The 288,358-nt window shown below is 45.7% G+C and overlaps 2 protein-coding genes and 1 pseudogene across 3 annotated transcripts; 1 reads left to right on the top strand and 2 right to left on the bottom strand.

Moving 5' to 3' along the window:
- Positions 1-69,237: 69,237 nt before the first annotated feature.
- LOC309551026 (zinc transporter ZIP9-like) lies at positions 69,238-165,897 on the bottom strand. Its single transcript, XM_082251467.1, has 7 exons — positions 165,741-165,897; positions 118,145-118,250; positions 108,898-109,083; positions 94,604-94,672; positions 87,647-87,732; positions 86,633-86,767; positions 69,238-69,710 (listed from the first exon to the last, which is right to left on the bottom strand). The coding sequence occupies exons 1-7, from the start codon at positions 165,834-165,836 to the stop codon at positions 69,471-69,473; spliced, it is 918 nt and encodes a 305-aa protein (XP_082107593.1). The 5' UTR covers positions 165,837-165,897; the 3' UTR covers positions 69,238-69,470.
- Positions 138,173-151,586, top strand: LOC309550195 (annotated as a pseudogene). Its single transcript has 2 exons — positions 138,173-138,351; positions 151,027-151,586. The product of its transcript is annotated as an uncharacterized misc_RNA (transcript).
- A 2,229-nt stretch (positions 165,898-168,126) lies between the features above and the next one.
- Positions 168,127-276,841, bottom strand: LOC309550643 (calpain-8-like; the record flags this gene model as incomplete). Its single annotated transcript, XM_082250980.1, has 20 exons — positions 276,348-276,841; positions 274,906-274,975; positions 269,815-269,933; positions 260,147-260,280; positions 253,683-253,848; positions 249,478-249,561; positions 249,298-249,383; positions 247,566-247,640; positions 243,736-243,893; positions 236,584-236,753; positions 226,591-226,796; positions 224,790-224,826; positions 223,914-223,976; positions 223,732-223,795; positions 201,600-201,664; positions 199,861-199,929; positions 197,267-197,345; positions 195,205-195,321; positions 188,839-188,897; positions 168,127-168,360 (listed from the first exon to the last, which is right to left on the bottom strand). The coding sequence occupies exons 1-20, from the start codon at positions 276,582-276,584 to the stop codon at positions 168,127-168,129; spliced, it is 2,292 nt and encodes a 763-aa protein (XP_082107106.1). The 5' UTR covers positions 276,585-276,841.
- Between the last annotated feature and the right edge of the window lie 11,517 nt (positions 276,842-288,358).

The raw sequence follows: 288,358 nt of genomic DNA, 5'->3' as shown, positions 1-288,358 counted from the left end.
ACGGCGATCTGCGATTTTTTTTTTTTGCGGTACTGCGACATTGCGGCGGACAGATCGGACCCTTGACTGACATTTTTGACACTTTTGGGGTTACCAGTGACATTTCTACAGTAATCAGTGCTATACATATGCACTGTTACTGTAAAAATACACTGGTAGTGAAGGGGTTAACTTTATTTGAAAGGGAGGGGCTGTGTGTGTCCCTAGGGGCGTGCTTTCTACTGTGATTGGCTGTGGCTTCAGATGTATGGTGAGTGATCAACGGTTCTACATAGTACAACCGTATGATCATCCTGCATACACAGGGGAGAATGACAGGCAGCTTGTTTACACAAGCCGCCTGACTTTCTCCCTCTCCCCTGCCGATCGCAGAGTGGCCGGCGGACATCGGGTCCGCCGTTCACACGCGCGGGGGGGGGGGGGTCCGTGACCACGCGGGAGTGGGAGCGCGCCTCCGGGGGCGCGCGCTCGCTCCCTAGACCCTCACAAGCAAGCGACGTAGCCCTACGTCAGTTTGCCTGTGAGTGGCAGACTGCCGACGTAGATCAGCGTTAGGCAGTCGGCAAGTGGTTAAAGCCTCAGGCTCGAAACGCGTCAGACGATCTCCTGGACTTAGACAGTGGACTCCAACACTATGGACGTTGTCTGTCGGATTTAATATGCTGGTTTACATCACTTGTTTGTGAGTAGACACTTTTTAATTATTTATTAATAAAAGCCTACTGAGGATAATGCGCTAGGCTGGTGCGCCCTCTTTTTTGTTTATGTTTACTGTATCCCATCCGCAACAGTGTAAACCTAGCCTTAGGGGAAATGCACTCTACTGGCACACTATGCCTGCCATACAAAACGTAAATTTTGGCCAATTTCTGCTGGATTGGCCAAAATTTGAGCAGTGGGTGGCTTTAATTGAACAATCTAGCCCCAAAAAAGTCAACTTTTCAATCTACTTTTGGCACAGGAGCTGGGGGGAAAAACTGTCAGCAGAACGGTAAACCTGGCTATACCCTAGTAGAATTGAATTTTACAATTTATGTTTTTAGAATGTTGGTTCAATTTCAGTGGCGGCCGCTCCATTAGGGGCGCAGGGGCACCGCCCCCCTGAATCATGCGCCTGGCCTCTAATCTACATGCAGGGCACCAGTCACATGGAATTCATTGGGTTTTTTCTTTTTTTTAAAGCACATAATTATTGGCTTCAAAAAAGGGTGGGCTCGGGTGCAGACTACTGCGCCCTGAGCCAACCCAGTTGTGTGACATTAATATTCACTGATGTCTTCCTGATTCTTCTCCCAGCCAATCAGGAAGCGGGTCCTGAGACATGATTGGCCAGGGAGTCTTAATCACTTCCTGTTCGGCCGGGAGGAGAAGCAATGTCAGTTAGCTGGAGGGAGGAGCAGCAGGTGGAGGTGCAGCAAGGTCCATTAAGACACGGATGAGTGAGTTTGGAGTGGAGGAACTTGACTGGCCTGCACAGAGTCCTGACCTCAACCTGAACACCTTTGGAGTGAATTAGAGCAGAGACTGCAAGCCAGGCCTTCCCTCCAACATCAGTGCCTGACCTCACAAATGGGCTTCTGGAAGAATGGTCAAACATTCCCATATACACACTCCTAAACCTTGAGCTTTAATCTAACAAAGGCAGAGTATTTAGCTATTCAGTCATTAAAAAGCAGGAAGGATATAGTTATCCGTCAAGCGGATAAGGGCGGTATGGTGGTGGTTCTCAACACCGATGATTATAGACTAGAGGCTATGAGACAATTAAGTAATAACAATGTCTATCGCTCTCTTACTATTAATCCCACGAAAACTATACAATATAAAATACAGCACATTTTTGATGAAGGTAAAGAAATGGGTGCTATAGACCAGAAAATTGCTGAATTTTTATTAGTGAAGGATCCTATTACACCCATTTTTCATCACTTATCTAATACCCACAAACAGCATCTTCCTCCCCAGCTCCAGATGACGTTGTGATGACGAAACGCGTAGGGCGGGACTTGCTATGTCATACGTCACTTCCGGTAGCAGTGGTTCCGGACCGTGGAACGCGGAAGCGCTGAGGTGACCGGACTCTGCACACTGACAGTAAACTTCCCAAACGTGAGAGGATGCTACTTGTCCTTATGCTTACCTAGTACATACTACGCATTGGGAGATCTTTTGTGTTTACATTGAAAGCTCATCATACGCCTGTGAAACATCAGAGTGGGGGATCCCAGGTGGGAATCCAGCGATTGGAACGTCAGCAACCCGGTCCATAGGCTAATCGTGCGGTAAGTGCTTTACCTAGTGGGGGGCCACGGGTACTATCACTTGCACCTACCAGCATGTATTACCTCGTGAGCACACATCACCCATCCTGTGTCACCCACCACATCGCGGGCTCATAACCACCTGAGAGCCTAATAAATTTATATATCACAAGGCAGTTTCAGCACTGGTTATTTTAGCACTCTTATCGAAGCACTTATCATGTTTTAGGCAATATCAAGGTATCACTTTTTTCTCAAACACTATCCTGCACGCTGGCACTTTTTAACTGATAACACATGGTCTGGTCCCTCAGCCCCATAAGGACCATACTGGGTCTAAGCAATTTCCCCACAAAGCACCAGAATTTCAAATCCAACACTGAATACCTTTCACACGCTCTGTGCACTTTTATAAGACCCAACACCACTATATTGGCTCTTATGTGATTTTAGGTCCTCTTAAATATTGGGCACAACTTTTATGACCTTTAACCTAGTGGTTGCGCCGTTTACCAACAAACCTATACACTTTTCTCCCCAGGGCTACCCCATTGTAGCAGGTATAGGTTCATCCCTTGAGAGACTCAGTAAGTGGGTTAATGAACATCTTCAACCCTTAATCCGTCACCTACCTGGATATTTTAGGGACACTGGGCACCTCCTAGGTCATGTGCATGAAATAGAATGGTCCTGTAGCAATACCTGGATCACAGTGGATGTTGCAGCTTTACAGTGGGTACGGAAAGTATTCAGACCCCCTTAAATTTTTCACTCTTTGTTATATTGCAGCCATTTGCTAAAATCATTTAAGTTCATTCTTCTTCCTCATGAATGTACACATAGCACCCCATACTGACAGAAAAACACAGAATTTTTGACATTGTTGCAGATTTATTAAAAAAGAAAAACTGAAATATCACATGGTCCTAAGTATTCAGACCCTTTGCTGTGACACTCATATATTTAACTCAGGTGCTTTCCATTTCTTCTGATCATCCTTGAGATGGTTCTACGCCTTCATTTGAGTCCAGCTGTGTTTGATTATACTGATTGGACTTGATTAGGAAAGCCACACACCTGTCTATATAAGACATTCCAGATCACAATGCATGTCAGAGCAAATGAGAATCATGAGGTCAAAGGGACTGCCTGAAGAGCTCAGAGACAGAATTGTGGCAAGGCACAGATCTGGCCAAGGTTACAAAAAGATTTCTGCTGCACTTAAGGTTCCTAAGAGCACAGTGGCCTCCATAATCCTCAAATGGAAGACGTTTGGGATGACCAGAACCCTTCCTAGAGCTGGCCGTCTGGCCATACTGAGCTATCGGGGGAGAAGAGCCTTGGTGAGAGAGGTAAAGAAGAACCCAAAGATCACTGTGGCTGAGCTCCAGAGATGCAGTCAGGAGATGGGAGAAAGTTGTAGAAAGTCAACCATCACTGCAGCCCTCCACCAGTCGGGGCTTTATGGCAGAGTGGCCCGACGGAAGCCTCTCCTCAGTGTAAGACACATGAAAGCCCGCATGGAGTTTGCTAAAAAACACCTGAAGGACTCCAAGATGGTGAGAAATAAGATTCTCTGGTCTGATGAGACCAAAATAGAAATTTTTGGCCTTAATTCTAAGTGGTATGTGTGGAGAAAACCAGGCACTGCTCATCACCTGTCCAATACAGTCCCAACAGTGAAGCATGGTGGTGGCAGCATCATGCTGTTGGGGTGTTTTTCAGCTGCAGGGACAGGACGACTGGTTGCAATCGAGGGAAAGATGAATGCGGCCAAGTACAGGGATATCCTGGACAAAAACCTTCTCCAGAGTGCTCTGGACCTCAGACTGGGCCGAAGGTTTACCTTCCAACAAGACAATGACCCTAAGCACACAGCTAAAATAACGAAGGAGTGGCTTCACAACAACTCCGTGACTGTTCTTGAATGGCCCAGCCAGGGCCCTGACTTAAACCCTATTGAGCATCTCTGGAGAGACCTAAAAATGGCTGTCCACCAACGTTTACCATCCAACCTGACAGAACTGGAGAGGATCTGCAAGGAGGAATGGCAGAGGATCCCCAAATCCAGGTGTGAAAGACTTGTTGCATCTTTCCCAAAAAGACTCCTGGCTGTATTAGATCAAAAGGGGGCTTCTACTAAATACTGAGCAAAGGGTCTGAATACTTAGGACCATGTGATATTTCAGTTTTTCTTTTTTAATAAATCTGCAACAATGTCAACAATTCTGTGTTTTTCTGTCAGTATGGGGTGCTATGTGTACATTCATGAGGAAGAAGAATGAACTTAAATGATTTTAGCAAATGGCTGCAATATAACAAAGAGTGAAAAATTTAAGGGGGTCTTAATACTTTCCATACCCACTGTATATTCATGCATAACACATGATTTAGCTTTGCAGGCTGTTAAACATCATTTAGCACGCCATAGTAACTATAGTTGGGAATTGGGTGAATTTTTGAATATGGCTGTAGAATTTTTGTTAAAACATAATTTTTTTATGTTTGATTGCCAGTACTTTATACAATGCCAGGGTGCTTCAATGGGAGCTATGTTCTCCCCATCCATGGCAAACTTGTATATGGGCTGATGGGAGGAAATGTACCTGTTCACTCAGAATAACCCTAATGGGCCATACACACTATAAGATTTTCTGAAGACTTTCTCCTTTAGACTAACCAAAACCATATAATATGAGGTCAGACCTAAACACTTTCAATTTGTATGCAATCTGGCAGGCCCTTGCACTACATAGAAAAGGTAAATCTGAAGGAAATCTAACCACAAAAGTTGGATAGTGTGTATCCAGCTTTACAAAACACATTTGAATTGGTACTGTCGTTTCATTGATGACATGATCATTGTATGGAAGGGTCCTGTTTCAACTATTGATTCATTTATTTGTTATTTGAATCTGCAATTCACATATCACTTTCATTCTGAGACTATAGACTACCTTGATGTCACCTTTATTGGACACAGAGACAGTGGTTTGGTCTCTACAAAAACCTTTAGGAAACGATGTATAATTATTATTATTATTATAGTGTATGCTAGCACTACCATCTTTCTTTCTATGGATTCTCTAGTTAGTTAGTCACCCTAATCTTTTAGTTTAGCAGCTTTAATGATAGCTATTGTTTATTTATGTTATATATATTTTTCAGATTTTAATCTTTTTCTCAGCCATGTACAGTAAGTTTATTTCTTCCTCCTTCATGCTGCCACCTGCTGCATTTTTATTTAATTTACTAATTTGTTCAGCGTTAAGGCTCTTTCACACGGGCGTTCCGATCAGATCCGCCTGTCAGTTTTTTTAGGCGGATCTGATCGGATGCCCCATTCAGCCCTATGGAGCAGCGGGTGTCAGCGGTGACATGTCCGCTGACACCCGCTGCTATCCGCATCCGATCCTTTCCGTGAAATTCGGACAGATGGAAACCCTATTTTCCATCCGTCCAGGGGATCGGATTGGATGGGATCGGATGAGAGCGGACAAGCGGTCCGCTCTCATCCGATTCCCCATAGAGAGCAGCAGGGCTCTGACACCTCCCTCTCCGCACTGTGTGCGGAGACAGAGCTGTCATCCGCCAGCTCAGTGGGGATCGGCGGATCGATCCCCGCTGAGCAGAGCACAGTTCGCAACGGAATGCGGACCGTGTGAAAGAGGCCTTAGTCAGACCCATCTGGCAAATGGCTACCTACTGATAGTTTAGATTCACATGCAGATTGTTCTGATTTATTGTTTTAAATATATATATATACACGTGCGCGGCGTGAGTTTGTGCTTTAGGGTGCACACCCTAATGCAATAGGCTGCGCACGCCTATGCACAGGTAAATCCTATTCTCTTAAAACTTATGTCAATTGTAATTCTAAAATAGTGGTGTACCTGGTGGAAGGCAGCTCCTGTCAATTACAATATGTGGATTGCACTATCAGATACCTTAGAACCAGGATCTCTGAGCGCTATAATGATACCTTCAAAATAAATGCAAAAAAATGCTTCAAATGTATCCAAACATTTTAGAACAGTACATGGAGGGTGCCTTGATCATTTTTTTTCTTGGTTTAGAGCAAATTAGGAAACCAGTGAGAGGGGGTGACCTGCATTGTATTCTTTTACAGAGGGAGGTGTGGTGGATCCACACTTTAAACACCAGGAAGCCACTTGGAATGAACAACAGAATGGGTGTTACTCTGTTTCTCAAATAGATTTTTATTTGTCTATTTTTGTTTTTGAATATTCATTTGATTAAGTTCTGTTATTAATTCATTGTTGCATATTGTGCATTGTGGGGTTAAATGTTTCTTTTGTTTCTTCAGCATTGTCTGGCTATAACAGGATCTTTGTTCTCAGGGTGATCATTCTCACATGGTTTTAATTATACACCTTTTAGGATTTTAATTTGCCAGTCCACCCCAATTGATGGGAGTGGCTGCATTTGGAAACATATATATGCGGTTTTTATTATCTTTAATGCATGCTATGTGGGAGGCTGAGGTCGAAACGCGTTAGATTCAATGGACATTGTATTTGCTGTTGAGCATCAATAAAGGATCTTTCAAGATGAAACACTGAGTTGCTGGCTTTTTGTTGGATTTATCTTGTGGACAGCCTTCCCAGATGTGTTGAAGCTGTTATAGCTGAAAAGGGTGGGCCAACTCAATACTGAACCCTACGGACTAAGACTGGGATACCATTAAAGTCTATGTGGGTGTAAAGGCAGGCGTCCCAATACTTTTGGTAATATAGTGTATATGTGTATGGCCAGCCTTACCTTGTTAGCATGAAGCCTTTAGTGGGTGGAGCTAAAAATATCAAACCTAAATATTAATTTTGCAATGTTTTAAATAATATTTTTTTACACACTGTAATGATTTCTATCACTACACTTCTTTCTCTGTGCACAGCAAGTATAAGAAAAAAGGGGCACAGTGCCATCCACATGCAAACAAACTTCTCGAGTCTGCACACGAGTACCATGCTTGGATTTCATAGAATTAATAAAACTGAGAAACACAGTGATTGGTTCCCAATCATTAGTCTGAGGCCAGCAGCTGTCAGTGTGACAATGTGGTCTGGGAAGCAGAAGCTCACATAGGTGCACGCTCCCAGATCCCAGACGGAACATCATGAGAACATTCATCTACAGGGGGATACAATAAATATTTTGTGTCTAGGTTGCTGCCTTGCTTATGGAAACTTTAACCTGGCTGTCATTCTGACCCTCTGGCTTTAATATTTGCCTGGAGCAATCGGATCAGCAGAGTTGGATACGAGTCAAAGTATTGAAAGCAGAAGAGCGGGCATGACACCATCTGTCATTCTATGCCCGCATTATCCACCAAAACACTCTTAGCGGACAGATAATTCCAGAAGGAGAAAGGGCTTCTGGGTAAATGCCCAATAAATATTGCAGCCCTGTTTTTGAATCTCCTGTGTTTAACAAATCACATGGGCTTGGTGACCAGAACCCTGAGACCTCTAATGATAAGTCTTGGTAGGCTGGAACAGTACTAAACTCAGGTTGGTCCTCAGCCAGGTCTAGACAATGCTTTAAAGTGGAACTCTGGGCACTGCTGAAAAAAATTAAACTTCCACCCTCTATATAGAGAGGCTAGGGTAGTATATGGACAGGCTAGGGTAGTATATGGGCAGGCTAGGGTAGTATATGGACAGGCTAGGGGAGTATATAGACAGGCTTGGGTAGTAAATAGACAGGCTAGGGTAGTATATGGACAGGCTAGGGTAGTATAGGGGCAGACTAGGGTAGTATAGGGGCAGACTAGGGTAGTATATGGACAGGCTAGGGTAGTATATAGACAGGCTAGGGTAGTATATAGACAGGCTAGGGTAGTATATGGACAGGCTAGGGTAGTATAGGGGCAGACTAGGGTAGTATATGGACAGGCTAGGGGAGTATATGGACAGGCTTGGGTAGTAAATAGACAGGCTAGGGTAGTATATGGACAGGCTAGGGTAGTATATGGACAGGCTAGGGTAGTATATAGACAGGCTAGGGTAGTATATAGACAGGCTAGGGTAGTATATGGACAGGCTAGGGTAGTATATAGAGAGGCTAGGGTAGTATATGGACAGGCTAGGGAAGTATATAGAGAGGATGCTGCACTTCCAAATGCAGGAAAATCATGGAGTTTATTGCACATAAAATCATCCGACATAGATCATAGGACAACACACCATTCAGCAAACGTGTTTCACACGATAGTGCTTAATCATTGCTGGTTACCATAGGGTGTGTGGATTCTCTTATGGATCAAAATATGCAAATTATCTCAATCAAAGACAATTAGAATTTGTCCATATAGAGACTTATACCACAATACATATAGTGAAAAAACTGCATATATATCAGAAAGGCATTTATAGTGGCAGTAAAATTAATAAGGAAAAATGAATATGCATGCCACAAAACACCATAAAACCATCTTTTTTTGTATAAAAACAAATGCAAAGAAAAACGATATTCCTTGCATGCACAAATACATACACCCAACAATAAAGCTTTCTGATATATATGCAGTTTTTTCACTAAGAGCCCATTCACACTGCCGCGACTTGTCAGCCTGGCAAGTCGTGGTATGTCGCGGCCCATTGAGTAGTACAGGACCCGTTCTAATAGGAGTGACACATGTCGCTCCGACTTAGAAAAAGTGTCCTGTACTTCTTCGGGGCGACCTCGGAGTGACTTGCATAGACTTCAATTATGTGATGTCCCTGCAAGTCGCACCGAAGTCGCGGTGCACATCGGTGCATGCGACTTCACAGGTCGCCCCCCGAAGTCGCGCCGCTTCAGTGTGAACCGGCACTTAATGTATTGTGGTATAAGTCTCTATTTTCTTATTGTCTATTCACATTGAACACAATTGTATTTTCCACTACATCTTTGTCAAGTTAATTGTACAGGTGTGTGTGCTTTCTCTGATGGATCTTTTTGAAAAAACCTGGACAAATGCTAATTGACTTTGATTGAGATAATTTGCATATTTTGATCCATAAGAGAATCCACACACCCTATGGTAACCAGCAATGATTAAGCACTATCGTGTGAAACGCGTTTGCTGAATGGTGTGTTGTCCTATGATCTATGTCGGATGATTTTATGTGCAATAAACTCCACGATTTTCCTGCATTTGGAAGTGCCGCATCCTCTCTTTTTGCATATTTGTACTCTCCGGGCCACGGACCTCAGCGAGCACCCTGCATGGGTTTTCTCCAGCCTCTCTGGGATCACAGCTCTGCGGACTGTTTTGGAGCGGTGGGTTCCAGTGGCGGCCCGTGCATAGGGGGCGCCGGAGCGCCGCCCCCCCTAGAAAAAAAAGAAGAAAAAAAAATAGAAAAAAAAAAAAAAAATGACAAAAAAAAATAAAGTTTTGAAAAAAAAAAAAAAATTGGGTTCGCAGGCCTATGCGCTCGGCCTGGTGGATATGGAGGGGGGGTGGGGTTTACGACCCAGAAGAGGCGCCGATTGGCTGCCTTCTGGGGGCGTAACCTGGGCGCAGCCAAAAGCGCAGCGCCACCCCCACCTTCGTGATATCCTGGCTGTGATTGGTCCAGTCTCCAGCCTGGACCAATCATCATCCAGGACATCGCTGACTCGCAATGGGGGCGGTGCCGGTGCGTGCGTCAGTCACGCACCGTCACCGCCCATCTCCTTCCCGCCGCCCGGACCGGAACTGAAGACAGAATACTGAAGAGGAGGACGTCCGCGCTGCTCGTCTCGGTTCCCGGAATCCCGCCATCCCGCCGCCGTCAGAAGGTAAGTGATTGCAGCCGGCCTGTACCATCACCTGTGCCATGCCTATGCCATCACCTGTGCCATCCCTATGCCATCACCTGTGCCATGCCTTTGCCATCACCTGTGCCAAGCCTATGCCATCACCTGTGCCATGCCTATGCCATCACCTGTGCCATGCCTATGCCATCACCTGTGCCATCACCTGTGCCATCACCTGTGCCATGCCTATGCCATCACCTGTGCCATGCCTATGCCATCACCTGTGCCATCACCTGTGCCATCCCTATGTCATCACCTGTGCCATGCCTATGCCATCACCTGTGCCATGCCTATGCCATCACCTGTGCCATCACCTGTGCCATCCCTATGTCATCACCTGTGCCATGCCTATGCCATCACCTGTGCCATGCCTATGCCATCACCTGTGCCATCACCTGTGCCATGCCTATGCCATCACCTGTGCCATGTCTATGCCATCACCTGTGCCATCACCTGTGCCATGCCTATGCCATCACCTGTGCCATCACCTGTGCCATGCCTATGCCATCACCTGTGCCATGCCTATGCCATCACCTGTGCCATCACCTGTGCCATCACCTGTGCCATGCCTATGCCATCACCTGTGCCATGCTTATGCCATCACCTGTGCCATGCCTATGCCATCACCTATGCCATCACCTGTGCCATGCCTATACCATCACATGTGCCATGCCTATGCCATCACCTGTGCCATGCCTGTACCATGACCTCAGAGTCATGCAATTTTTTTACCGGGTTTTTTGCCGCGAAGCAATACCTTTTTGCGCCTCCCCAAAAATTTTGAGCACCAGCCGCCACTGGTGGGTTCATCCCTTTAGCCTTCCCTCTTTAATCTATTAGTATATAGAGAGGCTAGGGTAGTATATGGACAGGCTAGGGTAGTATATAGACAGGCTAGGGTAGTATAGGGGCAGACTAGGGTAGTATATAGACAGGCTAGGGTAGTATATAGACAGGCTAGGGTAGTATAGGGGCAGACTAGGGTAGTATAGGGACAGGCTAGGGTAGTATATGGACAGGCTAGGGTAGTAAATGGACAGGTTAGGGTAGTATATGGACACGCTAGGGCAGGCTAGGGTAGTATAGGGGCGGGCTAGGGTAGTATATAGACAGGCTAGGGTAGTAAATGGACAGGTTAGGGCAGTATATGGGCAGGCTAGGGTAGTAAATGGACAGGCTAGGGTAGTATATGGACACTCTAGGGCAGTATAGGGGCAGGCTAGGGTAGTAAATGGACAGGCTAGGGTAGTATATAGACAGGCTAGGGTAGTATAGGGGCGGGCTAGGGTAGTATATAGACAGGCTAGGGTAGTAAATGGACAGGTTAGGGCAGTATATGGGCAGGCTAGGGTAGTAAATGGACAGGCTAGGGTAGTATATGGACACGCTAGGGCAGTATAGGGGCAGGCTAGGGTAGTAAATGGACAGGCTAGGGTAGTATAGGGGCAGGCTAGGGTAGTATAGGGGCGGGCTAGGGTAGTATAATGGCAAGCTAGGGCTGTTAAGAGATTTTTGAGCATGACAGGTTATGCAACATTTGGAAATCCAGCATATCAGCAGCCATTACTGGAAAAAATAATGGACACCCTTCGTGTCCTGTCACATGGAACTTATATTTCCTCTCTGTTGCTCTGTCCCAGTGCTCCCACAGCCGTCCGTGCCTCTTAAGGGTCCTCTGACTATGTACCCCCTTTGTAACTTCAGGGTCCTCAACCTAGGTACCCCCTTTGCAGTTAGCTGACACTGGATCCCAGAAACTCCTCCGGAGTGGTCCCCTCTGACTCTAGGCAGACCCCCAGGGGCAATCCTCAGTACTCACGACCTGTGTAGGCTTTCCTGGGACTGGACCCCTCTCGCTCTCCGCTGGTTCTTGGCACACCGGATCCCCTCAGCTCAATTCAGCTCTCTCTGGATTCTCAGGCAACACCCCGAGATATCTGCTTACTCAGACAGGAGGAGAGACAGCCACACTCTCCTTCCTGGGACTCTGCTCCCACCAAAGACACCGTGCCGCACACTTCCCCCCAAAGTTATACCCACTCCCAGAATCCTTTGCAGCCTGATCCGCCTTCTGGGGTAGTTACAAGCTGGGATGTGTCCCCTGATTGGGCTTCCCACACTGCCCTATGAGAAGCCTCTCACAGGAGCCAGTGGGGATACTTCTCCCCTCAGCAGGCACATCTGGAAGCCCTGACACCCTACCTAACAAATCACAGCCCTGCTGTTAGGCAGACAAGGCCCACTATACCTTTACCTAGCACCTACCTGTAGGGTGCTACATAATTATATTCTTCTTTTGTTTGAGGTGGGAGCATATTATCATTTTTTTTTTTTTTTTTTTAGCTCTGTCCAGATTCAGGCTATAAAACCTCTGTGATGGGAGATTGACATAAACAGCCTATAAAAGAAAAACCTAATTTACCGAGAAGCCTTTTCTCCATCATACACGGTGGTTAAAGACCTGTGATGACCGGCAGCTCATTAGCATATAATCCCTTACAGGAGCCTAATAACTCCATTTGTTGCTGGTTTGGAGTCTGCTCCTTTTACGGCATTTTAATTTTAATTAGAGTGAACAGACCTTAGAGATAATTGCTCCTAATTAGAGAGGTTGTCTGTTCGTGGCTCATACCGTTTAACTTCCTCTAAAAATCTGCAAGGTACACAATCTCCATTATGCAGAGTTAGCACCAGGCAGAGGTCCAAAGTGCCCTAAATTATGAAGTGTTTGGAGCTAAACAACTAAACTTCCAGCCAAACATAAACTCTGGTATAGGGACCATTCAATCTAATGTGTGATATTCACACATTACTGTATGCTTTTATTACAGGTATTTATATAGCACTGACAATTTATACACTGCTTTACATATACTGTATATTGTACATTCACATCTGTCCCTCAAGGAGCTTACAATCTATGGTCCTTAACTCACACAATTGTACATAAACATATTAAGGCCAATTTAAGCAGGCCATAGATGGTTTGAATCTTGGCCGGTTAAGCAGGAACTAGCCAAGATTCAAACCATGTATGGGCAGGCTGAATGTACCTAAGTTGGTTGATCGATCAACTTGGGTACAACCAGCCTGTCGGATTTTACATGTGATTATTACTAGCGGCTATTATAGCCTCTAGCAGCAATCACTGTGCGGAGGGACAACATCCCCCCCCCCCCGCATGCAGAGAACACAATAGCTCCTTGGCAAGGATTCCCCCATTAAAACTAACTGTGTTAATGGGGGAATACAACGATTCTCTTTCCTGCAACCACAGAAAGAAAGTTGCTCTGTCTATGGCCAGCTTTAGGTAGGAGCCAATTAACCTACCAGCATGTTACATAGTGTGACAGGAAGTCAGGTAAATCTGTGGATGTAGTCACAGACAGGAGATACATTTCCACCTGGTTTAGAAAATTCACCAATTACTATAGGGTGTCGGCTGCAAAGGTAGCCAGAACTGTCTAAGGACGGTGAACAGACTTCAGCTGTTCAGAATGAGGAAATTAACGCCTCTATAATTTGTCCAAAGGAAGTCTATGGATTGCTGCCTCCTGACGCTGTGTGAGCTGGGGAGAGGAGGACAGTCAGATGTGTGCCTCCCGACGCTGTGTGAGCATGGGAGAAGGATTGCTGCCTCCTGAGGCTGTGTGAGTAGAGGAGGACAGTCAGATGAATGCCCCCTGAAGCTGTGTGAGCATGGGGAAGACCTCCTGGAGCGATGTGCGCTGAGGAGGGTAAAAAGTGTGAAGACTTCTCAAGGTGAGAAAATGAACTATTTCTATGTGGAAGAAATAAATGAACTGTTTGCTATGTGAAGAGGCAAAGGAATGGTTGCTATGTGAAGAGACAAACAAAGGAATGTGTTCTATGTGAAGAGAAAAGCAAAGGGACATGTTCAATGTGAAGAGGAAAAGGGACATGTTCAATGGACATTTGTTATGTGAAGAGAAAATAAATGGACTATTGAGTGTCTGCTGTAGGATCAGCAAAATGTGCCCAACAGTAGGTTGGAGACAGACTCCGTAGGTAGGTTCCTATATGTGAGAAGGTAGCCGCCCACAGTGGCAAGGATTTATTTTGTGTTTTATTTTTATTTTGATGTTTTTGAGGCTTGCACTTGTGTGAAGAAAATTGCAAGAATAAACCAAACTGTTGTTTGCAACCACTTCTCGGCTATCTCCCTGTGTAAACGCACCCCCCCAAGGGGTCATCCACACCCGCCATTGAGCTAAATCCCCACAATAGTTACATAGTTACATAGTAGGTGAGGTTGAATAAAGACAATAGTCCATCCAGTTCAACCTGTGTAGGTGTGTGTGGCCGTAATCATCTCACATAGCCCTGAATGTTCTGATCCTTTAGATGTACGTCTAAGAGTCTTTTGAAAGCCACCATACTTCCTGCAGAAACCACCTCTTGTGGTAGAGAATTCCACAATCTTGTAGCCCTAACAGTAAAGAACCCCCCACGTTGCCTGAGGTTAAAACGCTTCTCCTCTGATCGCATTGTATGCCCTCGAGTCCTCATGCAATCCCTACGACTGAATAGCTTTTTTCTATGCCAAGATCCCCATTGAGATATTTATAAATTGCTATCATGTCCCCCCTCAGGCGTCTCTTCTCCAGGGAGAATAAATCAAGCGATTGCAGACGCTCTTCATAATTAAGGTCCTCCAATCCCCTAATCAGTTTAGTTGCCCTTCTCTGGACCTTCTCCAGCTCCAACACATGTCTTTGAAGTAAGGGAGGAAACCTACACAGGTGCAGGGAGAATATGCAAGCTTCATGCAGGCAGTGGTATGGCTGGGATTCAAACCAACGACCCTGGTGCTGCCAGGCGCAGAAGTGCTAACCACTTAGTCACTGTGCTGCCCAAACACTGCTAAAGCTAATTGACATATCTGCATTTTTGTATATTATCTGCCCATTGATTTTCTTTGGCATCACTATCTGTGAACTATCTGTGCACTGTGTTATGCTACAATGATGTATTATACGTTTTTCTTTTTCTTTTATTAACTGTGTTGAAGTGTCATAAAATGAAACTTTATTCAACTTTATGTAGTGCAGTGCATTGCAATGTGCAAAAATGCATACGTGCTGCACGCAGCGCACACCATCGCACATGTATGGTGTGAACAGGGCACATAGAGAACTAATGTTTTCTATTCGCCCTTGCATTGTGCCTGCGTTAATCTATGTAGATCAATGAAGCTCAAAGTATGATGTGTGAATGAGCCCCTAAAGCAGTAGTTGTCAACTTAAAAGGCATAGGGGGCCCTGAATGTTGCCCCTTATGTCTCCGAAGGATCACATATAATCTGGCTTTTTTTTTTTTCAGCAGAAACGCACTTCCAGCACTAAATGTAAGCAGTGGCAAGGGGGGCAGTGGGGTGTGCTGGAGGGTCCAATGATGCCACCTGCTGGGGGATCTATTGTTGCTTGGGGGGGTATTATGTTCCTAGTGGGTCAATTGTTGCTGGGATGGATCTACTGTTGAGGGGGGGGGGTCTATAGTTGCTGGTGAGGTCTATTGTTCCTGGGGTAGATCTTTTCTTGTGAGGTGGTATTTTGTTGCAAGTGGTCTATTATTGCGGGGGGGGGTCTCTTTTTGCTTTGGGGGGAGTGGTATTATTGCTGGCTGCATGGGATCAATTTTATTGCTTTTCTTTTTATAATTACCAAATTTCATACAGATTACTTCACACCACAAAATGATACCTGGTTCTGTTTTCTCTAAAAGGGGTGGTACTGGGGGGTGAGTAGAGGGGTGAAAACAAGGTGTGACTTGGAAAAGGGGAGTTCCTGCAATTATTCTCTGAGGAAAAAAGCCCTGCATATAATATTTACTATATGCTACAGAAGTTAATAGACTGAAGTCTTATTGGAAGAGACGGTCAGAGACAGAAGTGGTTGGAGACAGAGGCATGGGCGCCGTCCACAGGTAGGGGCAAGGAGAGGGGCAAATGCCACCCCCTGGAATCTCAACTTCCCCTTTCAAGTGGTTGTTAAGCCACTTTATATCATCCTATCTGGTCTTTTTAATAATCCTGTGTGCCCGTGTATGTGTTTTAAAAAAAAATAACCCCATGGACAGAGGGCATGCTGTAGAAGAGAGTTAGAAATTTGGAGCATGTTACATGAGACTACTAAAGATCACTGCTATTAAAGCATAAGCAAATGATCCCAAAACTGACTGCTGGGGCCCAAGGGCCATAATTCAAACACAAAGTGTGCTCCAAGACCTTAAAGTAGAATTTCAGCATAAACCTGACTATTCTTAAAAATGACCCCCCAATCCTATCTCCTAGGCTGACTAACCTGTGTAAAAAAGATGTATATACTTACCTTACTTACCTATTTTCAGCCTGCTTCATTCTGGTCACTTGACCCCCTGTGTCAGCTATCAGAGGCGGAATGAAGAGAGAGCGCTCAACAAGGGCTGGGAAAGCCGGTAGTGGTGACGTCACCAATAGGCCCCAATGGCCCATCCATTGTTGGTGCTCACTCCTCTCCCCTGCAGCCACCAATGGCTGGCACAGGGGAGCTGGATCATGTGACATATTTTATTCATAGGTTAGATAGCATAGGTGTTAGGAGGGGAAGGGACATGTTTAAGACTAGCAGGGTTTAGGTTGGAATTGCACTTTAAAGCCAAAAACTTGGTTGCTTTTTGGATGAGCCAGACAGTGTTTGTATCCCTATGCATACAGTATGTACTGTAATGAGCAGATGTGACTGCAGGCTCTGTAGAGATGAATGGAAGCGCTGAATTGGGCTGACAGAGGTTCTAGCTCGTCGCCTCTGTATCCAAAGCACAACAAAAATTTGGGGCTTCAGTTGGGCTTTATATGCAGCCCCTAAAATACATTGTACATGCAGGGCAGCATCTGAAGTTATAGTAAACTCTGAATGGTTTTTGCACAGCACTGTACTTGTTTATTTAAGGCTTTACTGCCCCCTTGTGGACATAATATATTATGCCTACAGACTGCAGATATGTGATTATAAATATTCTGTGTTGAAGAATGTCTCTTGCTGAGGCAACCAGTACACTTACATAGCATTAGATTGCATGCACTTATTATCTTGCTTCATTGTGAGCTGGAAGTACATACAGTATTTGCAAGTTTATGGGCTACAATGTTGAAACCAGTGCAGCTTTAGCCAAAACTCTTGGTTCACTTTTGGTAGAGTGGAGAAGATTGAGAGCTTCTGTCACTTTTTACTGCTCTCAGTGACCCCCATTAGAAAAATTTTCCCCTTACTTCCTTTCTCTGTAAAACATGTCACCAGTAGTGATGGACATATCTGTTCAGGTTTGATTCACCAAGGGTTTTACAAATCTTGTTCAAAATGCAGCAAAGCCAAATTTAGAGGTTAATCCCTCTGATTTCTCTGGGGCAAATCTTGTTAAATTCTGGCTATTTATGGATGTAGCGCACCCCAAGTAGGAGCTGCTGGTGAACTGGGATCCCCCACCCTGCACAGGCACACTAGTGTCAGGGAACAGTCACGCACTTGTTTTTTTGTTGTATTTTTATTGAGGGGATAAAACTCGGATGGGGTGTAGGGGTATTATGGGATGCCCATTTGACTTCAGAACTCTTCAGAGACAACTCTCCGTCTCCTATATACAGTCTATATACACTCTTCTCTCTTCCTCCAGCACTTCACTTGCTTGCAAAGAACACACTCAGCTGGGACACTTTTAATTAATCTGGCAAAGCACTCAGCCAGATCAAGCAAAAGCCCTTTACAGACAGGAACCCCAGGCCCCTTTGGTTGTGTAGCAAAGCCCAGTTTCCAGCATACATTCCTGTGGCTACTTAAGCCAGCACCAACTCTTCAGGCACTGCTAGCCTGACTGGCTGCAGCTGCCTCTCTCACTCAGCTACTTCCCATAGTCCTCCCAAACTGTACATTTACCAGCCCACCCGGCTGACTTCACCTGGAGAACACCTGGAGGTGCTGACCTGCTACTGCTGTCCTCACACTTGCTCCCTTGTCTCCAGGAAGAATATCCTCCATGTGTTGTAGAGGGTCCCTCCAGCACCCGAGCCCGAGGTCAAGCCCCCCCAGACTAGAAGGGGTACCCTCAAGGGCCACGACAGCCTCCTCAGCACTTCTTCTCCATCTTCCACCCAACTTCCCCTGCTGGCATGACCCATGAGTATTTAAAAGGTGCCTGCCAGCTCACTTTGCTGGGGATTGGCTGGGGCACTCCTCACAATACTCCAGGCAGCTCCTCCTAAATTCCACCCTCTACTTCTGGAAGCTTCTCCAAGGTTCCAGAGAGCAGGGTGAGTTACCAGAGATGCTGCCTCCCTGAGTCACTCAACTCTGACCTAGATTCAACCCAGGCTTGGCTGCCAGCCAAGCCAAATTTACCTACTCTAACAACTATGTATACTTTCTAGCACACTATAATGGCACTTTTCCACTGCAAGTACCGGCTCGTACCGGCTCGGCTCTACTCGGCCCTGCTTGGCCCGGTTTGTTCTTCCACTGCTGGTACTGCATGGTATAGTGTCGGACCGGTTCGGTACGGTACGGTATAGGTTTGCTTTGCCACTAAAGTAGTACTAAAGTTAAGTGGGTGGGATAACAACGGGGTGGGTGGGATTCTCTGACCAATCAGTGGCTAGTAGTGACTGCATGCAAAGGATTGTGGGATATGGTACCAGTTTGGTACCTGTTGGAACCACAATCGAGTAGGTACTGTTTTTTCAGAGCCGTACCGTACCGTACCGTTCGGTTCCATGCAGTGGAAAAGCAAACCTATACCGTACCGTACCGAACCGTTCCGACCCTATACCATGCGGTACCAGCAGTGGAAAAGCACAAAAGCGTGCCGAACCGGTACGGTTCCATGCAGTGGAAAAGCGCCATAGATGGTGCTACATAGGAAAACTTTTGTCAAAAAAGGCTGTGGGAAGCTCAGTACTGCCATAGGGAACATGTACCAATGCAAAAAAAAAAATAATAACATACATCAATTTCTATTAAAGAGGAAGTAAACTTCCACCTTTAAGTTTTACATATAGGTAAGCCTATAATAACTATAGGTATTGTAAATATCTCCTAAACGTGTACTGTTTAGGAGATATTTACATTACACGCAGCTAGTGAAATCACTGGCACATGAGCTCTGAAGGAACGGCCACCTGTGGCGTTTCGCCAGAACCCTGCGCCATGGCTGGCAGCTCCCACGCGCATGCGCGGGAGTGAAGTCATCGCGGCTCTGGCCAGTCACAGAGCCGGAGTCCGTGAACCCGGAAGGAAGATCGGGTAAAGATGGATGCCGTCTCCAGCGATGAGATGGAATTGCTGAAATGCTTCGTTTTGAGGTAAGTTTCACATAATATGCTAGTATGTGATGCATACTAGCACATTATGCCTTTGCCTTTCAGGTGCAGAAAAAAATGTGCAGCAGTTTACAACTGCTTTAAGTTCTAATTAAGAATTAGAAGACTGCAGACGATACACCAGTGTAAAATTGGCAAGTAGTAACATCATTTTAGTTAGGGATAACAAGCCTAAATATACTAGAGCAAAAACAGTACAGGCAAGTGTTTTACTACAATAGGTACCGCAAATGACATGTCAGTGTAAAATTGGCCAGCATTACCAGAGACAAAGAGCTCAAGCTGGGGATTTACTAAAAGAATTAGGATACTGCAGGGGATACAGCAGTGTAAATTTGGCACAGTAGCAGAACTGTTTTAAATAGGGATAATAGGCCTAACTATACTAGAGAGAAAAAGTATATACAGGGGCATCTCATAAAATTAGAATATCATCAAAAAATTAATTTATTTCAGTAATTCAATTCAAAAAGTGAAACTCATATTTTATATAGACGTGTTACACACAGAGTGAAATATTTCAAGCATTTCTTTCTTTTAATTTTGATGATTATTCCTACAGTTTTTGACAAAATTCAGTATCTCAGAAAATTAGAATATTACAGAAGACCAATAACAAAAAAGGATTTTTAATACAGAAATGTTGAAAAGAATGTCCATGAACAGTATAGTATCAGTGGCGGCCGGTCTATTTAGGGCGCAGGGGCGCCGCCCCATCCATGCGTCCGGCCCCCTAATCTACATGCAGGGGCGCCAGATGCATGGAGTTCAATGGGATTTTTTTTTTGGCATCACCTGATTAGAGCCAGAGACTCTAATAGGGCGATGCAAAGGGTGGTCCCGGGGCGCAGAGCAGTGCGTCCCGAGCCCACCCATTGTGTGACAATAGGCCTCCTGGCCAATCAGGAAGCGCGTCCGATACGCGCTTCCTGATTGGCCGCAAGGCAAACCCCTTGCCATTGGTCGAGGAGGAGGCAGGAGTGGAAGGAGACGTGCCGCCGGTCACCGGGACTCAGAAGAAGCCGCCCGCCGCCGCTGCTGCTGGAAGGACTCGTGGAGACGTGCCGCCAGTCACCGGGACTGAGAAGAAGCCGCCCACCGCCGCTGCTGCTCCAGGTAGGTAAGGGGGCACGCAATGATCTCTGCATTGGGGGCATGTATGCTGGTCACTACACTGGGGGCACGCACGCTGATCTCTGCATTGGGGGCATGTACTCTGCATTGAGGGCATGTACTCTGCATTGGGGGCATGTACTCTGCATTGGGGGCATGTACTCTGCATTGGGGGCATGTACTCTGCATTTTTTTTGCCAACTACTGCGTCTACAGTCATCAATGTTGCCTGTTTTGTTGTGCTTCTTCAAAAGAGCTTAAACAGCACATCTTGAAACCACAGCCTGTTTTGAAATCTTTGCCTGGGAGAGACCTTGCTGATGCACTATAACTACCTTGTGTCTTGTTGCTGTACCATGGTGTATGACTTGTAACATGAAACTGTCTTCCACAACTTCACCACAGTAGCACCGTTTTGGCTGTTCCTCACCCAGCTTTAAGCCACCTACATAGCGGTTTCTATTTCAGTTAATGACTGTGTTTCAACCTACTTGGCTAATAATACACCTGACTTTGTGCAAATGTAAGAATTAATGCTGGTTTAAAGTCGAAAGGTAGTCACAACAAATTTTGATTTCGATTTTTCTTCTGTTTGCTCACTTTGCATTTTGTAAATAATAAAAATAAACAATTAAAATACATATTTTTGAAAGCATTCTTACTTTACAGCAATTTTTCACAACTGCCTAAAATATTTGAACAGTACTGTATATGTGTTTCATCCAGACAAAACAATCAGAGAGAAGCTGAGAGAGACAATCGGGGGAACTCCACCAAGTATTATATTCATGCTATCAATCTACACTGCTCAAAAAAATTAAGGGAACACTTTGAAAACGCATCAGATCTCAATGGGAAAAAATATCATGCTGGATATCTATACTGATATGGACTGGGTAATGTGTTAGGAATGAAAGGATGCCACATCGCTTGATGGAAATGAAAATCATCAACCTACAGAGAACTGAACTCAAAGACACCCCCAAAATCAAAGTGAAAATATGATGCAGCAGGTTAGTACATTTTGCTCAAATTTAATTGCAGCAACTCAAAATGGTACTCAGTAGTTTGAATGGCCCCCATGCGCTTGTATGCATGCCTGACAACGTAGGGGCATGCTCCTAATAAGATGACAGATGGTGTTCTGGGGTATTTCCTCCCAGATCTGGACCAGGGCATCGCTGAGCCCCTGAACAGACTGAGGTGCAACCTGGCAGCGTCGGATGGACTGAAACATCATTTCCCAGAGGTGTTCTATTGGATTTAGGTCAGATGAGCATGGAGGCCATTCAATGGTAGCAATTCCTTCATCCTCCAGGAACTGCCTGCATACTCTCGCCACATGAGACCAGGCATTGCTGTGCACCAAGAAGAACCCAGGACCCACTGCGCCAGGTTAGAGTCTGACAATGGGTCCAAGGCTTTCATCCTGATACCTAATGGTAGACGGGGTGCCATTGTCTATTGAAAAGCCAGTGGCGGACCTGCCAATTCAGGGGCTCAATGGCAAATGCCAATCAAGCTCCACAGTGCCAGGCACTGAGCACATGGCCCACTAGAGGTCATTGGGCCCTCAGACCACCCTCATGAAGTCTGTTTCTGAATGTTTGGTCAGAGACATTCACACCAGTGGCCTCTGGAGGTCATTTTGTAGGGCTCTGGCAGTGCTCATCTTGTTCCCGGTTGCACAAAGGAGCAGATACCGGTTCTGCTGATGGGTAAGGGTCATTTTACTGCCCTGTCCAGCTCTCCTAGAGTAACTGCCTGTCTCCTGGAATCTCCTCCATGTTCTTGAGATTGTGCTGGGAGACACAGCAATCCTTCCAGCAATGGCATGTATTGATGTGCCATCCTGGAGGAGTTGGACTGCCTGTGCTAGGCTCCAGCTACCTCATGCTACCGGTAGTGACACTGAACCTAATGTTCAAAACTAGTAAAAAACAGTCAGAAAAGATTAGTAGGGAAAAAAATATCTTTGGCCTCCACCTGTAAAACCATTCCTGTTTTGGAGGTTATTTCGTTGTTGCCCATCTAGTGCACCAAAGCATCTGAAACTGATAAACAACCCCCTCTGCTACTTTATTGACCAGATCAATATCCCAGGAGTTTAATTGACTTGATGCTATACTCTGATTAAAAAGTGTTCCTTTTTTTTTTTTTTAATGTTCTACAAAATAACTGCTACAGTTGGTATGCTTTATTGTCATGGATTATGCTATACAAAGTGTAAAACTTAATAAAGTTTCTTTGAAAAAAAAAAAAGCGATCCTTTATTTTTTTTGAGCAGTGTACGTGCATATACATTATTGCCAGGCCCATATAAGATCAATTAACATCACTAGTTTTAGTAGACCCTCCCCCCATCAAGACAGATTGAGTGTGCGCCTGGTCTGCAGATGTGAGGAGAGAGAACAGGGAAACACTTGTAACCTTCCCCCCCTTATTAGATCACATACATTAACTATTGTCGGCTGGTTTTGTGGCATAGCGCTATATGGATAAAGCTATATATATATATATATTATATATATGGGCTCTTTTAATTATTTGTTTCAGTATTACCATTAAGCAAAAGCCATAGAAGTGCACAAATTATATACAGTAGGTAACTATTCAAGGTTATTTTCCTATATAATATAAGGTTTCATTGTGCATATCTAATTCTACAAATGGTAGGTAAATCCTTCTAAAGATGTTCAAACATAAGAGCCAATTGGAGAGAAGGCCTGGCTCGCAGTCTTCACTCGAATTCATCCCAAAGGTGTTCTATCGAGTTGAGGTCAGGACTCTGTGCAGGTAAGTCAAGTTTCTCCACTCCAAACCAGGTCTTTATGGACCTTGCTTTGTGCACTGGTCCAAATCATTTGGCAGAGAGGGGATTATGGTGTGGGGTTGTTTTTCAGGGTTTGGGCTTGGCCTCTTAGTTCCAGTGAAGGGAACTCTTAAGGCGTCAACATGCCAAGACATTTTTGACAATTTCATGCTCCAAATTTTGCGGGAACAGTTTGGGCATGACCCCTTCCTGTTCTAACATGGCTGTGCACCAGTGCACAAATCAAGGTCCTGACCTCATCCTGATAGAACATCTTTGGGATGAAATAGAGTGGAGACTGTGAACAAGGCCTTCTCGTCCAACATCAGTGCCTGACATTACAAATACGCTTCTGGAAAAATGGTCAAACATTCCCACAGACACATTCCTAAACCTTGTGGACAGCCTTCCCAGAAGGATTGAAGCTGTTATAGCTGCAAAGGGTGGGCCAACTCAATATTGTCCAAGTACAGGAATGTGTCCTTTTCCACATAGGGGTGGGAATTTGATATGCTATTTTACTCTTCATGCTTTGTGAATATGTTTTTGGCTTTTAATAAACTTTTTAAAGGTGTTGAAGGATAATGTACTAGGGGTTTGCGCCTCCTTTCTTGTCTATTTCTAGGTGGCCTGAGATACCATGGTATATTTGGGCAAAGCTTACCCTACAAAAAACAATATTTGTTATCCATCAAAGGCATACACTTGAACACTGCATTCTACGACTCTAAAAATATATAAAATACACGTCAGAGGGGCTGCAGTAAATCTGGATTTGGGCTTTTTATTCGGTTAATAGAGACATGCTTTCTTCATGTGGTATTGGAGTTGGGACAATCTATAAATCTGCACCCAGTAGTTCTTTAGATTATTCAACTCAGTCCCCTGCTGCTTGAACAAATCTATTCGTCAGAGAGAGAACGCAGAGGAATCCGGGAGAGACTGGTACGAATGTTATTATAAGCAGAGCACAATAGGGAGCATTTAGCATTCACCATGTGCATTGCACTCTTTCCTCACTCTTGCTCTGTGATATGGATTTGGTTTTCAATTCTGTTTCCAAATCATTCACTATCTCTGCCACTGCAGGCAATGTCAGACGGGTAGTGGAAAACCCTCAAATGTCTTAGACCTGACTACAGCAAACAGCTTAATTAAACTCCATGCAAGCAGCTAAATATACTGACTGATAAAATACATATATGAGAGCTGTTTTATCTGCCAAAGCAGTTGTAGTTCTGTCCAGCCAGTTCTAAGATTTACACAACTCTGCCCCACAGCACTCTTCCGTCTGACAGGACAGGAGACTAAAGGCCCGTACACACAATAAGAAAATCTGTAGGGAAAATTAGTCCGATGACTGATCTGCCGATTTTCGGATTGTTAGTATGGTGCTTTCAAAAGCCGACTCCGACTTTTCGGCTGACAAAATCCTGGTGTGCAGGCTATATAATTTTTGTCGTCCGTCAAAACAACGTCCGATTTTCGTCTCATTAGTACAGATTTCAACAGAAAAAAATCTTAAGAGCAAGACTAGGCATGCTCAGAGACGAAAGAACGCATACAAATCAATCCAACACATGACATCACTTCTGAAGTAGAATTCTGTTGTACGGGAAAATTCGTATGAAAATAACCTCTTCACTTTCCACATCAGACTAGCATGCTACAAAAAAACGGACAACAGATCGTTCGATAATCTAATCGTGTGTACGGGGCTTTAGTTTTTCTCTGCTGCAATTAAGTAAAACTTAAAGGTATTGTCCCCCCAACCTGTGACTGAGTAGTGAATGGAAAAGCAGCAGACTGATGAGCTCATATCTCTGTCAAATATAACAATAACAATTGCGCTAAATAGTGACAAAATTAAAATTGACATTCACAAAATATAAATAATTAGTGTGGGTGGTGCAAAATCAGTGACAAACTCCCGTGATTGTCCAACATATAATAAAAGTCTGGATCTTCAAACGTGAAACACAAAAATGATGTCCGTGAGCAAATAAGGGATTCACCACCGAATAGAATATCCTCCACCACTAGGTTAATCTGCTTATCAGAACAACCTGACCTCAGGTCAATAGCGCTTGTAACACTCAACCAGGCATCCAGCTCCAGAAAAGGGATCACAGGGCGCTCATTTTTAGACCTCCATCCAGAACTCACATGGCAAAGGGACATGGATACCCAGCCTTAGGCACTGTGAGAATCGCTGGATAAACAGGTGACTCCAAGGAAGAGGCCAGAATCAGCTGGAGAGATAATGTTCAGCATAGAGAGGTTGTACAGCTTATTCCAACAAGCATAGAATGTGCTGTTACACCAATATGTATGATAAAATATAATGCATAGTTATGGCAATGGCTATATATTTTTCATTATACTGCCATCTTGTGGTTATTTTGGTTGTTGCACTTGCCTTTGCCTTCTGTGTTCCTTCCTGTCCCCGCCCATTGATGATGTATTTCCTGTTTCTTTATGCTTGTGGGGATAGAGATGGCCACATCTGTCTAGGCCTTCATACAATCTGCTCGCATCCGGGAACACATTACCATGTTTTGACCTGCAGATACCATCTTCAATCATCTGCCACCTTTTGTTGTCTGCTATACCTACTGCTTGCTATAAAACCTATGTGGATGGAAAGAAACAGTGTCTGGTGAGTTCAAGCTATCTGATAACGATTGTCCGCGGTGATTGCATCTGCTTATACAGGGCAGGAATAGGTCTCAGCAAGGGATAAGTCACTATTAAAAAAATTGGAGTCAGAATACAGGAAATGATACACAGTCAGACAGGAAATGACCTCACAGGAACTGCAAAGAGGCTAGGAGGAAGCCACCATTCGGTGGTGGCTCCCCATATTTAGTCACGGATATCATTTTTGTGTTCCATGTTTTAAGATCCAGACGTTTATTATATGTTGGAAATCACGGGTGTTTGTCACTGATTTTGTACCACCCACACTAATTATTTATATTTTGTGAATGTAAATTTTACTTTTCACCATTTAGGGAGAGGTCTGCTGTGCTCGTCAGGGAGAGTTTGCTAGACACATATAGTGCTGTGAAGATCCACATAAAGTCCTTTCCAGGGCTGGTATTTCGGTATAGGCCTTCTACAGTCTCTTTTCAGGTTAGGGAGAGGTATCTTGTGGTTGCTTTAGGGGCAGTTAGATATCGGCTACAGTCGCACAGAAATCGCTTGGTCAATGTCCACAAAAGTCATTTAAAATGCTCCAATGTCGTTTTAGGGTCTATTACAGTCTCTTTAACATTAGGGCCAGGTATCCTGTGGTTGCTTTAGGGGCAGTTAGATATCGGCTGCAGTCGCACAGAAATCGCTTAGTCAATGTTAACAAAAGTCATGTAAAGGGCTGCAAATTATTTGGTATTTCTGTGCAGTGCACTAAAAAGGGGGGTGGGGGAGGGGGGTAATCCACAGAATAATATACTTTGTAGAAAGCATATTATAGTGGATTAGTACTATTATTGTGCACTGTGCAGCATTGTGACAGGTGTGCTGGTGAGACTGAGCATTTCTGCAGCAACACTACACACAGTGACAAAAGCACTTATAATGTATTATAACTGGTGTGATAGACCAATTGCCCCCCCCCAAGCCACATATTGAAGTGGGAAGTTATCTGAGTAAACTTTTTCAAGTGTATTTGTATCATGCAACAATATTGCCTAGTTTGCTGGGTGAAGTCTGGTACACACTGCGCCAAACTCACTGGCCAATTTTTTGAGCTGGTGTGCTACACCAATGCTCCCCCCCATGCCACATATTGAAGTGGGGTGTTCTCTGAGTAAGCTTTTTCAAGTGTATTTGTGTCATGCAACAATATTGCCTAGTTTGCTGGGTGAAGTATGGCACACACTGCACCAAAGTCACTGGCCAATTTTTTGAACTGGTGTGCTACACCAATGCTCCCCCCCAATGCCACATATTGAAGTGGGGTGTTATTTAACAGTATAAATTTCTAAGAGTGTATTTTAGTCCTGTAAACATTTGGCCTCTTTTGCTGTGTTAACTCTGCTACACACAGTGACAACAGTTACTGGCCAATTATTTGTAGAACTGGTGGACTGACGGACCGGCAGATAGGGAGGAGAGGCAGGCAGAACTTGCATTGCAGAAGAGGTAGAAAGCAGACTGCAAATGTATCAGGAGCGAGCCATCAACCATGTACAGTCACATCTGGCGCTCCCAGGACGCCGACACATGGCTCCGCGGTGTGGGCTTTTATTAATGTGTCCGTTGCTGACACCAGTGTTGCCATCTGCAGCCTTTGCAGTCAACGCATAAGTCGTGGTAAGCCCAACACTCGCCTAGGGACAACCGCCTTAAGAAGGCACCTGAAATCCCGTCACCAAGCCTAGTGGGCGCAAAACTGTCAGAACCCACAAAGCCACACTCCATGCTCTCACCGTCCAGCCTCTTCTCCTTCTACTTCCCCTTCTCCTTCTCCTGTCTCCTCACAGCTGTCCAACACTCCACCTTCCATGATGCCGTCGTCACGTTTTTCTAGAAAAAGGCAGGCTTCTGTGGCTCAAATGTTGGAGCGTAAAAAAAGGTGTCAGTTCAACCCATGTGAGCTTATGTTTGCGGCCTAAACAACCGCCACCAACTTGTGTATACTGTGAATGCCTACTGTACCTCTAGCAATCATATACTACGTTCTTTACTGTCAGTTCAACCCATGTGAGCTCATGTTTGCAGCCAAAACAGCCCGCCACCAACTTGTGTATACTGTGAACGCCTACTGAACCTCTAGCCATCAAAAACTACATTTTTTGCTGTCAGTTCAAACCATGTGAGCTCATTTCTGGAGCCTGAGTATACTTTTACAAGTGAAAAAAAGGGGGAAGAAGGAATCGGGACTTTATATGTGGAAATGACATGGTAGGGTCATATTCCTCCATCCCTATGCATATATGAAAAACAAAAAGGGGGGAAGTTGGGACTTTGAATGAAAGAATGGCGGCAATCAGGGGAATTGTAGACAAAAATATCAATGGGCTGGCGTAAATATATGTGTGTGTATGAAAATCCATAACAACATAATTGTATGTCACGTTTTAATGAATAAATTGTATTTGTGTCCTGCAACAATATTGCCTCTTCTGCTGAGTTAAGTCTGATACACACAGTGCCAAACTCACTGGCCAATTTTTTGAACAACTGGTGTGATAAACCAGTGGCCCCCCAATACCACATATTGAAGTGGGGTGTTATCTGAGTATACTTTTACAAGTGTATTTGTGTCCTGCAACAACATTGCCTCTTCTGCTGAGTTAAGTCTGGTACACACAGTGCCAAACTCACTGGCCAATTTTTTGAACAACTGGTGTGATAAACCAGTGGCCCCCCAATAACACATATTGAAGTGGGGTGTTATCTGAGTATACTTTTACAAGTGTATTTGTGTCCTGCAACAATATTGCCTCTTCTGCTGAGTTACGTCTGATACACACAGTGCCAAACTCACTGGCCAATTTTCTGAACAACTGGTGTGATAAACCAGTGGCCCCCCAATACCACATATTGAAGTGGGGTGTTATCTGAGTATACTTTTACAAGTGTATTTGTGTCCTGCAACAATATTGCTTCTTTTGCTGAGTTAAGTCTGGTACACACAGTGCCAAACCCACTGGCCAATTTTTTGAACAACTGGTGTGATAAACCAGTGGCCCCCCAATAGCACATATTGAAGCAGGGTGTTATTTAACAGTATACTTTTCTAAGATTGTATTGTAGTCCTGCAAACATTTGGCCTCTTTTGCTGTCTTAACTGTGCTACACACATTGACAACAGATGCTGGCCAATTATTTGTAGAACTGGTGTGATAAACCTGTGGCCCCCCAATACCACAGATTGAAGCGGGGTGTTATCTACACAGACACATGGTCTAGCAAACACGGGCAGGGAAAGTATATCACTTTTACTGCCCACTGGGTGAACCTTCTGACGGCCGTTAAGCATGCAACCCGTGGCACCCGTGTAGATTTAGTTGTACCGCCACAGATTGCAAGCAGGCCTGCCTCTTCTTCTCCTCCTCCTTCTCCTCCTCGGCTGACTCCTCCTCTTCCACTGCTACCGTCTCTTCTCCTGCACCACCCAAGATCCCCAGAACCTATTCCACATGCCAGGTGAGACGTTGCTTGCCATGCTGTGCTGTGTCTGTTGTGCCTGGAAGCCAAGAGCCACACTGGTCCTGCACTCCTTTCAGCTTTGCGTCCACAGGCAGATCAGTGGCTGACACCGCTGAATTTGTCAGTTGGTAAAGTGGTGTGCGACAACAGTGCCAATCTGCTGAGCGTGCTGAAACAGGGCAAAATAACACACGTGCCATGCATGGCACACGTCCTGAACTTGGTGGTGCAGCGATTCTTTGCCAAATACCCTGGGTTCCAGGACGTCTTGCGGCAGGCCAGGAAAATCTCGGGCCATTTCCGAAGATCTTACATAGCCATGGCTCGCCTTGCTAAGATTCAGCGGCGACACAACCTGCCCCTCAGGCGTCTTATTTGTGACTGCCCGACGCGATGGAACTCAACGTTGCATATGCTCGATAGGCTGCTCCAGCAGAAACGTGCAGTTAATGACTACTTGTTCGAACTCGGAGGCAGGACAGGTGCTGGGGAGCTTGGGTTTTTTCACCTCCAGTGGCTGCTCATGCGGGACGCATGCAGACTTCTGCGGCCATTCGATGAGATCACCCAACTGGTCAGTCGCGGCCAGTGCGGCATAAGTGACATCATACCTTACGCCTTCTTTTTGGAGCGTGCATTGCGTTGTGTCATTGATCAAGCCGTCGAGGAGCAGGAGTAGGAAGATCAGGAAGTCGCAATGTTGAATGAATTCCCAGGGGGTGCTACTCCATCTAAGACAAATCAACAGCAGGAGTCTAAAGAGGAGTCGGAGGAGGAGGATGGTGCTGGGGGGGGGGGATGAGGAGGAGTAAGAAGAGCATGCTTTAAACCTTTCTGGGATCCCTTGTGTTATCCGTGTATGGGGGGAGGAGAATGAGGACGACATTATCCTGGATGATGAGCTGGAAGCAGGCCACTATACCGCTTCCAGTTTAGTGGGAATGGGGGCCTACATGCTGCAGTGTTTTAAGGGGGACCCCCGTATAAAACGCATAAAGGCCAAGGACCAGTAGTGGGTGGCAACGTACTTAGACCCCCGGTACAAACACAAAATGGTGGAAATGTTACCACAATCACAGAGGGCGGTCAGAATGCAGCACTTCCAGGCCTTGCTGCGGAAAATGCTGCATTTGATTTTCCATGCGCTGGCAGAGGAATTTCCAGTCACAGAGAGACAGTTGCGGGTAGCAATCCAACAGCGCCTGCAAGAAGAGGGTGGTTGGAAGATGTCTTGGTCACTTCAGATATGAGATCCTTCTTTCAGCCGAACCATCGATAGCTGTACTCCCCATCCAGCATGAGGGAACGCCTAGACCGACAGGTGTCCGACTACATCGGGTTAACGGCCGATGTGGACAATCTGAGGAGTGATGAACCCCTGGACTACTGGGTGGCAGGCTTGACCTCTGGCCAGAGCTTGCACAATTTGCAATGGAAATGTTGGCTTGCCCCCCATCCAGTGTCCTGTCCGAAAGGACGTTCAGCGCAGCAGGGGGGATCGTGACCGATAAGCGCACTCGCCAAGCTCATGACAGTGTAGACTACCTCAAATTTATAAAAAAAGAATGAGGAATGGATCTCTGAGGAATTCAACACATGTGACCAGTAGACCGGGTTTCATCGGAATTCCTCCACCCACAACAATTCCTGGTCCTTGGCTTCGCTATATACAGCGGCATAAAAGGCATTTCATGTCCATTGAATGGCAAATTTTTGGGGCCTTTCAGGGCCGACAATGATTTTTTCTGTGAATGCCTAATGTACCTCCAGCCACCAAATACTAAGTTCTTTGCTGTCAGTTCAAACCATGTGAGCTAATTTTTGGAGTCTATACAGGCCGACACTTACTTCTGTATACTGTGTGAATGCCTAATGTACCTTCAGCCACAGAATACTACATTCTTAGCTGTCAGTAAACCCATGTGGGCTATTTTTTGGTGCCTTTTATGGCCGACACTTACTTCTGTTACCTGTGAATGCCTAATGTACCTTCAGCCACAGAATACTACGTTCTTAGCTGTCAGGTAAACGCATGTGGGTTAATTTTTGGGGCCTGGAATGGCCGACACTTACTTCTTTATCCTGTGAATTCCTAATTTTTCAGACTGGAAATGAAAATCAATGGGTCTGTAAAGGTTCCGCCAAATTGTGGAATGGATGCGGACCCATTTTACAGATGTGTGAATGGACCCTATATGTATTAGACAATGTATTTACCGGCTGCTGTCAGTTCTGGCTGATTTATGAAAAAAAAAATATATTTTTTGCTGTAAAAAAAAAATAAAATGGTCACACAACGCTTGTTGTTATAAAGCTTGATAATCGACCCTGAAAGCCTTCCAATAGGTGCTCCCAATTCAAATGTCGGATCCCAAAGTAGAAGTAGCCAGGCACAGTCAATCCCAAAAGTTGAAAAACAGGGGGAAGACCATGGTGAAGTACGTTTTCATAGGTGTATGTTTATTGAAAGTAAAATGCACTCACCAGATACATCATCATAAAACAGCCTCGAATCAATAAAACCACTGTAGCAGTAAAGCACTTCCAGCTTGTGACGTCGAACCGTGCTGAAGCTCCGCCTACATGTTTCGCAGGCAACTGCGTCATCAGGGGGGATTCGACTTTGGGATCCGACATTTGAATTGGGAGCACCTATTGGAAGGCTTTCAGGGTCGATTATCAAGCTTTATAACAACAAGCGTTGTGTGACCATTGTGAGAGCGGTGGTCATACCCATCTGGTAAGAGGCCAGCAGGCTACTTTGTGTGTGGTGGAGTTCTTCACTGTCCCTGTGATTTCATAGACGGATTGTCACACGTTAAGGGTGTTGTCGGTGGACTATACAACTCATTTCGACAGCTTGAAGTGGACTTTCATATATTCATTTACACCATATGTTATTCTATGAGCGCTGCATTTTTTGTCTATAGAACAGGAAGGGGCCATCTCCAAACTGTTCCCACACAGTTGGGAGCATGAAATTGTCCAAAATGTCTTGGTATGCTGACACCTTAGGAGTTCCCTTCACTGAAACTAAGGGGTCAAACCTAACCCCTGAAAAACAACCCCACGCCATAATCCCCCCTCCACCAAGGTCCATAAAGAAATGGATGAGTGAGTTTGGGGTTGAGGGACTTGACCAGCCTGCACAGAGTCCTGACCTCAACCTGATAGAATACCTTTGAGATGAATTAGAGTAGAGACTGTGAGGCAGGCATTCTCTTTAACACCAGTGCCTGACCTCACAAATGCACTTCTGGAAGAATGGTCAAACATTCCCATAGACACATTCCTAAACCTTGTGGCCAGCCTTCCCAGAAGAGTTGCAGCTGTTATAACTTCAAAGGGTGGGCCAACTCAATATTGAACCCTACGAACCAAGACTAGGATGCCAATAAAGTTTATGTGCGTGTAAAGGCAGGCATCCCAATACTTTAGACAATATAGTGTATGTCCAGTGCAGCCAGAGTGCTGATTCAGTGTGAATTGAAAAAGAGTCTTGTCAGTTTTCTAAGCAGTGCGGTCCGACTCAGATGTGAATTCAGGCCCATTGACTTCTATGGGAATGTTTCTGAATCAAACATCTTTCTGTTGTGAACAGGATAAAATCCTGCCTTGATCCTTATCAAAAACGGACCTGAAATACTCAACAACTACTTTGTCAACTAGCTGTGAAAACAGAGCTTCAGTTCGTTAACCCAGTTCGCATATGTGTTAACCCAGCCTTAGAATTTTCTCTGAGCTGCACATGTGCTCCACACATCCACTGGTAATTAACAAGCATATAGTGAAGTGTGTGTGTGTGTATTTGCTGTGACCAGACTATTATCTTGGCCATACACTATGCGAATTCTGGGTGGTTCCTGTAAACCAGCCAAAATTTGCTTTGTGGATGGTCCTGTTGACACCCTTCCACCTGACATTCTTCTATATTCAGTTTTACCAATGTTAGCCAAAGTCAAAAACTGTTTAAAATGTTTTTCTTCAACTTGAGTTTAAAGTGTTTTCTGTGTAGGAACACGATTCAGCACTGTTAAAAAAATATCTTTTCTATAAAGCAGGGGAAATTTAAAATTTTGGAGCTGTCTCGTTCTTCCGTCCAATATCTAGACGGGCAGCTCCATCTATCGAGGATCATGGGAACTAAGGTTGACCATAGATGGGTAGAATTTTGAATGAAAATTCTTAAGAAAGGAATGTTCTAAGAAAGTTTGTTAGTTTTTGTAATCATTAGTGATTCAAATTGATGTTCGTTTTTGATGAGTGATGAAAAAATTCGAAGGAGCAGTATGGAAAAATTGTCTCAAACAAATTTCTAACAGTGTATGTGGTTTTTATTCAGTGAAGTCCATTCATTCCAAAATCAAATGTTAAAAGCAAACAAAAACTTTGAACAATATTTAAGCGTTCCGAGCAGTGGCGTACCAACGGGGGGGGGGGGCGTTTACTGCTCTGGGTGCCACATATTGGGGGGTGTCAAGCCGGCGCCACTTAGGGAGCCACTCTGTACACCGCTCTCCGCACATCACTCCCACCAGCATGGCAGTGTCCAGCAACTCCAGCCTGTCTGGATCCTCCATCTCCTCAGGTAGGTGATCCCACCTTCTACACTACAAGTTCACCCACACTACACTATCTACACGGACAGGTTCACCCAGCCTGCCACGCCACCTGTCTATGACTGAGCAACAAAATCGGACTCCATGCAGGAGAGAAGTTCCTGGCGTGGGCACATTCTTCCCAGCCCGGGGGATACCTGCTATTATCACACTCTTCCCAGGAGGGGGGTCATGGCATGGGCACATTCTTCTCGGGAGGGGGGATACCTGCTATTTAGAGGTGTACCGAACTGTTCGCCGGCGGACAGTTCCCGGCGAACTTAGCATGTTCGCGTTTGCCGCTGCGGGCGAACATATGCGATGTTCGGTCCACCCCCTATAATACATCATTGAGGCAAATTTTGACCCTGAACTTTACAGTCAGCAGGCACATTTCCAGCCAATCAGCATACCTCCCTACCACACCCTCCCACCTCCTATAAATAAGCAAGGGCAGCATCCATCTTAGATCATTCTGAAGCAGTGTGTGTTAGTGAGTAGTGATGTCGCGAACCTAAAATTCGCCGTTCGCGAACGGCGAACGCGAACATCGGCAAATGTTCGCGAACCGGCGAACCGGGCGAACCGCCATAGACTTCAATAGGCAGGCGAATTTTAAAACACACAGGGACTCTTTCTGGCCACAATAGTGATGGAAAAGTTGTTTCAAGGGGACTAACACCTGGACTGTGGCATGCCGGAGAGGGATCACGCAAAAAAAAGTTCTTAAAAATTATAATTTTTTGATAGAGAGCCAATTATTGGAAAAATTAAAAAAAAATAAAAATAAAAAATTTCTTTGGATTTAGCATCTGGGGGGTCTAAAAAGTGTACCTGTGAAGTTTCAGCTCTGTAGCATGTCCAGAACCCCTAAAAAACAGCATTTGTCTTATATTTTCAGGAATATGGCTTCTCTGCGGCTGGCTTTTTCTCTTGCAGGCATTTATCGGGCATTTTTTTAGGCAGGCATGTCATTTTTTGTATTTAGTGTCTGGGGGGTCTAAAAAGTGTACCTGTCAATTTTCAGCTCTGTAGCATGTCCAGAACCCCTAAAAAAACAGCATTTTTCTTATATTTTCAGGAATATGGCTTCTCTGCGGCTGGCTTTTTCTCTTGCAGGCATTTAGCGGGCATTTTTTTAGGCAGGCATGTCATTTTTTGTATTTAGTGTCTGGGGGGTCTAAAAAGTGTACCTGTCAAGTTTCAGCTCTGTAGCATGTCCAGAACCCCTAAAAAACAGCATTTTTCTTATATTTTCAGGAATACGGCTTCTCTGCGGCTGGCTTTTTCTCTTGCAGGCATTTAGCGGGCATTTTTTTAGGCAGGCATGTCATTTTTTGTATTTAGTGTCTGGGGGGTCTAAAAAGTGTACCTGTCAAGTTTCAGCTCTGTAGCATGTCCAGAACCCCTAAAAAACAGCATTTTTATTATATTTTCAGTAATACGGCTTCTCTGCGGCTGGCTTTTTCTCTTGCAGGCATTTAGCGGGCATTTTTTTAGGCAGGCATGTCATTTTTTGTATTTAGTGTCTGGGGGGTCTAAAAAGTGTACCTGTCAAGTTTCAGCTCTGTAGCATGTCCAGAACCCCTAAAAAACAGCATTTTTATTATATTTTCAGTAATACGGCTTCTCTGCGGCTGGCTTTTTCTCTTGCAGGCATTTATCGGGCATTTTTTTAGGCAGGCATGTCATTTTTTGTATTTAGTGTCTGGGGGGTCTAAAAAGTGTACCTGTCAAGTTTCAGCTCTGTAGCATGTCCAGAACCCCTAAAAAACAGCATTTTTCTTATATTTTCAGTAATACGGCTTCTCTGCGGCTGGCTTTTTCTCTTGCAGGCATTTAGCGGGCATTTTTTTAGGCAGGCATGTCATTTTTTGTATTTAGTGTCTGGGGGGTCTAAAAAGTGTACCTGTCAAGTTTCAGCTCTGTAGCATGTCTAGAACCCCTAAAAAACAGCATTTTTATTATATTTTCAGTGATACGGCTTCTCTGCGGCTGGCTTTTTCTCTTGCAGGCATTTAGCGGGCATTTTTTTAGGCAGGCATGTCATTTTTTGTATTTAGTGTCTGGGGGGTCTAAAAAGTGTACCTGTCAAGTTTCAGCTCTGTAGCATGTCCAGAACCCCTAAAAAACAGCATTTTTATTATATTTTCAGTAATACGGCTTCTCTGCGGCTGGCTTTTTCTCTTGCAGGCATTTAGCGGGCATTTTTTTAGGCAGGCATGTCATTTTTTGTATTTAGTGTCTGGGGGGTCTAAAAAGTGTACCTGTCAAGTTTCAGCTCTGTAGTATGTCCACAACCCAAAAAAACAGCATTTTTCTTATGATTTTTAGTAGAAAACTAATGCAGTGTCTTTCCAGCTGTCTTTTTTTCTTTCTGGCAAGCTGAAATATGATATGCCAAGGCAAACATGCCTATCAGTTGAGCTATGACACAGACAACACTGCACACATGGGTAAATATGTAAAACAAAAAACAGGAAAAGGAAATTAGGTGACGGTCACAAAACATGATATTGTGATTGGCCAAATAAAAAGTCGCCTCGCGATGAGGTCGCGCCAAAGTCGCGCTAAGTCGCGCCAAAGTCGCACTGGAAGCGACGCTACTTTAGTGGTAGCGGCAGTGTAAACCAGCACTAAAACATCCAGTGTGTGAATACGATCAGGTATGATGTTTTATCGGTCAAGTAGTGTAAGGGTTACGCCCGTCGCCCGCTTCACAGTGACAGACCAAACTCTGACAGACCAAACTCCCCGTTTAACAGTCAGTCAGTCCATTTGCACAACCGCAAACTCCCAATTTGCACAAGGTTGGATACCAAGCTAGCCATGTCCCGTTCCTTGTCCTCACTGACATCATTGAAGGTCTCTTCCTCCACCCAGCCACATACAACACCAAGGGTCCCCGAAAGGTGAGAACAAGCCCCCTGGGACGCCTGCTGTGGCTGGTATTCCACCTCCTCAAAGCCACCTTCCTCCTCTGACTTCTCTTCTTCAGACTCCTCTCTCTGCGTTGCCACAGGTCCAGCAATTGACAACGACAAGGCTGCTTCTGGTGGTGATGAGGACCACAACTCTTCCTCTTCATGCTCATCTACAGCCTGATCCAGTACTCTTCGCAGGGCACGCTCCAGAAAAAACGCATATGGGATGAGGTCGATGAGGTTGCCTTGGGTTCGACTGACCACCAGGGTTGTCATCTCCGCAAAAGGACGCATGAGCCTACAGCCATTGTTCATGAGCATTCAGTAACGCGGCCAAAAAATACCCAGCTCCGCAGAAAGAATGAAAGAAAATGAATGTTTTTTTTTATGAAAAATTATCCTGCGGATCGCTTTTGGTCTGTACACAATGAAGCAACGACCTTATCATCTGGGGTGTGCCAACACAATCCTAGAGGTGATCGCTTCATTGTGATACGCAAGCCCCTTCACCACGACAAGGTAACGATCACGAAGGGGAATTGACACATGTATGTGCCTTTTTTTTTGTTTTTTGTTTTTTTGCAGCCACAGTGTAGCACCAGAGGCCAGAAAAATTAGGCATGTACACATGCATGAAAAAGTAGGTATTGTTGCAGCCGCTGCTGTAGCAGCGGCCTGAAAAATTGAGGTTTTAAGGCAGAAAGTGCACTAAAACATTGCGGCTTGAACCGTAGTTGGTGGCGGAGACGTCACGTAAGTCATCCGGCATGCAGAGAATGATTATATACAGCAGCGTGTGGACCATTTTTAGGCCAAGGCATCTCAGTCATCACCAGGCCTTTTTTAGTCAAATGCATCCCCCACTGTCAGTCCCTTCGGGATCCATGCCTCATTCATCTTAATAAACGTGAGGTAATCAAGACTTTTTTGACCTAGGCGACTTCTCTTCTCAGTGACAATACCTCCTGCTGCGCTGAAGGTCCTTTCTGACAGCACACTTGAAGCGGGGCAGGCCAGAAGTTCAATGGCAAATTGGGATAGCTCAGGCCACAGGTCAAGCCTGCACACCCAGTAGTCAAGGGGTTCATCGCTCCTCAGAGTGTCGATATCTGCAGTTAAGGCAAGGTAGTCTGCTACCTGTCGGTCGAGTCGTTCTCTGAGGGTGGACCCCGAAGGGCTGTGGCGATGCATAGGACTAAAAAAGCTCCACATGTCCTCCATCAACAAGACGTCTGTAAAGCGTCCTGTCCTTGCCGGCGTGGTTGTGGTGGTAGGAGGAGGATTACTTTCACCTCTTCCCCTGTTGGATTCCCGTTGTGCTGTGACATCACCCTTATACGCTGTGTAAAGCATAGTTTTTAACTTATTTTGTAGCTGCTGCATCCTTTGCGACTGCCGGTAATTGGGTAACATATCACAGACTTTCTGCTTATACCGGGGGTCTAGTAGCGTGGCCACCCAGTACAGGTCGTTCTCCTTCAGCCTTTTTATACGAGGGTCTCTCAACAGGCATGACAGCATGAAAGACCCCATTTGCACAAGGTTGGATGCCGAGCTACTCATATCCAATTCCTCGTCCTCACTGATGTCATTGAAGGTGTGTTCTTCCCCCCAGCCACGTACAACACCACGGGTACCAGATAGGTGACAACGAGCACCCTGGGATGCCTGCTGTGGTTGGTGTTCCTCCTCCTCAAAGCCACATTCCTCCTCTGACTCCTCTTCCTCACACTCCTCTTCCAGTGTTGCCGCAGGTCCAGCAATCGATGGTAAGGCTGTTTTTGGTGGTGGTGATGGTGACCACAACTCTTCCTCTTCCTCTTCACGCTCATCTACGGCCTGATCCAGCACTCTTCGCAGGGCACGCTCCAGGAAGAAAACATATGGGATGATGTCGCTGATGGTGCCTTCGGTGTGACTCACTAGGTTTGTCACCTCCTCAAAAGGACGCATGAGCCTACAGGCATTGTGCATGAGCGTCCAGTAGCGTGGCAAAAAAATACCCAGCTCCGCAGAGGCTGTCCTAGCACCCCGGTCATACAAATACTCGTTGACCGCTTTTTCTTGTTGGAGCAGGTGGTCGAACATTAGCAGTGTTGAATTCCAACGTGTCGGGCTGTCGCAAATCAAGCGCCTCACTGGCATGTTGTTTCGCCGCTGAATATCTGCAAAGTGCGCCATGGCCGTGTAGGAACGCCTGAAATGGCCACACACCTTCCTGGCCTGCTTGAGGACGTCCTGTAAGCCTGGGTACTTCTGCACAAAACGTTGCACAATCAGATTCAACACATGTGCCATGCACGGCACATGTGTCAACTTGCCCAAATTCAATGCCGCCAACAAATTGCTCCCGTTGTCACACACCACTTTGCCGATCTCCAGTTGGTGCGGGGTCAGCCACTGATCCACCTGTGCATTCAGGGCGGACAGTAGTGCTGGTCCGGTGTGACTCTCTGCTTTCAGGCAAGTCAACCCCAAGACAGCGTGACACTGTCGTATCCGGCATGTGGAATAGCCCCTGGGGAGCTGGGGGGTGCAGTTGGTGTGGAGCAAGACGCAACAGCAGAAGAGGCCTCAGCCGAGGAGGTTAGCAAAGAGGATGGAGTAGGAGGAGTAGAGGAGGTGGCAGCAGGCCTGCCTGCAAGTCGTGGCGGTGTCACCAACTCCTCTGCAGCAGAGCCACGCATTCCATGCTTGGCAGCCGCCAGCAGGTTTACCCAATGCGCAGTGTACGTTATATACCTGCCCTGACCGTGCTTTGCAGACCAGCTATCAGTGGTCAGATGGACCCTTGCCCCAACACTGTGCGCCAGACGTGACATGATTTCCTTTTCCACAATAGAGTACAGGTTGGGGATTGCCTTTTGTGAAAAATAATTTCGGCCGGGTACCTTCCACTGCGGTGTCCCAATAGCGACAAATTTTTTGAAGGCCTCAGACTCCACCAGCTTGTATGGTAAAAGCTGGCGGGCTAAGAGTTCTGACAAGCCAGCTGTCAGCAAGGGGGTGACTCTGTGAGATTGGCTTCTTACGCTCAAACATTTCCTTGACAGACACCTGACTGTGGGCAGATGAGCAGGAACTGCTGAAGGTGAGAGGCGGAGGGGCGGGTTGTTGATAGGGGGCATGGAGGACAGCAGTGGTTGACGTGGCTGAAGATGCTGGACCAGGAGGAGGATGGTGGCTTTCAGTTTGTGTGCTGCTTTTACTCATGTGTTGATCCCATAGGCGTTTGTGATGTGAGATCATGTGCCTTCGCAAAGCAGTTGTACCTAGGTGGGTGTTGGACTTCCCACGACTCAGTTTCTTTTGGCACAGGTTACAAATGGCATCGCTGATATCAGAGGCAGACACACAAAAAAAATGCCACACTGCTGAGCTTTGCAAGGACGGCATTCTGGTGGTGGCAACAGCTTGCGTTGATTGGCGTGCTGTCTGGCTGACCCCGGGTGCCGAATCTACATGCTGTCTGACTGCGCCACTAGCTCCTTGCGATGACCTCCTCCCCCTGCTTCCAACTCGTCTCCTCCTCCTCTCTGTCTCCCCATCTGAACTTTCCCCCTCTTCTTCTGCTCTTCGAGCAGGCACCCAGGTGACATCCACAGACACATCGTCATCATCAGCCGCTTCACTTGACAACTCAGCAAAGGCAGCAGCAGCAGGTACAACATCATCATCATCACAATGTACGTCCATGTGTATAATGCTGCCTGACTGAGACATATCCCCGTTATCTACATCCTCTGGCACTAATAGTTGCGCATCACTTATTTCTTCAAACTGATGTGAAAATAACTCCTCTGACGGATCAAGTGAAGCGGCTGTGGTGCTAGTGTTGGTGGTGGTGCCGGCGGGCTGGCGAGTGGTAAATTGAGAGGTGCCCGAAGCTGAGCTGGAGGAGGATGGTGCATTAGGGTTCCGAGCGGAAGCTGTAGACGATTGGGTGTCTTGTGTAAGCCAGTCAACTATGGCCTCAGAATTTTTTGAGTTCAGGGTCTGTGGTGGCCTCTGAACACTGGGCATTATTCTAGGGCCTAAGGAAATCACAGCACCACGACCACGACGGCCCTTGCGGGGTGGCCTGCCTCTGCCTGTCATTTTCTTTTTTTAATGTGTTGTGTACTATGAGTGCAAGGTGCTGTGCCACCCTATAGGAGTGTTGGGCAGTGGGTACAGTACACTCTGTGGACCTGACAGTCACTGGCACTCAGGCAACTGCAATTAAAAAATATATATATTTTTTTTACTTGGAAAGCTGCTGTGCCACCTTATATATCAGTGGTGGGTGGGCAGTGGCACAGTACACTCTCTGTGGACCTGACAGCAGTCACTGGCACCCAGGCAACTGCAATTTTAAAAAATATATATTTTATTTTACTTTGCAAGCTGCTGTGCCACCTTATATATCAGTGGTGGGTGGGCAGTGGCACAGTACACTCTCTGTGGACCTGACAGCAGTCACTGGCACCCAGGCAACTGCAATTTTAAAAAATATATATTTTATTTTACTTTGCAAGCTGCTGTGCCACCTTATATATCAGTGGTGGGTGGGCAGTGGCACAGTACACTCTCTGTGGACCTGACAGCAGTCACTGGCACCCAGGCAACTGCAATTTTAAAAAAATATATTTTATTTTACTTTGCAAGCTGCTGTGCCACCTTATATATCAGTGGTGGGTGGGCAGTGGCACAGTACACTCTCTGTGGACCTGACAGCAGTCACTGGCACCCAGGCAACTGCAATTAAAAAATATATATATTTTTTTTTTACTTTGCAAGCTGCTGTGCCACCTTATATACCAGTGGTGGGTGGGCACACAGTGGCACTGCAGTGGGCACAGTACACTCTGTGGACCTGACAGTAACTGGCAGCCCAGGCAACTGCAATAATAAAAAATATTTTTTTTTTTTCAATTTATTGCAACAAGATGCTGTGCCACCGTATATATATCAGTGGTGGGCAGTGCACTGCAGTGGGTACAGTGCACTCTGTGGACCTGACACAGCACTCACTGCAATTATGACAGAGGAAAAAAAAAATATTTTTTAAAATGCCAGGTACTGTGCCTGTGCCACCCGAAATGAGTGTGGTGTGCACACAGTACAGTCTGTGGTAGGTCTGTGGCCTCTCACACACAGCGGGCAGGCAACTGCAGTGTACAATAGATATATATAGATATATATATAAAGAAAAAAATCTATTACCTTACCAGCCCTTAAAAGGGCTTTTGGGGACACTATATATATATATATATGTATATATATAAATAAAAAAAATCCTCAATTACCAGCCCTTAAAAGGGCTTTTGGGGACACTAGATAGATATAGATATATATATATATATGAAGAAACAACTCAATTACCAGCCCTTAAAAGGGCTTTTGGGGACGCTAGGTATATATATATATATATATATATATATATATATAAAAAAAAAAAAAAAACACAAATACCAGCCCTTAGAAGGGCTTTTTGGGGTGCTGATATTACAGCAGTAGTGGACCAAGAACACTGCAAGACCAGGAACACTGACTAACTGTCCCTAGCTTAACAGCAGCAGCAGCAGCAGCTCTCTCCCTACTCTCACTACACACACTGCTTCAGAATGATCTAAGATGGATGCTGCCCTTGCTTATTTATAGGAGGTGGGAGGGTGTGGGAGGGAGGTATGCTGATTGGCTGGAAATGTGTCTGCTGACTGTAAAGTTCAGGGTCAAAGTTTGCCTCAATGATGTCTTATGGGGGGCGGACCGAACATCGCATATGTTCGCCGGCAGCGGCGAACGCGAACATGCTAAGTTCGCCGGGAACTGTTCGCCGGCGAACAGTTCTATACATCTCTATTAGTGAGAGCAGGGAGAGCTGCTGCTGCTGCTGCTGTTAAGCTAGGGACAGTTGTTAGTCAGTGTTCCTTGTCTTGCAGTGTTCTTGGTCCACTACTGCTGTAAGGACAGCATCCTGACAGCACCCCAAAAAGCCCTTGTAAGGGCTGGTATTTGTGTAATTTTTTATATATTTATATATATATATATATAGTGTCCCCAAAAGCCCTTTTAAGGGCTGGTAATTGAGTTTTTTCTTTTTATATATATCTATTGTATACTGCAGTTGCCTGCCCGCTGTGTGTGAGAGGCCACAGACCCACCACAGACTGTACTGTGTGCACACCTCACTCATTTCGGGTGGCACAGGCACAGTACCTTGCATTTTAACATTTTTTTTTTTTCCTCGGTCATAATTGCAGTGAGTGCTGTGTCAGGTCCACAGAGTGCACTGTACCCACTGCAGTGCACTGCCCACCACTGATATATATACGGTGGCACAGCATCTTGTTGCAATTGCAAGTTGAAAAAAAATATATATTTTTTATTATTGCAGTTGCCTGGGCTGCCAGTGACTGTCAGGTCCACAGAGTGTACTGTACCCACTGCCCAACACTCCTATAGGGTGGCACAGCACCTTGCACTCATAGTACAACACATTAAAAAAAAAAATGACAGGCAGAGGCAGGCCACCCCGCAAGGGCCGTCGTGGTGCTGTGATTTCCTTAGGCCCTAGAACAGTGATGGCAAACCTTGGCACCCCAGATGCTTTGGAACTACATTTCCCATGATGCTCATGCACTTTGCAGTGTAATTGAGCATCATGGGACATGTAGTTCCAAAACATCTGGGGTGCCAAGGTTCGCCATCACTGCCCTAGAATAATGCCCAGTGTTCAGAGGCCACCACAGACCCTGAACTCAAAAAATTCTGAGGACATAGTTGACTGGCTTACACAGGACACCCAATCGTCTACAGCTTCCGCTCGGAACCTTAATGCACCATCCTCCTCCAGCTCAGCTTCGGGCACCTCTCAATTTACCACTCGCCAGCCCGCCGGCACCACCACCAACACTAGCACCACAGCCGCTTCACTTGATCCGTCAGATGAGTTATTTTCACATCAGTTGGAAGAAATAAGTGATGCGCAACTATTAGTGACAGAGGATGTAGATAACGGGGATATGTCTCAGTCAGGCAGCATTATACACATGGACGTACATTGTGATGATGATGATGATGATGATGTTGTACCTGCTGCTGCTGCCTTTGCTGAGTTGTCAAGTGAAGCGGCTGATGACGACGATGTGTCTGTGGATGTCACCTGGGTGCCTGCTCGAAGAGCAGAAGAAGAGGGGGAAAGTTCAGATGGGGAGACAGAGAGGAGGAGGAGGAGACGAGTTGGAAGCAGGGGGAGGAGGTCATCGCAAGGAGCTAGTGGCGCAGTCAGACAGCATGTAGATTCGGTACCCGGGGTCAGCCAGACAGCACGCCAATCAACGCAAGCTGTTGCCACCACCAGAATGCCGTCCTTGCAAAGCTCAGCAGTGTGGCATTTTTTTTGTGTGTCTGCCTCTGATATCAGCGATGCCATTTGTAACCTGTGCCAAAAGAAACTGAGTCGTGGGAAGTCCAACACCCACCTAGGTACAACTGCTTTGCGAAGGCACATGATCTCACATCACAAACGCCTATGGGATCAACACATGAGTAAAAGCAGCACACAAACTGAAAGCCACCATCCTCCTCCTGGTCCAGCATCTTCAGCCACGTCAACCACTGCTGTCCTCCATGCCCCCTATCAACAACCCGCCCCTCCGCCTCTACTCCTGATGACGTCATACGACGAAACATGTAGAGTGCGCACCGCATCACTTCCGCTTGCATTGTATTGATCGGCTTGGGACGCAGCTCCGGTCGGGAGAACGCTTACCGTTCATCACCCCACCGCCAGAGAGGACCTTGCGGCTCCTAAGTCCTGAGGGAACGTTAGCACTGTTTTTTATGTGAGTACCTGCTTTTATCTTGGATGTTTTTAATAAAAGTCTAGCGGTATTTCACCATTTGGAGGCATCTTTCTTTATTTATATACATGTCCTGGAATGGCTTGGTTGGAGCATTAATGTTGGAACACCCCTACTAACACGCCAATTAGTTGTGACTCGGGCAATTGGAATATTAGAAGTGGACCAGGTGACCGGACCCCTCTGCTTTGGGAGCGATCCCTACAATTATCGACCTGCGCTCTACCCCTGTAGGGGTAGTACTTTCTGGTAAGCTCGGTATTTACTAGAAAGGGGAGCACCGGACCCACTGAATAGGGGAGCACCTTAGTCTTCACTCTAAGAATCATCCAACCGGTCGCACCTGTGATTTTGGCACCTCACCACTATTTTGGACTGATATACCTCTACGCGCTTCTTAAGGACTCAGTGGATGTTTTTTCTTATGCATTTTTGACCACTTTCTTTGCGCATTTTTTCACTAGCACACTATTGATTTTGAGATATTCTGTGTATCAATCACTTAGTCACCATTTTATATATATTTTTTTCAGCATTTTTTATTATTTATTTTTTGGATTTATTTTCCTCCATCTGTGGCCCACCCCATTGTCATTTTTGGGGAACCACATTGGGCACTCTCTCTTCCCAGGCTTGGGATTGAGGTCTCTTTTCCTTTTTTTGCACATGTCACTTTATGGTCACTCAAGTCACTGTAAAATTATTTATATATATTAATTTTTTCTACTCTACCTTTTTATTATCACTTATACACCACTACTTCACCCTCACTTGAAGGGCACTATATATATATATATATCCTTTATTAGAGTATATTGTGGATGTATATGTCACCTTCTTTTTTTGCATACCTATTTACTTTTATACATCTAAATATTGGGCTCTAGGTTTTATGCTCTTACACTTTATTCCTGTTTTTACCTCATTTAAAACCTCACTTATTTATTTAATATTCATTTTTTCAAACGTGCATAATAGTTATAATATTTGTGACATCTGTGTTGTCTATACTAGCTTCTACCTTCCACACTTCTAAACGCATATATTGGCAGCGCCAAGCACTTCTCCTTTTTCCTCTATATATCTAATATAATCTCTAGTGGGTTATATTCTGAAGTGGGCTGCAGCCAATCGCTTTTTTCTACCCCCTCCCTTCGATATTATCCTAAGCGCGGATTCTTTTCCACTCTTGATTCAATCCCCAACCTGTAATCTATTGTGGAAAATGAAATCATGTCACGTCTGGCACACAGTGTTGGGGCAAGGGTCCATCTGACCACTGATAGCTGGTCTGCAAAGCACGGTCAGGGCAGGTATATCACTTACACTGCGCATTGGGTAAACCTGCTGGCGGCTGCCAAGCATGGAATGCGTGGCTCTGCTGCAGAGGAGTTGGTGACACCGCCACGACTTGCAGGCAGGCCTGCTGCCACCTCCTCTACTCCTCCTACTCCATCCTCTTTGCTAACCTCCTCGGCTGAGTCCTCTTCTGCTGTTGCGTCTTGCTCCACACCAACTGCACCCCCCAGCTCCCCAGGGGCTATTCCACATGCCGGATGCGACAGTGTCACGCTGTCTTGGGGTTGACTTGCCTGAAAGCAGAGAGTCACACCGGACCAGCACTACTGTCCGCCCTGAACGCACAGGTGGATCAGTGGCTGACCCCGCACCAACTGGAGATCGGCAAAGTGGTGTGTGACAACGGAAGCAATTTGTTGGCGGCATTGAATTTGGGCAAGTTGACACATGTGCCGTGCATGGCACATGTGTTGAATCTGATTGTGCAACGCTTTGTGCAGAAGTACCCAGGCTTACAGGACGTCCTCAAGCAGGCCAGGAAGGTGTGTGGCCATTTCAGGCGTTCCTACACGGCCATGGCGCACTTTGCAGATATTCAGCGGCGAAACAACATGCCAGTGAGGCGCTTGATTTGCGACAGCCCGACACGTTGGAATTCAACACTGCTAATGTTCGACCACCTGCTCCAACAAGAAAAAGCGGTCAATGAGTATTTGTATGACCGGGGTGCTAGGACAGCCTCTGCGGAGCTGGGTATTTTTTTGCCACGTTACTGGACGCTCATGCGCAATGCCTGTAGGCTCATGCGTCCTTTTGAGGAGGTGACAAAGCTAGTCAGTCGCACCGAAGGCACCATCAGCGACATCATCCCATATGTTTTCTTCCTGGAGCGTGCCCTGCGAAGAGTGCTGGATCAGGCCGTAGATGAGCGTGAAGAGGAAGAGGAAGAGTTGTGGTCACCATCACCACCACCAGAAACAGCCTTACCATCGCTTGCTGGACCTGCGGCAACACTGGAAGAGGATTCTGAGGAAGAGGAGTCAGAGGAGGAATGTGGCTTTGAGGAGGAGGAACACCAACCACAGCAGGCATCCCAGGGTGCTCGTTGTCACCTATCTGGTACCCGTGGTGTTGTACGTGGCTGGGGGGAAGAACACACCTTCAATGACATCAGTGAGGACGAGGAATTGGACATGAGTAGCTCGGCATCCAACCTTGTGCAAATGGGGTCTTTCATGCTGTCATGGCTGTTGAGGGACCCTCGTATAAAAAGGCTGAAGGAGAACGACCTGTACTGGGTGGCCACGCTACTAGACCCCCGGTATAAGCAGAAAGTCTCTGATATGTTACCTAATTACCGGCAGGCTCAAAGGATGCACCAGCTACAAAATAAGTTGAAAAGTATGCTTTACACAGCATATAAGGGTGATGTCACAGCACAACGGGAATCCAACAGGGGAAGAGGTGAAAGAAATCCTCCTCCTACCACCACAACCACGCCGGCAAGGACAGGACGCTTTACAGACGTCTTGTTGATGGAGGACATGCGGAGCTTTTTTAGTCCTACGCATCGCCACAGCCCTTCGGGGTCCACCCTCAGAGAACGACTCGACCGACAGGTAGCAGGCTACCTTGCCTTAACTGCAGATATCGACACTCTGAGGAGCGATGAACCCCTTGACTACTGGGTGTGCAGGCTTGACCTGTGGCCTGAGTTATCCCAATTTGCCATTGAACTTCTGGCCTGCCCCGCTTCAAGTGTCCTGTCAGAAAGGACCTTCAGCGCAGCAGGAGGTATTGTCACTGAGAAGAGAAGTCGCCTAGGTCAAAAAAGTCTCGATTACCTCACCTTTATTAAGATGAATGAGGCATGGATCCCGAAGGGACTGACAGTGGGGGATGCATTTGACTAAAAAAGGCCTGATGACTCTGAGATGCCTTGGGCTAAAAATGGTCCACACGCTGCTGTATTTAATCTCTGCATGCCAGATGACTTACGTGAAGTCTCCGCCACCAACTACGGTTCAAGCCGCAATGTTTTAGTGCACTTTCTGCCTTGAAAACCACCATTTTTCTGGCCGCTGCTACAGCAGCGGCTGCAACAATACCTATTTTTTCATGCATGTGTATATGCCTAATTTTTCTGGCCTCTGGTGCTACACTGTGAATGCAAAAAAACAAAAAAAAAAAAAAAGGCACATACATGTGTCAATTCCCCTTCGTGATCGTTATCTTGTTGTGGTGAAGGGGCTTGCGTATCACAATGAAGCAATCACCTCTAGGAGTGTGTTGGCAATGTTGGCACACCCCAGATGATAAGGTCGTTGCTTCATTGTGAACAGACCAAAAGCGATCAGCATGATAATTTTTCATAGAAAAAACATTAATTTTCTGTAATTAAAAAAAAAAAACAGGACAGCCTCTGCGGAGCTGGGTATTTTTTGGCCGCGTTACTGAATGCTCATGCACAATGGCTGTAGCCTCATGCGTCCTTTTGCGTGACAAACCTGGTCGGTCGAACCCAAGGCAACATCATCGACCTCATCCCATATGCGTTTTTTCTGGAGCGTGCCCTGCGAAGAGTGCTGGATCAGGCCGTAGATGAGCATGAAGAGGAAGAGTTGTGGTCCCCAAGAGAAGTCAGAGGAGGAAGGTGGGTTTGAGGAGGTGGAAGACCAACCACAGCAGGCGTCCCAGGGGGCTTGTTGTCACCTTTCGGGGACCCTTGGTGTTGTACATGGCTGGGTGGAGGAAGAGACCTTCAATGACGTCAGTGAGGACAAGGAACGGGACATGGCTAGCTTGGTATCCAACCTTGTGCAAATGGTGAGTTTGCGGTTGTGCAAATGGACTGACTGACTGTTGGCCAATGGCCAGGTGACAACTGCACCCTGTTGGAGGCAGGGGCGCAGCGCAAGGTAGTGAACCCGATAGCAGACTGCTGCGGATGGACCGGAACATGAGCCCAAGATTCCCCAGGGCGCGGAGTCTAAGACCCAGCAGGTGTTCACCATAGCCTCTAGTGGTGAGGATGGACTTGGCTGCAGCTGGGCCCAGGTCGCCGCCCCCAGGGAGAGAAGGGAAGCAGCCACTCAGGACACACGGAATGGTGATGGGTAAGCCGAAGTTGGGGTAACAGCCAAACAGTGGCGGAGCTAGACTTTTAAAACAGGGGTGGCAAAGGGGTGGCAAGGTATTATTTTGGGGGGTCAATATACATGCGTGTGTGTATATGTGTGTGTATATGTATATATGTATATGTGTGTGTATATATATATATATATATATATATATATATATATATATACACACACACATACATACATACATACATACACACACACATATACACACACTTTTATAAATAAATTTAAACAAACATTCTAAGCGTTATTAAAACATTTTTAATTAAATAAACAATTATCAAAGTAAACATTATTCTTTTAAGGCCGCACACCGATCACAGGGCTCTGCTCTAAAGGGGGATCTATGGCATATATCCCCTTTACAGCAGGCCAGGGTGAGGTGAGGTCCTCTATATAGACCCCCCCCCTTACAGCAGGCCAGGGTCCTCCCCCAGACAGTCCCTCTCAGTCTCCGCACCGACAGGATTGGGTTAGGGAGCTGAGCAGCCAGGGGCAGAAAGCAGCAGAAAGCAGCAGACACAGCGGCGGCAGCCATGGCAGAAGCACTGCACGAGGGTGATTAAGGTGTGCCTAGGCACACCCGGCACACGCCTATGAGTAGGGCTGCACAATATTGCCCCCCATCAATGTAGGGACCAGCATGCCCCCCCCCCCCCCCATCAATTGACGATGTAGTAACCAGCATCCCAACCCATCAATGTAGTGAATTTGCATCGCATTCGGACACAACTCACACAGGAACCTTTTTTGGGTCCGCAGCAGAATCAGATCTCATGGGTGTTCACACCTATGCGATCCGATTCATGTCCAAACTGACAGTTCGCACTGCGATATGCCAACTGATCTGGGGGGGGGGTCATTAACTTTGTATTGACAGCCCCAGTGTTTCGCATATGGCAGTGTGAACTATCTTAGAGTTGAATGTGATGTGGGAACCCGCAGTGGTTTTGCAGGGTTCCCGCATCGCATCTATGTGGACCGAGACTAACTGATTATGTTTTTGTAGGGGGGTAAGTGCACTTTGTACAAAATGACTTTATTACCTCAGCTATGTACATGCTAATGAAACATTTAGTGCTGGTTCACACTGGTGCGATGGAAGACATTGCATGTGATTCGGGGGGGAACTGCTATGCAAATCACATGCAATGTCTTTGCGATGCAAATTCAGCCATACAGATTGTATGGCTGAATTTGCATCGCATTTGGACCAAAGTCATGCAGGACCCTTTTTTTGGTCTGAACCAACATCAGATTGCATGGGTGTTCACACCTAATGCGATCCGATTCCTGTCAGAATTGACAGTTCACACTGCGATATGTAAACTAATCTGGGGGTATCGTTACCTTTTGTATTGAACACTCCCAGTGATTCGCATATGGCAGTGTGAACTGCTTGCGAGTCGGGTGCAATGTGGGAACCCGCAGTGGATTTTCAGGAGTTATGGTTTCCTTTCCAAGTGTCGGTTCACATTGCACATTGGTGCGATGCGGTAACCCTGCAAATCCACTGCGGGTTCCCGCATTGCACCCGACTCGCAGACAGTTCACACTGCCATATGCGAATCACTGCGGGTGTCAATACAAAGGTAACGATACCCCCAGATTAATTCACATATTGCAGTGCAAACTGTCAGTTCAGGCAGGAATGGAATCGCATAGGTGTGAACACCCACGCGATCTGATTCTGGGGCAGACCAAAAAAGGGTCTTGCATGACTTTGGTCCAAATGCAATGCAAATTCAGCCATGCAATCTGTACAATCTGTATGGCTGAATTCGCATTGCAAAGACATTGCATGTGATTTGCACAGCAGTGTGGTGCGAATCACATGCAATTTCTTCCATCGCACCAGTGTAAATCTAAGTGTCTGTAAAAAAAAAAAAAAGTTGAAGTCCTGGAAGCATTAGACATGCATTTGCATCTCTGTTTTCAGTCAACTTCGAACACCCCAATTCCTGCCAGTGACAAAAAAAGTTTTACACTGTCTGACCTGCTGCTGCTCTGGCTCTGCACACAGGTCAGGGTGGTTGGGGGATGGGTGGGTGGGTGGCTGGCTCCTCCGAGACCTCTTGTCCTCTTCCACTCTCTGCACTCTGTCTCAGTCTACAGCATCCCCCGACGATCTCCTGGCTGTCCCCCACGGCATGGATGTGTGGCCCCGCCCCTCAGCTGAATTCTTCAGGGAGGAGAGGTGGCCGGAGCGCCTGTCACTATTATCATCCCCACAGCTCCATTAAAGCACCATGATCCCGGCCAGCACCCGACTCCTCTCCTATAGCCGCATCCACTGCCGGCAAGGATCCATTCTTCACTGCATTATTGGAGCACAGATGTCCTCCATTCTACAGTGCGAGCTGTGTGGGCACCTCCAGGGACAGACTGCTGAGCCTCTTATGGGGCCCCCCCTCTGACGCGGCACCGCACGAATGGTCAGTCCGCCCCTGCACACAGTCACAGAGAACTTGCTGCACAGCTCGTTCAGCTAATGTTATGAGCATAAGCGAGCGGGGTGGCAACAGGGGTGGCAAGGATGTCTTCTGGGGTGTCAATTGCCACCCCAGCTAGCCCTCTAGCTCCGCCACTGCAGCCAAACAGGAACAGTCAGAGACAGAGACAAGCCAAAGTCGGTACACAGTAGATCAAGCACACAGGAAACTAGCAACAGGGAACAGCAAAGCTAGCTGGCCTGCAGTGCACTGCTTAATATAGACTTCCTGTAATGGCTTGGGGTGGAGCCAAACAGGGAGGAGAGATGATAAAAACAGCCAGAAGGAATAGTCTGGCCCTTAATGCAGACATGAGGAATGAGGAAGGATCAGGAGGGACAGGTAAACTACCAGACATTTATTGCATGTCCATGACAATGGGGAGTTTTGTATGTCAGAGTTTGGTCAGACTGTCACTGTGAAGAGGGCGTAACTCTTACACTATAAATATAATAAATAAGAGTAAAAATCTGCCTAGTTGCTATTTCAACGATATTGGTGACCAATCCAGATTGTACTGTGTATGGTGTGCTATCCAAAAATGTAAAATAAAATAAACCTGTGTGATATAAACAGCACTTTATATTTGGTAACACTGTATGATTATTGAAGCGGATAACACATTTATTGATATACTCAGCATTGAAATCACATGAAAACATTGACTTTTCATGAAACAATTTATATCACACAGGTTTATTTTATTTTATTTTATATTTTTGGATAGCACACCATACACAGTACAATCTGGATTGGTCACCAATATCGTTGAAATAGCAACTAGGCAGATTTTTACTGTTGCGCAACACTATTTATTGTATTTATATAGCACAGAGCACTTTCTGAGGAGTGAGGTGTTTGCGGCAGTTGTAAAATCTAGATTAGGGGGGTAGCTCGCAGGATTCCAATCTGATTTTGAGTAACCCTTACACTACCTGATTGATACAATATACCTGATCGTATACACACACTGGATGTTTTAAAGCACGTTATTCCAAACAATTTAGGAATGTTAGGTGATTTATGCCCTTTATGGAATAAAACACAACTCTGCGTCAACTACGTAATTTTCCATGGGAGTTTTGTCATGGATCCCCCTCCGGCATGCCACAGTCCAGGTGTTAGTCCCCTTGAAACAACTTTTCCATCACTATTGTGGCCAGAAAGAGTCCCTGTGTGTTTTAAAATTCGCCTGCCTATTGAAGTCTATGGCGGTTCGCCCGGTTCGCGAACATTTGCCGATATTCGCGTTCGCTGTTCGCGAACGGCGAATTTTAGGTTCGCGACATCACTACTGCTATTATCACACTCTTCCCAGGAGGAGGGGGGTGATGGCATGGGCACACTCTTCCCAGGAGGAGGGAATCATGGCATGGGCACACTCTACCCAGGAGGGGGTCATGGCATGGGCACACTCTTCCCAGGAGGGGGGATACCTGCTATTATCACTCTTTCCTGGGGGGGACATGGCATAGGCACATTATTCTCGGGAGCAAGGGGGGAGTGATACCTGGCATGGGCACATTCTTCTTGGGGGGGGTGATAACTGCTTTTATCACACTATTCCCAGGAAGGGGGATACCTGACATTGGCACACTTTTGCCAGGGTGGTGATACCTGCTATTGTCACACTATTCCCAGGAAGGGGGGTACCTAGCATGGGCACATTCTTCTCAGGTGGTAAAACCTGCTATGGTCACACTTTACCCAGGAGGGGTATTGCCAGGTATGGTCACAAACTTCCCAGGTGGTGATGCCGGGGGGGGGGGGGGGGGTTTGGGCAGATTTAGGATTCGCCCTGGGTGCCAAATGCTCTAGGTACGCCCCTGGTTCAGAGAATGTTCTGATAATTTTTTATGCATTTTCCTAAGTTGTTTCCTAAGAATTCACCAATGAAATTCTATCCATCTATGGGCAGCCTAATGTTCAGAGCTGCCTCCTTTTTGCACTCAAAAGAGCAGATTTTTCTGAACATGATAGGACAACTGATAAAGCAAAAAAAAATGGGAGGTGCCTCCTTTTTGCTGTAAAGCCTACAATTGTTGGCCATACAGTGGCTGCATCCCATCAGGTGCAGTAAATGTCTGTAATGTTCAGTGGTGGGAGAGGAATATGTCCATCTGCACTTTATAGGGTGGATGAAGGAGTCCTACATTTTCTTTTGCTCAGCCAGCAGGCTGAACAAAAGAAAAAGTATGTTGTCAGTGGCCAGCTTTAGTAACCATTGTCACAGCAACTGTTCTTCAATCCAAACAGCAGCTCTTTGTGATCACTGTCACTTGACTGTGAATAACTGACAAAGCAATGTTAACAAGACCCTGTCCTGTCATAGGAATCCGCATCCAGGGCTGATGCTTCCACTAGGTAAACTAGGCAGCCGCCTAGGGCGCCTTGCCACCTAGGGGTGCAGCCATGAGTCGGCACTCTCTCTCCATCATTAATGATCCTTGTGAGCTGAGGGGAGAGGCGGCAGTGGGCGAGGAAGAGGGACAGAGGAAGATGATAGGTGTCTGGGGCAGTGGCAGAACTACCAGGCCTTGGCTTTCCACCGCTGTTTGGGGGGGGCCCCAATAGGCAGGAAGGGAGCCCACCGGAGTGCTGCCTGCATGATGATCTTCTTCGGCTGGAGCTGAGTGGCCTATACCCCGAGCAGGAAGTGATACTCTGCACTGAGCTGGTGGGCAGCCGTTCACGTCCCTGGGTCGATATTAAGCAAGGAGCAGAGGAGAGCTGAACCTGAGCCGGAGCTTGGCACTGACTGCTGCTTCTCCATCCACCACGAGCCGGTTGGAGCCGTGGTGAGCATTGTGGTCCAGGAGAGGAGCGTCCTGGGAAAAGGAATCACGGTGAAGGAGCGCAGAGTGCGGACCACTCTCTTCATACTGCCCAGTGGGTGTCCCCAGAACAGGGGATCGGGGGTCCCGTGGTGTGACATGGAGGATCCCTGGTGTGAAAGGGAATCGGGGTCACCAGGTTTGCCATGGTGAATCGGAGTCACCAGGTGTGACATGGGAGATAGGGGTCACTGGGTGTAACAGGGGTTCGGGGTCACCATGTGTTCCCTGAGAAATTGGGGTCCCTTTGTGTGCCATGGGGGATTGATGTCCCCAGGTGTGACGTGTGACATGTAAAACCATCAGAGTCTCTCCGAGTACGACATGGAGGAACATCAGGGGCCCCTGGTGTGACATAGAGGAACATTGGGGTCACTGGGTATGACAGCATGACATTGAGGAATATTGGGGCCCCAGGATGTGACATGGAAAAACATCAGGGTCCCTGGGTGTGACATAGAGGGACATAAGGACATGAAGGAATATGGGGGTCACTGGGTATGACATAGAGTTTTTAACCCTTTCCCTTTTTATTTATTTTTTTTTGGGGGGGGGGGCGCAAGTAGCTGATCTCGCCTAGGGCGTAAAATAGTCTAGCATCGGCCCTGTCCGCATCCTGCCGTTCCCCCCAGGTCACAGTGCAGAGACGGCGTGCATCATTGTACTCAGTTATGTAAATGGAATTCCTCTTGTTATAAAAGTACAAAATACCAGAGGCATAGAAAGCAGTGGAGCTGCTTACACAGGAAATACTTGGCGATCCAGTATAGAATTTCACATGGCTGTGCTAGATAATACAACTAGGCAGGTTATGGTGGCGTGGACGATAAGGAACAACAAAACAAACATTAAACTAAGGAGGTAACATACAAAGAAAGCAAAATAGAGTCATCTTAATACAGAAGGTATATTTTTAACTCATTTTAGGTTAGTGAGTGGAGCCACGTCTCACAATCAGAGTCTCATTCCTTTTGTTACAACCTTTATCATGTAAAATCCAAGACAGCATCTCTTTAAAGCATATCAAAATGAAAAACAAAAATGTAATATATTCATCCCCAATACATTTGGGGAGTTATTTTGTAGTTCAAAGAAAATAGCTGGGAAGGCTGATGTTTGGGGTGGTTACAAGGACACTGGCATACTAAGAAGGGGGCAGACTCACTAGGGGTGCTGCAGCCACTTGACATTAACTCTGGTCCCCTACACCAGCCTTTTTCAACGAGGGTGCCCAGGCACCCTGGTGTGCCTTGAGGTTTCTTCAGGGGTGCCTTGGCAAAATGCCTAAAAATTGCCAAACAAATTGTATACAAGCTGGCCTGTGGATGAAGGCTGCTTTTTAGTTAGACACTAAGTCACAGGTTTTCATTGTGCACCAATACAACCTTCTAGCTGCCAGCGTCCTAACAATCAACAGCGTCATCATTTGAGAAAAAGCATGTCAGCCGCCTGCATAGCATCCTTGTTTGAGCTTCCCTTGCCCCTCTCCATCAGTGTTGGAGTCACATTACCTGAGCGATGGAGAAAAACTGAGGGAGAAGAGAAACATTGGAATACTAGTCATAACCAGTTTCCAAAAGTGTGTTTGCTTTGTAAGAATAAATCACCTCTAACGTTGGGTGTCCTATTTGAAACAGCATTTTAGAATGGGGCGCCTCGAGACTGTCCATAATTTTTAAAGGGTGCCTGGACTAAAAAAAAGGTTGAGAAACACTGCCCTACACAATTGCCCATGGGTTATTAGGTACCATACAGAAAGCAGAGTGTTTTGGGTGCTGGAACGCTGTGTGCGTTCCAGCACCCAACACTGAATGAGAGAGTTATCTCCACCCACAGTCTGGGCCGCTGATAGGGGGAGCCACAAGTCTTCCTGTAGGGTCCTGGGCACACAGGGGGCCCCTAACAGCACAGGGAATAAATGCGGTCAGGCAGGGGAGCAATTACAGAAGGAAGCCTTGTGCGCTTCTCTGCAGCAGCTGAAAGCCAGTTTCTCCCTCTCCTGCCAGCTTTAAGCTGCTGCATTGAGAGACACAAAGCATCGTTCCCATAATTGCTTCTCCGACACTGATCCCCCTCCCTGTTCTGCCAGCTTCTGATCCCCCCACATGTGCCCCCCCCTTTCACTGTGCCGCCACCCCTTCTGCAGCACTGCAGGCTTCCCTGTCCTGTAAAAAAAAAAATTAAAAATTAAACATTGCAATGAATCATTTTAAAAAATTCAAAAAAAAATAGTAAAAACTTTTAACATTTAAAAAAAAAAAAAAAACTGGATTTTTATCTTACTGTAAAATCCTTTTCTCTGATGTTCATTGACAGACACAGCTCCATATCTTCTTTGACCCTTGGGGTATGCTGCTCTCCATAGGAGTAGGACACTAGGCAGAAAAAAACTGACCGCCTTTTCAGAGCTTCTATGGAAGAGATCATTAAAGGTCTTACGGGAGGTAAGAGTACCCTGCTTCCACAGGTCACCAAGAGCAAAGAGTCTCATCGCAAGCATGGTCCTTTCTTCTCGGCTCACAAACAGCCCTTTCATCCCATGGGATCGCAGGGCAAGGGATCAAAAACCGCCCATAACTTCACGGGAAGTTCTAAGGGACCCTGGTCTGGTAAGTCAAAAGCGGGTTCCGCTGGTCTGGCAGACAAGTCCACCTCTGGCTGAAGGGGCGCCCTCACTCGTACCTGGAGTGGGGGGACATCTTTGCTTCTTTCCAGACCCGTGGACCTCTTTCATTCATGACAAATGGGTCCACGAGTTGATTTTGTCAGGTTACAAGATCGAATTTCGGTCCTTGCCTCTGGCAAGGTTCTTCCCTTCCAACTTGTGTCTGTCCCCGTATCATCTGCAAGGCCTTCTCGGGCCAGTACAGAATCCGGTGTTGCAAGGAGTTATTGTACCAGTTCCAGAGTCGGAACAGTTTCATAGGTTTTATTCAAACCTATTTACTGTTCCTAGGAAGTAAGGCAAGGTCCATCCAATCTTGTATCTCAAGGCCCTGAACCGCTTTATGCGGGTTCAGAAATTTCAGATGGAGTCCATTCACACAGTAGTGGCATCCCTTCATCTGGCCTCTATCGATATCAAGGACACTTACCTTCCTATCCCAATATATGTCGGGGCACCAACGTTTTCTTCGCTTTGCAGTGGGTGAGGAGCACTATCAATTTGTGGCGTTACCCTTTGGTCTCACCACTGCTCCTCAGGTGTTCACAAAAGTTTTGGCCTCGGTGTTAGCTTTGCTTAGGCAGAGTGGGATCGCGGTACTGGGGTACCTGGACGATCTCCTTCTGCGTGCAGAGTCTCCGACTGCCTTAAAAGATGATTTGGACATTACTGTGCGAACCTTGCAAAAGTTCGGCTGGACACTGAATTTTCAGAAATCAGCTCTGACTCTGTCCACCAAACTGGACTACATGGGCCAGACTATGGATTCAGCCTGGGTGTTTCTTCTAGGGACAAAAATTCTGAAGTTGCAGCATGCGTTTCGGCTGCTGTTATCTGCGGTCATCTCTCAGGACTTGCATGCAAGTTCTGGGCTTGATGGTCTCCACCTTCGAGGCGGTTCTGTTTGCTCAGTTTCATACCAGACCTCTGCAAAAGGAGATTCTTGCCAAATGGGACAAGAATCCACAGTCCCTAGACAATCTAAACCTGTTGAGTCAGGGTACGAGGGGGTCCTTTGACAGGGAAAATCTCCCCCTTTCTCCCCCTGTACTGGACCGTGGTTACAACAGATGCCAGCCTGTCCGAGTGGGGAGGCGTCTTGGGCACAGATCCGGCTCAAGGGGCTTGTGGCATATGTCAATCCCCAAGGGGGCACCAAAAGTGCCCTGGTGACCAGAGAAGTGGCCGGCGTTCTAAGGTGGGCAGAACGCTTTGTTCCAGCCCCCTCAGTCGGCAGGCGCTGGATCCGGGCGAATGGTCTCCTCACCCGAAGGTGTTTCAACAACTGTGTCTCCGGTGGGGGACTCCTGATGTGCACTTGTTAGCCTCTCATCTCAAACAGAAGGTTCAGAGGCTTGTGGTAAGGTCTGGGGATCCTCTGTCCGACACCTCGGATGCTGTGGTGACACCTTTGGGTCGGTATCGTCTAATGTATGCCTTTCCTCCAACTTCTGCTACAAAGGGGAGATCGGTCAGCACCTTTTTGGAAGCCTGGTCCGCAGACCAACATTTCAGCCAAATGATACGGCGAAAAGTCACAGCTGTCACAGACACTCTGCAGGCTAAAGGAGCCGCATCCAGAGAGGCATCACAGATATACTGTAACCCCTGTACCAACTGATTCTCCAGTTCCGTCAGGTCAGGAGGATGCTGACCCCCTTCCAAATCCTGGCACAGAGGCTTTGCACATTTCTTTAAAGTCTGGGAGACCAAGGTTATTGGCAAACACTGGCCTCAAAATTGAACCGGCCACTGTAAAAAGGTATCAGACCAGAGACCCAGCTCTCTTGTCCACCGGATCTTTAAAAGACAGGGAGTCCCCCTCCGGCAGTAGTGTGGCTTTATTTAACCTGGAAACCTGAGAATCCACCACCGGCGGAACTGTCAGTTTCTTTAAAAGGGACTCTTCAAAAGGATACCTCCTAGCGAAATGCTTAGGTATCCCAACCATGCGTTTTGGGGAACCATACTGACTTGCGACAATATCGTCAAAATAGGTGGGAAAGGGGAATACCTTAGTCGCCTTGGATGGTCTGCGTGTACCAAATAGCACCGGCACAGCCGACACAGCATTTGCTGAGTCCTCCAACTTTAGAGTTTCCCGCAATGATACAATCAGTGCCTCGAAAAGCGCCTTTTCATGCACGGCTGTAGTGGAAGAGGATTCATCCTCACTGTCAGAGCACTCAGGGTGTGTGGATGCATCCGCAGTGGCCAAGTCAACCTCAGAATCTGAGGAGACAGAGGATGCAGGTGAAGGCGGGGGGACACTTTTTGCTAGGCCTACGTTGAAGCGCCATATCAACTTTTGACAACAGCGACTGCAGAACCGCTGTCATGGCCGCTAGGGCGGACTGAGACCCAGAGGATCCTGCAGCTCCTGAGAGTGGGTCAGGTGGTGATACTTGCTCCAGGGACTTCATAGTTATCCCGGGGATCGCTAGCAAAATCTGGAAAAAAAATAATAAAAAAAAAAAATCGCTGTAAAAATCCCCCACCACCGCTGCATTGATGGCACCAGAGGTCCCAGCGCACCAAAAGCACTGCTATAGCAGAAAGAGGGAGCTTGCACACCCGCAGGGACTGACTACCACCACCGACTCAGGAGGGACCCAGAGCGCAAAGCTGCCTGCTGTGCAGCTATCAGAGAGGTAGAGGCAACGCAGGCACTGCCACTAGATGCCCACCGCTGAATCACCGCTCTCATGGCTACAAGAAATTTGCCGCCGCATTGATTTCAATGGGAAACTATCAAAACATGGCCGCCAAGCTACACAAATCAATATCAGTCATCCACAGCAAAATGGCGGCGCACGTGCGACTCCTGGGACTCCAGCAGGACCCTCAGGTACATGCAGCCAGCAAAGGGGGCCCTGCCAGGACCCCCCACCAGGATAAATTTAATCAAAAAATTGCTAACTGAGCAGCTGCCGAGCTCCCTCCCCCCCTCCAGCCCCATCACCACTTACCCCTCAAACATGTAGATAATCTGGCCACCCCGGGGGAGGGGGGGGGACACTAAAGGGGGGAGGAGAGGGCGTTTGCGTAGAGGGGGGCACCATTTGGGAAAAAAGAACACATGGGGGCCTACCAACCCAGGGAGGGACCTGCGTCCAACCCGAGAATTCACCAGAGCAGTGGAGGGACACTACTCACCACGCCTTGGAACCGATCGGGCACCACTCTGGGCAGACTACTGCACCATCTTGGAATGGGGGTGCTGCTGGCCAGAGGTACACTGCGACTTAGGTCATGACCAGGGCTATGCGTCCTCGCGAGAGAGGTTTAACTCGCTGGCCAGCCCCTGTCCAGTGGGGCTGTGTCGCGGGCAACCTAGCGCGGAGCTGCGGTCGGGTCGCGCTTGCTGGCTTGACTGGGAAGACCGTAGGGATCTAGGATATCCAGTGCATCACACAGTCGACAGCTGATTGTAGTTCTCACTTGAACAGACTTGATTGTAGTTCAGAAAATAATAAAAGAAAAAAATTCCGTGAAGAGAACAGCGGTCTGCTGTTGTAAACACAGCAGGCCGTTATTCTCTCTCCTATCAACACAGAGCCCCTGTGTTTCTGCTATTTAGGAACACAGGTCTCTGTGTTGATATTAGAACCCCATATCCCCACAGTTATAAAACACCCCCTAGGCTCACACTTAACCCTTTAATCGGCCCTGGGTTAACCCCTTCCCTGCCAGTGTCGTCATTACAGTAACCATGCATATTTTTAGCACTGATTACTGTAGTAATGTCACTGGTCCCCCCAAAAGTGCCAAAAATGTCAGTTAGGGGTCCGATCTGTTCACCGCAATGTCGCAGTCCCACTAAAAATCGCTGATTGCCGCCATTACTAGTAAAAAAAAAAACTAAATAAAAATTATATAACTCTTTCCCCTAGTTTGCAGACGCGATAACTTTTGTGCAAACCAATCAAAATACGCTTATTGCAATTTTTTTTACCAAAAATATGTAGCAGAATACATATTGGCCTAAAATTATGAAAAAATTAGATTTTTGCTTTTTTTTTTTTTTTTGGGAATGTCATATAGCAGAAAGTGGAAAATTGTGTTTTTTTTTTTTTTTTTTTTAGAATTGTCGCTTTTTTTTGTTTATAACGCAAAAAATGTAGGTTGCAGAGGTGATCAAATACCAACAAAAGAAAGCTCTATTTGTGGAAAAAAAAAGGAAATCAATTTTATTTGGGTACAGCGTTGCACGACTGCGCAATTGTCAGTTAAAGTAACGCAGTGCCAAATCGCAAAAAATTGCCTGTCATTAAGGAGGAAAATCTTCAGTTCCAGAAGTGGTTAAAGTACTTTATATATACAGACATTTTTTTTGTGCAGATGGGCAAAGCTAGACACCTCCATCAGATTTTTAAGTGTTGATGTTGCAGATTTTCCTCACTTCCTGTTGGGTGATCATTTCAGTCCAGTTTTTTTCCTTCTTGTGGTATGGGCCAGGGAGAAGTGATGATGCAGGGTCTACATGTCCCAGAAGTCTGTGCGGTTTAAGCTGCTTTAATTGTGGCCGGTGCTGTTTTAGTAAAGACCATTGGCTGGGACAGCTACACTATTGCATCAACCTTGTAGTAATGAGAACTACAGGGGTGCATTAAAATGACCGGCCACAACAGGAGGCGGATGCTGAGGCTCAGTATTATGCAAGCTATTGTCAGAGTACACAAAGCTGTCCTGCATGCAAAACATGGAGCTGTAATACACACAGGAAATTAAAGAATGGAGTTGGAACCCCCTCTGCCACAAACACAAGTAAAGAAATCCAAACTGGTTCATTCACATAGCCATAAACTGCCTAGATCAATGTATTTCTAGAGGAGTAACTATGTAGGTTTAGCTGTGGACTGAAAGCCTGTACAAATCAATGACAGGCTGGCACTGTCTAGGTCTGTTTGAATGTAGTCACTCAAGCACCGATTACATGTACAGTACAAAAGTTTCAGGCAAGTGTGAAGAAAGGCCGTAAAGTAAGAATGCTTTCAAAATATACATTTTAATTGATTATTTTTATTATTTACAAAATGCAAAGCGAACAGAAGAACATTTTCAATCAAATCAATATTTGCTGTGACCACTCTTTGTCCTCTTAACAGCATCAATTATTCTAGGTACACTACACTTGTAGGTTGTTCCAAACATATTGGAGAACTAAGCACAGATCTTTGTGGATGTAGGGCTGCCTTAGATCTTTGTTTCTCAATGTAATCTCAGACAGGCTGCATGATGTTAAGGTTTGGGCCCCTTTCACACTTGGAGTCCATCGGCGGACTCAGTTTTTCTCAGCGGGGGAATCGATCCGCCAATCCCCTGCTGAGCAGGCGGATGGCAGCTCTGTCTCTGCGCTGTGTGCGGATACAGAGCTGTCAGGTCCCCGCTGTTCTCTATGGGGGGAATCGATCCGATCCGCTGGACGGATGGAAAATAGGGTTTCCATCCGTCCAGATTTGACGGACCGGATGTCAGCGGCGATGTCTCCGCTGACATCCGCTGCCCCATAGAGATGCATGGGGCATCAGTTCAGATCCGCCTGAAAAACTGACAGGCAGATCTGAACGGTCCGCAAGTGTGTAAGGGGCCTTAGGCTCTTTGGAGGGCAAAACCATTACCTCCAGAACTCATTGTTATTCTTTATGCCAAAGATAGTTCTTAATGATATTGGATGTATGTTTGGGGTTGTCCTGCTGCAGAATATATTTGGGGCCAATCACACACCTCTCTGATAGTATGGCATGATGGATAAGTATCTGCCTGTATTTTTCAGCACTGAGGACACCAGGTCGGGTAACATTGAGGACCGTAGGTGCAGTGGTTGGCCAAGGAAACAATGCAGGAGATAAAGACACATCATGCTTACTTCCCTTCGACATCAGAATACCTGGTGAAAACCAGTGGGGTCCAGGAACACCCATCTACTGTCCAGAGAAGTCTGGCCAGAAGTGGTCTTCATGGAAGAATTATGGTCAAAAAGAGATACCTCTGACATGGAAACAAGGCTAAGTGACTCAACTATGCAGGAAAACACAGGAACTGATTTTGCAGCAGGACTATGTCCCCAAAAATACAGCCAAAGTCATTAAGAACCATCTTCAGTATAAAGAACAACAAGGAGTCCTGGAAGTGATGGTTTGGCCCCCACAGAGCCCTGATCCCAACATCATTGAGTCTGTCTGGGATTACATTAAGAGACCGAAGGATTTGAGGCAGCCTTCGTCCACAAACCTGTGTGCTAGTGTACCTAGAATTGATGCTGTTTTGAAGGCAAAGGGTGATCACAACAAATATTGATTTGGATTTCTCTTCTGTTCATTTACTTTCCATTTTGTTACTTGATAGAAAATGTGATTTTTGTACTTAGAGTAAAATGAAAAAGAGAAATGGATTTTACGGTGATATGCTTTATTTGCATTAGAAAAAAGTCAGGTCACAAGCCTAGTCATGCTGGGCAGTAGAGTTGTGTAAATACAAGGAACAAAAGAAATGACAGGTTGCTTTGTCTTTGTGAAGTATGTAATAGTTTGTTATAAAATGCATATAAAAAGGTTCACAACAGTGAAGCAATCAATCACTTGCCAAATCGAATTAAGTGGAATTTTCATGGAAGTTTTCTTTGTATAAATGGATGCCAACTGCAGCCAGTGGTGCGAAAGATTTTCTGATCAATACAGGCACCGATTGCAAAAAAACTGACAGTTCGTAGATCATATTCCTTCGCTATCTAAAAGTAAATTAAATATTTTGTCTTCAGTACATTTTAGGTCGTCTTCATAGGTTAAAAAAAACATTTTTTTTTTTTTTTTGCTTGACATACACTTTAGGTGCTTATTTACACTGCCATTAGTTTTTGTTAGATGTCAATGCCTGCCTCCAAACACCTGCAAAAACGCCTGGAAAATGCCTGAAAACAATATGCTCAGGTGTGTATGGAGTCCAATACTTACCTGAGCCACCTCTCTATTTAACGATGTGCACAAATGCCTCCTCTGTCCGGGACTCTCCCTCCTGATTGGCTGAGGCACAGAAGCGGAGCCATTGGCCCCCATTGCTGTCACTCAAAGTCAATTATCCAAACAGGGAAGAGAGGGGCTGGGGTCGAACCACGGACCTGTGCCTGAATGGACACACGGAGCTGCGGCTCTGCTCGGGTGCCCCCACTACAAGCTGCTTGCTGAGGGGGCACTCGACAGGAGGGAGAAGCCAGAAGCACCGAAGAGGGACCCGAGAAGAAGAGGATTTTTTAAATTATTTTTAAAGAAGCTTTAGTATCACTTTAAACTCACTTTAGGCTATACAGCCAGGTCTTCCTCTTCCCCAGCCTGTGACTAGAGAGAGAAGAGAAACAGAGGACTGATGAGGTAAGCTTTCTCACATATCAGCACATAAGCATGCAGCTGCTTAAAAACCAACTCCAGAGTCCCCGATTTGCTGATTTTAAGTGGGCTAAATTTTGACTTATTACATTTTATTTTCCTATTTTCCTTATTTCCTCATATTTCCTGTACAGACTTGTAGGTTCCCCATCCCCATGTGACTAGGTCAGACATTGGAAAGCCTGTTGACAGAGTTTAGACCACAGAGGCAATGGAATAAGGGGAACAGTAAAGTACAGTCACTACATTGCACTACTAAAGGATTAAAATGTAACCAAAACATAAAAGACATATATGAAGTAGTGTCAGTAGTATTAACGTAGCGTTTTTTATTTTTCCGAGTCCTCCTGTAACGCAGTTTTCTCATCTGTTCATCCTGCCAGCACATCAGTTACCCTGCAGTTCTATTATTAGGCCAGGCTTTCTGCAAAACTGTTACAGGGGTTGGGACAAACTAATATTACATTTTTTAAACTGGCTATTAACAAATGGAACTAAAATTCCACTTTCACAAACTGCGAGCAGGCAGATACTTTCTTGCCGAAGAGACATGCAGTGTCTGTTCTGCAATAAAATACACCTACCTGCCCACTCACAGCGTTCTCTTGCATGTTAAACTGACCAATGCATGCTCAGCTTACAGAGCTGGCCCACTGCCTGTATGCTAGGATGACTAGCTCCTGCGCTTGAACAGGGGTGCTATTTTTCCGTGCCGGCCAATTGAGCAGCTGAAGACTGGCATACAGAAGATTCCAGCACAGGGCGGGCACTGTTGGAGGAAAGAAAGGTTTTCCTTCCTTTAGTTCCTCTTTAGATTGTTCCTCATAGATTGTTGATCCAGGAAATAGCCGGTTGCCTTAGGGGATCAGAAAGGATTTTCCCCATTGCAGGAAATTGCACCAAACATTATATAAGGGTTTTTTGCCTTCCTCTAGTCTAGATCAACAGTGGGTATAAGGTTATGTATATGCGGGTTTTCAATTATTTTTTTTTTCTTATAGTTGAACTTTATGGACTTGTGTTTTTTTGTTTTTTATTGTTTTTTTTTTTTTAATAAGAAAAAACAAGACAAGACAACAATTTCAGCCACACAGGGCTAAGTACAAAAAAACGAAATTCATTATTCCCCACGCCCCACCAGGCACCACCCCAGGAAGAACGTCTCTCACCATCAAATACCATATGTCCCTCAAGAGCAAAATTCATGTTCCACCAGGGGACCAGCAGCTATTCTAACTAGCATACTTAAAGCTGTGTTCCAGCTTCCAGCCTCCCCCTCCAAAAATTAAAAGTCAGCAGCTACACATACTGTATCTGCTGACTTTTAATATTAGGACACTTACTTGTCCTGGAGTCCAGCGATGTGCCGGTATATCCCATACCATAGTATCCTCAGCAGTTGAGGGATTATGGACCCAAAAGTCAGACATAGGAGTCTGAATCTTGTCACCTGTTCTGACAAAAACCAACCCGGTGACAGTCGCCACGAACTTCCTCCAATCATGGTTGCCATTGAGACAGTCAGTAATAATGGGTCATTGGTCTGAAAGACCACCTGCCAAATAGGAAGCAGCCTGTATCAGTCAGAGACAAGCCTATTGACGAATGCCAAATCAATGCGTGAGGCCGTTCTATGGGTGCAAGACAAACAAGAGTAGCTCCTCACCCCTGGATTTTTCCACCTCCACACCTTTGTAAGCTGGGCAGCAGAGACCCAGGATACGAGGTCCGAGGAGGATGTCCTTGAGGGGTTAGAGGTTTCCAAGACCCCATCCAAAATGGTATAATCTTCAGCCAGGAGTAGAGGAAGATGCATGTAAGGAGCCAACTTCACCAGGAGATCACACAAGATCTGTGAGTGAGTGGAAAGGTGGGGATATATATATACACATACAATTACCATAGTTACATGTGAGATGTTCAGCACTAAAATAAGATATCTCCCTCCTGGGTCAGAGATCACCCTCTGAACGGTGCAGGGTACACTTTTGCCAACCAAAATGGACACTCCCCTGGCATAGGAAGAAAAGAGCGCATGAAACATGTGTTGTATCCATGGTTTACGAAGGGCCAGGACCCTGCTCCCATCCAGATGGGTCTCCTGTAGCAGGACAATACGTGGCCTAGCCACCTTCAGATAGGTTAATATTGCAGCTCTTTTAACTTTATCGTTAAGGCCTCCGATATTCCAGGACAAAATTTTAACCAAAATAGCCATAAGAATTTCTTACTTCATGTAGATGACCCCAAGGGGTCAGAAATGCGTAGAACTGTTTAACTCTGTACTCCGAGAGACAATATAGTAGTACATTACATAGAGGATAAAAGACCTTGTCCTGCACAAGGGGGTGCCTGAAACCCACTAGAACAAACCCTGCTGTAATAACTAAACGCAAAAAAAAAAAAAAAAAAACTGGCATCCAGCTTATACCAAAAAGCTTCATAACGTAGCAAGAACTGTGCATGAAAGTCACTTGATCCACAAAAGAACAACAAAAAAATAAAGAAGAAAAAAACAAGTCTCCCCTACAGGGAGAAGTCTTGCAAGTTGTAAAACCAGCATGTATAGTCAGCCCCAGAGCTCCTGTCATGTAACCTCTGATAGTGGGGGTAGGCCAACTGCCACAGTTAGGATAATGAGGGAGAAGGTCAGCAGGCTTATCCCGATAATCAAAGGGCACAACAGAAAAGTTAAAAAGGATTAAGGGTAACAAAGTAAAGATGAGCAAACTGGTAAAGGAGCTCACGAAAACCAACTTACGGAAGACCAGTATCCATATTCCAAACAGCGTAACAAATAGCAACAAGGGAACTGATAATGAACATAGACAATGCTAGATGGAATCGAGCCAATCAGCAGCACCTCCAGAGGACTCGAAAAATTTAACAGTGTCTTAATATTCCACCTGCAGCTTGCTTGGATACAGCATACTGTATTTCAGGCCTCTGGTAAGCAAACGCTTACAGATCCTGGTGTAGGAATACAGCTTCTTTTGCGTCTCCAAAGCAAAATCAAGGAATAGCATAATATTTGAATTTTCATAATGTAACTCTTCCCCTCTTGCACGCCTTTGCCAGGATCCTATCTCGGTCACGGAAATTTAGAAAACGCACCAGAAAAGGCCGTGGTGGTGCCCCTGGAGGTCTGAAACCCATTGGCGCACTGTGGGCCCTCTCAACCACATAGATGGGCGAGACAGCCAGCATTTGTTAGAGCTCTTTAAAGAATTGCTCCGCAAATAGCGTGGGCTGAGCCCCCTCCACCTTCTCAGGGAGGCCCAACACTCTGACGTGGTTGCGGTGCTCCCTTTTTCTTTAGCATCCTCCATTTTAGCCGCCATTACGCTCACCTGGGATTAAAGCGCCGCTATCTGATTGGCATGTAAAGCAGCAGCATCCTCAACCTCAGAAATCCTGACCTCAGCTCAAGATCATGCCTGATGAGAGTGCACTCCGAGGCTAGATCTATGTGGAGCATAAAGGCAGCCTTGCAGCCATCTATAGCCTCTAGGATCGTTTAGTGATGTCTGCAACCCGTGGTTCTCCCTCCTAAGGTGCAGACACTGCAGCAGAGAGCAGGGAAGTTGAGAAGGCTGAGCATCTCCACGAGAAGACTGGGCACTGACCTCCATCCCCACAGCTTGCTTACCAGGAGAGGGGGAGGGCCCCCCACATGTTGGCAAGATGGCGGAGGACTCACACACTCCCCTGGTCTTTGGAGTCCTCCGCGGGCATGGAGGCTGCGGAGCGGACACTGATTTCCGGCCCGCCATGAGCCCACTGTGTTCTCTGGGCAGCGGATAGGTAGATGAGCAGCTTCGGGTGAGTATTAACCCCGCCCTGGAGTCAGATAAAGACAGGATATAGAGTAACACAAAGAGAACACGTCCGACCTCGTTCAATTTCCAGCCACGTCCCCCGTGTTTTTTTTTTTTAACCCAACTACAGGAGATACACTTAAGAGTCCAACTGCATTTGCATCTAAGACTCAGGCTGACAATGCTCAAGTGCAATTTACCTACAGAAAAAGAGCACTGTCACCCTGTTAAAGGAAGTGGAAAAACTGATCTCCTGGCAGTATAAACCGATAATTAAACTGTGTTACTAGGAGGATGAACTACATGTGTGTCATTTTTTATTTTGCCCACAGTTCTAATTTAAAAGCTTGCACATGTAATGAGAAATGATGGCTAAATGAACATATATGACTAAAATATTTAATATAATTGAGTGGTGAAGGGTTAGAACCTTAGGTTTTAATGGTATTTTCTTACTGAGGAGATTCTCTTCACTTCCTGTCAAATGATCAAATAAATAAAAAAGTTGGAATTCAACTTAAAGCAGAGTAATATTTAAATATATAGTTTATATATTTAAAAAAACATTGTAAAAGTAATACAGATAAGCTTTAAAAACACAAACACAGCTGTCAGACACATTACAAAAGTGACTGCCAGCAAACTGGACAGGAATAAGTCAATGCTTGATGAAAACCGCTGAGCAAAGCCAAGCGGAATGGAATCTCTTTAAGGCTATTTCTATTAATCACAATAATTTATTAGATTTTGTACAAGTTAGACATTAAAACAACAATCTGGAAAACACAGAGCAGATATTTCTGGTCACTTTAAAGTTCCTGTTCTAAATAAAAAAAAGTCCTATTTATGTTCTACCATCCAAGGGAATGCACCTTGTGTTTGGCATCATTTCCTCAGACTATTGCCAGTGGAATAATCCTGTATGTTGGCAGGGTGCGCTTAGTCCTTGTTTAGGCATCGTGAAGTCCTAACGATAGCAGGACTGGGAGAAAGGCTCCCACCACTAGCGTCAGGCTCTCCAAAAGTCCCAGCCCTTGATGTCTGTATTCGGATGCCTCCTGCTGTTGATTGTGTCCTCGTCCACTGATCTCTGGTAGGACATGAACCGTGGCTACGTAGAGGAAAGTCCCGGCTGAGAAGAGCATGCCATGTCCTGTGGCGCTGAGTCTGTGCTGTGAGCTGCCCCCTGACTGAAAAACAAGAGAGAGGAATCAAAACTAAAGTCAATAGTTTTTAATCGGACTATGGAAATTTCCCATTGCGTAATCCTTTTCTGGGGAACTAATTGATGTCATCAATTTTTTTCTTGCCACATAAGATAAGCAACTTTCAGTATCTGCTAGAGCTACATTTTCCTCTAAATTCCATTGACAGGTCCTCTTGTATGAAACCCCCACACCAACTAGCATCCACTTGCACAGCGCTCCCACAATGTTGTGTACTCCGTATTTCTGAGAATAGGGAGCATGTGATCTCCTGGGATGCAGTACTCATGCCGATCGGTCACTATGTCATGAATAGGAGCATACACAAGGTTAGGACTCCTGGCTCCAATGAACAAAGCAGTGAAGATGAGCATCAGCAGGTGGTTGCAAGAGAATCTGTTTCTTGTGTCCTGACTGGGCAAAGGGACAGTTTCTTTAAGCATTCAGCTGAAGCTGAAACTCAACATTCATATTTTTGGGCATGCTCTGTGATAGTAGTGCCCTGAGGATGGTATGATCATTTAAAATATTTCCAAAAGAAAAAAAAATCTGAGCTATCAGTTTTTTACATTAAGTATTTCTAAATGTGTTCACTTGTGTGGACCTGTCATGCCCTGTTCCTACTACAAGGGATGTTTTCATTTCTTGTAATAGTAAAAAAAAGTGATAAAATAAAAAAAAAATAATACTTAGGCCTCTTGCACACTGCAGCTTAAAAATGCTCAGTACAGCATTTTTTTTTTCTGTGCTAAAATAGAGCCCATTCATTCTTATGTGCCTATGCACACAGCCGCGTAATTGAGCGCCGCTTATTGTTCAGTAAGAACAAAATAGAAAAATCTGGATTTTTGGTCAGTAATTTACGCCTGATGTGCGCAAAAACGTGCAAATGACCCTAAAATGTCAATTGAATATCCAGAACGCTAGAATAAATTTACGCGAATTCGCGCAAGCGCGTAAGCGCGAAAAAGCGCGCATTACAATTACGCCAGAAAACGTAGATGCTCTAACAGGAGTATCATGTGCAAGGTGCCTTAAAAAGGAAAATTGTAAAACTAAATAAATAAAAAAAAAAAAAAAAATGTGACTCTCGTACGCAGAAGTGAACATATGTAGTAGGTTGAGCCCGCATATGTAAACAGCATTCAAATCACACATGTGAGGTATTGCCATGAATGTTAGAGAAAGAGCAATAATTCTAGCATAAGACCTCTGTAACTCTAATAACATTTTTAAAGCATAGCTTGTAGATTTTTAACTACAGAAATTTGGCACCATTCCACGAGTGTGCGCAATTTTAAAGTGTGACATATTAGGTATCTATTTACTTGGCGCAACATCATCTTTCACATTATACAAAAAAATTGGGCTATTTAGTGTTTTTTCTTTTTCATTAAAGTTTTTTTTCCAAAAATAAATTGCATTTGAAAAATTGCTGAGAAAATACCCCATGACATAAAACATTGCAACGACCGCCAGGTTAACAAAAGCTTTTACACATAACACACGTCTAGGGGGCTGTTCTCCAGCTATTACCCATCATCCACTAGGTTCTGATCTTCAGTTTTGTAGCAAGCAGTACGTGAAGACTATCAACCCCAAAAAAGAAAGAGGGCGGGGGCTGCGACTGTCAGAGAACTCATAGAAAATAATTTTACGGTAAGGTCTTACAAAAATTCTATTTTCTCTTACGTCCTCTGACAGTCGCAGCCTGTTGTTAGCCTTCACAAGTGGGATGTCCCAAAGCAGTGCAGGTGTGAGGGGTGGGAAGACGCAACCAAAGAAAAGGCAACGTGTCAACCAGGCCAGAGACGAAACAACTGAGCCAACAGGGCAACAAAGCTCAACAGGAGCCAACCCTGAACAAATACACCCCAAGAAGAGACAGAACAACACGTCTCCGCAAAACAACCGCCACGCTCAAAACTGAAGAGAACCTAGTGGATAATGGGTAATAGCTGAGGAACAGCCCCCTAGAGGTGCGTTCTGTGTAAAAGCTTTTGTTTGTTAACATTTTCACTGCCTAGTCTACTCCTGCAGAGAGGCGCATTACCCACTCCTGAAGGCTAACTGAACAGGCTGAGACTGTCAGAGGACATAAGAGAAAAATAGATTTTTGTCTTACTGTAAAATCCTTTTCTCTGAGGTCCACTGACAGAAACAGCTCCATGTCTTCTAGACCATTGGGCTTATGCTGTTCTCTCTTCAGAGTAGGACTAGGCAGAAACCTTTTTGGTTACGCCCCAGAGGCAGTCCCAGAGGGTATACCATCACTTCCTGCTATAGGACTTTAGTTTGTAACAAGCAGTGTCAGAAGAACACATAGCTCAATCCAACAGAGGGGCAGGGGCGGGTGCTGTGTCAGTCAGTGAACCTCAGAGAAAAGGATTTTACGGTAAGACAAAAATCCAGTTTTCTTTTTCGTTCACTGACGGACACAGCTCCATTTCTTCTAGACCACTGGGTTGTCCCAAAGCATTGTCAACATGAGGGGTGCAAAAAAACACAGCAATACGTAGGATTCCCAACAAGGCTAAACATAGCCAACCAGGTAAAAACAGGAGCTCAACCAGGAACAACTGGAGCTCACCACCAGGAAATAAATTACACCCTCAAGAAGCGGAAGCCACTGCAACCGCAGCCTGCAAAACTTTGCGGCCAAAACACCGCATCTGAGGATCCAAGTACAACCACCTTATAAAATTTTGTGAATGCGTATACAGGAGACCACGTAGCCGCCTTGCACACCTGAACCACTAATGCCTGCTGACGGAAGGCCCAGGAGGCACTGAGCTCCCTCGTAGAATGCGCCTTAACAGGGAAAGGAGGAACCTGACCCTTAATAGAATAGACCTGCACCACTGTCTGCCTGATCCACTTGGGAATGGTCGCAGCAGACAGTGCCTGCCCCTTATGAGGTCCATCTGGGAGAACAAAGAATCAGATTTCAGAATTGGATCAGTCACCGCCAGGTACACCCTGACCACATCCAAGGAATGTAAAGCAAATTTCCTTAGGATGTTTCGCTTTAGGACATAAGGGCAGTAACACAATATCTTTATTCAAATGAAACCTCGAGACAACCTTAAGAAGCAACGCCCGACAGGGTCGCAACACCACTTTGTCCCTATGACTCACCAGGTAAGGCGACCGACAGGACAACGCAGCCTACTCCGATACCCTACGTGCGGAAGTAATAGTGACTAAAAAGGCCACCTCCTGTGACAAGAGTGAGCAGAGGAAGTTCTCAAATATTTTCAAAGGGAGGTTTTTGGAGCACCGACAGTACCAAATTGAGATCCCACGGAGGCAACAGGGATCACCACGGAGGAGCGAGATGACGAACTCCCTGCAAAAAAGTGTGAACCAAGGACTTCGTCGCAAACAGTATTTAGAAAAATATAGCAAAAATCTGGCCCTTGAAGGTGCCCAGAGCCAAACGTTGATCTATACCCAGTTGTAGAAACTCCAACAGGCGAGACATAAAAAAGGAATGGGGAGAAACCCCCCGAGACTAACACTAAGTAATGTACGCCTTCAAAAACTCCTGGAAGTAGATTTATTAGCTTTTAACAGTGTAGGAATCACAGACTTCGCCCCCTGTCCTTCAGCACCTGGCTTTCAATAGCCAAGCCATTAAAGCCAGTGACTGTAAAGCAGGATAGAAGATTGGTCCCTGAGACAGAAGATCTTCCCTGAGAGGAATTTTCAAGGGACGTCTGCTATCAGCCTTATCAGGTCTGCGTACCAAGGTCACGAGGCCAGTCTGGTGCCACCAGAATGACTGGAATCCCTTCTACCTCGATTCTGTGTAGCAGTCTCGACAGAAGTTGTATTAGAGGAAAGGCGTAAATCAGACGATATTGACCCCAAAGGGCTACCAGGGCATCTGCGGCATCAGCCAGAGGATCCCGAGACCTTGACATGAACCTCTGCACCTTCCTGTGGAGAGACGAGAGGCCAACAGGTCCACATCGGGGGACCCTCACCGAATGCACAGTTGATGAAACATCTCCGGGTGAACAGAGCATTCTCCCGAATCCAACTTCTGCTGACTGAGATAGTCCGCTTGTCAATTCTCTACCCCCGGAATGTGCCCAGCAGAGAGGGCCAGAACATATACTGTATTTTCTGGCGTATAAGACTACTTTTGAACCTCAAAAAAATCCCCCAAAAATGGGGGGTCGTCTTATACGCCGAGTATAATATCTCCAAGGTAACCTAAGTATAAGTATTACTGGTAGATGAAAATTAGGGGGGGTCGTCTTATACGCCCAGTCGTCTTATACGCCGGAAAATACGGTAGATCTTCCCACCTCAAGATACCGGCCTTTTCCCGGGCCGCTAGGGCACTCCTTGTACCCCCTTGATGATTGACATATGCCACACCAGTAGCATTGTCCAATTGTATCCTCACAGGTTGTCCCTGCAGACGATCCGTCCATCGAGACAAGACAAAGCCTGATCGCCCAAATCTCCAGAATGTTGATCAGCAGACTGGACTCCTCTTGAGTCCAAACACCTTAGGCTGAGTACACTCCCAAGACACCTCCCCAAGACACCTCCCCACCTGGACAGACTGGCATCCGTGGTGATTACAGACCAATACAGGGAAAGAAAGGATTTTCACAGACGAAGAGCTGGAGCCACTATCACAGACTCCATCGAACCCCGACTCAACAGGATCAGATTGTCCAGTGACAGCAGGTCCTTGTTCCATTTGGACAGAATCTCCCTTAGCAGAAGTCTGGTATGGAACTGAGTAAACGGAAACCGCCTCGAAGGTGGAAACCATTAGGCCCAGCACTTGCATGCAAGTCCTGAGCGACGACCGACTGTTGGACAACAGGAGCCGAACCACATCCTGTGTGTTAAAGAGAAGACGACCAGTGCTACGGATTTGTAACATATGAAGAGAGTGTGAATAAAAAAGGTTTGAGCTGCCACCAATCAACCCTTGAGTGCAAGGGTGAGAGTGAAAAATATAAGATGTGACGATTGGTATTGGCGCTACCTTAAGGTGACTTAAATGATAGAATGCCACGGACTGGCGTGAGTGAAAATAATATAGGAAAATAAATACACACAAATGTCAAAGTGTCACCAATTATTGTGAGTGAAAACTCCTTATGAAATTAGTGCATGAACAATGTGTTTATTCAAATTATAAAGAATGTTCAAAACAACAACCACAACAAATATAGTGGTATGTGAAAAAAACAAGATACATAAATAATGTGACAAGCGTGAAATAAAGATTTCTCCCACAACCACAGGTGTATTACCAGGTTACAATTGCCTGATATGTGTGCCACACATAATGTGATTGAATGGTGAAGAAATGCTGCTAAGTGAAATCCAAACTGGCCACTAGGTGGCGTTTCAGTAATACGACCTGTCCAACGATCCACAGTCAGTATAGTAGTATTGAGGGGGTCCTTTCTCCGTTGCGGGGGAGCAGCTTTGAGCCGGTGATATTTGCCCTAGGTGCTCACACAGAGAGAAGGCCCCATAGTGAATGAACAATCTATACAGTGATGACAGAAAGCTCAGTGCACTCACTCGTTACGATGATCTGGATCAGAAAGACGGTTCGCGCTGGGATGCTTCCGCGTTCCACGGCCGATAACCGGAAGTGACGTTGTGACGTACGAGACTCCGCCCTACGCGTTTCGTCAGACGTCCTCTCCAGTTGACGTCCCTCTGACGAAACGCGTAGAGTGTACTGCGCTTTCTGTCATCACTGTATAGATTGTTCATTCACTATGCGGCCTTCTCTTTGTGTGAGCACCTAGAGCAAATATCACCGGCTCAAAGCTGCTCCCCCGCAACGGAGAAAGGACCCCCTCAATACTACTATACTGACTGTGGATCGTTGGACAGGTCGTATTACTGAAACGCCACCTAATGGCCAGTTTGGATTTCACTTAGCAGCATTTCTTCACCATTCAATCACCTTATGTGTGGCACACATATCAGGCAATTGTAACCTGGTAATACACCTGTGGTTGTGGGAGAAATCTTTATTTCACGCTTGTCACATTATTTATGTATCTTGTTTTTTTCACATACCACTATATTTGTTGTGGTTGTTGTTTTGAACATTCTTTATAATTTGAATAAACACATTGTTCATGCACTAATTTCATAAGGAGTTTTCACTCACAATAATTGGTGACATTTTGACATTTGTGTGTATTTATTTTCCTATATTATTTTCACTCACGCCAGTCCGAACCACATCCTGTAGCTTCAGAAGTTTTGCCTGAGGAAGAAACACCCGGGCCGACGCCGATGAGTCCAGCATCAGACCCAAGTAGTCAAGCTTGGTGGACAGAGTCAATGGCGATTTCTGAAAATTTAGTGAACTCCTATTGAGTTTGCACAGTAATGTCCATGTCAGCTTCAAAAGCCGAGGAAGACTCTGCACGCAGAAGCAGATCGTCCAGGTAACCCAGTAATGCAATCCCTTTCTGCCATAGCAAGGCCAGAACTGGAGCCAAAACCTTTGTGACCAAAAGGTAACACCAACACCATGAATTGATAGTGCTTGTGTCAGGAGTCACTTTGAGTGGGGGGCTTGTGGAACCCAGATTACTTTAGAGAGGTCAGTAAACTCCTTGTCCAGCTTCCCCAGCCTGATATGGATGATAAATCACCTGCCAAAGTTTTGGCACTGGGCCCAAGTACCACCAACCCATGCCCTGGACTTTCAGCAATTCCAGAGGCTGGGGATTTAATAGAATTTTCTGCTGAGGAGGAACATCCCAATAAGCCTACAACAGAAGAGCGGGCATCCAGGCATAGCGCTGCAGACCTCTGATTGCAACAATTGGTGACCCAAGAAGATGTGTGCAAGGCCACTGACTTTACACGGTTTACTTTCCTGCAGAACAGCTGGCATCAGGACCTAACATCACTAAGGGCTGCCCAACACCAACAGCAGCTTCAGCCTCCTTGAGAGAAGAGGCACAGGGTGAGAAGGTGGTGATCACTCCCCAACAGCAGCTGCACATTTCAAAGAAGAAGGTGGTCATCCTTCTTCCCCAGCGAGAGATCCACAGTCTGGGAGCGGAGGAGGCCAGTTTCCCTCCCCAACAGTTAGCCAGAGCGTGTTATGTGGAGTCCCCAACAGAAGTGCTGGCAACAGGGCAGTGCTACCAACCTCTGCCCAGCACCCACAACAGCTACAGAGTTCCAGGAAGCTGGAGAAATCGGCCCCTCGTTCCAGCGACAAGCTGATGAAGTGAAACTTCGACACCCAGCTGAAGCGCTGGCAGCCGGACAGAGAGTTAACGAACTCTGCCCCACACCTGTGGCAGTTCCGGAGGCTCAGAGTGAGAAGGGAGAGGAGGTTGTTGTCCTCCCTCCTCAACAGTCAGTCAGAGCGGAGGAAACTGTCTTACCTCCCCAGCCATGAGCTGTGCATCTGGGAAACAGTACCAGAGAAAGGTTGTCCCAACCGCCAGATGAGGGTAAGGAAGTTGGAGCAGCTGACACCCCTTCCCAGCAGCAGTTGGTGCCCCAGAATGATGACACCAACCCAGCAGAAGAGCTGGCAACAGAGCAGAGTGCAGCTGGCCTCTAACCTCAATGTACAAAAGATGGAGTTCCTGTGGTAGTGGATGGGACTGCGGTCTTCACCGCTATATCCCAGGGATGCTGGGCAGTTGGCCCAGGTCCCCAACAGCATGAGGGTGTGAGCCCAGCCACCCTGTCTTCTCTCCAGCGGCTGAAAGGACTCCAGGGAGAAGGGCCAGTCTACGCTTCTCCCCTGCAGCGGGTATGTTCTACGAGAGAGGCAGAGGTTGGCTGGGTGAGTAATGCTTTGTTTGGGACAATTTGCTTGGGGTACTGTGTGGGTACAGACATTGGGGGACTGGAACTATGGACAAGCTTTGAAGTCAACCCGTTTGGGGTCTCCTTCTGTGTTAATCTCCTGCCGAAAGGGGAGATATGTGACAGGAGTCACTTTGTGTGGGGGATTCGTGGAACCCAGATTACTTTAGAGAGGTCAGGAAACTCTTTGTCCAGCTTCCCCGGCCCCTCTTATGTGTAAAACACCCTGTGTCTATTAGGGACACAGGGTGACCAAGAACCCCAGTTGGGTCTGCACTAATCAGACTCGCTGTACAACCACACCGCATTTCGTGTTACCCTGGTTATCCTGGGTTCTATATGTGTGGTTTGTGTTGAAAGAATGAAGGGCCTCTTTCACTTGGGACAATAATATTTCCGAACAATATCCCTCTAGAAATATATAAAGATAAACAATTTGACTTTTCAGATTGCTTGAATATTGTTGGAGTCTCTCATAGACCCTTGCTAGATAGTGAGGTGGGGCTTGTTATTGGTAAGTGCCTGTATCCCATTGTTCGATTATTTCTGTCTGCTGTAACAGGAAGTCAGCTAAATCTGGGAATGTAGTCACAGGAAGGAGATACATTTCTACCTGATTTAGAAAGTCCATTAATTAATTTAGGGTGTTGGCTACAGAGCTAGCCAGCAGGAAGTTGAAAGGCCTTCACCTGTTCAGAATGAGGGAGTTAAGGCTCTATAATTTGTTCAGAGAAATTCCTATTGTTTGCTGCCTCCAGAAGCTGCATCCTGAAGCCATGTGGGCTGGGAGCAGGAGGACAGTCAGCGTGTGCCTCCCGACAGGATGTGTGGGCCTGGGAGAAGACCCCCCGGAGTGATGTGTGCCCGGGACGGTAACCAAGGGTGAATACGTCTCAAAGGTGAGAAGACGAACTGTTGATGTGAAAGAAACAAAGGACTGTGTTGCCCTGTGAAGCTATTATAAAAGGACTATTGAGTGTCTGCTGTAGGATCAGCAGTGTCGGCTACCTCTCTGGGAAAACGCACCCCCCAAGGGGTCATCCACACCCGCCACCGAGCTAATCCCTCACATATGGTGGAGGATGCGGGCATAAGCAGAGATCCCTGCAAGGAAGTGCAAATGTTTGATGAACTTTATCTGGTGCATGAGATTGCACAATCTATGTGTGCAGGAGAGAAGATCCTGACAAAAAAAAAAAAAAAAAAAAAAGTGTTTTAAAGAGACAGCGGTCTCAAAATTATTTGATGAACTTTGTTGTGTCTGGTGCAAGTGACTGCACAAACTGTGTGTGCAGGAAAAGAGATCTTGCAAGAGAGAGAGAAAAACTACATGTGTTAAAGAGACAGTGGTCTGAAAATTTTTTTGCTGGACTGTGAAAAATTTGTTTGTGGAGTTATTGAAGATGGGGCGTTCAAAACGCCTGAAGAATGCAAAGATAGATGAAATGAGAGACCGGATTCTATGGATGGAGGGGATGTTGCCGTCTGAACCAGCCCCATCCATGCCTAAAGAGAGTCTACTAAAGAGGAAGGTTGTTGTCCCTAGCAACACTGATGAAACCGCTATGGAGACGCAGTGTGCTCAGATGAAAAGTAAACTCAAAATGGAGGAGATGTTGAAACATCTGATTATATCAAATGCAGCTCAACAGCAAGCAAATGCAGCTCAACAGCAGGCAAATGCGGATTTTCAGCAGAGCTTTGCAGCTCAACAAAAGGCTCATCAAGAGAGCATGGCAGGCTGGAAACAGAGACGCCAGCAGCCAATGGAGGCCATCGGTTTGGAGGAAACCGAGTATGTGTGCAGGGCTGAGTTGGATGCCTTGCAACGGAAAATGGAAGAAAAGGAACAAGCCTTGGAATTGCTTAAAATGGAGCATAGAAACTTGCAGGAAATGAATGAACTACTCAAGTCTCATGTGTTACAGTGGGAAGAATCCACTGCTCTTCTTTTGGTCGAGTTGCAAAAACGCAGAGAGACTATAATGGAGAAAGATACCATCCTCATGGAAAAGGAAAGTGAAATTCAGACTTTGCAGAAGCAAAGTATGGCTGATATGTTGGAGTTGCGTAATCAGCTGGAAAAAAGTCTTCAGTGTTTGGAAGTTACAAAAATAGACCTGCAGGAGTCGCAGGAACAGAATGTCGCTCTGAAAACGACATTGTCTCTCAGCGACAATGAGAAAAGTGAAAGAGAGGCTAAATTACTGAGTACTGTGTATGAGCTCACCACTTTGAGCAATGTGGTAGATGAATGGCGTGCGGACTGTGAAAGTTGGAAAGGGGAAGCCCAACGTGTCCAGCAGCAGTTAAAGGAGAAAGAAGCCTGTGTGGCAGAATTACATTCTTATTCCCAGATGCTAGCCAATGAGGTGAAGGCTCTTATGCAGGGAAAAGGAGATTGTGAACATAAGAGGGAAAAAGTAGAGGCACAGCTTCTGGAATCGCAAGTCAAGGTGTCAGAAGGTGACCGATTGTGTGCTAAGCTGTCAGAGAAGGCAAACCGACTGCAGGTTGAGTTGGACAATGTTACAAATCAGCTTTCTCAAGCAGACAGCAAATCTAGAGAAATTGCGGAAGATTTTTCTATCTTGGAATCGCAGCTGCAAGACACGCAGGAACTCTTACAGGAAGAGAGGTGTCAAAGGCTGAGTTTTAGCACAAAGCTCAAACAAATGGAAGATGAGAAAAATGGCTTCCTGGAACAATTAAAAGAGGAGGCGGAAGCAAAGAAAAACCTATCAGAGCAAGTCGCAACATTGCAAGCTCAGATAGCGGTTATGAAAAAACGCATGGAAGAAAGCGTTGGTTCATTACAGTGTGTTGAAGATGTGAAAAAGAAGTTTGATCAGATGCTTGGTGAAGAGAAGAATGTGTCTGCAAAATATGCAGAAGAACGCGCACGTGCAGAAACGGAGGTGCGTGATAACGAGAGCAAAGCCCTGTTCTTGGCTCGCTCTTTGGAGGAAGCTCTAGAGTGTAAGGCTGAACTAGAAAGTGTTAAACAGCTGCGTACAGAAATGGAAGAATTGGTCAGCTCCAAGGATGATGTTGTGAAAAGCGTTCAGGAGCTAGAAAAGTCTAAGCGAGCCTTAGAACAGCAACTAGAAGAGATGAAGATTCCGTTGCAGGAACTGGAAGAGGAATTCCAGGCAACAGAGGATCTGTCCCAAAGAGGGGATCGTGTGCCTGATGCAGTTTTTAAAAGGATCAGTGTTTTGGGGTCTGTCCTGAGTGAGCCTCAGAAATGTGACGACATGTGGCTTGAATTACCCCTTTGGAATAAACCGTTCCTTCAAAAACTTCAAGCATTGGAAAATGTATCATTAGAACTTCAGCAAACAAAGGAGCTGAGTAAGAAATGTGGTGATTTCTCAGTTCAGGCTGAAAACCTAGTGGAGAAAACTAAGGCTGTTGGTGAAAACGTGAAGCAAATGAATAAGTGCCTTTCAGGGAGTGTTTCCAAAATGGAACTGGTGAAAGACGGGTGGCAGAAGTTTGATCGTGATCTTGAGATGCATTCCATGTGGAATTCAGATAGAGAAAAAGAACTAGGTGACCTTGAGCGGTCAAATAGTTCAGCAGAAAGTGCATTGAAGAAACCTGTAAAAGAATGTGTTGCAGTTCCATGCTTCTTCACTGATGCAGAGAGGAGGTCTATAATGGATACCACCCAGATCGCTGGGTTCAACTGTGTTGTTGCCTTTGACCCCTATGTTGGTGGAAGGAAAGTTGATGATGTTCTGGTTGGCTACTTCTGTGAAGAGTTTGGCAAGAAATATAAACTGAATATCAAATCAAATAGTAGGCCTTTACTGCGACTCGCTCAGGAGGGCGAAAAGTTTAAGAAGTTGATGAGTGCAAATGCTTCAGATCTGCCTATGAATATGAAATGTTTGGTGAATGATATTGATATCTCTGGGAAAAGGAACAGGGGTCACTTTGAAGAAATGTGTGACAGCCTGTTGTCTCAATTGGAAAATCCTCTGCACAGCATCTTAGAGCAAGCAAAGCTCAAGAAGGAAGATCATTCCCTTTTACAACAAAAAGTCAATGATGGTGTACAGCTGTATGGAGAGGCAACTCAAGTCACAGAGGGATGTCAAGAGTCCCTACTTGGAACAAAGCTTAGTGAAGCAAAGGTTCTCAAAGTTTTGTGGAAAACATTTATTGATTGCAGAGAGAGGCGTCTTAAGAATGTTGAAGACATTAAGACTAGCCCAATTGAGTTGCCTATGGATCACGGTCCTCCATGGTGGATTGGACAGACGGTTATGAGGGACAAGCTGTCTGACATTTATGAGAAAGCTGTCAATGAAGATGACAGAAACGAGAAGGAGCGAAATGATGCCAAAAATGCAGTTGAAGAATGTGTATATGAGATGAGAGACAAACTGTGTGGCATTTATGAGAAATCCGTCAATGAAGATGACAAAACAGTTTCATCCGGAAGCTTGAGGATAATAGGAGGCTTATCAGTGAGTCAGCAGTGCTTGACACATGCGTGCCTGGAAATCTGTGTCCCAACCCTAGGGTTGAAACAAGAGGGGGGGGTATGTAACAGGAAGTCAGCTAAATCTGGGAATGTAGTCACAGGAAGGAGATACATTTCTACCTGATTTAGAAAGTCCATTAATTAATTTAGGGTGTTGGCTACAGAGCTAGCCAGCAGGAAGTTGAAAGGCCTTCACCTGTTCAGAATGAGGGAGTTAAGGCTCTATAATTTGTTCAGAGAAATTCCTATTGTTTGCTGCCTCCAGAAGCTGCATCCTGAAGCCATGTGGGCTGGGAGCAGGAGGACAGTCAGCGTGTGCCTCCCGACAGGATGTGTGGGCCTGGGAGAAGACCCCCCGGAGTGATGTGTGCCCGGGACGGTAACCAAGGGTGAATACGTCTCAAAGGTGAGAAGACGAACTGTTGATGTGAAAGAAACAAAGGACTGTGTTGCCCTGTGAAGCTATTATAAAAGGACTATTGAGTGTCTGCTGTAGGATCAGCAGTGTCGGCTACCTCTCTGGGAAAACGCACCCCCCAAGGGGTCATCCACACCCGCCACCGAGCTAATCCCTCACACTGCCTTAAGATCAACCTATTATGGGATGTATATGTGTATGTGGATTGGCTGCTAAGGCAGGGGGGTTATCCCACAGTGTATATCTCTTTGTGCCTGTGTTTGAATAAACAGTTTTTATTCGAGAAGGTTCCAAAACTTATACAAGCTAAGTTGTCGGCTAGCTTTGTGTGGGGGCGGCTGAGAAAATCTGATTATCTATGTTCACAACTGGGAGGAAGCCGTATACTGACAGAAGTCTACAAGCACAGTGTGGGTTGTGGTTCCATTACAGTGCTCGTTGCCCACAGCAAAACGAAGAAAACGCTAATGTCTGACATATATTGGAATATGAAGGTAAGCGTCCTTGGGATCGATAGAAGCCAGAAGATCCCCTTGATGAAGAAAAGCTACTACTGTGTGGATGGACTCCATCAGATATTTTTGAGCCTGCACAAAGTGGTTCAGAGCCTTGGGATTCTAGATCGGATGAACCTTGCCTTCCTTCCTGGGAACTGTAAACCGATTTGAATAAAAACCTTGGCTTTATGGTAAAAAACAAAACCTTGAAAACGTTCCAACTCTGGAACCGGCACAATGACTTCTTATGCTTACAGGTCCTGCACTGCCCCATAGAGGCCCTGTAGCCGATCGGGAGACAGGCGCAAGTTGGAAGGAAAGAACCTTGCCGGAGGCAAGGACCGAAACACGATCTTGTAACCGAACCAAATCAACTTGTGGACCGATCTGTCCTGAATGAGCAAGGTCCACGGATCCAGAAAAAGGCGAAGACATCCCCCCACCACAGATGCGGGTGAGGACGCCCCTTCAGGCTGGGGAAGGCTTGTCTGCGGAACCAGAAGTGCTCGCTTTTGACCTACCATTCCAGGGCCTCCTGCAAAGCTATGGGTGGATTTCGAAAACCTTTTCCTGCGATCCAGAAAGGGCCGCTTGTGAGCCGAGAAGAAAGGACCATGCTTACAACGAGGTTCCTTGCCCTTAGCAAGCTGCAGAAGTAATGAACTCTTACCTTCCGTAAGGTCCTTAATGATCTCTTCCATAGAGGCACCGAACAACTGGTCGCCTACAAAAGGTAGATCAGTCAGCACCTTTTTAGAGGCCTGGTCGGCCGACCAGTACTTCATCCATATCATGCGGTGAAAAATCACGGCCGTCACAGATATCCTGCCGGCCAAGGGGGTCGCATCCAAAGATGCATCACAAAATGTACTGTAACCCCTGGATCAACTGATCCGCCAGCTCAGGAGGGTGTCGACTCCCTTCCAGATCCTGGCTTAAAACTTTTGCCCATTCCGTTAAGGTCTGGGATACCACGGTGATAGCAAACACCGGCCTCAACATTGAACCAGCCACGTGAACAGATATCGAACCAGAGCCTCAGCTCTCTTGTCCACTGGATCCTTAAAGGATGAAGAATCCTCTAAAAGCGTAGTCTTATTCAAGCTGGAAACCTGAGAGTCCTCCGACGGTGGAACTGTAAGTTTCTTCAGGAGAGATCTCCTAGTGAAGCAATTAGGTATTTCAACCATGCGTTCCGGGAAACCCCACTGACTAGTGACAATCTTGTCAAAATAGGCGGGGGAAAACCTTTGTCACCTTGGAAGATTTGCGGGTGCCAAACTGCATCGGCTACGCTGAGTCCTCCAAAGTTTCTCGCACTGATACAATTAGGGCCTCCACCAGCGCTTTTTCATGCACGGCTGCGGAGGAGAACTCGTCCTCACTGTTGGAGCACTCAGCGTGCATGGATGCAGACCCAGTGGGCTAAATCTCGTCCACGGCGGCCAGTACCACCGCAGACCTTGAGGAGGCAGAGGATGCAGAGGATACAGATGAAGGCCGGGGGCGCTTCTTGCTAGGCCCCCTTTGCAGGGCTTATTTACCTATGGATACTAGTAACTGCAGGGCTGCCGTCATGGCCGCCAAGTCAGACTGACACCCAGAGGGTCCCGCAGCTTCCAGGAGTGGGTCAGGTGGTGATACACGGACCAGAAGCTCCATTGCCCACAAGGGAAGGGGTTAATTAGAGCCGCACCGTGCACAACAGAAATAGTTTTTTCTTTTGCAAAAAAAAAAAGAAAAAAGGGGAACACCCCCCCCCCCCCCACGCACCGCTGGAGTACCACAAGAATCAGCCCCCATAGCACATCACCACACTCAAGACTACAAGAAAACAACCGCCGTTCTTCTCTATGGAAACCCAAAACATGGCCGCTGGACTACACAAACATGGCCAACGAAGCTGGGAATGCAGCATTCACGGCAAAATGGCAGCACTGCACGGGACCCCAGGGAAGAGGCATCCACAAGGAGGAGAGCCCACAGGGACCCCCCCCCGCAACACGCAAGGTACAGGCACCCACCCACCACTCTTCGGCAAAACACCAGACAAGCCCCCCTACCCAAATACATCTGTACCCCCCAAAAGGGGCTAAGGAGACAGGGGGCAGGTGAGGGCAACCTACGCAGGGGGAACCCCGCTGTGGAGATGGGGAAAAAAAACGTGAGGGGGAGGGAGGACACAGGAGGGGGCCTGCGACCACACCAACAATTCCAAAAAAAAAAAAAAAAGGGGGTATACTAGCAGGCGAGCGCAACTCCCAGAAGTCCACTGCACCATCTTGGAATGGGGGTGCTGCGGCCTAAGGTATGCTGCCACTCTGATCGGAACTGCTGTCGTGACCAGGGCTATGCAACCTTGCGAGGTGTTTCACCCACCGGCCAGTCCCCGTCCAGTGTGGCTATGTCGCGGCCAACCTAGTGCGGAGCTAATAGTTGGGTTGCACTCGCAGGCCACACTGGGAAGACCATAAGGATTCTAGGATATCCAGTGCATCGCCCAGTCCAGCTGTTGATTGTAGTTCACACAGGAACAGATTGATTGCAGTCACACAGGAACAAAAATAATAAACAAAAAGTAAAAAATTCCATATAAAAAGGAATGAATGTCAAGACCGCAGATACTAGCAGATAGCCTGGTCCTTACTCCTGACTAGGCAGAAAAAACTGAAGTCATAAATCAGGAAGTGATGGTATACCCTCTGGGACTGCCTTAGGGGCGTAACCAAAAAGGTTTCCGCCTAGTCCTATTCCAGAAGAGAGAGCAGCATAAGCCCAATGGTCTAGAAGACATGGAGCTGTATCAGTCGGTGAACGAAAGAGAAAGTATGATTTTTACATGTAGGAGAGGAGTGCCAGAATAGGACTGGGCTGGAAGTGGTTAATTAATAATCCACACCAACCAATAGAATCATTTAATTAAATCCAAAAACGAAATCTGGTTATTTATCCATGCCAACCAATAGTATCATTTAATTAAATCCAAGAACAAAATCTGTTCCACCAAACACTTGCTCCTCCACTCCTAGCATTGTAAAATTCAAAATATTGTCTTCGTTAAAGCGGTTGTAAAGGTAGGTGATTTGTTACCTTAATGCATTCTCTACATTAAGGTAAAAAAAAAAACAAAAAAACACAACATTCTGTGCACCGGATCCCCCTTGAGCTCCCCACCTTCCCTATACTTACCTGAGCCTGATCTCGTTCCAGCGCTATGCCTGGGAGCAGTGATTCTCTCGGCGCTCTCTCTCTCCTATAGCTCCTGCTGTTGTCAATCACAGCCTGTGAGGAGAGAGGGGGGTTCAAGCCACGACCTGAAATTGAGCCCGCTTGAGTGCCCCATAGCAAGTGGGGAGGACCATTACGAGCCGGCCGTGAACCTCAGAAGAGGAAGATTGGGGCTGCTCTGTGCATAGCTACTGTACAGAGCAGGTACATATGACAACATTTTTTTTTTTTTTTTTTTTTTAATAAACAAGGTTTACAATCACTTTAAAAAAGTTTTTTTTTTAAATGTAAAATGAGCTGATGGCATCTCAGAATATATCACACCAACACTCTCACCTTTACATTCAGGTTTTGTGTAAATGATGTGTATGTGTTACAGTATATTGTATATAATTTTACATTTACATATACGTGTGTGTAATCAGCTTACCATTGTCAGAATTAAGTACGTTGTAATGGCAAGTAGAGGTGCAGCAACTGAAAATGCCAGCAGATGCTTCTGAATTTGCTTCTTCTCCAATCCTGCGTGCATGAGGAACGAGACCAGACCAAACGCTGCTGGGGCCTATGAAGAACCAAAAAAATGTCTCAATAGAAATGTTGTGATCCTTTTGTCCGAGTATAGATCCATGTTTGTCCCAAGAATGTCTTAATTCACTTACTGTTGACCAGCTTACTTTCTCTGCTGGATGTTTGTTCCAAGCATCACCTACTCTTTGGCAAAATATGACTATCTAAGGCTGACCATACATTATACAATTGTAAGATTTTCCCTTAGGTTTACCAAAACCATATAATATGAGGTCAGACCTAAACACTGTCAATTTGTATGCAATCAGGCAGGCCCTTGCACTACATAGTTGAAGGTAAATCTAAAGGAAATCGAATAGTAAAATTGTATAATGTAGAGCCAGCCTGAGATTAGTTTTGACTTTTCCTCCTGCTAGTTTGAGATCATGTACCTGTATTCTAAATCTTGAACTTGAACCTTATTCACCCCTTTGAAGTATTTAATGGTTTCAATCAGGTCTCCCCCTTTCCTCAAAAAGCAAATATTCTGTTCTGTTAGCAACTAACCAGAAAAAGTAATTGTTGACACACGAACAGTTAGATGAGAAGAAAGTCCTGACATGCAGGCATCCATCGCTTCTTGTGTAGTAAAGTATCCCTGAAATCCCTTTAGATGTGCTTGCTCTTTGGAGGAGAGTGGAGGCTGTGAGCTCAAAGATCTAGATGGATACCAGGGATGCTTTGCTGATATCGGAGGACATCTGCCAACAGCTCTGACTGAGATCAGGAAAGGAAATGAGATTTAAACAAACATTTGTTGATTCCAGACAGCAGGAGAAAGAAACAACATGAATAGTTATGCTTGCAAAATGCCTTGATTTTCCTTTGTGTGGTAAGAAAAGAAAACATGCAGTATTCTTCAGGCCTCTCTCACCTTATGTAGGATGACCGCAAAGAAAACAATGACTTGTACAGAGACCTGAGAAGATGCAACCGCGGCCCCAAGAGCAACTCCATCAGCTGTAGAGAAAAAAGGCAAAACAGTTTAAAGCTAGTCCGATTCTAGCTAGCCACGTTTGTATCCTTGCAAAATTCTGGCAGTGACAGTTTTGGGATGGATTTTCGCTAGCTGCAAGTCAAGATCTGATGGCGAATTTGTTAAGTTTGATCACCCAAAAAAAAACCTGAAAGCAGAGATCCTGGAGATAAAAATGGTGTCGGTTCAAATTTTCATGTCACATGATATCAGCCACATAGAAGAATTGGTTCAGATGCAGAAAATGTAGCCGTAAATCCAACATCAATCTTGTAAAGTAAGCTTCTGGCAATAATCACACAAGGCAATAAAAGATGTACCCTTACCGGAAAGTTGGACCCCCTGTTAAGGAAGGTCAAGCAAGCGTGCGATGTCGATCACCAGGAACAAACGATGCACCCAATTCTCCTCCAATTGTCCACGGAATATCCGGGCAGGACCATGGATTCAGTAAACCTCATAAACCCCAGGAGTACACCAGGGATAACCTGCCAACCAATTAGAAAATGGTAAGGACGGCCAGTGCAGGTGTGTGATTGGTTGCTAGGGAAATCCCTCCATTTTGTGGCAGCGCTCAGCACTGAGCCTCATTGTCTGTGGCAGGCATTTAGCTGCGGACGCCTCGCTCGTGTCCTGAGAACTTTACTACGAAAGCAAACCAATCAGTCAGCCAGACGGCTCTAGCTTAGTCCTGACGTTATTGGTGTGCGAGGCGTCCGCAGCTAAATGCCTGCCACAGACAATGGGGCTTAGTGCTGAGCGCTGCCACAAAATGGAGGGATTTCCCTAGCAACCAATCACACACCTGCACTGGCCGTCCTTACCATTTTCTGATTGGTTGGCAGGTTATCCCTGGTGTACTCCTGGGGTTTATGAGGTTTACTGAATCCATGGTCCTGCCCGGATATTCCGTGGACGATTGGAGGAGAATTGGGTGCATCGTTTGCTCCTGGTGATCGACATTGCACGCTTGTTTGACCTTCCTTAACAGTGGGTCCAACTTTCCGGTAAGGGTACATCCTTTATTGCCTTGTGTGATTATTGCCAGAAGCTTACTTTACAAGATTGATGTTGGATTTACGGCTACATTTTCTGCATCTGAACCAAGTCTTCTATGTGGACTTTATGGACTCTATTTACCTCTGCAAGTTTTTTAAGTTAGTTTATTAATTTAGTGGCGCTGTACCTCCCTTTTCATTTATTTATGGTTTGATATACTATTGTACGAGCAGCCTTTTTTAGTGTACTCTTTTGTGCGCAGCTTTCTTCCAATTATTGTATCACATGATATCAGCGCAATGGTTTATAAAATGCAACGCTTCATGAAAAATTACACTAATGGTAATTTTAGTGCACACAAACGCAATATATAATACTTTTTGGTATATTATAAAAAAGATGAGGTAAAATCGTCACTGTCAATGTATGGCATATGTTGGTGGCAGTAAAAAGGTTAAAAATATATGTCTGGGCAAAAAAGAAAATGCACAGCATATCTCTGCACTGCAGTACATGCCCATTTCCCCATATTTTATTGTTTTAAAAACTCTGTCAGTACAGCAAATACCCGCTGCCTCGCCAGAAACCCAATGAGCCAATAAATGTCCTGTACTGAGCCGACAACAGTTGCTCTGATTTACTAAATTAGTTGAGAATCTTAAGACAAACTGTGTGATTATTCACTTCAATTATGCAATCATGTGCAGATGACATAAATTTAGATAGTTGAAATTCATATTCTCCCTATTTATTATATAACAATTTTCAACACCTTTAATTAAATCAGCCTCAGTACCTTTGCTGCACTGAAATTCCAAGCAGTGTTATTGGTCATGCCCAAATTCATCCTATGATTGACTACAGACCACATCCCCTTCTCTATAACATAGAAAAGCCGTCCCCGCTGGGAAAAGACAGCAGCAGCCGCCGCTAGCGATAATCGCAGGAAAAACCCAGCATGCCGGTTGTACCAATCGACTTGGTACCTTTTGCCTGTCCATACTCGAGTCAAATCTAGGCCTCTTCCTGCTGAACCTTTCCATATGTGGAGATGAATCTACTTTTCCTCTAGGTGCAGGTACATGTACACATTTCCATTACATTCAGGAATCCAGCATGAAGCATTGCCTCTGTGCTGGAGCTTCCTGTAATAAAGGCCGGTCACTGCTAGCTTTTCTCCTTGTGCCCAGTGACTGGTCTTTTATTTGCCCCCTCTTGTTGTTTTCAGCAGACAGCCTGTAGTGGGTGGAGCCTGCTAGGTCCCTCCCACAGCTCTGCTCTCTGCACAGGGTATGTGCAGCAAACATATAGAAATTAAAGTAATTTTGCCCTATGTTCAGCTTTAAATTGCTCTTTATGCAAAGCTGCGTGTACACTATACCATCCCCAATAAGATTATTGTGCTGTAGACCTGACAGGTGTCAGGTGTTCCTGGATAGTAATTGTTTTAATTCCAGAATAATTACTTCTCAAGGGCCTAGCTTAGCACTAGAAATAAATCTGAAGTCTACCATTAATACTCTATGGGGGCCAAGCAGCATACTGTTCTTTTTCTGCTATTCCGTTCACGTACAATAAAACTATAGATGCTCTGCCCTCTTGGGGAGAAGATTAAATGTTTCAGGGATAAAGAACAATGACACCTGAGGGAAATTTAGTGCCCAAACATTACATGGAAATTAAAAATAAAGAGTGGGTTTCATCATAAAACAGGTGCAAACCAGTCTCTGCATTGGTCCTTCATTCTTCAAGGATTATGTTAAAGTGTATGTCTGTGTAAAAGAAAAAAAAAATACAGGCACATTTTCCCATATTCTTACTCTTTAAAAATGTTGCAAGTTCAGAAACATTTTTACCGACCTGCCAGAAATCCATGGAGCTTTCCTGTAGTGAGCCGACATTTTTTTCTCTGCTGCACTGGAATCCCACACAGTATTGTCAGCTCTGCTCAGTTCTCTTAAATTGGACTGCAGAACACCTCTCTTTACTTAGTTTCACAAAAGCGAGGCAGGAGTCCTGTAGTCCAGGAAAGATCTCAGGCAGAGTTGTCAGTACAGGATTTAGGAGCTCACTGGATTTCTGGCAGATCGACAAGTATTTTCTGCACTTGCAGCCTTTCTAAAGGGGTAAAATGTGGAAAAAATGTGTATGTACTGCATAGATGTACTGAATCTTTTATTTGATTTTTTTCCCTGGCATTTGAAATTCTACACTTACAGGAACAAGTAAGTACACCTATAAGAATATTTTCCCTCTATTCCTGTTCTGATGCTAGCTCAAAATGTATCTTTACTTTCATTCAGGGTACCATTGTTTATCGGCACAATTAAAGTGGAACTTTAGTCAGAAAACAAAGTCCTGCTAGATCACTTCAGACTGGCCCCTTCTGCAGGTATAGCTATGTAAAACATTAAAAATAAGTGCCTATGCTGTTTAAAATCAAGCAACGCCTTGTTTTGCCCTGCATAGCCTCACTTGTCCTGTATTCCCAGCATTTTGCCAATAACCAGTGAGTCACTAGTGGCCAATCTGCTGACAGCCTCAAAATTTTACTGTGAGTGGGGGGGGGGGGGGGGGGGAAAGGCCAAAGAGGAAGTGCCAGGAATTACACAGACTATGTGGAGGGAACACAGATTAGGTAGGGAGAGAAATAAAAGTAGGAGAGGTGACAGGGCAAAATAATTAAAGTTAGCTTATCTCCACGATATTCTCTCCTTTTTGCTGGCAGCACTATGAACTTCAGCACTGTAAAGCTTTTGTCAGCCTTCATCTCTAGCTGAGCCAAGACATACAATCAAGGCAGGAAATGTACACATTTGATTACAAAAAATTAAGTGTAGTTTTTGGGACCAAGGAAAGGAGGAGAGTTTCCAATCAGTAAATGATGCTCTGGGCTTCAATAAAATGGCGGCCTCCAGCAAGAAGAAACAGGAGCAATGCTGGAGGGGATTTACAGCACACACTAAATTTTGGTAGCCTAAATTATTCATCTGAAATGCATGTTCTTTTGTTAAAGAACACTACTTGTTATCAAACTGTTATGGGTAAAGTTCTGCTTTAAAGAGAGTGTCTCTCCCTTAGGGGAACACAGACAGCATTAAAAACCTGACAGTGGATCTATCCTTTCAGCACGCCATCCAAATAAAAAAAAAAAAAAATGGTGCCTGCAGTTATACTTTTATCCCCCTTCTGCTGGCTGTATGCATATATGTGGCAGCAGCACTGAAGTAGGCCTTATTCCTGTTCCTGCCATATACATGTGTTGCTTTGGCTTTTTGTGCTGGGGGCACCCTCAATCACTGACAGGTTTCAGGGAGTCGGTATGACAGGGTCCCAATCACATGATTACTGGGATAGCAAAACACAGTGATTACATGATTGGAAAGTTCATGAAACGCCCCCATTTCTTAAAGAGGTGTTGGGAAGGCAGCAGGAAGGGGTAAGAAAAATAAGATGTACAAACCCCTATACATTCCCTTTAGTGTGTGTTTTGTTCAGCTGGAAACCACCGAACAGCAAGTGACAAAAAAAACACTAAATATACAAATGGCACATTTAGTTATAACGGCCCCTATGTGACTTGCTTGGTGCAGTGTTTATTGTTAGTATTCCAGACAGATAGCAGAACACTGCGCACAATTCTCACAACACAATTACTCCTCGATTCTTTACTGCCAGCGGGTGGAGATAAGCAATACAAATCTGTGTATCAGGACACGTCCGACCGTAATAAAACACCGGATCCGGCTCAGGGATAACAGAAACTGCCTTCACTACTGAATTAATCTGTTTTCAAAAAACATTCATCGAGATCAAACTCTGATACAGCACTATTAGCACAGTGCTAAGCTGTCCCTGGGCTGGATTCTGGATGGATGGATGAATGAATTACTTATATTCCAGGTATAATCTCTTAACCAGGCAATGCAATTGATTTTTGCACAGTCTGTACATTAGTGGAAATGATTAGCTTAATTAGCAGCTTCTTATTAGATTAATTTGATTACTAGAGCCTGGCGATTATTATCAGGAGCATGCAGAATGTCCCCTATGACTACAAGCAATTTTAAATAAGCAAATCCAGATGATAAGTGAAATCCAACAAGGGCAATGCAGTTATAGTAAAGTGATGTAAGGGCCTGGTTCAAATTTATGCATTTTTAGTGCATTGTTTAGAAACTCACTGAAGTCCATTTAACGTGGTTTTCTATGGTACAGGTTCACATCTATGCGTTTTTTAGCCACTACGTTTTTGGAAAGGGTCAGGGACTTTTTTTAAAAGCAACACTGAATTTTTGGTTCAACAGACTTCCATAATCATCTTTTGCAGTTTATGTCTGCCGAACAAAAACACCTCCTCTTTAAAAAATAACTAAATAAAATGCATAAAAAACGCATAAAAGACGCATGGGAAAAATGCATGTGAAAAAGCACAAAATGCATGTACTACAGAAACGAATCAAAAGCAAACTGCATAAGTGTGAACCAGGCCTTAAAGTGATAATAAAGTCTTGTTTTTTTTTTCTTTAAAATAACAAACGTGTTATACTGACCTACTCTATGCACAGAGGAGCCCGGATCCTTCTCCTTTAGGCCCCTATCACACGGCTCCATTCCGTCGACGGAGCCGTGCTGCTCAGCGGGGGATCGGTCCGCCGATCCCCTGCTGAGCAGGCGGATGACAGCTCCGTCTCTGTGTGTGGAGACGGAGGTGTCAAATCCCCGCTCTCCTCTATGGGGGAATCAGATGAGAATGGACCGTCTCATCCGATCCGCCAGATGGATGGAAAATGGGGTTTCCATCCGTCCAGATTTGACAGACAGGATCGGATCATATGTCAGCGGACATGTCTCCGCTGACATCCGATGCCCCATAGAGATACATGGGGCAACCGTTCAGACCCGCCTGAAAAACTAACAGGCGGAGCTGAACGGTCTGCAAGTGTGAAAGGGGCCTTAGGCTTCATGTACACGGGACGTTTGAAGACCTCTTCTGAACACTGGAACTTGACAGCTTTGTTTACACAAGCGGGCGGATCTTCTCACACTTTCCCCGACGATCGGGGAAGAGAGGCGGTGATCACCGCCTCTCCTCCTCCGGCCCAACTACCGCTCAGACAGCTAGGAGGTCAGCGACGTACACGTCGGTCTACGTCGCTGGACACAGGGCTGCCACTGTGCCGCAGTAGCAGCACAGTGAGCAGTCCTAAAGTGGTTAAACACTGCCACTGGCCACTAATGCAGCATAAAGGGGTAACTAACACGGTCACTGGTGCCAGCATCGCCTGCCCGTGCTGAAAATCAATCTGGCAGGCATCATCCCAGTACACCACTTTAAACTGGCAAAGTAAATGTACGTTAGCCGGTCTTAAAGTGGTTAAAGTAGAATTCCAGCTTAAACCGAACTAGCCTTAAAAATACCCCTTCCCCCTCCCAACACCTATGCTGACTAACCTATTTTCAGACTGCTCCAATCTGGTCACGTTATCTCACCTGTGTGAGCCAGAGGCATAAGTAGGGGAGAGGAGGGAGCGCCAACATGGGTGAAATCACCGCTATCAGTTTTATCAGCCGTTGTCAAGCGGTTTCTCCTCTGCAGCTGCTGCTGGCTGACACAGGAAAAATCACATGACCAGACTGAAAATAAGTATTTTTTTTAACAGTGACGTCTATTTATATTTTTATAAGTTTTCTTCATGCCAACCTTTTTATAGGGCCTTGCTAGGTAATTTCTTTAAAAAAGGGGAAAAAAAGGGGGCACTGATCTTTGATCTCTTCCATGTTGCTCAGGTAGATCTCCACTGGTCTAAGGTTACCAACCTCTGCTCTAGTTTATCAATTCAAAGTGACATTTACCTGCAGCATGGATGACTAGACCCAGAGTGGCTGTGATGCTTGTTCCTGCAGACATTCCTGTCCTGGGGTCTGAAAGCAAAGCAAAAATTATTATTATCAATACATAACAGAGCCTACAGGCTAGATCAGTCATATAATAGCCACAGCAGCCCAGGTGCCCATTACAGGGTTGATTCTGCAACTTAACCAAGGAACATCTGTGTGCATATGAAGAAAACACATATCCAGTACTGTAGCTATCATTAAAGTGTTTGTTCACCCTTACAGAAAAAAATAAATAAAAAGGTAAACCAAATTCCAAACGCTAAGAAATTAAAACCAAATTCCAGCTCACATTTTTTGATCAATTACACAAAACAGTCTTTTAGCATAAATGTTTTACATGAGTAAATAAAAGCTGATAATTGTAAGCACTCCTGCCAGGGTTAAACGGTTTATCCCATCCCTGTAAACTGATACACCTGGAGCTTTATTTTTTATTCTCTTGAAAAACGATAGACTTACTGGCCAGATCACCATGTGAAAATAAAGGAAAGAAAGCCTAAAAAAGACAATGAATGCAGCATCACATCAAATAATTGGTAAGCTGTAATATAACAAATGTTTGCTTTTGGGTTTAATACCACATTAGGACAGCAGAGGTTGCTCTTGATACGGACCCTGTACCCCTGTGCCATTACTTCTAGGCAGCTGATGTCAGACGTTCAGGAGACCTTAGAATGTTGTTGCTGGTCACAGAACCCCTTTGCAGGCTCTGCAGCAAGGAGAGGTGGAAGAAAAGACCATTGTATAATGTATGGCCTGCTTTAGTAGTAGAGATTTATTGTCCCCAGAACTTCTGGTCATATCAGCCAGCACTAAATGTAATCTGTATGACTTCCTAAGGCTGTAAAAACCCCAGAGAGTCTCCTCATTAAAAAACTGACAATTTAGAGGTTTGTAGTTTTGTAAAAAACAAAAAAAAAAAAAAAAAAAACACACATAGTGGAATACAGTAAAACCATGGATTGCGAGCAGAATTTGTTCCAGAAACAGGTTTGTAAATCCAAAGCACTCTTCTATCAAAGCGTTTAAAAATATAAAAATATTATAGCAATGTGATAAGGTTGTGTAATCATAAAATTTCAATCCACAAATTGCAGCCTCCACAAGGGGATTAGAAGCAAAATCCAGCAGAAGCTACAGAATATAAAAGAGAAGAGGCGCACCACTAAGTGTAGCAATATATACTAATCAAAATTATAAATGCAACACTTGTTTTTGCCCCCATTTTTCATGACCTGAACACAAAGATCTAAGAAAAACTGAATTTTTGTAAAATCTTACCTGTAAAATTCCTTTCTCTGAGTCCTCCGACAGTCGCCGCCGCCTCCAAGTCATCAATGCTGGGTATTGACTTCCGCTCCGCAGGAGTAGCTAGGCATAAAGACTTAGTCAAAAGAACAAAGGCATTTGCATATACACACCCATGGGGGCTGTCCCATCTGGTCAATACCCCCTGCAGTGACCACTCCCAACTTTGGTAGCATAGCAGTAGGTAATAAGAACCCCAAAAGAGGGGCGGGGGCGGCGACTGTCGGAGGACACAGAGAAAGGAATTTTACAGGTAAGATTTTACAAAAATTCAGTTTTCTCTTACGTCCTCCGACAGTCACCGCCTCCTCTAAGTCATCACTGTTGGGATGTCCCAAAGCAGTATAGACATGAGGGGTGAGAGACGCAACCGTAGAAAAGGCAACGCAGTACCCACATCAGAGAAAGGAACCTTACATGCATAGTAAGAGAACCTCTGGGCAACAGAAAACAATGCTCAACAGGAGCAACAGCCCAGGAAAGCAAATACCAACAGCCAGGGACCCAGAAAACAAGGGTCCTTCATGGCACTGCCGCACTAAGAACCTTGCGGCCAAAAGAGGGAATCAGCTGATGCCAGAACATCTACCTTGTAGAATTTGGAAAAAGTGTGCTCCGACGACCAAGTCGCAGCCTTGCACACCTGGGCCACCGAGGCCCGATGCCATTAGGCCCAGGACGCACTCACAGATCTAGTAGAGTGCGCCTTAACAGGGAAGGGTGGAACCCGTTCCTTCAAAGCATAAGCCTGTTCAATGGTCTGTCTGATCCATTTGGCAAGAGTCGCTGCGGATGCAGCCATGCCCTTCCGAGGTCCCTCGGGAAGGACAAAGAGGGAATCTGTTTTTCGAAAAGATTCCGTAGACGACAGGTAAACCCTGATCGCCCTGACAACATCCAAGGAATGCAGAGCAACCTCCTTATGATGCTTAGGCTTCGTACAAAGCGAAGGCAGGACAATGTCCTCATTAATGTGGAACTCAGAGACCACCTTAGGAAGAAAGGAGGGATGCGGACGCAAAACCACCTTATCCCGGTGAATCACCAAGTACGGAGAACGGCAAGATAACGCTGCCAGTTCTGACACCCTGCGAGCCGAAGTGATCGCCACCAAAAAGGCAAGCTTCTTAGACAGCAGAGACAACGATATTTCCCGAATGTTTTCAAAGGGAGCACGCTGTAACACGGACAGAACCAAGTTCAAGTCCCATGGAGGTAAGGGCTCCTTCCTGGGAGGAGACAAACGTCGCACACCTTGAATGAAGGTGCGAACCAGGGAATGAGATGCCACAGGGCGTTGGAAAAGAATAGCCAGTGCGGACACCTGGCCCTTGATCGTGGCCAGCGCCAGGCGCTGGTCCACACCAGACTGGAGGAAGGCCAACACTCTCGACACCGAGTATGAGCGAGGGGAGAACCCCTTGGACTCACACCAGGCGAAATAAGCCTTCCAGGTATGGTAATAGATTTTACCAGAGGAGGTTTCCTAGCCTTGACAAGGGTAGGGATGACCTCAGAGGAGAGACCCCTGTCCTTCAGGACCTGGATCTCAACAGCCAGGCCGTTAAAGCCAGCGACTGTAAAGCAGGATGGAAGATCGGACCCTGAGACAGGAGATCTTCCCGCAGAGGCAGACGCCACGAAGGCGCCACTGCCAGGTGAACAACGTCGGCGTACCAGGACCGGCGCGGTTCCGAGGTTAACCTGCGGAGGAACCTGGATAGCAACTGAATCGGGGGAAAGGCATACATCAGACGATACTGATGCCAAGGGGCTACCAATGCATCCGCCAGCGGATCGCGCGTTCTTGCCACGAACCTTTCCACCTTTCGATTTAGCCAGGATGCGAACAGATCCACGTCCGGGGATCCCCACCTCGCACACAGCATTTGGAAGACCTCCGGATACAGGGACCATTCCCCCTGGTCCAGGGTCTGGCGGTTTAGATAGTCGGCCTGCCAATTCTCCACACCCGGAATGTGAACTGCCGAGATCGCCGGGACATGAGTCTCGGCCCAAGACAGAATGTCGGTCACCTCCCGGGCCGCCCGAGCACTCCTGGTGCCCCCTTGGTGGTTGACGTAAGCCACCGCGGTAGCATTGTCCGTCTGTACCCGGATAGGACGGCCTCAAAGACGGTCCGACCACTGGAAGAGACAGAGTTTTATCACTTGCAATTCCAGCACATTTATCGGGAGGGAGGACTCCTCCTCCGACCAAGTGCCCTGGGCAGACAGGTTGCCCAGGACTCCACCCCAGCCCGACAGGCTGGCATCCATGGTAATCACCGCCCACACCAACGGACGGGAGGACTTGCCTTCCGCCACCGACGGGGACTGGAGCCACCATAGAAGAGCCAATCTGGTCTGACGACTCAAGGAGACACACAGATCCAGGGACTGAGGCAGTCTGTCCCACCTATCCAGGATCTCCGCTTGGAGAGCCCGCGTGTGAAACTGAGCAAAGGGTATCGCCTCGAAGGCCGAAACCATCAACCCCAGGCCCCGCATACAGGCCCCTGAGGGACCTGATCTCGTCTCGCAAAGTCCGGAGCTTGTCCTCCGGCAAGAACACCTTTGCCTGAGCAGAGTCCAGAATCATTCCCAGGTAGGGAAGATGAAGCGATGGAGACAACGTCGATTTCTGAACGTTGATGGTCCATCCAAACTCCTGGAGCGTCTGTAGCGTGGTGGACAGATCGCACACTAGGTCCTGGCTGGCACGTGATCTCAGAAGTAGATCGTCCAGGTAACCCAAGACAGCAATGCCCTGAGCCCTCAGCAGGCCCAGAACCGGCGCCAACACTTTGGTAAACACCCTTGGTGCCGAAGCGAGACCGAAAGGTAACGCCACAAACCGGTAGTGGTCCTCTGCGATAGCAAAACGAAGGTACCGCTGATGACCCTCGAAAATGGGGATGTGCAGGTACGCATCTTTCAGATCTATCGAGGCCAGGAATTCTCCTGGACTCAAGGAGGCCACCACCGAACGGAGAGACTCCATACGGAACTTCCGAACACGCACGAAGCGGTTCAGCGCTTTCAGGTCCAGAATAGGACGCACATTGCCCTCCTTTCTGGGCACAGTGAACAGATTTGAATAAAACCCCCGAAACCTGTACCGACGAGGCACCGGGACAATCGCCCCCTGAGCAAGAAGGTCCTGCACCGCTCGATGCAGGTCCCGCAGATGCCCCGGAGGCAAATGAAGATTTGAGGGAAAGAATCTGTCCGCCGGTCGGGAAAGGAATTCGATCTTGTATCCCGATCAAACGATTTCCAGAACCCACCTGTCCGATATCCGGAGCAGCCAAGGTAGGAGAAAACCGCGCAAACGTCCCCCCACCCCTGAAATGGGTGAGGGCGCCCCTTCAGGCAGATTGACCCGCCGAGCCGGCATTGCCGGACTTCTGCTTACCCGCCCAGGGCTTCTTCTGACTGCCCTGGGCCTTGAAGGGCTTTGCCCTTGGATTGGTTCCGAAAGGCACGAAAGGACCCCTGAGTGGATCTAGGCGCAGAACCCAACTTGCCTCGAAAGGACTTGTTCTTCGGATTTTGGGGCAGCATGGTGCTCTTGCCCCCGTGACACCTTTACCAGGGCATCCAACGCCTCGCCAAAAAGGCGAGAGCCAGCATAGGGAAAATCAGCAACTGTTTTCCGTGAGGACTGGTCAGCCGACCAGCTCTTCAGCCATATCAGTCGCCGGTTAAGTACCGAGACACTAGAGAGGCGTACTACTAAGGGGGCCTCATTCAAGGCCGCATCACATGATTCCCTGGTGGATTTGATCCACCATTTCCAGCCGGGCAGGCGGAACATCATGAGACACGAGGTTGCTCCTAAGCACCTTAGTCCAATCAGCCACTGCCTGAGCCACCAAAACGGACGCGAAAACGGGTCTGAGCAACGAGGAATGGCGGGCTAGAGACTCCAACCGCTGGTCCGTGGGATCCCGGAAAACCGGGGCATCCCCAGAAGGAACCAAGGTAGCCTTGTTTAACACGGCCACAGTGTGATCTACCTGTGGAGGCACACACCACCGCGATTCCGTAGCCGGTGCAAAAGGATAAAGCAATTTGAACCGACTAGGTACCAGGAATGGACGTTTTAACGTGCGCCACATTTCATTAACAGTGTAATGAAACTCAGGTGGGCAGGGAAAAACCTGCGCCGACTTGCGGGTCCTGTGCGTCCCAAATGAGGACACAACGCCCGGAGGACTGGGCTCATCCTCCAAATGTAGTGTTTCCTTAACAGAAACAATTATATCATCCATGGTCGCCCGCTCTTCAGGCGACCCCGGGGAGGAGGCATCAACCCCCTCCACCTCAGCCTCCCCTTCAGACCCCGGGGGGTCCAAGGATGAGCGGGACCCTGAAAAGGGCACGCTCCCAGAAGCAGCCATATCACCATCTGAATCAGAGGAGAGAGACAATCTAGCCCTCTTCTTTGCAGCACGTTCAGCCATCAGCATTTCCATATTAGACACCAAAGTCGCCAAATCAGGTCTCAGCGGGGCCACAGGAGAACTGAGCGCCCCCACCAGAGCTGGGGGGAATTTGCTATCCTGAGAATCCATTGCTCAAGGTTACAGAAAAAAACAGTGCAATAAAATGTGTACTGCCCCTTTAAGATCGCTGCGGAATGTGCAGCCAACCGCTACAGCTACAGCGACAAAGACCCCCAAAAAGAGAAGAGAAAACTGAGCCAAAAGCGATAATACACAGGAATATTGAGAGCGATAACCTGCAGAGCCCGCAGAGTGTTGCTACAGATGTCCTGCTGCAGAGGGAAAGGAGGGAGGCCATTTTGGATTTGGTATTCACAAATGGGGATTCGGTATATGATGTCATTGTAGGCGAAACCTTGGGATCTAGTGATCACCAGTCAGTGTGGTTTAATATAAGAACTGTGAAAGAGTCACACCACACAAAAACAAAAGTTTTAGATTTTAGAAAAACAGACTTTTCAAAAATGAAATTAGTCATAAATGAGTCCTTATCAGACTGGAACGGATTACATGGAGTCCAGGAGAAATGGGACTACTTAAAAGGTGCATTATTGAAGGCAACAGAAAATTGCATTAGACTTGTCAGTAAAAGCAAAAAAAGGAAGAGACCACTGTGGTACTCAGCAGAAGTGGCCAAAATCATTAAAAATAAAAAGCTAGCATTTTGTAATTATAAAAAAACCCAGAGCAATGAAGATAAGGAAATCTACAAGATTAGGCAGAAAGAGGCCAAGCAAGTTATAAGAACTTCTAAAGCGCAGGCAGAAGAAAAACTAGCTCAGTCTATGAAAAAGGGGGATAAGACATTCTTCAGATATATAAATGAAAAAAGGAAATTAAAACAAGGAATAACTAAATTAAAAACAAAGGACGGAAGGTATGTAGAAGAGAATAAAGGGCTAGCCGACTGCCTTAATGAATACTTCTGTTCAGTTTTTACAGAAGAAAAAGAAGGAGAAGGACCTCCATTCGAAAGGATGACTAATGAATCATTTGATGCATGTGTCTTTACAGAGGAAGACGTTCTAAGATTGCTGTCTAAAGTGAAGACAAATAAGTCACAGGGTCCTGATGAGATACACCCAAAATTATTAAAAGAGCTTAGTGGTGAGCTGGCAAAACCATTAACAGATTTATTTAACCAATCATTAGTAACAGGAGTCGTCCCGGAAGATTGGAAATTGGCAAATGTCGTGCCCATTCACAAGAAAGGTAGTAGGGAGGAATCGAGCAACTATAGACCAGTGAGTCTGACATCAATAGTAGGCAAATTAATGGAAACCCTATTAAAGGATAGGATTGTGGAACATCTTAAATCCCATGGATTGCAAGATGAAAAACAACATGGGTTTACTTCAGGGAGATCATGTCAAACAAATCTTATAGATTTTTTTGACTGGGTGACTAAAATAATAGACGGTGGAGGTGCAGTAGACATTACATATCTAGACTTTAGTAAGGCTTTTGACACTGTCCCACATAGAAGACTTATCTTAGGCAGTGGCTGAGTGACAGACAACAAAGGGTTGTAGTCAATGGCGAACATTCAGAACAAGGTCATGTTACCAGTGGGGTACCTCAGGGATCTGTACTGGGACCAATTTTGTTTAATATCTTCATAAGTGATATTGCAAAAGGCCTCGATGGTAAGGTTTGTCTTTTTGCTGATGACACAAAGATATGTAACAGGGTTGATGTTCCTGGAGGGAAACGCCAAATGGAAAAGGATTTAGGAAAACTAGAAGAATGGTCAGAACTCTGGCAACTGAAATTTAATGTGGATAAGTGCAAGATAATGCACCTGGGGCGTAAAAACCCAAGGGCAGAATATAGAATATTTGACACAGTCCTGACCTCAGTATCTGAGGAAAGGGATTTAGGAGTAATTATTTCAGAAGACTTAAAGGTGGGAAGACAATGTAATAGAGCAGCACGAAATGCCAGCAGAATGCTTGGATGTATAGGGAGAGGTATAAGCAGTAGAAAGAGAGAAGTGCTTATGCCGCTGTACAGAACACTGGTGAGACCTCACTTGGAGTATTGTGTGCAGTACTGGAGGCCATATCTCCAGAAGGATATAGATACTCTAGAGAGAGTTCAGAGAAGAGCTACTAAACTAGTACATGGATTGCAGGAAAAAACTTACCAGGAAAGGTTAAAGGACCTTAACATGTATAGCTTGGAAGAAAGAAGAGACAGGGGGGATATGATAGAAACTTTTAAATACATGAAGGGAATCAACTCGGTAAAGGAGGAGAGCATATTTAAAAGAAGAAAAACTACCACAAGAGGACACAGTTTTAAATTAAAGGGGCAAAGGTTTAAAATTAATATGAGGAAGTATTACTTTACTGAGAGAGTAGTGGATGCATGGAATAACCTTCCTGCAGAAGTGGTAGCTGCAAATACAGTGAAGGAGTTTAAGCATGCATGGGATAGGCATAAGGCTATCCTTCATACAAGATAGGGCCAGGGACTATTCATAGGATTCAGATATATTGGGCAGACTAGATGGGCCAAATGGTTCTTATCTGCCGACACATTCTATGTTTCTATGTTTCTAAGTGCTGCTGAAGTAGGCTGAACTATAGACTGCCAGACTTAGGGAAAATGGCTGCCCCATAGGAATGCATTGGAGGCTACGCCAAAATGGCCGCCGAACATGGGGTCGGACCGATCGTCCACCTCCCACAAAATGGCGGCGGATGGCGCCAAAGTAGCATGCAGTATCGCCCACAGGGAAGCTATACATGCCTGCCCATATCAAAGATGGCGGACCGCGCAAATTCACGCCGCTGCGGTCGCCACACAAAAACGTCTGCACCCCCAACAATGCACCGAAGTGACACAGGGAAGGAGACCCCCAGAAAACATACAGTGTCTGCACAAGCTATCCCCACATGGACCGCATAGGGAGTCACACAGGCACAGACATGGGGAACACACAGCAACACAGACTGCCACCCCAGACAGAGGCCCCACACAGAAGTACTTACCTGTACCAGATGGCGTGGGATGCCTCTATGAACGGAAAACCGCTGTCCTCATCTGACAGGGAGTGCGTGAGCCAGGGACATGACACTGCAGCATCGCAGATGTGTCCTGTGAGGTAGCCACCTCACGGCTGCATCCCTGCGGCGAGCAGGGATGGGTCGTTCGTAATGCCAGGACGAACCATAGCTGAACGCTCAATGGCAGGCTGGGGGTCCATCTGACCCTTCTGCCCTGGAGAACCAGGGTGGTCAGTCCGAATCCCAGCACCGCATAATCCGTCTTCATCTGAAGAAACGACTAACACTAGAAGCTGACAAAATAAACAGCTAGTAAAGAAAGAAAAAACGGATATTTTCAAAGAAAATCAAATAAAAGATTAGGAAGGCTGAGACTGAAGCCCCAGCACATGGAAGCCTGACTACTCCTGACGCTAGGCAGATTAAAACTGAGTTGGGAGTGATCACTGCAGGGGGGTATTGACCAGATGGGACAGCCCCCATGGGTGTGTATATGTAAATGCCTTTGTTCTTTTGACTAAGTCTTTATGCCTAGCTACTCCTGCGGAGCGGAAGTCAATACCCAACAGTGAGGACTGTCGGAGGACATAAGAGAAACCAGGATTTATCCGTGAAAAGTGCTGCGTTTATAATTTTGTTCAGTGTAGTTAAATTTAATGAAGGTTCAACATTTAGCAACTCACATGGCTGATGATTAAAACAGGCACATCTGAAAATGCAGGGATCAGGGGTAAAGCTGTCCACATAGACCATGCTCCGCACCACAGTCAGTCTGTAATCGTGACCGGGAAGACTACCCTGCAGTAGAGCGATCTGAAAGCGAGGCTTGAAGGACAGCCTTTACCCCAAATGTCTACATACTTAGATGTACTGTACCTGTTTTAATCATCAACCATGTGAGTTGCTAAATGGTGTGCCTTCATTAAATACCATATTGCTACACTTAGAGGCGCCTCTCTTCTCTTTAATACTCAGTTGTGACATGACCCTACTTGTATGTCAAGACATCGCTTGTTTATTAAGTCAAAATGTATAAAAATAATTTAGCTGGTCTTGCAAAACGCTCACAAACCAAAGTTATTCTCAATCCGAGGTTCTACTGTAATTGTGTCTGGGAACTTATATGGCATAATATAAAAATATGATGATAGTCCTTAGTATTGCTACTGCAACTTGTGTTTTTTTTTCCTTTTTCACTGACTTCTACACCACCTGTTTCAGCACTTGGTGGCTGCCACAGTTGAAGGGGTTGGGGGCTTAGAATTTACACTGGGGTCCCAGAGATCCAAGATGCCGAAAAAGACTCGGGACAAAGGGGTTAGCTGAAACTTTAATGCAAAAAAAAATGCTTTGCACTAAGGGCGCATCATGAAATTAGTGGGCCCATGTGCAATATCAAAAGTAGGCCCTAGGCCTCAGGCCCCAACTGGATTTTTGACTTTCCACAAAATCCTTTTCTCTGAAGTTCATTGACAGACACAGCTCCATATTCTTCTTAACCATTGGGTTATGCTGCCCCCTACAGGAGTAGGACACTAGGCAGGACAAATCTTTACTGTGCCTATGGGGCAGTCCCTGCAGGCATACATCCACTCACTCTGCTATAGGATTCAGTTTGTTTCTGCCTAGTTTAGGAATAGGACCTAGTTCCCGGCTGGGGCTTTGGTCTTAGCTTGTTTTTTATTTTAAAGAGAACCTTTGTTAACCTCCCTGGCAGGAAAAATCTTTACCACGCTTATGGGGCAGTCCCTGCAGGCATACAACCACTCACTCTGCTATAGCCCTCAGTTTTGTTGCAAGCAGTGTTTAGAAGAAAAAAAAAAAGCCATCCCACTCATAATTAGAGGAGTGGGTGCTGCGTCTGAACATCAGAGAAAAGGATTTTACGGTAAGTCAAAAATCCAGTTTTCTCTATCGTTCATTGACAGATGCAGCTCTATATTCTTCTTGACCATTGATCCCTCCCAAAGCAGTATTTGCATGAGGGGTGAGAAAACAACAACAAAAATAATGTAATTCCCCAAAGGCTAAACTTAGCCAACCAGTGCACACGGTGCTCAACCAGGAACAACTGGAGCTCACGTAGAAAAAACATACACCCTCAAAGAGAAAAGTTTCTCTTTACACAGCAGCCTGCAAACCTTGCGGCCAAAAGATGCCAACACATCTACTTTGTAGAATTGTGAACGCGTGCACCGACGACCCCCAAGGGGTCCAAACGATTAGTGGTATCAGGGGGTCCCTGCAAGGACCCCCACCAGGATTAACCCCCCCCCCCCACGTGGAGCCACAATATCGGCATCAGTGTGTCCACCCAATCCCCCCCCCCCCCCCCGAGGACCCCTATAACTGACTGAGGTAGGGACCTTGTTGATGGTGGGAAAGGAGGCATTTCGGGGGCCTGGTACATGCCGAGAAGCCAGGGGAAACGAGGGGTACTCAAGGTTCCGATCTTCCCAGGGAGGGGCCTACTTCTGCCCCGAGACCACCAGAGCTATGGGGGGACACTACCCACCATACCAACGACCTCGGGTGGGCGCCACTCCGGACAGACTACCTCTCCACTTGGGGTGGGGGTGCTGATGGCCACAAGGTACGCTGCGACTCAGGCCAAACCAGGTCGTGTGTGTCCCGGCGAGGTGTTTCACTCGCGGGCCAGCCCCCGGCCATTAGTGCTCTGTCATGGCAAGGCCTAGCGCTGGGCTATAACCTGCACACGCTCACTGGCCGGGTTGGGAGACCTCAAGGATCTAGGATGTCCAGTCCGAAACCCAGTTCGGCTGTTGATAGCAGTTCTCTCGAGAACATAACTAGCTAAAAAATTTACTTTTTTTAACCTCCCTGGCGGTCTGATCATGTCCAGATTTCTGTGCTAAATGCGGTACACTGTTTTGCATAGAAATCTGTTGTTTTACATTTTAAAACTCACCTTCCCCTGCGATCCCCTTCCGCCGGTCCTCCTGCTGTGTGCTCGGCCGATGCCGGCACCTGTTTTCCAGTTCCCTTCCCTGCGAGCGGTTCGACGCAGGCGGGGATGAACCGGCGGCAAATTCAAAAGTGTAAATACACGAAATGACAGATTAAACTGTATCATGTCATTTCAGCACAGGATTTCACCTGGTGACTTTTCCAGTGCCCTGCCTGTGCTTTTCCAATTCTTTGTGCCTAGAAAATAGAGAACGACCATGGCGTCCAAAAAGCATTCTTTTTGCTCAAAAGCGCTTTTAGACAAACTGGAAAACAGCGACAGCGTAACGGAGTTACTTGAAGAACTGAGCGATAGCGATTCGTGGGGAAAATTCGTCATCAGGTACGGAAAGTGACGTCAGCGACGATTCTGATGTCTCTTTCTGGCACGTCGCTCCGTTGGAAATTGTGAAGAATCATTTGATATACTTCCCAAATTCCACAAGTTATGTGCCAGAAAGAGACATCAGAATCGTCACGTTTGTCACTTTCCGTACCCGACGATGAATTTTCCCACAAATCGCTATCGCTCAGTTCTTCAAGTAACTCAATTTCGCTGTCGCTGTTTTCCAGTTTGTCTAAAAGCGCTTTTGCGCAAAAAGAACGCTTTTTGGGCTCCATGGTCGCTCAAAATTTTCCAGGCACAAAGCACCGGAAAAGCACAGGCAGGGCACTGGAGAAGTATCCAGGTGCAATCCTGTGCTGAAATGGCATGATACAGTGTAATCCGTTAGGATCACAGCTTTGTATCATGTCATTTAGTGTTTTTACACTTTTGAATTTGCCGCTGGTTCCACCCCCCTGCGTCGCAACGCTCACTGGGAGGGAACCTGGAAGGCAAGTGCCGGCAATCTGCCGTGCACAGAGTGGGGAGACTGTGAGGAGGACGGGGAGAAGGACGAGGACGGCGGGAGAGCGCAGGGAAGGTGGGAAACATTGCGGGGTAATCCCTAGTGTGGCTCGGGGTTACCGCTTTTGGTACTGAAAGTTAACCCCCGGCCACACTCAGGAATACCGCCAGGGAGATTAACAAAGGTTCCCTTTAAAATAAAAAACAAGCTAAGACCAAAGCCCCAGCCGGGAACTAGGTCCTATTCCTAAACTAGGCAGAAAAACTGAATCCTATTAGCAGAGTGAGTGGATGTATGCCTGCAGGGACTGCCCCATAGGCGTGGTAAAGATTTTTCCTGCCTAGTGTCCTACTCCTGTAGGGGGCAGCACAATCCAACGGTCAAGAAGAATATAGAGCTGCGTCTGTCAATGAACGATAGTTCTCTGTCTATTTTCCAAATCAAATCAGTGTATAGTTTTTTTTTTTTTTTGGGGGGGGGGGGGGGGTATTTGTTTTGTCCAGGCATTTTAAGGTCTCTAGAAATGAGAAAGGCCCTCAGTACTCCAGGAATGATCGATTTTCAGATACATATATCATAGTCTGTAGACTCTAACTTTTACACAGACTAAATAATATACACTAATTTGGGTTTTATATATATATATATATATATATATATATATATATTTTTTTTACCAAATAACTGTAGCAGGCTGTATACATTCTGGCCTTAATTTATGAAGAAAAATTATTTTTTGCAAAGTTTTATAACAGAAACTAAGAAAAACTTGTTCCCCCCCCCCCCCCCCCCAAATTTTTGGTATTTTTTCCTTTATATAGCAAAAAATGAAAACCCAGTGGTGATTAAATACCACCAAAAGAAATCTCTACTTGTGTGAAAAAAAATGATAAAAATTGAATTGGGGTACAGTGTTACATGACCGGGTAATTGTCATTAAAAATAGCACAGTGCTGAATAGCAACAAAAAAAGCCCTGGTGATGAAGGGGGTAAAACCTTTCGTAGGTAAAGTGGTTAACAAGGCATTGCTACTAAATATATGCAGGATTACCTGCTGTGCCACATCCAATAACACATGCAGAAGAACAGCAGGAAGAAAAAGGTATTTTCCCAGATGGGTGTAATATGCCAGCACAACATGAGCTCGCAAGACAGTTTGTTGATTTAAATGTTAATTGAAATGGATTTAGTGTTTGCTCAGGATTCTTTCCAATCCTCAGGATCCTGGGTGGAGGACAGGTCAGAATCCCCGGCCAAAACACTCTCTGGTTCAGAATTAGCAGAGAAATGCTTAAAGCCCAACTCTGTCCAAAACCCTTTTGTTTGGTTTCTGTTATAGAAGGGAAGAGTGAGAATGTCTGCCAGGTTTTACGGTCATCTCTGTCCTCATGGGAGGAAGAGAATGAATCGTACTTCATGTCCTGGTAGCTTTTTTTCTTTTTTTTTCTAAAAAGGTATGCTGTGTGAATGCAAAAAAAAAAAAAAAAAAAAAAAAAAACATATTAGAAGTTTCTCAAAAGGTGGAAATTTTAGGGTAACTGTTATATTGTACTGGACAAATCACAGGTTCTCTTTACGTTACACTTACGGATAAAACTCACCATGATAAGAGCAGTAGCTTCCTATCTGGTCCACAATAAACATCAGAATGAATCCAGTGACCAGGAAGACCCCGATGAAGAAGTGGGCTGGGATAGATGAAGCCACCTCTGTTACTTCCTCCTCTGTCACCGCAGCCTCCGTTACATTGACATTTTGGGCAACATTCAGGCATTTGGCTGGAGATTCTGCCAGACAGACACAATCAATGAGATTTACAAAACTGAACACCCAGGAGTACCTGGGACTGAACAAGAACAAAATGGTGTGGCATAGTGTCAAATGCTTAGAAAATCTCTACCAACTATGGCCAAAAGTATGTGAACACCCCTCCAAATTATTGAGCTCAGGTGTTTAAAGGGTATTGTTAAAAAATACAGTATACAAAGGTATACTAGACAACTGCACTCTTCAAAACTGGTGACAAAGATTTGGGGAAGGCCCTTTTCTATTCCAGCAAAACTGCTCATGTACAATGTCAGCTCCATAAAGACATGGTTTGATTAGTGTGGTGTGGAGGATCCTAACTGGGCAGCACAGAGTCCCGACCCAACTGAACACCTTTGGGATGAACTGGGATGCCGTTTGTGAGCCAGGTCCCCTCCAACATCAATACCGGACCTCAAAAATGGGTACAAATTCCCACAGACACACTTCAAAATTTTGTGGAAAGCTTTCCCAGAAGAGTGGAAGGAGGGGCAATTCCATATTAGTAGCCATGGTTTTGGAAGTAGACGTCCAACGAGATCATACAAGTGTGATGGCCAGGTGTCCACAAACCTTTTGCCACAACTGCAATAGTTAATTACATACTTAATCTGGTAAAAAAAAAAAAAAAAAAAGCCAACACACTCAAAAAGAAAACCTCCATATACACTATCCAATACCCACAGCTGATAGAGAGTAAGGAAAAAAAAAAAAAAAACCCAATAAAGCATGATCCAATTTGCTCCAGCGGGGGGAGGAAGATTCCTTCCTGATCCCCAAGAGGCAATCGAATATTCCCTGGATCAACTTTACCTATAAATATTAGTAACCAGTTGCATTATGTGCAGCAGAAAAGATTCAGGTCACCAGCCTCGCTATGCAAATCTCAGGTTTGCGTGCAGAGATGAACAAATCCTCAGGAGCGAATACAAAAAAATGATTATATATATATTTTATTACATTAGACTATAAAAAATAGCATTTTTAATACAGAAATGTTGGCTTACTGCAAAGTATGTCCATGTGTACAGTATAGTATGCACTCAATACTTGGTCGGAGCTTCCTTTGCATGAATAACTATCAATGTGGAAGTGATGAGGCTGCGGCACTGCTGAGGTGTTATAGAAATGTCCAGGTTTCTTTGATGGTGGCTTTCAGCTCATTGACATTGTCGGGTGTGGTGTCTCTCATCTTCCCGCTGTGCTGATTTTGGATTTGATAAAACACAGTGGACCAACACCAGCAGATGACATGACTCCCTAAATCTTAACGGACTGTGGAAAATGTTACATTTCATTTGGAAATCAAGGTCCCAGAGTCTGGAGGAAGAGTGGAGAGGTACAGAATCCAAGTTGCAGGAGGGTCCAGTGTGAAGTTTCCACAGCCTGTGATGATTTGGGGAGCCATGCCATCTGCTGGTGTTGGTCCACTTTGTTTTAGCAAAGTCCAAAGTCAGTGTAGCCCTCTACCAGGAAATTCTAGAGCACTTCATGCTTCTCTCTGCTGACCAACTTTTTGGAGATCCTGATCTTATTTTCCAGCAGGATTTGGCACCTACCCACACTGCCAAAAGTACTAGTACCTGGTTTCATGAAAAAATGAGTACACCCCTAAGTCAAAAAGTCCAAATTGTGCCCAAAGAGTCAATATTTTGTGTGGCCACCATTATTTTTCAGCACTGCCTTAACCCTCTTGGACATGGGAGTTCACCAGAGCTTCACAGATTGCCACTGGAGTCCTCTTCCTCTCCTCTATAATGACATCACAGAGCTGGTGAATGTCAGAGACCTTGCGCTCCTCCACCTTCTGTCTGAGGATGCCCCACATGCTTGGCCAGTCTATCACCTTTATCCTCAGCTTCTTTAGCAAGGCAGTGGTCGTTTGGAGGTGTGTTTGGGGTCGTTATGTTTGAATACTGCCCTGTGGCCCAGTCTCCCAAGGGAGGGGATCATAATCTGATTCAGTATGTCACAGTACATGTTGGCATTCGTGGTTCCCTCAATGAACTGTAGCTCCCCAGTGCTGGCAGCACTCATGCAGCCCTAGACCATGACACTCCCACCACCATGTTTGACTGTAGGCATAACACTTGTCTTTGTACTCCTCACCTTGTTGCCGCCACACACGCTTGACACCTTCTGAACCAAATAAGTTTATCTTGGTCTCATCAGACCACAGGACATGGTTCCAGTAATCCATGTTCTTAGTCTGCTTGTGTTCAGCAAAATGTTTGCGGGCTTTCTTGTGCATCATCTTTATAAGAGGCTTCCTGCTTGGACAACAGCCATGCAGAACAATTTGATGCAGTGTGTTGTGCATGGTCTGTGTACTGACAGGCTGACCCCCCACCCTTCAACCTCTGCAGCAATGCTGGCAGCATTCATATGTCTATTTCCCAAAGAAAACCTCTGGATAGGACGCTGAGCACGAGCACTCAGCTTCTTTGGTCGACCATGGCGAGGCATGTTCTGAGTGGAACTTTTTCCGTTAAACCGCTGTATGGTCTTGGCCACCGTGCTGAAGCTTTATTTTCAGGCAATGGCAATCTTCTTATAGCCTAGGCCATCTTTATGTAGAGCAACAATTCTTTTTTTCGGATCCTCTTTGCATGAGGTGCCATGTTGAACTTTCAGCGACCAGTATGAGTGAGAGTGATAACACAAAATTTAACAAACCTGCTCCCCATTCACACCTGAGACTTTGTAACACTAACGAGTCACATGACTCCAGGGAGGGAAAATGGCTAATTGGGCCCAATGTGGACATTTTCACTTAGGGGTGTACTCACTTTTGTTGCCAGTGGTTTAGACAATAATGGCTGTGTGTTGCGTTATTTTGAGGGGATAGCAAATGTACACTGTTATACAAGTTGTACACTCACTACTTTAAATTGTAGCAAAGTGTAATTTCTTCAGTGTTATCACATGAAAAGATATAATAAAAATATTTACAAAAATGTAAGAGGTGTACCCACTTTTGTGAGATACTGTGTAGAAATATTATATATATATATATATATATATATATATATATATATATACATACACATATATATATATATATATATATATATATATACACACACACACACACATATACATACACACACACACACTCTAAAAAAAGGAAGTACACCCCTCACATTTTTGTAAATATTTTATTATATCTTTTTATGTGACAACACTGAAGAAATGACACTGTGCTACAATGTAAAGTAGTGAGTGTGCAGCTTGTCTTACAGTGTAAATTTGATGTCCCCCCAAAAATAACTCAACACACAGCCATTAAAGACTAAACTGCTAGCAACAAAAGTGAGTACACCTCTAAATGAAAAGGTTCAAATTGGGCACAGCCAGCCATTTTCCCTCCCCTGGTGTTATGTGACTTGTTAGTGTTACAAGGTCTCAGGTGTGAATGGGGAGCAGGTGTGTTAAATTTGGTGTTATCGCTCTCACTCTCTCTAGGGCTGCAGCTAACGATTATTTTCAGAATCGATTAGTTGGCCGATTATTGTTTTGATTAATCGGATAAAATAAAATAAAAAAAGTGTGGCATATAATCTAGGTATTATGTAAAGTTTAAAGCGGTAGTATACTCAGACCTTATTTTTCTCAATTTCAACTGTAATAAGTAATTATAAATCACATAGCCTGTAAAGCATAGTATAAAAATCTTCCTTACATCTCTTATTTAGCCCGTTCTGCTGCGTTTTTCCTCTTCTTTAGCGCCACCATCCTTACTGCTGTTTCCGTGTCCTGTTCTGTACAGTATTTCCGCCCTCAGTGTTCATTCTGTTCTGAAATCCTGCGCATGCGCACTAGCCGCCAAAACCAAGCCTCTCTCTCTCTCTCGATCTCCTCTTCTCTGTAGCTCCGCAGTTCCTCCTCGCGTCTTTGGCTCTCTCCACTATCACTCCCCTGTGATGTTGCAAGTCACATGGGGTAGTGGAGGAATTTCTGAATGGGGACAGACGGCGGAGTCTCGCGTGAGCACGGGGCTGACGCCCAGCAAAGGAAATGACGCAGCCCTGGCAGACACTGCATTATTCCGGCAGCAGCATTAACTTGCCGGAAAATGAGGCAGAAAAGAACATGCGCGGGTGACGTAAATAAGAATTTACAAGCAAAATATCTACAGAACGGAAAAAAGTCAGTAGCAAAGGAGAAAGGTACAAATATTACATTCACACATGATTTTAAATATGTAAAGTACAAGGAATGAGTATACTACCTCTTTAAAAAAAGACAATTTATTCTTGAAAATCTCTATGTAGTGGTAAATACAAATAATCAGCTCTATGATAAGAAAAGATATACCTGTGCTCAAATCCCAATAACTTGTACATGTATTTAAACTATTAGGTGCTAAAGGGGTGTGACCACATTAACACTAAGAATTCTGGATTGACCCTGTGCACACTGCTACACCCTTTCCAGCAAACTATGCAATGAAAAACAGGAATATTTAGTTCACATATATTGCAATACATGTTTAAGCTGACCAACTGCAGCAAAATAATTCCTCTTATGACCAGTCCTACACTGCTCTGCCACTGCAAATCCCATGCCAACCTGCAGCAAAGAGTCACGAGATGGAGAGCGACTAGGTACAGGTCAATGCCGGTGTTATAACGGAGAAAAGATATACCCGTGCTCAAATCCCAAAAGCTTGTACATGTATATATTCTATCTAAAGGGTGTGACCACATATTAACACTATAAACTCTGGATGGATTATATGTGAATTAAATATCCCTGCTTTTCATTGCATAGTTTACTGGAAAGGGCGTAGTAGTGTGCAGAGGGTCCATCCAGAATTTGTAGCTATATGGTGAGGGAACAAAATATCTATTCTACTCTGATAACAGACAGAAGAGAGATATATATATATATATAAATATATATATAATGACAGGAAGTCAGGTAAATCTGTGGATGTAGTCACAGACAGGAGATACATTTCCACCTGGTTTCGAAAATTCATTAATTACTATAGGGTGTCGGCTGAAAAGGTAGCCAGGACGGCTTAAGGAAGTTGAAAGGCCTTCAGCTGTTCGGAATGAGGAAGTTAAGGCCTCTATAATTTGTCCAAAGGAAGTCTATTGATTGCTGCCTCCTGACGCTGTGTGAAGCTGGGGAGAGGAGGACAGTCAGATGTGTGCCTCCCGACGCTGTGTGAGCATGGGAGAAGACCTCCTGGAGCGATGTGCGCTGAGGAGGGTAAAAATTGTGAAGACTTCTCAAGGTGAGAAAATTAACTATTTCTATGTGGAAGAAATAAATGAACTGTTTGCTATGTGAAGAGACAAACAAAGGGACATATTCAATGTGAAGAGGAAAAGGGACATGTTCAATGGACATTTGTTGTGTGAAGAAAAAACATGGACTATTGAGTGTCTGCTGTAGGATCAGCAAAGTTGGCCCAACAGTAGGTTGGAGACAGACTCCGTAGGTAGGTTCCTGTATGTGTGAAGGTAGCCGCCCACAGTGGCAAGGATTTATTTTGCGTTTTATTTTTATGTTTTTGAGGCTTGCACTTGTGTGAAGTAAATTGCAAGAATAAACCAAACTGTTGTTTGCAACCACTTCTCGGCTATCTCCCTGTGTAAACGCACACCCCCCAAGGGGTCATCCATACCCGCCACCGAGCTAATCAACCTCACAATATATATATATATATACACACACATATACACACACACTAGTGTTGCACAGATACCGGTATTGGTGCTGCTGATACTAAGCATTTTCACTCATGCAAATACTCAGATACAAAAACCGATAACTTTTTTGCGATTCAATCGACTTGCATTGAGTTCTGTAAAATAAAGTCGCAAGCTGCAAAGAAATCAAGGAGGTCCAAACGCACTGATCTGCGGCTTTGAAATCACGCTGAAGTAGCGCAATTTCAAAGCCACAAAAGAACAGTTCTTCATAGCTATAAAGAACGGTAATCATTTTTCATTAGTCTAAAGAAAAAAAAAGAAACTGTAACGACATTAAAAATAGGTATCAGGGAGAACTTGAGAAAAAGTATCAGTACTCGTACTTCCTCTTCTGGGGTGCCCTGTCGGTGCTTTTTGCTCCTCCTGCCTTAAGAGTGCCCCTATAGCAGTGATGGTGAACCTTGGCACCCCAGATGTTTTGGAACTACATTTCCCATGATGCTCATGCACGCTACAGTGTGATTGAGCATCATGGGAAATGTAGTTCCAAAACATCTGGGGTGCCAAGGTTCCCCATCACTGCCCTATACAGTAGCAAGGTTAAAAAAAAAAAATCTGCCTTTATAATCATTAAACCACTTCCTTCTCCTTGCCAGGACTACATGTCCCATGAGGCATTGCTCCTCACACATTTACATTCACAAGCTTACCGACATGTAAGTAGGGTGTACTGAGCTGTATGTGTGCTGCACTGTGTATACTGACATGTATGGAGAGTATTAATGGGCTTGGGCGTGTTCAGGATCCCGCCGACACAGACAGGCAGCGAGACAGATCCTGATCCGCAGCTGCACAGATCGGGAAATGTCTCACTGACTGTGATTAGTCGTGTGCAGTGTCGGCTTCCTGGCCGGATCGGGCACGTGGGATCCAGAAAACGCCCAAACCCATCTCTAGGACGGTGTACTGAGTTGTAGGTGCGCTGCACTCTGTATACTGACATGTATGGGCGGTGTACTGAGCTGTATGTGTGCTGCACTATATTTCCTGATATGTAAACAAATAATGCATTCTGTATGCAAGCCAACTAATCGGCTAACTAACTAATCGATTATGAAAATAGTTGACAACTAATTTCATAATCGATTAAATCAATTATTTGTTTCAGCCCTAACTCTCTCATACTGGTCACTGTAAGTTCATCATGGCACCTCATGGCAAAGAACTCTCTGAGGTTCTGAAAAAAATAATTATTGCTCTACATAAAGATGGCCTAGGCTATAAGAAAATTGCCAAGACCCTGAAACTGAGCTGCAGCACGGTAGCCAAGACCATACAGCGGTTTAACAGGACAGGTTCCACTCAGAACAGGCCTCGCCATGGTCGACCAAAGAGGATGAGTGCACATGCTCAGCGTCACATCCAGAGGTTGTCTTTGGGAAATAGACATATGAGTGCTGCCAGCATTGCTGCAGAGGTTGAAGGGGTGGGGGGGCCAGCCTGTCAGTGCTCAGACCATACACCGCACACTGCATCAAATTGGTCTGCATGGCTGTTGTCCCAGAAGGAAGCCTCTTCTAAAAATGATGCACAAAAAAGCTGCAAACAGTTTGCTGAAGACAAGCAGACTAAGGACATGGATTACTGGAACAAAGTCCTGTGGTCTGATGGGACCAAGATAAACTTATTTGGCTCAGATGGTGTCAAGCGCGTGTGGCGGAAACCAGGTGAGGAGTACAAAGACAAGTATGTTTTGCCTACAGTCAACCATGGTGGTGGGAGTGTCATGGTCTGGGGCTGCATGAGTGCTGCCGGCACTGGGGAGCTACAGTTCATTGAGGGACTATGAATGGCAACATGTACTGTGACATACTGAAGCAGAGCATGATCCCCTCCCTTTGGAGACTGGGCCTCAGGGCAGTATTTCAACATGAAAACGACCCCAAACATACCTCCAAGATGACCATTGCCTTGCTAAAGAAGCTGAGGGTAAAGGTGATGGACTGGCCAAGCATATCTCCAGACCTAAGCTCTGTGATGTCATAATGCAGGAGTGGAAGATGACTCCAGTGGCAACCTGTGAAGCTCTGGTTAACTCCATGTCCAAGACAGTTAAGGCAGTGCTGGAAAATAATGGGGACCACACAAAATATTGACACTTTGGGCCCAATTTGGACATTTTTACTTAGGGGTGTACTCACTTTTGTTGCCAGCGGTTTCGACATTAATGGCTGTGTGCTGACATATTTTGTGGGGACAGCAAATTTACACTGTTATACAAGCTGTACAATCACTTCTTCACATTGTAGCAAAGTGTCATTTCTTCAGTGTTGTCACATGAAAATATATAATAAAATATTTACAAGAGTGTATGAGGTGTACTCACTTTTGTGAGATACTATATATTTTATTACGAGTACTTCTATATTGTCTATATCAGCACATTACATATTATACATTCACATGAGTCCCTGCCCTCAAGAAGCTTACAATCCAGGGTCCCTAAGGCCCCTTTCACGCAGGCTGTGCGCCCGACAGACTCCCTTTTGCTCAGCGGGGATTGATCCAGCGATCCCCGCTGAGCAGGCGGGTGACAGCTCCGTCTCAGCTTACTTTGCAGAGGCGGAGCTGTCAGATCCCCGCTCCCCTCTATGGGAGATCGGATGAGAACGGACCGCCTGTCCGTTCTCATCCTATCCGATCCTCCAGACGAATGGAAAAAAGGGTTTCCATCCGTCCGGATTTCACGGACAGGATCGGATCAGATAGCAGCGGGTGTCAGCGGCGATGTCTCTGCTGACATCCATAGGGCTCCATAAGGCTGCAAGGATCATCCGATCAGGACCGCCTGAAAAACTGACAGGCGGACCGGATCGGAAAGCCTGTGAAAGGGGCCTTACTCACATTCATACATACTAGGGCCAATTTAGACAGGATCCACTTAACCTTCCAGCATGTCTTTAGAGTGTGGGAGGAAACCAGAGTACACAGGCACAGAGAGAATATGCAAACTCCATGCAGGTAGTCCGTCTATATGTATATACACATATACATACATAAACACATACAATATGCACATTTCAGTTTTGCATTTAGTGATTGCTTAAAGCTGAACTTCAAGCAAACAACAAAAGGATCAAGATCCTCATCAGTGCACAGCAGTCTAAACAACTGAACAGCTGCTAGCTGATTGCTATGGGTTACTACACTATGTAAACTTCTTTTTTTTTTTTTATAAATAAAGCACTTTGGCTCTGAATGTGCTGGGGAACAGACAAGGCTTGTTCTGGCTGTGACATCAGGAGCAATGGATGACTCGTTCCAGCCAAGACATTTTGTGCGGGGACAACAAAGAAGTATTAGGTATTCCACTAACCTTTAGAAGATCCATCCAGCAGATCAATCCCCTCTGGTATAATTATAGCCAGCGCTGTTCCACAGAGTAAACCGGCACCCAGAACACTTATAAATTGCAGCTTTTTCTGAAAGCAGAAACATAAAGAAAGGAAAGGCAATTAGCTGGGCTGCCAACTGAAGCTGGCGATCCACTAGTAGATTTGCAGACATTCCTACGAAAATTCTCATCAGTACATTCAACAACTTGATGAATATCATTCAAAAGTACTTTTAAAAAGCAACATTTGCTTTTAATACTTGATTTTGGAGTGAATAGATTTTCCCAGACAAAAAAATACATTCACTGTTCATTCAAGAAAACAATTCCATTCTGCTCCAGCTACACATGGATAGAAATTCAGCCTGCCTCTGCTGATCTGATCCATCTATAGCCAGCCAAAACAAGCAGGACCAAGTAAATAATGATGGATCAACAAATGCCTTTACCTCCTGGCCCATGACCCCTGGGGACCAAAGTCTATTTCTAAATTAATGGGCCATTTCATCCAAAAGTGTTATTTTAGTTATAGGTGGATCCTGACAGGAAAACTAAGACTTTGGGTTCTTGTCTTGGATACTGCAACAGGGGGATCCCCCTGCTATAATTCTGCACTTGGTTCCTCCTTTGAATTTCAGGTGTTCCCTCACCACCTTTAGTGTCTCTTTCCACTTCTCTTGCTGCTTTCGACCATTATATATATAAAAAAAAAAAAAAAAAACAAAAAAAACACTAGCTAAAGTTTATTTAAAGCAAAACACAAAAGACCTTGCAGCTTAGCAGTCCTTAACCGGTTGCCGACTGCGCACAGTATATTTACTGCGGCAGTCAGCCCCGGCCAGGCAGAGTGACGTAGGTCTACGTCGCTCGCCTGTCACTCCTTCTAGAGCCAATAGCGGGCGGGCGCGCGCCCGCTGAGGCGCGCGCCCGCCTCGGCTCGTTCACGGAGGAGTGCGGGAGTGTGACTGGCGGACCCGATGTCCGCCGGTCACACTACGATCGCCGGTACAGCGGGAGAAAGACAGAGCGGCTTATGTAAACAAGCCGCCTGTCAGTTCTCCCTGTGTAAAAGTGAAGATCAGACAGTTCTACTATGTAGAACTGTTGATCTTTGTTTTTACACTAGTAGACCTGTCCCTGCACAGTTAGAATCACGCCCCTAGGACACACTTAACCCCTCCCTGTCCAATACTGTTAACCCCTTCCCTGCCAGTGTCATTTTTGCAGTAACAGTGCATATATATAGCACTGATTACTGCAGTAATGTCACTGGTACCCCCAAAAGTGTCAAAAATGTCAGTCAAGGGACCGATCTGTCCGCCGCAATGTCGCAGTACCGTAAAAAAAAAAAATCGCAGATCGCCGCCATTACTCGTTAAAAAAAAAAACACCAAAAATGACAAAAATCTTTCCCTTTGTTAGTAAACGCGATAACTTTTGCGCAAACCAATCAAAATACGCTTTTTGCGATTTTTTTTACCAAACATAGGTAGCGTAAAACAAATTGGCCGAAAATGTTAAAAAATTTTGATTTTTACATTTTTTTGGGGGGAATTTCATATAAAAAAAAGTGAAAAATATTGTTGTTTTTGCAAAAATTACGCTCTTTTTTTGTTTATAGCGCGTGATCAAAAAAAATCGCACAGGTGATCAAATACCACCAAAAGAAAGCTCTGTTTGTGGGAAAAAAAGGACGTGAAATTCGTTTAGGTACAGCGTCGCACGACCGCGCAATTGTCCGTTAAAGTCACGCAGTAAAAAAATCGCAAAAAAAACCCTGGTCTTTTAGCAGGAAAATCCTCCGGTGGTAAAGTGGTTAAGTGTGATTGCTGTATTAATATTCTTTTTTCAGGCTTTATTTGTCTTTCTTTTCACTTGGTGATCCTGTCAGTAACACACTGGGGTTACCTGTTATAAGGTAACAACGTTCCACTGTGGAAAAGCAACATTGTTACCTTTGGACAGGAAGTGTGTTAAGTCTAGAGAACACCTCCCATCTTCTCCATGACAGAGGAGGGAGGTGTTATGTAGTCCACAGAAGAGAACACTGCTTGGGATTTAATTGCAGCAGAGTCAGAGTTGTCAGCTCACTATAGGAAGTTAGTAGCTATATAGATTTATTTGCAGGATTACCGATATTGTTTAATTAAATAAGATTGTAAGCTCTAACGAGCAGGGCCCTCTAGTTCCTCCTGTTTTGAACTGTATTGTAACTGTATTGTCTTCCTTCACATTGTAAAGCGCTGCGCAAACTGTTGGCGCTATATAAATCCTGTATAATAATAATAATAAAATGTATAGATCAGCAGAAACATAATAGCTTAGTGTAGGAGCCTCCAGCTCCATTTCATCACGGGCCACATGAGCAGTATGGTGTCCTCAAAAGGCAGGCTGTATCTGGGGTGCACTACGTACACAGTGCAGGGTTTAAGATTGCGCTATGTACACAGTGCAGGGTTCAGGGGTGCGCTACGTACACCATGTAGAGGTTTAGGCGTGCACTATGTACACAGTGCAGGGTTGAGGGGTGCGCTACGTACAGAGTTTAGGGCCACACTATACATAGTGTAGAGTTTAGGGGTGTGCTAAATACAGAATGCAGGGTGTAGGGGTGTGCTACGTACAGAGCGCAGAGTTCAGGGGTGTACAGAGCGCAGGGTGAGCAACCCCAATGCCTAACCACCCTCCCCCCAAAGCTTTCTTGCATCTCTCTGATAGATCTGGGAGCCACTGAGAGCAAAGCTGTCCCTTTTAAATATACGAAGGGTGAGAGCGTCAGGTGGCAGAATGGAGTACTGCCACGTTCTGGACACAAAACTGAGAGTGAGGGTCGCAATTTAAGGCCTGGCTGTCCGCATTTGGCTGTGAGCCTTGTGTTTGACAAATATGGCTTAGGGAAGAGATAATTTTGGGGTTACCCAAGTATTATTAAAGGGATAAAGAATACATTTTAGCTACTTGAAAGGTTAACTGATATCAAATGCAGTTCAAGGATCACACCTTTGATCTAAATATCAATGAAACAGTAAAATACAATGTAACAATTCATTGTTACACTGTATTGCTCAAGGACACTTGCAGATTATCTGCATGTGTCATTTTACACAGGAACGGCTGCTTGTGTTTTGCGTAATATATAGCTTTTCCTAGCTGTCATTTTCATTGCATGAGAGCAGCCACAGGGGAGAGTAGCTGAACCTAAAAGATACCCATTAGAATCTTTGATTTTTTTTTTTTTAATGGCACATCTTCTGTCTTTAAAATTCTCAAGAGAATAAAAGTAATCCAGGGTTATAAAGCAAACATTTCCTCTGTATAGTAGGAAACAAAAAAGCGCCACTCTTACAATGACACCATCTTTTCCCTCCCAAATCCACAGCTAAAGTCCTGTTAAACCCCTCTAACAGCAAGGCCAATGGGGAATTCAAAAATGTATGCTCACTGTTTTTGCTCAGCTCATAGATGAAAAGTGCATCTCCCACAATGTAACAGCATTTCCCCATCCCCCCCATTCTGTTCCTTCCAAAACATACAAAAGAGAACTGGAGTGGAATGAAGGTGACAGAGGGGCACACAATTTTCAAAGTCCCCCATTGCAAATGCCAGTCAAGTCCGAGACCTCATAAAAGGCAGAGAACATTGCTGCATATTTATGAATCAGTCCAATCTTTATTCTACAAGAGCTTCTTTTATATTCTACACACTTTGATCATTCTCTTTTGCAGCCACAACGACCATTTATAGCTAATCAGAAAGCAGACTTTGATGAATTTCAAAGAGATTCAATTCTGGGCAATTTTATCATGTCTTTTCAAGTCTATGTGCAAAAGTTAGCCTTAGCGTCACATCCATTAATTAAAATGAGCTTTTTAAAGACGTCATCGATGCAGTGGCAATTTTATAATTGACAGGCTGCCCAATTTCCTGCTTTAGGGCAAGCCAAATCTTTTTCCCAACGCTGGAGTGTGGGAGGGCTAAAACCCCTTTTTTTGCTTTTATTATACTTTAAAAAGTGTATGTGAACCATAACCATTCATTTATTCAATTTGCTCCCTTTTGATTTGTTCAATATATCACTGAAAGGGTTTTGTTATATCCGATCGATAAGTGCAATAAATACCTGTTAATCAGGTCAAAAATTCAGACCTTTGTGTCTTGCGCACACTTTTAGTACTAGTATTACAAATTATAGGTCATATAGAGCTTGTATGGGCCTTTTACTAAAAATAAATAAATTTATTTATATATCTATATGCACACACACACACACACACACACACAATATCATGCTGGATATGGGATGAATGGTGCCCTGGGGTATTTCCTCCCAGATCTGGACCAGGGCATCACTAAGCTCCTGAACAGAACGAGGTGCAATCTGGTGGCATCGGATGGACCAAAACATAATGTCCCAGAGGTGTTCTATTGGACTTAGGTCAGACGAGCATGGGGGCCATTCAAGAGCATTAACTCCTTCATCCTCCAGGAACTGTCTGCATACTCTCGCCACGAGGCCGGGCATTGTCGTGCACCAGGAGGATCCCAGGACCCACTGCACCAGTGTAGGGTCTGACAATGGGTCCAAGAATTTCATCCTGATACCTAATGGCAGTCAGGGTGCCATTTTCTAGCCTGTAGAGGTCTGTGTGTGCCTCCACTGATATGCCTCCCCTGACCATCACTGACCCACCACCAAACTGGTCATGCTGAACGATGTTACAGGCAGCATAACCTTCTCCATTGCTTCTCCAGACCCTTTCACGTCTGTCTCATGTGCTCAGGGTGAACCTGCTCTCATCTGTAAAAGCACAGGGCGCCAGTGGAAGACCTACCAACTCTGATGTTCAATGGCAATCCAACTCCAATGGTGCTGGGCAGTGAGCACAGGGCCCACTAGAGGATAAACTTTGACTGGGCCATTATAACACATGAATATGCTTTGATCTAAACCAGGGGTATTGAATTACAATTCCCCCGAGGTCCGGTCAGTAAAATTTTCTTCTATCAGAGGTCTGAATATCATGTTGGTACCGTTGCGCATTTTCATATGTGCCAAACAGCATGTTGCTGCAGCTCCATGCAGCTTGGTGCAGCGCAATTTGTTTTAAAAAGGAAACTTCTTTCTGTGTTTCTTGCGGGTAGTGCAGCTCATGACGTGTGCACCTAATGCACATGCACAGATCCTAACCCATTCTTACATCAGCGTCCTCAGTCCCCACAGCACATCACAGTTCCCTCCCCCTTCACATCAAGATCCTTTCTTGATGAGTGTCCTTAGCTCCCCCTTTACATCACCCCCCCCCCCACCCATTTCACATTAGTGTTCTCACACTTAGTTGACATCAGCCCCCATTAACAGTAATGTCCTCTGCCCCTATTTACATTATTCCCCCACATTCCAGTCCTCAGCTCCCCCACATTCAAGTCATCAGTCCCCCCACATTACAGTCCTCTCACTTTTATGTCCTCAGCCTTTTTTTTTTATATATTCAATATAAAAGGTTTATTTATATCATAAAGGGTTACAATATGCATCAAGTATGTTACATGTCATACAATAAAGAATGTACATCAGAGCTAATAACCCACATTTCAAATTGTGATAAAAAGGAAAGAGAAAAAAGAAAAAAACAACTAACATTCTATAGACTAGAGCAACAAACGGTTGAAGTGTGGCATAAAGGAGCAAAAACGCTCTCAGAAAGTTATCCTTTAGCTTGAATGGAGTAAGTCCTTGGTGGATATTCAATTCTACACGACAAAAAGTATAATCATAAGCAGTTATAACCATAAGACATCAGTGGAACTTACATTTGTATAGTCTATCTAAAATAAGTTGTTTAGGGGCTAAACCCGGAACATCAAGCCAACATTGCCATATGGACCTGAACTTCTTGGGTGAACGTCTATGTTGATTTGTGTTCTTTTCCTTAATAAGAATACAGTTTGCTTGTTGAACACATTGTGGGCAGCTCAGTGTGCAGGGGGAGATCCAATAGCGTGAAACAAGCTTCCTAGCCAAATATAGGGGAAGGGTAATTGCTATATAAGTGCCTGGGGTGTATTGCTCAACATTAAGTGCCCCTAAAAGTGAGATTAGTGGATCCATAGTGAGGCGTACATCATATGTCTGGTTAATTACTGTAAGTATTTCTCCCCAATAATATACAAGTTTAGGACATTTCCAGATCATATGTATAAAGTCTCCAGTATGAGCTCTACACTTGGGACAAATAGGAGATTCTCTTCTTCCCAAGGTGAACAACTGTTTAGGTGTACAATAAGTATGGTGCAAAATAAACAACTGTGACAGCTTTTGTGCCACCTGCTTCTTAACCTAGGGCAGATCCGCCCTCCATCCAGAACTGTCCGGCCTCCCGCTGTCAGGTCTGGGAGGATTACAGAGCAATGGCATGGGGAAGAAAAGGCTCCTAAATAGCAGGAGCGGGACTGTGGCGTCCGAATGGGAGAGTGATGCGGCCTGCATTTGGCCTCTGGCTGTATGTTTATATTATATTATTTGGTCGTTGTCCTGTCCAAGTCTTTTGCAGACTCTAACAGGTTTTCTTTTAAGATTGCCCTGCATTTGGCTCCATCCCTCTTCCCATCAACTCTGAGCAGGTTCCCTGTCCCTGCTAAAGAAAAGCATCCTCAACATGATGCCGCCACCAAGTTTCACAGTGGGGGTGGTTTGTTCAGGGTGATGTGCAGTGTTAGTTTTTCACCACACATAGCATTTTGCTTTTAGGCCAAAAAGTTAAATTTTGGTCTCATCTGACCAGAGCACCTTCTTCCCACGTTTCCTGTGTCCTCCATATGGCTTCAAGCAAACTGCAAACAGGACTTCTTATGGCTTTCTTTCAACAATGGCTTTCTTCTTGCCACTCTTCCATAAAAGGCCAGATTTGTGGAGTGCATGACTAATAATTGTCCTGTGGACAGATTCTCCCACCTGGACTGTGGATCTCTGTACCTCCTACAGAGTTACCATGGGCCTCTTTGCTGCTTCTCTGATTAATGCTCTCCTTGCCTGGCCTGTCAGTTTAGGTGGACAGCCATGTCTTGGTAGGTTTGCAGTTGTGCCATACACTTTCCATTTTCGGATGACGGATTCAACTGTGCTCCGTGAGATCTTCAAAACTTGGGATATTTTTTTTTATAACCCAACCCTGCATAACCTTCTCCACAACTTTATCCCTGACCTGTCTGGTGTGTTCCTTCATGATGCTGTTTGTTCATTAAGGTTCTCTAACAAACATCTGATGGCTTCACAGAACAGCTGTATTTATACTGAGATTAAATTACACACAGGTGGACTCTTTTTACTAATTAGGTGGCTTCTGAAGGCAATTGCTTCCACTAGATTCTAGTTAGGGGTATCAGAGTAAAGGGGGCTGAATACAAATGCATGCCACACTTTTCAGATATTTATTTGTAAAACAATTTTGAAAATCATTTATCATTTTCCTTCCACTTCACAATGATGTGCAACTTTGTGTTGATCTATCACGTAAAATCCAACAACGTGTTTGGTTGTAACGTGACAAAATGTGGGAAATTTCAAGGGGCATGAATTCCTTTTCAAAGCAATATATAGATAGATAGATATAGCTACCGTATATACTCGAGTATAAGCCGAATTTTTCAGCACATTTTTTTGTGCTGAAAACGTCCCCCTCGGCTTATACTCGAGTCAAGGAAAAAAAAAAGTCCCTGGCCGCTCCGACGGGCTTAAGCTTTAAAAATGGCGCCGCCCGTCGCATACATGTCACCGGGCACGCGCCGCCGCTCGGGAGAGGCCGGGAATAGCCGAAATTATACGAGCGGCGGCGGTGCGTGCGCAATGACGTGTCAGCGCCGGGCGGCGCCATTTTTAAAATGAAGGCGCCTCTGGAACAGGTAAGTGAAACAGCTTCACTACCTGCCATTATGCAGGGCTGCGGGCACACTACAAGGGATGCAGTGCTGCGGGCATGGTCCACCTGTACCATGCCCACAGCACTGCATCTCCTGTAGTATGCCCACAACCCCGGATCCTCTTGTACCATGCCAGTACCCTGCATTCTCCTGCACCATGCCAGTACCCTGCATTCTCCTGCACCATGCCAGTACCCTGCATTCTCCTGCACCATGCCAGTACCCTGCATTCTCCTGCACCATGCCAGTACCCTGCATTCTCCTGTATCATGCCAGTACCCTGCATTCTCCTGTACCATGCCAGTACCCTGCATTCTCCTGTACCATGCCAGTACCCTGCATTCTCCTGTACCATGCCAGTACCCTGCATTCTCCTGCACCATGCCAGTACCCTGCATTCTCCTGCACCATGCCAGTACCCTGCATTCTCCTGCACCATGCCAGTCACCCTGCATTCTCCTGTACCATGCCCGCCGCCCTGCATTCTCACCCTAGGCTTATACTCGAGTCAATGATTTTTCCCATCTTTTTGTGGTAAAAGTAGGGGCCTCGGCTTATACTCGGGTCGGCTTATACTCGAGTATATACGGTATTCCTATTTCAAACACTTCGATAAATAAGAGAACGGAGAACTGAACTCAACTTCCTGTAAGACTAAACACAAAGTTCGCTCAGTCTCATAGCAGTAGAAGATGGCTGTGACACAGCACATTATTACTCCCCAATGAATCAGCACTACACGTCTAGCACATGTCATTTATTACACGGGATCTCTAGCTGTTTCCGGCTACACACAGAACTTACATGATGAGAAAAACTATTCTCTGCAAATCTCTAGAGCAAATTTGTGCTCTAATGCATTTGCTTTCCTGCTGCAAAACCTCATTTTGAAAGCAATGCTCCTCTGGCACCAAAAGATAAAGATGCCTGAATTCCTCCAATCTTTCCTAGCTGAGATGTACGAAGCTTGCACATCTGCTATAGGGTCTGGGCTTGCAAATACAGGAGAAACGATATCTGTAGATTATTACGGTTAAAAAAAAAGGAAAAACGAATGAGGGAGGTATTGCGACATGGTTAAACCATTGCAATTCTATCATAGTCAGCATACTGCAACAGAGCCAGGGCTTCATTTACATTTTTATGGTCAAAATATGTTGCCAAAATGCTTACTTTATTCAGCGATTAGTCCCTTTTTTTAAAAAAAGGAAAAGGCACTAAGATTATGTTTACAGTACGCAATTTTTTTTTTTCTAAAAAGAAGAAGAAGAAAGAGGAAGGAAGAACCCACACACACTAAAAAAATTAGAGATGCACCGAAATTTCAGCAGCCAAAACATATCATATATACAGAAAAAGGTGCCGATAATGCACCCGATTGTACCACGATTTTGCAGAGATTTCACCTAGCCTATGGCGTGTTTTTCTTAAGTCACGAGACTCAAAAACCACATCAAAAATGTAACAGGTGTGTTATTGATGCGCTCTTGCTGCTTTTTCAATGCATTTCAATGGGGCGGTACGTTTTTGGTGCGTTTTTTTTTTTTTAACTGACCAAAAATGCAGCAAGATTTTTTACCACCACAAAGGAAGCGCAAGGACCATTGTCACGATATACATAGAATCGAATGGGATGCGTTTTTCTTGAGATTTTATTGTGCTAAAGGTGCCGATAATGGTAGACAAATTCATATTAATTTAAATGGAGGATATTAATAAAAAAAACTCTAATATAGTAAAATATATATATATATTTTTAAAAAACTTGTCATGTTTGATACCAAAAAATGGATTTTTGTAAAATCTTACCGTAAAATCCTTTTCTCTTAAGCTCATTGACAGACGTAGTCCTCGTTGATTAATAACAACTCGGGTTATACTGCCCTCTACAGGAGTAGGACTAGATAGGAAAGAAAACGTTCTGGCCACACCCTAGGGGCAGTTCCCAGACGGTATATCCTCTCACTTCCTGCTACAGCAAATCAGTTATGTCACAAAGCAGTGTTTAGAGAATTTAACCCAACCCAACTCAAAAACAGAGGGGCAGGTACTACGTCTGTCAATGAGCTTAAGAGAAAAGGATTTTACGGTAAGATTTTACAAAAATCCATTTTTCTCTGTCGCTCATTGACAGACGTAGTCCTCATTGATTAATAACAACTCGGGACGTCCCAAAGCAGTGCCACAAATGAGGGGTGGGATAACAGAAATCAAAATCCAGAAGGCCCAACCGGAGCCAACCAGAAGCATCAAGGACTCATCGAGCAAAAAGATAAGACCTAAGTGAAAAAACCCAACAAACCCTTGAGGTAGACCAACGGTCTCCTCAAATTGTGGCCTGCAAAACCTTGCGGCCAAATGAGGCATCCAACGATGCCATCACATCAACTTTATAAAATTTTGTAAAGGTATGAACCGACGATCAAGTAATCGCCTTGAAAACCTGGACCCCTGACGCCTGATGGCGGTAGGCCCAGGAAGTACTGAGCGCCCGAATAGAGTGCGCCTTAACAGGGAACGGAGGATTCCGACCCTTACATAGAATAAGCCTGTACCACCGTCTGTCTAATCCATTTGGAGATAGTCGCGGCAGACGCAGGCAACCCCTTTCTGGGGCCATCCGTGATCCCAAAAAGTGAATCCGTTTTACGGAACGATTCCGTAGTCTTCAGGTATACCCTGATTGCCCGAACTACATCCAAGGAATGCAACGCACATTCCTGAGGATGATTGGGCTTAGGACACAAGGAAGGTAGCACAATATCTTCATTCAGATGAAAATCTGAAACCACCCTAGGAAGAAAGGATGGCTTCGGATGAAGAACTACCTTATTCCTATGAACCACTAGGTATGGGGAATGGCATGATAATGCAGCCAGTTCTGACACCCTGCGTGCAGAAGTGATAGCCACCAAGAAGGCCACCTTCTGGGATAATGTAAGCAAGGGAATCTCCCTGATCTTTTAAAAGGGAGGTTTCTGCAGAACCGACAAAACCAAATTAAGATCCCAGGGCGGTAAGGGCGCGCGCACTGGCGGAGCCAAGTGCCGCACCCCCTGGATGAAATTCTGCACCAAGGAATGAGTAGCCAGCGGCTTCTGAAGAAGATTGCTAACGCTGAAAACCTGACCCTTGATAGTGCTCAAGGATAGTTTCTGCTCCACCCCCTTTTGCAGAAAAGCCAAAATTCGGGTCACCAAATAGGTACGTGGGGGAAATCCCAACTATTCACACCACGCAATATAAGTCTTCCATGTGCGATAATAGAATTTGCTAGAAGTCGCTTTCCTTGCTTTAATTAGAGTAGGAATAACTGAAGCTGACAACCCCTTGTCCTTCAGAACCTGGGTCTCAATGGCCAGGCCGTTAAAACCAGCGACTGTAAAGCACGATGGAAGATCGGTCCTTGAGACCGCAGATCCTCCCTGAGAAGAAGTCTCCAAGGAGCGTCTGCGACTAGCCTGCCCAAGTCGGCGTACCCGGCTTGACGAGGCCAGCCCGGAATTACCAGGATAACTGGAGTTCCCTCCACCTCTATCCTGCGGATAAATCTCAGCAGTAACTTGAGAGGGGGGGGGGGGGGAGACCTACAGTAGCTGATACTTCCCCTACGGGGCGCTCAGCGCGTCTGCTGCGTCCGCTAGAGGATCGCGGGCGCGAGCCCTGTTGAGCCAACCTGCCAACAGATCCATATCCGGGGTGCCCCAATGAAGGGACAGCTGGTGAAATACCTCTGGATGAAGAGACTATTCCTCTTGATCCAGAATCTGACGGCTGAAATAATCTGCCTGTCCTCCCCCGTGATAAATATCGCGGAGAGAACTGGAACAACTGTTCCCCCAATAAAGAATGTTGGCCACTTCTATGGCCGCCAGGGCACTCTTGGTGCCCCTTGGTGATTGACATAAGTCATGACCGTGGCATAGTCCGATTGGATCCGAACCGGACTTCCCTGGAGCTGCTCGGTCCAGTAAATCAGACAAAGTCTGATCGCTCTCAGTTCCAACACCTTTATCGGTAACCTGGAATTTATCAGAAGAAATGACTTCCCCTGGCTGAGCATCGGAGACCGAAGCCACCAGACCAGAGCCTCCCTGGTCTGCTCGCTCAATCGGATCCGATTGTCCAGGGAATCGGGATTCTGATTTCAAATGAGAAGAATCTCCTCTTTGGAGAATTTGGGTATGAGACTGGGCAAACGGTACTGCCTCTAAGGAGGCGACCATCAATCCCAACCAGTTGACGGACAGCAACATCCGAATCATTGACTGAATCTTCTGGAGTTTCTCCGCCTGGAGAAACACTCTTGCCAAGGATGTATCCAAAATTAGGCCCAGATAGTTCAGTCTCCTGGTGGGAACCAGGGATGATCTTTGGAAAAAGCAAAGAAAACGCTGAAGTCCTGCGAAGATGGGGATATGAAGATAGGCATCCTAAATGTCTATGGACGCCAGGAAATCCCCCTGATGCAGGGAGGCCACCACTGTATGGATGGACTCCATCTCTTCCAAGACCAGAATTGGACGCACCTAGCCCTTTTTCCTGGGCATTGTGAACAGGTTCGACTTCGACTAGAACTCTTCCAAGGAATGAGAACTACCACTGCTTGTTGCATCAAGCTGTTCCCCGCAAAGCTTTTTAAGCGACCCGGGGATGTCGAATATTGGAAGGGAAGAATCGCACCGGTGGAAGTGATCGAAACTCGATCTTGTATCCCGACCATATGACCTTGCGAACCCCTTTATCCGGGATTCTGGAAAGCCCTGGATCCGAAAACCGGTGAAGACGTCACCCCACCCTAGAGATGGGTGGGGCCCATTCTGTCAATCCAACGAGATAACAGTGGCTTTATTTAGTCTGGAAATCGGTGAGTCCACTATTGGTGGTACCGTCAATCTTTGTAATGAGGGATTCCTCAAAATGATAGCGCCTAGCAATGCGTTTGGAAATAGCAGGGGCTCGTTTACGGAAGACCCCATTTGGGCAAGGGAAACCCTTCACCATTTTGGAAAGTTTGCTAGTACCAAAAAAGGAATATGAGTCTCAGCTACCTCTGCCGGTGTAACCTCAAGATTCAAGGTTTCCCGGCAATGACCAGCTCAGAATCCGTATCTGAAGTATCAGATGACATAGGGGTAGGCAGGGGTCGCTTTTTTTGACCCCCGTCCCTGACAGGCTACCTCCACCCGGGATACCAAAGACTCCAAAACTGCTGATAATGAATAATCACAAGTGGGGTACTGGAGGGTCCTGCGGCCACCCCGAGGGGATCAGGTGGGGATACATGAGTGGCAGGGTTCATGCAACAAGACACTTGCCAGCAAACATAAAAAAATTAATTGCAAGAAAAAAAACATTTTTTTTTTTTTTTTAAACTTAGTCCCCCAGCGCAGTAGCGCCCCTCAGTCTACCTGCTTGGACCCCTCAGAAAGAGAGAGAGAGAGACCCCAAGGCTCACCTGATGCACAGAAGTTTCTTATCAACCTGCTTCCAGCACTGTCTGTTACAGACAGGAAGTCTTTGGCTTGCTTTCCCTGGGCCAAGGAGGCGGCTCCGCCCCTTTACACGCCTTCCGGCGCCTCCCAATTACTCCACGAGGTGTTTGGTCACCTCAAACATGGCAGCCCCTATGCTGGAGACACGAGGCTACGCCAATATGGCGGCCTCGTGCGATCTGCAGGAAAATGGAGGCGGCCTGTGTAGGATAGCGGCGGCTTGAAAGCGGCCTGCGGGATGTGTGCATTCGGCCTGTGCGGCCTGCGGAAGTGCCTCGGCCTGCGGGAGGCTTTGTGGCCTGTGGAAGTGACCGGCTTTCTGGAAGGATGGCGATCTGTGGCTGCAGTAACTCAGGCATAGGCATCGGCCTGGGTACACACTAGAAAGGTAGGATACCTCTATACCTCAATAGTAATGCCTTTTAGTAGTCTGCCAATGACTTCAGTCACCCTTACAGTCATATAGTGACTTTAGATAGTCAGCTCCCAAACCAAGTCTCCTGGTTTCTATTCACAAAAATCACACTCAAATTGGGGGATCTGTGACCTGTTATAGGATAGAGGGGAGACCCAGAAAACCGAGGGTCCGACCATCCCAGAGAGGGGCCCGCGTCCACCAACAACCCGACAGGGGGAGAGGGGGAACATTCTACTCACCATACCGGAACCAGGCGGGCGCCAACTCCTGACAGAACCCCTCTCCACCGGGGTGGGGGGGCTGTCGACTAATACGGACGCCGTGACTCTGTTGGTCATTGGCGTCCAGGCGAGACGTTTAACTCGCAGGGTCAGTCCCCGTCCAGTGGGACTATGTCGCGGCCGACCCAGCGCGGAGCTATGGCCTGCACGCGCTCGTAGGCTGAACTGGGGTGACCACTGGATCTCAACATCCAGCCCGTCGCCCAGTTTCAGCGTACTTGCTTGAAGATCTCACAGGAACACTGGAGAAAAAAAGCTGTCTAAAAAAGTATTTCTAAAAAAAATCTTGCCAGGACCGAAGATCCTAGCAAGGAATCTAGGTCCTTACTCCTAACTAGACAGAAAAAAACTGATTTGCTGTAGCAGGAAGTGAGAGGATATACCCTCTGGGACTGCCCCTAGGGTGTGGCCAGAACGTTTTCTTTCCTGTCTAGTCCTACTCCTGTAGAGGGCAGTATAACCAGAGTTGTTATTAATCAACGAGGACTACGTCTGTCAAATGAGCGACAGAGAAATTTCCATTTGGTGCAACTCAAAAAAAAAAAATATATATATATATATACAGTATATATATATATATATATATATATATATATATAATAATATTGGTCTATAACCATAACCTTTCGTCATAAACAAATGAACACTAGAACTGGGCTGTCAACGCCGAAGATTATAGGGGATCATTCGCAGCAGCAAGCCCCATTAAACACATGCCCACTAGTGTGCACTCAGTGGAACAGTGCCAATGCATGGCAACTGCATAGCAATCAAACGCAAATTTCCTGGTCTTTGCTTTGGGTCTGTGCTGGGCAGAGCTGCAAATGAAGTGAACGAGCCATAAAGCAAAAGAAAATCTCAGTGCTGAGCTGCCTTACAATTAAAACAACACAGCCACTTGCAATATGAAATGTATGCAGGCATCCAAACATGCATCTAAATAGTTTTGCAATGCTGATGTCAATAAAGCCAGCCTTGTGCACAAAATAAGCTGTGTCCTCCATCTTAAATGAAATTCAGACTTTTCCAACTGAATTTCATTACCAGATCAGACCTCAATGTGCATTAACAGAGGTCAATACGCACCTCTGGCAAGTCACTGGTGTGAAGTGATCCGCAACGAATGCAATAAAATAAAACAATTGCATATAGCGTAAAAATCATCCAGAGCCTTGCAGCAAGCAATTTCTGACACTGAAGAAACATTCAGTCCTTGACAGTGAAGATCTTACAAGTGAATGAGTGAACAGTTTAAAGGATAAGTTCACCTTTCGTAACATGTTACGAACTGACCAGCCCCCCACACCTCCCCAATCCCCGCTGGAACAGCTAGCGGGGTTCTTCTCCCTCCCTACTAGCTGTCACAATTTAAAAAAAAGTGGCCGAGCAAAGCTCCGACCCTGCCTGGCTTCGTCACTGATTGACAGGGCTATGTGCATTGAAAGTTACAAGATCCAGCAGCCTTTGCGGCTGTCCGCTTGTAGTTTTCAATGACCTACCATAGCGCTGTGAAGCGCCTTTGTGGTTCATTCATGATTCTTTTTGGTTGTATCTGCATGGCACCAGCAGATCTGCAGGAGCCCTAACATGGCACCAGCTATCTGCAGGAGCCCCACATGGCACCAGCGATCTCCAAGAGCCCCACATGGCACCAGCGATCTGCAGGAGCCCCACATGGCACCAGCGATCTGCAGGAGCCCCACATGGCACCAGCGATCTGTAGGAGCCCCACATGGCACCAGCGATCTACTCACCACGGGTGCAATGCAAAGCACAATTTGTGCATTTATTATCTTTTTCCAAAAAGTTAACCTATCCTTTAAAATAATGCAAGAGATCTGCAACATCCACCCAAATTTGCAAGATCTAAAGTCAGCCTGGGGGATTCCATATGATGGGGTCCTGCAGTGTTCAGATGAATGGGGTATCTGGCACTGCATATTTCATAGAGGAAGCAGCTCTCCTGATATAGTGAGGTTTTGCTTTCATTGTGACAGCTGGTTAGCTGTACTTTGTGTATGTAGAGAGCAAACTACTCCTAATACAGAAATGATGACTGTCATATCGACAGCAGAGTCTCTCATAGGACACTAGGCGAGCTGCTGTCCCAGTGCAATCAGCAGAGCTGAGCTGTCACTCTGACAGCCTGGTCCTGCAGAGTGCAAATCACTACGAGGTGATGCAAAGCAATAAAAAGGTTCCAGCTGCGCCCCCTCCCAAGTCATATTGCCTGAGGCAGGTTCCCTCTCCTGCCTGTGATTCAACCCAGCCTGTATTAGTCATGCCAACCTGTTTACATACTGAAAACTCCTCTTATTTCAGACAAATGGACAGTTACAGTCAAGTGGAAAAAAGTATTTAAACACGAAAACTGGTGACTTTTTCAAAACATTTGAACAGGCAAACATCAGATATTGATTCAAATAGTGCCTACAGATAAAAGGTGACATACTTGAACAAATAAATAAAAAATGACATGACCTGTTTATTTTCATGATTTTAAAGAACAAAATCGCAACTGTCATTTGGAAAAATAAGCACTTCAGGGACATTTACTACCACTAAAATTCCCCAATATTAGAAAGCATTGTTTCAGATTAGCTGCCAATTATAAGGGACCTCCTTATGCAGTATGCAGGTGGAACCTGTCGTAATAAAACCTCAAACATCTAGGATCTGGTGTTCTCTTGTGTGGTGTCAATATGCCAAGATCAATAGAGCTCATAGATTGAAAACCTTTATGTCAAATGGAATAAAAAAAAATCTCTTGCTGTAACTCCTTAAAAAGTACTAGGTGGAGTTCAGCTTTATTTATTTTTTTTAGTCATCTATGTAAAGTCCATCTAAATCTACAGGTCCATCTAATACTACTCTCACCACAGGTTAAAGTGGAAGTATCGTTGCTTTTTACCTTTTACCTACAGGTAAGCCTATGATAAGACTTACCTGTAGGTATAATTAATATCTCCTAAACATGCACGGTTTAGGAGATATTCGCCCTGCATACAGCCGCTGGAACCAGCGGCGCATGCGCTCTGAAGGTCCGGCAGACCTTCAGAGCTCTTTTCCGGCTCCTTCCCGGAAAGTAACTCCCGCGCCAAACCAGAAAGAGACGCCGAGGGAACATGACGGCTTCCTCAGCAGTGATTGGGTGACCGTGTCGGGGCTTAGTTTTAAGGTAAGTATTTCATAATAAGCTAGTATGCGATGCATACTAGCTCATTATGCCTTTGTCCTGTAGGGTTTGTTTTTTTGTTTGTTTTTTCCGGTGAGGAAAACAGTGTCCAAAAGTGGCTACACTGCTTCTCTATAGATACAGTAAAGCGTTGTAAGACAGACAAACCTCCTGTGTTCACTAAGCAGCAAAGGCAAACTGCTCAGCTCAGGACCTGGAAGCTAGTGGAGATCACTGGAGGGAATTCCAGCTTCCACGAGGATCGAACAGTTATGGCATATTTGCATATCTCCAAGCTGGACCACTACAACTATGTAAAAATTGACATACCTTGAATTTAGCTTAATCCACTTCAGCCCCAGAAGGTTTACCCCCCTGCATGACCAGGCCATTTTTAGCGATATGGCACTGTGTTACTTTAACTGACAATTGCGCAGTCATGCAACAATGTACCCAAGTAAAATGTGTTTTTTACCCAAAAATAGAACTTTCTTTTGGTGGTATTTGATCACCTCTGCGGTTTTTATTTTTTGTGCTATATACAAAAAAAGACTGACAATTTTGACAAAAAAAAGACAATATTTTCTACTTTTTGCTATAAAACATTCCCAATAAATTATTTTTTTTAAAAATTCTAATTTCTTTATCAATTCAGGCCAATAAGTATTCTGCTACATATTTTTGGTAAAGGAAAATCCCAATACATGTATATTGATTGGTTTGTGCAAAAAATATAGCGGCTACAAACTATGGTATATTTGCGATATTGCGGCAGACACCTGACACTTTTTCTGGACCAGTGACACCAATAGAATACAGTGATCAGTGCTAAAAAAATATGCACTGTTACTGTACTAATGACATTGGCAAGGAAGTGGTTAACATCAGGGGCGATCAAAGGGTTAACTGTGTTCCCTGGGAGTAATAATTGTGGGGGAAGTGCTTTAACTGGGGGGAATGTAAATATCCATGTTCCTGCTTAGCAGGAACACAGGATCAGCACATTCCCCTTTCACAGAACGATGGTCTGCCTTGTTTACATGACCCGCTGATTGGCTCCCACTGTATACAATTACAGCGGTAAAGGGTTCGCCGGTGGCGCGCGCGCCCCAGAAGTGTCAGATCACGTACTAGGTATGTTATATGGCACAGAGCGGCGGCCCTGCAGCAGTAGATCTGCGTGGGGCATTGGCTAAGCGGTTAAGGACCGGTAAGCTGCAATATATTACCTTTTTGTTTTTAGATATGCTTTAAGCAAGAGGATCAGCATGACAGTCAGGCACCTAGCATTTTCATCAACAATGGCATACTTAGTGTCACTCTTGTGAAAAGCTTCCTTCAACGCTTACAATGCAGTATAATTAGCAGAGTTTCTGACAAGCCCAGGACTCCAGCATAGTGGTTAGACCCGTTTCCATTACAGTTTATCAGTTAAGAATAATAGTTATTAAGCGATTTAGTAAAAAGCAGGAGGATTCTGGGATTGTGGTTGGGTGGAGCTCATTCAGAAATACGTGTGACCTTGCCTGTTCAGGTGGCTCATTCATTTGTAGCTTATTTCGGCACTTTACTTCTATGTAACCTTCTGTTGTCTCTAGGGCTCATTCATACCATGTGGGCAGAGCTCAATTTATCTGCAAAAGGTCAACACAGGTGTAAAATAAGGGCACAAAGAAAACAATTGTACTCTATGTTCCCTATTCAAACCACACAGGTGCGATGGTGTGCATTGCATAAAAATGCAATATGTGCATAAAAATATGCAATTTTCTGCAGTGCATTGCATGTCACTGCAAGTCAACACAAAACTCTGTGATGCATAGAGCTGAATGAAATAACATTTCAATATTTAAATTTCTAAAAAAAGAGGGGAAAAAAAAAGTAAAAACGGTGTAATTCACTGTTACAATGCTTTGCACACCAGCGTGCAAATGTAATACAGAGACACAATAAAAAAAACCCCAACAATAGTGTCAGCTGCAGTAAAAATAACTTCCAGCAATGGAGCCAGTGGATGTAATAACCCTCAACACTGGTATCAGTGAGCGCAATAATGACCCCCAGCATTGATTTCAGTGGACGCAATAAAAACCCCAAGCTTTGGTGTCAGTGGATGCAATAACAACCCCCAGCACTGGTGTCAATGACTGCAATAATAAGTCTCATCATTGATGTCAGTGTATGCAATAATACAGCCCGGCATTGTTGTAATTGGATGTAAAAACAACCCCCAGAATTTGTGTTAGCAAGGCATGGGGGGGGGGGGGGGTGTTATATTGAATTGCCAAGAACCACCAATGTAAGGTAGCCTACAGGCCACACCTAGAAGACTGGTGGGCCATGTGTTGGACACCACAGCCTTTGAATCTGTTTGGTGGAGTGCTCTGTACCATTATATATTTTAGAAAAGAGAACTTCCTAGGTGATATTAAAGACCAATTAGATTTCCCCGGGATCAATCCCACCAAGGACCCCCTTCCACCAGCATGTGATTTTCATTTCTGAGACATCCAAGGCATGGAAAATACCAAGACGGATTCTCACCTGATGGAGGTATGCCTGGGCAGCCACACTACTGTAGATAGGGTTAGGAACAGATATTGTTCATATTGATCTGTTCTGCTGCAACTTGTTCAATTCTAGGCCTGGTCTAAAAATATTCAAAGTGGTGCACATTGGTTATGGCTTATCCACAGAACCAGGGTCTGTAAAGCACTACGGGGTATGAAGTTACAGCACTACAAAGAGTTAACTCAGCAGGACAAGAAGAAGAGGAGTGTAGTTGCTAAGAGTAACCATGTACAAGTTCAAGACACAAGCAATCAGTCTTTAGGCATGTCAACTGATAAGGTAACTGGTCCTCCGGTAGTGAGGGGGTCGTCATCTGCCAGTGATATCCAAAAGTAACTGTAACAGAACCGCGACCCACACTGTGTTTGTGGGCTTCCGTCAGAGTACCGCTTCCTCCAGTCTTGAACATAGATATTAGATATTACAGCACCCCCGTACAAAACTAGCCGAGAATAGCTTGTATAGCTCTGGAACCAACTTTATTGAACAATCTCACACACAATATATACATCACAGGGAAACATCCCCCCTCCTGATCAAATTACCACACCAGGTCAGGTGCCTGATTACATTATCATATGCAGATGTGAATTGTGTACAGAAATATAATTAACATATCTAAAGAACAACCAACACAAACAGTATTCTACTTTTCCACCAGTAACTAATAGTTGACAGTGATACAATCGACCTGAGCCAATTAACTAGCAGACTGCCGTCCTCGAGCTCCTGACGTACAATATACATTATCATAAGTGTAAACACAGAACCCACAGTAGATAACAGGTGAGTAAATCAGCATATTCAACAATGTGTGGAAGACAGGTGGTTGAGCTGACGCCACCAGCATCCGCCATGAGTCTGACCGTGCGAAGCAGTCTCTCATTGGCAATAGGCAGCCAGGCCTTTTACATGGACCAGAGGCCAATGTGATTAGCTCAATGCGCATGTTCACAATCGAACAGGCCAGGAATAGTCTTTATATATTTCTTGAGATATATAGTTAAAAAATACCACTGTCCCACTTGAAGTAATCCAAACCATATTCTCAGTGTCCATTAAGTACCTGTCCATCATTTCCTTAGTCACCCTGTGTCCCTAATAGGCACAGGGTGACTTACACATAAGAGGGGCCTAGGGAGCTGAGAGAGGGATTTCCCAACCTCTCTAAAAGGTAAGCTGTGTTCCATGGGCCCCCCCAACCAAAATGACTCCCGTCACAGTAACCGTAACCCAAACCCACGTTACGGAGATCTATGGCTTGGTGGTCACGAGGTGCGGAAAGTGAAGGAGTTAATAAGTTAATAAGTGCATGTATGATGTCCCCCGTTACTGGGAGTGAGGCAGCAGAGGTACACTGGACTGGTGGAGTGGGCACAGGCTCAGCACGTTCCTACTAATGCAACACACATAAGTTACAGTGTATAGTGACATGGGACAAGACACTATTCAGAGGAACTCAGTACTTTATTACTGCACACAGCAAAGGCTCATCTCTAAGTCGGGGAACTGCCTTAATTTTAAATACTTCACATGACCGCAGTCACCACTCGCTCCCGGGACTGATGAGCGCACTCTGCGAGATAGGTACGCTCGCATGCAGGGGGAAGTAGACCCCCCCACATGGGGCCATGATACCCAGCATTCTTTAGTCTGTCCTCAGTCTTCCAGGTTGAATGATATTTGGTTTAATTCAACCTGGAAGACTGAAGACATCTAGTGGCAGAGCAACAGTATTGCAGGGGGAAACTCTGGGTTGGGGCGAGTACTGCAGCCACAGATTTTTTGGCAAAAACCTTAAAAGGGAAATAAAAAAATTAAAAAAACATAGCCTGAAATTAGGCTTTAAAGATTAAATCCAGTTGTACTTGTAGCCTAGAGTTGCTTTTTAACCCTTTTACTGCCACAGACATCCAAATCAGCACAGCCTGTATATTGACTTCTGACTGCCAGAGCAGTTGGGAGTCTGTTGACTTCTCATCAGCCAACTGTCAGCACCCAGAAGTAGCTGGGAAAAAGCTGACAGTGGATCTAAGCGTCGCTGGAATAAGGTGAATATTTCTGTGAGCTTAGTTCCCTTTTAAAGTAGACGCGCCCTTTTCTTATTCAGGGCAAAGGAACAGGTTTACTTTTATACCACTTGCCTCAGAAGATTCAATTTATATTACCTTTGCTCTTCTAATGCTTTGATCTCTGAGGAAGTAAAAAAACAGGACTATGAAAATTCATTTTAGTTTGAGATTACATAGGGATGTACAGTCTGGAGGAAAGACAGGAAAGGGAAGACATGATTAAAATCTTTAAATACATTTAGGTGCGAATAAGGTTCAGGAGTGCAGCATTTTCGATATGAATCTATATTACATTGTATTAATTACAGGTGTAGCACCCTCCCAGGTAGGTGCTAGGCAAAGCATATGTGTTCTGCATATCAGGAAGGCCTGATCTGTTAGTTAGCCTGTCACATGCTTCCAGGTGTGACCGGATGAGTCTGGGGAGTCTCCCCACTGTATCCAATGAGGGACCTTGTTGGACAGTGGAGGAAACCTAGCCAATAGCACACCAGGGTTTAGGACTGTCCCAGTGGGTGGGCATTGCTGCAATGCATCATGGGATTGGGAATAAATCCAGAGGGGGCATGTGACAGGGTGTATTTTGGCGGGAGGAAAGTCCCAGGAGGAGGTGGACGGCTGTCTCTCCTCCTGCAGAGTGAGGAAGGTGGTCCAGGCAGTCGGCCTAGGGACCAGGGGTCGAGCTGTGCTGCAGAAGGATCCAGTGTGCTGACCAAGTGGAGCTGTTGGGCAGAATACTTCTGGAAAAACAGTATCATGAGTACTCAAGAATCTGCCCAGGGGTCTGCCTAAGAGAGGGGACCACACCAGAGGGGTCAGGGGGATCCAGATGTCAGCTAACCCAGAGTGATACAGTAAAGGGGGTGCCAAGTTGTTAAGCCCTGAAGATAAGGGGGTAAAGGGGGCACCAGGAAGGGCCCTGAAGTTGCTCAGCAGTGCAGTCTACTATAAAGGACAGCTACCTCAGGAAAGGAGTGCCTTAGGAAGCTAGGGTAACTCTTTCACAGTTATAGGCAAAGTAAAGTAAGCAACCTACCCGTGACTAGCTCAAACATCGTTAACCAGCGTTAGTCTGCATTTTCTATATCCTCCCAGCCTATTGTTCATAGTTCAGTTTGATTGGAGTATCCCACTCATCCCTTCTCCTATCCAAGTTCCTAATAAAACCTAAAAACCAAATAAATTGTACTGGTCCTTGTCGGAGGTAAAAACACTTGGAAACATGTCAGAATGTTCTACTGTTGCTAATGGTAACCCAGGGGAACCCGTCATCAGCAGCTCCCTTGGGAGTAGTGCTAAACTTGCATTTATATAGTTTTACATCGATATTGTACATTTACATATACAGTATGATGTATAAAAATGGGCCAGATTCAATGGAACTATAGGACTCTTCCCCTCCCCATGTGACAGTACGGGTCCTTATGACTGGCAAGTAGAATAGTAAAGGTATTGAGTCAAGTGTTCCTCCATACATGGAAGCATAAACCTGCTATTAGGGGGACCTGGAAAAGATTACCTCTAACAGGGCAAAGCACCAGGCTCACTTTAATTGCTGTCCAACCACATACAAATGATATGTTCTTTAGCCCCAAATTAGGCTGGTATCTATCCCTGTAATACTGTGAATGGACCCACAAAGGGGAAGGACAGGGGGAAATGGGACTTTGTGATACCAAAGAAAAAATGTTTTATTGCCCGTTTATTACTGGGGCTCCCTGTCTCGGTTTGTGCTCACTTGAGGATATCAACTTCTTAGATTTTAAAGCCAGACTATTTTCACCATTAGGGAGAGACCCAGTCACTTTGGGGTGCCCAACAGATACAAGATCCGGGGGATAGCACACATCCTCCAGGAGTTTGCAGCCCTGTGGGGTCCGTTTGGATATCATATTTTGGGTCCTTTTAGATATACGTACTCTTTTGGGGTAATTGGGAGTGACCTTTTGTGTTGCCGCCCTCTCTTGGAGACATCCAGTATACTTTGACTGTGTATTTTTGTGTTGATACAGTGCCTTGCAAAAGTATGGCACTGACCAGTTTCCCAGTCCCGGCTGCTGAAAAACATCCCCACATCATGATGCTGCCACCACGTTTCACTGTGGGGATGGTGTTCTTTGGGTGATGCGATGGGTTTGCGACAGACATAGCATTTTCTTTAATGGCCAAAAAGTTCAATTTTAGTCTCATCAGACCAGAGCACCTTCCTCCATACATTTTGGGAGTCTCCCACATGCCTTTTCGCAAACTCAAAACATGCAATTTTGTTTTTTGCTAAATGTAATGGCTTTCTTCTGGCCATTCTGCAATAAACCCCAACTCTATAGAGCGTACGGCTTATTGTCCTCCTATGTACAGATACTCTAGTCTCTGCTGTGGAACTCTGCAGCTCCTCCAGGGTTACCTTGGGTCTCTGTGCTCCCTTTCGGATTATTGCCCTCCTTGCCCGATCCGCGAGTTTTGGTAGGTGGCCGTCTCTTGGCAGGTTTGCTGTTGTGCCATGTTCTTTCCATTTGGTTATGATAGATTTGATGGTGCTCCTGGGGATCATCAGATTTGGATATTTTTTATAACCTAACTCTGATTTGTACTTCTCAACAACATTGTCCCTTGTTTGGAGAGTTCCTTGGGCTTCATGGCAGTGTTTGGTTAGTGGTGTCTCTTGCTTAGGTGTTGCAGCCTCTGGGTCCTTTCAAAAAAGGCGTGTATATGTAATGACAGATCATGTGACACTTAGATTGCACACGGGTGGACATCATTTCACTAATTATGTGACTTCTGAAGGTAATTGGTTGCACCAGAGCTATTTATGGGCTTCATAACAAAGGGGGTGAATACATACGCACATGCCAATTTCCTGTTTTCTATTTCTAAAAAATAGTTTTACGTATATATATTTTTCTCATTTCACTTCACCAACTTAGACTATTGTTTTCTAATCCATCACATAAAATTCATATTAACAAAACATTGAACTTAAGGCTGTAATGTAACAAAATAGGTAAAAAGTCAAGGGGGTGATTACTTTTGTAAGGCGCTGTATTCAGCATTTGAACAGATCCTCTGAGACTTAACAGATGCCAAACCTCCGAGGAAGACTGAAATTGTTGAAACGCGTCTAAATTGTGTGTTTGTGACATCTGTTTACAATGTATACCTCACATTGTGGGTTTCAAGCCAGCAGCTTGTACCATATATTGTTAGCTTTTTCACCATTGTACCCGATTACCATATGTGATCTATTAATCCCGCTCCTTCACGGGTTTTCTAACCACTTCACGCCGACCGTACACAAATATGCGGGCCCCATTGGACTGGTCTTTTTTCCGAGGGGCGCTTCCAGCACAGAGACCCGGGCCGAGAGCCTCGGGTCTCGTACTAATGATCGGGACCCAGATCTCCCAATTATGGGTCACCTGATCGCTGCGATAGCTTCTGATTGGTTATTAATGATCAGTCACTGTGAAGCCCACCCCCGTTTTTTTCTCTGTGAATAAAAGAGAAAAACTTAGTAGGGCCAAAACAACTGATCGATTAATTGACAACTAATCAATTATGAAAATAGTTGCCAGCTATTGTCATAATAGAGTAGTTGGTCAGATGAGTAGTTGGCATACAAAATGCATTATTTAAATATTAGGAAATGCAGTGCAGCACACATACAGCTTAGTACACCATCCATACAGGTCAGTAAGTGCCTAAGATCTTGTGAATGTGGGAGGAGTAATACCTCAAGGCAGAAGTTTTTTTTTACCTTGCTATAGGGGCACTCTACTATACTTTGCAGATTGCTATTGGGGCACTCTGAAGGTAGGAGGAGCCAGAAGCGTTGGTGGGGGACCCCAGAAGAGGAGAATCAGGGCTGCTCTGAGCCAAACCATTACAGAACGGGTAAGTATGTTTGTTGTTTAAAGTGATTTTATTTATTTATTTTTTAAAGACTCTGCGCAGGGAAGATCAGTATCTGAACCCAGAGAAGGTGGAGGCTGGCCTCTACAGGAGTAGGACACTAGGCAGGGATAAGCTTTACTACACCTATGGGCAGTCCCAGGGCGTATACACCCACTCTCAGCTATAGGCACTCAGTTTTGTTACAAGCAGAGTCAGAAGAAAGCCAACTCCACAGAGGGGTGGGTTCTTTGTCCATCAATGAACATCAGAGAAATGGATTTTACAGTAAGTCAAAAATCCCATTTTCTCTTTCGTTCATTGACAGACACAGCTCCTGATTCTTCTTAACCATTGGGACATCCCAAAGCAGTGTTAAACATGAGGGGTGGAAAAAAAAAAAAAAAAAGAAGAAAAACACTTCCCAAGGCTAGCCATAGCCAACCAGGTAACATGGAGCTAAACCATAAACAACTGGAGCCCACCTGAAAAAAACAATACACCCTCAAAGAGGACCAGGTCCTCCAAACAGCAGCCAGCAAAACCTTGCGGCCAAAAGAAGCATCCGCAGATGCTAACACATCCACTTTATAAAAATTTTGTACAAGTGTGCACCGACGACCAGGTGGCCGCCTTGCAAACCTGCGTCACTGACGCTTGATAACAGTAAGCCCAGGAGACACTAAGCGCCCTAGTAAAGTGCTCCTTGACAGAGAAAAGAGGAACCTGTCCCCTGGCCCAATAGGCCTGAACCACCGTCTGTCTGATCCATCTGGAAATGGTTGCAGAAGAAGCAGACAACCCTTCGTGAGGTATGTCCATGAGCACAAAGAGACCTAAAAAAACCTCCGTAGCTGCCAGGTACACCCTAATTGCCGGAACCACATCCAAGGCATGCAAGGCAATTTCCTTTGGATGTTTAGCCTGGGACACAGGGAAGGCAACACAAGGTCTTCATTCAAACGACAGTCAGAGACCACCTTAGGAAGGATTGACGGACAGGGGAGAAGCACCACCTTATCCTTGTGAACCACCAATAAGGTGGACAGGATAACGCCACCAGTTCCAACACCCTGAGGCAGTGGTTAAGCCACCAAAAAAGGCCACCTCCGGGGCAGCGCAAGCAGGGAAACCTCCTGAATATTATCAAAGGGAGGCTACTGTAGAGCTGAAAGCACCACATTAAGATCCCAGGGCGGTAACAGAGCCCGCACTGAAGGAACCAAATGTCGGACACCCCAAGGAAAAAGGTATGCACCAGGGAGTGTGAGGCCAAAGGTTGTTGGAAAAAGACCGGCAAAACCGATACCTGGCCCTTGATGGTACCCAAGGCCAATTTCTGTTTAACCCCCCCCCCCCCATTGAAGGAAGGTTAAGATCCAATCCACCGAAAAGGAGTGAGGATGAACCCCAAGAGACTCACACCACGCAATGTATGTCTTCCATGTACGATGGTAGATCTCCCTAGATTTCCTAGCTTTAACAGCGTAGGTATCAAAACCTCCATCCTTCAGCACCTGGCGTTCAACAGCCAAGCCGTCAAAACCAGCGACTGTAAAGCAGGATGGAAAATCAGTCCTTGGGCCAGCAGATCGTCCCTGAGAGGAAGTCCCCAAGGAGCATCGGCAACCAGCGGTACCCGATCTGCGAACCAAGACCGGCGACGTCGGTCTGGATGGAACCCTGCTTTGATTCTGCACAGGAGTCGTGGCAGAAATTTGAGAGGGCTGGAACAAATCGGTTAGCCCACCTTAGAATGCTGGCTACTTACCAAGCTGCCAGGACACTACTTGTGCCCCCTAGGTGATTGACATAGACCACGGCCATGACATTGTCCAAATAAATTTGTACCGGACACCCCTGAAGACGAATTGTCCAATGAGCCAGATCGCTCAGAGTTCCAGAACATTATTCTGCAGTCTGGACTCTGCCAGAGTCCAGACCGTGAGCATAAGAGAAGATTGACAGCACTCACAATAACAGGCAAATAGGATGTTTATTGAAGAAAAGTATCCAAAATAGCAGACATCATGGACATATAGGCAGTAAGATGGTTGACGTGTTTCACAAAAAGATTTGCTTAGGTCATAATCCATTAGAGTCCAGACCCCCTGAGCATATCTATGTTGAGGACACCTCCCCACCTGGACAGGCTGGCATCTGTGGTAACAACTGTCCAGTACAGGGGGGAGAAAAGATTTTCCCTGTCGAAGTGCCAGAGAACAAAGCCACCTCTGGAGACTATGGATCCTTGTCCCATTTCACCAGAATCTCTTTAGCAGAGATCTTGTGCGGAACTGTGCAAACAGACCGCCTCGAGGCTGAACACCATCAGGCCCAGCACCCGCTATAAGCTCGGAGGGATGACCATCTGCTGAACAACAGCAGCTAAATTGCCTCCTGCAATGCCTGTAGTTTTTCCAGAGGAAGAAACACTCTGGCTAAGGCTGAGTTCAGAGTCAGACCCAGATAGTCCAGTTTTTATGGACAGAACCAAATCAGACTTCTGAAGGTTCAGAATCCAACCGAACTCCCACAGGTTTTTTTGCAGGGTAATTTCCAGTTTTCCATCAGAGCAGTCGGAGACTCCGCTCGCAAAAGAAGATTGTCTAGGTACCCCAGTACTGCGATCCCCCCACTGCCTCAAACAATGCCAGCACCGGGGCCAACACTTTTGTGAAGACCCAAGGAGCGAGGGGAAAGACCAAAAGGTCCACGCCACAAATCGATAATGTTCCCCACCCACGGCAAAACTGGGGAAGCATTGGTGACCAGCATATATTAGAATGTGCAGGTAGGCGTCCTTGATGTCGATAGAAGCGAGAAAATCCCAGAGGTAGGGACGCCACTACCGTGCGAATGGACTCCATTCGGAACTTCTGTACCCGCACAAAGCAGTTTAGCGCCTTGAGGTCCAAAACTGGACGTACCTGGCCTTCCTTCCTGGGAATTGTAAATTGTGAAGTAAAACCCCTGAAAACATTCCGAAGTCGGAACCGGGGCAATCACCCTTGAAGTAACAAGTCCTGCACTGCCCCAAAGAGACCCCCGTAAGCGATCTAAAGACAAGTGCAGGTTGGAAGGGAAGAACCTTTCCATAGGATAAGACCAAAACTATCTTGTAGCCGGATCAAATGACTTTGGACCCAATGGTCCTGTACCAGGGAGGTCCACGGATCCAGAAACCAGTGAAGATGTCCCCCCATCCCAGATACAGGCCGCCCCTTCATTCAGAGGAAGCCTTGTCCACAGGTCTGGAAGAGCCCGATCATGGCTTGCAAGACCAGGTCCTCTTGGAAACTCCGGTGGAGGCTCTGAAGGGCTTTGATCCCTTGTCTTGAGACCCTGAGGGACAAAAAGGAATCTTATGAGCCAAGAAGAATGGTCCACGTCTTCGACGGGGCTCCTTGCCCTTGATAGCCTGTGGAAGAAGAGTACTCTTTCCCCCAGTGAGACCTTCAATTATGTAATTCAAGGAAGCTCCAAACTGGCAATCCCCTACAAAGGGGGGGGGGGGGGGATTAGATAAGGGCTTTTTAAAAGTCTGGTCCGCAGACCAGCATTTTAACTGGATACTATGCCAAAGGACCACTGCTGATACAGACAGCCTAGAAATCAAAGGAGCCGAATCCAAAGAGGCCTTACAGATAAACTGTAGCCTCTGGACCAACTGATCTGCCAGCTCTGCAAAGGCAGGGGGAAGCGGTTTCCCCTCCAAGTCATGGTGTAAAAAGTTTAGCCCACTCCGTCAGAGTTTGCGACAACAGGGCAATAGTAAATACCGGCCTAAGTGCCAAATTAGCCACAGTTAACATATGGGTTAACATATGGTGGGCCAGAGCCTCCGCCCTCCTATCAGCTGGATCTTTAAAGGCCGAGGACTCAACCAGAATTAACTACTTGCCTTCTGTGCACTTAAACCCCCTTCCCATCCAGACCAATTTTTAGCTCTCTGCGCTCTCACACTTTGAATGACAATTGCGCGGTCATGCTACACTGTACCCATATGAAATTTTTATAATTTTTTTCACACAAATAGAGCTTTCTTTTGGTGGTATTTAATCATCTCTGGGTTTTTTATTTTTTTGAAAAAAAAAAAAAAGTTTTTCTTATTTTCTGCGAGTAAATTTTTAAAATAAATAAATTTTTCTCCACTGATGTGCGCTGATGAGGCTGCACTGATGGGCACTGATAGGCTGCACTGATGAGGTGGCACTTATGGGCACTGATGAGGTGGCACTGATGAGGAGGTACTAATATGCCGCACTGATGAGCACTGATAGGCGGCACTGATGAGCACTGATAGGCGGCACTGCTGGGCACTGAGAGGTGGCACTGACGGGCGGCACTGACGGGCCGCACTGATGGGCACTGACGGGCCGCACTGATGGGCACTAGCGGGTGGCACTGATGGGCACTGATGGATGGCACTGATGAGCACTGATGGGCAGCACCATCAGTGCCCACACTCAGTGCCCATAGTGCTGCCAGTCAGTGCTCATCAGTGCCTAGATGAGCAGGCACTGATGGGCACTGACTGGCAGCACTATGGGCACTGATTGTGTGCACTGATGGGGGGCACTGATAGCGGGCACTGTGGGCATTGATGGTGTGTTTGGTGTACCTTGTGTAATCAGGGCACTGGTGATCAGTGCCCTGATTATTTTTCTGTGTCCCCGGCGCTGGGCAGCTCTCCCTCCTTCCTCACACTGCAGTCTCCGTGTGAGGAAGGAGTGCTGGCGATGAGAGATGATCTCATATGTTTACATATGAGATCATCTCTCATTGGACGGTCAGATCACGTGGTGAATGGCCACTGTGATTGGCCATTCCCCACGATCTGTGATCGGCTGTGTCCAAGGGACACGGCCGACACAGATTTTCCCCGATGCGCGCTCGCGGGAGCGCGAGGGGAGACTGTTTCTGGGAGGCCGTTTAAAAACGGCCTCCCGAAAATGTGAGTTTCATTTTGAGAGTTGGGAGGTGGTTAAGGTAGCTTTATTTAACCTGGAAACCGGCGAGTCCACTACAGGTGGGACCATCCACTTTTTAAGCAGGGAATCCTCATAAGGATACCACATAACAAAATGCTTAGGGACCATAAGAGTGTGTTTTGGACAACCCCACTGTTTTGTGACATAGTTGTCAAAGTAAGCGGGAAGGGGGAACACCCTCGCTGCTTTGGAGGGCCTGTGGGTGCCAAAAGGGGCCGGCCCCTCCGACGCAGCATTAGCCGCATCCTCCAGTTTTCAAAAGTTTCACGCACTGACACAATCAGTGCATCCACCAGCGCTTTTTCATGTGCGGCTAGAGGAGGAGAGGAATCATCCTCACTATCCGAGCACTCCGGGTGCATGGATGCAGACCCAGTAGGGTCGCCATATTCTAAGCTCACCCGGAAAACATAACAATCAGGGCAAGGGAGGCCGACAACTGCGATCCCGCAAAGGGGACGCTGACCAAGGGCCCACGAATGGACCACCTACTGGACCCTGAAAAAAAAACAAGGAGGGAGGGGGGTCGCCCTCCGAGCCCTCCATAAAAGGACATAATAGGAATTAGCCCACCCTTAAAAAGAGGGCCGCCAGATGCGGACAGGCAGGGTACCCTAATGGTCCCGCAGTGCTAAAAGGGGCAGGTGCCCCATTCAATATTGGGGGCAATATTGGCAGCAGAGCCAACCACCCAGGGGCAGCAGGGGGAAGGGCGGATGCCCAAATGGGAGGCAGTGGCTTCAGTCACCCTCACAGGGGCCGTCTCACGGCATTTCCAACTAGTAGGCCTAAATCTTGAGGCCTGCGAATGCTAAACTATCTGCTCCCCCAGTTCAACAACTGCCGCAGGGAGCCTAGAGGACATCCTTGCCCTAGTCACCAACTCACAGGGTGGCAAGGAACCCTGCTCAACCTCCCGTTGCGCACTAGGAAAACCTGGTCAGCAGCAACTCCAACCAGCCCCCCTTAGGAGCACGTGGCAACAGCCAGCTCAAAACCTCACCCAGTGGAGGGGCCGAAAGTGACACAGTGACCACCAACATTTTAGAGGGGCTGGGTTGGGGGGGGGGGGGGGGGGAGAGGAACCCGGGGGTCCCACTGTCCCAGGGAGGGGCCAACGTCCACCCCAAAACCCTCCAGGAGTAGAAGGGAGGGACAGGTACTTACCCATACCAGGAACACGGTGGGCACCGCTCCATTGTAATGTAGGGTCATGTGCGTCCTCACGAGAGGTTTAATCCGCAGGCCAGCCCTGTCCAGTGACGCTATGTCGCAGCGGAGCTGCGGTCTGCACGCGCTCGCTGGCCAGAGTGGGGGGACCCTCTGGATCTAGATTATCCAGTCCATCGCCCAGGCCAGCAATTGATTGTAGATTCTCACAGGATCAAAAATAACAAAAATAGGAAACAATTTTATCTAAAACTAAAAAAAAAAATTTGCCAGGACCAGAGATCCGAGCAAGGAACTAGGTCCTTACTCCTGACTAGGCAGAAAAAACTGGGTGCCTGTAGCTGAGAGTGGGTGTTTACCCCCTGGGACTCTCTATAGGCATAGTCAAGCTTTTTCCTGCCTAGTGTCCTATTCCTGTAGAGGGCAGTATAACCCAACGGTTAAGAATCAGAAGCGGTGTATGTCAACGAAGGAAAGATAAATTTGATCTTGGAGTATATACAGTATATCTCTTTTGTCTGTTATTCTCAGAGTGATTAGAGATTTTGCTTCCTAACCATATACAGTTGAGCAAAAAAGTATTTAGTCAGCCACCAATTGTGCAAGTTCTCCCACAAAAAGATGAGAGAGAGGCCTGTAATTTTCATCAAAAGGTACACTTCAACTATGAGAGACACAATGGGGGGAGGGGGGGGAAGAATCCAGGAAATCACATTGTAAGATTTCTAATGAATTAATTGGCGAATTCATCGGTAAAATAAGTATTTGGTCGCCCACAAACAAGCAAGATTTGTCTCTCACAGACCTGTAACTTATTTTAAGAGGCTCCTCTGTCCTCCACTTGTTACCTGTATTAATGGCACCTGTTTGAATTTGTTATCAGTATAAAGGACACCTGTCCACAACCTCAAACAGTCACACTCCAAACTCCACTATGGCCAAGACCAAAAAGCTGTCGAAGGACACCAGAAACAAAATTGTAGACCTGCACCAGGCTGGGAAGACTGAATCTGCAATAGGCAAGCAGCTTGGAGTTAAGAAATCAACTGTGGGAGCGATTATTAGAAAATGGAAGACATACAAGACCACTGATAATCTCCTTCGATCTGGGACTCCACGCAAGATCTCACCCCGTGGGGTCAAAATGATCACAAGAACGGTGAGCAAAAATCCCAGAACCACACAGGGGGGGACCTAGTGAATGACCTGCAGAGAACTGGGACCAAAGTAATAAAGGCTACCATCAGTAACACACTACGCCGCCAGGGACTCAAATCCTGCAGTGCCAGACTTGTCCCCCTGCTTATGCCAGTACATGTCCAGGCCCGTCTGAAGTTTGCTAGAGAGCATTTGGATGATCCAGAAGAGGATTGGGAGAATGTCATATGGTCAGATGAAACCAAAGTAGAACTTTTTGGGAAAAATTCAATTAGTCGTTTTTAGAGGAGAAAGAATACCATACCTACTGTAAAGCATGGGGGTGAAACCATCATGCTTTGGGGCTGTTTTTCTGCAAAGGGTCCAGGACGACTGATTCATGCAAAGGAAAGAATGAATGGGGCCATGTATTGTGAGATTTTGAGTGAAAAGCTCCTTCCATCAGCAAGGGTATTGAAGATGAAACGTGGCTGGGTCTTTCAGCATGACAATGATCCCAAACACACCACCCGGGCAACGAAGGAGTGGCCTCGTAAGAAGCATTTCAAGGTCCTGGAGTGGCCTAGCCAGTCTCCAGATCTCAACCCCATAGAAACCCTTTGGAGGGAGTTGAAAGTCCGTGTTGCCCAGCAACAGCCCCAAAACATCACTGCTCTAGAGGAGATCTGCATGGAGGAATGGGCCAAGATACCAGCAACAGTGTTTGAAAACCTTGTGAAGACTTACAGAAAATGTTTGACCTCTGTCATTGCCAACAAAAAGTATATAACAAAGTACTGAGATGAACTTTTGTTATTGACCAAATACTTATTTTCCACCATAATTTGCAAATAAATTCTTTAAAAAAATCAGACAATGTGATTTTCTGGATTTTTTTTTTCTCATTTTGTCTCTCATAGTTGAAGAATACCTATGATGAAAATTACAGGCCTCCCTCATCTTTTTAAGTGGGAGAACTTGCACAATTGGTGGCTGACTAAATACTTTTTGCCCAACTGTAGTTGGTTATTTATATTTACCACTGCATATAGATATTTAAGAATAAATTGCCTTTTTTTTAAACTTTAAATATTAACTAAATTATACACCACACGTTTTATAAGGTTATTACCCGATTAATCTATTAATTGAAACAATAATTGGCCAGCTAATCGATTATGAAAATAATCAGTTGCAGCCCTAAGGCTGCATTCACATGTCAGCTTATAATCGCGGGCAGAACCGCCGCGGTTCCGCCCGCGATTCGGAGATTTATTGCAAATCGCGGGACGCCTAGCGTTGCCCGTTGATTTGCAATAGCCCCCCAAACGCCGAGCGATGTTGCCGCGATTTACGCCCGCCGAATCGCGGCAACATCGCGCAAACAAAATCGCGGGACGCAATACGCTCCAAAGAAGCTCTTGTACTTTTTTGGAGCGTATTGCGTCCCGCGATTTTGTTTGCGTGATGTTGCCGCGATTCGGTGGGCGTAAATCGCGGCAACATCGCTCGGCGTTTGGGGGGCTATTGCAAATCAACGGGCAATGCTAGGCGTCCCGCGATTTGCAATAAATCTCCGAATCGCGGGCGGAACCGCGCGGTTCTGCCCGCGATTATAAGCTGACATGTGAATGCAGCCTAAAACTTAGTATCTCTCTCTCTCTTCTCCCTCTCCCCTTGCAGAGAAAAAATAAGTGTGTGTAAAAAAATAATAATAATAAAATAAAATATACAAAACAATACCTAGAGCAGGTTTGATTTAGTATCAGTGTCAGTGTGTTTTAGGTAGAATAAAAAAAATAAATAAAAAAAAAGCAAAATGGGCACTATTGTTTTTGGGTTATACTATGGGTACAAACAACAACATGCACATATGTGGTATCGCTGTAAGCAGGAGAATCTATTTTGGGTTGTTCTTTGGTGGAAGGTATGATAGTAGCAAGAAATATACAGCTAAATTAAAAAAAAAAAAAAATAATAAAAATCATAATAATAATAATAATAATAATAATATCTAGTATTTTGGGCATGCTAATAAAAAAAAAACCAATCAGGGGATATCTATTACCATTTACTACCAAAAGTAATCTCAATTTGTGCTGAAAAAAAAAAACAAACTATAGTTCACAAAGTAGTTGTGATATGTACAGTTGTACAAACACATGTAAAAGTTTCAAAATTATGCTTAGGCATTTTGATTTGTTTTACACTTAGGCGCAAAGGGGTTAACTTTGCTTTAATAAAATATTGTACTTTTAACCTACATTCATGTTGTGTTATATTGCTCTTGCTTTCTATAGTCAGGAAAGTGTTAAAGTCTCTTCTGTGTGATAAACCAGTCATTTTGCCTGGTATGAGCAAAGTACAGATCTGCATCAACGCAGCAGGCTATAGATCTTTTCTACTCAACTTCAGTTTCCTGCATACTTAAATATACCCATGAATTACCTCGCAGCAGGGACAAGGACAGCATTAAAAAGCTGCCAGGGGTTCTATTCCTTTTCAACTTTATCTAAGACTGAAAAAGTGGTTTTGCCCATACACTCACTAAAAAGGTCACCAAAATGTATTCTTCCAGCTAGGAACTGAGAGCGCGTATAAATCAGCACAAGTGACAAATGTATTCTGATTTGACTCGTTTATACAAGAAAAAGAAAAAAGAAGAAAAGAAATGTCAGTTGCTTCCACCTGTAAAACTATTCCTGTTCTGAGGTGGTCTCATCGTTGCCCATGTAGTGCCCCTGTTAATTGCATTAACACCAAAGCAGCGCAAACTGATTAACAATATCCCAGGAGTTCAATTGACTTGATGCTATACTCTGAATAAAAAGTGTTCCCTTAATTTTTTTTGAGCAGTGTGCGTGTGTGTATTATATATTATATATACACACACACACACACACACACACACACACACACACACACACACACACACACACACACACACACACACACACACGTGGGAGCTACCCTTTAGGGTTTGCATATTAACAGTGATAGCTAAGAGAAGAAGGGGATGCAGAGGTAAAAACTAATTAGGGTCGGCTAAGGAACCAAGACTATTTACCAATGTAATTTTTTTTTTTTAATTTACACACTAATTTATGAATAAAGGCTGCAACTGCATCCTTCAATAGTACATTATAGTAGTATTACAAGGATAAGTTGACCTTCTGAACATGTTACACTCCCAGTGTAATCGCTAAGTCTCCAGTGTTTCCTTGTCAGCTTTGCTCAAGACAGCTGTCAGAATTTCTGATACTGAGCTAGACTGGCTGTCACACTAACAGCAAAGCTCCACTGATTACACAGGGCGATCTACTCTACAACTGGCAGTACATGGCGGTCCATCTGACAGCCCGGTGCTGCACAACACTGGATACAAAAAAAAAAAAAAAGGCTCTCCTCTCCCTCTCTTCCCACAGTCGAGGAGGGGGGAGAGAAGCGACAGTTCGGGTGGGCACATCGCTGGATCTTGGGACCGGTGAGTGTGTGTTTATTATAAGTCAGCAGCTACACTTTTCGTAGCTGCTGGCTTTTTTTTTTTTTTTTTTTTTAACCTTTAATTTAGCATTAAAAGAAAAAATGCTAACAGGCCATTATTTTATCCTTTTAAGCATTTCAACTGGAGACTCTCCATTTGTGAAAACTCAAAAAACCCACAGCCAATGGGTCAGGCATTGCTGTCTGTACAGTTCCCAGTCATTTCCCAATTTAGCGTTTTTCACTCCAGAAATAGGCAAAATCTATTTCTTCCTGTTGATCGTGGGAGATGAAAAGATTTTCTCAAGACATGTTTCCAAGAACCTCCAATCCCTCTTTCCCCTCAGACATTACCCTCTGGAAGAGGGCGAGAACTCAGTCGGCTGCCCAGGACACGAGTAGAGTTCAAATTCTCTGGACTGGACGGTGGCCTAGCTGTGCACAGAACACAGACCCATAGAAATCCGGATAGGAGAGAAGTGCCAGTAATTACACGTGTGTCTCATGCCAGCACAGCACTAAATCCATCAACAGCACAGGATTACAGGATTGTGTGTAGAGACAACTCAAGGCTCACCTATATAAACTGCTGCCTTGATGTCTGCCGCAAATATCTTCCCTTGTTGATTGTTAATATGAATACTCTAAAGGGAAGTATAAAGTATTTTCAGTTGGAACATAATCCACATGGAAACTATAGGTTTTGGGACAATTACAGATTTTTGGGGGGTTTCTCCCCTCTCTTCCAACTTTTTCTTCAATCTATTTTACATATATTTAACAATTTTTTTTTTGGGCAGTGACTTTTACAATTATATATGTTCAGATGGGATGTAGGTTGGATATCTTCTGCATATAGCAGGCAAGGTCCAATATTGCTCTACTGTCTATTACACTGTTATCCTATATTATCAGAGGGATTTGTAATTCTATTGGGTGAATCTGCCAATTCCACAACTGTATTCCTTTCTGCATTCCTGTCTGTTTGGAAAGACCATAAATTATATTATATATTAGTAGAGAGGCGACCCCGGGTCACTGTGTTAGCAATCTACGCCTGGTTGTGATTTAGGGCCCTTTCACACAACGGTCCGCTTTTTTGGCGGATCTTAACAGTCCCCTAATGCATCCCTATGGGGCATCGGATGTCAGCGGAGACATGTCCGCTGACATCCGATCCGTCAAATCTGGACGGATGGAAACCCTATTTTCCATCCGTCCAGCGGATCGGATCGGATGGGATGAGAACGGACCGACGTTCCGTTCCCATCCGATTTCCTCCATAAAAATGCATGGGGAACTGACAGCTGTGTCTCCGCACAAGTGTGGAGACACAGCTGTCATCCTCCTGCTCAGCGGGGGATCGGCGGATCAATCCCCCCGCTGAGAAAAACGGAGTCCGTCCGACGGAGTGTGTGAAAGGGGCCTAAGACAGACCTGCTGATTGCACACCTGTGGGCTGGGTTCATATTATTCCCAGGGTTAGCACTCAGAGCTCCCAGTTGGAGACAGCTGCACCCGGGCAGACACGAGGTCTGGCCCAGGAGTCAGGAGGACTCCAACCGACAGACACAAGGCCTGTGTATGGGAGTCAGGAGGACTCCAACCGACAGACACAAGGCCTGTGTATGGGAGTCAGGAGGACTCCAACCGACAGACACAAGGCCTGTGTATGGGAGTCAGGAGGACTCCAACCGACAGACACAAGGCCTGTGTATGGGAGTCAGGAGGGCTCCCACCATCCCTGAGAGAGAGAGAGAGAGGCCGCAGTTGGCAGCCAGAGCGTACAGGTCTGCAGGAGGCAGATGTATTCCGCAACAGCGCAGTATGAAGCTGATCCCAAGGAAGCTTGACAAAGGATTCTTGTTTTGGTCTGAGGATCAGACCTTAGGCCTAGGCGTGAAGCCAGAAGCAGCCGTGTGGCATGCGAGTAAGCCAGGAGGCTGAATTTAACAAATATACAGTAATGGTGGAACCCCTGCAAGGAAAAATTGCTGTTTTATGAACTTTCTTTATGCCCTTAAAAAAAAAAGTGGGTTGCCGTGCCCTTAAAAATGCAGTCTGGACTGGCACTACTTCTTCAAATCGCATGCACCACTTGAGTTGAATCGCCCCGAAACGTTACAATATATATATATATTATATATATATATAAAAAACAAAGGAAAAAGATGATTTTTTTTTTGAGAGTGTGTGTGTGTGTGTGTGTTAATTATAACTGACAATAATAATTACTTTGTCGGGTCCTGGAGAACAGGTACTTTGTAAAGTTTTGGGTGGGAAAAAGCCCCCATTCCTAGGTGCACCTCTTACCTGATAGGCAGACCATTACTAGGAGTTCCCTGCCAGCAGAACACTATTAAAGTTGCCAGCTATAGCCAGCGGCACTAATCGTTTGGGGGAAAAATGTCAGGCTGGTTGTACACAAGTCGATTGATAGATCAACCTGTGTACAACCTGGGAGCCCATACATGGATTGAGATTCAGCCAGTCCCTGCTAAACGGGAGGAATTTCGATCCAAATATGGATGGCTTTACTGTACAAAGCCCTTCTGTAATGAACTTTGTATGGTGTGCTGCCCTGCTGAATACAAGTGCAGGATAATCCTGATTGGACTGTTCCTGGGTATCCCTGTTCTGTGCATGGTTTAGCACTTCCAACACCTTTCCCTCCTGTTATATATTTATAGCCTAACAAATGCTCATTTTTTTAAGTTTCCTTCCTTATAATACATATACTATTTAAAATTTTATGCACTAATAGTTTAATTTTTGAAGCAGGTTTGCAGGTTGTAGTGAACTTTATATAGTTTGGACGAAACTGGTCCAAAAACAAATCATTTATTTCACTACCAGCTCAGCTATATACAGTATACAGAGCCATGCTCCGACAGTGAAGTGGGGACTTCCTTTCCCTCGCCCAGAACTAAAGGGTTGCTCAGCCATTTGTAGGAAGCTTTGTATTTTATGAATGAATACAAAGCTTCCTCTGATTGGCCGAGGTGAAGATTGTGACGTCATCTGTCCGCCTCAGCCAATCAAAGGAAGCTTTGTATTGATTATATGGATTGCTGCGCTGTATACTGTATGTTGCTGATGCTGAAGGCCAAAGATCTGTTAGTAAATACTGCAGTGTCTTTGGATGAGTTTGGACCAAACTAAATAGTTTAACTTCACTAAAACCTGGAAATTAGCTTTAAATCAAGATTTTTGCTTCCAATTATTATGCTGGCCATATACATTACACACTCATTTGGATTAACCAAATCCATGTAATGTGAGCACCTAAACAATTCAGTCAGTTTGCATCCTGCAATTAGAGAACACAGAAAAGTTTGTTCATGTGAAAGGTCCTTCTATTAAAAAAGTGCCGGTTTTACAGTCTTGTATGATGTGGCATTTTCCACTCATTATGGCAGATGATGTCATTGAAACTTTTTTAACACTCTATACAATCACATTTCTTGTATATAATCATCACATACTGGTGATCTGTGCAGCACAAGCATACAAGTGTGAATTTGAGTGACAAGGCAGCGTTGAGAAGAAGACAATCTTCATTTCTTGTAGTTTCTGTATTTGCCAGCAATGGATCTTGTATACAAAACACAAACTATAGGTTCACAAAGACAACATGTCAGGATAAAGAACGTTACTTTAAAAAAAAAAAAAAGACCGATATTTTTAGTGGAGTCTAATGAGATTTGAAAATGAAAGTCACATGACTCAGAATAACAATCCTTATCCTTTGGTTACAACTTTGTGAATGAGAATATGCAGGTTCGCTATTAAGCAGCTCACTGACTACGACTCAGGCTCTGACCCTGCCAGATATCGTCTCCATTACTCAGAGCTCTCAGACTGCAAACAAATTCAATGTTGGTCCACCTTCTAAATGGGGAAAAGGCCTGTATGCTGAATTCCAGCCCTGTGGAAGCAGGAATCCCCCCCCCCCCCCCACCTACGATCTTGCTGCGGCTCACCAAAGTAGCTGTTATTTACGCCATGGGCAGTATCACCGCAACCTTTCGAGGTAAAGAGAAGAAATGTAACAAAGAGTGGTTTTACTGGTCCCTTTATACTTGCTCTAGGGAATAAGGCTCTGTGCTAGTAGAAGAGTAAACGGGGCCCCAAACTCTACTTTTTCCCTTCCCCCTCCTCCCCTTGCTCTTTTTTTCCTTCTTGTGTTTTCATTCCTTTGTATCTTTGTTTTTACTTTGTGCCTTGTGTGCTCACTCACGATACAACTTATGTTGTGAGCTCTATATCTTTTTGTAGACACTGGCTAATGTTTCTCCCATGTCTGTCTGTACAAAAATTGTTTAAAATGAATTAGAAAAAAAAAAAATAAATGTAATATGCAGGTTCACGAACTCCATAGACATTTACCACATCCCTCCCGGCCTATAGCGGAATGACGGCTGGGCGGTGGTTCCATTAACCTGACTAGGCATCATATGACGTCAAGCAGGATAAGCTACTTGTGCGCGCCCCCGGGGGATGCAGCGCTGCACTTGGTAGTGCGGTGAGTCGCTCTGACACACTGCATCTCTGATCTCGGTAAAGAGTCTATGATGCAGGTTCTTTATCATGTGATTAGCTGTGTCCAATCACAACAGATCACAGCATAACCAGGAAGTGCCGGTTATCTGATTTCCTCTATTCGCGCTGACAGGGCTCAAATAGAGGAGAGCGGATAAGCGGCTCTCCTGACGAGGGGAGGGGGGGATTCTGCGCTGGTTATCAGTGCAGTCCCATCAGCGGTGCCCAGAGATGCCCAAAAGTGCCCATCAAAAATTCCCACAAGTGCCACCCAATCAGTGCTGCATATTCGTGCCTCCCCATCAGTGCCCGTGAAGGAGAAAAACTTATTTACAAAATTTTATAACAAAATGAAGAAAAACTTTTTTTTTCCCCCTCACAATTTTCGACTTCCGTATAGCAAAAAATAAAAAAAAACCCAGTGGTTATCAAATACCACTAAAAAAGTTTTATTTGTGTAAAAAAAAAAAAAAAAAGATAAAATATTCACATGGGTACAGTGCTGTATGACCACGCAATTGTCAAAGTGGGACAGCGCTGAAAATTGGCCTAGGCATGAAGGGGGTGAAAGTGCCCTGTACTGAAGTGGTTAATAGTTTTCTACATGGAAAGACTTAATAGAAGTTTCAGTTCCAGGCTACAAGTACAAGTGATGAGTGAGATGCTGATTCTTCTTTTCAGTCTGTAGTAAGAGTTGACAGCGGCCTTATATGTGGGTTGGTTTGAGCTGCTTCTTCTACTATCTGCTTCTACACCAATCACCTTTCATACTGTCAAGGCCAATCTGAATAATATTGGTGCCTTTGAGAATCTTCTTGAAGCCTAACTCCAGGTATTTTTTTACAGCTTGAACCATAGGTCATACCTGTGGGACTGTGTGGAGTGATTGCCACTGTATTCTGGGTCCCATAAGGCTGACCTGCTGCATAGTAACCAGTGGGGATTCCTCGCTCTGCATGGACGCCATTCACAGAGCGCCTTGTATTCTTCTCAACAAATGTAAGGCATTCTCTGATTGGACAAGGTGGCCACAATGACGTCTCTCACAAGAATCACATTGTCATGGCACAGAGCTGGGATGTAAATGAATGCTGAGCTGTTATAGTGTGACTCAGTAAACATAAGTGCTGGCAGGCAGTTAGAAGCAGTTATGGCCGAAAAGCCCAATAGAGTTTCTTCTGTCATAAGAATCCGGCCTGTAGGCCATTTTTTTTTTTTTTTTTTCTAAACCACTTAAAGCAGTAGTATCCCGCTTTTTGACACTTTTACCTACAGGTAAGCCTATAATAAGGCTTACCTGTAGGTACAAATAATATCTCCTAAACCGGCACGGTTTAGGAGATATTTACAGTGCATGCAGCCGCTCGTGCGAGCGGCGCATGCGCTCTGAAGGTCCGGGGGACCTTCAATTAAGTTGCCGGGAGCTTGCCGGAAAAATCACTCCCGCGCGCATGCGCGGGAGTGACGTCATCGCGGCTCCGGCCAATCATCGTGCTGGAGCCGTCTCTTCCGGCCAATCAGCGTGCCGGAGCCGCCGAACCCGGAAGAGACGACGAGGGACCATGGCAGCGCCCGCAGCGATGTCCGGGGGTCCGTGACGGGGCTTCGTTTTCAGGTAAGTTACACATAATGGGCTAGTATGCGTTGCATACTAGCTCATTATGCCTTTGTCTTGCAGGTTTTTTTTTTTTATTTTTTTTTTTTATTGAGTTTACAACCGCTTTAAGCCCCAGCCCTATTTCGGACACTTTTTGTTCACAAGTTAAAACCAGTATTTTTTCCTAGAAAACTACTTAGAACCCCCAAACATTATATATATTTTTTTAGCAAAGACTCTGGAGAATAAAATGTCGGTCATTGCAATATTTTTTATCACGCGGTATTTGCATAGCGGTCTTTAAAACGCCATTTTTTTGGAAAAAGTTTGAAAAATCACATTTCACTGCATTTAAAAAATACTAAACAGTAAAGTTAGCCCATTTTTTTTGTATATTGTGAAAGATGATGTCACGCCGAGTAAATAGATACCCAACATGTTACGGTTTAAAATTGCGCCCCCACGTGGAATGGCGACAAACTACGGTCAATAGAGATCTCAATAGGCAACGCTTTTAATTTATTTAACGGTTACCAGTTTAGAGGTAGAGTGTAGCTCTTTTTTTTTAATTATTGCCCACGCTCTAGTGATCGCGGCGATATCTCACATGTGTGGTTTGAATAGCGATTTAATTTGCGGCTCGACTTCCGTATACGTTTTTTTTTTGTGCGCAAGCTAACGGTGACGGGGGGGGCGGCTAAAAATTTTTTTTTTCCTATTTATTTATTTTTTTTTTAACTTTATTACAGCTTTTTTAAAAAAAAATAAAAATCTGATCACTTTTATTGCTGTCACAAGCAATGTAAACATCCCTTGTGACACCAATATGTAGTGACAGGTACACTTTATGGAGGGATCGGTGGTCTAAAAGACCCTAGACCCCTCCACTACACTTCCATGTATTCAAAACGCCGAAAACTGCGTTTTTGCATACAGCCGTTTTTTAAAATTGCCGGTTTTGCAGCACAGTAACCCGGAAGTGACGTCATGGACGCCGCCTCCGGGTTACGTCATCGGAGACCCGATCAAGGCCGTTTCCGGCATTCATCGGGACTCCATCCAGCCGGCGGACGTGCGCATCGGTCGTTACCGACGGAAAGCCGACCGTTGGCTGTTAACCACGGTACCGGGATGATGCCTCTAGCTAAGAGGCATCATCCCGGTATACCCCCGCAAAGTCTGCTGACGTATATATACGTCGATATGCGGTAAGTGGTTAAAGAATTAGGGCCAAAGCTCTTCTGCTCTTTAAAAGCAGAACTCTCGTCTGACACCTAACGAGACGTGGAGGGAAGCGCAATTAAAAATTCTTCATAGGGCATATATCCCCTTTACGTCCACCAAAAACGATCTTCTCACGAGCCTGTGCCCTCACTGCAAAACCAACCGACTGAACCTCCACCACAGGTTCTGGTCTTGTTCTTTCATATCGACTTTCTGGGACCAAGTGCTGTCACTCATTCAACGGGTCACGCTCCTGCAGCTACCCAAGGATCCCCTACTGCTTATCTTTGGATATTGGGACAAGCATCTACAGGTATGGACTAGCCGCCCCCCACCGCACCCACGTAATTGGATCCTCACTTGCCTACTCATAGCTCGCAGAGTTATACTCGCTAATTGGATTACAACTTTGGGCCCATCTGTATCGCAAGTCCACCATGAACTCCTAAGCCATATGACTAAAGATCAGCTCAATACAGACTTCAACCTTCCTTCCTCCGCTGATCGTTTCTCACACAACTGGCCGGACTTTTTAGACTCGCTACCCAAAACTGTCAATTCCGCTGTGTCAACGGACACTTTCTTATATACTGCTCCTGGATAGGGAACTCCTTGCTGTAGCTCAGGTGTCATGTCATCTCTCACATTCATCCCACTCACCTCCTCCCCTTCCCCCCATTCCCCTCCTTTACCTATGATCCACCCCATATTTCCTTCTCTTGTTGTTCATCCCCCCAAGGCATTAGAGCCATTCATGTACCTAAGATCCATCCAACTAGGGTTCTAGTGTGAATTGTATGCTTGATTTTGGATTATTTAACTTGCTGTTACACCCCTCGGGTCAGTTACGAGCCCTTATTTCTGCTTGGCTTCTGACCCTACAAAATGTAAAATGTGTTCATCGTTATTCTCGCATTCTACCTGTATCGTACTTTGTTTTCAATAAAGTTTTATTTAAAAAAAAAAAAAAAGCAGAACTCTGGGAGAATAGATATTCATCATAACTATTGTGAAAAAAAAAAAAAAGGTCACTGCTAATGATAACATGTCCAAGGTCGCCACCCATTCTTGTAAAATCTGCCCTTTGATTCAGCTGGATATACACTCACCGGCCACTTTATTAGGTACACATTGCTAGTCCCGGGTTGGACCCCCTTTTCTCTTCAGAACGGCCTTAATTCTCCATGGCATAGATTCCACAAGGTGTTGTCTTCCTCAGAGAGTTTGGTCCATATTGACATGATAGGATCACGCAATTGCTGCAGATTTGTCGGCTGCACATCCATGATGCCAATCTCCCGTTCCACCACTTCCCAAAAGGTGTTCTATTGGATGAGATGTGGTGAGTGTGGAGGCCATTGGAGTACAGTGACCTCATTGTCATGTTGAAGAAACCAGTGGTGAGATGATTTGATCTTTGTGACATGGTGCATTATCCTGCTGGAAGGAGCCATCAGAAGATGGGTACACTGTACTCATAAAGGGATGGACATGGTCACCAACAATACAAAGGTAGGCCTTGGCATTTAAATGATGCCCAGTTGGTACTAAGGGGCCCAAAGTGTGCCAAGAAAATATCCCCCACACCATTACACCACTACCAGCCTGAACCATGGATACAAGGCAGGATGGATCCATGCTTTCATGTTACATAGTTGGTGAGGTTGAAAAAAGACACCAATCCATCCAGTTCAACCTGTGTGTGTATATAAGTGTTTATATCAATAGTACATTGTATACCTCTGTATATTGTGGTCAATAAAGTGCCCATCTAATAGTTCCAAAAAATGAAATTGATGCTCCTCACTGATGCCACTGCTTGTGGAAGAGAATTCCACATCTCTCCCGCTGACAGTAAAGAACCCTTTACACAGTTTAAGGTTAAATTGCTTTTCTTCTAATTTTAGCGAATAGCCACATGTCCTTTTATATTCCCTTTTGCTGAATTTTTGTTCCTTATGCTAGGATCACCAGTACAGTATTTGTACATTGATATCATATCCCCCCTCAATCTTCTCTTCTCCAGAGAGAATAGGTTCAGTGCTTGTAGTCTTTCCTCATAGCTGATGTCCTCCATTCCCCTAATTATTTTTGTTGCCCTTCTCTGGACTTTCTCCAATTCCAGCACATCCTTTCTGAGGACCGGTGCCCTGAACTGGACAGCATACTCCAGATGTGGCCGGACCAGAGTCTTGTAGAGTGGGGGAATTACCATTTACCACAATTTCTGTCCCTACCATCTGAATGTTACAGCTCAAAATTAAGACTCAACCGCCCAGGCAACAAATTTCCAATCTTTTATTGTCCAATTTTGATAAGCCTCTCAGAATTGTAGCCTCAGTTTCCTGTTCTTAGCTGACAGGAGTGGCACCCGGTGTGGTCTTCTGCTGCTGTAGCCCATCTGCCTCAAGGATCGATGTGTTGTGTGTTCAGAGATGGTATTCTGCATACCTTGGTTGTAATGAGTGTTTGAGTTACTGTTACCTTTCTATCATCTCAAGCCAGTCTGCACATTCTCCTCTGGCATTAACGAGGCATTTTCCTCCACACAACACCCGCTCACTGGAGATTTTCTTTTTTTTGGACCGTTCTCTGTACACCTGGGAGATGGTTGGGTGTGAAAATCCCAGCAGATCAGCATTAATACTCAGACCAGTCTGTCTGGTACCAACAACCATGCCACGTTCAAAGTCACTTTCTTCCCCATTCTGATGCTCGGTTTGAACTTCAGCAAGTCTTCTTCACCACGTCTAGATGCCTGAATGCATTGAGTTGTTGCCATGTGATTGGCTGATTAACAATTTGTGTTACCAAGCAATGAACAGGTGAGGTGTACCTAAAACAGGTGGGCAGTGAGTGCAGATCTCACACTTTACTCCCAGCCTGCTGTGGTTTTCATACATGGACCCCAATTGTGTGGTTTACCGGCTCCGCCTCTCCCCTCCCCCACTCCAAGAACTCCTTCTATTCTGTGATTGGTTCATGGTCCATTTATTTAGAGGACTTGGTCACAGCATGTTGTTCTGGCAATGTACACTTTACCGCAATTCACGAATGTCATCCTGACGCCCCTTGCCAGTGGAGGGGTTCTGCCACCATAGAGGCCCATGGCACCATTCCTGGCAACTTCATTCCGCTTTTCTCACCTGGGCCGGACCTTTCCCATCCCCCACCTGTGTGCGGAGGGGACAGAGGTTCCAGAGACGGCCCGGGGGGGGTCACATCTATGCGGGTGAGGGGGTCTCCTGGCCATCTGTGTATGCGCAAGGTTTCCCACACATGGGAAAAGACTGCCAACATGGATGTCCGACACCCCCCAATGGGCTCTGCCAGGACGGGCCTCGGGGGAGGGGGGACTGAACATTACATACATGACACACGGGGTGAATGGAGTCTATGAGCTCCCTTATCACATCACATTCTACAAGGAGATCAAAGGGCCCCCCAACCCTTCCAGTCACATTCCCCTATGGAGGTCACCCCCTCCCCCATACACAGAGTATTTACTCTGACTGACTGATACAATGTAACCACCATGACCCTGTAACCCCCCCATAGCAACCCTCAGCAATACAATGTAACCAGTATGACACCCCTCCCCCCCGTCTCCTCACCTCGGACAGTCGCACAGCCAGGGGGATGAGTCCCAGGAGGAAGCAGCCCAGGAACATTCCCAGGGAGATGAGGAACACCACAAGCAGCCCGTCCATGGCTGGGAGTGTAGTGGGGGGGAGGAGGCGCTCAGTGCGGGTTCATTTCCCGGGGGGGGGGGGGAGGCCGGACAGCGCTCCGCTCCCTCACACGTCTCCTCCGCTCACCGACCCATCAACTTCTTCTACAGGGCGACAGCACGGGGGGAACAGCGCACCCTGCCGGACGCTTGCGTGAAGTACAGGCAGAGTTGGACTATGAACTGTCATGAAATGTCATCAACGGTCAGAGAGAGGCAGAGAGTCAGATCAGCACTGAGGAGGAACAACTACCTACATACTACTCATCTATATACTACTCATCTACCTACTACTCACCTATTTACTACTCACCTACCTACTACTCACCTACCTTCATACTACTCACCTACATACAGAGATGTATAGTAACTAAGTAGAACTACTTCACTACTGTACTTAAGTACCGAAAGGAGGTATCCGTACTTTCCTAGAGTAGAATTTTTTTCTCCTACTTCCACTTTTACTTCACTACATTTTTTCAATGATTTCAATACTTCTACTCCGATATTTTTTTTTTGTGCTGCATAGTTACTCATTACAATTATAAAAATTACCACTGCCAGAACAGTAGATGGCAGGTTTCATGAAGCTCAAAACGTGTGTATTATCAGCGCATACGAAAATAAATGCTACTGTATGTATAAATAAAAGCTGCATTTAAAATAATAAAAAACAATATGATGTTCAAACTTTTGACTTCTTTCTTTAATAACTACATAACACAGTACTTGTACTTTTACTTTCAGTACTTGAGTAGCAACATTTTTTAAAAAACTACTTGCAATACTTAAGTACAAAAAATGTTGAATACTTTAGTACTTCTACTCAAGTCACTTTTTGATCGAGCACTTCCACTTCTACTCAAGTCACTTTTTGATCGAGCACTTGTACTTTTACTCAAGTATGGGTTTCGAGTACTTTATACAACTCTGCATACATAGTACTCACATACATATACACACTACTCATATACATATACACAATATTCACATACATATACATACTACTCACATACATGAAAAATGTCAGTAGTTTGGGACTTTAAATGAGGTGTGTGGCCCTATGTGACTTATGATTGTGCAGACATATCATAAAAATAAACAAAACAGATCAAGGTAGATCACGTTTTATTTGACTCATAAGATGACGGTAGAAAGGTAGTGGCAATATACATGGAGAACAACATAAAAGGGTATGGATCATACATGAATGCTGTAGTATAAATATCAACATTGGTAAATGGATAATCCCATATGTGCATGCATGTTGTATACCAACATGAATGTAAACAGTACATACAGGTAGTTGTAACAATGCAATAAGATACATGATGGAACAAGAATGGTACAATGAAATTGCTTCATGGAAAGCTCAACGCGTTTCGTGAATAAACACTTCATCAGGAGCGGGTACAATTCGTATATCTAGAGAAAATGATATATATACACATGTATATGTAAAATGATCATGTATGTGGCTAATAAACAGCTCTATAAATCCAACCCTTATAACATTAAAACTCAAAGGTAGATTCCAGGCAGAGTCACAGGATGTGTGGAGGGGCGCGCCACTAGAGGGTGTGCCTGACACAGGAGCTGAGGCAGCAAAGCCTGCACACATAAGTAAATAAAGTAATGGGTCTGTAGAAATTGTGAATCGTCATGTGGGGACCACCAAAATCTCCATCAAATGTCCAAAATAGATTTCTGGAAAAATAATGGCGTAATGGAGTAGTAAGGTAGAAGCTATATAAAGCTGATAACTCATATAATGGTGGGGAGATATGGTGGAATGTCTATACCCGAGAACCAAGCACCCAAGGTATTTAACCATAGAGTAAATGTGAAGGTTGAAGACGAAAAGTATCAGGGTGTTGGAAAGTGCATAAACCACAGAGAAGAAATGAGAGTGACAAAAGTGCAAAAGTAAATGAAAGACAAAAGTAGATAATAGTGAAACAGTAGAGATGTGTCATTCAGAAAAGACTATAACTGGTAAGTGAAACCAGTAACTACCAAGGGGGTCATGTGAGGTGAATGGCCCAATTGGAATAATGAAAGTATGGTGCATAACAGTAAAGGTATCTGTCCACCTAAGACTGAAAAAAGAGAGAAAAAAGGGGATAACAAAGAAAGAAAAAGAAGACATATAACTCTGTGAAAACATGAGCAGGAATGTCTCCCAGCGTCACACTGCTGAAACCACAACAAGGAATTAGCTACCCACCTGCGTATGGCTGGAGTCCAGCCATACGCAGGTGGGTCACCTATCATAAGACTTGACTAATAACTTCCTGCATGGGGTTAGTACCATAAAAGGCCAGGCGCCACTGGACATCACGCTGGAACTCTGCTGCCTCCGCTGGTGGATTTCTGGTCTGGTCGCTCTCCATTAGTTCGGTGACGAGAGCCTCTTTGGATTTATTGCTGAGGATTTTTCCAGAGGCTTCCAGGAGATCCTTCAAGGTGCTGAGCTGGAGGCTGGCGTAGCGATGTTCCTTCTGCTGTAACCAAATTGCTTTCTATCTACACTGCGCCTCATGGGCTGGGCCTTTTGGCTAAAGTCCAGGGCAATTTTTGCTTACCAGTTAGGTCAGGGCCAGATTAACGTAGGGGCTATTGGAGCTGCAGCTCCAGGCCCCTACCTTTATATAGGCCCTGGGTTGGCCATATTCACTGTTACCACTCTTCTGTCACTTGTAAACACAGAAGTCTGGCTTCTATGCTCGCTTCCCCAGGCAGCTCCCTCAGAACCTCCCCACACAGCACGAAGGCCGGACAAGGAGGGACAGTTGCCGATGCATGGATGTGTTTCTGGGCTTCAGAGACAGCATCCCATGTTGAATTAGGCATGCATGGCTGAACCCTTCCTACTCTGGGTGCATGCCAAGGCACGGCCCTTAAGGCCCTTCAAAATCCTCAGCACCAAGCCCATGATGCTCTTAATCCGGCCCTGAGTTAGGTTCAACCAGAAGTGGAAGAGGATGCCATTTTCCTTACCTGGGATTGTTTTTTCTTTGAGAAATGCCATGAATCTTTTATTAAATGTGAGTTGCATTTGTTTTAAATAAAGGATCCATCATAAGGTTTTACACTATGGACTGTCTTCTATTAACTTGCATTGCATCTTTGGAGTGGGTGACATCTTTCCTGAGACTTATGCAGTGGTATTGTTCGTGTTGCTGGTGACTATCAGCCGGGAAGTTTACACAAAGTCCCCAAATGGCTGCTTGGCCTACCTGTTCTCAGGGGGTCCAGGTGCTCTGGTAAGAGTACATCTCATCTGGGTGTTGATGTGGGCCCTTTATAGTTACATAGTTAGTCAGGTTGAAAAAAAGACACAAGTCCATCTGGCTCAACCAATAAAAAAAAAACAGTAATGGAAACCCAACCATACAATCCCATATACACAATCCTATATCACGTACTTGATCCAGAAGAAGGCGAAAAAACCCCAGCAAAGCATGATCCAATTTTCTACAGAAGGGGAAAAAGTTCCTTCCTGATCCCCGAGAGGCAATCTGATATTCCCTGGCTCAACCTTACCTCTTTAACTTTACCCCTTTTTAAATATAGGCACCACATTGGCCCTAAGCCAATCCAGTGGTACTATTCCAGTCTTTAACGAGTCCCTAAAAATTAGAAACAAAGGCTTTGAAATTACAGCACTTATTCTTTTAGGAATGCGTGGGTGGATGCCATCTGGTCCAGGCGCTTTATCCACCTTTGTTCTGTCTAAATATTTCTGGACCATATCACTTTTGAGCCACTGTGGATCATTTGGGGCTGTGTCAATATGTAACGCTCTGGGTTTTAGCTCAAGGATAGATACTGGATTTGCAGCTGCAGAATTCCACTCAGTAGTCTTGTAGAGATCTTGTTAAATCACCTGATCCAACTCTCTTGACTCATCATAGTGGTTCAGCCTGATTCAGTATGCACATATACAAACACTCAGATAATGATGTTGCAGGAGTGATAGTAATTATGCAAGTAGCAGTGAGATGTTACACTGAAGGTATAGGCTCTGAGGAGTGATAGTAGATGATGATAAGCACTCAGATAGTGATGTTACAGGAATGATAGTAGATGATGATAGATAGCAATCACAAGAGCTAGCAATCTAGTATAATCAACAGGTGATAGATAATAGCAAGCAAGATATACAGGTGTTGCTAAGCTTAGTTCGGTAATGCAGGTTGTAACAAATAATAGGTACAAGAGCTAGCGATCTAGGTTTAGAAATGCAGATGGTAGATACTGGAGAGCATGTATCCTAGAGCTAGCAATAGTTCTTATAATGCAGGTATAGATAGCAAGCGTTGTTGATAAGAGGGGGTCCCCTGTGGGGTACTTATCAATAGCCAGTAGTGAGGGAGTGTAGGACAAGGTAGCGAGGCTCCAGTCAATCCAGGTATAGGGTATGTGGCTGGAAGATTCGGCAGCGTCAGGTTAGGCAGGTATCAGGAGTAGGGTTGAGCGAACACCTAGATGTCCGTGTTCGACGGGTTCGGCCGAACTTTAAAAAAAAGTCCGGGTCCGTGTCCCGGACTTTTACCGAACTTTTCCCGGACACCGAACCCCATTGAAGTCAATGGGGACCCGAACTTTAAGGCACTAAAATGGCTCTAAAACACCAAAGGAAAGGGCTAGAGTGCTGCAAATGGCAGCAAAACGTAATTAAGAGCATGGCAAGTGCTCTGCAAACAAATGTGGATAGGGAAATAACTTAAAACAACAAAAAAAAACAGAAAAATAAAACAATGTTCTTCTTCATCTCTGAAGGACGAGGCCCATATGGAGTAGGAGGGAGGTTGAGGTGGTGGTGGATGTGGCGGTGACTAGACATATGCCGGTTTTCGGTAATTCGATATATCGCGGTATTGCATAGCCACGGTATTGTTATTGTGGCATTTTTAAAATACCGAGTTTCTCTGTCAAGTCTGCCTGACTTGTGAATTGATACATTTCAGTGAGCTGGATGACTCATTCACTCACTCAGCTAACACCTTTCAGCATTAAGTCTCCTAACTATAAACAAAAATGATTACATTTGTATCTTTTCCTTCCCTCTGCCAGGGAGAAAGGAAGTTTAACCTCTTAAAGACTGGATCTTTTTCTGACACTTGCTGTTTGCAAGTTAAAATCAGTTTTTTTTTTGCTAGAAAAGTACTTAGAACCCCCAAACATTTTATATATTTTTTTAGCAGAGACCCTACAGAATAAAATGGCGATTGTTGTAATATTTTATGTCACACTGTATTTGCGCAGCAGTCTTTCAAACGCAATGATTAGACTTTAATGAATAAAAAAAAAAAAAAAAACGTAACAGTAAAGTTATCCCAATTTTTTTTTTTTTTGTTACACAGAGAATCGTGAGAGAATCGTGATCTTTATTCCAAGCTAAAAAATCGTGATTCTCATTTTGGCCAGAATCGTGCAGCTCTAATAAATATATATATACACACACACACGCCTAGCAGCCCACATTACATTATTATATAGCCATCAAGCAGTGTCTGGCCTACCTGGTGATGACTGGTCCTGGCGCTCTGATCCGATGGCCTGGTCTTTAAAGGGGCAAATCCTTGCGATCCAGAAGTGGTTAAACCTGCAGGAGGACCGGTGTTTTTATCTATTAATGACTTTACTATTGCTTTAGGCCTGGTTCACATGTATGCGGGTTGGTGGTTCACATGTATGCGGGTTGGCGGTTCACATGTATGCGGGTTGGCGGCCCACATTTGCACAGGCATAGCAGCCCATTGATTTGAACGGGCTGCTATGCCCTCATTTTCCGCAGAAAAAAGGTGCATGCAGCATTTTTTTTAAATTCAGTGGCCTTGAAATCCATCCTGCTTTTGCACCATGCGACTAACCTGCAGTTCCTGCTCTGGCAAGCTTTCTGCATTTTTTGTATACGTGGGCACGGCATTTAAAAATAAACAGTTTGCGTGTGCAGCAACGGCAGGTAAGTCGCATGGTGCAAAAGAAGGATGGATTTCATGGCCACTGCATTTTTTTAAATTCTGCATGCACCTTTTTTCAGCTGAAAACGCAGGCATAGCAGCTCAAGCCCATTCACATCAATGGGCTGCTATGCCTGTGCAAATGTGGGCCCCCAACCCGCATACATGTGAACCAGGCCTAAAGCAATAGTAAAGTCATTAATAGATAAAAACACCGGTCCTCCTGCAGGTTTAACCAATTAATGACTTTACTATTGCTTTAGGCCTGGTTCACATGTATGCGGGTTGGGGGCCCACATTTGCACAGGCATAGCAGCCCATTGATGTGAATGGGCTTGAGCTGCTATGCCTGCGTTTTCAGCTGAAAAAAGGTGCATGCAGAATTTAAAAAAATGCAGTGGCCATGAAATCCATCCTTCTTTTGCACCATGCGACTTACCTGCCGTTGCTGCACACGCAAACTGTTTATTTTTAAATGCCGTGCCCACGTATACAAAAAATGCAGAAAGCTTGCCAGAGCAGGAACTGCAGGTTAGTCGCATGGTGCAAAAGCAGGATGGATTTCAAGGCCACTGAATTTTAAAAAAATGCTGCATGCACCTTTTTTCTGCGGAAAATGAGGGCATAGCAGCCCATTCAAATCAATGGGCTGCTATGCCTGTGCAAATGTGAACCACCAACCCGCATACATGTGAACCAGGCCTAAAGCAATAGTAAAGTAATTTATAAACAACACCTCCTTCAGGTTTAACCACTTCTTGACCACAAGGATTTGCCCTCTTAATGACCAGGCCATCGGATCGGAGCCGAGCGCCAGAACCAGTTATCACCAGTTAGGCCAGACACTGCTTGATGACCTATTTTAGGCCTGGTTCACAGAGTCTGTACTGACTGACTATATAATAATGTGCATAAGTGAACCAAAGCCCCTAAATTCAGCAATGAAATTGAAGTGAGGTGGAAATTTAATAATTTAAATTTAATAATAGAATACCGTGATAATACCGTATACCGTGGCAAAACCTTAATCAATTAATCGCAGCATGAAAATCTGATACCGTCACAAGCCTAGCGGTGACATAGGCGTGCGCACAGGGTGTGCTGGGTGTGCCTGGGCACACCCTAATCACCTAGGGCACATAGCATTGCCAGTGAGGAGATGGGAAAGATCTCCCTGGGACCTGCTCTGCTCTATTTCTCCTTGCCTACAGGTACATGGCCCCGATACATTACTCTCCCTGCTGGCAAACACATGCATGTGTATTTCAACTTTGGGGTGCACACCTTAATGCAATAGGCTGCGCACACCTATGGGCGGTGTAGGTGGAAGCGGCGGTGGAGGAGGACCAGGGCCGGATTAACAGCATCATGGGCTTGGTGCTGAGGATTTTGAAGGGCCTTAAGGGCCGTGCCTTGCCATGCACCCAGAGGAGGAAGGGTGCAGCCATGCATGCCTAATTCAACATGGGATGCTGTCTCTGAAGCCCATAAACACATCCATGCATCGCCAACTGTCCCTCCTTGTCCGGCCTTCACGCTGTGTGGGGAGGTTCTGAGGGTGCTGCCTGGGGAAGCGAGCATAGAAGCCAGACTTCTGTGTTTACAAGTGACAGAAGAGCGGTAACAGTGAATATGGCCAACCCGGGGCCTATATAAAAGGTAGGGGCCTGGAGCTGCAGCTCCAATAGCCCCTACATTAATCTGGCCCTGAGGAGGAGGACGAGGTAGCCAACACTGCTTCTTTTCAAAAATTTTAAATGAGGGTACACCCCAAAAGAGTGAGAAAGAGCAAAAATGGAACAATGGGTGGGTAAGGTCGGTATCCATTGCTATTCTGCATAAGGTACGGAAAAGTCCCGTGGGATCCATGCCTGGTTCATTTTAATGAACGTGAGCTTGTCCACATTGTCTCTGGACAGGCGGCTGCGCTTGTCTGTTATAACGCCCCCAGCCGTGCTAAATACCCGTTCAGATAATACACTGGCTGCAGGGCACGCCAGCACCTCCAAGGCGTAAAGGGCAAGCTCAAGCCATGTGCCCAATTTGGAGACCCAGAAGTTGAAGGGGGCAGACCCGTCATTCACTACATGTAGGCGTGTGCACACATACTGCTCCACCATGTTGGTAAAATGCTGCCTCCTGCTAAGACGTTCCATCTGAGCTGCTGGTGCTGCTGTTTGTTGTGGCGTGCTGACAAAGCTTTTCCACATTTCGGCCATGCTAACCCTGCCTTCTGAGGTGCTGGCGGTGCCCTGGTTGCGTTGGCGACCTCCTCCTCCTCCTCCTCTGCCTTGTGCTTCCACTGTGGCCCCGCTGTCAGATGGGAATGCCAGCAGCATGGCGTCTACCAGCGTGCGCTTGTACTCGCGCATCTTGCGATCGCGCTCCAGTGAGTGAATTAAGGACGGTACGTTGTCCTTGTAACGGGGATCCAGCAGCGTGGCCACCCAGTAATCAGCACAAGTTAGAATGTGGGCAACTCGGCGGTCGTTGTGGAGACACTGCAGCATGTAATCGCTCATGTGTGCCAGGCTGCCCAGAGGCAACGAAAGGCTGTCCTCTGTGGGAGGTGTATCGTCCGTGTCCTCTGTATCCCCCCAGCCACGCACCAGTGATGGCCATGAGCTGGCCTGGGTGCCACCCTGCTGTGAACATGGTTCCATCTCCTCCTCCAGCTCCTCCTCCTCCTCATCCTCCTCATCCTCCAGAACTGTGCCCCTGCTGGACAATTGCGTCCCTGGCGTTTGCGTGTGCAGGAACCCACCCTCGGAGCCCCTTGCGAATGACTGCCCTGAAAGCCTTGGAAATGTTACCTCTTCATCCTCCTCCTCCTCCTCATCCTGTGCCACATCCTCTTCCATCATCGCCCGAATTGTTTTTTCAAGGAGGCATGGAAGTGGGATAGTTAAGCTGAGAACGGCGTCATTGCCACTGGCCATGTTGGTGGAGTACTCAAAACAGCGCAACAAGGCACACAGGTCTCGCATGGAGGCCCAGTTAAATTAAATAGCGGAATAGAAAATATGATCCAAAAAAAGTGTATGTATATCACACGTACACAACCACACTGGGCCCCAATTACTATTGTTTGTACCCCTAAAAGGCTAGATGAGGAGTAGGGGGAGTATGGAACAGGCAGCACCCTCAAACCTTCAGAAGTATGAGATGAACCCCAACAACTTGGAAAGGTGGATCTCTCTCACACGTACCGACACAGACTATCCCGCAATTCAATTGATCCTCAAAGGTTTTTATTGAATAGCGGAATAGGAAATATGATCAAAAAAAGTGTATGTATCTCGCACGTACACAACCACACTAGGCCCCAATTACTATTGTTTGTACCCCTAAAAGGCTAGATGAGGAGTAGGGGGGGTATGGAACAGGCAGCACCCTCAAACCTTCAGAAGTATGAGATGAACCCCAACAACTTGGAAAGGTGGATCTCTCTCACACGTACCGACACAGACTATCCCCCAATTTAACTGATCCCCAAAGGTTTTTGATTAAATAGCGGAATAGAAAATATGATCCAAAAAAAGTGTATGTATATCACACGTACACAACCACACTAGGCCCCAATTACTATTGTTTGTACCCCTAAAAGGCTAGGAGTAGGGGGAGTATGGAACAGGCAGCACCCTCAAACCTTCAGAAGTATGAGATGAACCTCAACAACTTGGAAAGGTGGATCTCTCTCACACGTACCAACACAGACTATCCCCCAATTTAACTGATCCCCAAAGGTTTTTGATTAAATAGCGGAATAGAAAATATGATCCCAAAAAAGTGTATGTATATCACACGTACACAACCACACTAGGCCCCAATTACTATTGTTTGTACCCCTAAAAGGCTAGGAGTAGGGGGAGTATGGAACAGGCAGCACCCTCAAACCTTCAGAAGTATGAGATGAACCCCAACAACTTGGAAAGGTGGATCTCTCTCACACGTACCAACACAGACTATCCCCCAATTTAACTGATCCCCAGAGGTTTTTGATTAAATAGCGGAATAGAAAATATGATCCCAAAAAAGTGTATGTATATCACACGTACACAACCACACTAGGCCCCAATTACTATTGTTTGTACCCCTAAAAGGCTAGGAGTAGGGGGAGTATGGAACAGGCAGCACCCTCAAACCTTCAGAAGTATGAGATGAACCTCAACAACTTGGAAAGGTGGATCTCTCTCACACGTACCAACACAGACTATCCCCCAATTTAACTGATCCCCAAAGGTTTTTGATTAAATAGCGGAATAGAAAATATGATCCCAAAAAAGTGTATGTATATCACACGTACACAACCACACTAGGCCCCAATTACTATTGTTTGTACCCCTAAAAGGCTAGGAGTAGGGGGAGTATGGAACAGGCAGCACCCTCAAACCTTCAGAAGTATGAGATGAACCCCAACAACTTGGAAAGGTGGATCTCTCTCACACGTACCAACACAGACTATCCCCCAATTTAACTGATCCCCAAAGGTTTTTGATTAAATAGCGGAATAGAAAATATGATCCCAAAAAAGTGTATGTATATCACACGTACACAACCACACTAGGCCCCAATTACTATTGTTTGTACCCCTAAAAGGCTAGGAGTAGGGGGAGTATGGAACAGGCAGCACCCTCAAACCTTCAGAAGTATGAGATGAACCCCAACAACTTGGAAAGGTGGATCTCTCTCACACGTACCAACACAGACTATCCCCCAATTTAACTGATCCCCAGAGGTTTTTGATTAAATAGCGGAATAGAAAATATGATCCCAAAAAAGTGTATGTATATCACACGTACACAACCACACTAGGCCCCAATTACTATTGTTTGTACCCCTAAAAGGCTAGGAGTAGGGGGAGTATGGAACAGGCAGCACCCTCAAACCTTCAGAAGTATGAGATGAACCTCAACAACTTGGAAAGGTGGATCTCTCTCACACGTACCAACACAGACTATCCCCCAATTTAACTGATCCCCAAAGGTTTTTGATTAAATAGCGGAATAGAAAATATCATCCCAAAAAAGTGTATGTATATCACACGTACACAACCACACTAGGCCCCAATTACTATTGTTTGTACCCCTAAAAGGCTAGGAGTAGGGGGAGTATGGAACAGGCAGCACCCTCAAACCTTCAGAAGTATGAGATGAACCCCAACAACTTGGAAAGGTGGATCTCTCTCACACGTACCAACACAGACTATCCCCCAATTTAACTGATCCCCAGAGGTTTTTGATTAAATAGCGGAATAGAAAATATGATCCCAAAAAAGTGTATGTATATCACACGTACACAACCACACTAGGCCCCAATTACTATTGTTTGTACCCCTAAAAGGCTAGGAGTAGGGGGAGTATGGAACAGGCAGCACCCTCAAACCTTCAGAAGTATGAGATGAACCTCAACAACTTGGAAAGGTGGATCTCTCTCACACGTACCAACACAGACTATCCCCCAATTTAACTGATCCCCAAAGGTTTTTGATTAAATAGCGGAATAGAAAATATGATCCCAAAAAAGTGTATGTATATCACACGTACACAACCACACTAGGCCCCAATTACTATTGTTTGTACCCCTAAAAGGCTAGGAGTAGGGGGAGTATGGAACAGGCAGCACCCTCAAACCTTCAGAAGTATGAGATGAACCCCAACAACTTGGAAAGGTGGATCTCTCTCACACGTACCAACACAGACTATCCCCCAATTTAACTGATCCCCAAAGGTTTTTGATTAAATAGCGGAATAGAAAATATGATCCCAAAAAAGTGTATGTATATCACACGTACACAACCACACTAGGCCCCAATTACTATTGTTTGTACCCCTAAAAGGCTAGATGAGGAGTAGGGGGAGTATGGAACAGGCAGCACCCTCAAACCTTCAGTATGAGATTGTGTTCACTGTACCCCACAAAGATTGAGTTCACTGCACCCCACAATGATTGTGTTCACTGCACCCCACAAAGATTGTGTTCACTGCACCTCACAAAGATTGTGTTCACTGTACCCCCCAAAGATTGTGTTCACTGCACCCCACAAAGATTCTGTTCACTGTACCCCACAAAGATTGTGTTCACTGCACCCCAAAAAGATTGTGTTCACTGCACCCCAAAAAGGATGTTGTTCACTGCACCCCAAAAAGGATGTTGTTCACTCCACCCCAAAAAGATTGTGTTCACTGCACCCCACAAAGATTGTGTTCACTGCACCCCAAAAAGATTGTGTTCACTGCACCCCAAAAATGATTTTGTTCACTGCACCCCAAAAAGGATTTTGTTCACTGCACCCCAAAAAGGATGTTGTTCACTCCACCCCAAAAAGATTGTGTTCACTGCACCCCAAAAAGATTGTGTTCACTGCACCCCACAAAGGATTTTGTTCACTGCACCCCAAAAAGATTGTGTTCACTGCACCCCAAAAAGGATGTTGTTCACTGCACCCCAAAAAGGATTTTGTTCACTGCACCCCAAAAAGATTGTGTTCACTGCACCCCACAAAGGATTTTGTTCACTGCACCCCACAAAGATTGTGTTCACTGCACACCAAAAAGGATTGTGTTCACTGCACCCCAAAAAGATTTTGTTCACTGCACCCCAAAAAGATTGTGTTCACTGCAGCCCAAAAAGATTGTGTTCACTGCAGCCCAAAAAGATTGTGTTCACTGCAGCCCAAAAAGATTGTGTTCACTGCAGCCCAAAAAGATTGTGTTCACTGCAGCTCACACACAGAAAAATGGATGTGGATCACTGACACCTGCCTATCTCCAATCCCACACCACACAGCAATATCGATTGTAGTTTGTAGAACACAGTTTCCCTAAAATTCAGCAGACTCTGTCCCTAACAGGATTGAGAAGAGATCGTAGATCAGGATTGAGTGCAGACCCCACCCCCCACACAGCAATATCGATTGTAGTTTGTAGAAGACACTGACCCTATATAATTCAGCAGACTCTATCCCTAAAATGCCTACAACTCGCCCTGCCTAAACACTCCGACCTGTCCCTCAATTCTATCCGGACACAAATGGTTTTTTCCTGCCTATCTTTCCCTAATCAGCAGCCAGCACGTTGATGTGTGCTCTGTCCCTGAATCTAAGCAGCATAATGACGCCGCTGCGGCTGCCTCGAACTTATAAAGACTTGGTCACATGCTTCAGACGGCCAATCACAGCTACTGAGACATTTGCAGGCATGGCTGGGATGGCTTAAGGCACACCAGTTAAACGATTGTTGATTGGCTGTTGAAAGCCCGCCATGAAAAGAGCGCCAAAGCATGCAAAACCCGGAAATAAAACGACCGAACACGGATTTTTACCCGAACATACAGTAAAGTGTCCGTGTCCGTGTTCGGGTACAAAAAATCCAATTATTCGGTACGAACACGAATAATACAGTCCGTGTTCGCTCAACACTAATCAGGAGCGGTTGCACGAACAATGTGTGAGTGCAGACCGTCAGTTGAAATAGCCGCTCAGTGCGGCGCCTGATGATGACGTCAGCACTGTTAAAGGAATACACACCTTATATGCGTTCCACCTACCTGAGTGGTGGAACGCAACCCGGAAGTGAGATGATAGAAAGGCACTGAGAGTGCCAGGATCTTACACAATACCGTCCTCATTATGGTCATGAGCCCCCCCATGCTCCTTTGTATACACAGAGCTGAAGAAAGTATTTAATACATTTGCCTTCTCTTTGTCCCCAGTCACCCACTCCTGATTGTTTTGTAAAGGGCCTACATGCTCAGACCTGACCTTTTTACTATTAATATATTTGAAGAATTTTTGGGGGTTTGTCCTACTATCTTTTGCAATCCGTTGTTCATTTTGAATTTTTGCGTCCTTGATTTCCTTTTTACATATTCTGTTATATTTTTGTAACAGTTGAACAATGATAGTGTTCCTTCATTTTTATATTTTTTAAAAGCTCTTTTCTTTTTATTTACTGTATATATTTTTTTAACTTTGGCCGTGAGCCACATAGGTTTTATTTTTAGCCTTTTAAACTTATTACCCATGGGAATATACTTTGCAGCGAATTTGCATAAAGTCTTTTTGAAAACTTCCCATTTCTGTTCTGTGCTCATCGATGCCAATATTCCCCCCAGTCTAAATCCTGGAGAGCAGCCCTCATCCTTGGAATATTTTCTCTCTTAAAGTTAAGTGTTTTTGTATTTCCTGTATGTGTTTTTTGCTTACAGCTAACATTAAATGAAATCATATTATGGTCACTGCTACCCAGATGTTCTTTTATATGAACATTATTAATAAGCTCTGCATGGTTTGAGATTACCAGGTCCAACAGAGCATCATTTCTAGTGGGGGCCTCAATAAACTGCACCATAAAAATAGTCTTGTAATAGGTTTATAAATGTTTGCCCTTTTAACCAGTGGTGGGATTTAAAAATGTTAGTAACCAGTTCTGACTTTACCAGCACATTGACCAGCGTGCCCCCTTTTAATGCAGAATGACCAGCATGCCCCCTTTCAATGCACAGTGACCAGCATGCCCCCCTTTCAATGCACAGTGACCAGCGTGCCCCCCTTTCAATACAGAGTGCCACAGCATTGCCCTCAATCATTGCAGAGTGCCACAGCATTGCCCCCAATGATTGCAGAGTGCCCACAGCATTGCCCCCAATGATTGCAGAGTGCCCACAGCATTGCCCCCAATGATCATTGCAGAGTGCCAAAGCATTGCCCCCAATGATCATTGCAGAGTGCCACAGCATTGCCCCCAATGATCATTGCAGAGTGCCCACAGCATTGCCTCCAATGATTGCAGAGTGCCCACAGCATTGCCCCCAATGATTGCAGAGTGCCCACAGCATTGCCCCCAATAAATGCAGAGTGCCCACAGCATTGCCCCCAATGATTGCAGACTGCCTACAGCATTGCCCCCAATGATCATTGCAGAGTGCCATAGCATTGCCCCCAATGATCATTGCAGAGTGCCACAGCATTGCCCCCAATGATCATTGCAGAGTGCCACAGCATTGCCCCCAATGATTGCAGAGTGCCCACAGCATTGCCCCCAATAAATGCAGAGTGCCCACAGCATTGCCCCCAATAATTGCAGAGTGCCCACAGCATTGCCCCCAATGATTGCAGAGTGCCCACAGCATTGCCCCCAATAATTGCAGAGTGCCACAGCATTGCCCCCAATAAATGCAGAGCGCCACAGCATTCCCCCCAATGATTGCAGAGCGCCACAGCATTGCCCCCAATGATTGCAGAGTGCCACAGCATTGCCCCCAATAATTGCAGAGCGCCACAGCATTGCCCCCAATGATTGTAGAGCGCCCACAGCATTGCCCCCAATAATTGCAGAGTGCCACAGCATTGCCCCCAATAATTGCAGAGTGCCACAGCATTGCCCCCAATAATTGCAGAGCGCCACAGCATTGCCCCCAATAATTGCAGAGTGCCCACAGCATTGCCCCCAATAATTGCAGAGTGCCCACAGCATTGCCCCCAATAATTGCAGAGTGCCACAGCATTGCCCCCAATGATTGCAGAGTGCCACAGCATTGCCCCCAATGATTGCAGAGTGCCACATCATTGCCCCAATGATTGCAGAGTGCCACAGCATTGCCCCAATGATTGCAGAGTGCCACAGCATTGCCCCCAATGATTGCAGAGTGCCACAGCATTGCCCCCAATAATTGCAGAGTGCCACAGAATTGTCCCCAATAATTGCAGAGCGCCACAGCATTGCCCCCAATAATTGCAGAGCGCAACAGCATTGCCCCCAATAATTGCAGAGCGCCACAGCATTGCCCCCAATAATTGCAGAGTGTCAGCGATCCCCCCCGCGAGACCCATGCACTTACCTCACGGACGGTCACGCAGCTTCTCTTCAGTCCCAGCTCCCCGCGTCTCCGAGTCCTCAGTCCTCCCGCCTCCTCGTCCAATGGCACAGGGTTTGCCTTTCAGCCAATCAGGAAGCGGGAGGACCCGCTCCCTGATTGGCCAGGAGGAGGATCCGTGTGACAATAGCGAATTTTCATTCGCTATTGTCACAGAATGGGCAGGTCGGGGCGCACTGCTCTGCTCCCCGGCCGCCATGTCTGCGGCTGCGCGGTCCGAGCGCGGGACATTCCCAATTGTACTGCGCGTCCTTAGATGCGCAGAGGGATCAGCCGGTTCTGGGAACTTGCAGAAAGTTAGTAACCGGTTCTATGGAACCGGTGCGAACCGGCTGAATCCCACCATTGCCTTTAACTGTTCCAGCAGTGCCTATACTCCAGTCAATGTCTGGGTAGTTAAAATCCCCCATTATTAACACTGTCCCAGCCCTTGCAGCCCTTTCTATCTGTGCCAGGAGCTGAGTCTCCACCTCATTAATACTGGGAGGTCTATAACAAACTACAATGATAGTCTTTGTATTATGCACACCCATGTACATGTCAACCCATACTGCTTCAGACTCATCACACTCTCCATCAACTGGGTCCTCTTTCTCACTTTGAGATCATTTCTCACATACAGACAGACACCACCATCCCTCCGTTTTACCCTGTCTTTCCGAAAGAGAATATTAATAGCCCAGTCATGTGAAGAATGAAGCCAAGATTCAGCAATAACAACTAAATCATAGTTCTCCTCGTTGCACCAGAGCTTCCAACTCACCTATTTTGCTTGGCAGACTTCTGGCATTGGTGAACAAACACTTTAATTCATTGTCACATTTTGTCACATTTTGCACACTTATTTTGCATATTTTTAATTTTGGTACAAATAGTACCATTTCCAATGGTTGTTTGTAACATGGTAACCTTTTTATCCTCTGCCATAACTCTCCCCCCATCTTTCACCATTCCACCCACCAATAGGGGCTGACCCCTGTCTGACCTGTCTGCCCCATTATAATCTAATTCACCCTCCCCCCTCAATCCTTGTTTAAAAACTCCTCCAGCCTTCCCATGAACCTCTCCCCTAGCACAAAAGACCCCCTTCCATTTAGGTGCAAACCATTTTTAGCATATAGGTTGCACCCCGATGAAAAGTGAGCCCAGTGCTCTAAAAACCCAAATCCCTCCTTCTTACACCAGGTCTTTAGCCATGCATTGAGCTTTCGAATCTCCCCTGTCAATATTTCAGAGAATATTACCTTGGAGGTCCTTCCCTTCAATTTGCAGCCTAGTTCATTAAATTGGTTCTTAAGGAGCCTCCACCTTCCATATATTCTGTCATTGGTTGCAATGTGGACCAAGACAGCTGGGTCATGCCCAGCCCCTCCCAGTAATTTATCAACCTGATCCACCACATGCCGAACCCTGGCACCAGGGAGACAGCAAACCATTCGGTTGAGGTTAACCTGGCGACAAATTATTCTATTAGTCCCTCTGATTATAGAATCCCCAATTACCACCAACTGTCTAGGGCTACCTACAGTCCCCTCACCACCTCTACTAGACGGACTGCTCTCCTGGCTGTTAGGGATAGCAGTGACATCTAGGGCTGCGACCTCCGAGATTGCCACCAACATGGCAAATCTTTTAGGGTGCTCAAACCCTGGGCTGGCCTTCCTTTTCCCTTATTTCCCTTTTTCCTTAACCCATCTTCCTACCTGATAAACCTGACTTACCCCTCCACCCTCCCCATTAACCCCACTAGCCACCTGATCAGCGAGCAAAGGGCCCCTTTCAAGAATGTTAGTTCTGCCCAGTGTTGCAATTTTCTCCTCCACATCTCTAATGTGAGCTTCCAGAAGGGCAAGCCGCTCACATCTATCCCAGCTGTATCCATCCTGGAGCGGTTGCTCCGTTATTGTATACATGCAGCACACTGTGCACTGCACCATACCTTAAATCTTGCCAGCAAACATTTTCCCGGTTACAATAATAATACAGTATAGAATATGTCAGATGTTACTTACTGGTCAGAAGACTCCTGTTCAAATCTCCTGTTTTAAACTCTGTTTTTTTTAACTCCCCGCTTAGTCAAGGTCTACTAGGTCAGAGATCCAGCAAGCAAAAAGGTGGCAAGCTCAAAAAAGAGCAAGCCCAGAAAGGAGTCCTGCAGAAATTTAAATTGCACCTGAAGCACCTGTGACCAATTAACCACTCCCCTTAATTAGTAGTCTGAAGGGAAAAAAAAGGCTATTTAAAAAGAGAAAGAAAAAGGAGGAACCCCCCCCCCCCCCAAAAAAAAAAAAAACTGCAAGGAAAGAGCCCCTTAAAATGCAAGCAACAGTTACCTTTATGGTGGAGGGAAGGATTTTCTCCCATCTTTGCTTGGCTTCTTGGATCACGTATATTCCAACTTCATACTACTTTTGTGATCGAGAATTCTTTATAGTACACTGGGAATATCGACTATGATTTTACCATTTCAAATAGGAAGTTTGAACAAGAGTAGTTTGTTGATTAGCCGTAAATATAACCAGAATTTAATAAGATTTGCCCCCCATAGACATCTTGAACATTTGCCTTTAAAGTGTAAGTCCAGGCAAAACCTAACTAACACTAAACCTGCTCTCTGCCACATTCTAAACCTAATCTATCTAGCCCGGTAAACAAAAAACTACTGTACTTACCTATTCTGCAGCCGATCCGGTGCGGTCTGCAGTGGCGGAAGCTGTGTGCAGGAGAGAACCGACAATGGCTGTGAAATGGCTGGGAAGTGACATCACCCATAGAATTAGCATGGGCCTTCCATTGTCATCTGCCTCTCCTGCACCCGCCTCCACGCTGAAGCTGCCGCTGACAGCTGATGGTAGGAGGACCAGCCTGGATCGGCTGTAAATTAGGCAAATACAGCGATTTTTACTTTACAGTATTAGATAAATTAGGTTTAGAATGTGGCATAGAGCAGGTTAAGCGTTTTGCCTGAACTTCTACTTTCAGTTCAGGTTAACTGAATTTTCAGTAAGATTTTCCCAACCCTTGATGAATCTAACCTGGCCAGACTCATCCATCACTACCCCTCACCTCTATGTAACCTGTCAGGTTGGCTGCATGGGGCCCCTTGGTTTGTAACAGAAGCCCTGACAGTACCTGCATTACTGATTAAATCACCAGGTGAGGATAAAGGAACGAAAGCTTAAATAAAAAAAAATGCAGCCACCGCACCTAAGGACTGGTAAGCTAAAATATGTAAGAGAGTGTGCGTGTGTTTTTTTGTGTATTCTGATTTACTTTAAGTAAGGCAGAGAAAATTCAGGTCTCCTTGTCCTGCCAGACATGCTTGTGTTGTGTGGTAGAACTGTGCAACTCCGAGGACTGAATGGACAAAGATGCAGATCCTTTGGCAGGTAAAACAGGTGACATACTGTATATGTATTTCCTCTGTGTATTTAGTTATTTTCTTTATCTGAAATAGTGGGAAGTATGGCCAAAAGGACACATTAGCTTTCAGCAGCAGAAGATTGGCATTGGAAGTTTTTGGATCAGAGGTTCCGCGCCTCTGCCCCATGAGTTCTCTACACACCCCTGAAAAGAATCCCCCAGAGGGTGCTTGCTAAGGTATCTCTGTACCTTGGATCCTTTTCTGGATTCTCCAGAGGGAGATATCGGATCTAACGCAGACTTATGACACCCAATCAAGCTCAGTCAGCGCGTTAACCACTTTAGCCCCGGAAGTTTTTACCCCCTTCCTGACCAGGGCCTATTTTGCGATTCAGCACTGCGTGACTTTAACGGACAATTGCGCGGTCGTGCGACGCTGTACCTAAATGAAATTGATGTCCTTTTTTTCCCACCAACAGAGCTTTCTTTCGGTGGTATTTTATCACCTGTGCCATTTTTTGATCATGCGCTATAAACAAAAAAAGAGCGACAATTTTGCAAAAATAACAATATTTTTCACATTTTTTTTATATGAAATTCCCCAAAAAAAAATTTAAAAATCTAAATTTTTTAACATTTTAGGCCAATTTGTTTTATGCTACATATGTTTGGTAAAAAAAAAAAAATTGCAAAAAGCGTATGTTGATTGGTTTGCGCAAAAGTTATTGCGTTTACTAACTAAGGGAAAGATTTTTGTAATTTTTGTTGTTTTTTTTTTAATGAGTAATGGCGGCGATCTGCGATTTTTTTTTGCGGGACTGCGACATTGCGGCGGACAGATCGGACCCTTGACTGACATTTTTGACACTTTTGGGGTTACCAGTGACATTACTACAGTAATCAGTGCTATACATATGCACTGTTACTGTAAAAATGACACTGGCAGTGAAGGGGTTAACTTTTTTTGAGAGGGAGGGGTTAAGTGTGTCCCTAGGGGCGTGATTCTAGCTGTGATTGGATGTGGCTACTGGTGTAAGAACAGAGATCAACGGTCCTACATTGCAGAACCGTATGATCTCCATTCTTACACAGGGGAGAATGACAGGCGGCTTTGTTTACATTAGCCGCCTGCCTTTCTCCCGATGTAACGGATGATCGCGAGTGCTCGGCGGACATTGGGTCCGCTGGGCACACGCGCGGGGGGGGGGCTTCATGACCGAGCGGGAGCGCGCCTCCGGCGGCGCGCGCTCGCTCCCTAGAGCCTCACAGGCTTTGCCTGTGAGGGGCTGACCGCCGCCGTAAATAGTTGTGCGGCAGTCGGCAAGTGGTTAAAGATGTGTCGTTGTTGGTGTATGAGTGGATTAATAATTGTCACATTCCAGCCAGAAAAGGATAAATCAGATTTATGTGCCGTGGTTCTTGAAATCAGTGAAATCTATTTGTACCTTCCATTCCAACACCTAAAGCCAGGAGAACGTTTTCATAATAGATCAATAATTAATTTTATTAATTCATTTTATCACCACAAGCGGAGATGTTCTTATAGCTGTGGATGCCCAAAAGGGAATTGGTTTATGCATTAAAACTGAAAAGATTTACAGTACATAGACAAACCAACAATAACATATTGATTTTTTATTGACTTTTATTAGGTGTTATTTATATACAGAAAAGGTATTTTACATGAAATCCTGATAAGGGCTGTAATTATTTATAATGAAGATAGTTCTCCCTCTGAGTAAACCGGTAGTTCAAAGACGATGTCACCTGTATGTATATGGGGTTCTCTTCATATGAGTGCAGCACAGAGCCACTGTGAGAAAAAAAAAAAGAACAGTTATGTAAAATGAATGTATGGTGGTTTTGTACATACAGTATAGGCAAGGACTATAAAAAAAAAACACATTATATATATATATATATATATATATATATATATATATATATATATATATATATACTGTATATATCTGCATGCATCCAGCAGGTGGCGCTTTAAAGTTTATCCAAAGCCAGAACTTTTTCCTAGCTTTGGATAAAAGTTTACATTCTGTGCTGATTGGAGAGATCTGCAACACAGTAAGTGATGTCTGGCACCTCTGTAGAAAGACCGCTGCTTCCACACACACAGAGGGCAAGGATCCTTCTCAGCAGCTGCTGGCAGGGGACAGGCAAACTGTTCTTTCTCTGCGCTATGGGGCCTCAATAACCCTTAAATGCAGCTGCTCATACCTATGTGATTAGTAAAACACAGCAAAAAAAGGTGAAAATGAAATGTGAATAAATCAATATGCAAATACACAAAAGAAATATGGGATTTAAAAAACCTCACTGTAAAATTCTTAACACGTGATCAGTGACCTATTTGAAAGTGTAATAAAGTGCTAGACAATGGGTTTGAAATAAGTACAAAAAATTACAAATAACCCTAATTCCCCAAAAAAGTCTGGAAAATCAGCAAGTGTCCGGTGAAAGAAGGTGCAGTCTCTGTGCTGTCTTCAAAAACACAAATAGGTGCCAATTGGACATGAATTCTCCTGGTGGGTACTTAAAGCGGAGTTTCAGCCACAGAAAAAAAATTTCAATGAACATACCCCCGGGACAGTCAGGGCTAGTGCATTCCACAATGGCTAGCCTCTGATCTGTCCCGGTTCGCACTTACCTTTTAGAAGAAATACTTACTTTTAAAATTTCTTCTCCAGCGCTGCCATCTCAGGTGTGGGCAGCTTGAAGCCAGCGCGATCCTCTTCCGTCCTCTTCGGTCCCACGATGCACTGCGTCGGCCCCGCTGTCACTTCCGGGTCTGCAGCGTCATCCCTGCACAGCTTCTATGATGTGCCTGCACCGGAACGGACGTCGGGGCCGGTGCAGGCGCATTGATTCCTGGGAGCGATGACGTTCTGCTCCCAGGAATCATTGCAAAGCGGAAGTGACGGCGTGGGCCATGCGGCCGAGGGAGGAAGCGGAAGGAAGGTGAGTATTTTTTTTCTGCAATTACAAGGTAAGTAAAAAAAAAAAATAAATCCTAACTACCCATTTCTTTTTCAGGTGAGCTATAGCAAGCGGATGGCCCAAAATCGACTATGTTGATTTTGTGGCCGGAACTCCGCTTTAATCTTCTGGTTTATAAAAGAGAATAACACTTACAATATGCTGGTAATAATGATATGTCTGTGATAACGCCCACAGGGAGGACGAAACGCGTTGACGCAAATTCCGGCTGACGGCTGTACCAATACGTCACTTCCGGATATTGGTTGAACGCAAACAGGGAAGCATGCACCCTGAGCGGCCACACCATACCCGGAAGCCTCTGTATTGTGACCAACCACAGTTTTAATACCAGCATATTGTAAGTGTTATTCTCTTTTACAAATAAATGCTTAAAACGTTATCGCACAATGGAGATTTTTTTCTTCTATGGCCTTTGATTATACGTCCATTTGGGAATAACTACACCCAATCCCATAAGTCCATCTGCAACTGGGGGACCCACTAGAAGATTAAGTACCCACCAGGAGAGTTCCAATGTCCAATCTTACCGGGCCACAACTTGTTTTTTGTGCTGTGTTGTTTTAACTGTAGGACTATGCTTAACTAAAATAAAGGTGCAGTTGGACTTTAAAAGTTAATCTGTAAAACAATGATATTTAAATAGTAAAAACAAACATTACAACTTATTACATCCCTTCTAAACTTTACCCCACAATTTGCAGATCCTACCAGTTGTAAAATTTAATATGAAGTCCTTTACTCTAAAATGGAGAAAATTACCTCTGATAAGGACAAGCTGATGCTTCCACCCTTGTCTGCGTCCAATATGTCAAACATTTCTAAAAAGAAAAAAAAATGTATTTTTACTGGTATGCTGTATTGGTACAATTACTATTCAGACAAAGATAAGAATATGAAAGCTACCAGTTGATTGGTTGCCATAGGAGGTGAGGTGATATCTTTTAATGGGGGCACATATGTAAGATAGAATGCCCCCCACTTTGAAGTCACCATGACATGAAGTGTAGGGGAATCTATCCAATGGGCCAAAACAATGACAGGGTTTTGAATTCTTCTGTACTATATCCAAAAGTGAAAATGTGTTTACAGGTACACCTAATGGCATGTGTTTATAAAAAAAATTGCTGAGCTATTTTGCAAAGGTACATGAACATTTATTCTGTACAAAAACAAATGTTATTAGGCTATTATCTCTCCGGTCCAAGGTTTTTCATTCATACAGAATAGGGTGAATCAGGAAAATACCAAGTTATGGCCACTAGATGGAGCTGACAATCATATTAAAGTGGAACTTTAGTTAGAAAATTAAGTCCTGCTAGATCGCTTCTGGCTGGCCCCTGAATACACTGTCTCACCCTGCTCTGCACATGCTCAGTTGCTCTCTAGTTTAGGCAATGCAGAACTTGTAGAAGCCAATCTCCTGACAGCCTTAAAGCAGGATTAAACCCTTCTCTCCTTTGCAGCCAAGTAAGCTATTTCTGTACGAGTTGCCACTGCCATGGTGCTGCACATGTGATCAGTTATTTCACCAGACATTTGATGGTTTGACAGTTTGGTTGAGGACACAAGCAAACGTAACAGTTAGCAATCCCAGCATTCCAGGAATGTAACTTTTTTTAACTTTTTTTTAACTGGTAAATTGACAGATTTAGTTCCACTTTATGCTTTACTGCTGTTCAGGGGCCTTTGGCTTCAGCAAAATGGCAGCCTCTAGCATGAGTAGACAGGAGCAATGCTGGGGGCAATTAACAGCACACACTATTTTTGGTAGCATAACTATTAATGTAGAATGTATGTTCCTTGCTAAAGAACATTATTTTTTATCAAGTTGATATGGGTAACGTTACGCTTTAAACAATTATTTACTTCCAATGATCATCAGCACCATCTAGTGGGCATTATGCAGTTTAATTTGATTTTGATTTTCCTCCAATCGCACATAATAAATGTACATGTTGTTTCACAGGACAAATAGCTCTGCAATTTTTTATGAATACACTGCTAAGAATGTTTTTAAGAATATATAGGTGGATTCAATCCTCCTATTTATAACTAATATATTAAGAAGAGTTTCCGACTTGACACTGCATCTCCAAAAAAACAACTAAATACCACAAAAGGATGTTTTATATTTACAGGTGACTTTTAAGGTGCCAAGTTAATGTACAGAAAAATAAATCATATAATAAAATAAAAGGATATTTTATTCAAAAAGTCAAAGACACATAATAGAGTTTTTTAAGGTCATACAAATGTATCATGTAAACTTAGATAAGTTCTGGTAGCCCAGGACCCTCTCTTATACTCCCATGATTTTTGGATGGAAATCTGTTTTTTTGGTTCATGGCATAGTTGACCGTTTTATTAAAGGAACTTAAAGGAAATTAAAGGAACACTTTTAAAACACATCAGATCTCAATTGGAAAAATATCATGCTGGATATCTATACTGATATGGACTGGGTAATATGTTAGGAATGAAAGGATGCCACATCGCTTGATGGAAATGAAAATTATCAACCTACAGAGGGCTGAATTCAAAGACACCCCGAAAATCAATGTGAAAAATGCAGCAGACTAGTCCATTTTGCTGAAATTTCATTGCAGCAAATCAAAATGGTACTCAGTAGTTTGTATGGCCCCCACGTACTTGTATGCATGCCTGACAACATCAGGATAAGCTGCTAATGAGATGACAGATGATTTCCTGGGGTATTTTCTCCCAGATCTGGACCAGGGCATCACTGAGTTCCTGAACAGACTGAGGTGCAACCTGGTGGCATTGGATGGACCAAAACATAATGTCCCAGAGGTGTTCTATTGGATTTGGGTCAGGCAAGCGTGGGGGCCATTCAATGGTATCAATTCCTTCATCCTCCAGGAACTGGCTGCGTACTCTCGCCACATGAGGTCAGGCATTGTCGTGCACCAGGAGGAAACCAGGACCCACTGCACCAGCATAGGGTCTGACAAGGGGTCCAAATATTTCATCCCAATGCCTAATGGTAGTTAGGGTGCCGTTGTGTAGCTTGTAGGAGGTCCGTGTGTTCTTCAGGAGATATGCCTCCCCAGATCATCACTGATCCACTACCAAACCGGTTATGCTGAACGATGTTACAGGCAGCACAACATTCTCCATGCTTCTCCAGACCCTTTCACATCTGTCACATGTGCTCAGTGTGAACCTGCTCTCATCTGTAAAAAGCACAGTGCACCAGTGGCGGGCCTGCCAATTCTGGTGTTCATTTGCAAATGCCAATCAAGCTCCACAGTGCCGGGCAGTAAGCACAGGGCCCACTAGAGGGCGTCGGGACCTCTGGCCACCCTCATGAAGTCTGTTTCTGATTGTTTGGTCAGAGACATTCACACCAGTGGCCTGCTGGATGTCATTTTGTAGGGCTCTGGCAGTGCTCATCCTATTCCACCTTGCACAAAGGAGCAGATACTGGTCTTGCTGGTGGGATTAGGACCTTCTATGGCCCTGTCCAGCTCTCCTAGAGTAACTGCCTGTCTCCTGGAACCTCCTCCATGCTCTTGAGACTGTGCTGAGAGACACAGCAAATCTTTTGGCAAAAAACCCCCCTCTGCTACTTAAAGCGGAGTTCCGGCCTATTTTGCAACTTTAGTGATTCCTGGAGTGGTCGCTACGCTGATCAACAATTGGGCATTCTAATTTTTTTTTTTTCAGGGGTCCCCAACCTTATTTTCAGAGCATTTTTGATTGTACTTCCTCCTTCTCCCCCCCCTCTGTGGCCACGGCCACCGACATCACTTCCGCCTTTGCATTGCATCCTGGGAGCTGTTTGTTATCACTCCCAGGATGCTGGAATCAGGAAGAACTCCAAGAACACTGCTTGGAATCAGGAAGAAGGACACAGCAGAATACACTGCGGCTTCAGATGCCCACATCCAAGATGTCCACACTCAGACAGCTTTTTTAAAAGTAAGATTTTGACTAAAATCCAATACTGTACACCTTGTAAGTATGATAATAGCGGTTCTGTAAAGGGAGATGGATTAGTATTATAGGGGTATTTTTAGTTAAAAAAGGTATTTGAGGCCGGAACTCCGCTTTAACCGACCAGATCAATATCCCAGGAGTTTAATTGACTTGATGCTACACTCTGATTAGAAGGTGTTCCTTTAATTTTTTGAGATATATATATATTTTTTTTTTTTTTCAGTATCTCACAAAAGTGAGTACACCCCTCACATTTTTGTAAATATTTTATTATATCTTTTCATGTGACAACACTGAAGAAATGACACTTTGCTACAATGTAAAATAGTGAGTGTACAGCTTGTATAACAGTGTAAATTTGCTGCCCCCTCAGAATATCTCAACACACAGCCATTAATGTCTAAACTGCTGGCAACAAAAGTGAGTACACCTCTAAGGGAAAATTTTCTAATTGGGCCCAGAGTGTTAATAATTTGTGTGGCCACCATTATTTTCCCTCTTAAGCACGGAGTTCACCAGAGCTTCACAAGTTGCCACTGCAGTCCTCTTCCACTCCTCCATGACGACATCACGGAGCTGGTGGATGTTAGAGACCTTGCGCCCCTCCACCTTCCGTTTGAGGATGCCCCACAGATGCTCAATAGGGTTTAGGTCTGGAGACATGCTTGGCCAGTCCATCACCTTTACCCTCAGCTTCTTTAGCAAGGCAGTGGTCGTCTTGGAGGTGTGTTTGGGGTCATTATCATGTTGGAATACTGCCCTGCAGCCCAGTCTCCAAAGGGAGGGAATCATGCTCTGCTTCAGTATGTCACAGTACATGTTGGCATTTATGGTTCCCTCAATGAACTGTAGCTCCCCAGTGCCAGCAGCACTCATGCAGCCCCAGACCATAACACTCCCACCACCATGCTTGACTGTAGACAAGACACACTTGTCTTTGTACTTCTTACCTGGTTGCCGCCAGGCTCGCTTGACACCATATGAACCAAATAAGTTTATCTTGGTCTCATCAGACCACAGAACATGGTTCCAGTAATCCATGTCCTTAGTCTGCTTGTCTTTAGCAAATGGTTTGCGGGCTTTCTTGTGCATCATCTTTAGAAGAGGCTTCCTTCTGGGACAAAAGCCATGCAGACCACTTTGATGCAGTATGTGGCGTATGGTCTGAGCACTGACAGGCTGAACCCCCACCCCTTCAACCTCTGCAGCAATGCTGGCAGCACTCATATTTCTATTTCCCAAAGACAACCTCTGGATATGACGCTGAGCACATGCACTCAACTCCTTAGGTCGACCATGGCGAGGCCTGTTCTGAGTGGAACCTGTCCTGTTAAACCTCTGTATGGTCTTGGACAGGGCAAACTTCTTATAGAATAGGGCATCTTTATGTAGAGCAACAATTCTTTTTTTCAGATCCTCAGAGTTCTTTGCCATGAGGTGCCATGTTGAACTTCCAGTGACCAGTATGAGAGAGTGAGGGCGATAACACCAAATTTAACACAAAACTGTAAGAAACACTTTCTAATCAGAGTGTAGCATCAAGTCAATTAAACTCCTGGGATATTGATCTGGTCAGTCAAGTAGCAGAGGGATTTGCTAATCAGTTTCAGCTTCTTTGGTGTCAATTAAGTTATCAAAAGGTGCACTGGATGGGCAACAATGAGACGTCCTCCAAAACAGAATTGGTTTTACAGGTGAAGGCCACTGACATTTTTTTCCCTACTAATTTTCTCAGACTGTTTTGCACTAGTTTTTCATTTGGCTAGGGTCAGTGTCACTACTGGTAGCATGAAGCAACACCTGGACCTTATAGAGGTTGCACAGGCAGTCCAACTCCTCCAGAATGGAACATCAATACGTGCAATTGCCGGAAGGTTTGCTGTGCCTCTCAGCACAGTCTTTAGAGCATAGTGAAAATTCCAGGAGACTGGCAGTTTCTCTAGGAGAGCTGGGCAGGGCCGTAAAATGTCCTTAACCCATCAGCAGGACCGGTATCTGCTCCTTTGTGCAAGGAGGTACAGGATGAGCACTGCCACAGCCCTACAAAATGATCTCCAGCAGGCCACTGGTGTGAATGTCTCTGACCAATCAATCAGAAACCGACTTCATGAGGGTGGCCTGAGGGCACGATTTCCTCTAGTGGGCCCTGTGCTCACCACCTGGCACTGTGGAGCTCGATTTGCCTTTGCCATTGAACACCAGAATTGGCAGGTCCGCCACTGGCACACTGTGCTTTTCATAGATGAGTGCAGGTTCACCCTGTGACAGAAGTGAAAGGGTCTAGAGAAGCCGTAGAGCACGTTTTGCATCCTGTAACATCGTTCAGCATGACCCAATTGGTGGTGGGTTAGTGATGGTCTGGGGAGGCATATACATGGAGGGACACACAGATCTCTTTTGGCTAGACAATGACACCCTGACTGCCATTAGGTATCAGGATGAAATCCTTGGACCCATTGTTAGACCCTACGCTGGTGCAGTGGGTCCTGGGTTCCTCCTGATGCATGACAATGCCTGGCCTCATGTGGTGAGAGTATGCAGCCAGTTCCTAGAGGATGAAGTAATAAATACATTGAATGGCCCCCATGCTCGCCTGACCTAAATCCAATAGAACACCTCTGGGACATTATGTTTTGGTCCATCTGACGCTGCCAGGTTGCACCTCAGTCTGTTCAGGAGCTCAGTGATACCCTGGTCCAGATCTGGGAGGAAATACCCCAGGACACCATCCGTCGTCTCATTAGGAGCATGCCCCCACGTTGTCAGGCATGCATACAAGCAGGTGGGGGCCATACAAACTACTGAGTACCATTTTGAGTTGCTGCAATGAAATTTGAGCAAAATGGACTAGCCTGCTGCATTATTTTTCACTTTAATTCTTGGGGGGGTCTTTGGATTCAGCCCTCTGTAGGTTGATCATTTTCATTTCCATCAAATGATGTGGCATCCTTTCATTCCTAACACATTACCCAGTCCATCTCAGTATAGATATCCAGCATGAGAATTTTCCCCATTGACATCCGATGTGTTTTCAAAGTGTTCTTTAATGTTTTTGAGGTGTGTTTGTATGCATGTGCTTCTCCACAGATCATTGCAGTTTTATTTTCCTTGTATATACACAACAAGGATGACAGGGGGCAGTATTGAACAGCTTGCAACACTTACTGAATAAAGTCTCCAATCGAATCAAGCATGCTATAAAATCTTCAAAATTGATGGACAGCTCGCTGGAGACATATCGCTGTACAATGATCTCCTGAATCCTGGTATTGAGGTTAAAACCTGATAAAAAAAATAAAATGAATGTAACTGCTGAAAATATATTTAAAGTCCCTCTTGTAGGGGTCATCAACACACAACATACAATAATATTCTCAGATTCCCCTCACTAGTATGCAGATGATTTCCGCTAAGTAATCTTCTAAACACTGCTGTGATCATCCTACATTGGGCCTCACACATTGTAGTAAAGCAAAATACTTCCATTATTGAAATCTCACTTCTAAATTACATATACAAGATGCTGCAGCAATTTATTATACAAAATTACAATTTAAACCAAGCTCCAGGAAAACAGTTGAATACATATAAAGGCACATATTTTAGCTGCCAAAGGATTTGTATTTCTGCCCATCCAATACTGAGATTTACACAACTCTGCCACACACCACAGCCTTGGGTAGGGCGGAAGACCTGATTTTCCTCTGCTGACCATCAGTAATACTTAGGGCCACCATACATGTTACAATCTGACTCTATAATCTTTGTACAATCTACTTTAGACTTACCAAAAATATATAATAGGAGCACCCTAATCTAACCATTCGTTTTGTATCCAATCAGGCAGTTGCACTACATAGTTTTTGGTAAATCTAAAGGAGATTGTACAATCAGACTATAATGTGTAGTGAGCTTTACAGGTCACCCCCTGCCTTCATCCTGTGACTGGACAGTGAAAGGAGAAGCAGCAGACTGATGAGCTCATCTCTCTGTTACTCTGCTCTCTTCTCCTATCAGACTATTCCTTGCCAGCACATGAGCACTGAAGCACCCATTGGCTCCTTGTGCTGCTTCTCCCTCTCCCATTATAAACTCTGCTGTACAAGGACTGCAAGGGGCTGATAGATACCAAGTCAAATGCAGGTAACTCCATCAGATCATCCCCTGCAGCTATAACCTTTTGAACCACCTCCCTCTCCATTTAAATTGTAAGCTCCATGAGTAGGGCCCTCCTATTCCTTCTGTATTGAAATGTCCCCCTTTTTATTGTAAAGTGCTGCGTAAGCTGTTGGCACTATATAAATATTGTATAATACAATTACTGATGTATTAAAGCAGAGTTCCACTCAAAAGTGGAACTTCCGCTTATCTGTCTCCTCCCCACCTCCGGTGCCACATTTGGCACCTTTCAGGGTGGGGGAGGCTGAGCGGGTACCTGTTTTTGACAGGTACCCTGTCCCCACTTCCATCGGACCCAGCCGTGGCGAGGTACGTCAGAGGTTCATCCCCCTACTCCTCCCTCTGCTTCCTGGCCAATTACCCAGCACAGCATGCGCAGTAGGGACACGGTCATGAAGCCACAAGGCTTCGCTGCCAGGTTCCCTTACCGGCAATGGCGGCGGCAGCACCTGACAGCCGATGGTAACATCGGCTGCGGTGCCGACATCGCTGGACTCTAGGACAGGTAAGTATCCTAATATTAAAAGCCAGCAGATACAATATGTGTAGCTGCTGACTTTTCGTTTTTGGAGGGGGGGGACTCCACTTTAACCACTTTCTGCCCAGCCCTGTCATTTGTTCAACTGGGCTATAATGCCTGGGGGGTGGGAAAATGGCCTCCTTATCACGTGGCCACTGATTGGCTGTCACAGTGATCACATGATCAGGAGCTGGTCCTGTAGGTCCAGTTTGGTCTCTATGCTGGGAGTGCAAAGTGACAGGCTCTTAGCACAGAAACCTCTGCAACTCATGGATGCATATGTGTGGCATGTGGGTGTTAAAGCCCACCTTCTTTGCTGCTGCACCTACGTATTACGTGGGCAGCTACAGGTTAATGAATACAAGGCTGCAATAATGTGTGCCTTTTATGTAAATCTGCCTGAGGTTCACTATTGTTAGTTGTGAGGACAGCAGCACTGAACAGAACAAGGCTTCTGTACAGCAATAGGCGCCCTCCTCATCTGATGAAGCTACCCCTGTCAGTATGAAATATTAGGAGTTCGGTCACCTGCTGTCTGCAAAGCCTTTCTCATTTCATGGGCATCAATGGATCCTGAGTGATTGGTGTCCACTCCCAGGAAGATTTTCTGTAAAAGGAATCATAAAGAAGAACAAATAGTAATTACTGCTAGTAATATGGACATTTCCGAATGTAGATGTAAGGGATGTCAGGTACCCCATAAAAAAACACATTTCTGTTTTATGGCATTTCTATTAAACCACCAGTAGATGGCAGCACAATGTTCAACTGCAAGCAAGGCATGGGAGGAACTAAAAGTTAGACCTTTTGTTCCTGGGGGAACAGAATAGCAGTTGCTATCCACCAGAATAAAAGGTCATCATACCTTGAATATTTAGGGCTATAAACAGGGCAAAATTGATTTCATTTACATCCCTGTGACCAGTAAAGGCTCCTGTCACTACTGTGTGATTGAATAACATACTACACAAATGTTAGTGGGTCACACTGTCGCATCACAGGACTACAGTGTACCAGGAATGTGGTTATCATAGTGTTATGTTGATATATCTCATATTAGATTGTACTATGAGACCACTGTGATTCAGAAGGAGTAACAACATAACAGTATATATATCTATATATATATATATATATATATATATATATATATATATAGATATATATAGATATGTAATAGTATGTATAAACAGAATAGCAGTTGCTGTCCACCAGAATAAAAAGTCATACCTCACTCATGTCCTTGTAATTGCAGAAACGTTTTCAATAAAAATAATTCTGGTTTCACCCGGTTCGATCCCTTCGCACATTGGAGTTATTGACCATACTTTCAGCATATGTGCAACATAGACTCTAGGCATCCCAAGGCTATGCACTTAGGCCATCCACATGGATGAATTTCAGACAGTTCAACAGGGACCAATCCATATATGAGCACTGTGGGTGTACAGAAGTCCATCTACCAGTGCGTTTTTGGAAAAGCGTCCGGTGCTACTTTGGTACAATTGCAGTGTGGTTTTGGCCTCAGACTTCAATGGAAAACACCAAAAACATACATGCATGAGTTTTTGATGTATTTTTGAAGGTTATCAACTAGCATCCAGCCTCCTTCCTCTACCAAAAACACATTAAAAATGCAACTAAGTGGCACTACATAATTGCACTAAAAATTTGATCAAATCACAGCGGCACTAATGTGAACCTAGCCTGAGGGCCCGTTCACAGCTATCGGATAGGAAACTGCAGCGGCTTACTGTCTGGTAGCTGTCTGTTTCGGCTGCAGTGAGCTGGCAGTAGGGGGCAGTATTGTGCATGATTCAACACATCACACAGCTCTCTTTTTTTCTTTATTTAAAGTGCATAAGAGTGATATTTCATTCATGTAACTGTACAACAGCGTGATTTATTGTACTGCTATACAGTGACATGCAATTCTGTGCAGTGTCTGCATGTTATTACAGATCACTGCAGTGCACCTCAGGCCTGCGTTTCAGTGTGAATAGGACACATAGGAAACAACTGTGCGGAAAAACGCAGGTCACTGCGCTACTGTTAATTGGCCCTGGGGACGATGAAGTACTGGGGACAATGGAGTACTGGGGACAATGGAGTACTGGGGACAATGGAGTACTGGGACAATGGAGTACTGGGGACAATGGGGTACTGGGGACAATGGGGTACTGGGGACAATGGAGTACTGGGGACAATGGAGTACTGGGGACAATGGGGTACTGGGGACAATGGGGTACTGGAGACAATGGAGTACTGGGGACAATGGGGTACTGGGGACAATGGAGTAGTGGGGACAATGGGGTACTGGGGACAATGGGGTACTGGGGACAATAGGTTGCTTGGGCGCTTTTATTGTAAAGATGAACTAACCTATTTAGAATGTCTAAACCCAAGAACAAAAATCTAACATATTGCAGCTTACCAGTCCTTAGATTTAGTATGATAGCTGCATTGTTTTTTTTTTTTTTTTTTTGAGCTAAGCACATTTTACACAAGTACACAAATATGCCTTTTGATTTTGACAAAAAAGCAGCATCCTTGTAACTTCTTGTGGATTGAACTAAAAGACAATTTTATCAGCTTCATCATCTTCTGTGAACTACAATGCAACACTCTCCATAATGGCGATGAGGAGAGGGGGAGGTTTTGGTGATTCAAATCAGGAGAGCAGCGAGGGTGACAACGTTCTGTGCTCAGCTGAAAAGAACAGCCCTTTACCCTGCTGCTCATTAATAGATACAGTACAGTGGGCCAGTGTTGTCACCAAAGAACAGGAAGTGGTCTTTTGGTAGCACTACCAGGTGAAAATAAAGGAAAAAAGCCTGCAAAAAGAAAACAAATGCAGCCATCACATCTAAAGTTTGCTAAACTTTAATATAGCACCTTTTTTGTTTTGGGTTTAGATACACATTAAGGTAAAACACCTGTTCACCAGTCAGATTGTTTGGACTAAGATCAGAAAAAAGTAAATTCTAATTGCTGGCCTGGATTACAGAACTGCTCTGCTTTTTTCTGGTACTGAATAGATTTGCATCAATCTTCTGAAAAATGTTTAAAATGTTTACAGTATATATTAAAAAATGTGCCATATCTAGCAAATAAATCTTTACCATGTAGTAATCCAGTTTAATGCAGAGGGTTTTATATTCTTCTGCACTCAATGTCCCGGTATTGTCCACCTGTACAGTGTGTGGTTAAGGACTCTTCCTGACAGTGGTAAAACAGTACAGAGCCCCAGTGCAGGATACAGGGGTGTTCCTCCATAGCTGGACCAGCACAGCATACATCCCCAGTGCATGATATACAGCAGACACCCTACAGCTGGACCAGCACCGCAGAGAGCCCCTGTGCATGATATAGAGCTGTCCTCTACAGCTGGCCTAGCATAGTACAGAGCCAAGTGCATGATATAGAGCTGTCCCCTACAGCTGGCCTAGCATAGTACGGAGCCCAGTGCATGATATAGAGCTGTCCCCTACAGCTGGCCTAGCATAGTAGAGTCCAGTGCAGAATATAGAACTCTCCCCTACAGCTGGCCTAGCATAGTACAGAGCCCAGTGCATGATATAGAGCTGTCCCCTACAGCTGGCCTAGCATAGTATGGAGCCCAGTGCATGATATAGAGCTGTCCCCTACAGCTGGCCTAGCATAGTAGAGTCCAGTGCAGAATATAGAACTCTCCCCTACAGCTGGCCTAGCATAGTACAGAGTCCAGTGCATGATATAGAGCTGTCCCCTACAGCTGGCCTAGCATAGTACAGAGTCCAGTGCATGATATAGAGTTGTCTCCTACAGCTGGCCTAGCATAGTACAGAGTCCAGTGCATGATATAGAGCTGTCCCCTACAGCTGGCCCAGCATAGTACAGAGCCCAGTGCAGAATATAGAGCTCTTCCCTACAGCTGGCCTAGCATAGTACAGAGCCCAGTGCATGATATAGAGCCCGTCCCCTACAGCTGGCCTAGCATAGTACAGAGCCCAGTGCATGATATAGAGCTGTCCCTTACAGCTGGCCTAGCATAGTACAGAGCCCAGTGCATGATATAGAGCTGCCCTCTACAGCTGGCCTAGCATAGTAGAGCCCAGTGCATGATATAGAGCTGTCCTCTACAGCTGGCCTAGCCTAGTAGAGCCCAGTGCATGATATAGAGCTGTCCCCTACAGCTGGCCTAGCATAGTAGAGCCCAGTGCATGATATAGAGCTGCCCTCTACAGCTGGCCTAGCATAGTACAGAGCCATGGTGCAGGATATAGAGCTGTCCCCTACAGTTGGACTAGCACAGCACAAAGCCACAGTGCATGATATAGAGCTGTCCCCTACAGTTGGCCTAGCACAGCAAAGAGCCATGGTGCAGGATATAGAGCTGAAACTGTACAATTGGACCAGCACAGCACAGAGCCCCAGTGCAGGGCATTGAACTGTGCTTCTACAGCTGGACAAGGATAGTACAGACCACCAGTGCAGGGTAATGGGCTGTCCTTTTCAGCTTACCCAGTGGAGCAGAGAGCCTCAGTGCAGGATAAAGAGCTATGTTCATACAGCTGGCCCAACACAGCACAGAGCCACAGTGCATGATTTAGGACTGTCCATCCATAGCTGGCCCAGCACAGCACAGAGTCCCAGAGCAGGGTATTGAGCGGTGCTCTTACAGCTGTCCCAAATACAGCACAGGGCACCAGTGCGGGATATAGAGCTGCTCTCCTATACCTGACCCAACAAGGTGCAGAACCCCAGTTTAGGGTATCGAGCTGTCCCCTCACGCCCCAGTACAGGGTATATACAGTATGAATTTCTACATCATCTTTATAAAGTATTAATAGCAAGATTATATACATTTTTTAAAGGATACATCCATTAGATTAATAATTTCTCTGCATGTCCTCAGACCAAATCCATCAGATTTAATATCCATATCTGTAAAGAGAAAAGTGACAAAGGACATACTTTAAAATATAAATACAATCATTAACTAAATAGCTCTATCCCCCCTTGATCATTATTTGTGTACAAGCAGTTACAGACTTTGGATCAGATGCAGACCCAGGGCTGGCCCAAGACATTGTGCTGCCTGGGTCCAAGAGTAAAATGCTGCCCCCACCCCCCTCCCCCCCAAAAAAATAAATAAAAAATCACGTCCACCAAAAGGCCCCCACATCCATTATTTTTGTATATCATAATTAGAACTAAAATACATTTATCAGAAAGTCAGATTTACATGCAACAGCACCTTGTCTATATGCAAAATGATATGACTTACCCCAATGTTACCTCGCCCCCATCTTGGTGCCCTAGGGCATCCATGAGTGCAGTGTGTGTCAGCACCCCCCCCCCCCCACCCCTCAGGGCCCGTGTGCAGTGAACACGTTGCACCCATGGATGATATGCTACTGAGATAGCATAGCTGCCAACTGTCCAGTTTTTGATGGGACAGTCCCACCAAATAGGACCTTGTCTTGGCTAATTTACTCTGCTGGGACCTGTCCTGGGCCAGTGGGGGAGCGTGGGGGAGGCAGGAGGGGCTGTCTGACCTTTATTCCCTAATATCTCTCCCTGCGCTGAGTCCAGCCGCCATGATCATCTTCATGCTCAGGATGGCTGGCGGGCACCCTGTGAAAGGGGCGAACTGTGGCAGGGGCTGGCCTCTGTGCCTGTCCAATAGTGTAACTTCGGTGGTGCATGCGCAGGTGGCGGTGTAGAGCCGGGCCCCGCCCTCGCAATGACCATCACTAGCGCACGCTCAGGCTCAGCACACAGCCTTCAGCTATGGACCTGACCAACGTTCTTCTTCCTCCTCAACAGTGAGTGTGTGCAGTGCCGGCAGATTATGAGATATTACATTGAATTTACAGATGAACACGGATCATACAGTGTGCCAAAAGCGGGACGTCAGACTGTCAGTACTGTTTGTAGAGTGGGGAACAAAAAGACAGATTATACTGGCGCAAGCTGAGGCAGACTAGGGCAGTATAGGGGCAGGCTAGGGTAGTATAGGGGCGAGCAAAATCAGTATAGGGGTGGGCAAGGACAGTATAGGGGCAGGCTAGTGTAGAATATAGACAGGCTAGGACAGTTATAGGGGAGGGCTAGGGTAGTATATGGACAAGCTAGGGTAGTATATGGACAGGCTAGGGTAGTATATGATAGAAAAAACGGTGCAGCGCTAAAAGGATAAATTCACTATGATAATATAAAATACATGAGAATATTACATGAAATGATGCATAGCATAAAATCATTTAAAATCACATGAATGTCCATCTATGAAAGTCAGAGGGAGTAATGTCCATAATGAATCCAGGGAAAAGTGCACAGTGCTTCTATAGACAAGAGAAGGTGCTCTCACTCAGTGAAAACCTCCACCAGTGCCACTAGCCTCTCACCTGAGGGCTGTGAAAAAACAGCCTTAATCAATACAACAGCACAGCAGCTTCTCCACACAGGGTCCCCAGCAAGAACGACAATCTCCTTCACTTAGTACATAGACGGATGCTTTTGTTGATGTAAAGAAATATATTGTAGCTGTTTGTTTCACCATGTTCTTTGCATACTGATTCTGAATGGGAGGGTCTGGTTCATTATAGTCATATGGCTCACTCTCTGTGCTTATTCACAAGGATCCTAGACAGACTTCCGGATGGATATGATAACAGGTTAAGACCAGGCCTGGGAGGTAAGGCAATGACAATTCTTATTCATGGTGATTAAGTTAGCATGCGATTGCTTGATTGACATGGAAGGGCCCTTCTGCTCTCCTAGACAAACTTTGTCTGTGTTCCCAGGCTGAGAGAGACTCTCTTTCTCAGCCTGGGAACACAGACAACGTTTGTCTAGGAGAGCAGAAGGGCCCTTCCATGTCAATCAAGCAATCACATGCTAACTTAATCACCATGAATAAGAATTGTCATTGCCTTACCTCCCAGACCTGGTCTTAACCTGTTATCATATCCATCCAGAAGTCTGTCTAGGATCCTTGTGAATAAGCACAGAGAGTGAGCCATGTGCAGTGTTGGGGTAGTTACTCAAAAAATGTAACTAGTTACTAGTTACTTCTGTAAATTGTAATGAGATTACTTTACTAGTTACTGCATTTGAAAAGTAACTTCACTACTTATTACTTTACTTTCCTCTTTCTTAATTGACCGTGTAGAAGGAGATACATGACACTCTTTCTGCATAGAGTTTATTGTATAAACACAGGCTTTGGGAAACATGAGAACAAAACCTGAAAAAACAGAATAAAACATAAAGTGCAACAAAAAGTCATAAACTTCATCCCTCTCTATTCTTCGAAATAACGATTGTACCGCACGGCTTGGGTAACGCAGGAAAGCGCGTTCCTATAGCCTAGTAAAGTAGTGTAGTTACTTCTTATAGCCTAGTAAAGTAGTGTAGTTACCAATATTAGTATTGTAACTAGTTACTTTACTTAGTTACCAAAAAAAGTAATTTAGTTACTGTAATTAGTTACTTTGTAACTAGTTACCCCCAACACTGGCCATGTGACTATAATGAACCAGACCCTCCCATTCAGAATCAGTATGCAAAGAACATGGTGAAACAAACAGCTACAATATATTTCTTTACATCAACAAAAGCATCTGTCTATGTACTAAGTGAAGGAGATTGTCGTTCTTGCTGGGGACCCTGTGTGGAGAAGCTGCTGTGCTGTTGTATTGATTAAGGCTGTTTTTTCAAAGCCCTCAGGTGAGAGGCTAGTGGCACTGGTGGAGGTTTTCACTGAGTGAGAGCACCTTGTCTTGTCTATAGAAGCACTGTGCACTTTTCCCTGGATTCATTATGGACATTACTCCCTCTGACTTTCATAGATGATCATGTGATTTTAAATGATTTTATGCTATGCATCATTTCATGTAATATTCTCATGTATTTTATATTATCATAGTGAATTTATCTATTTATCCTTATTGATCGTTTTAGCGCTGCACCGGTTTTTCTATTGTATTATTTGAGGTTTTATATACTTTTACCTTGGTGTCAGCTGCTTGGTATATATTTATTTGCATGCGCCGATATACCTCTGTTTTTCCTAGGTGTAATGTTCCGGTACCTATGGTACCCTTGTTCCTATATTTCTCCTCTCTTTGCGTCCCATCTTGTATATACAAAGGACGCATACACCTTTAAGACCGGATGACATCACTGCCGAGCGCCGCTATGAGCGGCTATTTCAATCGCCGGTTTGCTCTCACTCATCGCTCGTTCAAACCCACATGTTCATCGCACCTACGCCTGAGAAGTCGGAGCTGCTGACATACCTTCTTTGCTGAACTAAGCCGGAAACCTCGCTGGTGATCCGTATCCCGCTACGGGATCACCCCTCTCCTCTGGACATTGTATTTCCTAACCTATCTAAGTGATAAGTACCCCGCAGGGGATTCTTACTAACCAATCTCCTACTGTCATCTACTGCAATTACCAAGACTATCTGTACCTATCTATTCACTATCATCTGCATAAGACTGTTAGCTCTTGGGACTACCTTGAACTATCCTTGCACTAGGTTACTCTGTCTAAAGTATACTCCATCTGTGTCCTCTTACCATCTGCACTATACTTGACATCAGAACCTATCTGCTTACCATCACCTGCAACTCTCCTATACTACTTCTAGTGCTCACCATACAATAGCCTGTCTCTCATCTATATATCCTCATATACTCTATCCCTCCATTAAACATCTATTAATATATATATAGTATATAACAGGCTGTACACGGTGATGAAGTCCTGAGAGTTGGATATGTTGTTCAACAGATTCTCTACAAGGCTACTGAGTGTAATAATTCTGCAGCTGTAAATCCATCCGCAAACAAAAACGCATGAACGTTACAGATTGAACGAGCCCTTAAAAAAAATATGAATTCAGCAGAATTATCCACTCATGTACTACAATTAAAACAACAAGTAGATGCATTGATCCATGCACTTACAGAGGTAAAAAATGACAATCAAACCTTGAGACAGCAGCTTGGCCGCCTCACACAGCCTCCTGCTGCTCAGCCCCGTGAGCCTAAGATAAACCCTCCTATAGTGTTTTCTGGTGATCGGAGCAAATTCCGTGAATTTAAAAACGCATGTTAATTGTTTTTTTTGTTAAAACCTCTAACCTACACCACTGATCAAATTAAGGTTTGTACCATCATCTCCTATTTAACGGGTGAACCCCGGGCCTGGGCAGATGCTCTCTTTGAAAAGGATGATCCACTCCTTAATTCTTATCCCTTATTTCTAGCACAACTTGCTACTTTATATGAAGACCCCAACAAGCAGAGTACTGCTGACACCCAGTTACGGGCCCTAAAACAAGGAAGGAGACCTGTTGAAGATTTTGTGGCGAATTTTAAAAGATGGTTCCCCTGATTCAGGGTGGAACGACGCATCTTTGCGAACGCAGTTTAGACTCGGCCTATCTGAGGCCGTTAAAGACGAGCTCGCCCGAGCGGATTTACCTGGCACTCTAGAGGGACTGATCCAGACCAGTATCAATATTGACAGACGACTACGAGAAAGAAAGGCTGAGAAGATGGGCTCACCATTTTCCAGTCCTTCTCGGATGTTGCCTGCTGACCCTACTCCTATGGAAGTAGGAATGATACGTCCACCTCTGACCCCTTCTGAACGTGCCAGGAGGAAAACCGAACATCTTTGCATGTACTGCGCATCCCCGAATCATCTGGTAAACGACTTTCCTTTTGTTCGCAGAAAAGAGGGTGAGTGTTCAAATGTCTTGCTAGGGGGACTCACAACTTCCTTTCCTAATTCTTATCTTTTTGTTCAATTAACATTGCAGTGGGACCAAACTAGGATCACCACCAAGGCTATGATTGACACAGGATCTTGTGGAAACTACATTGACATTTGTTTTGTCTCCCTTAATAAAATACCTATTGTTTCAAAACCCAAACCTGTCTCCGTTAGTTTTATTAACGGTACACCTTTATCCTCTGGTCCTATCACCAGTCAGACACAGGCACTTCTTGTAACTGCTGACGAGTCTCATGTGGAGACCACCCCTTTGATGTATTAACTTTGGCACATTTTCCAATCATTTTGGGACTTCCCTGGTTACACATACATCAACCAATCATCAATTGGAAAACAAGAACGTTAGCCTTCTCTTCTCACTATTGCGAGACGACGTGTAACCTCCCCACACATGATAGGATCCTGTCTGTACTGCCAGATGACATTATTCCTAAGTGTTATCAAGATTTATCAGAGGTTTTCCTCGAGAAAAACGCTCAAATGTTACCTCCTCACAGGGACTATGATTGTTGTATCGATCTGCTCCCTAATAGCAAGTTGCCTTACGGACATGTATATCCTCTCTCACAGGATGAACTCTCTCACCTTAAAGAGTATCTGGATGAAAACTTGGCAAAAGGATTCATCCGACCTTCTACTTCCTCCACTGCTGCTGGGCTTTTCTTTGTCCGCAATAAGGACTCTAGCCTTAGGCCTATCATTGATTTCAGACAATTAAATGCCATCACAATAAAGGATCGTTATCCTTTACCTCTTATTCCTGAACTTATCGAACAGGTGCGTGGGGCTTCTTTCTTTTCAAAATTGGACCTAAAAGGGGCATACAATTTAATTCGAATCCGTAAAGGGGATGAATGGAAGACGGCATTCAGAACCAGATACGGACTGTTTGAGTACCTGGTAATGCCATTTGGGCTATGTAATGCCCCCGCAGCCTTCCAACGTTTTATAAACGAGATATTTCGAGACTTGCTTGATGTTTGTGTGGTAGTATATTTGGACGATATACTTATCTATTCTCATTCCTTACCTGAGCACATAAAACATGTGAGACTTGTGTTGTCAAGACTACTTGCACATAACTTATATGTTAAATCAAAGAAATGTCTCTTTCATAAAGAGGAGGTACTATTCCTAGGATATATTATATCTAAAAGTGGAATCAAAATGGACATGAGCAAAATATCCTGCATTCTGGATTTGCCTGTGCCAACCACTCGCAAAGCATTACAAAGGTTCCTAGGATTCTCTAATTACTATAGGAAATTCATTAAAAACTTCTCTGCGATTGTGAAACCTCTCACACAACTTACAAGCACGAAGAGACCATTTAATTGGTCAAAGGAAGCAAATGGAGCATGACCAATGTAGAATAGATGTCACCCCCCAAACTCTTAGGCTGCTTAAAGCCAAAGGCTCCACCCCCATGCCATAAACCTTTCCCTTTACCTAAATAATTGAGACCACACCGTGCTTGGAGTTAATTGGCCACAGCAGCCATTTTATTAACCCTTTTACCTTAAAATTAACATAAGGAGAAAAAACATTCCTTACAAACATAAAACAATCAGTCATTAGGCCTGTTGGTCTTTGAGGCTCCTCCAAATAATTCCAAATCCTGCACTGCGGGACCTGTGCCCTGATAGGCCTCCAGCCGCGTCACCGGCTCGGAGACAAACCACTCCCCGCAGTGCCACCATTTTGAATTCCATTTAAACTGACATTAAATGGAATGCACCATAGGGACCCATACCAACGATGAGTCCCAACCATACCCTTATCCTAAACTGTTCACCTCCCCCGCCAGCAAAGACCAACAAAACGCCCAGCTGCCATGACAATATAAAATTCCCCCAGAAAGGACAGAAAGCACAAAAGACATGAAGCAAAATCAACCATAACAGTCCCAGAAATTAGGGAGGGCGGGTGGGAAGCTTCTTCTTCCTTCGTCCGTTGAACTTCCACTGACCTCCAATCTGAGGGGCCACCCCTCCTAACTGTACCTCAACCCCTCCCAAACCTGATACACCAATCCCTGCATACCCCCCAACTCAAAACAATTTAATTTAACTCACACCTGCCCTGTCTCCCCTCTTCACATGGTCATGTCTGCCCTGCGCTATTTTTTTTTTTTTTTTTTTTTTTTTTCGCTTCGGGCCTTGCTTGACCAATGTAGAATAGATGTCACCCCCCAAACTCTTAGGCTGCTTAAAGCCAAAGGCTCCACCCCCATGCCATAAACCTTTCCCTTTACCTAAATAATTGAGACCACACCGTGCTTGGAGTTAATTGGCCACAGCAGCCATTTTATTAACCCTTTTACCTTAAAATTAACATAAGGAGAAAAAACATTCCTTACAAACATAAAACAATCAGTCATTAGGCCTGTTGGTCTTTGAGGCTCCTCCAAATAATTCCAAATCCTGCACTGCGGGACCTGTGCCCTGATAGGCCTCCAGCCGCGTCACCGGCTCGGAGACAAACCACTCCCCGCAGTGCCACCATTTTGAATTCCATTTAAACTGACATTAAATGGAATGCACCATAGGGACCCATACCAACGATGAGTCCCAACCATACCCTTATCCTAAACTGTTCACCTCCCCCGCCAGCAAAGACCAACAAAACGCCACCAGCACCCAAGGGTGACACCTTACCCTTGCGTGCCCCTCCAAACCCTCAAGGCTCGCTGGATCCCATCCTGTAATCCCAGGGCCCATAAATCTATACCCACCGCATTGAGGTGGACTCCATCATCCCGCAGATACCGCCATGTGTCCACTTCCAACTCCAGGTGGCGAACCACCAACCCCCCATTCCGACACACAAAGCGCCCCACTTCCTTGTTCAACTTAATCCGAGCCTTATTAAGGCGCGCGACCGACCTGGCCATGCGCCAGGACGTGCGGGCCACCATATCCGACCAAACTACAAGCAGCGCCGGAAAAGCCGTGCGCAGCCGAAGGAAATCCAACTTTATGTCCCTGATCAAGGCCCGCGCGGACCTGGCCCCCAAATCGTTGCCCCCGGCATGCAGCACCAAAACATCTGGCTGCCTGTCCAACCGGGCGAAACGATGCACTTCGGGAAGGACCCTGCCCCAAGTAAGCCCCGGCACCCCCAGCCACCTGACACAAGCCTCGTGCCGAGAAAAACCAAGTTGTCTACCATTAGGACGCACATCAGCTCTCCGGGCCCCCCAGAAAACATACGAGTGTCCCACGATCCAAACAAGGCAGGGTTCCAAACCTACAAGAAAAGGGGACAAAAGGAAAAGAAAACCAACCAATAATCAGATAACCAGCCGGGCCCACACCCCCCCAGCGACAAAACCACCCCCCGTACATACCCTACACCAACAGCTGTGGACGAACGTACAACAAGAACCTCCTAGACTCCCAGCGCCCAATGCGTTTGACCGCATCGTCATTCAATCCCCAGCGTGCAGCCTCAGTGGCCGCCCCGATCCGAAAGGAATGAGATGCAAACCTACTGGCATCCAAACCCAAAGAGCCCACACACCTTCTGAACACCGATACAAATTGAAAACGAGATAACGACGACCCGTCCGCATGCATTAAAAATGAACCGGGCCGCGAAGGGCGGATTGCCCAGTAATCCCGAACCGCCCCTACCGGGCACAGCGGTGAAGACGGCACCGCGAACAACCGGACACGGACCCCCTTGCCACTCTGGTCCGTTTTGGACCGTCGAAGGAGGATAGTAACCCCCTCCCGACCGACAGAGACATCCTGACCCAATAGGCCCCCCGGCACCGTCCGGGAGGAGCTGACCAATTCCCCAATCCGGAAAGCCCCGAAAAAAGCGAGAGAAAAGGCCGCCTTAAACAACACCACCTCGTAACTCGAGGCGCAGTGCTCCCCCAATTGCCGGCAGACGTCCTGCAAAAGAGCGAAGGACACCGGGCGCCTAGTGTCCCTCCTCCGATAAGCCCTGGAATAGCCCCGTAACGCTTGTCTCACCACGAAGTCCTTCGTGTAATCCTGACAACCCAGAAATTTAAACAGAAAGGCCAAGCCGGACAACTTGCGAGCCACAGCGGAAGCCGACGCGCCCCTCTCAAAATGATCAGAGACAAAAGAAAGTAACACCCACCTGACCTCCGGACCCAGAGGATCCACCGATGCCACCCGCAACACCTCCAGCCACTCCAACCATACCTTGCAATAAGCCGACCACGTGGACCCGCTCACCGACTTCCTGATCCATCCAGCGAGGACCCCAAGGCAATCCCCCATAGCCACTCCGGACACGTGACTCCGCGTTGCTCCGCTGCCGGTGCCAACTCCCGGAACCTGTCCCACTGAAAACGAGACAGCGCGTCAGCAATATCATTCTTAACCCCCGGAATGTGCACAGCGTACAGGAAAACATTCAACCGTAGACACCGCAAAACCAAATACCTGAGGAGGCGCACCACCGGCTGAGACGAAGCCGACGCGCGGTTGATCACCTGAACCACCCCGAGATTGTCGCAATGGAGGCGAACCTTCAGGTTCCTGAACTCCGCCCCCCAAATCTCCAGGGCCACCACCACCGGGAACAGTTCCAGCAACACCAAGTTGCTGACCAGCCCCGCTACCTGCCATGCCCCCGGCCAAGGGGCGGCGCTCCACGCCCCCCGGTGAAAAGCCCCGTACCCCGCCGAACCAGCAGCATCGGTAAACAGTTCCAAATCAAAGTTGCTGATCGGCCCGGCCATCCACAAGGATCTACCATTGTATGTGGCCAAAAAACCGTGCCACAGACGCAAGTCATCCCTGTGTTCCCTGTTGAGCCTGACGAAGTGAGTGGGCAACTTCACCCCCGAAGTCGCCGCCGACAGCCGTCGGCAGAAAACCCGGCCCATGGGCATAATGCGGCAGGCAAAATTCAATTTACCCAGCAACGACTGCAAGCTGCGCAACTGAATCTTGCGCAAACCCAGCACCCCTTCAATTTCAGCTCTCAAAGCCCCCAATTTATCCTCCGGTAGGCGACACTCCATGGCCTCCGAATCCACGACAATGCCCAGGAAGCTGAGCACCGTGGTCGGGCCTTCCGTCTTGTCGGGGGCCAACGGAATGCCGAAGCACCCGGCCACATGCTGCAACGTGGCAAGCAGGATCGCGCACCCGTTGGAAGAGGGCGGGCCCACACACAGAAAGTCGTCCAAATAGTGGATCACCGAATTCACACCGGAAACCTCCCGAACCACCCACTCCACAAAGGAACTGAAGGTCTCAAACAGCGCGCACGATATGGAGCAGCCCATAGGAAGGCAGCGATCCACATAATACGCCCCTTGCCACCGGCAGCCCAGCAATCGAAAACTGTCCGGGGGAACCGGGAGCAACCTGAACGCCGCCTCAATGTCCGATTTGGCCATCAAGGCCCCCCGCCCATAATGTCGCACCCAGGCCACCGCGGCGTCAAAGGAAATGTAAGACACCGTACAGGCATCCGGGTCGATGGCGTCATTCACAGACCCACCCTTTGGGAAGGAGAGGTGGTGAATGAGGCGAAACTTGTTGGGTTCCTTCTTGGGAACCACCCCCAACGGCGAAACCACCAAGTCACGCACCGGCACCTCCGAGAACGGGCCCGCCATGCGACCGAGAGCCACTTCCTTGTGCAACTTATCCGACACCACCAAAGGGTGGCGCAATGCCGAACGCAAATTCCTCGCCACCGGCGGCACCGAGGCCAAAGAGCAAGGGATACGAAAACCCACCGCAAAACCTTCCCCCAGAAGTCGGGCGGCCGCCCTATCGGGGTACCTATCTAGAAAAGGCCGCAGCCTTTCCACCCTCACCGGCGTCGTCCCCTTTGTGCGAAGGCTCTCCGGACCGCCCTTTTCCGGACTTAAAACACCGAGCCAAGGAATGGGAACCTCCGCAACCGGAGCATTCATGTTTGAAGCGACATGTGCCACCGAACTTACAGGAACCCTCATTAAATGGCCAGCAGAAACCCCTCCTCTTTGCGGCCGGCTGTCCCGGGGTCGCAGAACCACCGGCCCCCCCTGGAAAAAACTGATTCGGAGCCTTCGCAGACGACATGAGCCGCATCCACAGGCTGATGTCCTTGTGGTCCCACCGCAAGGACGGCCTAACCGCCTTCCGCTGCCGGAACTGTTCGTCGTACCGCAGCCAGGCCGACCCCCCGTAAACCCGATAGGCTTCCCCTACAGCGTCCATGTAGCAGAACAGGGCCGAGCAGTTTTCCGGCGCCTTTTCCCCTATGACGCCCGCCAGAATGGCAAAGGCCTGCAGCCAATTGGCGAAGGTCCGAGGGATAAGCCGATAGCGTCGCGCCTCCTCGTCCTCCTTCTTGCGCTCCTCCGGTTTAACCCTGTCCAGGTGAAACTTCTCGAGGGGCAACAGCGTGAAGATTTCCACGTACTCACCCTTCCAGATCTTCTCCCGGACTTCCTGCTTCAAATGTGCCCCCAACGGGCCCTCAAAACAAACATATACCTCACCTTTCGCTGAATCGTCCAGGCGAACAGCGTCCGCCTTCCCCTCCTTCGCCGTCCCGGTCTTGTCCCCCGTCGCCCCGGCCGTCACCGCCACCACTGCCGGAGCACCAACAACCTGGGGAGGGGCCCCAGCCCCCCCCGCAACTAGCCCCGTGGAAGACGGCCCCGCCAGCCCCGGGGCCCCCCCCGGCTCCGTGCCCGAGCCCCCCGCCGGAGGCACCCAAGCCGCCGCTGGAGACAAGCGGCCCCCGTCCCCCGGGGGCAAACGCCCCAAGAGGTCCCGTAGACCCAGGAGGAAGCCCCTCAAACCCCCCATCATCACCCCCTTCCGGGGTCCCCGCCCCCACTGGCCGGGACACCCCCACCCCCCGAGCCCCTCCAGCACTCCCACCCCCCACATCAAACAAGCCCCGCAAATCAGACAAAGCCAGAGAAGGAATTGTGACCTCACCTGTCTGCCCAGGGGGGGCGCCCCCAGCCGCCGATCCAGCCTCCCTCGTCGCCGACCGACCACCGACATCCTCTTCCACATCCGATCCGGACACTTCGCCTTCCGAACGATCGTCCCCGGGCACCGCCGACATCCGTCCACCAGGTGTCGCACTCCCGCCATTTGCAGAGCCGAGCGACAGGCGTCCACGCCCCCGTACTCCAGCTCCGCCCGACGGAGACCTCTGTGAACCAGCCGAACTTCCGATGACCCGGCCACGTGACTTGCCCCGCCGCGTCATCTCTCTGCGCCCAGCCGAGGCCGACTCCGAGTCCCGCCGATCACTGCTGCCACCGGCCGCCATGAAGCCGCTCCCACGCCGAGGCACCCCTCCGACCGGAGCATCGCCAGTAGGGGAGCCCGCCAGTCCAGTAGCACCCCGGCGAGAGGGACGGGGAGAGACCGAAGGCCGCCTCCCCCCACTACCCCCAGAGCTCCGTCCATGCAGAGGATTCCTCCCAGAGGCGCGCACGGCCGCAGCAGGAGTACGCTTAGCCGGCGGCCCTGAAGGGTCCCTGTCGGGGCTCCTAGGATGACGCTGAGCTCGAGGGGAAGGGTCCGGTGAAAAACGCTCCGGCGGCCGTGACCGCCGAGCCCGCGGGACCGCAAGCCCCTCCGAATCCTGTGCAGAGTCCTGAACCCCCATCAACGTGGAGACCTGGGACCGGAGCCACTCAGTCCCCTTCACCGCGGCAGCGGCCTTAATTTGCTCCAGCAAAACGTCCAAATCCGCCATCACAGACCAGGGAAGCTGAGGTGAGATGCTCTGCAGTGAAAAAGGTGGGTGACCAAGCTTCTTCTTCCTTCGTCCGTTGAACTTCCACTGACCTCCAATCTGAGGGGCCACCCCTCCTAACTGTACCTCAACCCCTCCCAAACCTGATACACCAATCCCTGCATACCCCCCAACTCAAAACAATTTAATTTAACTCACACCTGCCCTGTCTCCCCTCTTCACATGGTCATGTCTGCCCTGCGCTATTTTTTTTTTTTTTTTTTTTTTTTTTCGCTTCGGGCCTTGCTTTCTGTCTGCTGAAATCAAGCTTTACTACTGCCCCCATACTATGCCATCCAGACCCATCCCTTCAATACATCTTGGAAGGTAGATGCGTCTAATATGGCAGTAGGAGCAGTTCTCTCACAACGACCAACAAACATCTCACCTCTTCACCCAGTTGCTTTCTTTTCAAAGTCATTAAGTAGCCCCGAGGTGAACTACCCAGTAGGTGAGAAGGAGTTATTAGCCATAAAACTGGCATTGGAGAATTGGAAACATCTACTTGAGGGCACTCAATTGCCAATTCTGATATATACTGATCACAAAAACCTACAATACCTTCAGACTAATAGAACTCTTTCCCACCGGCAGGTACGGTGGTCGTTATTCTTTCTGAGATTTAATTTTTTAGTAACTTACACGCCCGCAGACAAAAATAAAAAAGCGGATGCACTCTCACGACTAGCCGAGAAAGATTGCACTGAGGTTCCCTCAGTTCCTATAATACCACTTGAACGTATTATCAGAGTCGTTCGCTCACTGAAGGAGGAGATTTTGCACAGCATAGGGTTGGATTCACCTCCACCACAACTAAATACTGACGCAGAGGGCTTCCTCTACTACAACGATAAATTATACATACCCCCTACTATGCGAACCAAGATCTTAGAATTGTCGCATGATGTACCTATGGCAGGACATATGGGTATGACTAAAACTCTCAATCTACTCACTAGGCAATTTTGGTGGCCAGACATGAAGACAACCGTAAAAAAGTTTGTTTCATCTTGTGATATCTGTGCAAGGTCTAAAATTGACAACACGAAACCATCAGGATTACTTTGTAGTTTACCGATACCCCAGGTTCCGTGGGAAGTGGTATCCTTGGATTTCATAGTGGAACTACCACCTTCCAAAGGATTCAACACCATCTTGGTATCAGTGGACCATCTGACCAAGATGGCACATTTCACCCCTATCCGAAAACTACCTTCATCCAAACAAACAGCAGAATTACTTGTGAAACATGTCTTTAAGTTACATGGTATTCCAAAAACACTGCTGTCTGACCGTGGTTCACAATTCATCTCAAAATTTTGGCTAGCTCTATGTCAGATACTGCGAATAGAGCGTAACCTTACTTCTGCCTACCACCCTCAGACCAACGGACAGACAGAGAGAGTTAACCAGTGCATTGAACAGTACCTGCGTTGCTATACTTCGTATCTACAGGACGATTGGGCAGATCTCCTCCCACTGGCGGAATTCGCCTATAACAACGCTACTCATAGCACTACTAAGCAAAGTCCGTTTTACCTGAATTATGGGTTTCATCCCACACTCCTTCCTCCACGTATCTTACCATCAAGTAATCCAGTAGCATCTGATTATCTTGCCCAGATAAAGGATTCTCTGGGATTACTCAACAATACAATATCTCATGCTCATAGCCAACAAAAAAAATACTACGACCTCCGTAGGAAACCCTCTCCCCAATATGCCATTGGGGATCTTGTTTGGCTTTCTACAAAAAATCTGAGACTAAAGATCCCTAGTAAAAAACTTGGACCTCTATTTCTGGGACCTTTTCCAATAGAGAAGCTTATTGGAAAAGCTGCAGTACAACTCACATTGCCAGTAGACCTCAAGATACATCCTGTCTTCCATGTGTCTCTACTGAAGCCCCATGTTCCTAACCAAGGAATAAGGCCTACTATCTCACCTCCACCTCCTGTACAAGTGGAGGGTGGAGAAGAATTTGAGATAAAAGAAATTTTGGATTCCCGTTTCAATAGAAGAAGACTCCAGTATCTTGTACGATGGAAGAATTATGGGCCCCAAGATGACACCTGGCTGGATACCTCCAATATCCATGCCCCTAGACTGATTCGCAATTTCCACTCGAAATATCCGGAAAAACCAGTTCTAGAGGCCTTCCGGAGCCGGCCTTAAGGGGGGGGTACTGTAATGTTCCGGTACCTATGGTACCCTTGTTCCTATATTTCTCCTCTCTTTGCGTCCCATTTTGTATATACAAAGGACGCATACACCTTTAAGACCGGATGACATCACTGCCGAGCGCCGCTATGAGCGGCTATTTCAATCGCCGGTTTGCTCTCACTCATCGCTCGTTCAAACCCACATGTTCATCGCACCTACGCCTGAGAAGTCGGAGCTGCTGACATACCTTCTTTGCTGAACTAAGCCGGAAACCTCGCTGGTGATCCGTATCCCGCTACGGGATCACCCCTCTCCTCTGGACATTGTATTTCCTAACCTATCTAAGTGATAAGTACCCCGCAGGGGATTCTTACTAACCAATCTCCTACTGTCATCTACTGCAATTACCAAGACTATCTGTACCTATCTATTCACTATCATCTGCATAAGACTGTTAGCTCTTGGGACTACCTTGAACTATCCTTGCACTAGGTTACTCTGTCTAAAGTATACTCCATCTGTGTCCTCTTACCATCTGCACTATACTTGACATCAGAACCTATCTGCTTACCATCACCTGCAACTCTCCTATACTACTTCTAGTGCTCACCATACAATAGCCTGTCTCTCATCTATATATCCTCATATACTCTATCCCTCCATTAAACATCTATTAATATATATATAGTATATAACAGGCTGTACACGGTGATGAAGTCCTGAGAGTTGGATATGTTGTTCAACAGATTCTCTACAAGGCTACTGAGTGTAATAATTCTGCAGCTGTAAATCCATCCGCAAACAAAAACGCATGAGCGTTACACTAGGGTAGTATATGGACAGGCTAGGGTAGTATATGGACAGGCTAGGGTAGTACATAGACAGGCTAGGGTAGTATATGGACAGGCTAGGGTAGAATATGGACAGGCTAGGGTAGAATATGGACAGGCTAGGGTAGTATATGAACGGGCTAGGGTAGTATAGGGGCAGGCTAGGGTAGTAAATGGACAGGCTAGGGCAGTATAGGGGCAGGCTAGGGTAGTATATACAGTAGACAGGCTAGGGCAGTATAGGGGCAGGCTTGGGTAGTATAGGTGCAGGGTAGGGTAGTATAATGGCAAGCTAGGGCTGTTAAAGGAGTTTTGAGCATGACAGGTTATGCAACATTTGGAAATCCAGCAGATCAGAAGTCACTATTGGAAAAAATGATGGACATCCTTTGTGTCCTGTCACACAGAACTGTTGCTCTCTCCCAGTGCTCCCACAGTCTTCAGTGCCTAGCCTCACGCATGCACCAGAGTAAAAGAAGGCGGGCCAGGCATGAGGCCGACTGCACCCCCTCCTACAGTTCAACCCAATAGAAATCCAAGCCTTGCAAGTTGCGCCCGAACATTGGCTGCTGGCGGCAGGGCAGCCATCAGAAATTTTGGGGCCCCTTACACAGCTGTAGGCCTGGGCCCCCCCCTTCCCCCCCGGGCCTGACCTCCAACATTACCCAGGGCTCGCCCACTTTCCGTCCCACCAAATCAACCCATAATATACATTGATTTAGGTTATTTTCACAAAAGAAATGTAGTAGTATACAATTTGGCCTAAATGTATGAAAAAATATTTTTTCTTTGCAAAATTTTATAACAGAAACAAAGAAAAATGCTTTTTTTTTTTCAAAGTTTTTCTGTTTATTTAGCAAAAAATGAAAAACCCCAGTGGTGATTAAATACCACCAAAAGAAATCTCTATTTGTGTGGAAAAAAAAATGATAAAAGTTTGGATTTAGCGTTGCATGATTGCGCAATTGTCATTCAAAGTGCAACACTGCTGATGGCCCAATATAGCGAAGAGATATCCCCATCCAGCAAAGAGACAGTCACAGGCAGTCTGGCAGCACAAGCCCACATGTAGCCCATCAGTATCCTTATAATCCCAGTCTGCAGATATGTCACCTCCGCTCAATTCACAGTCCACGAAAGCTAGGCCAGACCCCCCTTTCCTCTTCACTTCCACGGTGTCAACAACCAACTAAGCTCCGAATCAGCCAGTGACTGATCAATGCTGCCCTGTCCCTGAGCACACGCTACCAGGGCCATCCTAATAGCATTATTGGCCCCTGGGCAAAGTAATGCACTGGGGCCCATACAAGCCTTCCCAATTTTTACACCTACTCTCAAAAATAAAGTATAAATAGTTGACAGATTTAATAGATCTGTTCTTAGATTATTCGTTTATTAGATTTGATAGGTCTGTGCTGCAACTTCCCCGCAACTCCGTGCAATGCTTGTGGTGGGGTGATGCAGTATTTTTGGGAGTTAAAACAAGTGGTGAGGAGGTGACATACTTTTTCACTGCCTGATAAATGCCTCTAAAAAGGAATCCATGTGTGTATTGTTTTTCAGAGGAGTGGCATCCTTTTTCAGGCTGTATAATGCAGAGCTACTGGAACGATTCACAGCATCTGCAGCTCTGCTTTGTCGGCTGTGGTAAAGGCAGTGTATCACATGGCTCCCCCTTTTTTTTTTAATGAACTTTATTTTAGGTGTATAAATTGTACACTTCATTCACAGCAATTGTGATGCGCTGCATTGTTGTGCGATTCAGGCATAGCATGTCTGCATTTTATTACAGCATGCTGAAGCACAGCCATAGGCTGTGTTGCAGTGTGAATGGGACACATAGGAATAAATCAATTTCCTGAGTGTCCCTGATGTGACAGATGTTACAATGCAGCAAAACATGTCACTGTACTGTATATAGTGTAAATTAGGCTACATTCACACCAGGGATTAGCGCCAGTGTTAATTGCAGCAGCTGTCAGCACAGCAGCTGTCAGCAGGTAAGTGTGGCCACTGGACCTGTTCACTATAATGACAGGTCGCTGGCAGCTGCACCTATTTGTGGCTCTCTGCGAAATTAATGATTAGCTGCAGAAAAGTGCATCCAGCAGCAATCGCTATAATGAACAGAGCCGGCGGCCACATATACCCACTGACCCACAGCTCTCAATCAGAGACACAGAGCAGAGGAGGTGGGGGGGGGGGGTGCATCTGCAATTGTCAAGGGGGGGGGGCGAGTTAGAGACACTCACCAATTATCCAGCCAGGATCTATCACTGTGTTGGCCCTGCTGTAGTGGCTGTGTACTCTAGTTTGGCATCTGTCCTGCATACACACAGCAAGCCCCTTCACAGTGTGTGCGTGTGTGTGTGAGAAAGGGGTAGGATATGGGTGGGGCCGCTGGGGCAGGCACAGCAGGGGTAGGATGGATCATCAGAGGAGGAGCAGAGTCACTGGACTGGCATGTTGATCACACTGTGCTGTGCACTTCTATTCCTGTCTCACTTGCAGGTTTTGTGCAAATGAGACATTGAGTAAAAAGATCGGTACAGCACAGAGACAGTGCACAGCAGCAAACTCCAGAGACAGGTAGCTGCCCAGACCAGTAATTGACCATGATGAGAACCTAAATACTGCAGGCATCAGGTGCACGCCGCTGCTAATACTGTTAGTGTGTAGTGTACCATGCCACCCCAGCACTGCCAGCAGCTTACCTCTAGATTCGACCGGCACTGGTGGGGCCCCTGGGCTGTGCCTGCTCGATAAGACGGCCCTGCACGCTGATGCTCTGCTCTCCTCTCTGTCTCTCTTCCGGCCTCCGTTTTTAGTGTACCGCGCTCTCTACCACTGGTCACGTGATGACCCAGTGGCAACCCACCCACCTGCTGGCAAAGCGTAGGAAGCTGTAGGTGAGAGGAGCGGTCTGTCCATTGGGCTACGTTCTCCCCTCATTACTGAAAGGAAGAAACAGCTGAGCGGGCGGTGGGCCCCTCAGGTTGGTCGGGCCCCATACATGTGTATGGGCTGTACCCCCCTGATGGTGGCCCTGGCTGGCGGAGCCGGTAAGGAAGGAATCTTTCATTGCTTTCTGTCTCCTGTGGGTTCCCTGCCCCCAGCAGCACATGCACCTGAGCTCTTCATGTGTGCTCGGGTGTTTAACACCCAGTGTTAGACTGTGTTCGAGGACCCTCGCACCCGGCAACTAGGAGTATGAGTGTTAAAGGCAGCAGGGCGTCCCAGCGGGACCCATGGTAGGTCTGGCCCTGCTCAGACCTTTGCAATCAGCAGCTTGTGCTTTATACCCCCTTATACAATCCAATATGATGCCTTCAATGAAAGGGTCGCATCCTCCAGAAAAAGACTTAGTTAAAGCATATCTCACTCTAACAGTAGAAATGTAATATATTTTAGCTTACCAGTCCTTAGATGTGATGGCTGTGTTTGTTTCCATTTTCCAGATCTATTTATTTTACTTTCACCTAGTAATTTGTCCAGTAGCACACTTTCTGTCCTAGAGTGACAACTAGAGTTACTGCACTGTATCTATGGAGGAGCAGCATTGTCACCCTAGAACAGGAGTTATGACTGCAGAAGAACAGGCTCGCTCTAGCATACATAGGGTGAGTTTATTAAGTGTGGTTTGTTATGAAGTGTACTCTTCATTGCCTAAACCTATAGCAGCTAAGACGTGGACTACAATAATAATGCGATTTTCTCTGTTTTTTGATCTATCCATAATCAGTGATTTTACATGCACATCAGATGTAGGTACAAATCCACATTAATCTTGTACTGATATCAATAAAATGGACCTCTGGGCACAATTAAAAAATGGCATATATGATGCAGTCCTTCACTAGTAACAGCAGTTTTTGTTTATCTGGGCTCCCCTCCCATCCTGTAAGATAATTGTATTACCTGTGGTTCCTGCCAGTAGACCACTTGTCCTGTTGAATAGTTCAGATCATCAGATAATACCTCAAATGCACATGCACAGTATTTACGTCACTCTGGCAATAAGCTGGCATGACGTCTGAGGCATTATCCAACATTCAGCATATGCAGTAATCAACAGAACAGAACACCGGAGGCAGTCCGATATGTCCTGCATGGCGACTCCTCCCGCAGCCTTGCTCTCATGTACCCTGCCCGGTCACACTCTGGCTTTGGTCTCATCCTCTTAGAGGAAGATTAGTCTGGGGCTGCCAGTCATGTACCACCCCTGGGAAGAGTGAGGGAGGCTGGGCAGGTAACTCAGTGAGGAGAGCACAGCACACGCTGGCCGGGGTTAACGTGATGGTGTTCTGTGGATTATTGCATTTGCTGATCATCGGATAATGCCTCCAAAGATCCGCGCATGCGCAGAGTTGAAGCCACAACAGCTGATTGCCAGAGTGACGCCAGTACTGCGCATGTGCAGATTGTCGGAGGCATTATCTGATGATCTGCACTATTTGACAGAACACCCTTATTTTTATTTTTATTCCCCTCCTTTGATAGGGTGACAGTTCTGTAGTAAAATGGTAGAACAATATTTTCACCCTGTGGACAGGGTAGTATTATACCCAAAATGTGGCATGGAGACGAATGTCTGTTCCTTTTGATATTGTTCTAGTGCAGTGGTTCTTAACCTGGGTTCGATCGAACCCCAGGGGTTCGGTGGGTCAGTCTCGAGGGTTCAGCACACCCTCCGCTAGTACCACTTCGCTGTCAGGGACTATTTCTCCAGTTTCGGGCATGTCCTTCCACTCCCGCTCCGCGCCGTCATCATGGAAATACATAACTTCCAGTGGCATAGTGTGGGGGGTGCAGGGGGGGGCGGCCGCACCGAGCGCAACATCTGGGGGGGGGGGGGCGCATCCGCTCTGCAGTGTCATGTCACTCACTCTGTCATGATAGGCTGGCCGCCACTGCCCGCTGAGTCTGCTCGCACTCGCAGCTCTCTCTGCCCCTGGCTCACTCTGACTGCTGGCTGTGCAGCTCGGCTCCCGGCCGAATCCAATCCAGCCGGAGCCGGCATCACCCACTGTGGAGTGGTGGGGGGAGACAGGCCAGGTGTGCCGTGCGGAGAGGGACTGTCTGGGGGAGGGACTAACCCATGCAGCGGCTGCCCAGTGCAGCGCGGGAGAGAACCACCAGGCCCGGCAGCCGCAGCAGCAGAAGAAGTCGGCAGGTGAGAGGCCAGAGAGCCAGTGGTGACAGTGGTGCTGCAGGAGGAAAACCTAGCCTGTGATCAGGAGTTAGTGAAAAAAAGGTAGGACTGGAGTAGTACTGGCTGTACTAGTCTAGTGACTGACTGTCTGACTGACTGTGTGAGAACACTGAGAAAACTATGTAAAGGGGATCTATTTTATGGGGAACCTGGCCTGCTGTAAGGGGGGAGATCTAAATGGGGGACGGGACCTCACCTCACCCTGGCCTGCTGTAAGGGGAGATCTAAATGGGGACGGGACCTCACCTCACCCTGGCCTGCTGTAAGGGGGGATCTATATGGGGGACATGATCCCCCATATAGATCCCCCCTTACAGTAGGCCAGGGTGAGGGGAGATCCCCCATATAGAGCCCCCCCTACAGCAGGCCAGGTTGAGGTTAGGTCAGTCTGGGGTCCCCCATATAGATCCCCCCCTACAGCAGACCAGGGTGAGGTTAGGTCACTCTGGGGTCCCCCATATAAATCCCTCCCTACAGCAGGCCAGGGTCCGGACCTCACCCTGTCCTGCTGTAAGGGGGGAAATCTATATGGGGGACGGGACCTCACCCTGGCCTGCTGTAAGGGGGGATCTATATGGGGGACCTCACCCTGGCCTGCTGTAAGGGGGGATCTATATGGGGGACCAGGTCCCCCATATAGATCCCCCCTTACAGCAGGCCAGGGTGAGGATCTATATGGGGGACCAGGTCCCCCATATAGATCCCCCCTTACAGCAGGCCAGGGTGAGGTGAGGTCCCGTCCCCCATATAGATCCCCCCTTACAGCAGGCCAGGGTGAGGTGACATGAGACATGATAATGACATGAGAGTGGCACTTGCCAAGATAAAGCCGCACATTTCTGAACTGGTCTCTGAAAGACAACAGCAGAAGTCACACTAATTTGCAGTAAATATTCATTATTATGTTTTTGTGTGAAAATCATATTTTAATGGTGTTGTTCATTTTGTGCACCTATGTATAAATATATACCTAAAATAATATATACCTATGTTTTGAATTTGAAAAAAATCATATTTTATTTTTTCCAATTAAGAAGGGTTCGGTGAATGCGCATATGAAACTGGTGGGGTTCAGTACCTCCAACAAGGTTAAGAACCACTGTTCTAGTGTGAATTTATTTGTGATGCTTTGAGAATGCAATAAATGAGATGCAAAAAAAAAAAATTTTTCAAAAAATTCCAATTCAGCAAATGTGACTCAGTGAGATTGTTCTGATGTAGCGTACAAATAATTTTCAACTTACACTTTGATAGCTTCTTGTTCAAAGCCCGACTCAGGTCCTTCACATTGAACTCCTCTCTCTGCTGCTGCAAACATGACGGGAAACAATGTAAAAAGCAGAAAAAGTAATTCTTTACATTTATTGCACGAGTAACTATAAAATGATAAAATGTAATCTGTCTATATTTAGGATATCTCAGTTACCTCTTCATATGATTCCTCACACCCATTCTGAGGCTCCACTTCTGGGGCTGAATTTGATAAAGGCTTCACAAAATAAAATATTATGATTTCATTTTTATTCAAACTAATTGGCTATTTTAAGATAGATAAGATAGATTAGATAGATAAAATAGATAAAATAGATAAAATATATTAGATAGATTAGATAGATTAGATAGACTATATAGATTAGATAGATAAAATATATTAGATAGATTAGATAGATTCGATAGATAAAATAGATTCGATAGATAAAAGAGATTAGATAGATTAGATAGGTTAGATAGATAAAATAGATTAGATAGATAAGATAGATAGATACTTCTAACATTAATTAAAGTGCATCTAAACCCAAAAATAGAAATGTACTGTAATCCTTAGATGTGGTGGCTGCATTCATTATCTTTCTTTTTTCAGGCTAAAAGCATTTTCATCAAGTACAGAAAATATTGGTTAACGCCAATAAAAATCCAACTCCCTGAGCATGGTACTGAAATCTCAAAATGATCAACCTTCCCATCTATCTTCTGTTGGCTACAGACCCCCCATCCCAGTATGTAATTAAGATGAGGAGATTGGGAGTTGTTTTGTAGTTCTAACACCCTTGCTATCCCAGGATGCACCTCCATAGATGCAGTACAGGAAGTATATGACCGGCAGGAATACCAGGTGGCAACAATGAAAAATGGAAAACTAATATAGCCACCACATCTAGGCTTTTTGTTTTGGGGTTTGAATATATTGCAAATAATAATGATGAAATAATATGAGCTCAGAAAACTTTGGAAGGACATAAAAGGTATACAGGCTGTAGACTCATATATACATTGCATTAATTGTGAATCGCTTTGAATTTACCTCATAGATATTTGCTTCCACCACATTGCCAATTTCACTAAAACAAATAAAATACATTTTAAAAACTGTTTTAAGGATACACCTATCATGTGGAAATCCATGTTTCATGAAGTTTTGATGAAATGTAAAGTAAAAAGGCTAACATTTTGTAATATGTAGGTTGTTTGGAAGTGTAATGAGATACAATGTGAATTGTACACAAGGGACCTGTTAATTACGGTTATCTCCCCCAACTCTAACACTTAAATTGGTACTAAAGTCTCAATTTTTTTTTCAGTTTAAATAATAAACCTGTAATACTTACCTGCTCTGTGCAGTGGTTTTGCACAGAGCAGCCCCAATCCTCCTCTTCTTGGGTCTCCCGCCAGTGCTCCTGGCCCCTCCCTCCTGCTGAGTGCCCCCACAGCAAGCAGTTTGCTATGGGGCACTCGAGTCGAGCCGCCCTGCTCTCTCCTTATTGGCTTACTGACTTTGATTGAAGGCTACTGGAGCCAATAGTGCACCGCTGCTGTCTCAGCCAATGAGGAGGGAGAGCCCAGGACAGTTGAGGTTCTAATACAACATTGCTGGATCTAGATGGGGGTTAGGTAAGTATTAGGGGGGCTGCTGCACACAGAAGGTTTTGCATTACCTTGTAACTATCACCTTGTCACCTTAAACCCATTCAGTTTAAAATAGAAATGAAAGGCAAAACATTTTTGTATAAATATAAAAAGACATTTTAAATACCTTTTTTCCCTTTTTTTTTTTTTTTTTTGATGACATTCCCTCTGTTTTCAGCTGCATGAGCCATTGGGAGGAGAAGCAGCATTGTACTGGGCATCCCAGTAATGGCTGTGCAGCAGGGGCGTGTCAGGACACAGCGTGCTCTCGTGCTTAGTGTGGTCAGTTTTTAAGAGGAAAGCAACTAGGCTTGCACGAACACCAGAGATTCCACTCAAAGGAAGCAATACAAAGAGAACAGGAGACTTTCTTATACAAGTACATGGTACAGCAGGCACATATCAGGAATATGAAATGCTGGGGTAACAAACGCTTTTTTAGTGTTCCTCAGAGGGGGGAAGGGGGGCGTAGGGAGCCGTTGTTGCCGGGAGAACACAATTATTATTGCTAGTCACTATAGCCATTGACAATAATGGCATGCCAAAAATCCAACATGCCAATTGTACCCAAATTGATCAATGGATTGACATGGGTACAATCAGGTTGCCCATAGATGGATTGAATCTCAGCTGGTCCCTGCTAAACTGGCTGATCGAACCATCTATGGCCGGCTTTATTCTAAAGCTGGCCGGAGCAATATTTGACTGGTCCAGCAGGGACTGGCTGAATTTTGATCAGTATGTGGCCTCCCCCAATCGATTTTTTATTCAATGTCTGTAGAAGGGACTTGTTGGAAAATGTTTTGGACAATCAGCAGCTGCAGCCAATCAGCAGCAGACACTGATCAGTGTCTTCTGATGGTAGCAAGTGCTGCTGTCAGAATTCAATGTCTTGGTGGGGGTATTACTCCATCCACCTTGTTTCTATGCTCGTTGGTTTAAGATTTTGTAAAGCTGACAAACCCTTGAGATGAAGGCAGAAAAAAATCCCAATCTGTTTCAAAGAATGCCTACTCACATGCAGAGAGAATATAAACTTTAAAAGAAGGGTTAGCTACAGTGAGGATATATCAGCTTAGGTCCCAGCGCTGTCACATGGAGTGAGTCACATTTCTCGCCCATACCCAGAAGTACTGGGTATTTCCATTGGCTCCTGATGCTAAAATGTGAAAATATCTTAATGTACTTTTTCTACTTACAGCCCATTGCATTTCCTTTCTGAGAAGACACGAAGAAAGAAGTCAGCCTCTTCACAAGGACTGTAGGTGGTTGGGATGATCACATAGTTTCCAACAGGAAGCAGGAAGCGGTTGCATACTTCACGCTGATTTTTGAACAAATCCACACGGGCCGCTTCTTTATTTTTCTTAAAGAAATCTTTCCCCAGCTGCAGATCTGTGAGACTCTGTAGATAATATAGAAGGATCCCAATGAACTAAGCTTAAAAACACCTGTCATATTAGCCAGAGTGTTCTCATCTCAGGCACCTCATAAACAAGCACTTTAAATAGAGCAGGGAGTGCCGGTTCACATATGTGCGGCTGCGGCGATCGCATATAATATCGGAGCGCACTGCTCCTTCATTACATACGATCGGGTGTGCGGTGCTGAATTCGCACTGCACCCGCAGTAAAGTCGCACATGACCCTTTTTTTGAGCCGCACCAGGATCGGATCGCACAGTGGTTTACACTTGTGCGATCCGATCCTGTGCGGACTGTAAGATCGCACTGCGATATGCAATCAAACTGGGGGTATCGTTAACATTACATTGACACCCCCAGCGGATCGCATATGGCAGTGTGAACTGCCAAGGGTGCGTTTGCGATGCGGGAACAGGCTGCAAATTCGCAGCCTTCCCGCATCGCATAAGTGTGAACCGAGCCGGAATGGTTAAAGGAGAACTCCAGGAAAAAAACATTTCCCTGGGGCTGTGCCCACACTGCATGGGTCACCTGCTCATTTTGTCCAGGGGTGAACAGAAATTCTATACTCACCCGATCCTTCGATCCTCCAGAAAACAGCACTCCCCCATGGTGGACTGTTCCTGCCATCCTCATGTGCAGTGCCAGTCTATGAGTGTGATGATGTCAGGAACAGTCCATGCACAAGAATGCTAGCGTGCCGGGGGGAGGGAGCGGCAGGGACAGGTCTTGCACCCCTCTCCTCACAGCCCACTGCATGGGGAAAAAAAACATTTTTTTCCCTGGAATTCTTCTTTAAAATTCCTGTCAGTTTTTTTTCTATTTATGTCCTATTAGAGAGATTTCCCTTCACTTCGTGTCTCAGAGATGCAGAGGTGATCTCTTTAAAGTGGGGGATTTAGGCAGCTGTCATGAAAACAGGGGTCTCCATTGAAAGATTGCTATTCACCTCCTGTTCTTGTGACAGCTCAAACATTTCTGTTCTAGAGACAATGGTTATCCAGAAGAAATTCAGAGAGTAAATCTACCCAGCGGCATTTCAGCAATAACCTTAGGAACCCTCTAAACAAAACTTTGGGCTTTACATACACGTTACTCTGAACAAGCAGGTAAATGTTAAAATTAGTTCTCAATCACCTTGGTAGCTGTATGCATTGTGCAGCAATTCATCTTCACATTTGTGACAATGAAATCTTCGCTCCTTTCTTATTACTTTCTGTTGCACCAGAATCTTGGCAGGCTTCCAGCTCTCTAATGCGAGCACACAGCTTGTGTTTCTAAGGTGATATAAACTGACTGAAATCTGACTTTTGAGCACACGCACGGTTTAATACCTTGTTCACATTGTGCTACTACTCCAATATTCCAGTTTGGCAGGAAAGGCTGTCTTCCTGTTGCCAATTCACAGGCTCCACAAGCCAGTTATGAAAATTTGGAAGAGATGCAATCCCTGACTAGTTTTCGTCACAGCTTAAAATAAATTTATTAAGTATAGGCAGAGGTAAAAAAAAATTCAGAAGACAAGCAGCTTATGTGTTTCTGCCCTCCAGGGCCTTAATCATACCTATCTGGCTATGATTAAGGCCCCCTGAGAGCAGAAATGTGCAGAAAAACCCCAGAATTTTTTACGCTAGTGCATTTTTTCAGCCTCAAACTGTCTATGTGCATAAGGCCTAAAAAGGCTGGGTACCTTGGTTGCTCTGTGGAAATTCATGGCTGTAAAAATCACTAAACCAGCATAATAAATGTATAGGAAACCAAATATACTGTACATGGTAACTAAAAATGAGTAACACAGAAAGAATGATATTGACTGTTCTAAGTATTTGTAAGCATAGCTTTCAACTAACCTTTATTTGGAAAGACTGTTCCTTTTAGAATAAACCCCTTTGTCCCTCTTTCTTCAGTTGTCCCTTTTTTTATTTAACCGATAGACCCCTATAAAAGTGGGCTATTTAATACCAAAACTGTTATGTTAATGATTGCAAACGTTACTTTGAAATGCCAGTATAAGAGAAAAACAGTAGTTCACAAAAAACACGGGGTTTAACCAATTACTTTTTTCATTTTAGTTCTTTTCTGGTCCACATAATTGGGAGCAGTGGCAGGAGCGTTGTCTATAAACTTTGTTTGTAAACTTTGTGTCAGACTTTTGCAAACTTTCGCCCAAAGAGAAACCCTTGAACTAATTTTCAGATCTTGGGGAACCTCTGCTTAAAGTTATATTACAGCTCATGATATTTTTTATAGAGGTTAGTGGAAAAGTGCTACTTTACATTGGTGGTCAGTTTAAAATATTGGAAATCTGAGGAAGGCTTTCCTATTACATATTTTGTCAGTAAGGGGCCACTTACAGTGGTGGCCAATGGAAAGAATGCCCTGTTACATTGGTGGTGTAAGGTTCTGGCACTCTCAGTGCCTCCTATCACATTTATTCCGGGTGATTTCCATCTACCTAGACAGAAGAAACACATATAGGTGTGTTTCCCTTTAAGGCTGAAGCTGTCATCACCCAGCGCTGGACTAGATGGCTATTTAGGGCGTCGGTTCTCACTCACATGTGTTCGTTCAAACACCAGTACCTGGATACTAATCTTGCTTGAAGCTTCCATGCTTGCAAGCTCTCCTCGCTGACGAACCTCGCTGCGCTGATCCCTGCATCCTGCTACCGGATCATCCGCATCTCCTGAGCGATCCTTCGGCTATCGCTATTAGTGCTAAGTACCCCACAGGGGAAATCTCTATAGACTTGTACTAGGCTTACACTATTTAGCTCTGCATAGCAAGGACTGTCTTTTACATCTGCATAACTAGATTGCTAGCTCTTGAGGCCACTGCTACTATTTCCTGCACTGGGTTGATCTCTCCTGTATGCACCTGCTACTCTGTCATCTGTTATCATACATGATCGCTAACCCTTCCTGCATCCATCTGCACTGTCTCACCTCAAGTGTCTGTCACCTACCACTTCCACTCAAACCTATCCCTAAGACCTTTATCATTGTCTTACCACATGTATATAAAGTCACACTAGGAACCAGCTTAATTACTGTGTGTATTTACTGGCTGAAATAAGACCTTCCATACATGATGAGTCATTGAGGTTGGGATTGGTATCTCAGCATATCTCCTACCAGAGGCGGCTCTAGGCTTTGTGAGGCCTAAGGCAAAACTTGGACATGAGGCCCCACTCACACCCATAATGGGAAAAAGAATTCAAGCGATAAAAATTAACTGTATAAATTGCATATATTAAAAGCCTTAATCTTTGTACTATGAATTCACAGTTTCTAGAATTTTCTCTAACCAATTCTTCTTTAATCAAAGATCATTAAACTTCGGGTATGTATGTGTGTGTATGTATATATATATATATATATATATATATATGTGTGTCTGCTCTTAATTCACAGTCCCCAGCATTTCCCTATAAGTCATGATTACCTGAGTCCCTCCTTACACCGGAGTTCAGTGTCCCCCTTACATAAGAGTTCTCCTTTACATCAGATTCCCCCCAGCATCTCCTCCTTACATCAGAGTCCACAGAATTCCTTTTAACATTAGATTCCCCTCTTAAATCAAATTTCACAGAGCCCCCTTTACATCAGAGTCTCCAGAGTTTCCCCCTTACACTGTAAGAGGGAACTCTGAAGACTCTGTTGTAAGAGGAGTTCTGGGAACCCTGATTTAGGTGGAATGGGGACTCTGAAGGGGAGTTCTGGGAACCCTGATTTAAGGGGGAATGCTGCAGACTCTGATGTAAGGAGAGTTCTGGGAACCCTGATTTGAGGGGGAAAGCTGGGGACTCTGGTGTAAAAGGGAACTCTGTGGTCACCAAAGCTCTCCCTTGCATCAGAGTTTCCAGAGACCCCCTTACATTTCACTTCCTCAGTCCACCACAGTCTAGAGCACGACAAGTCCCACTGCAGAAGGCTGCCATACCTTAGTCCCCACAGAGGGCACTGTAAATTCCAGTATAGTGCACTGCCATTCCTCCCTGAGGAATGGAAGCCTGCTATGCTTGGACTTGTACTGCTCTCTGTAGGGGACTAAGGAACTACTGCCTGCTATGCTAAGACTTGTAGTGCCCTCTGTGGGGACTAAGGCATGGCAGCCTGCTCTTCTGGAACTTGTAGTGCCCTCTGTGAGGGACTGAGGATTCCTCAGTCCTCCACATTCTAGGGCACTACAAGTCCCAGCATAGTGAGCTGTCATTCCTCAGTCCCTCACAGCTGGGGGGAAAAACAACATCTAAAGGACAACTCCAACCAAAACTACCAATAATGTACAGAGTCCATATGCTATATAATGTCACAGCCCCGCTACCCCTCACCTTCCACCTTGGGTGCTGTCATTGTGTAGGGCAAAGGGCTCCAGCTCCACCATGTTTGGCTTTGATGTTAGATATGCAGGACTGGCTCAGCTCCACTCTCTTCCCTGGCAACTGACTCTGGCGTCACGGGGGGCCTCTCCTCCTCCTCCAGCCATCCAGGGGCCCTCTCCTTCTCCTCCTCCAGCCACCCAGGGGCCCTCTCCTTCTCCTCCTCCAGCCACCCAGGGGCTCTCTCCTTCTCCTCCTCCAGCCACCCAGGGGCCCTCTCCTTCTCCTCCAGCCACCCAGGGGCCCTCTCCTTCTCCTCCAGCCACCCAGGGGCCCTCTCCTTCTCCTCCAGCCACCCAGGGGCCCTCTCCTTTTCCTCCTCCAGCCACTCAGGGGCCCTCTCCTTCTCCTCCTCCAGCCACCCAGGGGCCCTCTCCTTCTCCCGCAACCACCCAGGGGCCCTCTCCTTCTCCTCCAGCCACCCAGGTACCTTCTCCTTCTCCCACAGCCACCCAGGCGCCCTCTCCTTCTCCCCCAGCCACACAGGGGCCATCTCCTTCTCCCCCAGCCACCCAGGGGCCATCTCCTTCTCCCCCAGCCACCCAGGGGCCATCTCCTTCTCCCCCAGCCACTCAGGGGCCATCTCCTTCTCCCCCAGCCACTCAGGGGCCATCTCCTTCTCCCCCAGCCACTCAGGGGCCATCTCCTTCTCCCCCAGCCACTCAGGGGCCATCTCCTTCTCCCCCAGCCACCCAGGGACCCTCTCCTTTTCCCCTAGCCACCCAGGGACCCTCTCCTTTTCCCCTAGCCACCCAGGGACCCTCTCTTTTTCCCCTAGCCACCCAGGGACCCTCTCCTTCTCTTGCAGTCACCCTCTCATCCCCCAGCCACCCAGGGCCTTCTTCTCCTCCTCCTCCACCAACCATTCTAAGACTCTTCCAACTTCCCTGGGGCTACTCACCCCCTTTGCGTAGTAGACAGTGACACCACAAATCTATGACCAGCCTGCAGAGTGACAAGTCGGGGCCTGGTTACCTGTATGTTCCTGGGCCAGGGCAGAGCTCTCCTCCCAGTGCAACAACCAATAATAGCAGAGTGAGCTGACCGGGCAGTCACTTCCTACTGATGCAGGTACACGACCACCGATTCCTCCACATCTTATGATTACATGATCAGACAGCCAATCCCCAGGCAGAGAAGGCAGGGTAAGTGTCAGCAGACAACAGACACCTGGCAGCTGCAGTGAAGGGACTGCAGCACACTGCTGCAACTTTTATATCCGAGGATTTAAAACAATCTTTTACTTGGGAGTTTTCCCTGACTGCGCCCTTCTAAATGTTGTCACTCCACCACTGGCCGCGAGGCCCCTGTAGGTGCGAGGCCTTAGGCGACCGCCTAATTTGCCTAATTAGAGAGCCGCCTATGTCTCCTACATGACTACTGACGTGGAACTACTTCTGCAGCTGAAAATCCACACCTTATAAGAAACGCAAGGAGCGTTACAGGTGGTCAGTGTAGTGCCTCCTGCTAAGTGTTTTCAGTACTGAAACTTTTCTGAGTTTTAAAGATTGAGAAAGACTGCTCTTTACCATCTTTACCATAGCAAGTTGGAAGGTTTGTGCAAGAAGAGAAAAAAATTAGCTTCACACCTGTTTAGGGACCTGAAAAAGAAATAACAATAGCATTGTGTAACTACAAAACAATATCAACTATTATGAAAATGACCATAATCAATAACAACAATGATAATTACATATGATCTACTATCCAAGTAATATGATACATTATGAATACGTTATAAAACAATTGCACAAAATAATTATTACGTCTGAATTTCAGGGACCATCAAAGTAACCCATACATGTTCCAAAATATTCCCAGTGATCTATCTTTCTATATATCTAAAATTAATTAATACATTTGCCCTCCTTTGCAGCTTTTCTCCTGGCCAAAAAAGACCCCACTACAACATTTTGATGGCAGCATTACATTACAGAACAGGGAACACAGACATGGATCAGACATTGCTCTGCATTTCAGTGGGGGGAATACATAAGAGTGATTTAAACAGAAATGTGGGCAGTGAAAGGGTGTCCCTTTCACTGTTTTATGTTGCCCTTGTCCCAGATCTTCATGGCCACCCCAGTCCTCAACTTGCTTCTCCAGCATGGTAACAATAGACATTCACTTGGCCTACTGGGGGCTGTACTCTGACTAGTGTGTCAGTTCGAAGAAGACACAAGTGCAAGAGTGGTCAGCAAGACTGGGAATCTACAGAGAACTAATATTTTTGTAATGAAAAAAAATTGAGTGAGTGTAGGCATTTTAGAAAACATTAATCACAGTCTGCAGAAACTGGGGATTAGTATTAATATTGTACTAATATGAGTAGTAATATGTTACTACTGCAGTGCCTACATCTTTAGGGTTCAATTACAGTGCCTTGAAAAAGTATTCCTCCCCTTGAAATTTTCCCTTTTTCAGATATTTATTTGTAAACATTTTTGAAAACCATTATCATTTTCCTTCCACTTCACAATTATGTGCCACTTTGTGCTGGTCTACCACATAAAAATCCCAATACATTTCCTGACAGACTCCATGGCAGCATACGTACGGGTAGCCCCGCCACCTTTCCTACCTTATAGGACCCAACTCCCATACATTTTTGCTCCGTGCCAGAAGCCACGTTCCTTTTTTGTTCCCCTCCTACAAGTTTGAAGACTTACCCTGTAAGATGTTTCCCTGCGATCCAGGCCTGGTGGCGTGTTGTGAGGCTGTCCTGACTGTGTTTTCTGGAAGTCAAGCAATCCCAGCTATTAGCCGGGTGGACACGGGCGACGGATGTGGTGCCTGGAAGAGCTGTAATTCCTGGCCATTGGCAGGTTGGCAGGATTTTGGCCAAATGTCCCAGCTATTAGCGGGAGGCCCTTACGCCCTGTTGCGCATGCTGGAGTCATTGTGACTGCTTGGGAAGTGTCCAGCCCAGTTAGTGTGGTCCGGTGGTAAAATATCTTTTTTCTTATGGCAGCTGTTTCTGTTATTTTCTGTTATTTTTTTCTGTTCTGTCCACCTTATGGTAGCTGGAATGCATCTGCTCTCCAAGCCGCCGCTGTGGGTCCCTTCCTTTTTTGTCTACACAGCTGGCAGACAAGAGCGAGCCTTGGATCGCCTTGGCCACCGAGTGTCCTTCCTGGCGCAGGCACGCTGAAGGGGCGGTGACGTCGGCTCAGGTGGGGAATTTAAACAGCTGGGCGAGAATATCACGGATGAGAGGGGCGGAGCTGAAAGAAAGAGCTCCTTGTTGACCAAGATATTGAAGATGTATCCCTTAAAGAGTGAGAAGGTGAAGCATCTGGAGTCTGCTCCTATTCTTGATGCAGCCTTGATGAGACTGGTGAAGCACGTCACCTTGCCGCTGGAGGATTCGGCAACTTTCAAAGATGGCCTGGACAGGCGAATCGACATGGACCTTAAGAGGATCTATATCACTGTGGGTATGGCCTGTAAGCCGGCCTTGGCCCTGGCGGCAATGTCCAAAGTGATTCAGGCTTGGACAGACAACGTGGAACCTTTAGAGGTGTCTCAGAAAAAGTGGCTAGAGGTTCAGCCAGTTCTTCAGAGGGGCTGCTAGACTTAGGCCTCCTAGGAAACCCAGATTTCCATAGTGGGACCTCCCGTTGGTTCTGGACTTCCTTTCAGCAACTGAACTGGAGCATGCAAGTCTGCTCTATATTAGAAATCTTTCTCTTAGAACGGCCTTCCTAGTGGCCATAACCTCGGCAAAAAGGGTTTCTGAAATCAGTGCTTTAGGATGCAAAGAGCCATTTTTGAAGTTCTTCCCTGATTGTGTAGTGCTGGTTCCCATGCTGGGTTATAACCCTAAGGTTTCCTCTGTGTTTCACATAAACCAAGAGATTGTCCTGCCAACATTCAGATCTCCTAGGAGCCCTAATACTCATCCTCTAGATGTGGGAGAAGTCCTGCAGCTTTATTTGAAAGTCACAGCTTCTTTTCGTCGGTCCGACCATCTGTTAGTTCTCTTCTATGGAAAGAACAGAGGCCGGCGCGCCTCTTTAAGATCTGTTGTGGCTTGGATTGTTCAGACCATTCAGTGGGCTTATAGAGCTAAGGGTTTGGCGCCTCCGGAGGCGGTGACTGCTCATTCAACCAGAGGGATTTCTACATCGTGGGCAGCCTCCCGGCATGTCGTACCTGAAGTGATCTGTAGAGCGGCCCGTAGTCTTCAATTAACACCTTTATGGCCCATTACTGTGTTGAACTGGTCTCTTTGTCCTCTGTAAACTTTGGTTTGCAGATACTGTCGGTTGACGGTGCAAGTTACACCTTTTTTTGACCAGCAGTTGCCCACCCGGGTGTGTATGGCTAGTTTTTTCCCGTACGTATGCTGCCATGGAGTATGTCAGATCAAATACTTACCTTAACTTTCCTTTCCTGATGGACTCCATGGCAGCAGGAATTCCCTCCCATCTGCTAAAGTAGGTTAGTCATGGAACGCGGCTCTTGGCATGCTGCCATGGAGTCCATAAGGAAAGGATAATTATGGTAAGTATTTGAAAGGAAATTTTCCATTTTATGTTTTTGGTTGTAACATGATACAATTTGGAAAATTTCAAGGGGTATGAACACTTTTTCAAGGCTTCAAGGTATCCAGTCTAATGTGATGCATTTATCTGCATTATGTCACACATTACTATGCATTGCGACACAGCAGCCCGTTCATTTGAATGACTACACACCAAAATGGACAACAGACCTAAAATCAGGCCTGCGCTATTTTTTTTCCACTTTACAATGAAGAACCACAATGCACAGTGCATTGGTTAAGAGAGTAGGGTGCTATCCAAAATAAATAGTACATGAGTTGATGTGCATTGTGGTAACTAATTTTTCTGCGTGTTACTGCAAAGTATAGCTCTGTACTGTACATCTGGTGCAGTTCTGTCTAGAAACCAATCAGCTTCCAGGTTTGTTTGTCAAGGTTTAATTGAAAAAGCTGAAGTTAGAAGCTGATTGGCTACCATGGACTGCTGCACATAATTTTGCACTCTTCAGTTTTAGTAAATCAACCCGATAATGTTAAAAAAAATTATAGGTTCTATATACTGTATAGTCAGCCAAAAAGTGTTGTTTATAGAGTTCAGCAGTTCAAGCTGAATTTAACAGACAACTAAATGAGTCAGAGCAATAACTCTTCTCCCTCTGTACAGCTCCATCTGCCACCACCCCCTCTCTTTAGATAACTCAAAGTGCTTTGGGAATCCTTTGCCATGTTTTAAATGTTAATTTTTTAACAAAAAAGGACAGTTTGTATAGTAAGATTAGAACATCAGTTTAGAAACTCACAAACTCTCAATTGGTCCTAAACCATTACAATTTCCTTAAAAGCCACTCTACTTGAGTTGAAGGTTGACATGTGAAGCTAACCTTGTATATATAGTAGCCAATTGTTAACAAGTCCCCTCCTTTCTTTCTCCGACGCTCTTTCTGCATCAGACTGACCAGCACTGTACAACGTGGCTCCCCACTCCCTCCTTTGCAATCCTCATCAGGGTCCTCCAGGGTGATCCGTAACTGTGGATTTGTCCAAAATGTCGCTGCCAGGGAAAAATAAGCCAATTATTAGAAGAGTCCTATAAAATATAGAATGGCTTAATTGAAATAATACAAATTTCTTCAAAAGTCATGAAGAAATCTTTCAATTCAGCTACAGTAACTACTTGAAATTTCTCTTTATTCGAGTAGCCACAAACCAGCTGAAGGCTAAAGTCAGACTGTCATGGGATTGCTTGCTTGGTAAGGTGAAGGGTGAGGGGTACTTATGTGAGCTTACAGGGGAAGAGAAAGAATTAAAATCATCAATGGAAATGTAGAGATGTGCTTGGGTGGGAATGGAGACTGACAGAACACTGGCTGCAGCTGCTCTCTGTAGCTGCTGCCCTGTGCTGCTGAACTGGTTACCAGCCATATCAGCAAGAGGAGGGAGCTGCTGAGCAGGAAAAGTTCAAGAGACTGAGTCAGGCAGCACTGCACTGTGGGAACTGTAGTTCAGAGGACAGACTCTAGTGTAATCAATAGCTTTTGGACCGCATTTCCCAGAGGGAGATTTCCAGGAGGAGGGGAAAGAGCTGCATTTTCTCAGGCTGTACAAAACTCAGTTTTGTCTGGAGAATGAACATCGCTGTCTAGTGTGCACCATTACTGCTGCATCCAGAGTGCTGAGTCCAGGTACACCAACAGCCAGAGTCACCTGGATGCAGAGCATAGAGTGGACTAATCGCTGTGTATGACCGAATGGTGAGCTGCAATATTACTGGGACTGGTGAGTTACTGCTGTGGGGATTTACTATCTGCTGCTAGAGAGACTGAGCCCTTTAGGAACTGACCATACATCCATCTAGTAGCCCTATTGCTGCCTGCAGGCTTGACTGGGACTATTCCAATGTGCACCAATGGTACAATTGGGCTCCCAACACTAACCAGCTGAAGAGATAAGACTAAAGACTGTCCCTTTAGAGCTGCCACACAGAGACCTTCACCTATTGCTTACACTATGAGGTACCACTCAGAGGACATTGCACCATATGCTAGCCATTCTCTTTCAGTGCACTCTAGACTAGTTATAGTATTACAGTAAACCCCCGCTCCATCGCGGTTCAGTTTTTGCGGTCCCGGTATATTGCGTTTTTTTTTTTGTAATGTTATTTTACTATATAAATCATTAAAAATGAAATATTTTTGTGTTTTCCATAGCTCTTGCTCTGTCTCTCAGTATCTTTTATGTGTTTAAATGAGTTTCTATTGTTTTAAAAGTGTGTTTAAAGACCTTAAAATGCTTTTACACGTACAGTGACAGTAAAAAAAACATGGCTACAATGCATTTTAATAGGGTTTTTCTATTTTGCGGATTTTCACTTTTCGCTGCTGGGTCCGGAACGTAACCCCCGCAATGGAGGGGGGTTTACTGTATTATTCATTGCAGGTAATACTGATATGCATTGTTTATTGCTGACTTTGCTGATTCACGAGGTAATCCCAGTCTACATAACTCTATTCTAAGTTACCTTTGTATAGAGATTATACTGTCTTGCAGACTGTGTCTGAACCTACCTTCTGTGCAGTGGCGTACCAATGGGGGGGGCGGGGGGGGGGCGGCCCGCCCCGGGTGCCACTCACTGGGGGGTGTCAGCCGGTGTGTTCAGACAGATCCCGCAGTGTGAAGGCAGCTGCAGTGGCAGCTCCTTCAGTCCGTGCGGAGCCGCGGGGGGAATAAGGGGGCGGAGCCTCAACGGGAATAAGGGGCGGAGCCTCGGCGGGAAGAAGGTGAGTGCCCATTGCAATTTGCAAAAGTGTGTGCTGAATAGGGGGATGGGGCTGCTGCATATAGAGGAATTCATCGTTCTCTATTCTTCCTGCAGCTTCCTGCTGAATAACTGATTCTCCTCCTCTCCCTCCTGCAGGAAGAATAGGGAAAGATCAATTCATCTATATGAAACTGCCCCATCCCCCTCCTATACAACTTCTTTTGCTGGCCCCCCAAAGTTCTTAACCTCCTCCAGTGGTCCTAATCCCTCCCTCAGTGCTTTTAGCCCCACCCCTAGTGCACTAGACCCCCCTGTTCTTTAGCCCCCCCCATGCTCTTCAGCTCCCCACAGTGCTTTCTCCCTCCCCCCAAGTGCTCCCTGCCCCCCCCCAGTGCTCTCCACCCCCCTGGTTTTCCCTGCCCTCCCCCAAGTGCTCCCTGTCCCCCACCCAGTGCTCCCTGTCCCCCCCTGTGCTCTCCACCCCCTGGTTTTCCCTGCCTGCCCCCAAGTGCTCCCTGTCCCCCACCCAGTGCTCCCTGTCCCCCCTGTGCTCTCCACCCCCTGGTTTTCCCTGCCCACCCCCCCAAGTTCTCCCTGTCCCCCCTAGTGCTCTCCACCCCCCTGGTTTTCCCTGCCCGCCCCCCAAGTGCTCCCTGTCCCCCCCAGTGCTCTCCAACCCCCTGATTTTCCCTGCCCACCCCCCAAGTTCTCCCTGTCCCCCCTAGTGCTCTCCACCCCCCCTGGTTTTCCCTGCCCGCCCCCCAAGTGCTCCCTGTCCTCCTCAGTGCTCTTCACCCCCCTGATTTTCCCTGCTTGCTCCCCATGTACTCCCTGTCCCCCCCAGTGCTCTCCACCCCCCGATTTTCCTTGCCCACCCCCCTAAGTGCTCCCTGTCCCCCCCAGTGCTCTCCACCCCCCTGGTTTTCCCTGCTCGCCCCCCAAGTGCTCCCTGTCCCCCCCAGTGCAATCCACCCCTGGACCTTCCAACCCCCCTACAATGCTTTCCAAACCCCCTCTTAATTCTCTCCAGTCCCCCCCCCCCCCCCACCGTGCCCTTCAGCACCTCCAGTGCTCTCTGCTTCGTCTGTGCTCTCCGGCCCCCCTAGTGCTCTTCTATCTTCTATCATGTCCTCAGTCTCTGAGCATCTCCTGTATCATGTCTGTAGTCTCTGACCATCTACTGTATCATGCCCTCAGTCTCTGACCATCTCCTGTATCATGTCCGCAGTCTCTGAAAATCTCCTGTATCATGTCTGCAGTCTCTGACCATCTCCTGTATCATGTCTGCAGTCTCTGACCATCTCCTGTATCATGTCTGCAGTCTCTGACCATCTCCTGTATCATGTCTGCAGTCTCTGACCATCTCCTGTATCATGCCCTCAGTCTCTGACCATCTCCTGTATCATGTCTGCAGTCTCTGACCATCTCCTGTATCATGTCTGCAGTCTCTGACCATCTCCTGTATCATGTCTGCAGTCTCTGACCATCTCCTGTATCATGTCTTCAGTCTCTGATCATCTACTGTTTAATGTCCTCAGTCTCTGACCATCTCCTGTATCATGTCTGCAGTCTCTGACCATCTCCTGTATCATGTCTGCAGTCTCTGACCATCTCCTGTATCATGTCTGTAGTCTCTGACCATCTACTGTATCATGTCCTCAGTCTCTGACCATCTCCTGTATCATGTCTGTAGTCTCTGACCATCTACTGTATCATGTCCTCAGTCTCTGACCATCTCCTGTATCATGTCTGCAGTCTCTGACCATCTCCTGTATCACGTCTGCAGTCTCTGGCCATCTTCTGTATCACGTCTGTAGTCTCTGGCCATCTACTGTATCCTGTCTGCAGCCTCTGACCATCTCTTGTATCATGACTGTAGTCTCTGACCATCTCTTGTATCATGACTGTAGTCTCTGACCATCTCTTGTATCATGACTGTAGTCTCTGACCATCTCCTGTATCATGTCCTCAGTCTCTGACCATCTCCTGTATTATGTCTGTAGTCTCTGAATATCTCCTTTAGCAAGTCTACAATCTCTTACTCAAACTTAAACACATTGCTAATATTAGCTATCTATCTATGCTGAAGGTAGGACTGTGCAGGGGAGGCAGAGAGTGCAAAAGGGGGAACTGTGATTAGAGAGACGGAGGGCAGACCGCAAGGGGCACTGTGATGGGGGGCTGTGAAATTTGTGCAAAAAATATTCTTGAAAACATTACATTTTTTTGTGGGTGTTTTTACATTTTAAAGTCGGGGGGGGGGGGGGGGAGAAGAGGACAGTCAGATGTGTGCCCCCTGAAAGCTGTGTGAGCATGGGGAAGACCTCCTGAAGCGATGTGAAGCTGAGGAGGGTAACAAGTGTGAAGACTACTCAAGGTGAGGTCTTGGATCGTTTCTAGGTGAAAAGAAACCAATGGACATTTCCTGTGTGAAGGGGAAATTAATTAAGACTGAAGACTACTCAAGGTGAGGTCTTGGACTATTTCTACGTGGAAAGAAATAAATGCACTGTGTTCAATGTGAAGAGGAAAAGGGACATGATCAATGGACATTTGTTGTGTGAAGAAAAACATGGACTATTGAGAGTATTGCTGTATTGCTGTATGATCAGCCAAGTCTGCCCAACAGTAGGTTGGGGACAGACTTCATTAGATAGGTTCCAGTGTGTGAAGGTAGCCGCCCACAGTGGCAAGGATTTATTTTGTGTTTTATTTTTATTTTGGATGTTTTGAGGCTTGCACTTGTGTGAAGTAAACTGCAAGAATAAAGCAAACTGTTGTTTGCAACCACTTCTCTGCTATCTCCCTGTGTAACTAACCCCCCCAAGGGGTCATCCACGCCTACCACCGAGCTAATCAACCCCACAATATATATATATATATATATATATATATATATATATATATATATATACACACACACACACACACACATATACACACAGTATATATATATATATAAATTCAAAAATGTGAAAACAAACAAATATGGCTCAAATTCGGAAACATACACACTACTTGAAAGACGAGAATATGACTATATTCTTGTAATACTATTAGACAATGGGGATTTATATCATGAAAAACTATTTTTGTGTATATATTTCTAACTACTATGAGATTATCTTTATCCCCATCTAATCTAATCCCCCCAGGTTCAAATATAGTGAATTAGAAGATTTTAATCATAAAAGTGAGTCAAATGCCACTCAAAATTCAAACCCTCTGGAATTCTCGTTTGGAGAAAAAATATCCAATAAACCTCACGTTTACAAAGAATTCTGAAACTGTCTCCACCTCTCCTGGGGGTGACAACCTTCTCAATTCCCTGTATCTGTAACAAAGTGGTGTCACCTCCATAACCTTCATAAAAATGTCTAGCAACACTAGTGCCATGCTCCTTTTCAATATCATAAACATGAGCGTGCCACCAGTGAGGGCAATCAGGGCTCAGGGAGCCCGCCAGTGCCCTCCCCATCAGTGCTGCCCGCCAGTGCCCTCCCCATCAGTGTTGCCCACCAGTGCGAATCATTGCCATCTATCAGTGCTGCCCACCAGTGCCCATTATTGCCCACCAGTGCTGCCTATCAGTGCCCATTAGTGCCCATCAGTGCCGCCCAGTGCCGCCTATCAGTGCCCATCAGTGCCGCCCATCAGTGCCACCTATCAGTGCCCATCAATGCCGCCTATCAGTGCCCAGCAGTGCCGCCTATCTGTGCCCACCAATGGTGCATATCAGTGCTACCTATCAGTGCCACATATCAGTGACCATCAGTGCTGCCTATCAGTGCTGCATATCAGTGCCACCCCATCAGTGTCTCCTCATCAGTGCCTGTCAGTGTGGCCTCATCAGTGCTCATCAGTGCAGGAAAATAATTATCTATTTACAAAATTGTATAACATAAACAAAAAAACGTTTTTTTTTTTACTTTTCGGTCTATTTTTTTTATTTGTTTAGCAAAAAAGAAAAAACCTTGCAGTGATCAAATACCACCAAAATAAAGCTCTACTTGTGGGGGGAAAATGACATAAATTTGGTGTAGGTACAGTGTTGCATGACCGCACAATTGTCATTCAAAATGCAACAGCGCTAAAAGCTGAAGATTGGCCTGGGCAGGAAGGGGGGTGAAAGTGCCCTGTATTGAACTGGTTAATAAAGGTCTTGTTTTTGAAGGTCCTGCAATTCGCCCTGGAACGAGAATGGTCACTTTTGATAAGCCAAGGGCAACATGGGCAGTGATCAGCACTGCACTTAAATGAGCCTACAAAATCCAGCCACGTTCCAGACAGATTGCAGGAGCTAAAAATCACTGGGGAACAAGGTATTAGCCAATGATGGTGCCCGTTGTGACACTAATTTAAACCCTCCAGACAGAATTTTAGCATAACATTCATTCTCATACAGTATGGTTATATATCTCTCCACTATTCTTCTGATTTTATTATACTCCATACTGTACGAGGTGGAAAAAAAATGGATTTTTGACCTACCGTAAAATCCTTTTCTCTGAAGTTCATTGACAGACGCAGCTCCATATTCTTCTTAACCATTAGGTTATGCTGCCCCCTACTATGCCTATGGGGTAGTCCCTTAAGGCATACACCCACTCACTCTGCCACAGGATTCAGTTTTGTTGCAAGCAGTGTCAGAAGTAAAAAACCCCAACCCACTCAGAAATAGAGGGCGGGTGCTGCGTCTGTCAATGAGCTTCAGAGAAAAGGATTTTACAGTAAGTCAAAAATCCAGTTTTCTTTATCGTTCATTGAGAGACGCAGCTCTGTGTAACCATGTGATATTTACAATATATATGTGTGTGATGGTTGTATCCTGTATGGTTTTGACAAAGCACGTTTAACGTGTGAAACGCATCAACCTCCCTTCTCCCCTGCCGATATGCCAATTGTGTCATGTTTTTTCAATAAATTTTTGTATGCATCATATGTGTGTGCAGCCATACAATCTTTTTCCTTTCCATATGTGTCTGTAGCAGTGACAGGGCATGCACCCCATACTACAGGCTTGGAAGTAGAAACCACAGCTGTATTCATTCACCTGGAGCAGCAGGACGTGTTCCTTTACCAAGTGCCTCCCTTGGGGGTAGTTTGCCATTTTCATTTACAGTGTTAAAGTAAAGGTATACTACATTTTGGTTTCTTTTCTTTTACTTTTTTTTTGTTGAAAATTTTGAGCTAGATCTATTGGGCTCTGTAAACAATATTTTTAGCATTGTGGGGTGAGTAGGAAAAAGTTGTAACGGGAACTTGTTATTCTTACAGTTGCTTTTGCATCCTCCTGCATTCACTCCTGATATCCACTTTCCATTAAATCCAGTTAGATACCACTTATGTATTTCGCTACAACATACATCGTCCAGATTAAGGTGGCAGATTTCTACCCGATAGAATTCAACCAAGAAGGAAGAAAAAGGCATCCTGCAAAACACAACAAATCCAACACTGACAGACTGTAGACAGAATATTTAATTTACGGTAAGTATATATTCCCTTTTGACTTTGTAGTGCAATACAGTGATTGTGCCTTAATGCTTTTTCTTTCCTCTATAAAAGTCCATGGGTCATCTCGGGCTCATATTGATTCATTAAAGTAGATGCAAACCCTAAACGGAAGACATTTACGTCTACTAAAGCATTCTGTACCCCAAAACATTCTCACAGATTGTTTCCCCTTTTTAATCCTTTGTTGCATCTCAGCGCTGCAGCCTCTTTTTTTCAAATTTTAATTAAAGATTTTTTTCTTTATAAGTACAGAATAACTAAGAGAAACTATCACAGAGAATAAAAAAAACTAAAAATAGAGAAAAAAAAATGTAAACAAATAGCAAAAAAAAAAAAAAAGAAATTCAGCACTAAGGCTGGGTTCACACTACGTCGCTCCGACTTAGGGGGCGACCTGTGAAGTCGCGTGCAGCAGGACTCCGGCGCGACTTGCACAGACCTCATAAAATGAAAGTCTATGCAAGTCGCCTCCAGGTCGCCCCGAAGTAGTACAGGAACCTTTTTCTAAGTCGGAGCGACTTGTGTCGCTCCTATTAGAACGGCTCCTGTACTACACAGTGGGAGCTTGAGGACCGCGACTTGTCAGGCTGAGTCGGATCAATGTGAATGCGGCGTAAGCCCACAAGTTGCCGTTAAATAGATACTGTATATCAATATATCGCCTGTACCCCTCTATCATACTTGGCAAACTAATAAATATCCCATAAGTAACAATAAGAACAACATTCTCAACAAAGAGTAATAGGCCCATTGCATCTATGCAACTGGACCATATTGCAGCAAACATATGTAGAGCATTGCGAGAGAGGTAGGTATGTTTCTCTAACAAAATATATTTTTTTACTTTGGATTTCCACGCATCTACTAATGACAAATTAGAGGATACCCATCGTGAAGCAATCCGTTTTCATGTTTTAATGCATTTCAAAGAGATCTTAAAACTGCAACAATTAACATTGAGTCCAATGTATTAGAATCAACATATCCCAGGATACATAAAATGGGGTCAAGGGTTAGGGAAATGCCATATAATTCATTTAAGGCTGAAATTACCCCCTGCCAGTAACGCCTAAGCTTTGGGCATATCTACAGTAAATGTAGAAGATTACCATGTAGATGGCCACATCTAATACAGTGTGAGTTCTCCCTGCAGCCTATCTTATGTAAATGTCTGGTGTACAATACGCTGCAAAATATAGAGCTGTGTTACTCTGTGAGAAGGAGAAAGTGAAAAAATCTGACTATTCTTCGGCACCTCATCCCAAAGCTCATCGGAGAGGGGACCCAAATCCTCCTCCCATCTGCGCTTACATGGAAGAGGAAACATAAGAAGGAATTTTGACAACAACTGTGTGTATGACGAGATAAGCCCCTTCGTAGTCTCAGCCCGGGCAAGTATATCCAATAAAGGCCTTGGGGCAAAGGATGTGGATGGAATCAAGCCCTGTGCACGACGTGCATGACGTAATTGTAAATATTGATGGAAACAGTGCTGTTCCAAGTTAAATTCTGAACACAATTGTTGAAAAGATTTTAGGATTCCATCAAAATAAAGTTGAGACAGAGCTGTGATTCCTGCTCTCTCCCACCTCAAAAAGCCTTCCAGCCGAGAAAGTTCCACCAATGTATCATTGGACCAAAGTGAATCCAACGATTCCAAAGGAGTTTTAACTGTTTGCCACACTTATGCATCAAATTTATTGTAAGATGTGCAGATTGCGCAGCAGGAGCGTCTAACATCTGTAATGGGTTTTTACCCTGAAGTAAGAAAGTAAGCATGTGGTTAGGAAGACCCCCAAGGTCCATGCCTCCCCCATCCTGCAATATGCTAAAGTTGCTGTTTGGAATATCGCAAAAATTCTAATTTAATCCTGGAAGTTTTCTTTCACCAGATCAAATCTCTAAACACTGCATTATTCATCCCAAAATACTTGGGTGGGATCCAACAGGGTGAGTTATATCTCCAGTCTTTTATCTCCTTTGTGTATACATTGACTGTACGTTATTGCTCTGGACTGGCTTCCCAACATTGGTAACAGTGGACCATGCCTAAGCAATATGTGTTGCCATATTGCTTAGGCAACCAGAGATGCGTGTTACAGGGTGACAATAAGCAGGGAAAACTTGGGAAGACCAATTTAAAAAAGTTTAAAATTACATTAACATATTATGGAAAAAGTATTTTTAATATCTTTTTTTCAATTACCTAGGGAACCATGTGCATAAAACACTTGGTCCTATTGTGATTCGTAGCCCTGTTGTGAATTAAAAGTACATTTTCATTCCTTTTGTGCTATAGCTACACCCCAGGCTAAAGCCCAATTTGTAGGCTAGCCAAAGTTGAATTTAGAGCAAAGCACTAGGCACTGCACCTTCTCCAATGCCTCGTACACATGATCAGATAATTTGTTTTTAGAATTGATCGCGCGATAATCTGATCGTTAGTACACAGCTTTCGACAGCCAATCACGACAGTTCGTCCAACAATATCTGAAGGGACAAATACGAAAACTTTTCTCGTACAATAGCCTAGCGAATGACAATCGTTTAATCAGTATAGTATACATTCGCTAAAAATCGACAAAGACCACACATGATCGTAAACACGAAAATAACCTGGAAGGAGATGGGAGAACGTGAACAATGTTTGAACCGTGAAACATACGACCAGAAAATCTTTGCAGGCTATTACAATGTCTCTCAACGTTCGGTCGGTACTTTTAAAATACAGCAATCATGATAAAGGGGTCACACGTATATGACATCACTTCTGATACGTAGCTATGCAAACAGGAAGCTTTTCCAGGATCGTACGAAAAAAAATCATACGTTTAGTATGCATTGTTGAATTCGATATTAATATCATGCAACAAAATGCGAACGATAATTCGTCCGATTATCTAATTGTGTGTATGAGGCATTAGACTCTCAATGTCGGCACAGGGAAACGTTTATTACCAATGGCATTTACTATTGCCCTTCCTGTATTCTGTGTCAGTCATTGCTGGTGGGAATGTGTGATCTATTTGCCCAAGCAGTGGATGTTTACTAGCAGCTCAGGGATAGATCACACAGCCTCTCCAGTGCTGACTGGTCTTTTACTATTGGCTTATGTTATAAATGGGGCTGACCTACCTCCCTGCTGTTCTAAATGATGACACATGACTCCAACATGTGCTTGCTGCAAGAGACAAGCGCTGTCCACCAACCCTCATTAGGTATGCTACACATCGTGAGCAAAATGGATGGACAGCAGTAGGGGGGGGGATTTACCAAACTATCCCATGACCAAAAGCACACATCGGAACGGGACCAGGTTCCCAAAGCTTTTCATGCTCAGTACACTTGGTCCACTGAGGTAATTGATAATGTTTTAAAGATAACGATGTAGTGATACTTTAAAACTTATATGAGAAATTTTTTTGATTGAATTTACAGTAGAACTATTTTAGGCTTGTACGGAGCATGCATTGGTGTGTGTACAGCAAGTATTTCATACACATTTTAAAGTTTTGTATATGAAATGTGATCATGACGCAGTAGGAGAACTTATTGACGATGCAATATACATTTTCCCCTAGAACTCACCAGGTCTCTCCATCATCACACTCCAAATGCAGCTGAGCTTTAACCTCTGGGTCAACTTCATTCCATTCCGGAGCACTGTAGGAGGTACAAATAACCAAAATCTCATCTGCTGAGCTTGTTTAAATACAGAATACAGTACTAATCCATTTTACTTTAAGAAAAACTCCAGTTAAAAAAATAATCAAAAAAAAAAAATATTCCAATGAAAGATTAAAAAAAACTATTACTGAAATACTCATCTTAAAAAATACATTTTTTAAAGACCAAGGAACTATTGTTGCCTTTCAACATACAGGACACCAGAAATGTAAGCCAATTGCCTTTACATACTTGGCTTTCTTAGAAGTGACACTGTGGTGACAGGGTCACTTTAAATCCCAACTCCAAACGCAAAGTTGGTTTTACATGTTTTGGATAGAAACATTGAGGGGATATTTCTTGAGGGCCAAGAAAATGGATCATAAGTACATCCAACCAGGTTCCAGTTGGCTGTTCGTGCTGCCACAAGGACATGCCGACTTTCCAACCCAGCTCAACCCTAAATCCCTAGATCTTCCTCACTTTCTATCCAGTTGGTTGGCTTCAAATTAGACTTATACTTTACAGGCAACCCTGGTGTATTACCTTCCTAGTATAGAGTAGGCTGCTAGGAAAATTTAGTTTGGCTACCTGTAATCAGAGGAGCAGGGTTTGATTGGTTAGGGCTGCTCAGTGTTTCACAGACTGCTGCTCTGTCGATAACCCCGGTCTTCTAGAGGATTCTAGAATTATAGTGGGAGGAAGAACAGAGTAGGCAGCCTGAATATTTATGGGACTCCAGCCAATCCCTGAGGAGGTGTGCCCGATAGGTGGTGGAAGAAACCATAAGTAGTACGAGGCCTGAGGTAGCAGGGCGATGTTCATGGGTCCAGTCTTGCAGGAGGAGACCCCTGTGTGGTGGTTCTGCCCCTGAGGCAGGAGTGCTAGAGAAGTCTTTGTGAAGACATCGAGGTACCAGGTTAGCTGGAGGGGGGCTATTCGCAAGTTCAAGTCCAGGCATCAAGTTGGGTCTGGAGAAGCTCATGGAAGAGAGCCAGGAGGAAGTTGGTGGGGAAGAGAACAGCTGTCTTATGGTGGTGTGAGTCTACATCTCCCTCACTAGAAAGAGCCTGGTGGATATGTGAGCAGTTGACCCTGGAGGAAAAGTGACTGTGTGTAGCTAAGTCTGGAATAAGAGATCCTATGGGACATTCAGTTATTTGGGCAGTGCAGCCAGCAGTTCTGTGAAGTGCAGCCAGAAATGTTGGAGTCCTCAAGTTATCCCTTTTAAAAGTTCTGGGATATCTCATGTTCCCTATCCAAGTTTATGGTTCCAAAAAAAAAAAAAAAAAAAACTAAAATAACCGCTAGACTGGGAAAGAAAGAGGAAAATGCTGAGTGCCTGGCTGTGTGTGGGAGAATAGGATTAAATCCACTAGTGGCTCCCTAGGGGATGTGCTACACTGGAAATGTTTTACAGTAAGCAACTTAGATTAGAGATATGAGGTGATATCTCTTACAGTATATTAGATAAGAGATATATTTTAATCTCTTTAAATGCAGTTATTCAGTCTGGCCTGATCCATGAAAATGTCACCACCAAGAGCTGCCTTTATTGCCCCAAAGTCCCCAGTTGACCCACCACAGGAAAATATTAACAAAAATCTGACAGTTTCACTGATTGGACTGACCACATCAACTTGGTAGAACATACTTATCACTCCACACGCCATTCCACTCTTTATAACCCCAGGGATTCCTCACTCGGACAATCTGCACTGTCTCTCCACGATAACTGACCTGAAACACACAATCCACAGCACATAAACTGGCATAGTATAGCTCTGAACCACAACTCACCAATCGGTGAAAATGGCAGCTGCTAATTCTTTACCTCTTCAGCACCGATCAGAGAATATGCGTGATTCTTCACGACATTGGTGCTCACAACTATTTGACCTGATCCATAGTCCGATTTCTGTTACAAGGGAAAAGCAGGATCATTTTTAGATTTAAAGTGAACATGCAAGGTTTTTTATCATTTTTTCTACAGTTGTAGAGGCTACTTTCCTTTACTGTACTACTGTTTCCTTTACTTCCACCTTACTCTAAATTCACTGCACACCCTGAGCTTCCCACGGTGTACATTGGAAGCTGCAGTAAGGCATTTCCTGGATAAAGGATATCCAGCATCATCCAAACTTTCCTCCCCAGCCTTACTTTCCCTGTTCTGCCTCTTTTATTCACTGGATTTTGGTTCTTTAAAGCAATGTGAGTGTTGCCTAGGGCACGCAAATACAGCCTGCCCACTCCTCCAGACTCACATCAACTTATCAGGGCTTTTGGATATTTGCATAACTCCTCCCTAGAGTAAGGTGAACAGATTTTAAAATAAATCCGTGGACATATATATATTTTTTTTACTAGTAATGGCAGCAATCAGCGACTTATAGCGGTACTGCGATATTGCGGAGGACAGATCGGACCCCGTGACACTTTTGACACTTTGTGGGAACCAGTGACACTAATACATTTATCAGTGCTAAAAAAAAGCACTGTCCCTGTACTAATGACACTGGCTGGGAAGGGGTTAACATCTAGGGCAATCAAAGGATTAAATATGCGCCTAACAAGTGTTTTCTTACTGTGGGGGAGGTGCTTTTACTAAGGGAAGGTATAGATCCTTGTCCCGGCTTTGCAGGAACACAGAATCAATGTCTTCCATACTGACAGAACGGCTGGGCTGGTGCAAGGATTTTTGACACCCTAGGCGAAACCTTTTATTGCTGCCCCCCTATTGGCTGGTGGCAGGAGTAGAGTTTTTTGTGGTGCCTCTCCACCTACTTCTTCAGCATTGGTCCAGCATTGGTCCGCAGGCTTACACCTGTGCCTCTGAACCCGGCCTGAAGACAAATAGTGGAGGCGCCGGCTCACTTCCTCACACCAGCCGTGGTCCTAGAGGTATTTGGAAAGGCTAAGGTAGTATATATATATGGTGGAGTAGCATGGGTTGTCAGCGCCTGGGACAAGACAAGTAATTAACGACCCCTAACCAATGGACATTTAGCGCTCCCGGAGTCCAGTGTGTGGTGAGGGCAGCCAGTCAGTGAGCAGTGTGTGGTGAGGACAGCCAGTCAGTAAGCAGTGTGCGGTGAGAAAAGCCAGTCAGTGAGCAGTGTGCGGTGAGGACAGCCAGTCAGTGAGCAGTGTGGGATGAGTACAGGCAGTCAGTGAGCAGTGTTTGGTAAAGACAGCCAGTCAGTGAGCAGTGTGCGGGCAGTCAGTGAGCAGTGTGCAGTGAGGACAGCCAGTCAGTGAGCAGTGTGCGGTGAGGAAAGCCAGTCAGTGAGCAGTGTGCGGTGAGGACAGCCAGTCAGTGAGCAGTGTGTGGTGAGGACAGCCAGTCAGTGAGCAGTGTGTGGTGAGGACAGCCAGTCATGCACAGGAGTGAGGTCATGGCTGCGCAGCCAATCAGATGGCTGCAATATGTGAACCTGGAAGGACGGCTGGGGGAAGAGCTTAGTTTTAGTCCCGGTTTGTGCGATGTCAGTCATCACATGTGATTCGGAACGCACTGCTCTGCAAATCACATGCGATGACTGTATGATGCAAATTCAGCCATACAGATTGTATGGCTGAATTCACATCACATTCGTGCACAACTCGCACAAGACCCTTTTTTGGGTCCGCACCAGAATCGGACCGCATGGGTGTTCACTCCTATGTGATCCGATTCATGTCCGCACTGACAGTTCGCACTGTGATATGCGAGCTGATCTGGGGTGTCGTTAACTTTATATTGCCCCCCCCCCAACAATTCGCATATGGCAGTGTGAACTGCCTGCGAGTTGAATGCGATGCAAGTACCAGCAGTGGATTCGCAGGGTTCCCGCATCGCATATGTGTGAACCGGCACTTAAGGTAAGTATATTATAATGTGCTACTGTGCAAATGATACTAGCACAATATGCATTGTCTTGCAGGGTATTAAAAAATAAATTGTAGTTCAGTAACGCTCTAAGAGCCCATTCAGACTAGCGCGACTTGTCAGGCGACTTGTCAGCCTGACAAGTCGCGGTAGGTCGCGGTCCATTGAGTAGTACAGGACCCGTTCTAATAGGAGCGACACAAGTCGCTCCGACTTAGAAAAAGGGTCCTGTACTACTTTGGGGCGACTTGCATAGACTTCCATTATGTGAAGTCCCTGCAAGTCGCGGTGCACAGCGGTGCACGCGACTTCACAGGTCGCCCCCCGAAGTCGGATCGCCTCAGTGGGAACCGGCTCTAAGACTTCAGAAAAGGTAAGCACTAAAAAAAAAAGCCAATGTTCTGAAAAGCAATATTTGGTTACCTCTTTTCATAATCTGGCTAAGCAGCCACTGTCAGGTCTTCAGGAAACAACCCTGCAGCCTCCTGAATGCCTCTTTTTTTTTCCTATGCCGAACAGCAGCCTGCTCTTTTTTTCTCTCATCTGCTCTGCCTCTGCTAGACACACGAGGTGGCCCGGTCCGCAGAAGAAGAGACACAGCGCGCGCCAGGCAGAGAGGTGGGACTCTGGTAACAAGCAAGCCCCGCCTCCCGCACATGACCCCGTTAGGTCAATAACAGGGCGCCCGCGGCCCATCCCTGCGCTCGGCCAACCCAGCTGGTTTCTCTGAATGATCAGTGCTGCTGGCTATAGCGGGCAACACTGATTATTGTATTCTGATGGTTGAGAAGTCTCCCTGCTGTCAGAGTACAATATCATAGCGGGAAGGATTCCCCCATCCACCTTAATGTTCAGCCTGCTGGGTGAACAAAAGAAAAAGAATCAATTTATGGGCTGCCTCATATACTGATTTTTTTATTTTTTGTAATTTGTGTAACATCTTTACAAATACAAATTGAACACAGAGGACTTTCATGATGCTCTGTGCTTAGCACTGTCTACATATTTGTTGGCAACGTCTGTACAGTTTACTATACTTTTGTAGAAGCCTCTAGTGTGTGCTAGAAGATAGTGTGGGTAAAAAAACATTTAGCTCAGGGCTAAGCCTGAGCTATGGAATCTGGGCCAGGGCTGGGTGACTCATTCTGACATATCCGGGCAGCTCTCTGGTACCTCCCCCTGGTCTAGAAGGTTGGAGAATCTTCTATATTTAGAGGATGGAGGTTAGAAGGAGCTGCCTTGAGGATTTATAGAGCCTTATCCAATCCTCAGAGATAAGCTGGCAGAGCTGGGACCACTCCATGATTAGACATGGGCCATGCCAGCAGGGGCAGTTGGGTGATGGAGATACAGTGTTGAGGAGGCTGTCTGTGGCCCTCGAGGGTGCCCCCAAGTCTTGGGGGGGGGGGTCTTGCCTTGGACCGGGGCTCAGGTGCTGGAAGGATCTTGCCATAACGCACAAAAACAAAAGAAAGGACAGAGTGAGTAGTTGACACTGTGGGGATTACCAAAGGGGAAGACTGCTGGGAGACACGTTGCCAGTCCCCGTGGAAGACAGCGGTCTGCCTAAATCTTCAGCCTTTCCCTAGAGATCTCCTGAGAGTCAGCCAGGTGGGCTAGTGAACTGAGACAGCCAGGGCTGGTGAAAGGTGCAGCTGCAATCAGGTGGTTGGCAGTGCCTGAAGAGGTGGTGCTGGGATCAGTGGCCGCAAAGAGGTTACAAGCTGTTTCACTACAACTGTGCTACACAAAAAGGACTATGAGTTCCTGCCTGTAATGGGCCATTGCTAATCTGACTGGGAGCCTGTCAAATAAATCAGAATGATTCAGCTGGAGCAAGTAAGTGAATGTGCTGGAGCCTGGAGGAGAGTAAAGGAGACTGTATATAGGTGTAAATAGGAAGATGTCCCTGAGGTTTTGCTGAATTCACGTGAGCATTCCATAACCTCCCATCCCTGTCCAAGTTATTAACCCTCTAATGAAAAAAAAAAAACGAAGTCACGGACTGTTCTCCGGCTCTGGGTGCTTGTGAAAATTTGGTGTGCCTGGCTATGCAGGATCAGTCCCTACGGGGGTGTGCTAAATTTTATAGACTTGTCCCTGCTAGGAATTATTTTTTTTTTAATCCAATATAAAATGATTTTTTGAGAAGAAGAAGAGATGGGACTCACAGTGCTGCAGGTGACCAGGGACTTTGCGTTCAAGGCTTTACGAATGATCTGGAACAAATTGTTTGGTGCTTTTTCAAAGGAATATAATTCTCCGACACCTCCAGTGAAGTCTTCTAGAGCTTCCAAAGATAAGCCACCTTTAAGAGCTTCATAGGACCCGTTCAGCCTGCGTGATAATACAAGAGGTAAATTGTGTCTATAATTATTCCAGTACTGAAATAATAAAACAGCAAAGAACGGTCTTTGGTGCAATATCTTCTACAGTGAAAATAAGTATGGCAGTCACGTATTTATTTACATTTTGTTTAAAGCAGTGGTTCTTAACCTTGTTGGAGGTACTGAACCCCACCAGCTTCATATGCGCATTCACCAAACCCTTCTTAATTGGAAAAATAAAATGTGATTTTATGAATCTAGTCTCGGGAGGGGCACTGCCAGAAAATAAGGTGTTGTTTACAGAACTGAATTAAACGTATCATACAAAGTAAAATGTACAGAGGTCAGTAGTATGTAGGGCAGCGTACAGAGGTCAGTAGGCTGTAGGGCAGCATACAGAGGTCAGTAGGCTGTAGGGCAGCCTATAGAGGTCAGTAGGCTGTAGGGCAGCGTACAGAGGTCAGTAGGCTGTAGGGCAGCGTACAGAGGTCAGTAGGCTGTAGGGCAGCGTACAGAGGTCAGTAGGCTGTAGGGCAGCGTACAAAGGTCAGTAGGCTGTAGGGCAGCGTACAGAGGTCAGTAGGCTGTAGGGCAGTGTGCAGTAGTGAGTAGTTTGTAGGGCAGTCTGCAGTGCTCAGTAGTTTGTAGGGTAGTGTACAGTGCTCAGTAGTTTGTAGGGTAGTGTACAGTGCTCAGTAGTTTGTAGGGCAGTGTAGTGAGGTCAGTAGCATGTAGGGCAGTGTACAGAGGCCAGTAGCATGTAGGGCAGTGTATAGGGGTCAGTTGATTGTAGGGAAGGATAGAGTGGTCAGTAGGCTGTAGGACGGTGTACAGAGAATAGGGCAGAGGACAGGAGTTGACAGGACAGAGGATAGGACAGTGTACAGGGATCAGTAAAGCCACACACCAGGGGGCTGGGAGGGCACACACCAGGGGAGGGTCAGGAGGGCACACACCAGGGGAGGGTCAGGAGGGCACACACCGGGGGTTATGAGGGCACACACCAGGGGGTTGGAAGGGCATACACTGGGGGGAGGGTCAGGAGGACACACACTGTGGGGGAGGGTAGTGAGGGCACACACCAGTGGAGAGTCAGGAGGCCACACACTGGGTGCCAGGAGGGCACACATCAGTGGTTGGGAGGGCACACACTGGGGGAGCCAAGAGGGCACACACTGGGGGGGGGTGGGAATGCATACCATGGGGTATCAGGAGGGCATGCACTGGGGGGGTGGGAGGCCATACCATGGGGTGTCAGGAGGGCACACTGGGGTGGGGTTGGGAGGGCATACCATGGGGTGTCAGGGGGGCACACACTTGGGGGGGTTGGGAGGGCATACCATGGGGTGTCAGGAGGGCACACACTGGGGTGGGGGGTTGGGAGGGCATACCATGGGGTGTCAGGAGGGCACACACTGGGGGGGTGGTGTTGGGAGGGCATACCATGGGGTATCAGGAGGGCACATACTGGGGGGGGGTTGGGAGGGCATACCATGGGGTGTCAAGAGGGAACACACTGGGGGGGAGGTGTTGGGAGGGCATACCATGGGGTATCAGGAGGGCACACACCAGGGGGCATTCACAATGCTTTATTGAGCTAAATGAAAAGGACATGCATTTCCATTTGTCAGCTAACAGCACCTCTATGCTAAGCTGCAGTAACTCAGCAGACTTAGCATAGAGGTGCTTGCAAACTAATCCACCATGTACAGCTAGCTGAGCCTACCTCCAGGAACATTCACTCGACTCCCTCTGCTCAGCTGCTCACACTTCCCTCTTCCAGGCGGGCGCGATCTCAAGCAGCAAGCAGACTGCAGGAGATAGGCTGGAAACCTGCTGGGGGAGGTACAGGTGGTAGAGCGTCAAGTGTCTATGTGTAATGGCTTGAGTCGTCCCGACCGCAGCTCTGATTTCCCGGGGGGGGGGGGGGGTTGGCCTCACAATCAGTAATATTTTCTCGGGGGGAGCAATTGCCCTGTTGCCCCCCCGCCGAACCCCTGAGACTGACTCACCGAACCCCTGGGGTTAAGAACCACTGGTTTAAAGTGTAACCCTTGCCATACTGCAACAGAAACAGTTTAAATACATAAAACACCTTTCTTTAAAAAAAGAAAAACACCTTTCTTTAATACATTATTAAACAGCATCCAGTTACCTCTCTCATGGCCAGGCGGCAATGATTTAGAGGTGCAAGATATTGGGGAAAGGTGACATCCTTCTTCCTGGTAATGACACATGGCCTTCTGCCTACTCTTGGTAATGACAGATGACCCCCTTCATTCAGGAGCCCCCCACTTCAGATAATCACAGATGACTCCCTCCTCCTGTAAAGACATATGACTCCTGCTCCTGGTAATGACACATGCCCCCCATCAGGTAATGATAGATTACCTCCTCCCCCCATCAGGTAATGACAGATTATCTCCTCCCCCCATCAGGTAATGACAGATGACCCCCCTCCCCCACTAGGTAATAACAAATGACCCCCCCTCCCCCCACAAGCCAATGACAGATGACCCCCCCCCCACCAGGTAATAACAGATGACCCCCCTCCTCCTACCAGGTAATAACAGGTGACCCCCCTATCCCACCAGGTAATGACAGATGACCCCTTTCCCCCCACCAGGTAATGACAAATGACCCCCCCCTCCCCCACCATGTAATGACAGATAACCCCTTCCCTCCCACCAGGTAGTGACAGATGACCACCCTATAAGAGAAATGGCAGCACACCAAGAGATGGCTCACGATGAAAGGCTTTATTAACCACCTCAATACTGGGCACTTAAACCCCCTTCCTTCCCAGACCAATTTTCAGCTTTTAGCGCTGTTGCAATTTGAATGACAATTGCGCGGTCATGCAACATTGTACCTAAACCAAATTTGTGTCATTTTTTCCCCACAAATAGAGCTTTCTTTTGGTGGTATTTGATCACCGTCAGGTTTTTTCTTTTTTGGTGCACAAATAAAAAAAGACTGAAAAGTTTGAAAAAAAAAAAAAAGTTTTTTTGTTTAGGTTATAAAATTTTGTAAATAGATATGTTTTTTCCTCCACTGATGAGCACTGATGATGCCGCACTGACAGGCACTGATGAGGAGACACTGATGGGGTGGCACTGATGGGGTGGCACTGATATGCAGCACTGATGGGCACTGATAGGTAGCACTGATATGCAGCACTGATGGGCACTGATATGTGGCACTGATAGATAGCACTGATATGCAGCATTGGTGGGCACTGATAGGCAGGGCTGATGGGCACTGATAGGCAGCACTGATGGGCACTGATTGGCGGCACTGATGGGCACTGATAGGTGGCAATGATCGGCACTGATGGGTGGCACTGATCGGCACTGATGGGCACTGATAGGCAGCACTGGTGGGCAATAATGGGCACTGGTGGGCGGCACTGATAGATGGAAATAACGGCACTGGTGGGCAGCACTGATAGATGCATTGGTGGGCAATACTGATAGGGAGGGCACTGGGGGGCTCTCTGAGCCCTGCTTGCCATCCCTGGTGGCCATGGTGGGCATCCCTGGTGGTCATAGGTGGGCATCCCTGGTGGCTTAGTGGCACCCCTCCCCCACCCCAGGGCTGCACTGGTAATCAATGTTCTGATTACCAGCACAGACCCCCCCCCTGTGATCAGTGAGTAATTAGAAATACTCATTGATCACCCCCACTGCAGCACCGATCATCCCTCTTCTCCTCACTGACAGGATCTGTCAGGAGGAGAAGAGATCGAAGCCGTTACAACGGCTCTATTTACATTACATGACGGCTGTGATTGGACACAGCCGTCATGTAATCAGGAGGGCCAATCACAGGGCCCTCCTGCCGAATGATGTTGCTCTGTGTCCGAGGGACACAGACACATCGAGATCGCGCCGCTGCGGGTGCCCGCGGCAGCGCGATCTCTCTCCTTCTGAAGGACGTTCCGGAACGTCCGATCAGAAGGAGGAGACTCCCACCCGGCTGTATATTTACAATGGCCCGGGTGGGAGGTGGTTAAATAAGGATGCAAGGTAAAGCAAAATGTATGGTAGACATTCACCTGGTAGTAAACATGCACGCTGTGAGTCGTGTGAAACATGTCTACCATCCATTTTGCTGTACCTTGCATCCTTGTTTAATAAAGCCTTTCATCGTGAGCCATCGCTTGGTGTGCGGCCATTTCTCTTGTATCCTATTTGTGGTGGCGATCCGAGGTCCTGCACCCATAGCTGGCTGTGAAGCTCCAACTGCCTGAGCGGTGTACATCTCTTTCACAGATTACCACCCACCATGTAATGACAGATGACTCCCCCCCCCCACTTGGTAATGACAGATGATCCCCCTCCCCCACCAGGTAATGAAAGATGACCCCCTTCCCCTCACCAGTTAATGACAGATAACCCAACTCCTTCAGAAGCCCCCACTGCAGATAATCACAGATGACTCCCTCCTCCTGTAAAGACATAGGACTCCTGCTTCTGGTAATGACATATGCCCCCCATCAGGTAATGACAGATTATCTCCTCCCCCCACCTGGTAATAACAGATGACCCCTCCAGCCCCACCAGGTAATAACAGGTGACCCCTTCCCCCCACCAGGTAATTACAAATGACCCCCCTCCCCAACCATGTAATGACAGATGACCCCCTTCCCCCCCACCAGGTAATGACAGAAGACTCCCCCCCCCCACTAGGTAATGACAAATGACCCCCCTCCCCCACCAGGTAATGACAGATGCCCCTTTCCCCCCACCAGGTAATGACAAATGACCCCCTTCCCCCACCATGTAATGACAGATGACCCCCTTCCCTCCCACCAGGTAATGACAGAAGACCCCCCCCCCCACTAGGTAATGACAGATGATCCCCCTCCCCCTACCAGGTAATGACAGATGACCCCCTTCCCCTCACCAGTTAATGACAGATGACCCCCCTCCTTCAGAAGCCCCCACTGCAGATAATCACAGATGACTCCCTCCTCCTGTAATGACAGATGACTCATGCTCTTGGTATTGACACATCCCCCCCCTCCCACACCAGGTAATGACAGATTACCTCTTCCCCCCACCTGGTAATGACAGATGACTGCCCTACCACATAATAACAGATGACCCCCTTTACCCCTTCCCCCCACCAGGTAATCACACAAGACCCCGTCCCCCACCAGGTAATGACACATGCTCCCCCCAAACTGTAAGAAATCAACCCCCCTCTCACCACACCAAGGTAGTAACAGAGGTTCCCCCTCCAGGTAAGACAAATGTCCCCCACATCCAAGTAATGATAGGTGCCCTCTTCCTAGTAATGACATATGCCCCCCCAGGAAATTACTGAACCCCCCCCCACCATCTTGTCTCTGGAGCTCACAGCCACTCATTTGTGTGAGAGTGTCAGCAAGTGGTGGTGGGGGGGGGGGGGGCAGTGTGTGTCTGTTCTCTGCATGGATCCGAGTCCAACCAGTGTCTTACCCTCACTCCTCCTCCCCCTCTCTTGCTCAGCCCTGTGACAGCTCAGTGTAGGTCCCCGCCTGGTTGTCAGCACTGACACTTTCCTGTCCAGGGATGGCTTCATCCCCTCCTCTCTCCACTACTCTCTGGCTCTCCGCTCCACTCAGGTCTGTCATAAGCTTCTTATTCAAATACTTTGTGGGGGATCTCCTGGCTGCTGACATTGCACTCTGACCCAGTCACTTGCCCCATCACAGTGACAGGGCGACCGCACGGGCCCCCTGGAGCATAGGTGAGGTCGCATGTGCGACCCTTGCGACCACTGATGCTACGCCTATGGTGATACAGCAAATCACTGGCAAAGTCCTGAAGCGTTCTATGTCATCTGTTGGCCATAAACTATGAGCATCATCACACTCCTGTGCTCCTCCATGTTTCTTGGCTGGTTCTGCACTCTTCTGGGTGAACGGACTGAGTGTATACTATTCACAGGAATAAATGGGGTCATGGTGCTTTTGAACTTATGATCACTTGCACATTCAGGAGAGGAGCATTTTGGCACCAAACGCGTGCAAACGCATCTAAATACGTCTAAGCGCTAGGTACATTAGCTTGAACGTTCATTCATTTCAAGGGCCAGAAAAATATAATATTCTGGCCAATGAAATTAATAAATGTCCAAGCGGCTAAGCTGCTTTTTTGAAGCTGCTTTTCTACTGCCAAGAGAAGAGCGTTTAGAGAAGCTGAGCAAACACCCAGTGTGCATGGGACTTTTAACAATCACATATTTGGCCAAGGTAGAAGTTACTGTGCAAGGAAGAATTTTCATTTTCTCCTAAATGTGGGGCATCACATTGCACTTACTTGGCATAAGCTTTCTCCAGGAGGGCGCTCCAGAACTCACAGGCTGCTGTTGACTTTACAAAGAGCAATTTCCCTTTCTTTGTTGGCAGCCGATCGTCCACCACAACATCCACCCACTGCCCGTACTGCCAGAACTGGGGAAGACAGGTAATAGGTTAGTACATGGATCAGGGAGTCATGGTTGTTGCTGAATTATGAAACAAATGCTGGGTTTAGTGATGTTTGCAAGGTGACCTTTTAGTCGTGGTTCACACTGGTGCGACTTTGAAATCGCACTACATCAGTGCAATTGCACCGCCGATTTTTATTTCGGCTTGTGACTTCCTTTAACAGAAGTCAATGTAAGTCGCAATGAAATTGGAAAAAAAGTAGTACAGGAACCTTTTTCATAATCGCTGCAACATGAGTAGCGGCGATATGAACGAGTCCATTGCTGGCAATGGGGTGCAACTTGTCATGCGATTTGGACATGTCAGATCTCATGACAAATTGCACTGGTGTGAATGAGGGCTAAATGTACATCTATATGTCTTTAAAAATGCTACAAGCACAGAAAAAAAAGAATCCAGTGAGCAACCAACTTCCTGCTTGAGCTGAGCTTGGACTTTGCTGCACTGAAATGCCAGCCAATTTGCAAAATCAAAGTGCCGGTGATCATTCCCGAGCAGGGGCTGACTGGCAACTTTCGGCCCAGGGGGCAAGTACAAACCAGAAGCCCATGGTGCAGCGACTCGGCCCCCCTCCCACTCTCCCTCTCCCTAGCCTCCTCCTGACCCCCATTCCAGGCTGAAGCTTCACTCCAGGTACTCTCTACTCACTGCCCGAATCCAGGTTCCTGACCTGGCCAGCAGGGGGCAGTTGGGGGAGCTGGGACAGCTCGGTTGGGGCTGGCAGGGGGAGGAGAGTCTCCAGTGGGGCATGGAACCGGCCTCTGCTCAGACACAGTTTACACCATCCATGCTGGGGAGGTCTGCGCTCTGTCCTTGTCTTTATCCGCATTCAGTAGGTCAGTAGTGGGGACTTTTTAATTCTCTTCACCAGGAATCCTTTAGGCATGTCTGTGGCAGAAGTGGTGCAGCCTTTTTATGGGGCATCAGAGCAATTGCCCCCCTGCCCCCTGGCCCAGTCCTCCCCTGTTCTTAGAGAAAGGCAGAACAGATGTCTGCCTATGTGAACAATGCAGATTGCCGTTCTGTCAGAGGGGAAGATGGAGATCCTATGTTTCTGCTAAGCAGGAACACGGATCTCTGTCTTCCCCCAGTCAAAGCACATCCCCCACACAGTTAGCAAGCACTCTCAGGGAACACATTTAACCCTTTGATAGCCTCTGATGTTAACTCCTTCCCTGCCAGTGTCATTAGTACAGTGACATCTTGAAGAGTGATAGAATTCTGGGCCCTCAACTGCCTGAATTACCCTCAATTACCTTTAGAGGATTGCCTCCTCTTAGGTTACAAATTGCTCCCAATATAGTGGAACCCCCCCCCCCCCAAAAAAAAAAAAACACCTTTTTCTTTCAGATGAAGGATTTTTATCCTTGTAGAAAATGTGGGGTTTGTGATATTAACCACATGAGGAACAGAAAATATACCAAATTTTCTTCCAATGTCATTGGTAACTCTTATAACATTGAAACATTTGTAACCTGTTCCTCTAAAAATGTGGTTTATCTGATCACTTGTCCATGTGGCCTACATTATGTGGGCTGTACAGTACGATCATTTCAAGTAAGGATGAGGGAACATATTGCTAACATCTACAAAGGTTTCCCTAAACACAGCCTATCCAAACACTACGATCAATGTCATGGTAGAGACCCTAAGGGCACATCATTCATGATCATCGAGGGTTTCAAACCACATTGGAGGGGTAGCCACACTATGAGGGAGATATCTAGGCTATAAAATTGGTGGATATATTTGCTAAAAAGTTATCGACCTTTTGGATTAAATATAGAGAAATTCCCAAAAGTGCAGCGCTAGTGAACATATAATATAAATCAAAATAGAAAAAACACGTGAAAGTGAATAATCATTATAGTCAATACTGGTAAGTCCAAATAATATGGTCCAGATGGGTTAGGATAAACGTAAAATCAACAATCCCAGGTGTATGACTGTCCAATATGGTAGTGATCAAGTGCTCAGTGGATCCCAACACCAACTGCGAGTGGAGATGTATTATGCTCACCAGAACAGTAGGACTCAGAGTGCCATACAGCACCTGGGTAAAAACAGCTTGATATACTGTAGATAGATGATCCGGAATAATAGACAAACCACGGATGTCCAAGTGAAGATTTGGTAGCAGATGTAACGTCACACCAAAACATGTTAAGGCACTAAGCTACTGCAGACATGACAGGCAGGGAGGAAGTGTGTGTGACCATGCTCCTCCCCCGTACGTGTTTCGTCGACCAATCGACTTCCTCAGCTCAGTACGGCAAAACAGCCTTGCTATTAGCAGGTGGCCATAAATGCCCCGGGCCTGTGCAGCAGCGTCTTCTAGATCCAGGCATGGTCGTGGGGAATGCCGTGTGCGGGGATGTATACTTTTATTGTGTGTGGTTTTTTTTTTCCATGGCTCTAGTGTCTTCCAGCCTATGGCGGCTGGAGCGCATTTGTGTTCCAATTTGCTGCTCTCTCTCTTCCGACCTGGCGTCCCTGGATTACTCCTGCCCAGGGACTCAGCGCATGTGCGCTATGGGTGGCGGTGGTGTCATTACAGTGGAGAAATTCAATCAGTACTGTTGATATTGGGATTTCTCCATGGGCAGCTTGCAGCAGTATCCCTAAATGCTGTGTGCAATCGTCACAGGTATATGCTCTGCAATAACATGCAATAACACCCTTGTGTGCTGCCTGTGTGTGTGAGAGATCCTGATGGTTCTATCACCTGTGCAGGTTGGCTGCCTGTGCAGTTTCCACACTACGGATTTATCACTGCCCCCCCCCTGGTAGCCAGCCCTTGTGTAGCAGGGCTGAGAGGGTTTGTTTAACCCTTTCCTTTTCTCACTTGCCTGGGCATTCCTTTTGGGTTTTTAAACCTTTTCCTTTCTACCCTATTTTGTTTTATTTTTAAGTACTTATAGTTCAGATTGACAATGCACGAGATGATAAAGACCTCATTAGGTCACTACATCAACATTCTGCTTCCAAATATAGTCATCATTAGACACCGTCAAGGTCCAGCCTTCATAGCAGAAGCTCTGAATCCTCCTTTAGGCGCCACATCCACCGCCATGTCAGCCACTCCAAGGAAGGAACAAAGAAAGACAGAGGCGCCTCTAAGTGCAGACTTTTTATGATAAGTTTAATGAATAAAATGATACACTCACATCTGCAAGCATATATTCATGCCCATAGACAAAGTTCCGATGTAGGGAAGTGATGAGGAATCGTCATCCAGTCCTAGACATCCATCCCACTGCAACCGAGATCTCCTCGCCGTGGCCAGCAAGTACGGCAGAGTTGAAAACAGGAAGCAGGCTCGGTGTAGTAGCTGACAGCGAGGCTTGGTAGATAGTCGGATAAGGATGACGTCATCTGTATGCGATGCGTTTCCGAGCATGCGTGCTGCCTGGGGGAGGGCAGCCACGCTCCTTCTTCAGGGCAATCAATCAATCAAGAGTATATGCTTGCAGGGGCAGATTTTAGACCTTGCGCACCTAAACCAATTTTCATAAAAAGATAGGGGGTCCAGCCAGGTGACTGGCTCATTTCCAATAAACCAAAAGATGCTTACTTTCATGTGCGCATTGTAGAAGACCTTCGGTTTGCTGTAGATCAAGACCATCCCCAGCTTGCTTGTCTACCATTTTGGCTTTCAACATCACCCTGTCTATTTTGAAGATCTTATTGTTTGTTAAGGTCTTTTTTTAAAGCAAGGAGCATACACCTGCATGGTTACTTGGATGTTCTTCTCCTACTGTCCCAAGACAGAGGGCAGCTGGCGGCTGATTCTGGAAAGGAGACACCTGGAGCCCACTCTGTCTCTTGTGTGCCTCGGGGCTCAGTTCGATATAATCAAGAGGACCATTGCTTTGTCTCTGGATCCCGATGTTCTGGAACAGCCCTGTCTTATTCCCAACTGCATGCCTTTCAGAGTCTAAAATGATCGACACTATGGTGTCGTCTACAGATCCAATGGTCAAGTGGATGTTCCAGCAGTGGGAGCCAGGAAGCAGAAATCAGGTCATCTACATCCTTAGTCCTCAACCCTGGTCCTCAAGGCCCACTAACAGGCCAGGTTTGCAAGATAACTGAAATACATCCCAGGTGATATAATTTGCTGCTCAGTGATTGCAGTACTCTAGTCTGCATCTCCCCAAGGTAATACCTAAACTCTGGCCTGTTAGTGGGCCCTGAGGACCGGAGTTGAGGACCACTGATCTACATAACCTCAGTCATCAGAGTGGGTCCTCTGGTGGCTTCAATGGAGAAACTGAATCATTTTGCCATTCCATTGCCCCATTTCCTGGTTCACAATCACATTAGAAACCACCAATATGGGTTGGGGGGCTAGCTGCCTGTCAGGGATAGCTCAAGGCAGGCCGGGCTGTCAATTTCACAAGATTGTGTTGAACATTCTGAAACTCCAGGCAGCCTTCTGCACCCTACAGGCCTTTCACCATATAGTAATGGGAGTGTCAATGCTCTTAGGCTAGACAACACTACGGCGGTCTCCTACGTTAAAAGACAAGGGGGGACTGACAGCCTGTTCTCTATTACAGGAAGAAAAGCTAATTATGTCTTGGGCTCAGAAGAATCAAGCCTACATCTTAGAGGCTTATTTCCCCAGAGTCCAAAATATTCTAACAGACTTTCTTTCCAGAGTCCAGTTGGACAATAAGGAATGGTCTCTACATGTGGAGGTTTTTTAGCCGCAGATGGCCTGACGGATCATTGCAAATGCAGCGGGTCCTGTGCATTTCTTCAAGTCCTGGTCATCCTCGGGTTTCTATGAAAACCCTGAACAGAAGTTGTGGAGGTAGTGGCAGTGATGCCTTATTGGCCAATTAGGCCATGATTCCTCTTGCTAGCACTGTTCAGCTACCAGAACCCAGTGCCCCTTCTCATCAGGCCAGACCTTCTGTCACTGGGTGCGTTTCTTCATTCATGTCCAGCACGGTTACGTATGACGGTATGGTTGTTGAGATTGGTGGTCCTCGGCTGCTCCCCCAGAGTCATTTCTCTCTTTCTCTTGAATAGGAGAGTGAACACAAACAAAGTTTATGGGAGAATCTGGTCAAAGTCTGTGCAATGCATGTCTGCTGCTGACAGATCATATACTGATCTAGAAGTTCTAAATATTCTGGGCTTCCTCCAGTTGGGTCTTCCTCCAGCTGGCTCTATTTATCAGCTCCTTCAGAGTACAAGTGTCAGCTTTATCAGCCTTCACAGGTGTTTCCAGGTCTAGGCATCTTTCCTGTCCAACAATTCTTGAAGGGAGCAACTAGGTTCAGACCTCAGAGTAAGCAGAGGTTTTCCAAATGGAATCTCCCCCCTGTTCTCAACTCCCTCTCAGGAACTGGAGTGGAGTGTTCTAGGACTGTCTCCGTTAAAGGTCTCTCTGTCATATTCGCCTTTCTCCTGGCTATCATGTCGGCATAAAAAGCCTCAGAGGTTGATTCACTGGTCATGGAGAACTTTTCTTAACGTTCTTCCAGTTTGAGCAGTGCTTTTACCTATGTTTGACTCAATTCCCATGGGTACATCAGTCTTCCATGGGAACCAAGAAATTGTTCTGCCAACCTTTGGGGTACTAACTTGCATCCTTTAGACGTGAGCGAGTTCGTCCTGTGGCTTAGTTGGTTAAACCGCATGTCTAGAAAACAGGAAATCCTGAGTTTCACTCTCAGCAGTGCCTTCCTTTGGTTCTAGGAATCTCTCAGATATTGTGAAGTTACATCTACAAGCTAGAGCTTCCTTAAGGCTTCAGAACACCTGTTCATCAGTTTTCCAGAAAAGACAAAGGGAAACGTGCCTCATCTAGGACGATTGTGGCATGGATTGTGTGGACCATCCGACAGGCTCACAGAGCCGAGGGCTTGACTCCTTTGGGGATGGTGACCGCCCACTCCACCAGGAGTGTGCTCACATCTTGGTCGGCTTTGCAGCATGTGGTTCCCAATGTAATCAGTAGGGCGACCTTGTTGTCCCCGATCAATACATTTATGGCTCATTATTGTGTAGAGCCGGCCTCTTTATCTTCTGTTAATTTTTGGTTTACAAATCCTGTCCGTGGACAGTGTCAATTAAACCCTTTTCTTTGGTTCTGCAATTGCCCACCCGGGTGTGTATGGCTAGATTTTTCCCATGCGTATGCTGCCATGGAGTCTGCCAGGAAAACTGAAAATTTCCTATCAAATACTTACCGTAATTTTCCTTTCCTGAAGGATTCCATGGCAGCTGGAGTTCCCACTCAGAGTCATGAGTAGGCTATTCATGGAACACGGCCTCTGGCTCAGAGCAAAGATTTATGGGAGTGGGGTCATATAGGGGAGGAGTAGAGGCGGGGTTTACCCATACGTATGCTGCCATGGAGTCCATCAGGAAAGGAAAATTACGGTAAGTATTTGATAGGAAATTTTCCGTTCTATATATTTTTTCAAATTTGTCTTTTTTTTTTTCTCCTCCGAAGTACTTTTTTTGTTCACTCTTTTATTTATCTCAAATTTGTCTTTTTTTTGTTGATAGCGCAAAAAATAAAAACCGCAGAGGTGAAATACCACAAAAAAGAAACCTCTATTTGTTCAGAAAAAAGGACATTCATTTTATTTGGGTACAGCATCACACGACCGCGCAATTGTCAGTTAAAGTCACGCAGTGCTGTATCGCAAAAATGGCCTGGTCATGAAGGGGGGGTAAACCTTCCATGGCTGAAGTGGTTAAAATTCAGAAAAAGAAAAGGTTGACATGCCAGAAATCCAGTGGGCACCTTACTTACTCTAAGTTTTTCAGGCAGACCTGATCGGACCAGCCATTGTTCTCTGACATGACATGCGTCCGCTTACACCCTTCGGCATTGAATCCTGTCTGGCAAAATATACAAATGGGGATCCATTTCCCATCCATCCTGTGGATTGGATGACAGTCAGATGGAAACAGACATGCAGTCAGTTTCCATCCAACCGCCTCATAGAGAACAGTGGGGCTGCATTTGTGTCCACTCTGCATAGCAGAGCAGACACAGACCTGTCATCTGTCTGCTCAGCGGGGATCAACGGATAGATCCTCTGCTGAGGAGGTGGATGCACATTACACCATCCATACCATGTGAGAGGGTCCCAAAAGGTGGGTGAGTTTTTTTTTCCCTACTTCCAGAGGTTGGGGACAGATTTGTTCTTTTTGGTATTTTTTGGATAGTTTTTACTATTTAAAGCGGTGCTCCACCCAAAAAGGGAAGCTCCGCTTATCCAACTCATTTAGCATCTTTCGAGGGGGGGGGGGGGGAGTGGGTACCTGGTTTTAAAATTTGGTCCCCCTCCTCCTTCCCCCGCAGATGGACCATTCACAAAGAGCAGCGCACTTTGTGGATATGCAGTAGGGAACCAGCTGTGAAGCCGCAAGGCTTCACGGCCAGTTTCCCTTAGCCGAGATGGCGGCGGCAGCACCCATGAGCCAACTGAAGAATCGGCTCTGCTGAAGACACCACTGGATTCGTGGACAGGTAAGTGTCCTAATAATAAAAGTCGGCAGCTACAGCTGTTGTAGCTGCTGACTTTTCATTTTTTTCTTGAGGAGCCTGGAGCTCCTCTTTAAGTATGCTGAGTATTTATAGATGTAATGTATTTCTCAGAGTGGACCATAATTCATACATATCTTAGTGTGTATCCTGATGAAGTGAGAAGATCGCAATAGGCATTGATCAAAGGTACCATACGCTGATAATCATGTTGTGTCACATGGTGTAACTGATGATGGTTCTCAGTGAACACTGATTTGATGGTTACACTTGTAGATTGTACTTTTTAACTTTTGTAATAAATTGTCATTATTTTTATGTGGTTGTTGTCTCTATGAGTAAAGTCCCACCTTTTTGCCTATCGTCTTTCCACCCTTATGTTTGGTGGGTTGAGGGGTATATGGCATTAACTCTACTTTCATGGGGAAAAATATAAAATAATACAGCATATACAACTGCTTCACAAGCCATATTGTAATTTAATGTTATTAAGAATGACCTTTCCTTTTTATCCTTCAGCGCTGTCATTTTTTTAATTCAATACAACATGGCAACTTGGAGGTGTTCTACATACAGTTGGTATACTGAACCCCCAAGAAATGTAATTTCCTGGTAGTGTCATTGGCTTACTGATTTTCCCAGACATCTGCACTAAGATACAAGTCAAATTTTTGGCATAAAAAAAAGTCCCTCCTATTCAGACTCATTCTGCATGTTGGCATAATCAAATGAACAGCTTTTTCTTCAGAGCAGGAAAAGGTAGCAAATTTCAATGTACAATGTACAATTGTATACTGATCACCCAGAGATGACTGTAAGTCTCCATTTACACTAGTCCGACTTGTCAGGCGACTTGGTCAGCCTGACAAGTCATGCACCGTCGCGTCCCATAGTGTAGTACAGGAACGGTTCTAATAGGAGAGACACAAGTCGCTCCGACGTAGAAAAAGGGTCCTGTACTACTTCGGGGCGACTTGCATAGACATTCATTTTCTGAAGTCCGTGCAAGTCGTGCCGAAGTCGCGGTGCACGCGACTTCACAGGTCGCCCCCTAAGTCGGATCGCCGTAGTGTGAACCGAGTCTAAGTGTATGTCAGAGCAGTGAATATCCAGTACATGCACATATGCTGCCAGAAGTTGGCAGAAAAAATGCCTCTATTGTCGAATATGTTTGCGCTTTTATGCACGTAAACATGTGTATGGCGTTTAGAAGCGTAATAGCATAAACTCATTCTGTTGGCTAAAATTTTCATTTATTCTAGCCACCGGAATAAATTTAGGCTCATATGCATGCTAGTATAAGGGCTTAGGTCCATACAGGCGTAAACTTTGCTAAAAAAAAAGCCTCCTGCCTGAACAAAGGTTTGGGTATTTTTTTTAATTTATTTTTTTATGCCCCTGTTCAGTGCTTTAAAATATGCCTGTAAACAACACATTGTGCATATGCACATTAGATCTTCTAGATATGCTTTCAGAGGTCTAAAAAAAAAAAAAGAAAATGCTAGAAACTTTTAAAAGCAGCATTTTTTTCTGCCCATGTCTGTGAGGTCCTAAGCAGTCAGCAAACTGCACTTGTTGGTACTACTACTGAGTCTAGCCATAGACAGGCAGATGTGTCCATGAAAAGGACAGATGAGGAGACATTTGCCCATTCCGAGGAAGTTACATCTTCCACATCTTACCACCTCTCTACTTCTTCTGACTGAGAATATCTAATAAAGTGTCACTCATAAACTGCTACAGGTTAGGACAGCTTCAATATGTGAATACGCCCCTTGCAGATCTAAAATTCGCCCAATAATAAGCCACACCCACATTGATAGAAAACACTTACAGGAAAAATGGAGTCCCTTACTGTCCTCTTTTAGGAGTGGCAGCATAACTGGAAATAATTGTTTGCTTTAGCTTCCTTCATTCCTCCTATCGCCTAGCCTGGGCCAAATTTGGACTTCCAATGCAGATAAAAATGGGACTTGATTTACCTTGAAGTGGAAGATCCCTGCATAGTTGTTGTCAAAGCTTTGATCTCCTGGAACCACGCGGTTCAAGCACTCTTCATTTAGGGTGAGAGATGCAATGGAGCAAAGAAACCAGCAGTTACCTGTAAAAAAAAAAATAAAACATTATTGTACAGCTTGAAAGACAAAGGCATTGTCAGGGGAGAACGAACGTTCCCTCCATTTGTCTAGTAGGGACAATATGATGTTTAAAAATGTGAAGGAGCAGGGTAGATACATTTCCAAACTAATACGTTTCTATCAGTGTATGTGGTTTTCATTAGGAAAGTCCATTCATTCCAAAATCAAATGTTAAAATCCACTAGTGTATGGGCAGCTTTACACTTACGCATTCGTTTGCACGCAGGTACTTAAAGGCTAGGTTCACCTTTGGCACATGTTACATGTTCCACCCATATTTAGGGTGGAACATGTAACATGTTCCAGCTCCTGTCCCCCTTCCCTGTGACAACAGGGGATCTTCCCCCTGCATCCACTGTCACTTTGTTTAAAAACGGTGTGGTAGAGCCCACACAGCCACACCATTTATTTACAGATTCCTGTGCATTAATAAACTTCAAAGACTGTTTCCATTGTGGCAGCTGAACTTGCAGTTTCAATGGGCTGCATGGGCACTTATGAGCCCTTTTGTGGTCCACTGACTTGTCCTCTGGCATTCAAACTGAAAGCCTATACAAAGGTACAGGCTGAAAACCAGAGGAGATGCCTGCAGGAGTCCACATTGCCCTTGTGATCCACTGACTATGAGCACAATGCTTTCCAGGCTCCAGCAGGAAAAAAAAAAAATAAGCCCCCATTCACATTGGAGCGACTTTTAATGTGATTTGAAAAGTCAAATCGCATAAAAAGTTGCAGCCTATTCCTGGCAATTGCTCTGTTCAAATCATTGCGACGCCAACTTTGTGGTGCTGCTCTGATTTAAAAAAATAGTTCCTACACTACTTTTGGCGATTTCGGGTGCGACTTGGATAGACATCTGTGCATTAAGCCAAACAGTTGTCTACCAATTTACATCCAAAATCGCACTGACATGCGGGTTTGAAATCATGCAATTTCAGATGAAGTTGCACGATTTCAAAGCTGCAGTCAATGTGAACGGAGACTAAATGCACATTTTTTTTTCTTCTGCAAAAGTGTGTGCATTTATTATTTTTTTCTATAAATGTGAAATTATCCTTTAACAAGTAAAATATATTGGATGCCAGGTCTGTTTTACATTATGCATATATCTAAATCCAAGAACAAAATTGTAATATTATGCAGCTTACCAGTGCTAAAATGTAGTGACTACTTTATTGTTTCCATAACTAGGCGCCGATCGAGGAGGGGTGTTTGATGTGGATTCACTTCCGGCCTGCGCCGGATGTGGAGATCCTTCCTGCCTCCTCCCCTCTCTTTTCTCTGCGTCTGCATGACGCTGGCTGGGATCCGCCCACAGTCTCTGGGATATAAGGTTGTTGCTGGTCAGGTGATTTCTCTTGCTTCATTTCACTCGAAGGCTAACTGGGACATTACTTCAATATGAATTATACACGTATCAACTTTTACTTATTTGGGGTGTGTTCACATTTCATTCCTTCACTTTTCTCTTGCTATTTTTTCAGCGCATGGTTTTCAACACATGCACATTTGGTCTTTTCCCTTTCTACTTTGTTGTAATTTTTTTTTTAACAGTCTATTTTGTCCCTTCCTTCATGTCACTATTTGTTTCTATGAGCTTGGTTCTTCATGTGCACATACTTGGAGTCTTTTTTCCTGGGATTATGGGATACATTTCTCAGCCAATGCCACCTTACATAGTTACATAGTAGTTGAGGTTGAATCATAGGCCTGCGCAGGGGGTGTGCCAGGTGTGCCTGGGCACACCCTAATCACCCTAAGCGGTGCAGATTCCCCCTGCTGATATTTCACCAAAGCCCGCCAACGGGGCTCCTAAAAAAAACTGTACGAAAATAAAAAACTACTAACATTGTCCACTGCCCTACTGACACCAACCTCTGCCCTACTGACAAGTCCACTGCCCTACTGATACCAACCTCTGCCCTACTGACAATTCCACCGCCCTACTGATGCCAACCTCTGCCCTACTGACAAGTCCACCGCCCTACTGATGCCAACCTCTGCCCTACTGACAAGTCCACTTCTCTCCTGACACCATCCACTGCCCTACTAACACCATCCATGTTTTAATACATTTGGGGTGCACACCCTAATGCAATAGGCTGCGCACACCTATGGGTTGAATAAAGACAATAGTCCATCCAGTTCAACCTGTGTAGGTGTGTATGGCCGTAATCATCTCTCATACCCCTGAATGTTCTAATCCTTGAGATGTACGTCCAAGAGTTTCTTAAATGGAGCCATACTCCCCCACAGTTACTACACTTTGTGGCAGAGAATTCCGCAGTCTTGTAGCCCTTACTGTAAAGAACCCCCTGTGTAGCCTAAGGTTAAAACTCTTCTCCTCTAATCGCATTGTATGGTCTTGTGTCCTCATGCACTCCTTGCGACTGAATAGTTTTTTTTCTATGCTGAGATCACCATTGAGGTATATGTAAATTGCTATCATGTCCCCTCTCAGGAGTCTCTTCTCCAAGGAGATTAAATCAAGCTCTTGTAAACGCTCCTCATAATTAAGGTCCTCTAATCCCCTAATTAGTTTAGTTGCCCTTTTCTGGACCCTCTCCAGCTCCATCACATCCCTTCTGAGGACTGGCGACCAGAACTGGACAGAATACTCCAGATGCGGTCGGACCAGTGTTTTATAAAGTGGTAGGATTATAGTTTTATCTCTGGAATACATCCCCTTCCTTATGCATGCTAATATTCTGCCGACTTTGGCAGCTGCAGCTTGACATTGCATGCTTTTGCTAAGTTTATCTTCTACTAAGACTCCCAGATCCTTCTCCATTTTTGATTCCCCCAGAGGTTCCCCCCTAAAGTGTATTGTGCTTTTATGTTTTTAGTCCCCAAGTGCAAAACCTTACACTTCTCCACATTAATCCTCATTTGCCATGTATTTGCCCACTCTGTTATTTTATTTAGGTCATTCTGTAATATTTCTGCCTCACGATGTGAAGTTATTGCCCTGCCCAATTTTGTGTCATCTGCACCTCTATCCTATTTATCATTCATCCTTCACTTTTATGCATATGGCACATATATCATATTTTTTTCTAGATTTATATGGGTTGGAATATATCCACAATTATTCATTCCATTGATCACACTCTGCACTTGACTCTTTTTAGATGCTGGTAATCAATTTTTTTTTTTTTTTTTTTTGGAACTCTTCATTATTTTCATACATGTGCATATTCATTTAGATTTCTAGATCTCTCTTTGCATCTCACTCTTGAAGAACGCGTTGAGTTTTAGGATGCCAAGTTTTGTTCATCATATCTATATCAATCATGTATTTATTCTTGATGTATATATTATCATGTATTAGTGCATGAGGTATTTACTGCACCAATCATGAATTTTCATATGTTAGCTATTCAATACATATATTTTTACTTTATTTACAAACTATTACTTTGTATTCATTTTCGCTGTATTGCTTTATTTCTTTAACTAATTTGTTACCATCTGTACTCTATATACCTATTTTGGTAAAGTGGTTGGCCTTATTCAAAGTCCCATGACCTTTTTATATTTTTTTGGATACATATTTGGGGATGGAGGCCTCCCACTGTGGATGCTCCGGGCCACAAAAATGTTTCTAGATTGTGACTACATCGATTTTTTTCAGGCTAAGAACATTTTCATAATAAACAATTATACAATCCTTGCTACTATTTGGAGAAATATATATTGGCTAAAGCTGCTAGGCACCAAACCGACTGTATCTCTCCATAAGGGTAGTCAGCAATCATAGGTAAGTATAACAATAAGGAAGGCGCTTGGTTATTTTAGCTTTACCTAAGAACAATTTCAGCAAGTACAGAAAATATCTATTGATCTTGCCAGAAATTCAGGGACCTTGTGAGCTCTACAGAAATCAAAAAAACATTTTATCTTGCAAGTTACTAATCCCACCCATTTGACAATCATGGCTCCATCTATTGATACAGTGGAGAAATGAGCATAACCACATTAAAGGCCAGGAAGTGTGTTTTTTGCAGGCTCACCAGATGAAAATAAAGGGAAAAAGTCTGAGTAAGGCCCCTTTCACACTATCCGTCCGTCGGACGGATTCCGTTTTTCTCAGCGGGGGATCGATCCGCCATTCCCCCGCTGAGCGTCTCTATGGGGGAAATCGGATGGGAACGGACCATCGGTCCGTTCTCACCCGATCCCATCCGATCCCATCCGCTGGACGGATGGAAAATAGGGTTTCCATCTGTCCAGATTTGACGGATCGGATCGGGTGTCAGCGGACATGTCTCCGCTGACATCCAATCCCCCATAGAGATGCATGGGGGGACCATCCGCCAAAAAACGGACAGGTGGATCTGAACGGTCCGCCTGTGGGAAAGGGGCCTTAAGTAGGGCTAGAGCAGCCATAACATCTAACGGCTGTAAGCTATAGGGTTGCCACCTCATCCCTTTAAACCAAGACACATATTAATTACACAGGTTCTGTGGCTGATTAAGGTGGTAATTAAACTCTATCAGTGCCTTATGTGCATTATATCAGCCTCAGAACCTGTGTAATTAATATGTGTCCTGGTTTAAAGAGATAAGGTGGCAACCCTAGTAAGCTACAATATATTAAATTTACGTTCTTGGGTTTAGATACACTTTAACTGCATATTCCACGCAGAACTCGTCCCTAGCCTTCAACAGAAATGCCAGTGACTGATCCAAGCATCACCTTTGATCATGAGGACATGCACAGAGCTACCACTTTCCTTTGATGGAGTGAAGGGATCAGATCTTTCATCACACTCGCACCACATCCGTTCATTAGGGTGATAGCAGAAAGGTTGTAGGGGGTCTCTATAGTAAGTGTAGTGTGGATGGACTGATCTCTACTTGCTGACAGATCTTCCCACCTGTAATCACTCTAAGGAATACTGAACACCATTTGCTCAAACTACTGCTAATCACCTAAAGATCCTTGTCGTACATCAGCTCGAGTTGCTCCCTCGTTAATAAATTGAGGCTTTTCCATTATTTCCTAAGAGAGAATATAAAAATTTAGATGTTACAGGATGCTACTGAAGCATGATGCAAAAAAAGTATGACTTTTCCCAACACGGAACTGTTCTGTTCAGTTCTGGAAGGATGCTGTTGGTTTAAAGCAGACCTTTCCTGAGAGGACCATGAAGGCTGTCACTGCAGGATCCTTAATCTGCAGATCATTGTTCCCTGGCTGTCATAGTGATACTCTGGAATCAGTCCTTTGAGTCACTAATCCAGAACAACTATACGGAAAATGACTTTACTCAAACTTTCTTATTTGCCTATGCCAGTAACTTGAAGTATTAGGGTGGAACAGGACAGTATGGCAGCTAATATTTTAGGAAAAGAACAACAATGGCATTCCTTTATTACTTTTAGGAAATGTTTGTTTTTGTATGTCAGAACAAAAAAACAAAAACAAAAAAAAACATATTCATTACATCTCTGCAATACGTGCATTTCCCCACATTTTATCTCTTTAGAAACCGAAATTCAGTGTTCTCGTAAATTACTGTTGTGGTCTAGTAGTTGCCTCCATATTTTCAATCACTTTAGATCGTATTCATAAAACTTGATTGTTGTTGAAATTACCTGAAAACTGCTATGTCTATGGGCAGCATATGGCAGTCCATACACATGGCAATTTTTAGTTGATTTGACCCATTTTCGAGCTTTCTGAAATTGCATATAAATGATCCCTAGACACTAACAAACATCCACAAATTTAGCCAACCACTAGATGTTGGGTGATTGTGAAGTTCAAATTGAGCAATAAATTAATGGTTTTAATACATTAAAATCTAATTGAAATGGAAACAAATCTTGGCAATCATATTTTTTCAAAACATTCTTTTGGGGCAACTTCAATCCAATGTGCTTGTGTTTGATCTAAACCACTGTTTTATAATTGTAATTGCCTTTAAAATGCAAAATAAAATGGAATTGAAGATCAAACATTCAAATTGCCACATGCACATCCAGCTTAAGCAGGACAAAACTCATGATTACTCACCTATATGCCAGTGGTCCGATGCCTGGGAGGTCCCTTGCTAGCGCCAACGTCTTTTACCCTGCTTCTTTCAGGTGCCAATCTTTGGCCATCTAGACTGCCTGGCGCTGGGTGATGTCACCCCAGTGTATTCATCACACTGGCACCATGCAGGGAAGATAAACACAGCTGCACATGCGCAGTTCAGTGTACATTTTGCAAAAGATTGTAAACAGGCAGGTACATTTATTTTTTTGCAGAAGAGACACTACACGTCTCTTCTGCAATAGAGAGTATGCCTGTTCATAATTTTTTTCAGGCTTAAGTTCCACTTTAATAAACAATTAAACCACAAGTAAGATATAAAAGTCTCACTTACCGCAGGTCTTTTCCATACTAGCCCCTGTACCTCTTCTGACTTTGGTCCAAGAACGTTGATGCCCAGAGAAGACTGAGCAGCTGGAAAAGTTGGATCTTCAAATAGCTTTCCAGATGCCAGGCACTGTGCCCACAGCTCCTCATAGTCCTGGTTCAAGTATTTTGCTGGGTTTTTACTGGTGCCAATGCCTAGGGCTGAGCCCCTATCCCTGGCCAGCTGAGCAGCAATACTTGCCATAGTGTAGATGCTCAGTACACTGATGTAGTGGGTAGAGAAGCTGCAGAGGCAGACTTAGTTTATATATAGAAAGAGAAAATGAGGTTCCAAAACCCTAAGGGCAGCAGGGAGGAGAAAGGCCGGACTCCGTTGGGAGGAGGGCAATGCTCAGTGAGGGGGGACAGGGCGTGTATTGAAGGATCTGAAAAACATTATCTTTGTAATAAAGTTACAAGTGTGTTTAAACCTCTGATAACACCAGAAAACACAGTCAAAGTCATAATAATCCTTATATAAGCACCGAGTTCACTACTGAAACAGGGTATAAAAAAAAGAAAAATAATACAATGTAATTTGAAAAATAGAAAATAATAATAAATGCACAAAGAAATGTCATTAATAATGAACATAGATTTAATTAAGGAGCATTTCTGTCTCCAGCAGGTAAAAACTAATGTGAGGGTTTGTGTTTCTAAGAACTGCTGATGGGGTAGTTCTTGCAGTTAAAGACTCTGGTACTAGAAATCCAGCATGTTGTGTGCCCTAATGCTGGTACATTAGGTAGCAAGCAGAGGCGTAACTAGAACCACTCAGGGTCCCGATGCAAGAAACCATGAAGGGCCCCCATGACCTTTAGTCCTGGGGCCTTCCCTGCGAGCCCGGGGCACTTCCCACTAATTCTTTACATCCATCACGGGGCCCTTTATTATGGTCCTGCAAGTGGGACCCTTTCATATGTTCTGCAGCAGGCTCCCTTCCTGCCCCCTTGGGTAGGGTTGCAGCCACCTTTTCTTCAAGCATAACCCGAACACTTTAGCGGCACCACAGCAAATGTTTTTGTAGTATACAGTATATTTTGTCATTAAATATTTTTTCTACAGAGGTCCCCTTCACATCTGAACTGACAGTTTCCCCTTTACATCTGAACTGGCAGAGTTTACCCTTTGCATCTGAATGAGGGGACTCTGCAGACTCTGATGTAAGGGGGAATTCTGATATAAGGGGGTCTCTGGTAACCAAAGCCCCCACATACATCATAGTTCCCAGCATTACCCTTATATCAGAGTCAGCCGAATCCCCCCTTACATCACAGTCCCCCTTACTTTAGAGTCTGCAAAGTCCCTCCTTCCATCAGAGTCGGCAGAGCCCCCCTTCCATCAGAGTCGGCAGAGCCCCCCCTTCACTAGAGTTGACAGAGCCCCCCTTCCATTAGAGTCGGCAGAGCCCCCCCCTTCCATCAGAGTGGGCAGAGCCCCCCCTTCCATCAGAGTCAGCAGAGCCCCCCTACCATCAAAGTCAGCAGAGCCACCCCTTTACATTAGAGCCTGCAGAATTTCACTGTAAGAGTGAGCTCTGTGGACTCTAATGTAAAGGGGAACTCTGATGGAAGGGGTGTTCTGGGAACCCTGATTTTAAGGGGGTGCTCTGATGTAAGGGGGAATGCTGTGGACTCTGGTGTAAAGGGGAACTCTGATAAGGGGGTCTCTGCCCATCAAAGCCCCCTTTACATCAGAGTCTGTGGACTACCCCTTAAATCTGAGGTCCCCCTACATTATTGTACTGATTAGAGACAGGAGAGATAAGGGAGGGGGTGAATGGATGGATGTGAGCTCCTTCACCCTAAGAAGAAAGGAGGCTTATGCAGTCTGCATATGCTCCATGCTCTCCATGCTGTTCCTTGCTGCTGGGCTTCCCCGCCCACTCATCCTCGGCTTCCCCGCCCACACTCCAAACTTATTGGTGTGGGCTGTGCCGTGGGCACAGGCAGGAGGACACGGGTGGGAGGAGGAGTAGATCTAGCTCTTTCTCTCCTCTCCTGTCCGTGCAAGGTGGGAGGGGGGGGGTGCTGTCAGTGCTGGCTCTGTCAGGGCAGTGTAAGTGAGAATGTAACAGACACTCTGCTTACAACTGCAGCCAGTAACCCCACCATGGATCCGCAGACCGGGCTTTTGGGCCCCCCCCACAGTGGCAGAACGCCAGGGCCCAGTCGCATGTGCGACACCTGCAACCCTGGTAGTTCTGCCACTGGTAGCAAGCATTCTGAGCAGTGGCGGCTGGTGCTCAAAATTTTTTTTGGGGGGGGGGGGGCGCAAAAAGAAAAATGTAATAGGTATTGCTTTGCGGCAAAAAACGCGGTAAAAAATTGCGTGACTTTGAGGCATGGCACAGGTGATGGTACAGGAGATGGTATAGGCATGGCACAGGTCATGGTAAGGGCATGGCACAGGTGATGGTACAGGCATGGCACAGATGATGGTATAGGCATGGCACAGGTGATGGTATAAGCATGGCACAGGTGATGGTATAGGCATGGCACAGGTGATGGTACAGGCATGGCACAGGTCATGGTACAGGAGATGGTATAGGCATGGCACAGGTCATGGTAAGGGCATGGCACAGGTCATGGCATAGGTGATGGTACAGGCATGGCACAGATGATGGTATAGGCATGGCACAGGTCATGGTACAGGCATGGCACAGGTCATGGCACAGGTCATGACACAGGCATGGCACAGGTCATGGTACAGGCATGGCACAGGTCATGGTAAGGGTATGTCACAGGTCATGGTACAGGCATGTCACAGGTCATGGCACAGGTCATGGTACAGGCATGGCACAGGTCATGGTAAGGGCATGGCACAGGTCATGGTACAGGCATGTCACCGGTCATGGTATAGGCATGTCACAGGTCATGGTAAGGGCATGTCACAGGTCATGGCACAGGTCATGACACAGGCATGGCACAGGCATGGCACAGGTCATGGTACAAGCATGGCACAGGTCATGGTAAGGGCATGGCTTAGGTGATGGTACAGGCATGTCACAGGTCATGGTATAGGCATGTCACAGGTCATGGTAAGGGCATGTCACAGGTCATGGAACAGGTCATGGTAAGGGCATGTCACAGGTCATGGTACAGGCATGTCACAGGTCATGACACAGGCATGGCACAGGTCATGTCACAGGCATGTCACAGGTCATGGCACAGGCCATGTCACAGGTCATGTCACAGGTCATGGCACAGGCACGTCACAGGTCATGGCACAGGTCATGGTACAGGCATGTCACAGGTCATGTCACAGGTCATGTCACAGGCATGCCACTGGTCATGTCACAGGTCATGTCACGGGTCATGGCACAGGCATGTCACAGGTCATGGCACAGGTCATGGCACAGGCATGGCACAGGTCACGGCACAGGTCATGGCACAGGTCATGGTACAGGCATGTCACAGGTCATGGTAAGGGCATGGCACAGGTCATGGTACAGGCATGTCACAGGTCATGTCACAGGTCATGGCACAGGCATGTCACAGGTCATGGCACAGGTCATAGTACAGGCATGGCACAGGTCATGGCACAGGTCATGGTACAGGCATGGCACAGGTCATGGTAAGGGCATGGCACAGGTCATGGTAAGGGCATGGCACAGGTCATGGTACAGGCATGTCACAGGTCATGGCACAGGTCATGGTACAGGTCATGGTATAGGCATGTCACAGGTCATGTCAAAAGTCATGTTACAGGTCATGTCACAGGTCATCGTACAGGCATGTCACAGGTCATGTCACAGGTCATGTCACAGGTCATGTCACAGGCTGCAGTGGCTTCAATCACTTACCTGCTCTCTTGGGCTGGCTCGCTGACTTGACCGTGACACTCCACACTCACACTGCCTGCGGCTGCGAGACCTCCACGGCGCGCTGCTCCTCTCCTCTTCGTTCTGACGGTGGTGGGAACTGGCGGGAAGGTGAGCGCTGCTCCTCTCTCTCCTCGAGTCCTCACGGCGACGGGAACCGGCGGGAAGGTGAGCGCTGCTCCTCTCTCTCCTCGAGTCCTCACGGCAGCAGGAACCGTTGGGAAGGTGAGCGCTGCTCCTCTCCTTGAGTCCTCTTCGTTCAGGAACCGGCAGGAAGTGACGGAGATCGAGCGGTGACGGTGAGTGACTGACGCACGCACCGGCACCATCCCCAACGACGTCAGCAGGGATGTCCTGAAACATGATTGGTCCAGGCTGGAGTCTGGACCAATCATAGCCAGGACAGGACTAGTGGGGAGTGCCGGGGTGCATTGCTTGCGCCCTGGTGACACCCAGAACGGCCGCCAATCGGCGCCTCTGCCTGGGCCCACGTGGGATGCCAAACCCCCCCCATAGCCAACAATAAGTCCGGCGCCCCATAGTGGACTACATGGAATTTTCTTTTTCTTTGAAGTTGATTTTTTTTTTCTTTGAAGATGATTTTTTTTTCTTTGAAGATGATTTTTTTTTTCTTTATGATTGGGGGGGCGGCGCCCCCTATCGACCGGCCGCCACTGTTTCTGAGCTATCAGCTCTTCTGTGCAAAGCTAATGCAGACAGTGTTGTGATTACTGAGCCAATGGTTCAGGGATTTAAATGACTAAGAAATAACAATACCTTGGTACACCCTATTGTAAAGGTTAGGATCGCTTTATCCTTCAGACCCCCCAAGTGGGAACATACAGTGGTCCAGAAGGAGCAGCTTCCAACTGAAAAGTCAGGTACAGTACCAAGCTGTACCAAGTACCAGTACCACGCTGAGCTTCACACAACTGGGTGGGCTTGGGGCGCAGTGCTCTGCGCCTTGAGCCCACCCTTTTTTTTAGCCTATTAGAGCCTCTGGCTCTAATCACATGGTTCAAAGAAAAAAAGCCCCATTGAACTCCACGCGTCCGGCGCCCTGCATGTAGATTATGGGGCCGGACGCATGGATAGGGGGGCGGCGCCCCTGCGCCCCCAATGCATCAGCCGCCACTGCTAAGTTGTGGCCTCACAGCTGCAAAACTTCTTTCCTTCTTCTTCTTCTTCTTCTTCTTCTTCTCATTCTTCTTCCAGACTTTCATCCCCCATCTCTTCCTTTACTTCCACCCTATCCTCCCTATCATCCGATCCTCTTGCATAATTTCTTCACACCTGCAGCTAAGCTTGGTACTGTACCTGACTTTTCGGCTGGAAGCTGCTCCTTCTGGACCACTGTATGTTCCCACTTGGGGGGTCTGAAGGATGGAGCGATCCTAACCTTTAGGCCCCTTTCACACGGTCCGCATTTCGTTGCGGACCGTGCTCTGCTCAGCGGGTATCGATCCGCCGATGTTTGCGGAGAGGCAGTTGTCAGAGCCTCGCTGCTCTCTATGGGGAATCGGATGAGAGCGGACCGCCTGTCCGCTCTCATCCGATCCCATCCGATCCGATTCCCAGTACGGATGGAAAATAGGGTTTCCATCCGTCCGGATTTCACAGACAGGATCGGATGCGGATGGCAGCGGGTGTCATCGGACATGTCACCGCTGACATTCGCTGCTCCATAGGGCTGAATGGGGCATCCGATCAGATCCGCCTAAAAAACTGACAGGCGGATCTGATCGGAACGCCCGTGTGAAAGAGTCCTTACAATACCAGCCAAGAGAATGTTTATTTTATATTAACATGCAATTTGTGTGCAGTTTCAAATGTATAGCACGTCTTTGTAGTTTCTCTTTTTTCTTTTTATATCAGCGGATATTTATATCCTTGGATAACAGATGTTATATATCCGTTGGTTTTTATGTTTGTATGGTTTTATATACAAAAATTAATAAGAAAATATTTCCAAAAAAAAAAATACATGTTTTTGATCCATTTAAGTCTAAGGAACCAAAAATACAACCTGCTGGTCCCTGGCCCTTTCCATACAATGCGCAGATGTGAATATGACCCATAGGAAACTATGGTAAATGGACTGTAGTGTGTTTCTGCAAAACTGAAAACGCACTAAAAAATGCATAGGTGTAAACCAGGCCGAAGAGTGGTTTTACATCCACAGGTTTTTTTGTTCAGATCACTAGCTGACAGGTTCTTGCATCTACACAAATGATGTGGATGCAGGAATTCATATTCTGACAGTATGGACTCCCCATTGTCAGAATACACTGATACACTGATTAGTGCTGCAGGCCACTAATTGACCAAGGTTTGCAGTGGTATGATATGCAATGATGTCAAGGCTTTGGGTGAAGGAAGAGAGCTTGGAATCAAGTAAGTGAAAGAGGTTATCCCCCCTTCCCTACACTTTTACACTGCAAGGATTGACTTTTTTTTATCCTTCCTGGAGTTGGACTGTATTATGCAAAGATTTTTTGATCGGTTAGGAATTACTGAGGCTTCTCAGGTGCTACTTAGATGTATTTCATTTTTCCTTTATATTTACTATATCATATTAAGAAAGAATGTGTATGTGGAATACATCTATGTAGCACCTCAGAACAGCCCCAGTAATTCCTAACCTGTTCAAGAATGTTACTTTCTCTTTCAGTAAACTTGCCCTGCAAAGTGCAGGGCAGGCTTACAGCACAGACTTGTAGAGTGAAAAAAGGCAGAGAAGTTGGGGACTCACATGTAAAAGCTGCCATCTTTCCTGAGATGTTTAGTCAGCCCCAGGGAGCACTCTGGTATGTGCTGGGCAGGAAGCAGTGATTTGTGTAGGGGCTGCACTGTGATGATCTCTTCCTGCTCCGCCCACCTGTACTGGTGCTGGGAAAGCTTCGACTCAGCCAGACAGGAACCCAAGGAGAGACAGAGTCTTTCCCCGACTGCTGCCTGAGAGAGGAATTCGGCAAGCTGTCTTCTGGCAACATGGGGCATAGGATGGTGGGTAACTCCTGTGAGCATTGCAGTCATGGCTGTGGAGTAAGCAATCAGGAATTGTCTGATGCTGCCACTGTAGTTCACATGCTATAGCATCCCTGACAGCGGGTGGCGTAGTGATATTTAGCTGTCAGGAGAGAAAAGAGAGGGAATGTAATGTTCTGGTACCTTTGGGTACCCTAATTACTCTTTTCCTAAGTGTATGCGCCCCACCATTCTCTTTTGGTAAGGTGCGCATACACCTTTAAGACTGATGCTGTCATCACTGAGCGCCGGACTGAACAGCTATTTAAATCACCAGCTTTCACTCACATGTGTTCGTTCAACCTGCTTTGTGCCTTGATGCTAACCTGTCTTGAAGCTCTCATGCTTGCAAGCATACCTCGCTGTCGGAACCACGCTGTGCTGATCCCTGTATCCCGCTACCGGATCATCCGCTCTTGCCGAACCTCTCCTCTGCTACATTGCTACTAGTGATAAGTACCCCACAGGGGAAACCTCTATAACCTTCATACTAAAGCTTACACTATCTAGCTCTGCATACTAAGGACTATTATTACATCTGCATTATCTAAGATTGCTAGCTCTTGAGCCTACTACCATCTGCTCTTGCACTGGGTTGGTCTCTCCTGTATGTTCACCTGCTACTCTATCATCTGCTACCATACATGATTGCTAACCTATCTGCATCCCATCTGCTACTATCTTACTTTCAAGAACATTTCCTTTCAAGTGTCTGTCATCTACCATCTCTACCCAACCTGTCTCTTCAGCCTATCATCACTGTGTTACTATATACATAAGTCACTCTAGGAACATCTTATTGAGTGTGTGTATTTACTTGCTGAATTGAGATCATCCACACATGATGAGTCTTGGGAGTTGGGATTGGTGTCTCAGCATTTCTCTACATGACTACTGAAGTGGAATATTTCTGCAGCTGTAAGTCCACATCATACATAAAACGCAGGAGCGTTACAGATTGAACGAACCTCAAATGGATTCAGCAGAAATAACCACTCAGGTGACACAATTAAAACAGCAAGTAACTGCGTTAATACACGCACTTGCTGAATTAAAAGATGACAATCAGGCTCTGTCGCAGCAGGTAATTAGACTGACACAACTTACCACTGCTCAGTCCCCTGAACCCAAAATAAATCCTCCTTTGGTATTTACAGGCGATCGCAAAAAAATTCGCGAATTTAAAAACGCATGTGAGTTACTTTTCTTGCTAAAACCCCGTACCTACCTTACTGATCACATTAAGGTTTGTACTATTATTTCTTACCTAACAGGCGATCCTCGGGCCTGGGCAGACTCTCTTTTTGAGAAAAGCGATCAGCTTCTCAACTCCTATGCCTTGTTCCTAGCAGAACTCACTAGCCTATATGATGATCCCAATAGGCAGAGTACTGCCGATCTTCAATTAAGATCCTTGAAACAAGGTAGGAGACCTGTGGAAGACTTTGTCGCAGAATTCAAGAGATGGACCCTTGATTCAGAATGGAATGATGCATCTCTGAAAACCCAATTTAGGCTTGGCCTATCAGAGGCCGTTAAAGACGAGCTCGCCCGAGCGGATCTGCCAAAAACCCTGGATGCATTGATACAACTCAGTATCACCATAGATAGAAGACTACGAGAAAGAAAGGCTGAGAAAATGGGAATGCCATTATCCAGTTCTTCTCGGATTTCGGCCGTTGACCCCATTCCTATGGAGGTAGGAACCATACGCCCACCTCTATCAACTATGGAAAGAGCCAGAAGATGATCTGGTAATCTCTGCTTGTACTGTGCATCCCCGGATCACAAGATAAACATCTGTCCCCTAGTCTACAAAAAGAAGGGTGAGTGTTCACATGTCCTCCTAGGGGGATTGACAACTTCAATTACTAACCCTTACCTTTTTGTTTGCTTAACATTACAGTGGGACCAGAACAGGATTACTACTAAGGCCATGATTGACACAGGATCTTGTGGAAATTATATTGACATACGTTTTGCTGCTTTAAATAAAGTTCCTATTATTTCTAAACCTAAACCTGTCTCAGTGAGTCTTATTAACGGTGTTACTTTATCCTCTGGTCCGATCACTGATCAGACACAGGCACTCCTAGTCACTACTAACGGGTCTCATATGGAGACCACTACCTTCGATCTAATACCTTCACCCCACTTTCCCATTGTTTTGGGACTTCCCTGGTTACACACACATCAACCAACCATAGATTGGAAGGAACGGACCCTGGCCTTCCTCTCTTGCTATTGCGAGGGTACGTGTAACCTCCCGTCTTTCGGGAAGATCCTGTCTGTGGTGACAGATGAGATTGCACCACTATGTTATCAGGATCTCTCTGAGGTTTTTCTTGAGAAAAATGCTCAAGCACTACCTCCCCATCGAGACTATGATTGTAGTATTGATCTACTCCCAAATAGCAAATTGCCGTTCGGTCATGTTTATCCTCTTTCGCAGGATGAACTTTCCCATCTCAAAGACTATTTGGATGAGAATTTGAAAAAAGGTTTTATTAGACCTTCCACTTCTTCCACAGCAGCAGGACTCTTTTTTGTCCGCAATAAGGACTCAAGTCTCAGGCCTATCATCGACTATAGGCAATTGAATGCTATTACAATAAAAGATCGCTATCCTCTACCGCTTATCCCTGAGCTCATTGAGCAGGTGCGTGGAGCTACCTATTTTTCAAAATTGGACCTGAAAGGAGCATACAATCTCATTCGAATCCGTGATGGACACGAGTGGAAGACTGCATTCAGAACCAGATACGGATTGTTCGAATATCTTGTAATGCCATTCGGGCTATGCAACGCCCCTGCAGCCTTTCAACGATTTATAAACGATATTTTCAGAGACTTACTAGATGTCTGTGTTGTGGTATATCTGGACGATATACTTATATATTCACGATCCCTGTCTGAACACATAAGACATGTAAGACTAGTATTATCGAGATTGCTTGCACACAACCTTTATGTGAAACTGAAAAAATGCTTGTTTCATAAAGAAGAAGTACTGTTTCTAGGCTACATCATATCCAAAACAGGAATCAAGATGGACATGAGTAAGATATCCTGCATTCAGGATTGGCCTACACCAACCACACGCAAGGCGCTACAGCGATTCCTTGGATTTTCGAATTTCTACAGGAAGTTCATCAGAAACTTCTCTGCCATTGTGAGACCCCTCACACAGCTCACTAGCATTAAAAGACCATTCAAATGGTCAGATGAAGCAAATAAAGCTTTTCACCTGTTAAAGACAAGGTTTACTTCTGCTCCCATACTACGCCATCCAGACCCATCCCTCCAATACATTCTGGAAGTAGATGCGTCAAACATGGCAGTAGGAGCAATACTCTCCCAACGACCAACTCACACTTCACCACTTCATCCAGTCGCCTTCTTTTCTAAATCCTTAAGCAGTCCAGAGGTAAATTACCCCGTGGGTGAAAAGGAACTGCTTGCTATAAAATTGGCTCTGGAGAATTGGCGACATCTACTCGAAGGCACCCGATTACCAATACTTATATACACGGACCATAAAAATCTTCAATATCTTCAGACTAACAAAACTCTCTCTCACCGACAGGTACGATGGTCACTATTCTTTCTAAGGTTTAACTTCCTAGTGACCTACACACCTGCAGATAAGAACAAAAAGGCGGATGCACTATCACGACTAACTGAAGAAAACTACTTCGAAATCCCTTCCGTTCCTATAATACCTCACAAACGCATTATTGGAGTTGTCCATTCCTTGAAGGAAGAGGTTTTGCATGGTATAAGTTTGGATTCACCCCCACCACAACTAAATACTGATGCAGAAGGCTTCCTCTACTACAACGACAAACTTTACATACCACCTACCATGCGCACCAAGATCTTGGAATTATCGCATGATGTGCCTATGGCAGGACATATGGGTATGACAAAGACTCTTAATCTGATTACCAGGCAATTCTGGTGGCCTGACATGAAAACATCTATACAAAAATTCGTCTCTTCATGCAATGTCTGTGCCATGTCCAAAATTGACACTACGAGACCATCCGGTCTACTATGCAGTCTACCAATACCCCAAACTCCATGGGAAGTTGTGTCCTTGGACTTTATAGTAGAACTACCTCCTTCCAAAGGATTTAATACCATTTTAGTGTCAGTGGACCATCTGACAAAAATGGCACATTTCATTGCTATTCGCAGACTACCTTCGTCCAAACAAACGGCAGAACTCCTGATGAAACATGTCTTTAAGTTACATGGTATCCCAAAAACTCTTCTTTCTGACCGTGGATCACAATTTATTTCCAAGTTCTGGCAAGAACTATGTCACGTACTACGAATTGAGCGGAAGCTCACTTCTCCTTACCATCCGCAGACCAACGGACAGACTGAAAGAGTCAACCAATGCATCGAGCAATATTTACGTTGTTACACTTCTTACCAACAGGATGATTGGGTGGATCTTCTCCCTCTGGCAGAATTTGCCTACAACAACGCAACCCACAGTACGACCAAGCAGAGTCCGTTCTACTTGAACTATGGGTTTCATCCCTCTATTCTTCCACCACGCATCCTTCCTTCAAATAACCCAGTAGCCTCAGACTATCTTACCCAAATAAAGGACTCTCTGGGTTTGCTTAATACTACCATTGCACACGCTCATAGTCAACAAAAGAAGTACTATGATCTTCGCAGAAGACCTTTTTCTCAGTATGCTATCGGGGACCTCGTTTGGCTCTCAACAAAAAATTTAAGACTGAAAATCCCTAGCAAAAAGCTTGGACCTCTGTTCTTGGGACCTTTCCCAATCAAGAAACTTATTGGAAAAGCTGCAGTACAGCTTACATTGCCAATAGACCTCAAAATACATCCCATTTTCCATGTGTCGCTACTGAAGCCCCATGTTCCTGACCAAGGAATAAGGCCTACTATCCCACCTCCTCCTCCTGTACAAGTTGAAGGTGGAGAAGAATATGAGATAAAAGAGATTCTGGATTCTCGTATCCACAGAAGAAGACTTCAATACTTAGTTCGATGGAAGAACTATGGGCCCCAAGACGACACCTGGCTAAACACCTCTGACATACATGCCCCTAGATTAATCCGCAATTTTCATGCAAAGTACCCAG

Source organism: Pelophylax lessonae, assembly GCF_965119305.1.
Source record: "Pelophylax lessonae genome assembly, chromosome: 3".
NCBI classification, from domain to species: Eukaryota; Metazoa; Chordata; class Amphibia; order Anura; family Ranidae; genus Pelophylax; species Pelophylax lessonae.
Note: the sequence above shows the minus strand (reverse complement) of the source record. Positions and strands in the feature narration are given on the sequence as shown.

What these genes read in the sequence shown, in the direction of transcription:
- LOC309551026 (XM_082251467.1), bottom strand. Translation starts at nt 165,836, where the DNA reads ATGGACGGGCTGCTTGTGGTGTTCCTCATCTCCCTGGGAATGTTCCTG. An exon ending in AAGCTACTGCTCTTATCATG is followed by an intron (nt 94,673 to 108,897) that starts GTGAGTTTTATC and finishes CTTTGCTTTCAG; the next exon opens with ACCCCAGGACAGGAATGTCT. An exon ending in TCTAGTCATCCATGCTGCAG is followed by an intron (nt 87,733 to 94,603) that starts GTAAATGTCACT and finishes TTTTCTCTACAG; the next exon opens with CTGATGGAGTTGCTCTTGGG.